This window comes from Triturus cristatus, chromosome 3_1 (assembly GCF_964204655.1).
Source record: "Triturus cristatus chromosome 3_1, aTriCri1.1, whole genome shotgun sequence".
NCBI classification, from domain to species: Eukaryota; Metazoa; Chordata; class Amphibia; order Caudata; family Salamandridae; genus Triturus; species Triturus cristatus.
Genome location: NC_140583.1, coordinates 970,123,333 through 970,411,690, shown reverse-complemented (window position 1 = coordinate 970,411,690; position 288,358 = coordinate 970,123,333). Strand labels below are relative to the sequence as shown.

Below are 288,358 nucleotides of genomic sequence, written 5' to 3'. Positions count from 1 at the left end.
ATGGTTCCTGTCCTCCGCGGACAAATCATCAAAAGGTCTACCCCACTTGACAGGAGACTCCTGTACTAAAGGTACGGAACATACACTCTCAGTCTCAGTCGATGGCGCTCGCGCCACCTGCTCATGTAAAGATGCAACTCCTTTTTGTCCCACACGTGCCCTGTCTTGTATATACCATTTCCATTTAATCACACTCGCCTCTTGAGCATGTCCAATTCGGTGAGTTTTCGGCGAACTCATAACCCACTGCATGATAGGAATTTCAGGTCGCAAAACTATATCATGACCCAAAGTCAGTTGCTCGGTATCCACCAGAGCCCAATAACATGCAAGTAACTGTTTCTCAAAAGGTGTATAACGCTCACCAGCATCAGGTAACTTTTTGGTCCAGAAACCCAACGGCACTCTACTCCTGCCTTGCTTCTGCCACAAACTCCAATTCGCATAAAGGCCCTGTACAGACACATTCAAATCTACCTCACCATCACGTACGGGCCATAAATCCAAAGCATGTTGAATTGCCTCTTTTGCTAGGTTGAACGCATCTTGCTGTGGTTTATCCCAATCAAATGCATTCTTTTTACGAGTGACACGGTACAAGGGGGCCAATATTTGACTCAAATGAGGAATATGCTGACGCCAAAAACCAAATAAACCAATGAAGCTTTGGGCTTCTTTCCTATTCCTTGGAACTGCAAAATCAAGAATTTTCTGTTTAACCTGAGGGATCACTTCACGGTGCCCTTCATGCCAATTAATACCCAAAAATTTTACAGCCTGGGACGGGCCTTGTAGTTTATCCGGATTGATTTCCCAACCTTTCTCACGCAGGCACCCAATGACTCTGTCCAATTGGGTCTGAACTTCCTCTTGTGTTTCGCCTTGGATCAAAACATCATCAATATAATGACACATCTGAACTTGCGGATGAACCGGTATCTCAGCCAAATGCTCTGCCACCAGCCGGTGACATATCGTAGGGCTATGCACATAGCCCTGAGGAAGACTTCTAAACGTCATCTGACGCCCATTTCACGTAAAACTGAACTGTTCCTGACACTCAGGGGCAATCGGAATCGAAAAGAAAGCATTAGCAATATCAATGGACGCATACCATGTACCTGGATGTTTTTGGATTCTTTCAAGTAGAGTAATGACATCCGGTACTGCAACGGTCAAAGAGGGTGTGTGTTTGTTCAATTCTCGATAATCAACAGTCATACGCCAAGAATTATCACTCTTACGTACAGGCCAAACAGGATTATTCCAAGCAGAAGTAACTGGGGCTATAACACCTGCATCCACCAACTCCTGAATAGTGGTACTAATCTCCTCATGACCACCTGGAATACGATACTGCTTCTGACAAACCACTTTTGTAGCCTGAGGAACTTTTATGGGGGGCATTCGTAAACGACCAACACGTATAGGCCTGGACGATATATAATGCGTAGTTCCAAATTGGTAACATCCATCATCTAAATGCAAAGTCATTCCTTTCAAAATATCAATTCCAATTATGAATTCTAAGAGTGGCACCACTAGTACAGAGTATTCTTTTCTAGGGATTCTACCTATTCTCATTTCAAGTAAGGTTTGAACTGCGGGAGTTTCCTTTCCACCTAATCCGGTAATTGTAAAAGGCTGACCTTTAAACTTCTTTGATTTTCCATGAATAAGAGTGGCCTCCGCTCCTGTATCTACCAATGCTCGGGCCCTTTGGATATTACGATGTCTCCAATAAATTTCAATATCTACATAGGGTCTATTATCTCTGTGAGCCCATCTGTGTACTGGAGCTTGACCTATTTCCTAGTCATGTTTACTGCATTCTGTGTACCAGGATAAATCAGGATAAAGACTCTCACGTTTCTTAGGTATCGATACCTCCTGTTCATATCCATTCCCAGTACGAAATGGATTCGTGTCTTCTGCAGTACACTGCTGGTTTCGATCGGCCAAATTATGACGATCCTCTCTCCTCCTCAACTCAGGGGATTGATCCCTATCATCTCTACGTCTGCTGTAAATATAATCATTTTTTCCCCTCTCTCTTTCCTCTTCTCTCTCTCTCTCTCTCTCTCGACGGGGGGACATATCACGTACATAACGTCGGTCATCACGACGAACAGAGCGCCCACGGCGGTCGTCATCACCGCTACCGTCAGAACCACCACGGTCACACTCAGTCATCCGAACACGCCGAGCACCCTCCTTCCGATCCAAGCCACGTTTGCGAAACAACTCCCACAAACGAGCAGTAGTCTCACCGTCAATGTCCTCCCTCCGCACACCATCGGCCAGAAGACCAGAAAAGATATCACGTCTAGTAAGTTTATTGTCACCAGGAGTACGAGTGTCAGGCCGGGACTGACGTTCAGGTTTAAACCACTCACCTAACTCACAGAGTTGGCGTACCGATTCCAGTACCGTAGATAACACGTTACCAGTTTGATTAATCAATAAAGTCATCATGACCTGCTTATAAGCAACAGGGGAAGAACGAATAATACGATTCCGCACAGAAGATGTCAACGAACCATCAAGCAACCTGTCAGCCGTACCCAGAAAAATTGCCGTTTTCATCACCTCCTCTTTGAGACGTTGTGCAGCGTCGCGCAAAGTATACCATGGTTTGTCAGTCACAGGCCAATCAGACTCAGTAGGATACTTAATATTACAACCCTCAATTGAAGTAAAGAAATTTGACCACCACCATTATAGTTACGAAAATGATCCTGTACAGTAGAATCCGAACTCAAGGAACAAAACTTCAAACAATCGCCATTATCTAACATAATGCCAGCAGCGCCCAGTTCATAAAGGCGCACCATCCATGTGAGTAAGGTCTCACCAGCTCGCTGCCGAAATCGCTGCAAAATATCACTAATTTCCTGTTGAGTAAAGTCCTCTAAAGAGTCTAAAGAAACACCCTGCGGAGCAGCGGGAGACTGCTGCAATTTCCGACGAAAAACTGGATGCACCGAGACCGCGGGATGAGCATCACAAGGAGCTCGACCAGTACACGTAGAGGAACAATCAGTGGAAGAAGCATCAACCCCACTCGAAGGACGAGCGCAATCACGGGGTGCACCATCAGGGGTGCGAGAAGCAGGCTTACAATCATGGCGGGAGCGAGAGGACTCGCGCTTGACAGATTCCTCACCTGAGGAACAAGAATCACTCGAATTCCAGATATTACCATCCCATTCATCAGGATTCCAATCCAGTCCGGCTTTCACCACGACCAGACGCACCTTTCGCGTCGAAACCCGACCGCGCCGATTCTTGTATTTATAACGGGCAATTCGCACAGCCGCCCTCTCAGCAATAGTCTGGTAAGTCTCAAGTTTGTCAGCAAGCAACTTATTTTGACACCGCAACAAAGTATGAGAATTCTGAATCTCAACAAAGTGCTCTTCCACATCCTTAAGAGATATCTGTAGCTTCAACAACCTCTCATGCAGAATCCTGTACGCAGACAGAACAATCCAACCTCTGCGCCCCAAAATGGGAATCTCCTCACCCTTCGAGATGGGTGCCTTCTGTAAACAAGTTATCACATTAGCCGGCTCCGCCAGCTCCAAAGAAGAATTCCAATTCTCACTCAAACCAGTAGAATCAGCCCACTCACGGGCTAAGGCTTCATAAGGTGTTGAATCCCATCCGGGAATATCAACGGGCAACTTAAAAGTAGATTTTGACTTTCTAGAAAACATCGTGAAAAAGAAAGAAGAAAAGAAAGAAAAAGAAAAGAAAGAAGAAGAAAAACTATACACACAATTATACCACAAATAATATACAAACAAAACCACGCACACGCCGAAAGCAAACACGAGACAACACGACGCACACAGGTTTCGAAAACGGTTCGTGACGCCAAATGTTCTGCTTGGGTTTTCGGATCAGATAGAACCCGCTCATCAGAGCCTCTCTAACCCAGCCAGAACGTTACCCTCTCCCTAGGGCCTATTCACAACAAGTAACCACCGATATATATATATACCACCTAAGGACAGGGAATTCCTAATATATATATATATATATATATATATCTTTATTGAAGTACCGGACCTTGGAGTGCGAGTGTTCCTTTGGATCAATTGCGGTGGAATTTTCATCAGTATTTACCGGGACCCGAACCCGGGAACTCGCACCGACCCCGAGAGGAGTGGAGCTGACAGTGTCGGGATTCTTTCTACCACATATATATATCTATATATATATATCTAGACCTCTTATAATATAAGTGGCGGCCTCGCGATCCCAGACGGACCCAGGACTTCCTACCCAGACGGCAGCCTCAGCCTCGCGGTCCCAGACGGACCCAGGACTTCCTACCCAGACGGCAGCCTCAGCCTCGCGGTCCCAGACGGACCCAGGACTTCCTACCCAGACGGCAGCCTCAGCCTCGCGGTCCCAGACGGACCCAGGACTTCCTACCCAGACGGCAGCCTCAGCCTCACGGTCCCAGACGGACCCAGGACTTCCTACCCAGACGGCAGCCTCAGCCTCGCGGTCCCAGACGGACCCAGGACTTCCTACCCAGACGGCAGCCTCAGCCTCGCGGTCCCAGACGGACCCAGGGCTTCCTACCCAGACGGCAGCCTCAGCCTCGCGGTCCCAGACGGACCCAGGACTTCCTACCCAGACGGCAGCCTCAGTCTCGCGGTCCCAGACGGACCCAGGACTTCCTACCCAGACGGCAGCCTCAGCACAAGTTCATCCTATGATTACCATAACATACAGCAGGGGAATCAGTTTTACTATTTACCAGATCACACAAGAACTGCCAGTTTGAGCACAACCTGTTCTCTGGTTCGAGGGGTTCCTCTCTCCCTTATTCAGCTACCACTTACCTGATCAGGGTTAACATCTGTTCATGTCAAGTCACAGCTGACTAGAAGAATAGGCTACCCTCTTGTACAAGAACACGCAGCACATGTTGATTCACTACAAACTGGATACTTTATTATTTATTATATACGCAATCACACAACATTACTGTGTAACACATAACCTGCAAAAAAAAGTGAAAGATTCGGTTGTACACTCTAATAAGAAAGGGGTCGACATCACCTTAGTCGTGTGTAGCCTGCACTCAATGGTCATCTAGGTTCCCTTCTCGTCTGTGCCTCGGCTAGTCTGGAGATCACACCTCCGTAGCTCCCTTCTCCGAGTCACTGGGACCTCTTCCTCATCGGCTACTCTCTCCTCTCTGGCAATTCTGCTAGAAGAGTATCTGTCTCTCGGTTTTTCTCCGCCTTCAAGTTTGTCATCTGTCTTCCCTGGAATAAGTAGTAGCTTTACTGCTAACGGCTAGATGCCGCCTACGGACTGAAGTAAGTGCCTCGTAACTGCCTCAGACTTTTACTAATATAGAGGTGCATTTCCTCATGGAAAATTCCGGCCCGTAACCTGCCGCCCACCAAATTCTTGTACCTCCCCGTGCCAAGGACACTTTCCCAGCCGGCCGGCCTGATGTAGCGTCTTCGGCATGAAGAAAAATACAATCCTTCGATAAGGGCCGGTCTGAACCGGTTCTCTCCAAGCGAATAACACCTCATAACTAAAACATCCCCTTTAACCTAGAAGCATCTCAAGCTGCCGGAGCAGAAAGAAAGATGGAGTCTCTCCCGTTTGAGGCCTACCAGGCCTGAATTCAGCACGGCTCCATGAAATACCCTCACTACAGGGCAGGTTATCCCTAATACTAACGAATCTATCCCCTAGGATATGTGTGCAAGCCCTAATCTATGGGGAAGAACACAGGATCATGTCGAAGTGCCTAGTAAATAGACTTCATTCACTACTCTAACCCTTAGGCTTGAATGGTAAAGAGACTGAAGTCACCCTAATCACCCATCAACACAATAGGGCCGGGAAAATCGAGCAGTACAGCACTCTACACCACGGCACACCATGCTATTCTACTCTACTCTTTACCACTCTATGCCACTGTACTCTACACCACTGCACTCTATGCCACTGTGCCACCATATGCCACTGCACTCTATGCCACTGTACTCTACACCACTGCACTCTATGCCACTCTACTCTGCACAACTGCACTCTACTCAGTACCACTCTACTCTATGCCAATGCACTCTATGTCATTACGCCCTACTCTGCACCAGTCTACTCTATGCCACTCCATTCTACACCACTGCACGCTACACCACTTTACTCTGCATCACTCTACTCCATGCCTATGCACTCTACACCACAGCACACCATGCTATTCTACTCTACTCTGTACAGCTCTATGCCACTGCACTGTATGCCACTGCGCCACAATATGCCACTGCACTCTATGCCACTGTACTCTACACCACTGCTCTCTATGCCACTCTACTCTATGTAACTGGACTCTACTCTGCAGCAATCTACTCTGTGGCCGATGCACTCTATGCCACTGCATTCCCTGCCACTGCATTCTACGCCCCTGTACTCTACTCTGCACCACTCTACTCTACGCTACTGCACTCATGCAGCTCTGCACCACTCTACTCTATGACATTGTACTCTACTCTGCACCACTCTACTCCACTTCACTCTACACCACTGCACTCTATGCCACTCTACTCTACTCTGCACCACTCTACTTTATGATACTGTTCTCTATGCCACTGCACTCTACGCACTGCACTACTATACTCTTCGCCTCTGCACTCTTCACCACTATACTCTACTCTGCACCACTGTACTTCACTGCACTCTACACCACTCTACTCTAGTCAGCACTGCTCTACTCAATGCTACTGCTCTCAACGCCACTGCACTCTACTCTGCACTACTCTGTGCCACTGCACTCTACACCAGTTCACTCTACTCTACCCTTGGCTTGATGAATCCCTGATTAAAGCCCAAGAAAAAATGTAAGCAACATGAGAGGGCTTGGAGGCGCGTGTATGACATTGAAGCAAAAATCAAATATCGCAAATCCATAAAAGCCAATCATAAGCTGGTCCGGAGAGCAAGAGCGGAGTCATAAGCTGGTCCGGAGAGCAAGAGCAGAGTCATAAGCTGGTCCGGAGAGCAAGAGCGGAGTATATCGCGGGGAAAATTACAGAGAGTAATAATTCTCCCAAAACAATCTTCTCCCTTCTTAAAACTATGAAAGGCGCAAATTTAAAAACAGACTCGCCTGTTACGTCCAACAAGCAGTGCGAGGATAAAGTGGAAAAAATCTATAAGAGTTTTCCACCCATCAATACTAACATCGACCAGAGGGATGGGTACAAGGAGAACAGTCCCACAACGAATAATACACTGTGTTCCTTTCCCCAAATATCCCTTATTGAGACTGAATACCTTTGCCGTAAAATCAAATCAGGTTCCCTAGCTGATCCACTGAAACCAGCTCAATTCTGTTTATTTTGCAACCACAGTCTACCAGTGGCAAGGGAACTGATTAACTTAATTCTGACCTCAGCGTGCCTACCATTAGCTTGGAAGCACGCTAAAGTGACACCTCTTCTGAAGAAGGCAACGTTAGATCCTTCTGACCAGTGCAACTACCGTCCCATCTCCCAACTTCCTTTTTTAGCCAAGGTTACTGAATTCCATGTCAATACCATTCTGACAAAGTTCATAGAGGAAAATGCCATACTGGATTCCTCGCAAAATGGTTTCAGAGCCCGTCACAGTACGGAGTCGGCCGTGCTAGCAGTGACGGAAGAAATCCGGAGTAACCTTGACGAAGGAAAGTCCGCGGCCTTAATCCTGCTGGATTTAAGTGACGCCTTTGACACTGTCTCACATGAAATACTACTAGGCAGGCTACAGGAGAAAGGGTTTGTGGGTTTAGCCTTGGACTGGTTTCGTTCCTTCTTAGAGGGTAGAACTTTCCAGGTCATTGTCCCACCCTACCACTCCACCAGGTTTCAGCAATCAGACACGGGGTCCCACGGGGATCTACACTGAGCCCCTTGCTTTTTAACATTTATGTTCAACCGATGGCAAAAAGTAGAGGGCTGTCATTGGTCTCCTATGCAGACGACACCCAATTAGTCATCGCCTTCTCCAAGAACTGCAAAAACAGTCTTATTAAATTTAAGGAGGACTTGCTGGCAGTTGCCAACTGGCTGACAACGAACTGCTTCCAGCTAAATGTCAGCAAGTCAGAAATTCTGTTGTTCGGAAGAGATAGTGAGATGTGGTCAGAACAATGGTGGCCAGATCAACTAAAACCTGCACCACTGCCAAAGGAGGCAGTTAAGAACCTGGGCTTTTGGTTTGACAGAGGTCTTTCTTTTGACGCTCAATCCAAAGTAGTCGCAGGGACCTGCTTTGGGCTCCTGAGAGGATTAAAAACCATACTTGGTTTTTTCGAGCCCAAAGTCCGGCAGATTATAGTACAGGCTACAATACTATAGAGATTGGATTATGGCAATTCACTTTATTTGGGTGCCAGTAAATCCTGTATTCAGCGGCTTCAGAGAATACAAAACGCAGCAGCCCGTACTCTATTGGCGCTGCTGAAAACATGTTCTGTGTCTAGGTCCCTAACAAAACTACACTGGCTACCAGTGGAGAAAAGAATTCAGTTCAAGACCTTATGCGTTGCCCATAAAATCCTAACTCGATAAGCCCCCCGGTTGTATCTGACCTGCTAACACAGTATGTCCCAAGATGCTGCCTGCGGTCAGCAGACCAAGCGCTGGCATGCACCCCCAGAGTTCTGAGAGCCAGAGCTGGTGGGTGTTCTTTTAAAGTTCTAGCGGCGAGACTCTGGAATTCCCTCCCGGCTGCTATTAGAGGGCTTAGAGATCAACTAGCTTTCTGGAAAGCTATAGAGACCTGGCTGTTCCCAGCATAACTCTCTTCTCCCTACCAGGCTGTCACATCGTACGGGTAATGCGGAGATGCGCTGGGACTCCCTGTTGCTGGGGCAGCTATGCGCGGTACAAATCTTTTTAATAATATTACGCTAGTCTATGCCATCTTCACACCACTCCACTGCACTCTACGCAATGCCACTCCACACAGTGCCACTCTACCCCACTCCACACAATGCCACTCTACACCACTCCAAGCCACTCTACTCCACTGCATTCTACTATACGTCACTTTAGTCTATCCCCCTCTACGCCACTCTACTCTATGCCAATCCACTCTACACCACCTCACTTCACTCTATGCCATTCTAATGTAGTCTGTACCACTCCACCTCAAGCCACATGACTGTAAGCCACTGTACCCTACCCCACTCTACTCTATGCCACTCCACTCTACGCCACTTCACTTTACCCTATACACATTACGTCCCTCCAAGTCACTATACTACACTCCACGCCACTTCACACTACTCTATACTATGCCACTCCACTCCAATCCATGCTGCTGTACAACATGGCTAAAAGACATGGACAATGCCAATAGCTCTCACGTAGGCAAAACCTATTGGCATTGCAGAATGCTTGTTTTTTTCTGTATCAGGCGTTTGGAAACAGAAAATTACACATATTTTCTGCTGGGTATCCATCTGCTAGGTCCACACAGGATATTTAACATGATGCTGAACTATGCTTTGCAGATAGTCCTCTTGCGTTTTCTGCTCCAGGCATTAATGTGCACCCTTGAAAAAGTGCTTTCAGTTAGACCATTTTCATACGGTCTATTATCAATATAGCTACTATCTCAATATGAGAACAAGCTTTGGCAAAGTCAAGAGGTCTGGTGCTGGCCAGCAGCCTTTAGGCTTAAACAAATCTTTTTTTTTCCAGTACTGGTTTTTGAAAAACATTTTTGTTGAGGAAGATTGTGTCCCTCCTCACTCTAAAAAATGGTGGAAGGCAAAAATATTATTTGGTCTGCAAAAAGCACACATTATTATAGCAGTCCCTGGAACCGAAGAGAATTACTTTGTGTGTGGACGTGCTCCTTGTGAAAGGGCAGCATGAAGTCAGCCAATGACTGAAGGGGGCTGACTCATTGCTTCATGATGCAGACTGCAGTGGGTAGAAGAAAAATGTGAATGGCACAACAGGCTAATGGATGAAGTCTGGCTGAAAACTAATTATGTTACACACATACTTTTAGTGAAATCAAAAGGTCTCGGAGAACACCAGACCTAAACAAGTAAATTGATCTGCATTGGCTGCCAGTCACTTTGCTAATGCTTTTTTATAATGTTTTTGTAGATCTTTATTACAAATAGGTAAGTAGCATTGAAAAGATAAGTAAAAAAGAAGGCTTGCAAAGACAGATAGAGAGGATTCTATAGCTAGATAGCCAAATAGATACATGATCGGTAGGTAGGTAGATAGATAGATAGCTATGTAGATAAGTAGTGTTACATACATAGACAAGGTTGCATAGATACATAGAGTTGCTTAGATAGATACATAGACAGACGTGAAAAGATAGATAGACAGACAGATATATAGATAGATAGAAGAGAGATAGGCAGGTTGGTAGATAGATAGATAGATAGATAGATAGATAGATAGATAGATAGATAGATAGATAGACAGACAGATATATAGATAGATAGAAGAGAGATAGGCAGGTTGGTAGATAGATAGATAGATAGATAGATAGATAGACAGACAGACAGACAGACAGACAGACAGACAGACAGACAGACAGACAGACAGATAGATAGATAGATAGATAGATAGATAGATAGATAGATAGATAGATAGATAGATAGATAGATAGACAGAGAGGTAGATACGAAGATAGGAAGATAGGAAGGTTGGTAGATATGCTGGTGGATAGACAGATAGAAAGACAGGTAGATAAATAGATAGACAGACAGACAGACAGACAGATAGATAGATAGATAGATAGGACACGCTATTGAAATAAATGGCAGAAGTACAATTAGGAATATAACAGTTAAATGTCTATATAAGCACGACATGAGCACTGAAAGCAATCAAGAAAGTCATACACGAAGAACATATAGACTAAATTGATTTACAAATATAACATAGATGAGCACTGAAAGTACCCTAGAAGCCCATAGAATCATGGCATAGAGACTACATTGGTTTACAAATACTCTAGTCCTCAATTAAAATACATACCAGCACGACATTCAGGAGGCGTGTAGTTAGAAGAGCACGTCATTGCGTGCTTACTAAAAAAAATGACAACTTCATGAAGAAGTTTCAGATGAACACAATTTAGTATGCTGTGAAATAGCACTATGCAAAAACAACAATTGATGGACAGAATGCAGAACAATGTCATACATTCACCCCAGTACAGAGATCTGGGCCTAAATCCATCGTTTTTTTGCTCACCATGCCATTCCAGTTTGAACCCAGCCATATGCAAATCAGTCTTGACCCTGTGCCTCATGGGAACAGTCCAGCCCGAACTGCCAAGCCAGGTCCCCCCTGGACTGGAAACAAGCATCCTAGGACCGGTTTCGGGGTTTCACCCCTCTTCAGCCAGGATAGCTTGACTCCAGTGGCATGGAGAGCACAGGACTCACGTCTGAGCATACCCGTCCCACTCGGGGTGACAAATGCTAAAACAACAATTGATGGACAGAATGCAGAACAATGTCATACATTCACCCCAGTACAGAGATCTGGGCCTAAATCCATCGTTTTTTTGCTCACCATGCCATTCCAGTTTGAACCCAGCCATATGCAAATCAGTCTTGACCCTGTGCCTCATGGGAAATAGCACTAGTCATATAAAAAGAGCACTCTTAAAGTAACAGCAGCAGCAGGAGACAAGATCTGGTAAAGCTGGAATGTGCTCTGTGATCAGCACGGAGAGCTGGTTAAAAGAATCCTGCTATCTCATCAGACTCTAAACACAAAGGCAATACCAAAGTAATAAAGCAAAATAAAACACTGCCACTGAAGAGAACTATCTTGTTTGCGGATGTGCTCCTTGTGAAAGAGCAAAATACAGTGACTCAAAGGGAAGTTATTCAGTGAGTGAAGTGGGCTGACCCCATGCAGTAGCCGGCAGAAGCAAATGTGAATGACACAACAGACAAATGGATGAAGACAGCTGGCTGAAAGCCCTTTCAAATACACATATTGTAGGCTGAAACGCTTCATGGCGGACAAACGGGTCCATAAATAAAGCCTTCACCTTTGCACTGATTCTGGGTCTGCATCGTCTTTAAGCTGAGGATTACAGTGGCGAATAGTCATATATATATATATATATATATATATATATATTCACTGAAAAAACCATAGGTTTCAGGGGCGTTATAGTTAGCTGGACTTTTCACTCGTACAAAACCATTGAAATTCCCCCGTTATAGTTAGTTCAGCTAACTATAACTCGCGCGCCCGCAATGCACTGCTGATGACATCACATATTACATCACTCATGACATGGTTAGTGCCATCATTATTGAAATCACTGACGACATCTCAAATGACATCACTGATGGCATCACTGATGACATCACTGATGACATCATCCAGTGAATGTGTGTTTTTCTGAAAATTACATAGGTTTTATATTTGTATATCTCAAGGTCGATGGAAAAATAAATGGGTATATATATGTCTAAATGGATGATTTGTTTTTGAAAAATTGATTGTATAACTGACTGATTAAGTGTATCTTAGTGAATACATGGCTTAGTGAGTAATGTTTAACACTGACAGCACCTGTTGTTGGAAGAGGCATCAGAAGAAGGAACTCACTCCAAAATGCATCATGCCCTGTCAATAAAGCTGCCGATCACCTGAAAGCCTGTGCGTGTGCCTAATCCTTTCATCAGAGGGGACTTGGTCTCAAATTGTTGGTGCTTCGGCCACTCAGCACCTGGGCACCCCATCCTACAGCAGCGCAGCAGAATAAGTGGCAGCTTTGGTGATTTTCAAAAACTTTGGAAAACTGCTGCACCGCCGCCATTCCTGCATCCAGCAACACTTGTTGGGGCGGACTTTGATTACTCAATCCATGCCGAGATCTTTTCGAGGGCTGGAATGGCGGCAGGATGAAGGCTTCTGGTTAAGGTAGTATTGTGCGCGAAGCAGTGGTGATTCTGGCGGGAACGAGGTCGCCACCCACTTGGGGAAGGTACTTACCCTGGATGCCTCAATCCATGCCACTCCCACCACGCTCAGCTCGCCTATCGGAGCGAAGCTGGCGCTACATAAATCTGGACACTGACAGCACCTGTTGTTGGAAGAGGCATCAGAAGAAGGAACTCACTCCGAAATGCATCATGCCCTGTCAATAAAGCTGCCGATCACCTGAAAGCCTGTGCGTGTGCCTAATCCTTTCATCAGAGGGGACTTGGTCTCAAATTGTTGGTGCTTCGGTCACTCAGCACCTGGGCACCCCATCCTACAGCAGCGCAGCAGAATAAGTGGCAGCTTTGGTGATTTTCAAAAACTTTGGAAAACTGCTGCACCGCCGCCATTCCTGCATCCAGCAACACTTGTTGGGGCGGACTTTGATTACTCAATCCATGCCGAGATCTTTTCGAGGGCTGGAATGGCGGCAGGATGAAGGCTTCTGGTTAAGGTAGTATTGTGCGCGAAGCAGTGGTGATTCTGGCGGGAACGAGGTCGCCACCCACTTGGGGAAGGTACTTACCCTGGATGCCTCAATCCATGCCACTCCCACCACGCTCAGCTCGCCTATCGGAGCGAAGCTGGCGCTACATAAATCTGGACACTGACAGCACCTGTTGTTGGAAGAGGCATCAGAAGAAGGAACTCACTCCGAAATGCATCATGCCCTGTCAATAAAGCTGCCGATCACCTGAAAGCCTGTGCGTGTGCCTAATCCTTTCATCAGAGGGGACTTGGTCTCAAATTGTTGGTGCTTCGGCCACTCAGCACCTGGGCACCCCATCCTACAGCAGCGCAGCAGAATAAGTGGCAGCTTTGGTGATTTTCAAAAACTTTGGAAAACTGCTGCACCGCCGCCATTCCTGCATCCAGCAACACTTGTTGGGGCGGACTTTGATTACTCAATCCATGCCGAGATCTTTTCGAGGGCTGGAATGGCGGCAGGATGAAGGCTTCTGGTTAAGGTAGTATTGTGCGCGAAGCAGTGGTGATTCTGGCGGGAACGAGGTCGCCACCCACTTGGGGAAGGTACTTACCCCGGATGCCTCAATCCATGCCACTCCCACCACGCTCAGCTCGCCTATCGGAGCGAAGCTGGCGCTACATAAATCTGGACACTGACAGCACCTGTTGTTGGAAGAGGCATCAGAAGAAGGAACTCACTCCGAAATGCATCATGCCCTGTCAATAAAGCTGCCGATCACCTGAAAGCCTGTGCGTGTGCCTAATCCTTTCATCAGAGGGGACTTGGTCTCAAACCATAATGTTTAAATATGTAAATATCTGTATCAGTCTCTCACTTTGTGTATAAGTGGCTGCATGGGTTGGTGAGTAGCTACATGAGTGTCTATATAGGTTATTAGTTGGTTTTTTGAGTATCAGTATGAGTGTCTGAGTGTCTGTATGGTTCGGTGGGGGTATTACGTAGTGCATAGGTGCATGAATGAGTGACTCACTGTTTGTATGTGTTGAAGACCGCATTTGTGCAGGACTGTATGGGTGGATGAGTGTGCAATGGGTGTGTTAGTGAGTGAATGACTGTCTCAATAGTGTCTTTATGAGTAACTACATATGTTTTAAACTAGTATATGTGACTATTGGTATACATAAGTGAGTATATGTGAGAGTGAGAGATTGAAAGAGTTCCTGTATGAATAAGTATATGTTTCTATAAGTGATTGTTTAAAAGACTAAGTATGTGTAAGTTTCTGTAGAAGTAAGTGTGGTAGTGTGTGTATAACTGTATATGCAAGTAAATGGACGTTTGATTCTTGATTAGCATGAGTGACTGTGTGTGAGTAACTCTATGGATGAGTGGCGTTGTGTAACAGGATGTATAGGTGTATAAGTACATATGATGAGTGAGTACATGTATGAGTGACTATAAAGGACTGTTGGTGAATGAGTGGATGTGTATGTGGATCTTAGAATTACTGAATAGGTTGTTGTAACTGGTATTGGTATGTGCATTGTTTTGAAAATTTTAGTTTCTATTTTTGAATGTGTGTATCAAAGATTATATTAGGGGGAGAGGAAGTCTGCCACTCTATCACAAGGATGATGTCATCTGTGATGTCATTTGAGATGTCATCAGTGATATCATGAGTGATGTCACTGACCATGTCATGAGTGATGTAATATGTGACGTCATCAGCAGTGCATTGCGGGCGCGCGAGTTATAGTTAGTTGAACTAACTATAACGGGGGAATTTCAATGGTTTTGTACGAGTGAAAAGTCCAGCTAACTATAACGCCCCTGAAACCTATGGTTTTTTCAGTGAAATTCTAAGGTTTTTTAAATGCTAATTCCTAATTATAACGTGCCTGAAACCTATGGTTTTTGCAGTGAATTTCAAAGGTTTTTTAAATGCTAATTTCTAACTATGCCTACAGAGATAGGACATGTGATGAAAGAAGAAAAAACGCACAGAAAGAAAAAAAAGACATGCAGATAGAAGCAACAGAAGTCCTCAAAGATGAAGAAAAGTGCAGGAAGAAGGATAACGTGCAGAAAGAACAAACAGAAGAGCAGAAAGAAGCCTTGTTGCAAAATCATCCTGTATCCTCAACTTTTTCAGACGGACACTTGTGGTAACTGAGTCTGACTAACCGGTCCTAGAGCCAGTGCTATGTTAAAAGACACTCAGAATACAGTGAAAACACCTACATACACTAGGGAACACTATGCGTTGGGTTCCCCTGTGATTAGCATGACCTCCTCTGTAAGCCCCTAGTATATAATACGGCAGCGGATTAAAACTACCTCTTAAAATGCGCCACAGGGCGTGTTTGAACACGTCACCTCAGGCCCCGTCCCCTCCCTTCCCCACTGTGTAAACACGCCCTGTGGCCGTTTTTTAAGTTGGGAGATTAAGTTCCCTTGAATCCTGAGGGTCCTTAGGGTCAAACTAGCCCACTAGGTACCTCCAGTAAGCGCCACAGAGCTGCGTTGCATAGAGGTGTAAAAAGGGGAGTGGCCTCAGAACAGCTGTCTGCAACGCAGCTCCTTTGAGCATACTGGAGATACCTGTTGGGCTAGTTGGCCCTCAGGGACCCTCAGTATTGAAGGGGGAATTAATTCCCCAACTTACAACTGGCCAGGGGGCGCATTTGCAGAGTGCTGCAAGGAGGGGGCGTGGCCCCCGGCTTGATGCCGGTCTTTTGTTTTATTTTTTTAAGAAGGAGGGCTGTGTGGCCCCCCTTCTTTTTCTAATTTATTGGCCCTGGGGACCCCATCCCCCAGGGCCTGCACCCTAATTTATTTTGTTAAAAAAAAAAAATCTGGCCCTCCCAAGGCCTTAATCGGCCCCGGGGACCCCAACCCCCGGGTCATTGCCTTTTTTTTTTTATTCTTTAGGAGGGGGGCTGCGTTGCCCCCCTCCTCAGGCCACTTATGGCCCCGGGGACCCCATCCCCCGGGGCCGGCCTTTGTTTTTTATTATTTAAAAAAAATATATATTTATAGAAACACCTAGGACATGCTGGACAAACCGTATGTACCCATCACCATGACGATTTGCGTGATATTCATTAAAAGGCGACTATGCATACAATGAATCCAAGTGGAATTTATTTATACCGCTAGTGAAGCTCTGACGTGTCTAACGCCCTACCATGCCTAATCCCAGCGCCCCCGCTGGTGGGTACTCTCCAAGTAGACACCCTTGTCGTTTATTTATACAAACATGGGTAGCTATTAACGGGCACATTTAATACACACGCACACCAAGCCATTCAAATGGGATTCGACAAAAATTCGACCAAACTATGCAAAAAACCCCCCCTCACAGTTAATAAAACACACATCCACCGCCGGATGTGTAATACTTTTTATTTTACTCTCTGGAAAGGAGACAAACCTCACTTGAGAGTCACAGCATGCTCCTGGCTGAGCCCAATGCTGTGTTACACCCACCAGTGCCCGCCGAGTGCCACACACCTCTGTGTTGTATTCCAGCAGCTAGTGCGTATGCTATGACACTCTCTAGCCCATGTGCACTGTAACACCACCCCGTGAATATGTCATGCCACACTTCCCTTCGCACGGGTTATATTGCCACATCTAACGTGCCTTCCTCGATGCCTATGTTATAACGCACAGCGCTATGCCATACTTATTACAATCTGGGATCCATATCTTTGTCACAGTGCATATGCAACGCTACACTCCACAGCACATATTTTATATTACAACTTTAGAGACTAGTTAGGTTACACAACACTGCCCTGTGCATATTACACTCCAAGGCGCATATTGCATAGCACGCGCTAGTGCCTGTGCTTTCTCGCGCTCTCCAATGAATCTGTCATTGCGCACAATGTATTGCATATTATATTTCATGCCCCGGTTCATCTTATATCACACTTTTTGGTGCATAGTTTATACCATATACTATATCTAGTTTTCATTTTCAATCGTACTCTCAGGACTATGTTCTATATAACGCTGCATCCACCTACCCTTTTCACAGGCATTATATTTTGCGATGGGGGGTGGAGGGTCAGGGGGTGTTTCTGCCAAGTGAGCCCGGAGTCACAGTCACAAACGTCCTCTTCTTCCTGAATAAATGTGAGATTATGCTGCATACTTGTTCATATTTTAAGTAGTTCGCACAGACACACATTTTAAAAACAATAACATTCCTAATACCCACCTTCTCTGAACAGTTAGCTTGCTGCCCCATCCACCTCCTTCCTATCCTCTGTTGTCTGAATCCATGGACTAGCCTCCTCCCTCCTGCCATGCATGGTCTGATGTGCTGCCACTGCCCTCCATTTAGCATGATGTACCAGTCCACTCCTCCTGCCCTCCATTGCCCAATTCTATGGCCCATCATTGACCTCCTGCTTAGCCTCTGTGCTTAGCTTGCTGCCTCTATTCTCCTTCCCTCTGCCCTACGATGTCTTTGTGCATGCCCCTGCTCCATCCTTTTTTCCCACCATGTTCCATGGACCTGCCACTTATATCTACTCTGAGTGTTCTGTTGAGCTGCCACTCCCCTCCCACCTGCCTAGCATTGTCAGATGACTGTAACCTGTCCCTGCTACCTCCACCATGCCTGTCCACATGCCATGCCCCTATCCCCTTCCTCCTGTCCTCCATGGTCCATTTTACTGCCACACCCTTCTGCATTCCCTGGTCTGTTGTGCTGCAACTGCTCCTCCTGCCTGCCCCGCGCGGTCTGTTGTGAGGCCCCTTCCCCTGAACTCTCTTTTCTGTGCTCAGGTCCTGACCCTCCCTTCTATCCTCCATGGTCCTTTGTGCATGCCCCTGCACCCTCCTTATTGCCCATCATAGCCATTGTGCTGCCTCTAACCTGCCCGCTGGCCATGCATGGTCTTCTGTGCTGCCATGGCCCCTCCCACCTTCCCTGTGTGGTCAGCTAGCTGCCCCTGACCCCCTCCCACTTTCCCTCCATGGTCTGTGTGTATGCCATCATAGTCTCATTGTTGCTCTCCAAGGTGTGTCTTGTTTCTAGTGTCTATCCTGCCTGACTTCCATGGTCATCTAGCTGCTCCTGCCCTGCCCCCTTGCCCCCTGCCCTCTGTTTCCATGTGCAGACCCCTATTCCCTCCCTCCTGGCTTGTCTGTTCCATTGTAATGCCCCTGATCCGTCCCTCCTGCCCTTTATGGTCTGTTATGCTGCAGCTTTCTCTCCTGTCTGTCCATTATGGTCAGCTAGCTACCATTGCCTATTTCCCCTCTGTTCTCTGTTGTCCATGTGCATGGTCCTGTCCCCTCTCTATTGCTTTCTATGGATTGTTGTGCTGCACTCCCGTCCCGCATGCCTGTTGGCATGCATGGTTGTACTACCACTTCCTTCTGCCCACAATCGTCTATTATATTGCCACAGCCTCTCTTGCCAGTCCTGTATTGTTGGTTTGTTGCCACTGCCCCCCTTTCCACTTCCCTCCATTGTCTGTTGTGCTGCCACTGCCCTTCCTGCCTGTCAAATTGTTGCCTCTGCACCCTCCTACCTTCCTTCAATTTTCAGAGTCCATGCCCCTGGCCTCTGCCTCTCAACAGTATCCCAATGAACAACTAGATTGCTAACATTCTATATTTATTACAAAAGTGTGGAACGCCTGACGTCATCTTGATGTAATCAAAACTGTAATACCTAGAGCATTTCCTTTAGAAATTACATATATGAGAGGGTCTTATTTGCATCAAAATTATGGTTAGTGCTCTAAAAAACTAAAAGGAGGACATATTTTCTGAGTTTTCAAATAGCAACAAAGAACTTTTAAATTATTTGTAATCTTTATGTTTTTTATCCAGTTGACCACTTGATTAAATGTTGCACCTAGCGGAGAGGATGTGGTGTTACTTCCAGAGCTGCAGACTTTGAAACTGGGGAACCAGGTTGGAGTTTCTGCTTCAGCTCAACATTCTGTGATTCTGGTCAAATCACTTAATCTCCCACTGTCTACAACCAAAATGAATTTGATCTTGTGTGATGTAACCAATGCTCATGTAAAGCACTCCAATACCTGACAAGTCTGCACTATATAAAACTGCAAATACACAAAAAATAAGTGTTTTGCACACTTCTGTCATTGAGCTACACGTGGGCTACATCTGGGTGATATTTGTGCTGCATTTGGGCTCTTTTGTCTCTGGTGGCCATCTTGGGAGATTTATTTGTTATGAAATTTCCTAATTTCCTCATTTACTGCAATCTCCCCAGTATTAAATGCTTTCAGTTTTTTACTTTGATTCCATCAAGAAGGTATTCAGATATGTCACACATTTGCCATAAATTCTGAATGTTAGCACTCTAGTTGCTCATTAGATCACTGTAGTAAAGCTACTGCTCACCACGGAAGTCTGCTGCTGGTATTAAAAGTGTATGTTTCAGTCTGCATATCAGAATTTTTTAATGAAATAGAAGAGGATTTGAGAAGTCACTCAAAATGTGCCCTAATTTTTCTTTCGTCAGCACTAATCATAATTTCTATGGCAAAATGAACCCCCTCATTGTGTTTCTTTTTAAATTAAATGTTTTAAGTGTTACCAGTTTATTCCAATCAAGATGGCTTCAGGTGTGCCATACTTTTGTCATAAGCAAGACAGTAAGCGCTCTAGTTGTTCTTAAGAACACCCTGGGACATTCTGTCATTGGGCTATACTTGGGCTACATCTGGGTGATATTTGGGCTACATTTGGGCTCTTTTGTCTCTGGTGGCCATCTTGGGAGATTTATTTGTTATGAAGTTTCCTAATTTCCTCATTTACTACAGTCTCCTCAGTAGGAAATACTTTCAGTTTTTTACTTTGATTCCATCAAGAAGGCATTCAGACGTGTCACACATTTGCCATAAATTCTGAATGTTAGCACTCTAGTTGCTTATTAGATCACTGTAGTAAAGCTACTGCTCACCAGGGAAGTCTGCTGCTGGTATTGAAAGTGCATATTTCAGTCTGCATGTCAGAATTTTTTAATGAAATAGAAGAGGATTTGAGAAGTCACTCAAAATGTGCCCTAATTTTTCTTTCTGCAGCACTAATCATACTTTCTATGGCAAAATGAACCCCCTCATTTTGTTCCTTTTTAAATTAAATATTTTAAGTGTTACCACTTTATTCCAATCAAGATGGCTTCAGGTGTGCAATACGTTTGTCATAAGTAGGACTGTTAGCGCTCTAGTTGTTCTTTAGAATACTCTGGGAAGCTGCAGTAGAACACAAAGGAATCAACTGACAATCTCTGCCCTTGTTGGATGTACATGTTTTACTGAGAATGTCAGACTTCATTCTCACATGACTGAGAAAGATAATGTGAATTTACAGAAAATATGCTCTCAGTTTAGCTTATAGATCACCTTCCAAACCTCTGTGGGAAAAGCATGCGAAAATAGTTTTCTCTCAAACATGATTCATGATATCACAGCAGAAGGGTAAAATCACCTTAGAACACACCATAATTCCTAAAATGAGTATGGTACCATCAACAAATGATTTATAATGTAACTAAAGTCTTAAAACCTTCTATTAACTGCAATGCTTTTTAATGAGGTGCTATCACGTATATTGGTCCCAAGATGGCTGCCAACACTTCTTGGATGAAGTACTGACAGCCAATCAGATCTCACGATGAGATGTGTGGTTAGGCTCAGCCCAGATATATCTATCTTTTTAACTCTAATTTGCTCAGGAACTACTGAACGGATTTACACCATTTAAGCAAAAGGCACGAGTCTGAACTGAGGACTACCTCTTTGCCAAATTTGGTGTAATTCCGTTCAGCAGTTCGGGCTGTAGCTGCGTCAACAGGTCCTATGGGAAAATGCATGGGAAAAACGTGTTTTGGGACCCCCCTTTTTTCTCTGCCCCCGCTTGATGAATCACCGTCAGGATAGGAGCTGACCGGAGCTGGCCAAAAGTTTGGAAAATTTCGCGAAGATTCGTCAATCGGAGCCAAAGTTATTCCAAATAGAATGTTGCGGATTTCCGATGGAAAATAGGTCCTAACTATAACTACCTACCGGCGACTGCCAGTAGGATATATATATATACGCACTAACATGAATTCCTAAATGCTAGTTGCGTATCATATATACAAAAAAACTAAAAAAAGTTTTTTGCTTTTTTGCACATTTGAGGGGGTGGTCAATTAATATTTTACCATGGAGCTTTTCTGCAGACTTTTTATCATGTATTCAGACTCCTTTTGTTAGACATTTATGGTCTATATTTACATTACAAGTACTGACTGTATATGCAAAATTTAATTGTACCAGAGTTATTATATCGCATTTATGCTGGAATTATGGGTTTATAATAATGTGTTTTTATTATTGTATTTATACTGTGATATATTAATCTATTTATTCATTTATTTATATTTTTTATATATTTAAATGCATATTTATTTATTTATTATGACAGCACATTGATAAAACTCCCTTTAACTCAGGTGTTTAAAAATGAAATTTATGCCCAATGACTATGATTGAGTATCTATTGGGCACTATTCGTTAGTCTGTTTTCCAACTTATATGTAATATATGAAGTACTGCAGTCTGTTTTCCATGCCTTTTGATCACGTGACACAGGGTTTAGAAAAAACAATTTAAAAAAGAATTCTCCCGCAATGCCGACAATATGTGATCAAGGCCGATGCTTCGGCCGAAACGCGTCATGACAGGCAGTTGAGAGAACAAAATAAATTCAATTTTGCCACCAAGAGGAGTTTGCGCTGTTCCTGTTGGAATGATTGTTTGCAGTATATATATATACATATATATATATATTCATTAACTGAAAAAAAACCTAGGTTTCAGGCACGTTATAGTTAGAAATTAGCATTTAAAAAACCTCTGAAATTCACTGAAAAAACCATAGGTTTCAGGGATGTTATAGTTAGTTGGACATTTGACTCGTATAAAACCAGAGAAATTCCCCTGTTATAGTTAGTTGGGCTAACTATAACTCGCGCACCCGCAATGCACTGCTTATGACATCACATATTACATCATTCATGACATGGTCAGTGAAATCACTGATGTCATCACTGATGACATCTCAAATGACATCACTGATGACATCATCCAGTGAATGTGTGTCACTATAAAATGTAAATATGTTTTATATATATATATGCCAAGGTGTATTGAAGAATGAATGGGTGTATAAGAGTCAGGATGGATGATTAAGTAGGTGTGTGACTGACTGTATAAGTGAGTGATTAATTGTGTCTTGCTTAATTCATGTGTTAGTGACTGATACAGACATTCACACAGTTTAGGTTGTCAGTTGGTGTGTAAGCAGTTCCATGGTTTGGTTATCAACTAAATGAGGATCTATATGAGCTATTGATTGCTTGTCTGAGTACCTGTATGGGTGCCTGAGTGTCTGTGTAGGTGGGTGGGGTGTGTGACTCTGTGCATAGATGTGTGAGTGGATAATTCACTGGGTATATATGTTCAAGTCTGTATCTGTGAAGGGCTGTATGGCTTGGTGAGTGTGTGTATGAGTGTCTTGGTGAGTAAATGGATGCCTCAGTGGTACATGTGTAACTCCACATGTGAAAGGCAGTATATATGAGTGTTGGACTGTATAAATGACTATATGTGAGAGTGAGTGATTGTGAGAGTGCCTGTATGGATCAGTGTGTGCTTGTATTAGTTATTGTATTAGAGTGTAAGTATGTGTCAGTATATGTTTAAATAAGTGACGTGGTAAGTGTATAACTGTACAGGTGAGTAAATGAAAGTGCGATTGATTATTTCCATTACTGACTAGGTGTGTGAATAACTCTATGAATGAGAGGAGGTGTGTGAGTGTCTGTATAGATATGTGACTGGATATGACAATGCTGTATTGATGGCTGACTGTATGTATGAGTGACTGTATGGGTGAATGAATGGATGTGGGTGTAGACCTAGGAATTAGTGAGCGGATATGTACTAACTGGTATTGGTGTGTTCATGGTTTCGAATATTATAGTCTGTATTTTAGAATGGGTGTAACAAGTGTTATATCAGGGTCTGATAAGGTGCATCAGATTTTGACTTGGATGATGTCATCAATGATGTCATCAGTGATGTCATTTGCGATGTCATCAGTGATGTAATCTGTGATGTCACTGACCATGTCATGAATGATGTAATATGTGACGTCATCAGCAGTGCATTGCGGGGGCGCGAGTTATAGTTAGCTCAACTAACTATAACAGTGGAATTTCTCTGGTTTTATATGATTCAAATGTCCAACTAACTATAACATCCCTGAAACCTATGTTTTTTTCAGTGAATTTCAAAGGTTTTTTAAATGCTAATTTCTAACTATAATGTGCCTGAAACCTATGTTTTTTTCAATGTACTTCTAAGGTTTTTTAAATGCTAATTTCGTGCCTGAAAGCTATGGTTTTTGCTGTGAATTTCTAAGGTTTTTCAAATGCTAATTTGTAACTATAACGTGCCTGAAACCTATGGTTTTTTCTGTGAATTTCAAAGGTTTTTTAAATGCTAATTTCTAATTATAATGTTCATGAAACCTATCTTTTTTTCTGTGTTTTTTAATTATCAACCCATTCTCAACTTGGTGAAAACTGCAAATCTCACCACTCTTCCATCGATACCTTACGCCAACAAAATCGCCACAACGAGAGCCAGAACTAACGCTAATGAAATGCAAAGTAGGCGTTCCCGTGAAAAAAACCCACAAAAACACCACTTCCCCATATTTTCAACGACCAGCCAAATCTGCAATGCGATCCAAAAAGCAGGCAATAAGCCGAGTTAGCAGTAACAAATTAACATCAACCTTTAACTTGTGTAAGGAGGTCGACTATCTACTCCTTGAATTGGACCCAACTCACAGCCACTTCTAAAGACCAACACATGATAGAGCTACTGATCATGCAGGTCCGACACGCAACAAGACCACAACACCCAGCGCCACTACCACCAGAACCCCCCCCGCACCTCCCCCCTTACTACCACCAAGGCAGAGCAAAACAGGACAACAATCCTTCCCAAAACACCATGCCCCTCAGCCACACAATAGCTGAATGTTGGGAGATGTGGAAACCAACTATATATGAAGGAGGTAAGTCACCCGTCAACAATAAAGCACACAATGCCAAGTGTAACGCTGATGCGCTGCACAGACCTCACTATGCAAAGCACAAACCTCTCCATGTGGAGATATACTGTTGATACTTGTAGTGTAGTGCACAGTGGATGCAACCATGTTACCTCAGGCAGTGGGGAAGATCTCGGTCATGTAGCTGTGTTGTCCCCCCCTGGAAGCGGAGTGGGCTGCTCCAATGTACGCCACTCCAGAGTAGCAGTATGAATAAATAGGCCAGGCCCTGGGCATGGTTCACTTGAGGGAAGACCAACAAGTCTGTCACAGCGGCAGCCCTCACCCTGGCACATGGCTGCTGCCATAACCACGGGCCTCCTCGACACAGGCCCCCTGTGAACCCAGCGGCACAGCACTGCAGACTTATGTCTGTACCGACTACTACCTTCGATCTACACTGCGGACAGCAGCGCTCACAATTCAGATGCAGTGGCGATTGCAGATGTCGCAGTCCAGTTCGCAAGACACTTTGCTTCCAGTGCGGCCCGCCCAGACCACGCATCATCGCATGGTGCGCGCACGCTGTGTGCTTCAGGTGCTACTAACTCACTGCACCATAAATCATCGTCACGTAGCTGTGCGCCCATCCTGACCACTGCCTCCGCCTTACACTGGGGTTACACGGTTCACAATTCAAGATTAGTAGCGAATTGTGTAAGACACTATAATGGGTTAAGAATACCACATGCTCCCAATCTGTGCAGCTCAAGTCAACGTCACCTGCCTGTGGGCCTTTGCTGACCGCTGCCTCCGGCCTACAGTGTGGAAGACCGGTGACACGTGGTGCCAACTAACCCTGTTCAACACAAGCCGATCCCACATGTGTAACTGTGTTCTGAGTCCTGAATAGCAGTGACCCCAAGTCCGTAGCAGCGACCACAGCAGCATACTCTTTGATCAGTTAGACATATTTCCATATGCAAGGCCGGCGACACGTAGACCCACTAACCCTCTTTAACACAAGCCGATCCCACATGTGTAACTGTGTCCTGAGGCCTGAATGGCAGTGACCCCAAGTCCGTGGCAGTGACCACAGCACCAGACTCCCTCTCATCAGTGAGGCATACTTCCATATGCAAGGACAACAGCACGTGGTGCCACTAACCCTGTTCAACACAAACCGATTCCACATGTGTAACTGTGTCCTGAGTCCTGAACGTCGGTGACCCAAACTTTGTTACAGTGACCACAGCACCACACTCCCTTCGATTAGTGAGGGGTATTTGCATATGGAAGGCCGGTGACACGTGGTGCCACTGAACCTCCACTACGCAGGCCGGTAGGGCCACCAACGTATGCATGTGGCTGTGGGCCCTTCCTCACCGCTACCTCTGGCCTACACTACAGTCAGCACGCTTCACAATTTAGATAGAGTCCTGATTCCACATGACACAGTCCAGTAGCCAAGGCACATTGCTCCAAGTGCGGCCCGTCCACACCAAGCATCATCACAGGCTCATACAGTCTCAATACTTCTGCTGTCACTAACCCACTTTAACACAAGCCGATCCCACATGTGTAACTGTGCCCTGAGTCCTGAATCGCACTGACCCCAAGTCCGTGGCAGCGACCACAGCACCACACTCCCTTCGATCAGTGAGGCATATTTCGATATGCAAGCCGGCCACACGTACTCCCACTAACCCTCTTTAACACAAGACGATCTCACATGTGTAACTGTGTCCTGAGTCCTGAATCACACTGACCCCAAGTCCGTGGCAGTGACCACAGCACCACACTCCCTTCGATCAGTAAAGGCTTATTTCGATATGCAAGCCGGCCACACGTACTCCCACTAACCCTCTTTAACTCAAGCCGATCCCACATGTGTAACTGTGTCCTGAGTCCTGAATGGCAGTGGCCCCAAATTCATGGCAGAGACCACAGCACCTCACTCCCTTCGATTAGTGAGGAGTATTACAGATTGAAGTCTGCCGACAAGTGGTGCCACTGAACCAGCACTACGCAGGCCGGTGAGGCCACCAACGTATGCATATGGCTGTGGGCCCTTCCTCATCGCTACCTCTAGCCTACACTACAGTCAGCAGGCCTCACAATTCAGATACAGTCCCGATTCCACATGACGCAGTCCAGTAAGCAAGACACATTGCTCCCAGTGCGACCCGTCCACATCAAGCATCATCACAGGCTCATACAGTCTCAATGCTTCTGGTACCACTTACCCTATTTAACACAAACCAATCCCACATGTGTAACTGTGTCCTGAGTCCTGAACGGCAGTGACCCCAACTTCGTGGCAGCGACCACAGCACCAGACTCCCTTCAGTCTTATTTGTTGTTCTTTTCTTTAAATATTTTTTTTTTATATGTAAATCTATACATGACTAAGATTCTTCTTTGTCCAACCGCACAGGGACACTTCCAGGCTCAAGAAGGTTGTAGGGGGTATGATGGTAATGTGGGAAGAGGGTGTGTTACCTGCTGATGTGGGGAGAGGCAGCGTCAAAGGGGTATCTATCACAGAAAGAACTCCGATATGTTTTCACAAATGCCTCGGACAAATGGCAGCTGACGGACTGAATCACAAAATGTTTTTTCAATGCTTATATAGTGTGAGTTATAAACAGTTTGCACCCAGGCTCGCAGAGGGCCAGCTGCGGCCCGTCCGCTCGATTCACAGACGCAGTACTACAAGCCGTTCGCGTTATTGTAGCTATCCCTGCCCTGTTCCGTCATACGCCATGCCACGCCACTTCGATTACGTTCCGACATTGGCCCCACATACCTACCTGTCGCAGGCGTACTCACTGTTGGTGTGCAGGTCAGTGGTCTAGTTGAATGAATGAATGAATGAAATAAATTTATAGTGCGCAACTAAAACCCGAAGGCATCAAGGCGCCTACCAAACAGATCAAAACCAGAAAACAAAACACCACTACAAGTATGACTTAACATCTCACGGCCACTCCCTCAGGACAGGTTTGCACACACACCACACCCATCCGGCACATGCGTCACAGGCCATGTGACCACGCAAATATAATAGATCGACAATGTCACATCCTTTATTGCCGGTGCTGACTAGATGGCGCACGCTCCACGTGTCTCAACCATAAAGAGTCTTTGAAAAGTTGCACAGAAGGTTAGTCGCACCCTGATCTGTATAGCCATCAGGGGCGTACCACCCCCTTGGCACGGACTTCAGATGCACAGGGTTAGTGTCACCCGAAGCTCATATGGCCATCAGGGGCCTACCACCACGTGGCACGAACTTAACTTCCACAGGCTTAGCGGCCCCAAAAGCTGATGTGGTCTCCGCCATTGATGACTCAGGACTTAGCGACATGTGTGAGATCTGCCGGGCTGTGGAGAAGATGATGTAGTCTCCGCCATTCATGACTCAGGACTCAGCGACATCTGTGCGATCCGCCAAGCACATGATGTGGTCTCCGCCATTCATTACTCAGGACTCAGAGACATATCTGGGATGACTTTTGACGGGCGCGTGGAGTGCCCACTGCTGCACACTCCGGTGGCACCAGGTAATTATTTGCTCATGGATGCGCAGAGGTGGCAGTGTCCGTCTCTCTCTCTCTCTCTCTCTCTCTCTCTCTCTCTATCTCTCTTCCTTCTTTTCCTTTTATCTCTCTAACTCTCACTCTCTTCCTTCTCCCTTTCTCACTCTCTTTCTTTCTTTCCCTCTCTTTTTCTTTCTGGCTTTTTTTTCCTTCTCTGTTTCTCTGTGCCTCTCTCCTTTGATATGCCCATTACACACGTCCTTATTTTGTGCTTTATTTTACAGGCTCGGTCGTCGACATCCATGGTCTCCACAGGAGTGTTCCGCCTTCTTGTTTTCTATTATTTTTGTTAAATTTTGTTTATTAGTTTATCATTTATATATGTTAATAAAAAAATGCATTTTGCAAATAGTTTTTCGTTTATCGTTTACATATATATTTATAAAAAAATTTAATAACGTTTTTGGTTGTTCTCTTCACTGCTGTGTGACTCTTCTTGTTCTTATTACTGTTATTTGATGGAGTCCACCATGGTGTTAAATTTTGGGGCACTTATCATGGGAATACTGGCGATGTCTGCAGTTTACACCAACCTCTGAGTAGTGTGTTAGATTTATCTCAACTTTACTTCCATTAAAGTGCTGCTAATGAAATGCAGACTAGCCGTTCCCGTACAAAAAGACACGAGGTGCACCTTTGCGATTTATTCTAAATACTAAAATCCTGTAGTGAATTGCAGTGAGGTAGTGGCTGCACTTACAGTGTACACCAAAATCAATTAAGAACTCTCATGGTAGTTATATTGATTGGGAATAGTGCGTCAAGTGCTGGAATTTGACGAGATACACTGCTCAGTTCGTATATTGTTCTGCACACGAAAAAAATCACATCACAACTTTCACACCAACTGCAATGCGAAACAAATTCCGGCGATAAGCCACGTTAGCACCAGGTATTTTACACCTGCTTTCTGCTGGTGTTAAGCAGGACGACTACCTGCACCATGAAACGGAACACAGCGAGGAGCCACACCAGAACACCCACAGGTGCCATAGAATCAATGAGCATGATGCAGGGATACCCATGAGGGCCACAAGACTCATCGCAACAACTCCAGGACCGCCAACGCCCCCCAAACCCGCATCTGAACAAGTGTGTCCCTGTGGTCATTGTCTTAGCATGGTAGGTACGAGCCCTGCAACATCACAGTGTGCTGTCACCTCAGCGTTGGCAGTGAGCCTGGACATGTAGCTATGCACGCATCCTCCTGCATGCACAAACGGCATGTGCTGGTCTGGAGTACACAGGTCAGCGCAGGGGTGTGTCTGTCCGGCGAGGGGAACAGGGTGTCTCGGACATGTCCGTGTACAGGAAGTGCGGTAAGTGTGTCTGTGTTCTGGTGTGGCCTGCCACAAAGGCCGCAGCACTCAATGTTGTAAAGTGCCATGCACCACCTCCAAACGGCACTGTGATGGTGTAGTTTGAATGTAGCAGGACATGCGCGAATAGGCATTACAATGGTGTGCCGTACAAGTGCACGAGATACAACAGCGCACCGTAGAAAAGTGTGGGGGCTCGTGGGAGGGAGAAGCAGCTGTTTGGCAATGTTAACACACAGTGAACTCGCCCATGTGCCACGTGCTGGGCATCTCATCCATGATAACCACGGTCGCAGACATCCCACAACACCAACGACCGGCCTTTGTACACATCCTGTATGAATGCAGCGTGGTTTTCACTTCTATGCTCGTTCAGTGGTGTGATGTTGGCGGGTTGTGTGACTTGTGCTCCTTGTTGGTGTGTTTCATTTTGGCCATTGTTTGTCTATACTTGTGCTGTACTTAATTGTGCATGTGTGCCATTCTACCCATCTCCCCCGTCCCCCCACTCCCTGCTTCTTCCTCTTCCTGGTGCTGTTGTGTCTATCATTTTGTTGCTCCACACATAAACACATGTAAATAACAAATTAGAATAGTTCCTTGATTCTTTTAGGTTTCAAAACTTCTCTCTATTGGTTTCTTTTTAATTTTCCATCTAAACCGTTTTTTAAATATTCAACAACACATAGAGGTCAGAAGTGCAACGTATTCTATCAACACACTTTCTAGAACATTCTACAACACGTGCAGGTTAAAAGTTCATAATTTTTTTTAAACGCAACGATATTTTTTTGCAACATTTTCTCGAACATTTAACGGCACGTGCAGGTTAAAAGTTCACGATTGTTTTAAGTTCGAACAGTGCCTTCCAAATGCAAGTAGTAGCTGTGTTTCAGTTGAGCAAATTTTATCCTATGATATGTACTCCACGTTGAAACTGCTTATTCTTAACCAATCACAAAGATGCTTTTCCACAAAACGAATGTACACCCTACTTTAAAAAAAAATGATTTTCAACTCCCAATCACATATCGTTTTGTATGGCAAAAAAAAGTACTTCCCCCATCTTTAAACATATCTCTTATTCTACCAAGGAACTGCATGAGCTACAGACATCTTTCCATACCTTACAACCATACCTTCAAAATGCTAGTGTGGATCGTAGGACATAGCTATATTTTCAGGTGCAAGAGGTATGCAGAACACAGACGTATTGACTTAGACCTAGGTTTAAAAAATGTGGACATTAAATGGTTTACACAGAGAAGATTGAAGTTGCACCAATTGCTACCTTTGGTTAAAAACTCTTTGCATCTTCCACACCCTGACCTCATGATTGTGCATTTTGGGAATGCTTATGAAGGACACCTTTGGACACCTCAGCTCAGCACCATGTGACTCTAGGCAATAGTTCACTTAATAGCTCACATAATTTCCACGCCAGCCTTGAGGGCCTTCAGACCCATAGGGGTGAGTAGTTTGCGCTTTACAAATACCGTATTGATTTGATACGCGCAAATTTACCTTTGCACTCCCTGTATAACACCCCCTAAGCACCATACACAAGTTACAATGTTCAAAACAAAAGTTCCTCCGAGTAGGTATAACTACATGCTGACACTACTTGACAGATGTGGCACAGCGGCCAGAGCACATGACTTCACAGCATATGACACACAGTTTGGACTCACGCTTTCATCCCCGACTCCAGCAGCACCTCAGCTTAGCACCATGAGACTCTTGACAATACCTCACATATTTTCCGTACCCCAGGACTTTCAAACCAGTAGGAGTCAGTAGTTCGTCCTAGTAGGTATAAACACATGCTGACAATACTTCCACAGGTGTGCTGCAGTGGTCAGGGCACATGAATTCACACCATAAGACACACAGTTTAGGCTCACGCTTTCATCCCCGACTCCCGCAGCAGCTCACCTTAGCAGTATCAGACTAGGCACTACCTCACTTAATTTCCGTACCCAGCACTTTCAGACCGGTAGGTATGAGTAGTTCGCTTCGCACACCCTCTATAGCACACCCTAAACACCCCACAGAGGTTACAGTGCTCCTACCCTCCTATTTCCCACTTTTTTCACCCTTGTTTTCCCTTACTCGCTTCAACGGAACAACAAAATGGCAGCCAACACTTCCTCCTTCCATGAGACTTTAGACAATACCTCACATATTTTCCGTACCCAGGACTTTCACACCACTACGGGTCAGTAGTTCATCCTAGTAGGTATAAACACATGCTGACACTACTTCCACAACTGTACTGCAGCGGCCAGGGCACATGACTTCACAGCATAAGACACACAGTGTGGGCTCACGCTTTAATCCTCGAGTCGAGCACAAGCTCACCTTAGAAACATCACACACTAGCCAATACCTCACTTAATTTTCGTAGCCTAGAACTTTCACACCGGTAGGTATGATTAGTTCACTTTGCACCCCCTCTATAGCACACCCTAAACACCCCACAACGGTTACAGTGCTCCTACCCTCCTCTTTCCCAAATTTTTCGCCCTTTTTCCCCCTTACTTGCTTCAACGGAATCACAAAATGGTGGCCAACACTTCCTAGTTGCAAACGCTTGCAGCCAATCAGCAGCAAGCTTGTGCTCGTAACGCCTCAACCAATCAGATGGCAGAATTCCCAAATATCGATATCTGTAAATTTTGATATTTCTCAAAAACTACTGAACGAATTTACACCAAATAAACAAAAGCGTGCTTCCTAGACCAAGACCCTTCTCCCTGCCAAATTTGGGGTAATTCCGTTCACCCGTTCAACCTGTAACCTTGTCTAAAGTTTCCTATGGAAATTAACATTGAAAAAACACGTTTTGGGACCCCCCTTTTTGCTCGGCCCCCACCTTGACGAATCACCCCCAAACTTCCAACATAGGTGCTGATCTCAACAAAAAATTTGTTTTGAAATTTTCACGAAGATTCATCAATCGGCGCCAAAGTTAATGCGAATAGAATGTTGCCATTTTCCTATAGTAACTAGGTCCTAACTATAACTGCCAACTGGCGACCGCCAATAGGATATATATATATATATATATATATACATATACATATTGCATTTTTAAATAAAAAGGTCTTGGTTAACGCCAGACTTAAAAAGCATTTCACTGTACAGATTTTAAAAACATTTTCAAATACATAGTTGGGATTATACGCACATTTTATAAACATTAGTACATCTCACATAATTTACAGTTCTTAACATTGGGGCCAGGCAAATTGCTGTATTTGAATCTTTCAGATCAAATAAAGGAATTGTAGGAATTGAAAATAAAGAAATAAATACAATTCATTGAAGGAGTGCCATGTTAACACATGTAAACATGCATGTAGATTAATGTTGCTCTGGGCATCCCATACTGCTCTCAACACACAACTGCATGCTGAAGTTGAAAGTTAAGTTAATGATAGAAATGGAAGGGGAGAGTGCAGGGACTGGTAAACAATACATACCTCATGATTGCTCTCCTCCCACCTATGCTTCTGCCAGAGAATAACAAACATCATAAATTATCTACTAGACTTTTTAATAGCATTACAGTGCCAAGTATGCGCCCCCGAGAGATCAGGCTGAATCTCACTGTATGCCTGCTAATTAATGTGTGTTAGTTAGCCTTCTCTATACAGCCATAAGGGGCTGGCTCTGGCCTTTGGATAAACAAACAAAATAATCACCACTGCATGGAGAGAGAAGTGCTACTCTGTAGAAACACACAACTTCTGCTCAACAAAAACATGTACTCCTGTCCATCAACATGTGGGCGAAGCAAGCCAGCTCTAAGAAGTAATGCAGAATGGTTGACGTGAAGCAATGGGGAAATAGAGTGTGAAGCTATATTTTAGAGCATTGTGGCTTCTGTGCAGCATGTTAAAAAGGTATGCCACCATAAGCCCCTCTAAGCCTATGTAGGTAGCAAATGGTTCTGGCAACCACTGAGCATGACAATCCTGATCCCCCAGGAATCGTGCTAACAGATCTAGAACCCTTTTGCTCAGCTACTTGTGCTCTCTGTCTCTCAGAGAAATATACAAGGAATACACAGTGAGGTATTTTCAATATTTAGTGAACCAACGTGATTCTTGTATAATATATATGTGCTACAATTATCAAAAGACATGAGCAAATGAAAGTTATCAGAAGTATTATGACAGTGATCGTCATGAAAAGTTCCACCATCGTGCTGAAACAATGTATATATAGGTAAGCATATAAGACAATATAGAAATCTGGTGCACTCCTACTACACGTCCCCTAACCTAAGTGTCTAGGGATTGTGTGTATGTGTATTCTGCCAAGAATCCCCATACTGGATGATTCAACCCTCTTACCTGAAGGGAAAGAATGTAGGTTCCCACCATGGTCATGAGCTGGACACCCTTTGTAGAGATATCAGCTGGCCGCTTGGCCAAAGTATTAGCATGTAGAGACCTTGCAAATGACAGCAAAGCGCTCCACTGCTAACACCTGGAAATGGATTTTTATTTATAACAAAAGGCATCCTTGCCTTGGGCAGAGATCTTGGTGAGGCCGCCATTGTTTATGCGTTATACATAGCTCTGTCAATGTATGTATTAACCGTATACATGATGTGTCAAGGTATCATGATAGTGTTCTTGTGAAGTTGGTTTCTAAGCAAGTATAGTTTCATCGAAAGTAATATGCACAGTGCGGTTGCATATGTGTGGCGTAAGTCATTGTGTGAAAGTGAAGGCAACTTAAGGTAGAAACCTGTGTACATGTAAAATTGGGAGTGTGCCCCTCTAGACCCAACTGGGACACATGACATGGCAGGGCACTTTCTTACAGCTATGTCGATCTGCCTTTCTGTAGGGAATTGTTATTTCATGCATATACCTGCCTGATGCATGTCACCTCAAGCCATGCAGGGAATAACACCCTCCCTCCCCCACGACAGGCTCAGTGAAACCTCCTACTGTGAGCTGCTGGGAAAGAGCAGCCCATCTCAAGTATTTTATCAACAAATATTATCAACAATACTGTGTGCATTGTCCGTGTATTCTCTACAGGCCGGGGACCCTGCACCTGTAAGGCCTGTTTCTAGTCCAATGTAAACCATAGACCTACCTCTTCTAAACCTTGGATAACTGGGTGGCCTGTGAAACTGTTAATGATGGAGGGCAGGGAGGCATCTTACTGACTGGATTTGAGGCTAAGAAGCTGCGGGTAGTGAACACGTTTATTACCATGGCTGGTCACATAGTCTGACAGCACTGGGTGCTTACAAACTATTCATAGAACTCATAATGTACCATATCAAGAGCAGAGACTCATGTGCCAGAGCAGCGTCCACTCCTGGCCCTGTAGACACAGGACATAATCCAACAGGAGTCAGGCAAGGCAGGGGTGCAGTAGCTCTGCTTCAGGCATGCTGTGGGTATGTGCCAGTTGCAGATCTGCTCTGGTTTTCACTCAGTCGGGCTGGCCTCTAGGCGTTACACCAGCTCAAACTTAAACAAATATTTACAATGAACAATGTCATCCCAGCAAGGAATGCAAAGCAAGGTCAGTCTGCCTCCAGACACATGGATAAAAGAGAAAACGAGTAGCTGATAGAGTGTGCTGAAGAATAGTCCTGAGATCCATGGGATAGTGTATAGAGCCGTGGGAGACCAAGAGGAACACTGGGTGGTAGGACAATTGTGCCGGCACAGTGATCCCACACAAAAATGTGTGGAAAAAGTGATTTTTTTCCAGCTAAATTTTAGGTTTGCTGTGGATTCTGGGTAGGAAAACTTTGGGGGGGTCCACACAAGCCATACCTCCCTGGACTCCCTCGGGTGTCTAGTTTTCAGAAATGTGGGGGTACTGTAGGTTTCCCTAGATGCCCACTGAGTCCGGGGCAAAAAACCCAGGAGACACCCTTGCAAAAACAGGTCATTTTGTAATAGGTAATTTTTCTGTGTCCACAGTGAGGAAAACATGATTTTTTAAATCTAAATTTGAGGTTTACAGGGGATTCTGGGTAGGAAAATTTTAGGAAATCCACCCAAGCCGCACCACCCTGAACTCCTCTAGGGGTCTAGTTTTCAGAAATGTCTGGGTTTGGTAGGTCTCCCTAGCACTGGCGTAACGAAAATTGAGGGGGCCTCCCTGCAAGGAACGTGACGGGCCCCCTCCGAGCTCAATCAAGAGCTCTCCGGCAAGACTGCTATGCTGAGGGGGCCTCCTGGAGCTTGGGGCCCCCCGCACCGTGAGGGCTGTGGGGGCATGTGTTGCGCCCCAGCTCCCTAGATGACTGCTGAGCCAGGGACCAAAAACTCAGGTGACCCCCTTGAAACCCAGGTTGTTTTGTGATAGATATGTGGACACCTGTGTTTTTGGTCTCGAGCTTGCAGACATCTAGGGCAGCCTAAGAAACCAGGACAGTTATGAAAACTAGACACCTGTGGGAGTCTAGGGAGTCTTGCGTTGATCCCTCAACATTTTCCTTCCCAGAATCCACTGCAAACCTCAAATTTAGATAAAAAGTCACATTTTCATCGAATATCTGTGTGGGAAAGTTGTGGGATCCCTGCACGGCACAAATTTCCTACCACTTAGCGTTTCCCTCAGTCTCCCGATAAAAATTATACCTTACTTGTGTGGATGAGCAAGTGCCTATGACTTGGAAGGGCCAAAAACATGTAGAGATTGAGCGGGGCCAAGGTGGGTCCAAAAGGGCAGTTTTTATATTTTTAGGATGACACTACTTTTCGCACCCACACACTAGTGAGGTATCATATTTCTCGACGGACCAAGGGGTACGCTGAGTGGTAGGAAATTTGTGCTTGGGCGGTGATTGTACAACTTACCCACACAGAAATGTGGGGAAAATGTGACAATAAGTAATTTGGAGGTTTGCGGGGGATTCTAGGTAAGAAAACGCTGGGGGATCCATGCAAGCCACACCGCCAGCCAAGTGTCAGTACACGCACACCACCAATTATGCACACCACTAGCCAAGCGCCATCCACACACTCCGCCAACCAAGTGCCATCCACGCACTCACTCAGCCAAGAGTCATCCATGCACTCCACCAGCCAAGCACCGGTCCACGTACAGTGCCAGCCAAGTGCCACTCCACACACACCACCAGGCAAGTGCCAATCTACACACACCATCAAGTCCACACTCACCATTAACCAAGTGCATGCCCACACACACCGCCAGCAAAATGCCAGCGAAGGGTCAGTACACGCAGACCATCAGTTCACACACACACATATAAACTCTCCCTGTTTTCTTATGGTTTTCGGGCCCGCGCTTGGGGGTAGATGGGACGAAAAATATTACTGAAACGGCCAAAATGTGTGCCTAAAAAAAGGGGAGTGACCCGTTCCTATGGGGCTTCTCCCTGACATGCCCATAAACATATCCCTGGTTCCTAGTGGGCTTTCTGCCTCCATGGAGAGGCAGATAAGGGACTATTGCTCCGATATGCATTGGGGGGGGGGGCAGAAAGACGTTTTTGGGTGTGGGGGCATTAGCATGCTCATTCTGGGCAGCCCCCACCCCTACGTATAACAAACAACACAATCCCTGATGCCTAGTGGGCTTTCTGACCCACCGGGGAGGCAGATCAGGGGCTATTGCCTCCATATGCCTCCCAGGGGCAGCAGAAAGACTGTGGAATTCTGGGGGGCAATGGCATGCCCATTCTTGGCACCCCCCACCCGTATATACATACAAATAAAAAGTCCCTGGTGCCTAGTGTGCTTTCTGCCCCCCAGGGGGGGCAGAAAGACTGTGGAATGTGTGTGGGGGGGTCATGGGGGCATTGGCATGCGCATTTTGGGCAGCCCCCACCCCTCCCTGAATAAAAAGAAAACAAATCCCTGGTGCCTAGTGTGCTTTCTGCCCCTCCAGGGGTGTGGGGGGCAGATTGGGGGCTATTGCCGCACCTGCCTCTCAGGGGAGGGACAGTAAAGACTGTTTGTTCCCACAATAAGGGGGGGAGCAAAAGCCCTTGCCCAAGGGGCTGCTCCCCCCTCTCTGGTGCCTAGTGGGTGGATCCCTGCTTGGGGATCACCTTCCTGAGGTAATCCCCAAGCAGGGATCCACTAGGGATTCTTCCCTTTCCAATGATACCTCTCCTGTCTGCCTGGGTGCTCAGGGGGCTGAGATAGCCCCCTGAGCACCGAGGCAGTGAAACTGAGTTTCAGTTTCTCCAAAATGAAGGTTGGCGCGCAAGTCGCTCTGACATCAATTCAGAGAAACTGAAACTAAGAGAAATTATAAGAACATCATTGGGAGCTGGGGAAGCTCTTCCCCAGCTCCCGAGGGTGTTTTGACAAAAAGGAAATCCCTCTGGTGCCCGCACCAGAGGAATTTCGTGTGCCATGTGCTTGAATGGCCGATAGCCATCTGACGCACATCAGCACTGGTGCGTCAGACTGCTTCTGGCCGTCCGACGCACCAAAAGGGTTAAGTGCAGTGACCGGGATATAAGGAAAACCTTATATCTAAATTGAAGGGTGATTCCACCCGGTCACACAGAGTGCAATGGCAACTCTGCAGACACAGTTCGCATGGGCTCCCATGGGTGGCATGATATATGCTTCAGCCCATTGGCGACCCCTGGTGTACCAATGCCCTGGGTACCTCAATACCATATACTAAGGACTTCTAATGGTACCCCAGTATAACAATTGTGGGGTGTACATACCACCAAATTTAGGAGAGAGAGCACAGCCACTGGGGTCCTGATTAGCAGGATACCAGTGAACAAGTCAAAACACACTGACACCAGGCAAAAAGTGGGGGTATCTATGCCAGAAAGATCCTACTTTCCTACACAGATGATTTCTACATTCAAGGTGCACTGTGTTCACAATCTGATCTCTGTGCTTAGAAACTGTCCAGAAGGCCCCTGATGTGCACAAAGTAAAGAACCCACCTGAGGCACCCTTTCACTAAAAAAGCCCACTGTGTCCCATGTTCAAAACTTCTCTCTTGAATTCACACCTATCCTCAGAGTTCAGTTAAAAATAATAATAATAATTAAAAAAACAGAAGGGCCCGGGATCCATGACAAGTTCAGCTGTCCTATCCTCAAGGCCTTCCAAGTGTTCACTCATGGGATGCTCACTAGTCCTATGCTCAGAACTTGCCTGCCAGGTGTGCCATGCATCCCAGGGTGCCCTCTTACTTTGCCAACCATACATGACAATGCATCACCGGCAGGATGGGGGTATATGCCCACTTTCACAGGGCACTACTTGGCATGTGGCACCTAGGGTCTGAGAAGAGCTGTAATACTTAGCGACCACCGCAGGGACAGTGAGGTCAGAGGACACACAAGCCTTGCCCACCTCTCGGCATCAATTTCTTGAAATCATAAAAGGTCACACATGTTCTCGGCTCTAGTCAATATTAACAGGCTTACAATAATGTTGCATGCCGATAACATGCAATATAGCCTGCAGTTTTCTCGGGCGCATTGTAGATATATTGAGACCGCTTTACACAAAAATACCCATTTGCTGGATTGTTTGACGTGGTGATCCCTATGCAACAGAACTCCCACATCCTAAAGTATAGAGAAAATAAAAATAAGGGCACTGCTGGTATATGGATGGTATACCTTGGTAACAAAAATCACCACAATAATATTAAGCCATTAAGGATTGTCATAGAAAGGCAATCACCCTCTCCTCTTTCGCCCTCCGCAGTCTCTTTATTCAGGCATTAATGTGCTCTGCTCCCTCGCACACCGGGGCAGGCCCTTCTTGAGGACGCCGCCCGGTCCACTGGAAATCTTTTAACTTTTTAAGCTAAAATCAGGTTTTCTGTCAGTTTGGTGATTGGCGGTGCAGCAGTGAGCGGATGTCACCAAGGCTGGATTGGGGCTTGGTGAGGGGAAAGGAGAATTAAGAGAAGTCTCCAGCCCTGTACGGCTTTCATCATGTACAAATAATATTCGCCTCCTGGGCCCTCTCATTGTCGTTTGTATGCTAATACAAAGATCTTGGCGTTCAAGATTCATGCGTGGTTGGTGCACTCGACCGACCGATTACGGATGTTTGTTACCTATTTTCCACTTTTATATACCATGTGGATGGAATTTTAATATTGTGGTGTGCCAAATAAACAGTCCCGATTGGGATTACGACGTCCAACTATCTTGTGTTAATATTCGTGACGATAAAGCCCTGATGAAGTCCTGTCTTATAAAAACAGACGAAACACGTGTTGGCATGAAGTTGTGGCATGAAGCTGTTGTTTTGTTAAGAATCTTGCACCAAGGAACTGTCACAAAGAATATGAAATATAATGTCTGAATAAAAGACATTGGAAATCTAAGTACAGTACGGACCTGACTTTGACTTTGGATTGCTTGGAGCTTAAACGCAACATCCTGTCCCTTGCTGCTTCTATGATTTGCAGATCCATGGAGTCGGGGGCACTACAACGCAGCCAGTCGCAGCTTTTGCTTCAGAAGCAGTTAAGGCGGAAGTTATTTATTTTCCAACCTTCCATTACCCGAGCATCTACTGTCAAATGCCATGTGGTGCTCGCTTGTTTGCTCACGTTATTTTTTCCTAACAGCTGTTCCAGGAGAAGACATAGCGTGCTTTAAAACTCCACCCAGGAACGACATTGATCTGCCCCCACTAGAGCGTGCTTTGTAACTCCGCCCATAGTCGATATCAGAGATGCGCCCCCAAACAGCCACGCAGACAAATAGAGAGCGCCCTTGACCTTTGAGAGCAGCCATGTTAAGATCAGGCTCCAGTCTCTTCTTTATGAGACCTGAGAAGCTCTGATGTTTCCTGTTAGAAGTATTGACTGGCCTTAACGTGGTTGCCTCTGAGGTGGCAGGCCATGGTCGGTGCGCCCTCTTATGACCGGCTTTCACGTGCATAGTGTTTATTTGATAGTGTATACCTTAATTTGTTCATATTAACTTTACTTTGGTTCGTGTTCATTCAAAGACATGAGCATTGTTTGGACGCAAGTGACAAGTGACATTTTGTTCAACGCTGGGTCTCTTGTGCTTGTTTTGCTCGCAGCATCAATAAACTACTGTAAAGAACTGGAGCGCAAACCCTGAATATTGGGCTATGGGAGTCACACGTAATTTCCATTTCTTTTACACTGATGCTGCTTGCGTCATTTTCTTTGTGCAAGACTCGAGTCGGGCAGAAGATAACTTGTAGGAACTGTGAAACTGAATATGTGTGTACCCCGGCCGCATGCACTGCAATTGCAGCATTCAAGGCATGACTTTAGAAAGTGGAAGACAGGACAGTGGAGCCCTGTGTGAAGTTGTTTAGGTCAAGCCAGCTATTCCTGTGGAACCATAGCACTCTATGTAGTGGTTTGACATTTGTGTAGGGCTTTTAACTATCAGTATTACACCTCAGCACTTTATGAGGTGTTTTTTTGTCTTCTTGCGCAGAAATCCAATTATCGACACATTGGTTTTGCTTTTCAGAAGCATGGCTGTGTTTGCATGTTAAGTTGTTGTCTGTCTTAATTTATGTTAAATATGCCTTTGTGTGCAAGGGAAGCAGCCAGAAGGATTGAATTAGATGGTCAACCCGGAGACCAACCCAACACACGTTCAGTTGTCACCCCGCCCCAGGGAACAGTTAATGCAATTACCGCATAGGTCACTCTAAAATCTATATACTTTATTACCACTAGGCAGCAAACAGAATAGCCACTTACTAGATCTCCTGGAAGCCTTTGGCACCGTGTCAAGAAGTGCTATAAAATGTATGTAATATGGAGCACCATAAAAATGCAACCTTTCAGTAGCATTCTTATGTTCGTAATATGCCTCCTTTTCAGTGTCCATTTGCCGCATACTGTTTAATCTATCCTTTCATAAATCTGGATTAGGATTTTTTATATGCTTACGCGAGAGACACCTCCTATAATAGTTGGCTCGGGGCTTATTTCCTCCAATGTGTTGATTGGCTGTAAATATGGCAATATTTACTTTCATTGTAATGACAACCAATGTACTGCGTATGATGTAATTCATGGTAGTACACCATAGAAACGTCTCCTTTATAAGGTTTGGGTTGATAGAAAACATGCAGAGTTTTATATGCAGTCAAACTGAAATTACTCTCATTTAAACTCAGAATGGTAAAGTCACCTCGTGGAAAGAAGCTAAAGGTGGTAACCTTTTTTCCCCAGGAGGACCTAGTGTGCCTTTGGGCTTCAGAATAAGTGTTTTGGAGCTTTCTCACAGACTGATCTACCTTATGGACGTATTCACAAGACTTCATTCATTATAGGGATAATTTGCGTTCTGATCAGTGCCTTTTTTGCAACCATGAACTCTTGTCCATATTCATAAATGCGTGGAAAACTCAAGGGGTGCACAGAATACTGCATAAAAAACACAACCACACCCAAGATTTGTGTACCTGCAACATTTGTAGTTAATACACAAATCTGCAACACACAGTTAGTGCTTCTTGGTTGAGCTGTCCACTTGAAGCAGGTACTGCATTCCATTCCTTGGCTGGGCTTTTGGGAGACTGATACCAGAACTGCATAGTGCTGTTCCATGAGCTAAATTGACAATAAGGCGATGTGTGGCACATGGGTTAACACTTATAAGGTCCCAAAGGTGAGACTTATTGGCTATGCAAATGCTTGTTAAACTTGGTAACACTCCCTGGGCACTGGTTGCACCTCATTATTTCCAGCTTGTCATCCAAATATTGCAATAGGCAACAGAAAGGTGACCAGTCTAGCTTTGCAAAGGGCCTTCAATTGCACTGCAACACGTGTTGTCACATTTTTGTAACTTTTGAACTGTTTGAGCTAGAAATTTTTTTGTTCAAATCTGCAGATTATGAGGCAGATGATTGGTTATGTGGCAAATGCGGAAAATCTACAATTATGAAAAAATCTCTGTGGCTGCACAATCGCATAATTCCAGTGGCCCTGATTATAACACAAATTGAGTGCCTACATTTCTTTTTGAAAAGAGGTGGCATTGCTCGCTAAATACATAGTGTAGAAAACAGAAGGACTGAAAACAGAAGCCACTAGAGTTCCCGTCATTCACATTGTTCTCTGCTACAAATTTGCTGCGTATGAGCTCAATTATGTGATATGGGATAATACATCCATTAAAAAAAGTTACTTAACAAGCGTAATGTAAATATTTCTGAAACTATGCGAGGTTACACTCACGTAATGGAGATTTCATTAGGGCCTAAAGTAATTTTAACACAAGGATAGGGGAAAAGCTTACCTGGCTATTAATTTTCTGTACATTCCAGGGTGGTATCAATTCCATCTAGCAGGATCCATAATCTCCAACACTTTTAATTTAACATTACTAAGGTTAAGCTCAAGGGACACCTGGCACCTGCCCCTTTAGTGTGCTGCTTTGCCTTGCTATAATCTTCATGTACTTTCTTCTGCATGTCATACCACCTCTTTTTAATATTGGTTACAAGGCGTTTGTTAGTGGAGAGTGCATTGATCTTTTGCAGAATACTGTACCTGATACCATTTTTAATGTGCAGAGCTGTATGAAGGGACTGTGCACCAAATAAAATATCCTCGTTTTCCAAGACTGAGTCAACAAGCAGTTCCAAATATTGTTTTTATAGCCCTTGTTCTACATAGATTTGCATTGGCCATGTTTGCAAATAGATTAACTTCAGCTTAATTGATCTGTCAAACAATCCTCTGAACAGAAAATAGTTTCTGTCTTCTTCCTGAACGGGTTTTTCCAGCAGCAGCTTTAAGAATGATTTATTGCCAGCAAAGTTCACAGGCCAGATTATCTGTTAGCCTACAAAAATGTAAACACCCATTAAATGCTTTGCTTTTGCTTTTTACTCCACAAATCTGACTTCAACACATTTCCGACAATTTGTAATGGTTGCTAGGCAAGCCCCTCTATAATATAGACAGAAGACCAACTCCCTACTGAGGACTTAAATGGAACCTTTAAAATAGGTTCATGAATAATATTACACTTCATATGTTAAACTGTCGATAGAGAAATGGAGATAATTAATTGCACTTATCTTTGAACAACATCGGCCCCTTTGTTTTCTATTGTTCCAGTCGGCTAATGTTTCTCTGTTTAGCTTTCCAACAAATACTTGAGGCAATTATAAAAGTAAAGAACAAACAAATGGGCACATTACAGTCGCCGCCCTTCTCACTTCTAAAAACAAGCAGGAGCAGCTGGAAGCTAGGCCGTTGGGATGACCAGGAGGAACCGGGAACGTGGAGGGGGAGTGGTGAGAAGTGACGACAGGGGAAGCACCAAAAACAAAAGCAAAAGAAGCGCCAAAGAGCAAAGCCTGGCCCCTGCACGGCCCCACCCACCAGGCACTGCCTCCTCCTGCGGGACAACGAAAAGGAACCATTAGTGAAATTGACATGGGAAGGAACAAGCCACACAAAGGAGGGACAATTGCAATATTAACCCAATAACAAGCAAGCATTTCAGAATGCCACAGAAAATAACCAATGGCAATCGATGGGCGTACCAAAAGCCCAGAGAAGAGATGCAGCATGTCTTGCAGACACCGCATGCACTGTCTAGGCTCAACCTAAAAAGGAAGAGAGCTTTCGGATTCTCAGAAAAATTAATTGATTAACTTAAAAATATGTAACACATGGACCTTTAGGTTGGGGGCTGTGAAAGGAGAGTGTGTGCAGGGGAGCATCAGGCAGATGTAGAGAGGAAGGAAACTGATGCACTCCCATAGAGTACTCAATGCAAATTAAAATAAGCATCAGCAAAGCCAGTTGGTTTGACTTTCTATGGTGAAGAGAGGGGAAGGATGAGGATATAGAGAAAGTAAATGAAGTATGAGGGAAAGAAATGAGTGACAGAAAAAAGCGATAAAGAAGCGTTGGGGAGGAAGGATGGAAATTTTGAAAGGAAAGAGTGGTGAGAAAGAACGGAGAAGAATGGAAGTTATGCTAAGAGGGAAGACACGAGTCAAGAGAACAAAGGTGACAAAGGAAGGTAAGAGGGAAAAAAGCTGTGAAGGTGAAAAAAGCAGACTGTGAGAGAAAATCACAACTGCGAATATAAATTCCAATTCTTTTGACATGTGTGTAGTGAAAAGGATTTATCCAAGCTTCACTAACACAGAACATATATACACCAGGAAAGTGGAATGTTTCTCAGCACAAATAACAGGTACAGGTCAGGTGGTACCAGAAGAATTGAAAGATTTGTGAATTGTACAGCAGCAGTACAAACTTCAAAGTGTGTAAGAGTTGTGGGCACTTGTCCATTATTGGGTTAGGCCTGTGACACCCATGTGGCCTGGGGAAGAGGGCTTCGATGGTCGAGGTGGTGGCTGCCAGTGATGAGGAGCTCCTCAACCAAGGACGGCGGTGTGGTGGTGGAGCTGAGGTGTGGGTGGAGAGTCATTGGCGCCTCCTGTCCTGGTGGTGTGGGTGAGTGTTGTGCCATTGTCCATGAGGGACCGGCGAAGAAAACATCGGCTGAGACATTGGCTTGCCCTGCAAGGCAGTGGAGAATGTGGTGGTGTGGTCTGACTGCAACTGTACCCGCAGGAAAGATGGGAACATTTGTTGGCAGACTTCCATGGAAGCTGCCGTCTTAGTACCACTTGAGCACCCCTTTAATTAATAATAACACATGCTTGGGTCAGTGCTCTGCATGTTTCAACTGACTTTTGCATCTATAACTATTCTCCGCCATCGCTGCTGTAGGGATGAGCCAGCCGCTGCCGTTACTCAATGCTGTTAAAAAGTCAACATCAGAGCAACTATGCTGTGTGGAAACCAGCCCCTCAATTTATGAATGAAAATGGACAACTCAGTATGAGTTGAGACCAGTGGTTGAGGATATTTCATAACTACATTTTGGCCATTGATGGTAATACATCTCATTCCAAAGGAAAATGGGGTTGTTAGTGAATTTGTTGGGAGATGAAGCTGAAGAAGTGCTGGAGCATTTGCCACAAAGGTGGATGCAGCCAACTATGAATCTTTCACTGAAGCTTTACACAAGGTTTCTCCAATAAGTAGCTCATGAGCTACTAGTAGCTCTCCAGCTACCTGTAAATAGTTCTACTGTGTATAGCTCAGCCTACTAAATTAGAAGCTTTGGCTTAGTTGAAATAATATATGTATACCAAAATAGAAAAGCATGTATTTAGGACGAAAATCCCATAAGCTGATATTTGGAGAAGAATGGTTGACTTTCTAAAATATAGCTGACGCTGATATTTCAGTGATAAATATGCAGCTTTGGGGAGACTTATTATTATTGCAGCTATGGCGGTAATATATTATCAACAGAGGCAAAATAATAAATCCTTTTTAACATTATTGCTGGCATTCCCGACTGATACATGGAGATGATTACTGCTGGTAATTTTGCATCGAAGGCCACGAAGGGAATCATTTCTGATGTGGTCACAAGTAGTATTAGTAGCGCGGGATGATTTATTTATTTTTAAAACAGATTTTATTTGTCAAAATAGCACATTTGACGCAGATCTCTGTACCCCAGAGACAACTGCCGCATGTAAGGTACAAAAATTGACTGTGACCATTTTACATATTTAAAGACAGGAGAATATGAAAGGCAATACATATAAAATCAAACCCTCCGAACAACCACCCCCCCTCACCCCTGCGTGGGATGATTTTCATTGAACACAAGTAGCTTCTACTACAGAAAAGGTTGGAGACTTCTGCTTTAGACAGACTCGAGACATTTTATTGAGGAACCACATATTGGTATATAAATGTTCTAATTGTTATGTGTCATCAACTTGTCAATAAACCCATAGACTCTCATGTGCTCACCATGAGAGTTTTAGCTGCAATTTGGTAGTACAATTGGCATATATATGAGAGATCAGGTTATTGTATGGAGATCAAAAACAAAAGTTCAAAAACAACTTCTAAGACACTGCAATCCTACATTCTTAGAGACTATCGACATATCAAAAATGTGTATAGCTATCAAATGAATCTTTTAAAGCTTTAAATCAATCTACTGAGAACGAGGTAGCAATAGTGACAGAAAAATGTAACCCCCAAAAACCTAAGATGGACAAATCTAGGGAAAAGAATAATGACACAACAATTTTCATTAATGGGAAAATAAGATATTCTTTTTGTGGCTCGAAAGTAAACGTAGGAGTTTTAAAGATGTGTTAAACTTTAGAGAGAAAATGTTTTAAATGTGGAAGGTTGGCATGCTTTACTAATGTGTGTTTGAAGGGGAATGCAGTGTGCAGGTTGTCACTGGTTTAAGATAAACCAAAACAAAATTAAGATTAAGAAACGCATTACACAATTGAAATAACCTTGAGAACTAAGGAGAGAGGCGACAACTTGGTAGCGGGACTCCGTTATCACCCTGCGGCAAGGTAGATTTACTTGCGGCACCTCAGCAACCTTTCATCCCAGCTACATTTTAGCCCCACCAAATGTTAATACCCAGTCCTTGGCTGTATGTACCAGTTCATACGTGCTTACACCGCATCTGTTGTATCATGAGTCTCTATCTGGCACAGGGCCTACCAATAGCTACCAAAGAGTTGTTGCTCCCAGTCCCACCACCCCACCTCTTTCTTCAAGCTCTTCAGAGGCCAATGTGGATTTACCTACTAACCATCAACCCCTAGATAAAGTCAACATCACCTCTAGGTCATTCGAACCGCCTTCTGCCTAAGAGTACGTTTCAAGTAAAGAACCTGAGGCAACGGGTACTTTCCCTGACTAAATCTAAATTGCTATAATGGCGTGTGGCTGGCCTTAGGTCGAAAATTGTTCAACCTGAATGGAATACATTTATAGAGGAGCATGATATATATATGCTTGGTCCGGAAAACATGGTACACTGCCCAGTGTATAAAACCAGCTATATAAATGTCTCCATTCTTGCCATACCAAGCAAAGGTGAAAGAGCCTCAGGTGGTTAAACTTGCCTGTAAATAATGCTGGCTAAATTTAGCCTGCCCAGATATACTGGGGATCTTGTTAACATTCAAAAAGAGTGCCCGGGTTGTCTTTTTCAATATATACTCAAGGGGGAGAGGGATGGCCTTGCATCTAAAACAGTGAAAGCTCTGGAGAAACACCAACTTAAATTGGGAGGGCATTTTAATACAACCTTCAAGCATCTTGGCTATGACAATACTCAGTTTAGTCATGAAAAGGACAAACTCTGGGGTGTTACACATTTGGAAATTGCCCCAATAAAAAGATTGACCCAGGCAGCAATCCAATTGAAGGGCCTCTCAATCGAACTTGTGGGTAGAGCAATCAATGGTCGGACCAAGTCAGACATTAAGAGAGGAGGTCACATTTAATAAACCCAATTCTTCCAGTCACATCAACTACATTTTGTTTGATTTGAGGCTGTGGCCACTGGTAGAAGATATGATCATCATGCACAGGGACGAGAGTGACCATAATACGCAATCCCTCTCTTTACTCTCACTCTGTAGCAATGATACTGCAGATAACTGCCCCCCAATTATTACAAGTAAGCTTGAAACCACATCCAATGTGCACCACTTAAAATGGCGGCAAATACTCGCTCATCCAGACATTCTCCCTGCAATTGCTAAAGAACTATAAAGTTTCCTAGATATGATCTTCCAAGAAACCAATATGGAAGAGGTTGTTAAGGCCCATTGGTACCCTTAAAACCAACGTCTTTGATCGCATTTTGGCATAGTTCACAATTCCCATTAGGAAGTCTAAAAGTATAGCTCATAAGCCTCTTACTTGGTATAATGGGGAATGTCAAAGATTTAAATGTTCGCTGGTCCAAGCCATTAAGGCTAAAGACATAATGCAAATCCATTCTCGTAGGAAGTTGTACAAACATTACCTGGGTGCTGCTACAAGGGCTCGTAATGAGCAAAGGTGGCAGGACCTCAAAGATGCTTCTTTAGCTAAAGATTGCACTAAATTCTCGTCATTAGTATCAAAGAGCGGTAATCATGCTGCCTTGGAACCAAATAACCATCTCTCTCCTCCCGAGTGGTTTGATCATTTCAAGAACCTTTATTAGGTTAGTACGCCCAGCTCAGACGAGCATACTGCAGTAGCCACTTCTCCTTTGAGCACCAAGCCATTGTTTGACATTACAGATGTTTTACATTCTCTCAAAGCAGTTACACATGGTAGGGCTGCTGGCCCAGGTGGCATTCCAGCCGATATTGTTTTACATGATATTGATGCCTAGTCCTGAATCCTCTTTATAGCTAATGCCGTCGCAAACGGAGCCCCGATCCTGGATTCCCAGGGGGTGGGGGATGTGGCCACATCAGTCCACAAAAGGGGCGACAGCCTTATAGAACAGATACAAAAAGTTCTTAGTCTATGTGTGCTAGCTAAGATCCAGTAGCTGATAGACACAAACAACATCCTAAGCCTCTTCCAGGTTAGGTTCTGGAAAAAGGTGCCCGCAATCGATCAAGTGTTCTATTTTTTTATTGATTTATTGGAAAACAGTTGTAATTGGCAAGGGCAACCTTTATGTTGCCTTTGTCGATTTGAAATCAGCTTTTGATCTGGTTCCACGTCCCAAGCTATGGCATGCACTTAGTATATCTAGGGGCATACCCATATCTCTGTCTATCATAGTTTGGTTACACAACCAAAACTTTGTCAGAGTTCACTGGGGAACACAGAACAATTTGACAGAGAGTATTCCTGTATCCAGGGGGGTAAGACAGGGCTGTGTGCTGGCCCCTACTCTATTTTCCTTGTACCTCAATGATATAGTTCGCTGTTTAACATTGGCACCCTACAGATGTTCCATATCTGGCTAATACAAAATCTCCAATCCTATTGTTTGCGGGCGATACTTTGTTGATTTTCAAAAACCCCAAGCGGACTCCAAAAGCTTCTGAGCTACTTTTGTGAGTTCTGTCGCTCGCAAGGATTGGAAATCAACATAGCTTCTCACACCCTGGGTTGTGCTGCATGTAATCACCGAAGAGAGGCTGCAGTCCACGTCTTTTATGCTTGTCCAGCCAATGCTCATGCCCATTCATATTGGCTGTCTTCTTTATGCAAAGAACTAGGCACAAGCAGCTACAGCACCACCCTTTGTATCCTTAGATCAGACTGTCGGCTTTTATATGCATTCGCTGCAGCTAAATCTTTGGGTGCAATATGGTTGAGCCGCAGGCGGGCTTTTTCTTCGTGCATCTGAATAATTCTTGTTAAATTATTCTTACTCTTCAGTGCAATATACATTTTACACTTCTGATGATTTTTTATATGTGTTGAATATTTTTATGGTAATTTCATGAATTGATAATCCTTACTTTTTGTATTATGCTATGTTTGCATGTGCTTTTATGGCTTTGAAAGCCAAAATAAAGTTTTATTGAATTTGATGCAATTAAAATGAAGAAATATAACATATTACTTGATGTCATTAAGCAGAATCCGTTAAAATTGGAGAGTGACTGTGATCGGAAGTGTGTGATTGACATAGAGATTTCAAGTATGAATATCGTAATTGTAGGAAGGTGGAATCTGACTATATGGTTGCCCCCAACTTTTTTCCTGGTATTTGAATGGTTTTTGACTAGTCTGGCTGGGATCCTGCTATCCAGGACCCCAGCCTATCTGCTTCCTCACTAAAACTGATGTGAGTACCCTAGGTACCTACCAATTGAATGCTGAGGACACCCTATCAGCCCCTTGCAGATGGTACCCTAGGTACCCAGGGCATGGGTCCCTCAGAGGCCTACCAGGGGCTGCAGCACTTATTGTGCCCCCCCTGAGACAGCCATACAAACTGACACCACCAGACCACTACTGTAGTCTGGGTAAGGTGGTGCTTGCACCCCTTACAGGGATATAGGTATCCTGTATCTCACTTAATACAACACATATATCCTCATAGATCACCCCTAAGGCAGGCCTTGCTAATCCTACAAGGCAGAGTGCTGAGATATGTGTGAGGGGGAACCCCTACCTGAGTAGGGCACCTCTGCAACCTTCGTAAAACTATTGCTGGGTTGTTTGTAGTGCAGCCATACCATATTCTCTTAACCGCATTATAAGTAATCGCGATAGCGTGATAACTTGAGAGTGGCTGCACAGAACCAAGTTGTGTTTGGTGTCAAACATGTAGGAATCATACCCCCAATCCAACCATGGGAGTGAGGGCATGATTCCCCCCTGCTAGAGGGGCGATATGGTAAAAGAGGCAGATTTTAGACACCAATTTAAAAGTGCACACGTAGTACAAAATGGATGCTACCCGACACCCACACGACTCTGGCTGCCTGTTGACGGGTGGAACTCCAGCCACGGCAGCTGGACAATAGGGATCTTGTTGCAGGGAGGTGCTCCCACCTCCCTAGACAGACTATGTGGATTGGAACTGGGTGGGTGCACCATAGGATGTCTTTCAGATTTGCACGTAGGCTTCTCCAGTGCCTACTTCTGCATACACCGCCTCAAACCGGTTCAGGGGCATCCTGTCCCCTGCCCAGGCGGGAAACCACACAAAGGGGAGAGGGTGTAGCTACCCTTTCCCGCCTGAACTCTCATTGGTGGGCTCTGATCTGGACACTCCCCTAATCTTTGGATAAAGGTGAATACAGGGTCCCCAGAGCCTCAGATTATTCTTGGACTTTACAGACTTGAACTTCGGCTTGCTGCCGCACAGATGAATGAAGAAATCTCCCTTGGGGTAAAGGAGTTACCCCCCTGCTTGGCAGGCACCTGAAACACTGCAAGTGACCCAGTTGGAACTTCGCTGCTCCTATGGACATCGATGACTCTTTCCTACCTTGAGGTTGGTTTCCAAGCATCCCAGAGGCCAGTGAGTGTGCACAGCAAAGCTCAGCACCGTGGACCTCGTGGGTGCCGAGATCCCCAATACCCCAGGACACCGGCCACCTCTTGCACAGCACCCGACCCCAACGAGTGGGGAAGTTGTGCTTTGGCCCATTATTGAGCCAACCTCTCAGCATCATCTGTGCCAAAGATCGACACCCTAGCCCGCTCTGGCGACCCGTGGGCACATCTTTACGCACACCAAATTGCTGCCTCCCGCGGTCCCTTGTCTCTCGACTGGTGGGCCCTGGCGGAGGTCAATCTTCACTTCCAAGAGTTCCCCTGGTTGCTCCAGGCCTGCTCTTCAGTCTCCTCACTGGAGACCTCGCTCAGACCTTGTGGGTCTGCACCAGTAGCTGTTTTGTGTTTCTTGCGTGGGTTGCGGTTGCCAAGGCTTAGTGGATCCAATCCGGACACTAACACCGTAGCGACCCTCATCCTTTGTAGGACAGTCGCCCTCCAGAAGCTGGCCTTCCTTGACGCCTCCTGGACCCAGTGGCTGACGATCCAAGCTACACCTCTTCCACTTGGAAGCACCCGACATTGAAGGGCTCTTTCTCCTGAGCCCCCTGGCAACTGTGCCGTGACCCAGACTCTGTCCCCTCTGCTTTCAGGTCCTTCTCTTCAAGATCTACATCTTCAATCTCCACGACATCGACGACGCTTCTTCCTAGCAGCAGTTCTTCACGTTTTGCCATTGAAAATCAGCCCGCGACCCGACATCGAAAACGACCTATGCAACCGGCTTCCCTGGGGCAGGTAACAGTGGTACCTCGGTACTCTCGTGGGTGTGGGCCATTCAAAAGCTTAACTCTAAAGTATTGAACTTGAACTCCTGCTAGAAGTGTTTTTAATCTTGTAAAATTCAACCGCGACATTCTCCATAGGCTGTAATAGAGATCCCGACAGTAGCTTCTGCCACTGCATGCGTCTCCCGTGGGTCCCCTTCCTCACTACCTTGGGTGGTTTTACAAGGGGCCAGCGACCCTAAATGCCCTAGGCATTGTCTGTAGAATTGTCGTGGTTCTTATACCACTTTTTGGATATATGGTTTGGTCCCCCCCTGGGGCCCTATGATTCCAGTGCTATTTATTGTAACTATCAATGCTTGTTTGAATTGTATCTTTACCTCCAGCCTCATAAAGAGACTAGTGGAATTATTCTTAGAATAAATACATATATTTTATATATATACCTGTGTGGACTACTCTTTCATTTGGTTATTCAAGAGATTATCTTTGGTAAAAACAATAAGCTTAACACTCCTTCAAGACTTAGCCTGAAGGCTGCTCTCCACAGCTACCACTATGATAGCTTTCTTTAAAGGTTGTCTTTTAACCTATCACCATAAGAGTCAAATTGGACTGGTGCAAGGTGTCCCCTATAATTAGTGGACAGCATATGCCAGGCCAACTTCTCACAGTAATGGTGGAAGACAAGTAGTTTAGGCCACCTAATTGTGTCATAAAGATTAATAACAGTCATGGCTGATTCTGGCTCTCCACCTACTACAATAAATTATGTATATTTTGGAAAACATTTAAATAATATGAATATATATCCGAATAACATAATTGTTTAATGTAATGGAAACCAATTGACATACAAGGATATGTTATCTCTACCACTGCATTTCACAATATGCAAAATTTGAGAAAGGTAGATGTTGCAACTGTTGGGCAACATGTGGTGAGCTGGCACCATCATGGCCATTCATATATTTCATTAAATCCTAATACAGAGCATCCTGTATTTTGTGTAGCTCTGCAAGAGATTTATGTTTAGAGTTTGGTAGTGAGAGATTATGCTTACAAGCGAGGGGTACAAGGCAACGTTAATAAAAACCTTGGAAATGTCCTTTGTTTTACCCATGGTATCCTCAAACATTAAGCTAAGCCAGTGGAACACAAATTAAAAAAGTTGGCTCTTAGGTACAAGGTAAAGGACGTACTTGCATGTGATAGGACGTGTAGAGCAGGTGTGATGGAACCTATTGGCAATGCAGTACGGGTGTCCCTATCATTTTAGTTAACATTAAGACAGGAATTTTACAGTTGTTTGCAGATTTAAGATTAAGAAGCGAATAGTTGTGGACCGTGTCCCTTACCACCTATTTATGACTTGTTTGCCAAGCTGGGATGTCGAAACTTTTTCCGCACTTGAGACATAAAGATTGTGCATCGTTAGATTAACCTCACCAAGTGGTCCAGACACATCACCACCTTTATCACTCCTGATGGAGCTACAGCCTACAGCTACACCAGAATGCCTTTTGGATTTATTTCGGCCAATTAGTTGTATCAGAAGTTGATGCATGTACTTTTTCTGGACTCAGAGGGAGTGGTGAACTCCACCTGGTGGCCAAGAAAACTAGGGTCGAACCTCAACCCCATCATGCACACCAAGAACCTTGGGATCGTCATCGACAGCAAACTGGACATGACCGTCCAAGTAAACGTCTCATGCTTCCATAGCGTGAAGATGCTGAGAAAGATTGTCAAATGGATCCCAATCAGCAGTGTAGCGCACACCCTGGTCTTTAGCAAGCTAGACTACGGCAACACCCTCTATGCTGGGGGATGTACAAAAAAAACTCACCAGAAGGCTGCACACCATTCAGAACTCAGTAGCCAAAATCACTCTCAAACTCCAACGCCGTACTCGGATCACACCATGCCTGAAAGAGCCCCACTGACTCCTGAAGCACAAATGAACACAATTCAAATTTCCACCCACACTTTCAAGGCACTGCATAATAATCGCCCAGCATACCTCAATCGCATCTGATTTCATAAACCTTCCAGACACCTCAGCTTGTCTGGACTCCTACGTGCACACATCCCATGCGTATGGAAAACCAGATCCAGCGATCAAGCCTTCACCTACATCGCTCTTAAAGCACGGAACAACCTGCCACTACACCCAAGAGCCTCCACCTTACTTCTTGAATTCTGCAAGAAGCTGAAGACGTGACTTTTTGAGTAGTCCTACTAGGCCTCAAGTCGGGCTGGACTTACATCTGCTCAGAGCCAAGATACTATCCCGGTGATAGTGCACTCCACACATCTGTATAACATAACAAGGAACAAGAAGAGACATTCCATGTCATTGAGAATTCCATTTTTAGTGCTGACCAGTTAAATAAGACTTTGCTGAGTCAACTTTGACTGTTGAAGCCAGTGCTTTAGGCTTGAAAGCTGTTCTTATTCAGGAAAAAAAGGAAAGGAGTATGCTGCTGCCTTTGCTTCTAAGGTTTTAACTCAGGCGGAGACAAGTTATTCTACCAGAGAGAGAGAATCCCTTTTTTGTTGTCCTCATTTATGCGATCTTCATGGTTATGGCAAGCAAGGTCACCTTGTATTGAGTGGAGTGGGGGCTACCCTTGGATAACAAGGTAGGACCATGTCTTAAGAACCTACAAATTCTTTGAGTTCACCCATCACGGATCCACCATGATGATTCCCTTGAATTTGTTGGATCGCATTTGTTGGAATCATTGGACATCCCTTCCTACCCTGCCATATAGTTCTTGTCCTAAAGTTCCCAATACTTAGTACGTTTGCTTTCCCCTCTGGATTTATCCAGTTTCCTGACCTTATTGACTGAACGAAGCCAGTCTGCCACCTTAGGAGGAGATGGGAGAATCCAGTTTATACAAACCTCACGTCTTGCTAATAGGATTAAAATAAACAGTAAGTATTTCTGATTTTTACCTAAAACAATAATAGGTTCATTTGTGTCCAGAATGCCAAAAATAACAGTAAAGGTGCTTACCTTAATATTTGTGTCTAGAGATTTGTCAATGATCTTACCAATTTCATTCCAATAGGTATCAAGATGAGCACATAAGTGGAACATGTGAATATCGTTCGCCTTTCTCTTACCGCATTTTGGACACTTTTTCGTCACCTGGTTATTCCTTTTAGATAATTTTTTAGCCGTCCAGTAGGACCTGTGTAAAGTAAAAAGATGGTTTTTCCTAAGGGGTGCAGAAACTATAATATACCATAAACAAGTGCAGGATACTTGCCAAAGTTGTTGCAAGTCTTGAGCCGGAAAAAAGTTCTTCCAGATATTGTCTGGTGTGGTGAATTCATCCTCATCCCTCTCGGTCAGGTGCCAGTACCATTTCGATATTTCTTTTCGGGCTGGGTCTTTTTGTAGTTCTTCCTCCAGTTTCCCAATGTGTTCTGAATTTGTGTCTTGTTCTCTAGACCAACTAGCCAACTGATAATATTTAAACCTTGAGATTTCCGCGTTGGTTCTTTCCGATAATAAGTCCCAGCTCTTTAAGTTGTCACACTCTAAAACTTCTCCCCATTTCATTATTCCTGCTTTTTTTAAAGGACATGCTAGGGAATCTTTCAGACATTCTGGTGTTCCCAGTGAATTCCATATTGGTGCCAGTGGACTATAATATGGAAACGTCCATACTCTTCTTATCTCGTACCATAGTTTGTATGCTGATCCCAATACCTTTAATTTAATTTTTTTTAAATACTTGGGGTCGCCAAACTTATAGAGACAGTGGTCATTGTCAGTTACTGCTTTCCAATAGGCAGAGTAAAATTCATGCAGTCTGAAAAGATTTCTGATGTTCTTAAAATGGAAGGCTCTGTAGTACGTCATGACATCTGGGCTGGTTATCCCCCCTCGATTATTCTTTTGGCAAAGCTTTTTCCAGATTATCCTTACTCCTTTGGAGGCCCAAATGAAGGCATTCATTTCACTATGAATCTTTCTTATCCAATGGGGTTTGAACTCCAGCGGAATAGCGTTAAATACAAAAGTAAACTTAGGCAGGATCACCATTTTGATAGCATTGGCTCTCCCCATAAAAGTAAGAGAGAGACAGCTCCATGATCTTAATAGCTTCCTCATTTCTTTTACTTTTGAGTCCAAGTTTACTTGAGCGATATTGTCGATAGTTTTTAGGACTTCTATCCCCAGGTATTTAATTTTATTTTTAGAGCCTATCACCGCCGTGTTCATATTCCAATGCATGGTCTCAGTCTTCTGATGGTTAACCTGGTAGCCGGAAATACTCCCAAAGTCTGTTAATATACTGGTTATGCTATTAAGGGATGTATTTAGGTTGCTTGTATAGATCATTAAATCGTCGGCCTATAGTGCCTCTTCCAAAACCCATCCATTAAATTTAAAAGGAATGATTTCATGAGACCTCCTTATCAAGTTAGCTAAAGGTTCTATATAGAGGTTAAAAAGGTGGGGGAAAGCGGGCAACCTTGTCTAGTGCCTCTTTTGATCCAGAGTCCTTTCGATAAACTACCATTGATAAGTATTTTTGCTACAGGGGCTGAATATATGTTCGCTATTGCTCTTGTGAAGTTATCCCCTAAGCCGTAATGAAAGATGGCCTCCTGCAGAAATGACCAGTTCACACGGTCGAACGCTTTTGCAGCATCAAAGGTGAGAACTGCAAGCGGGGACTTTTCCTGAACAGCAATGTCGATAGCTCCAAGAAGTTGGTGAGTGAGATCGTGCAACTGTCTCCCCCTGATGAATCCTTTTTGATCATTATGGATAAGTTTATCTGATATGGATCCAAGTCTTTTTGCTAAAATCTGCCTAAAGATTTTATAGTCGTTGTGCAGAAGGGATATGGGCCTATACGCCTCGCATTTAAGGTGATCTTTACCAGGTTTTAAAATCAAGATAGTCGTTTCGTTCCAAGTTTTTGGAAGCCCGTAACCATCTAAGTAGATGGTATTAAAGAAGTCCACTAATCTAGGGGCTAAGGATTCCTTTAAAGCTAAATAAAGCTCATTTGGGATAGCGTCTGGCCCAGCAGCCTTTACTCTTTTCAATCTGTTAATCACCTCTATGACCTCTTCCGCTGTGATAGCTGCGTTTAATGATTCACAGGAGTCTACATCCAGCTTAGGAATTTGTGAGTCCCTTAAGTAGAGATCCCTTGCTGGAACTAAGGGTGAAAGGTCTTCCTTGTACAGCGACTGAAAAAAGTCTACAAAGGTTCTTCTATGCCTGCCCTGTCTTCTACTTTCGCCCCCATCCCTGCCCTTGTATACTGCCATGACTTTATTTCTGTTCAAGTCAGTTTTAAGCTTCCACGCTAGGAGTTTCCCGCTATTTTCCCCATACTCATAGATTGACAAACAACTGGCCTGCCACCTCTTCCTTACCCTGTCCTCCAAGTAGAGTGCTAGATAGTCTTTCTTTTTTAAGATTTCTTCCATTGCTTTATTTTGTTCTTCCTCCGAAGTTGCGGCTTCCCACCTCACCTGTTTATTTAATATGTCAGCCTCTAACTGAATGATTTTAAGCCTTTTCTCCTTATCCCTACTTATTGCTAGACCAATTAGGACCCCTCTAATCACGGCTTTATCAGCGTCCTAGACTACATGCCTAGGTGTTTCTTGTCTTTAAAGTAATTTACTGTTGTATCTCTCAATTTTTATGTGACTTGATGGTCTATCAAGAGAATGCGATCTAGTGTCCACCTTGTCTCGCCCTGCAAAAAATTATGGCTTTTGTCCAGCTGGACTAGAGAGTGGTCAGAAAGGTGGGCAGGAACATGAAACACGTTTTCACCTTTTTACTTAATAGTTTATCTATTAAAAAAAGTCAATTCTAGAGGCATGACCATATTTATGATTCCTGTAAGTGTATCTATTACTGTGATCCCCTTTAGTCTTCCAAATGTCAACCAGCCCTAAATCGTCTATTCAGCCAATCTCTCATTTTTGGAAGGTTCAAGGCTCTGCCAGGCGGGTGCCTATCATTTTTAGGATCTAATAGAAATCTCTTGAATGTGACTGGAGTGTAGTACACTTTATATCATATATTTGAGGATAGTGATTCTTAATCAGAATTAACCACAAATTGTTGATTTTACTTTTAAATGGTATTAGCACAGGAAGGGCATCATCTCATTTTGTCAAGATCCTGTCAAAGTTATATGACTGTAAGCTTCATTAAACAGTACATTCCTGGGTGTGATCTTTAGGGATGATTGCTTGTCAATGCTGTTTTTCAGGAAAGAAGGTAACAACAATCTTTCAGAGAATAGTGAATGTGTTGTAGGTAGATACTGTTGGTGAAGTCAATAAGGCCACCAGTGGAGAGATATTGTCAAAAGATGCGGAGGGAGATGACTTCTTAAAGAAAACTCAAGAATGTATTCTTAAGTGGTGGTCCAGTGAGACCTTTTTGGAATAGGAATTCAGGGTGATGCAGGAGGTAAGGGAAGAGTTGTGTGTAGAAGGGGAGATGATTATGAAGAGTGTAGCTTTTATTCCTCCCACCACTGTTCGTGCTAAAATTACCGCATAGACATTGTGGTTATATTGAGGAGACAAACGAAAAAGTGTGAAGGCTTAGAATCGGATGTCCTTCATCGATGCCTAGATAGTTTCACAAACGATGCACTGTTAACAATATAGCAATGCTGGCAAAGTTTTGAAGAAGTCCTCATCTGGCATTGTGGCTCATGAATTTCAATCTGTTATTTGAAAGGAGCTTGCCATGGATTTGTTGTGTCTTCATGAAAGATGATCTTCTAATAATATTAATACTATTATTGCAATTAATACATTTTCATAATAGGTTGCACTCAAGTAGCTTTGTAATCCCAATACACTGTTGGTTACTGACTTTTTGAAGAATGTTTTAGAAGTAAGTGCATTCCGTATTCTATTCTGACAATGGTGTACAATTAACCTCAAATAAACTTAATGTGTTTAAGAAATTAAGTATTCTTCAAAAGCAAAAGTGAACTGCCCTGCATATGCCCAACATGAATAGGCTCGTGTAAAGATTTAATCTGGTAGTTTGGAAGGTGTCAAACTTGCCCTTAAATTTAATTTGGATGTTGAAAATCATATCTCCAATTCTGTTTTGGCATAGCACTGTACACCTCCCAACACTACTGGGTTCACTTTATTTGAATTGCTTAAGGGGAGAAATCCTGCAACCAGAATTAATCTGGAATGGTTCATGGGTTCATTGAAGCAACTGCCATTGGAAATTGTGTACTGTAGGCAAAAAAATGTACAGCTCAAACAAAACAGGAGAAATGCATCCATGAAATCACCAGGACTCTTTTTGCGACGCTCCTGTGGGGATAGGGGCTTCGCCGTATTAACAAGGCAGTGTTAAGTCACTTAATTTGACTTAAAGCTGCCTTGTAAATAAGGCCCTCATTCACGCAATGCTTAGCGTGAAAGGGGTGGGCAGTTAGTGTTGCGGTGGGCGTTCCACCGCAACACCCATTGATCTGACGCTGCCCCCTATTTACAAGGTCAGCGTAAATAGGAGGCAGTGCCAAAATTAAGACCAGGAAAAACCTGGTCTTAACTTGGCAAAACATGGAGAAATGCTTTATTTCTCTTTGTTTTTGCTTTTTCCATGTGTGCTGCCTTGTGCAGCACACATGGAAAAAGCAAAACGCCTTGGATTGTTTATGTTCAAGAAGGTGACCCTTCCTGCACATAAACAATCTTTAAAAAAATATACAATTTTGTAACTTCCATGTGTGCTAAATTAAGCAGCACACATACAAGTGACAAAAGGGCATTTCAAGATTGTTTATGTGCGGGAAGGGGGACCTTCCTGTACATAAACAATCTTCCTCTGCACGCAGACACCCTTGTACTATGGTGCAAGGATGCCTGCATTGGCGCTACACTGCTAAGTTTAGCGCCAGTGCAGGGGGAAACGCAGGGTTGCACCATATTCTTGTATTTATAGTGCAGCCCTGCATTTCCGAAGTGGCGGAGAGTGTCGTTAAGCCAAGGAGGCTAACAACACGTTCCCCCTGAGTTTTTTATATTGAAAGAATTTGCAAAAAACAAAATGTTTAATGGGAAGGTTGGTGCTGCATCTCCGTGACTAACTTTTAAATGGTTGGTTTTATTTTGCAGTACGAGGCTCCTGCGAGGGCCAGACTGGAAACCCAAAGCAGCCCTGGCAAATGTTTACAGACGAGTCCCCGTACGGTGCACATCAAGTGCAGTGAGTGAGCCTGACCACTACAAAGGGGGCTTTGGGAAGCTCTCCCCCCAAAATTTTTTAGGAATAAACAGTGCGGTCTACAACACATTTATCATTATATATTGAATAGAATTAGGTTTTATAGAATAGTAATTGAAGACCTTATTATGCACCAGGATACGACAATCATTATTGGGGCTCTTCAATGATTCCTTCACTATCACCCTCCAACAGTGCCTCTCATCTCTCCATAGCCCCTCTGTCACATATATTTCATTTGTTGAATAGATTCTCTCATACCAGTGGAGGGTGTCAGAGCACTTTACATCACACGCACACAATGACTCATATGTGTAAATCAGTGTATATAAAATATTACATAAGGCAAAGGGGACTACAAGGTGTAGGAATCACGTAATTCCTGCTGGTAGGCATTTATTAGGAGCGCTTGGTCTGAAAAAGCACACTCCGGATTCAGAACATAACACAGTGGTAAGCATTGACTTTAACAATATAACATGTAAATACAATGAATCATTCCCCAGCAAGAACAAATCAGTATTCAAACCGAAGATATCAATGTTTCAAAGACAAAGTCCAATCCATATGTATGAGAAAATATTCTTCTTTATTGTCTTAGTTTTCAGGAACTCCCCTTATGGATTTGACATAGTAGATCATGTTTGCAAGAAGACAAAGATGTTTGCAGCCACACGTGTTTCGTCTTAGGGTAAATGGCCCAAACGACTTCCTCAGGGCTACAAAATAATGATAAAAAATCTATTTAAACAATGTATTGTTGCTAATGACATATATTCCAAATTAGCAATGGCATTAGATAGATCGAACATTAAATCGTTATAGAGAAACAACCCAGATTGTCTGAAATAAGTAATTGGAATTGACACCCAGTGATTACAACCATAGATTTAATAGTGCATTCAGATAAAGCAGAAGAAAGAGAAGAGATAAATAGAAAAGAAGTGTAGAAGGAAAAATAATCGGGAAAAATGTGTATAACAAAGAAATAGGAAATATCACAAATAAGTCAGAAAAAACCCAAGTCGAGCATTACAACCAAACATTCTGTCCAGACTGACTGCGCATCTGTATAATTAAACACAGATGCCAACATGTAGTCAGTAGTTCTAAATATGGCGACTCGAAATTACCATATTCGTATATAATGTAAGGCCTTCAAGGGTTTACAGTCTGAGTGTAATAAGTAACACTCACCATAAAAAATCCGTACTCTGCTTGATAGCGTAAATTACAAGTAGTATCCATCCCAAGTGAGGTAAGTATTTCAGTCGGTATCCCTCAAGAATAATATATTAAAAGCAAGTATCTGAAAATGAAATATAAAGTGACATTAGCAAATAATTTGTAGCTAGAATGTCAGGGTCAAGAAATTGTAGAATTGTATAAGTGCGTCTCAAATCATAATAAGCACCCCATAAGGTGTAATGTATCCTGATTATGCACCCAAAAAAGACGTATCTCTGCATTGAGTATGCCAAACAGTAATCCAAAAACAAAAACAAAAAATGAATAACCAAGGCGACAAATATGTTAATAGAGTACCTCGAAGATGACTCGGAGGAGTATATCCCGGTCAGCAAGTCAGATAGGTGAAGCAGTAAGAGGTCTAAAATCAAAGAGGTGCCATAGCGGGTCATCGCAAGCCCCTACATAGTGAAACATCTAGTCAATGAATCATACATATATCGCTATTTGAGCATCAGAGACCCGTTCTATTTTGAACCGTAATGTAGAAACTAAATAAAATACAAGTGAAAAAACCTCAATATCGGAAGGGCAAAGTCTTCCGATAGCGGTGAGCCATTAGTTCGATATCGGACGTCGATACAGGAAATGTTTCAATGCCTGGATACCATGTTCATGTAATATGTTGGTATATATCTTAGATTACCGTACTGATGTTTGGGTACTGCGGTTAGAACATTGGTGTTAATTCTTGTAAATCTATGTACTTGAATGATATAGCTTGACTCTACTTGGGACATTTGGTTCTGTAAGATATAAAACCTCGGACTTGGGTATCTTTCTTCCTTTGCCCTGCACAAATAATGATAACCTCTTTCTCCTGTGTGTTTCTCTAAAGACTGACTTTTTGACCTACTGGCGGTGTCTGGATAAATATTTTCTCGCTCTGTATTCTATTTTAATCTCAGGATTAAACGAACAGAATGAACTGATGATTCATGTTCGCCTCGTGGTTGTGGCGTAACAGCAGACCACTGATATTCAGAATATTGAGAATGCCTTTGTGGTCTTGGCCATTTCATCTTATAGAATTAATTTGGTTTACATTATATCATAAGGCTGATCGATCTTCGTTTTATTTCACCGTTCTAAGATGGCGACTTTTGTGAATGTATTTCGATCTAGAGTCCTTCTTCTAATTACTGATAAGCGATGCGAACGCCTGTGCACGCACGTATATATACCGGTCAGTCATGGCGGTCGCTTTCTTATTACCAAAAGGTTTCAGATCACGAACAGAGTACTCTCCACGTATTAGGTAAGAACCTATGTGTTGAACTAATGGCTCACGCTATCGGACGTCTTTGCCCTTCCGATATGGAGATTTTTTCACTTGTATTTTATTTAGTTTCTACATTACGGTTCAAAATAGAACGGGTCCCTGATGCTCAAATAGCGATATATATATGATTCATTGACTAGATGTTTCACTATGTAGGGGCTTGCATAGGGGTTACCGACTGGGGTTGCGCGTTTTTTCTGGAATGAACCTTGCGATGACCCGCTATGGCACCTCTTTGATTTTAGACCTCTTACTGCTTCACCTATCTGACTTGCTGACTGGGATATACTCCTCCGAGTCATCTTTGAGGTACTCTATTAACATATTTGTCGCCTTGGTTATTCATTTTTTGTTTTTGTTTTTGGATTACTGTTTGGCATACTCAATGCAGAGATACGTCTTTTTTGGATGCATAATCAGGATACATTACACCTTACGGGGTGCTTATTATGATTTGAGACGCACTTCTACAATTCTACGATTTCTTCACCCTGACACTCTAGCTACAAATTATTTGCTAATGTCACTCTATATTTCATTTTCAGATACTTGCTGTTAATATATTATTCTTGAGGGATTCCGACTGAAATACTTACCTCACTTGGGATGGATACTACTTGTAATTTACAATATCAAGCAGAGTACGGATTTTTTATGGTGAGTGTTACTTATTACACTCAGACTGTAAACCCTTGAAGGCCTTACATTATATACGAATATGGTAATTTCGAGTCGCCATATTTAGAACTACTGACTACATGTTGGCATCTGTGTTTAATTATACAGATGTGCAGTCAGTCTGGACAGAATGTTTGGTTGTAATGCTCGACTTGGGTTTTTTCTGATTTATTTGTGATATTTCCTCTTTCTTTGTTATACACATTTTTCCTGATTATTTTTCCTTCTACACTTCTTTTCTATTTATCTCTTCGCTTTCTTCGGCTTTATCTGAATGCACTATTAAATCTATGGTTGTAATCACTGGGGTGCCGATTCCGATCCTGTATTTTTTTTTCCAGTACGACTCGTATCCGTATTTTTTTACGTACGAATCGTACAAGTACCGTACAAACGGTGAAGTACGATTCGTACGGGATAAATACATATGAATCGCCTCGGGAAAAGTCTACGAGACGTCCCCGGACAGTTTTACTTACGAGTCGTAAAACTGAAGTCCAAGCGCACAAGTCCGATCCGTACCGGCGTTCTGAATACACAAGCGTATGGAAAACGTCCCGTACGGAGCGAACTTTATATGACCCCTACCCCGGGTGCACTTGGCCCGGGGTACGTGCCATACCCCCAGCACTGTATGTACGTGCCGTACCCCCCCCAGCCCCGTATGTACGCGCCGTACCCCCAGCCCCGTATGTACATGCCATACCCCCACCCCAGCCCTGTATGTACGTGCCGTAGCCCCACCCCAGCCCCGTATCTACGCGCCGTACGCCCAGCCCCGTATGTACGCACCGTACCCCCACCCCAGGCCCGTATGTATGCGCCATACCCCCAGCCCCGTATGTACGCGCCGTACCCCCAGCCCCGTATGTATGCGCCGTACATACGGGGCTGGGGGTACGGCGCGTACATACGGGGCTGGGGGTACGGCGCGTACATATGGGGCTGGGTGTATGGCGCATACATACGGGGCTGGGGTGGGGGTACAGCGCGTACATACGGGGCTGGGGGTACGGCGCGTACATACGGGGCTGGGGTGGGGGTACGGCGCGTACATATGCAATGTTGGGGTACGCACCGTACATGATGACACGTACGATGTGGGTGATGGCGTGTACGTCGCGTAGCGGGCCCCCTTTTCCTCGTGCATCACGGCGTACTTAGCTTTTCCGGCACTTTTTGGCTCCCGTAAAAATATAGCCGTGCGGAGTGCTGTGGGTACGAATCGTACTTGCTGGTCCATAAAACGCTGCCTGACTCCGTGCGGATGTCGCGTACGCGCTGTCCAGGATCGGAATTGTATGTATTTTTTAGCCGTAGGGTGTTTTTTACGATTCGTACGGAAATTGTATTTCTGTACGAATCGTACTTGCTGGTTTGTACGGTGGAATTCCCGGGTACGAGTCGTACGAAGAAAACCCTCCGTACGTCCATTTGTACCCGGGTTTTACAGGATCGGAATCGGCACCTGGGTGTCAATTCCAATTACTTATTTCAGACAATCTGCGTTGTTTCTCTATAACGATTTAATGTTCGATCTATCTAATGCCATTGCTAATTTGGAATATATGTCATTAGCAACAATACATTGTTTGAATAGATTTTTTATCATTATTTTGTAGCCCTGAGGAAGTCGTTTGGGCCATTTACCCTAAGACGAAACACGTGTTGGTCCCAAACATCTTTGTCTTCTTACAAACATGATCTACTATGTCAAATCCATAAGGGGAGATCCTGACAACTAAGACAATAAAGAAGAATATTTTCTTATACATATGGATTGGACCTTGTCTTTGAAACATTGATATCTTCGGTTTGAATACTGATTTGTTCTTGCTCGGGAACGATTCATTGTATTTGCATTTATCTTTTTTACCTACTGTAACGGAGGATTCATGGGACATTGGTGGCTGTTTCCCTTTCTGTTCCCTGGAGCGCTTTTCTGTTTATTTTCTATACACACAAATATTGATTTTGCGCAAATGTAACCTAGCCACGGTTTGAAGTCTAATATAAAATGTATTTCCACCCAAATAAACCTTTTTAGCAGCAGCAGGGTAATGAAATACTAGGAAAAAACATAAGTTACTAACTTGTACTATGCAGTTTGCAAGCAGCTCTTTGATGACGGTTTATAGGTCACTGTGCTAGATTAAGATTGTCACTTATGAACTGCACAGTAACAAAATAATCTCTTTGACAAAAGCAGTAACCCACTGACATATGCACATAAAATACTGTTTTTTAAAATACATGGTACATGTTCTTTGCAGTAGGCATATTAACCATCTGTGCTACATTAGATAAGTCAAAGCGGCCACTGGACAAAACTCATTTCTCTCCTGCAGGTACATTAATCACTGGCGTTATCTTGACACTTTTTTTATTTCATTTTTATAGAGTTTTATACAGCGCCACCTAGACCCAAAACATCAGGTATCAGAGCACTTTACATGAGCACCAGTTTCGTTACAGATGGACACATTATTTTTTTTTTGTTAGGCGCGGGGAGATTAAGTCATTTGGCCAGAATCACAGGATGTTGAGTGTCGTTGCCGAGACTCGAGCCCGGTTCCCCAGCTTCGAAGTCAAACACTCTAGCCGTAAGGCTACATCCTCTCCCCTATTGTTGCTCAAAAACTGCTAATTATACAAGGAACTTTGCAGTGCTTTTAAAACTGCTGCCTGCGGACCCCCTGGGAATGTGTCACGGACCCCTGGGGATCCGCAGACCACAGTTTCGGAAACACTGCTCTGAAGTCTTCAAGGTTGTTTGTGTTGGTTAAACCTCAATCTTAACAATGGTTCGTGGTGGAGTGTGTCTAAGTTGACAATGGTTATATCAATAATACTCACAAATGTTTACCTGGAGAAGTTTTGATTCCACATGTTATTCTCAATTAGGGAAGTGCAGTCATCATCATATTAACTTTATTTCGGTTGGAAAAACCATAAGTGTACAATGCAAGAGACATTATACATGCATAAAAAAGATCATACAAGCAGATCGTATCCAAATACCAGCGTACATATATTAGTAAATGCCAGTTATAAGACAGCAATTGGCAGATTATGCCCCCCAGTTAAGACCAAAACCAAGAGACACAAACATCAAAAAGAGAAACCTTAAAAAGTACTCCTAAATGGTCCGCTATGTAACCTGGTTTGTATGTATTATTTACATTCATTCATACATTTAGTCTCTAATTTGACTTTTAAAAACCATAAAAGTTCATCAATGCATTAAAAAAACATAAGTCAAATAGGTATACATTAAGATCCATATTAAATTAAGATGTTATATGATTAAAAATAAACCTTAATATAAGATTAGTTGCTTTCTTGACCCCTGCACATAATATTGAAATCAATGCCATGACAGCATAAACCTTAGTTTTCATCGCCTGTGAAACCCTCTTAACTAATCAGAGAGGATTGTCCATACCTTGTCCTAGGAACCTTTTCCTAGCCCACCATTTGGAAACAGAAATCTAGATACCACGAATACTATCGCGTGGTGGAGTTCGTATTTCAGTATTCTACCGGCCTCGAGGTGGTTAGGGATCCCTAGGTTCCTACAGATCTATTTCCCTCGAATAGGCACCAGTAAAAGTGCTTAGGCGGAGTGAACCATGCCTGAACTGCAGATACCACTTCCTAGCTAATAGTGGCTGGATCTCGTCTAGGAAAGTCTTGTATCTATAAACGTCTTTAATCTGTATACAATTCCTAGTTAGGTTGCCCACATTTGGGCCCTTCATAAGAGATGAAAGTCTAGAGGCCCTGTAGCAATCAACAAGTTTCTTCTTGGAAATTGCCAGAGAGGTTGTTAATGGGTCTTCCCACAGAGAAGTCAGTCCTGTCAGTCAAAGTGTCCCAGAGATGAGAAAACCAAGGTAGGCTTTTAGCCTCTGGCATCCCCAGAAGTTCTTCTAATGCTTGTCTATAAAGGGTCAGCTCTGGGGTCGACCAAATTCTTCTCCAAAATAGGAGAGGTCTTAAATGAATAGCCTCTGAAATGGGGCAAAGCTCTAGCTCTAATTGAAGCAGAATCATGGGAGTACTAGGGGGAAGAACCACTAGGTCCCTAATAAAATTGTTTTCTATTCTACCAATTCAATATCTTTAACAATGTATGTCCCCATAACTCTGCCCCATAGGTAATGGATTCCAGAGTTGGGTCTTGTATATTTCCATCAAAGGGCTAAGAGGCTTAGATAATGAAGATTTATAAACCTTGGCCAAGCCACCTGTACTCTGTGCTAATTTCAACCTCTGTTTCCCTATGTGCCAGGTCTAGTCCCTGTGGTCATCGAGGGTTGTCCCCAGATTCTCAAAAATGGTAACCCACTCCTGTGGGGTTCCATTCAACATGGGGTTGGTTCTAATATAATGCACAGAATTAAAAACCATTAAGTCGGTCATAGCGACATTAACCTCAAGGCCCCGCTCGATGCAAAAATAGTTATATTCGATTTGTAAAGCCTGCTTGAGTGCTAAGAGCATCATGGTCCTCTAGCGACTCTTGGAGCCGTTCTAGAATGACCCTTGAAAAAACCTTCTGCATCACATCTATAAGGCTAATGGGCCGGTAATTCCCCGGTAGAAGGGGGGGGGAACCTTTTTTAAGCACAGCGATTATTTCAGCACCAGCCCAAGCCTCAGAGATGGGCTTACCACCCAATACAGCATTAAAGGTGACAAATAAATAGAGACCCCAAACATCCGGTTCTGAAAAATACAAGTCCCCTGGAATCATATTGATTCAGGGGGCCTTGTGAGGGGCTATGTTTGAGACAGCCCTACCTACATCCTCCAGGGAAACTATTGGGAAATCCATATTAGCCTTTTTACTAGCCTGGTTCAAGTCATGTGTTTGATGGTCTACATTTTTAGCCACCAATACCTCAGGGGAATCCAGAACATCATAAAGTAAGCGAAAATTATCATTCTAAACTTTAGCCTCAATGTTCGACTCTAGATTATTTCTCCCTTCTCCGAGTACCAAAAGTACTTATTTTTCCAAAATGCTCTTGGATCTTTAGATTTGAGGGCCTTTAGGAGAGACTCCCTTTTGGCCATATCCCAATCAGTCTTGGCCTGTTTGATGCCATCCTTATACATGGTTCTAGCACTTGAGATCCGGGCTTTATCCTTGGATTTTATTGCTACTGTGAAAATAGCTAAAGCTTTTTTACAGTGCCCATTATACCAGGTTGGGATAATTTGTTTGATTTCTCTGGACCTTGCTCCCACATAGAAATAATCCCTCAGTGCAGCAACACAGATGAAATTAATATCTCCCACTTTCTTAGACCTATTTTCTATGTCTGATGCCTCCATACAAGCACTCAAATCTTCCATAGCAGTCCCCTGTATTTTATAAATACTGGAGATGGAATTGGTGGACTCCTGTATTTTAGCCCAATGGATGCGTCTCCTTGATGTTGGCAAGTACAGTCTAGAATTGAGTGGGTCCCTCTGCTTCCCCTGTATGTGCCCATCTTGCAATATCAAGTCTAATGCCAGGATGGTATGGTCACTATTGTGTTGTGATAAAATAACAAAATCTAGAACTGAGGCCCACATTTTTGTATTCACAAAGACGTAATCAATCATGGACTCGGACCTGCTCGTTGAAACGTAGGGTGGCCATATTTATCGGACGTTGTCCGCCCATTGCAGGCCCTAACTGACTGGTTCAGTATAAGAGCGTAGATCTGTAGAGCTATAGAGGACCACTTTTTGGGTGGTATGGTTGTGCCAGGTATTGCCCACAACCTGTCTTCTTTGTCCCGGGCATCACTCGGTCTAATGCCCAGTGGCTCAAATTGGCAATTGAAGGCACCCCATCTGAAACCATCTTAAAGTCATGCCTTGGAAGGGAATACAGGAGGATTGATAATTGCTCCACTATTGAAGATTCTTTGCCCCTGATGACTGCTCTTGAGAATAAGTTGGCCACCACTAGGGTTCTAGCAGAGGCAAATTCCAGCATTACACACAGCAGATTTGGAAAGCCACATAACCAGGAAGCCTTAGCTCCTCTTTAGCCCAAGTTTCCTGGAATAGTACCATATCATATTTGACTATGCATGTCCCCCATTCGCTGCAATTTAGCTTATTCCTAAGGCCGGCCACATTCCAAGATGCAACTTTGATTGTGTTTGTCAAAGTTTTAATATCTGGCAGAGCCCCACCTACTTTTGATTCTGTGCATTCTTAATAGATCTACTACAACCACTGCTTCATCAAATGGTGGCATATTGATGTATGATTCTTCAGATGTAGCTCACAGTGACAATATGATTGCAACAAAATCCATTTGCAGTATCGATATATCAACTAAATTCAAAGAGATTGTTTTAAATGTTATTCTTGGTTTACAAGATTAATTATTTATTTCATTGTTTACTTTTTAAATTTCTTTTTGTTTTTCTTTGCTGTTTGGTGTCTTGTCTGTTTAAGGAGGGAGGAGTGCCGTACCTGTATCTGAATCTATTGGCACTTTCCGTAAGTAGTGTTCTGGAATTATTACTAGGTCATTAATATCACTTCATATTATTTCTGCCTGTTTATTTCTGAAGGTGATCTAAGTTGTGTGTCAGTTGTACCTGCTCTTTCTGTACTTAACATGTGGTATGTGCGCTCTCTAAAAAGACTCTCACCTCAGAGTTGGTCTTCATTACACTCTTGTGGGCAGATTGACACTGTGGACTCTAACTAAATGCTGTGCTACAATATAGAGAGCCTGTTAATGGCTGCACTCTGCTGGGGTAAGTACTGGTCTGGAGAAAGATGGAACCTGGGCATTGAAGGCATTGAAGCTACACCTTGGGTCGCCTGGACGCTGGCCTGGGCTGCTGTGATGTGTGGGGCCCTCCCGGGGGAACCGCACTTGGGGGATCTCTGGTGCCGTGAGAGATGGAGTGCTGAGACCCCTTTGTAAATCGGTGCGCTGCTGCCATCGCATGTTATTCTCAATGGGGTGTGAATCACTGTCAAGTGGAAGTGGCCTTCAGGACACTGGATTGCAGCAGAGACAGGAGCTGTACACAGTCTGCTAGAAATGTTGGAATTGAGCCAATGATAGTCGATGTATAGCTTGGAAGTGCTTCTATTACCAAGTCTGTGACACAGAGGTGTGATGTCTGCTATGGTCCAGGGGAGAGAAACTAAACAGTCTCAAGAGAACAAAATGGTGATGGTGACCTCTGCAACCTCTGGTACTCTACCCCAAAGATGACTAGTGTATAGGGTGCTTACCCAGAGAGATCAACCGAGGGCTATTATGGGGTCCTGAACTGCTCTAGAAAATAAAGTTGACACATTCTCTGGGAAACTGACATTGGTGAGGGTGGATCTCTAGAAGGCGGCAGATAGGTCCAAGGCGATAGAATATGCTTTGTTGTCATTACAGAAAAAGTGTCGGATGAAGGGTCACTCTCATCAAACTACAGGAGACCACACAATTGCTGGAGGTAAGGGAACAAGGTGGCGAAGGGAAGTCCTGGTGCAATAATTTCTGCTTCCTGGAATTCCCTGATGGTGTCGAGTGACTTTCTGTGGACTTAGTTTGAAAGAAATGGGATTGTAGAGACCCTACATCCCTAAATCCTCTCTATACTGTTCCCCATCGAAAGGTCACATGGGCCCTATCTCAAGTTCTGAGATCTGGTGCACCGTTGAAGATGATTACCGCCTAATTCCTGAACTATGGCAACATGGACAATATCCTTATGAGGGCACAGAATGCGTTGACGTAACAGCATGAGGGTCTCGCCACATGGGTGTTCCCAAACTATACACAGTGAGTGCAGCATGACAATGAGATGTTCGAAGTAGTAAAATGTCAACTGTGAGATGGTGGGCTACAATGTCTGTTGTTGAATCTGATCAAGTTCAGGCTAGTGAAAGATGGAATGACACACTTCTTATACCTGGAGACAGCCTGGGACTGGCTTGAAGGCTGTATCAAACCACGCAAAACTTGCAGGATGTACACAGGGTGGGAGAGACCCACCAGATCATCAATATCTGCTTCCTTGGAGGGAGCTGTTATACCAAATGATGGAACGGGGAGTGCACCGCTGAGAAGGTAGAACAGTGTGAAGATGATCCGCTAGCCATGGCTGGATTGTGGACCAATCCACTTCCGAAAGGCACAACACTTGAAAATAAAGCTCCCACATCTGCCCAAAGTACCTTGAAATATTCATGATTCTTCCCACTTCTATATACACTTACCAGGCTCCTTTCGGAGTTTGGGTAAATTCTTTGTGAATGTAATAAGCTCACTTCTTGGCCAGGGTACATGCCCATATGCCCCTTCCTGCACTTCACTTCTCTCAAAGGAAGCCCTCTGTCAACAGTCACCTCACATTCAGAATCACCTGCACCCAGATTTCATTTTATTTTAATTTTTTTCGACTCCTCTGGCTTATCAAGAGGCTTTGTCCACTTTTCTCGATAACTTTCTCTTTCTCTAATAGTGTAATAATTCAATGAGACTTTATAGCAATATTTTAGAACTGTTGTATTTATTCGTTTTCAGTCATTATCAGTCACCTAATCATATATGATACACAAATTCTCTTTTGTTTCAAATCCACTTTTAATTCTTTACCAAGTTTCTCAAGTGCATCATGAGCATCCCTTCCTGCTTCTGAACCCAAAACTGCCATCTTGTTTTTATTATACATTGAAAATATTATCATTCTAAATTCCCTTTCTTGCAATAATTTTCATATCCCCTTCGAGTTTCAAAGTATTAATCTCCATGACTATCGCCTCACTCTGTGAAGAGGAACAAGACAGAGTCTCATCTATCCTAACATTCGACTCTACTGCTCCTGTTTCTTGCACACACACTTGAACATGAGCCTCAATAAACATAGGCGGCCTTGCGTCAATCAATAGTCTTTCTCCCCCTTTTCTTTTTCTCATTCTGATTTTTACCTTTGAAATGTTTTGCTTTTTTTCTGATTCATTCAACAAATTATCATCTGCATCAACTTGAAACAAGAAACATTTTGAAACATCTAGTTGGCATACATAATTATACATGAGAAATAATAATGTGGTATTGATACAAGAAGTAAAAACAATACAAGGTGAAGTGTGCAGCGAAGACCCGGGCAAAAGACCTTAAATATGTTGAAAATACAGGCACCACGTGACTTCCTTCTCAAGGAACACAAATTAATACATTTTATACAATACTAGAAAACATCACCAAGAAAACTAACTCTATTTCCTATATTTTCTGCAAGGATAAAGAAAGGAAAGAAAACATAAAAAGAGAAAAGCTCCTTCATGAAATAATGGATTGTACATTCATCTTAAGCAGTTTTCGAAATGGATGCTTGTAGAAACATAGCGAGGCCCATTAATGCTGACTTGAGGCCCAGGTATTCTAATTGCGGCCTACTGATGTTAACCTAAATAGATATTGTTTTTGATTATCAAAAACGCACTAACACTCGATGTAGAGATGGCTGGGATTTCCTATTTGATACACTGCATGAATATAATTTTGGCTCTATTTTTATTAGCTGTGTAAAACTGCTATTTACACATGTACAAGCTAGAGTAAAGATGTTGGGACAGAAATGTCTCTTTCATGGTGACGGACGTGCAATCCTTCCCTGAGTGAGCTATCTGCATGGATATATGGATCCCTGGTAATGACTTTTGGTCATGGGAGAATACTAATCATGACCCAGTCCTGCCTCATGGTAATGCGGTCTTGTTAGACCTGGAGTAGTGCACCAAGTGTCACCCTCGTAGTGGTGGCGGGCTACTGCCTTTACCGGGAGGTATGTGAAACGAGCGCAGTGCAGGGCTGCCAACCCATTTTGTCTTGAGTAGTAATAAGTAATGTGAACAGGCCTTTTTACCTGTGTCACTGGAGTGGTGCCTATCGCCCACAAATGGAAAGTTCTGCTGCTGTGAACTTATATCCCCCTTGGCCTACATGGTGACTGTGTGGTAGCATGTCATACTTGCTTGTGTGTGCCGGAATGTATGCGTGTCTGTGCCCAGTACATAATATGGAGGCCTGTGGGTTCCATTTTGGAAGCCTGGGTCTTGAGGGGCTAGTGGAGGTGAGGACCGCAACCCCCAAAGGAGATGTGGATTGCTGACATGCCTGAGTCCTTAGATGGGAACACAAACAGTGGAGGAAGAGGAGCATACCATTCTCTGTGCACGTCAGAGGTCTTTTTGATTTCAGGAAGAGTTAATGGTGAGTGTCTGGGCTCAATGTCAGGCGATATGATGGTTTTGACAAGGTTAGCACTGTAGAACCAGGTAATCATAAGAGAGGAGAAGGCTTAAGACTTTAAACCTTATAGGTATATTTCAGTGAAAGCTGATAGCCAGTTGTGACCCCCGGTTACTCCCTTAGCTTCTGTTGGGTCAGTCAAAATGGAGCCACTCCTGCTTTGGCAGACTGCCCCTTTGACAAAAGACAGGATTGGGGAGCAGGCACCTCAAAGGAATATCAAAGGGCCAGAAACTAAATCACATTTGTGTCTAGATTTGAACTGTAAAGGTGGGAGCATGAGTCCCACAGGTTAACAGCATTGTTCAACAGCAGGGATCAACTGGAGAGAAGATCCCTAAGACTTCTAGGAGTTGGAACCAGGACTAGGAGCCAAGGTATGCTAGCCTCCCTGCTGGTGAGGGGCCATTACAAAGGAAGGTAGGACCCTTTGCCTTCAGCCTGAAGCACCAGTCTTCTGTCTACATGCCAAGGCCAGCGGGCCTTGTGAGGAGGAAGAGAGAGCCTAGAGGGAGCAAGGTCGGTGAGGATCCTGTGAGGTGGATCCTGGTGAGTGTGAGACTATTCGCTCCATTGGAGTGTGCGGGCTGCATGCCCGTTGCTCTAAAATCAGCAACCTCCGTGTGCCAGGCATGGGGCTGTAGGATACTACAGCCATCACCCTTGTGAAAGCAAAGTCCGCAACCCCAGTGCCAGGAGGGGGCCACCGTTAACTGGGGCTGTTGCCTTGGGAAATCAAAGTCAGTAACCCCCGAATACCAGGAGGGGGCACTGTAAAGCTAGGACAGTCATCTTTGTGACCAGTGAAGTCAGCAACTTCCATGTGCCAGGAGGGGGCCACTCTGAAGTCAGGGCCATCGCCCACGATCGTCTAGCCAAAGCTGCTCTGAAAAACACATATCAATTACGGACGTCCAATACCACAGTGGGCCCTCCAAAGACTGAGAGTGCTGGTGCATCATTGGAATAGACAGCAAGAGATCACGGTCCCTCAGCATACAGAGATTGAAGCCTGTGAAAATGTGCCCCAGTCCTCCTGCACTTGCTGGCTGCTTCAAATTGGGTAAGACTGTTCTGAAAGTCATATCCTTTAACGAATGGGGAATAACTAGCCCCACTAAAAGGGGAAGTGGGGTCTGGGATACTGTTCAGGGTAACAGTAGTGCGCCGACCTTTAAAGACTGAGGATATTATTAGTAATACTTTTTTCATACAAGCAAGTATTTGACTGGACAATCAGCTTATTGCAGTTACTGTTTTTAGTCTTCTGTCTGTGTATGACTCACACCTACCTTCCCTCAAAAAGCCTTGGACTGCTTGACCCATGCTACTACTGAGAGTGAAGTGCTGAAAAGGGCAGTGCTTGGCCCAGTTGCTCAGCACTCATAGCAGGTCAGGCCCCAGGACAACAGGAGTAAAAAGCCACAAACCTACGATTGAGCCTAGAAACCCCTGTTTGCCCCACGGACCTCTCAAAGGAGGTCTGACAAAAGACCAAGATGGAGGTCTCACAAGACAGGAGTGTTCATTATCGCCTTTTGCTCTCGTGATTGAGCCGCTTCCTTGTGCACTCCAACATAAACGACATGACTGGGCTATTAAGATTGACACAGTGATCCATGTTGTGTCATTGTTTAGTGATTTTAAGCCTGAATGCTCAATAACTAAATTACTGCTAATGTTGGAGGTGTTTGGACGAGTCTCGAGACTTAAAACCAACTGAACCCCTGAAGCACTGGCCAGAGATGGGGATGAAGAGCTGCTAGACATACATATTTTGCGTCAACCTTGTGCCCTGAATTCTCTCCGTAACCAGGTCACTCATATGGCTCAGGAGAATGTATGGTTGATGGAGAGAATACAACTACATACTTATGGACAAGCCTGCCGCAGTCTTTAATGGGGATAGCAGCAGTAATAAAGATGGTGGTCCTCCCATGTCTTTATGTTTTTCAGGGTGAAACATGTATGCTGCGGCATGCCTCATTTAACCTCTTGGGCGCTGAAGTACTAAGGACGGCTCCAGCATGTCATGCACCTGTGCATGGAAGAAGCGCTAGCGCTCCTCCCATGCGCCCCCAGCCGCATGCACCCTCAGGGGGTGGCAGCAGAAGCACTTCTGCTAACATCCCTTCCCCAGCACGATAATTACAGCAGCGCACATAGCATGCCAACGTCATCATAAGGAGCCACAACACGTTGGAAGCCATTTGCTTCAAGCGCATTATGAGTCCAGGACCTTTTCAGGGTAGATCTGCTTGAAAGGGGAGAAAATGGGGGAGAAGAGGCACACCGAGGAAATGGAAAGAGTTTTTCCTTTCCCCCGGTGTCCCGCTTCAGCGAATTACTGCTGCAAGATTGTGGCAGGGACCACGGTCGTGCAGCAGGAATGCACCCAGACTAGGGATGTCTTTATGGTGCAGAGGGGGGCCCCTTGGGCAAGGATGGCCCTCGTTCTTGGGGGAAATGTTTTGGGCATTTTCTGCTCCCCCTGGAGGCAAATCTGCCCTTTTTTAGGCCGCTCTTCCCCCAATGGTGGTACTACTAGATACCAGCGATTATAAACTTATGCATGTGTGTGTGTGTGGGGGTGGCATCTCCTTTGTTTTCTGCCCTCCTGGGTGCAGAGTGGCCGTTTTTTAGGCTGATCTGCTGCTGGAGGGGGGGGGGGGGGCAGAAGACTACTAGATACCAAAAACATGTTTATATATGTTGAGGGAGCAGCCCCTTGGGCAAGGGTCATTCCCCATTTTGAAACTGCCATGTCCTTTGTTTTATGGAAGTCTTGCGGGGCAGAGCACACATTTTTAATGCTGATCTGTCCCCATTGCTGGGTAAAGCACTAAGGTCCAGGGAATACGTTTCTATGTGTGAGAACTTACATTTGGCTGGCAGTGTATGTGGCTGGCATTTGACTGGTGGTGTGTGTGTGTGAACTGGCATTTGGCTGTGGGTATGTGTGAAAACTGGTGTTTGGGTGGTGGATCGCGTGACTGGCAGTGTGTGTAGACTGGCATTTGGCTGGTGGTATGTGTGGAGTAGACTCTGGCTGCCAGTGTGTATGGATGGTGTTTTGCTGGTGGTGTGTGTGAATTGGAATTTGGGTGGTGGTTGGGGTAAGGGACAATCCCCTCTTGGGTGCCAATTTTTTGCCTTTGCCTATGTGCCCACTTTGGTGGCAGACTGGACGTTTGTGATGCCGATCTGCGCTAATGGGCAGACTTGTGTTTTATAATGTTAACTGTTTTATTTCTTTTCATCCGTTGCATTTGTGCGCTTAATGTTTTATTTCTCCTTTTAATAGTAGGGCAAAGATTTTGATTTCCATGGTGGCGACTCCTGCTTACGGTTTCGGCATTGGTAGATCTGCAGTTTGTGTACCTGCATGTGTTTGGTAATAAAACGTTTTAGTAATATTTACTTCAAATGAGTATCATTGCCCTGCTTGAATTCTTGTTTTTAATCAGCTGTAGTAATAGTAGCATATTTAGCCGATGTTTTACCCGGTTTCAAATTCCTGTTTGGATTTGTGCAAGATCTATATTCTGTATTGTGTTGTTTTGTGTGTACCTTATTTTGTTTCTCTTAACTAGTGGTAAATCTTTGGTGCTTTCTGTGTCTGTGCAGAGAAGGCACAGTTGATCCTCAGTCTAGCTGTCTGTGGCAAGTGAGAGGTATCTTTTTGGAGCATGAAGTTCATTGTGTTGTTTGTTTTTTCTAGATCAGTATTTGTCAATAGTAATATTTACTATTTGCTATAGCCACACGTTGTTGAGTTCTAATATGACATAGTGTTGTTTATTGTTGTCTTATTTTTGGGTTAGTTTCATTAGTAAGCCTTACTGCTGCCCGCAGGCTGACTGCTCAGCAGGTTGTTGGTTTGCTTGTTGAATCGGTCTCTTTTCATGGCTCTGAGACTGACTCTGCATCTGAGACAGAGGACCAAGTTGAAGATTTTGGCAGTGAATTTTCTGTCCGAGAGGAATCATTTGATGATGATTCCACTATTAGTGCTGATAAAGTGCCTCTTTTAGAGGAGGACAACGATCTGCTGGTAGTACAGGAGGAGCAAGCTGGATTGCAGACAGGGGCTGGAAGGCTTCCCATTGGAAATGCTGAACACTGGATTGCCTCTAACATGGTGCAGCCTGTTTTGCCTGCCTTTGCAGGGTGTAAAGTCAATACAGAGAACCTTTTACCTAGCAATTTGTTCCAACTGTTTATTGATGATGTGTTTTTGAATGATATTGTTGAGAAGACTAATTTATATGCAGAGCAGTTTTTGAGCGACAGCAGTGCCGCCCTTAAGACCCACTCTAGAGCTACTTGGTGGACTCTCAAAAATCTTCCAGACATTGCACAGTGGCCGTCACTGTCTTTATATTGGTCTACTAATCCCTTAATAGCATACAATGAAAAAATAGGTAGTAGTGTCCCTAAGAATAGGGAGGAACGGCACACCACACTGCTTATATGTAATAACTTAGACAAATGAATTTGAGGCGTCAACAATATGTAAGAGTAAGTAATGATTGTAGGGTGCTCAAAGCTTCAATTAATGTCCACTACCTAGGGACATCATCCATATGTACAAGACATACAAACACTAATTATTACAAATTTAGAAGACTAAAGTAGCACTCCCACACAATATATGGGTAAAGTACCCAACTGGTACAGGTTGTCAGTTCTTATTCAGATCATATATGTCTGTCCTGTTGTCAAGAAAGATAGGGTTAATTCCTTCAAATGATTAAGCTGTCACGTGATAAATCCAGGACCCTTGGAATATTAGCTGTTTTTCATCATTTCTTTATTGATGCAGTATTGTAAGTTCCAAATACACGGACCAGCCGACACGTATTTCGTCTTACAAAAGACTTTTTCAAGGCTGGAAAAAGTAAATACAAAGACTAAATGCATCCATTTCTTGTAAAAATCTTAAAATTAATTAAACAAATCACTATACAAGAAATCATAACTAAGTGTTCACCCAAATCAGTGATAGTCCGAAAAAGAGACGTGGTTAAGAAAAAGAACCAAAACTTCCCAAAATTAATTGTTTGATGTTAAAATCCAGCAGAAGATGAAGAAACCTAAGTCGGAATACACGAGTGCACCACTAGAAACACCCAAAGCCAATAGTTCTAGTAGGTCAATATTGACAAAACTAAAATAAAGAATGATAGACGTGTGTCTTTTACAATCGGAAGTGCACAAGACATAAATTAGAAAGATTGATATATCAACCCACCAATAAATTCAGTACGGTAGTTGATAATGTATCCAGTCCTGTGGTTCATAAACGCGAATTCCCATGTAAAAACATCATATGTATGGTCGCACCATCTAAAGGATGGACAAAGCAATAGATAAAAGCTAATCACTCTCAGTAAAAGATCATATATTATGGCCCGATTGTGCATAAGCACAGTGATGTCACAACATAAGTAAACATAACTGTACACGACGAACATAGGCATAGCTGATATTATATGGCAATCTCTCATCCATGAATAAACACCAAACGTAGTGATTTGCTACGTGTACAAAACTTCGTAAATAATCACAGAAGATTGGATTTAATTAGTAAACCAACAGTACCGGTGGAAATAGCGGTATGATTGACCCATTCTGAATAATTATATAACCAAACATACCCAAAAAGCTGTATATGATTAAATGTCTACGAGTGAACAGTGAGTGCAAACTCAACGGTATATTTCTCCAATGCAACGATCAAAGAGCGCGACGTGCTAACTCCTAGATAAGAGTGCACTCGCAACCTGGAATAAACATCATGAACGAGAACAAAGTCGTCCCATATAGAGAATTATATATATAAACATACCCAGTAAGAATATATGCGCTGTTGTATCTTCAAGTTGGAAAGTAAGTAAAAAGCTCAACAGTTAGTATCTCCAGTGCTGCTTGATATAAGTGACGTGCTAACTCCTTGATAAGAGTGCACTCACTACCTAGGATCAAACACAATAGATAAAAGCAAAGTCATCCCGTAACGTATTGAGTTGACGATAAAACATTATCATTAGGTTTTGACACATTAGTCAATGATTCTTACTTGTCACCGCCTGGAGAAAGATCTGATCACCTTCCGCACCGTTCAACTACTCTGCGAACGCCGAAAAGCACATCCGTTAAAAAGTAAAAATGCCGGTATCACGTGATGTACCATGGAGTCACGTGTGTTCACATTTCACAAAGCCAAATGCGGAAAAGAAAAAGGACTGCATAAAACTATCGCCGCCATATTGGAGTGATAAATACTTCCAATGCGTTGTATGTTAAAAACATACTGCGTGAAGAAATAGCAAAGCACAGTTTAGTATATGTGCATAAGGGTACGTAATTGATAAAAATATAATATTATTACATTGGGGTCAATCGTACAAATGAAATCAACACGAAAGATTACCTTATGACCTCATCCTGTTAAATGAATTCAAAATAAGATAAATCGAGCCAGTATGACATGGCCACATCACACATAGGTTAGTCAAGTATTAAATGGTTACTCATAATCAAATGTCACAGACGTCAAAAAATGAAAAGAACATATTATAGGGATCAGCTTATTTGAATTGATGTTGGCTCTAACGCATGTGTAGCATATGAACCAAGTGCATTATATATATATAGCGTGAATCACCAATACTCGATAAGAAACCGGAGCACTTATAAAGTAAGAAAAAGTCAAGGAAGAAAAAAAGAAAGAAAAAACAAAACAAAAAGTGAAGATGCCTATATCAAATGTCATGGTGGTTAATTTTGGTGCTCATCATGAAAGTGTTGGATTATTACATGACATCTACATTTTGCATATCATTCATAATCTTGTTAAATGAGTTCAGTAAACAACTCAAAGAAAATATAACACAATGAGTTTCTATGAACAATACACTGAGGTCACATTTCCAAGTCAACAAGAGTTATCACCGGAGGTGACCATATAAACAATTGCCAAAAATTAACACAGTTTACACATACAGTCAAATATGAGTGTATCTTTTGAACAATTTGACAACAAATCACAATATATGTGTAACGTCAGGTGTAAAAACACTTCTAATCTGACAAACGTCATCATTGGAGAGGACTTATCAGACAGTAGATAATAGATAACATGACTTGAGTATGGAAACACAATGAAACCAATCATTTAACAATTGGAACAGATGTCACCAAGTAAAAGGAGAATCCTCTCCCTTGTCTACCTTTAATCTTTTAAAAATACATGAAGTTCTCTATCTGTATTTAAACCCAAGTCAACCTATCGTAACTTTATCAACCATTTGGCTTCCAGTTTCCTCAAGGCCAAAGTTTTATCACCACCTCTGGGGTCACTTTTAAGTGTCGCAATCCCATGGAATCTAATTCCTAGAACTTCAGAATCCTTGTGTACGGTGTTATAATGTGCTGCTAGTGGATATTCCCTGTTATTGTTGCGGATAGCTCTGATATGCTCCTGAATCCGCTCCTTAAGTGGCCTGATGGTGCTCCCCACATAAGTCAGTTTGCATTGGCAAATGATGCAATACACTGTGAACTTAGTGTTACAGTTCATGAACTGATAAAGTGTATGTGTCTGCCCATTATTATAACTGAAGCTCTTAAGTTTGTTTTCCGCAAATTGGCACACACTGCACATGGTGCATTTGTAGAAACCCTTGGGTTGTTCCGGTAGCCAAGTATTTTTCACTTCCACCTTGTTAGCCTTAATAATGGAAGGACTAAGCCAGTTGCGTAAAGTTCTACCCCTTTTGTAGGTGATTCTAGGTTTGTCAGCAATGTATGGCACTATATCTATAATCCCTTAATAGCAACTGTTATATTTACAGCAACCACCAGTCAAGATGGGCATTTGCTTCTGCAGCGGATAATGCATTTTGTGGATAATGCTACAGCACTGCCACAAAATCACCCTGATGTGCCTGTCTCTCCAAGATTTGGTCCGTCCTTGACCATATAGTAGATCGTTTCTCAGAGATCTATGTTCCAGGGAAGGAGATATCTGTTGATGAGTCTATGGTCCTGTTCAAGAGTGGTTGGTTATTCAGCCAATATCTTTTCAGCAATAAAGCACATTATGGTATTAAGCTGTATATGCTATGTGAAAGTTCAAATGGATATGCATATAATTTCAGGGTGTACACTGGTAGGGATTCTTTAATTGACCCCCCATGGGTGCCCTTCCACTTTTAGAGTAAGTGCAAAAGTGTGTGGGGACTAGACAGAGGACTTTTTAAAAAAGGTCACCATCTATACATAGACAATTTTTACACAGGTGTTAAAGCAATTGTTCAAAGTTGGCACTGTGGCATGTGGCACAATCCAGTAAAGGTTACCATAAAGAACTTGTGTGTAAAAGATTTAAAAGGGTACAGAGCAGTGTCTTGCCTAGTAATTAATGTATTGCTTTGAAAATTTCAGACAGAAGAGATGTCGACATGCTCAAAAAGATTCACAATAAAAACACTTCACTAATGACTGTTTGGGTCAGGTAGTAGAAGTGTGTGAGCCAGTGTGCATTTTAGACTACAACAAGCACATGGGAGGTGTAGACAGAGGAGATCAAAGGTTGGAGCCTTACAATGCTGCTCGAAAGTCATATTCTGTACAAGAAGTTGGCTGTTCATTTGTTTCATTTGGCATCCTTCAATGCTTATGTTGCTTTCAAACATTGTTCTTCAGATTCCAAGATGAGTTTTGTACAATTTCAGCAGTCTGTAATAGGCATCCTTGTTGTAGTCGAGCAGGCAAGTGTTCCCAGAATAAGAGTGGGGTAGGATGTGGCTATATTGAAAGATATAAGTTTCCTGAACACATTCCTCTGACAACCAAAAAAAGACTTTCCTTTTCCTGAGATGTAGAGTCTGTGTCCAAAGAGGAGGACGAAAGGAGAGTCAAATAGACTGCCCAGAGTGTCCTACTAACCCTGACCTATGTGTGCCCACATGTTTTAAATTGTGCCATACGCAACTCAAGTGTTGGTAGCAACCATGAGAGTAGAAGCGAACTGTCTGTGGTCTGTATAACTATATATTTTCTGTTTAGATACCCGGTTAGCAGTAGTTTGATGTGTTTACTTACACCTGTTGAGTATACAGTCATAGTTGGTATTTCATCTTCTACCAATAGGTTGATTTTTTCTATTTGAAAGAAATGTACTGTTTTTAGTTTCACGTTTTTATTTTATCTTGTCTGTGCTTTGTGTGTGTAATCTGTTCATTGTGGGAGTGTTTTAGAAATGAAAGTGTTGTGGAGCTTAATGATGATGTCTGAGTGGAATTTGGCTGACTGGGTGTGTGGATTGGTGTTTGGCTAGTGATGTGTGTAGACTGACATTTGGCTGGTGATGTGTGGACTGGTATTTGGCTGTCATTGTGTATGGACTAGAGCCTGGTTGGTGGCATGTGGTGGCTGAGGTTTGGTTGGCTGTGTGTGTGTATTGACTTGCTGCAGGTCACTACACACATATTGGCAGCCAAATGCCAGTCCACACACACCACCACCAGCCAGGAGGTGTGATTGGTGTGTCAGTCCTGTGAGTGTATGAACGTGATGGGCCCTTCAATGGCACTATATGTTGATGTGAGTGTTGTAATGTGTTGGGCCCGCAGCTGGCAGTGTGAATGGGTTTATGTTTGTGTGATATACGAAAGGTGTGGAATGGCCTGTAAAGCAGTTGGTGCTTTGTTGTGGCTTTACAGCTTACAAGCTCTCAGTCATTTCAGAAACTTTATTGCGACATTTAAGTAATAAAAGTAACAAACATTACCATTTTACATCATTACAAATTAGAACAAAACATGATAATCAGTATAAATTTGTACTTGCGCCTAAAGCAATAATGTTCACCATATTTAATAAATAAAATACTATTGCCTATGCATCCAAAAGAGTAAAACCATTTCATAATTGTACAGCAATATTTGCTCCTCGTCTGCTAAAAACAATCTAGGCAACAAAATATCTTTGACTAGCAATATGCTATACATAATTGGTTACATAGACAAATGAATTAGGGGGCCTATTCAATGGACTCTTTAGCAATAATCTATCTGGATCGTATTATCCAAGCCCACTTTATGTATTTTGCCATTGCTATAGCAATTTTCGGGCTCGGATCTGAACACAAAATTCTTAAAGCCTCCTCGTGCCTTCGGATTCCTATTAGCCGACAAACAGGTAATACCCATTTTTTCCGTGGGAGGACATAAAGGGGACAAAAAAACACAAAATGACTCAGAGTTTCAGTCATGTCCCCGCAATTTGGGCATTTGTCCAGAGACCCTTTGGTCCACTTAGATGTAAATATGCGGATTGGGAGGGTACCTATCCTAAACTGAAAGTAGAGCTTGCGATCACTTGGTACTTCGATCAGGTCCCAATCCAATTCCTGTCTGGGGTAGGCCTTAAATTCTAGGAATCTAGCTGTTAGGTGGGATGTACTCCCCTTCACAGGTGATTCCAACCCGATCATTTCCCAGTATTTTGCCTTCACAGCTTCTTTTGAAGGGAAGATCGCATTTAGGGGATCATCCCACACATTTCCCCATCCCAGTTTGTATCGTAACATTTTTATAGACCTCAACCAGTCAATTTTGTAAAAGGGATCTTTTTCCATAATTTCCTTTAAGCCCAAAGCGTAATGCTTGAGCTCCTGGGTTGTCCACACCCTACGCCAGTACAGCAGAGGACGCAGATTAGCTGTATCTAGTAGGGTTTTCAGACCAAGGTCCCAGAAAAGAGATAACAAAGGAGTACTTTGTGGCACCCCGACGATTTTCCGGATAAACTCGCTCTCCATGACATTCAAACGTTTTGGGTTATTGCCATGCCCCCATAACTCGGACCCGTATAAAGACGAGCTACGAATCTTCATTGAGTAGATCTCGAGAAGTGGGCCAATTGGTTGTGTCTGCGAGGTTTTAAATTTTTTTAAAAGGAAGCCTGTCTGTTGTTGGAACTTCAATATAGACAAATCTATTTGACTTTTCCAACACATGTTCTTTTGTAACGTAACTCCCAGATAAGTGAATGCGTCAACCTGCTCCAAAGGAAAGCCATTCATAAAGATTACTCCTTTATAAGGTTTGTAAAACCTACACGGTTTAGGGCCATTAAGGACAATAAACTTAGTCTTGGCAGCATTTATTTCCAGGCCACGTAGCAAGCAGAACTCTTCAAAGCGCCAGAGGGTAAGCTGCAGGCCATTCGGAGTTTTGGAAATCAGCAGTGCGTCGTCCGCGAACATGAGGACTGGGACGCGAGTACCAGCCATAGCCGGAGCATCCGAGGGGACCCGGGAGAGGAACTCGGCCACCCCGTTCACGAAGAGCGAAAACAGGGTCGGTGCCAAAACACAACCCTGCCGAACTCCTCGCTCTACGGGGAAAGACTCCGTAACCTTTCCCTGCCGTCCCCACCGGACCCGGGCAAAGTTGTCCTCATGCAAGCGGACCACCAATGCCAGCAACTCCGGTGCCATCCCCAGCTCCTCCAGTACTCGCCACAGCTTGTCACGCGGAACTAGATCAAAGGCCGCCCGCAGGTCGACAAACACTGCGTACAGAACCCTTTTTTCTAGGACCACTGTCCTCCAATATAGGACTATAAACCTAAAGACCTGGTCTATAGTGCTGGTTTTAGGACGAAACCCAGCCTGGAGAGGACTCAGGACATTACTAGCCTCCATCCAGGTCTGGATTTTGCCCAAGGCCAGCCGGCCCATAATATTTTGCATAGCGTCAATCAGACTAATGGGCCTATAGTTGCTAGCCAGCGATTTATCACCTTTTTTATATATCGGAACAATTTCGGCTCCTTTCCAAGATTGGGAGATAGCCATTCCCTGGGCTATAGCGTTAGCCAAGTAGGTAATATATAGACGCCATCTTTGCCTGTCGTGCAGAAATACGTCAGCAGGGATACAATCCATGCCAGGTGCGCGTCCTTGTGTTACCGTATCCAAGGCCCTATCAACCTCCTCAGGACTAAAGACAGAGTTGTTGTAAAACACCTTCCCCTGGCAGAACGTGCTTGCTTCCTCGGCGCCTTTTGCGTATTGTGGCTTGAAAAATTCGACCCAGGAGCTCTGAGGAACGTGATTGTGCGGACTGTCAATAATCTCACCCCTCTTCCATTTAAAAATATCCCAGAACTTTTTCTGGTTTTTATCAATACATGCTGCCTTGAGCTCTTGCCACTCGCTCTCTTCCCATTCTTTTTTTGCTTTCCATTGAGCTATTTTAATCGTACTTGGTTCTTTTGATTTGAGAGCGACGCCCAGATCTCCACGGGCTTGTTTGCAGGAGGCGTTAAAGCATTCCTCCTGTTTGCTTCTAGGAACTTGTTTTACTGAGAAAGGTCTACAAAAGTAAGATTTAAGTTTAACAAATAAGTTTTCATGTATTTTCTCAGTTAGAACTAAAAATTGACTTGTAGTACCACCTGCCATCATTGAAGTCAACGCTTCTTAATATTAGACTCAATGCTATCTAATATGCTAGGATGCTCTGCAACTTTATGCCACTTAAGGTGGCGCTCATCATTTGATAAAGCAGCTGCTAGTCCTGCCATTTCGGAAGCTCGATCCGTTCTATCTCCCAAACCCAAATTAAAAGTAGCGACTAGTGGGTTTTGGTCACTTTCAATTCGAGGCTTGACCACCATGTCCACTAGAGTATGCCACATCCTCAGGTGGACCAAAGGGTAATCTATATTACTTGCCCTGGTGCCATTATCATAAGTTTTACTGTGCATCCTATCTGATATGGTTCTGCCGTTAGCTGCCCTTAATTGGTTGCCCAGGCAAAACCCTTTCAGAAACAGGGCCACCTCAGTCCATTTACTAACTGTCTTTATCTCGAGCTGTGGCACCCCCCATCTAAGGTCCTCCTCCTCAGTTAAGAGCGAGTCTTGCGGCCCTAGTGGCTCAAAGGTAGTGTTGAAATCACCCGCAATCAGTGGAAGCACATCAATAGATCTAGTTTCAACAAGGGTGTCTAATGCTAATACCACCTTCGATTTTTTCCCACCTGGTAAGCCCCTAGCATACACATTATATATATCAATTTTAAAATTTAGCGGGAAATTCAACCTAATTCCCAAGATGTCGTTATTCAAAATTGGGATAGGTTGGATATTGCATTCCAGACTCTGTTTGATCCAAATGACCAAGCCTCCCACAGACCGGCCTTTGGGCCTTTTCTCAGCTGGAACATAAAAATTCAAATAGCCCAGCATGAACACAGGCTCTGTTGACCATGTCTCCTGAAAGAGACAAATATCATGCTCACTGATAAAGTCTGACCAAAGGGATGATGATAGTTTAGATCCCACACCTGCCACATTCCAGGATAAAAATGATATGTGACCTACAGCGTTGTTTGCCCCTTCAGCGCTCTCAATGTTTGATATCGAGGGAATAGCGACACCATGCGGATAAGATAAACTAACCTCATTACTTAACATTTCTCTATGAGGCACAGTTTGTGGACCCCATTCCCCCACCCTAGTAGTGTTTGTTAGAGCAGGAAACCCATTATCACCACTATTACTGTCCATTAAAAGCAGCACTCCTTGCTTTGAAACCTCCTCTGTCCCTGGGACTGCATATAACTTTTGGTGGTTATAATAACCACTTCTAACATTCTGTCAATCGCAGTCCGCTAACCCAGATAGCACATCAAATCTATTAATGGACCTTATGTCCTCGAAAGTGCATCCATTTGTTAAAGATCCCCCACGTATTAGCCCTCCTGGGGGCAAAGACATGGGAGTGTAAAAATAGGACAGTGGCATAGTGCTTATTAGAGATGAGGGGTCATCTTGGGGCCAAGAACAAATATATTTCACACTGTGTCTGTCCCTGAAATTAATAATGATGCAATCCCCCTTTATCGACTTAGGTCTCCTGCCCACCCAATTAACTCTTCTGGCAAACAGAATTTCGGCGCACATATGGGCCGGCAATGGTCGTTTGGCATTAAGCCAGAATATACATTTATTCTTTAAGTCCCTATGTAATTCCCTTGTTCCATTCACCAGGGTTGGAACCCCTGTCAGAACCAAAACGTAAGGGGCTGCTTCGGGAGGGAGATGTATATCAATTAAATCTGCCGAAGCCTGTACTAGGGGCTGCGCAGGTATAGGCTGCTTGTCAATTCTATCTCTATCATCCCCGGAGCTATATGGCACTTCACGTGGTGGGGGATGATCAACTCTTGGTAGGTTGTCAGCAACTGGCATGGCTTGAATCTCCTGGGGAATAGGGAGATTATTATTCACAATACCACATACTAGTTCGATAGTGGGAGATTTAATCTCAGAACATGGGCCTGTTACACTAGGACACTCCTTTTGAGAACCAGGACCCAGTCTGCGCCCCCGTGGCTGGGCCGAGGCAAGTGTAAGTTCCATACATACAAGCCTACTTTCTATGGAGCCCAACCTTTCATAAATCGGTTCACATAAGTTCTTTAAGGTACTTTCCAATTTGTTCTAGAACAATGAATCTGTGTCTTCCATAGTCTTGTTCCCCAAGGGCAATAATGGATTTGCCCTCACTTCAGTAATTATAGATTTTGGGCAAGGTGCAGTGTCCTTCTTTAAAGCAGAAACAAGGTCGGGCTTAACTTTTTTCCCAACGACTGTCCGTTGATTTCCCCTACGTTTTTTTGTCAAAGTTGGAACTAATTGCTGTTGAGCAGAGCCCGTTTTTGCGTTACTAGCAGAGCGGGTCTTTATGCTTAACAAAGGCTTCGGGTTTGGGGCCGCTTTGCTAATGCTCAAGATATCAGCAATTTCACTCGGAGTTTCAATCAGTGTTGGAGAGCATATCATTATATCTTCGTTACGCTCCTTCACCAGAGGAGATGTTGAACCCAGTGAATCCGATATAACAGACTGTCGACGTGGTGGTGACCTTATATTGGCCATACTTCCCAGAGAGGACCTCTTGTCACAAAGGGTGTCTAATGAGAGTCTTTTTTCAGTTAGTTCTATATCTTTAGCGAGCGCGTTTTGTACTCGCACTAAAAAATTATCTAGAGTTCCCATTAGAACTCCCCCAGACAATTGCATAGTGGGACCATCCCTTTTGGCATGATTATCCATTAGTTGCGATAAACTTACAATCACAATACACTGACGGCAATCTCAGTTACAGAGTAGGGACTAGACCTTACCCACAGTAGACCGTTTGTAACCCTTAAACAACAAATGTTAGAGGAGGGTCCCGTTCCGTTCTCCGACGTTCTCGGACGGGCTCAGACGGGCCCGCCCTTGGCCCGGACTTCGCCCGGCGCGCGCCCGCGCTCGTCCCGCGAAGCGGGGGCCTTGAGCAGTCTTATAGCATCAGGGCGAGAGGGCGGGAGTACGGGAAGAGAACACAGCTGGTTCTAATCACGGGGCTGCTGGTCCTCGCAGTCCCTTGTTTGCCTCTTTCCCTCTGACAACAGTCACCCGTGGCGATTTGGGCGACACCTCCAATGGCAGCACTCCGTGGTATTTAAAATTCAGCAATTAAAAAATGCACGCTAAAGCTCCTTCCACGAACGGCTCCCGCGAAGCGGGGGCCGTGAGCAGTCTTATAGCGTCAGGGCGAGAGGGCGGGAGTACGGGAAGAGAACACAGCTGGTTCCAATCACGGGGCTGCTGGTCCTCGCAGTCCCTTGTTTGCCTCTTTCCCTCTGACAACAGTCACCAGTGGCGATTTGGGCGACACCTCCAATGGCAGCACTCCGTGGTATTTAATATTCAGCAATTAAAAAAGGCACGCTAAAGCTCCTTCCACGAACGGTGCCCGCGAAGCGGGGGCCGTGAGCAGTCTTATAGCGTCAGGGCGAGAGAGCGGGAGTACGGGAAGAGAACACAGCTGGTTCCAATCACGGGGCTGCTGGTCCTCGCAGTCCCTTGTTTGCCTCTTTCCCTCTGACAACAGTCACCAGTGGCGATTTGGGCGACACCTCCAATGGCAGCACTCCGTGGTATTTAAAATTCAGCAATTAAAAAATGCACGCTAAAGCTCCTTCCACGAACGGCGCCCGCAAAGCGGGGGCCGTGAGCAGTCTTATAGCGTCAGGGCGAGAGGGCGGGAGTACGGGAAGAGAACACAGCTGGTTCCAATCACGGGGCTGCTGGTCCTCGCAGTCCCTTGTTTGCCTCTTTCCCTCTGACAACAGTCACCAGTGGCGATTTGGGCGACACCTCCAATGGCAGCACTCCGTGGTATTTAAAATTCAGCAATTAAAAAATGCACGCTAAAGCTCCTTCCACGAACGGCACTTGTTCAATATTACAACACTTTACCTATCTTATTAACAGCAAATTCTATGTTTTCATTTTCGTGAAATATCTTTGCTGTATATCTCCTTTCAAATAAAACTGGAGGCTTCTGTAGTAAGCACACTTCGGGCCTCATGTACGTAGCCGAATACCGGTCGGTAACGGCCGATTTTCGGTAATTATACCGTTACCGACCGGTGTTTAGGCTTGTGACATGTAGGGGGCTCATTTCTGTATTCGGTATTTTACCGAATCGGTAAAATTACCGAATCGGTAATTTTACCGATTCGGTAAATTCCGAATACAGAAATGAGATGTAGGGGGAGTGTGTGGGTGTTGTTTGGAGTCGGTATTTACCACCAACTAATAGTTGGTGGTAAATAAAGTATGGATGTGTAAAAGCATTTTATAGCGCTTAGAAGTGTGCAATGTGGCAGACATACATGCCCTTAGGGCATGTATGTGTGCCACATGTGCACACATGGCCGAATCAGGGGTGCAACAGGGTGTCAATGTGACACCCTGCCACCCTTGCATGTGCTCCCCCATTACCGAATCGGTATTTACCGATTCGGTAATGAGGCATACCTTCCCATCAATGGGAAGGTATGCCTCATTACCGAATCGGTAAATACCGATTCGGTAATTACCGACTCACTCCGATTCGGTAACATTTACCGAATTTTTACCTACATACACTTTACCGATTCTTAAATACCGAATCGGTATGATTCGGTATTTTAGAATCGGTAAAGTGTATGCCACCTACATGAGGCCCTTCAAGTTTAATCGCAGATGAAATCCTGTGCCTGACAAGCCCGATACCAACAGCTTCTCTCCCAGTCCTCACAACCGCCTCAGAACATTATCAAGTCACAAGGCTCCTCTCTTACATAATGACATTCCATCCCCTTGAAAGATGCTGTAAGCGTGAACACACAAGGTCAAACACATGATAACAGTTTTGTTAATAACATTTACATTTTTAACTTTTCACTCTCCTGCCAAATCCAACCAGTATGTGTGTGTGTACGTGTGCAGTAGATGGTTGTGCAGTAATATTTGTCCTTTCTGTCTTTCACTGTCAGGGTGTACATTGTCTCTACAGAAAACCTACCAACCCCAGATATTTTTGTATACAAGAAAGCAGGGGCCTCGAGAGTGGTGTGTCTTCCGTGGATCCCATAAGATTTTCTTACCCAGAACTCCAAAAAGTGGCTAAAAACCCATATTTTCTTAATAATTCTGGTAGTCATGGTCCTGCAATCTGCAGGGAGCCACACATTTCCTAATACCTGACATTCCCACATGCCTTATGGAAAAATGGTACCTCACCTGTGTGGGTAGGCCTAGCGCCTGTGAAAGGAAGAGGTTCAAGAAACATGTGGCAACATCAACAAAAGGGGTAACTGCGGTTTCTGGACCTGGGCTAGGCAGCCACCAAGGGAAACCTTACCAAATCGAGGAATTTCTGAAAAACAGACATTAAGGGGAATCCAGAGTAGAGTGCTTCACTTGGATCCCACAACGTGTTTTCACCCACAATGTCCTTCAAACCTGAATCTTTGCCTAAAATTGTAAATTGCAATTTTTTTTTATTTCTCGGATGTAAACTTCTGAAATCAAAAGGAATCCACAAAATTCTTACCATCCAGCGTTCCCCCACGTGTCCCAGTACAAATGCTGCCCCACTTGTGTGGCTGAACCAACTGCCCGCGACAGGAACGAATCAAACTAACGCCAATGGGAGTCCTTGCAAAGGGACTCTTATTGGCCTTGGATTGTTCTGTTCCTGTTGGGGGCACGAAGCCTACCCGCACAAGTGAGGTACCATTTTTATCGGGACAAATAGATGAACGGTAGGAAATTCCTGGCTCCTGCATATTTTAGAACTTTCCATCATAGAAATGTGAGTAAAATGTGTTTTTACTTAAAGTTTGAGGTGTACAAGAGCTTTTGGGAAAGAAAACTTGGTGAGAGCCAAGCAAGTAACCCCACCCTGGATTTCCCCGTGGGTCTAGGTTTCAAAAGTGTGCATGTTTGCTAGGTTTTGTTCAGGGGCCGGCTGAGCTAGGGTCCAAAATCCACAGCAACCCACATTGCAAAAAAAGGGTTGTCCATGGAAAACATGTGACGTCTCCATGTTGTGTTTCGAGGACTTTCCTGTTGCAGCCACTAGGAGGCGTGCGTACAAAGGTGAGATATCATTTTTATTGGGAGACTTGGGGGCATTGTAGGTGGCACAAAATGTGTGGCTCCCCGCAGATTAGAGTACTTTCCATCATAGAAATGTGAGGTAAAAGTGTTTTTAAGTCAAAGTTTGAGGTTTGCAAGGCCTTCTGAGTAGGAAAACCTAGTGAAAGGCATGCAAGTCATGCCCCCCCTAGATTCCCCCTGCTGTTTAATTTAAAAAAACGCGCAGGTGTGCTAGGTTTCCCTAGGCGCCAAATGAGCTATGGACCAAAATCCACTTCCACCCAAATTGCAAAAAAAGGATCCGTTTTCAGTGAAAAAATGGGATGTGTCCATGTTGCGTTTTGGGGCCCTTCTTGTCACGGGCACTAGGCCTACCCACACAAGTGATGTACCATTTGTATTGGGAGACATGTGGAAATAGAGAATAGCTGAACATTTGTTATTACCAATTGTATTTCTCTGCATTTCTACCTTCTAAATGTAAGCCAGTGTATAAGAAACAAGACAATTCAAAAAATGCCCTCTGAATCACATGCTAGTATGGGTACCCACAAATTCAAACACGTACAAATAACCACTGCTCCTAAACTTCATATCTGGTGTCCATTTCAGAAATACATAGGTTTTTGATACCCTGTTAGAATTTGGGTTTTGGGTTGGCAGAGGTATGCACCCTGTCCGAGCAGGAATCACAATCCTAGTCAGGGTAAGTCATAAACACACTTTAAATTAACCTGTGCTCATCCTCTGGTAGCTTGGTAGAGAGCAGGCAGGTTCAACTTAAGAGGCAATGTGTAAAGTATTTGTGCAACACAACACGCAGTAACACAATGAAAACACCACAAAAAGAATACACACTAGTTTAAAAAAATAGACAATTTTATAAATAAATTATGACCAAAATTACAAAAATCCAATTTCTACAAGTCGAGTTATAAATTTTTTAAAATGAAAAGAATTCTAGCGCTTAGAAAGGTTATCTGGTCATGCTGGACGAGGCAAAGTTAACAGTTCAGGCCGACCGCGATGGACTGCAGGTCTGGGACAAGAGCCACGCAGGCACGGTGAACAGAGTACCTTGATCCTGGTTGCAAAAGCGAGATGCGGGCTGCAGACAAGCGATGCATGTCGATACCGCAGTTGAGGTGATGAGTCGATTTTCTGCATGCAGTGGTGGCGATGCGGCGGTTCTGTAGATGAAACACCGAGATGCGTTGGTTCAGCAGTGCGAGGTGCAGGGTTTCGCAGCGCAGTCTAGGGGATACATCGATCCCCTCACAATGCTGCGGCAACGATGCGCAGTTTGAATGCACGGACTCTCAAGGCGATGCGTTGATTCCGAGAGCGATGCACCGCTCCTACTCCCGCAACAGGGTTGATGTGCCAGTTCTGCTACATGCAGACTGGTGATGTGTACATTATTCTAGTGCAGGTATCTGGGTCCACTTCCAGTGAACCAGGCACAGAAGCAGGTGTAGAGACTCTAATAGCCCTGAGTCTCAAGAAACAGGAGACAAGCCAACAAACCCTTCAGTGCAAGGCAGTGTCCAGCTCTCCCTCAGCAGGATCAGAGAGCAGCAGAGCAGAAAAGCAGGTCTTCCAGATCAGCAGTCCAGCAGAGTGACAGTCCCTGCAGCAGTACAGCAATTCTTTTGATAGAAATTCTTTACGAGTCCAGAAGTGTCTGATTTGGTGGGGTCAGAGACCCAGCACGTATACCCAGTTGGGCCTTTGACGTGAGGGTGACTTCAAAGAAGGGTCTTTGAAGTGCACAGAAGCCCTTCCCTCCCAGCCCTGGCTCCAGACTAGCTTTACGGGATAATCCACCCTTTGTGTGGGGTCGTGACACTGCCTACTCAGGTGTGTCAGCTCCTCCCTCCCTTCCTGCCCAGGAAGTCATCAGAATGCAGAGTACTCAGACACACCTAACCCTTCTGTGTTTGTGGCTGTCTAGAGGGAATGTACAAACTGAGCTGTCGCCCACCCCAGACGTGCATTGGAGACAGACTGCAGGCAAACAAAACCTTAAGAGCAGAGAAATGTCCACTTTCTAAAAGTGTCATTTCTAAAATAGCAATATCAAATCCAACTCCACCAGTAAAGAGGATTTGTCATTACCATTCTGAAGATATAAAACATGATTCAGCCACTCTTTTCTAATCGGGAATTACAGCCTAAAAGTGTATTAAGGAATTCCCAGTGTTAACCTATTAAAGGACGAGTCCTCACAGTAGTGAAAAACAAATGTAGGTGTTTTTCACTAACAGTACATGCAAAACTTAAAAGTACATGTCCTGCCTTTTACTAACACAGCACCCTGCCTTATGGGCTACCTAGGGCCTAGCTTAGGGGTGACATGTTATAAAAGGGGAGTTTTAGGCTTGGCAAAGGGTTTTAAATGGCAAGTCAAAGCGGCAGTAAAACTGCACACACAGGATCTGCAGTGGCAGGCCTGAGATATTTCTAGAAAGCTACTTGTGTAGGCTGCACAATCAGTGCTGCAGGCCTACTAGCAGCATTTAATTTACAATTCCTGGGTAGATGGTATACCCCTTTATAAGGGACTTACGATTAAATTAAATATGCCAGTTGTGTATACACCAATTTTACCATGTTTAGGGGAGAAGCAAATGCACTTTAGCACTGGTCAGCAGTGGTAAAGTGCTAAGAGTCCCAAGGCCAATAAAACGATTTTGCAAAAAGAGGAGGTAAGCAGGCTAAAAGTTTGGATAAGACCGCGCTAAGGATGACAGATCTAACATATCCATTTTTCTCTCTTTTTGTATTTTACCATATGAATTGCCCCATACCTGGGACACAGTGAAACACCATTGTACGGTGGAGTTCAGTTATTGGCTGTGGTAACCTCTGGTTCTTGGAAAACCTACAAGCCCTATATATTCCTACAATCAGAAGGGTTTAGCGGGGGGCAATGGTATATTGCTTTTGTAAATTGGCCATCGTGACAAGAAGCTTTAGATGGAAATGTTGTCACAAATGGCCATTTTATGCTTCTAATTTTTAATATGTTTTTATTTTAACAGCGAGTTTATTTTGGAAAACTTTGAGAGATCTACACGAATGCCTCATTCTGAATGTAGAATTGTGTATACTTTTCAGAAATATATAGCTATCCAGGATCATCCATGGGCTTCACGCCGGTTTCCACCACAAACTGGAAGTAGGTTAAAAGCACAGGAAAAATGGGCAACCTTTTTGAAAAATGCCAAAACTGTGGTAAAGGTTTTTTTTTATTCAGCTCTACATATTCCTGAAAGTTGGGAAGATGGTGATTGTAGCTCAGTAAACCTTTTGTTGATGCCAATTCTGGGGGAGAAAAACCGACTCTTTTTTGAAGAACACTTTTTTCTTATTTTTCCCCAAAAACAAAATGTAGCTATATTTTGACTATTTTCTCAGTTCCCTCCTGGGGAATCCACAAAACCTAGGAACCTTTAGAATTCCCAGCATGTTGGAAAGAAGGGACACACATTTGGTGTGGATAACTTATGTGAAAAAAAGTTATGGAGGCTTAAGAACAAACTACACCAGATAGCCAAAAAAGTGCTTAGCATTCTTGGGGGAAAAGGCTTAGAGGCTAACAGGCACATGCATCAAACATTTTTGCGCTCGCAAACGGTGCGAATCGCAAAAATTGGCCGTTTGCGATCGCAAAATACTGTGTAGAAATTCATCAACTGTATATTTGCGAAAACACAACTTTTCACAAATATAAGGAATCGCAAAAAATTCTGCGATTGAAACAGCGAATCGGTATTAGCGTCTCCCAAATAGCGAGTTGCAAACAAAGAATCGCAAAATGTATGCATGAAAAATCGCAGATAGCGATTTCCATGAAAATCGCAATTTTGCAAGAGCTAAATAAGAAGGATCCCAACCAGGTGGTAATCATGAGTGCAAATCAGAGACAGCTGAAAACAAACTGAAACCCATTTAAACACAGCCAGAATGAGCTAGTACCTTTCACAATGGCAGGGATTTACCTGATGGCGAGGAGGATGAGGCTGCCGGACAGAGACGGAGGCGAATAAATGAGCGCATTTTCAGAGTCCGCATAACTTTGCTAGGACAGCAAGAGGATGAGATATACGATAAGTATAGGCTCAATGCAGCAATGATCCATGACCTAATCAATGAATTGGACCCCATTATGCAACGACAGACACGTAGGACCAATGCTATCCCAACCCATGTGCAGGTCCTATGCTGCCTACACCTCCTGGCGTCAGGCAGTTTTCAGGGGGTCATTGCTGTAGCGGGAGGTGTGTCACAAAGCGCACTTTCCAGAATATTCAAAGCATTCCTTGATGCCATGATGGCCTTGATCGGGTCTCACATCAAGTTCCCTACCACCGCGCTTGACCTTGCAAAAACCAAACAGGAGTTCTACCAGATAGCTCGCTTCCCACATGTTTTGGGTTGTATTGATTGCACCCACGTGGCAATATGTCCCCCTGCAGCACAGGAATATTTATATAGAAATAGGAAATGTTACCATTCCCTCAAAATTCAGGTGGTTTGCAATGCCAAAAACATAATCACTGACATTGTTGCGCAATTTCCCGGGAGTGCACATGATTCTTATATCTTCAGGCAAAGTGGCATACACACCCGTCTTGTCAGTGGAGAATTTGGAGAGGGACATCTGCTTGGTAAATATGTGTAATTGTTTATCACTGCAATTGTACGTATGTCAATGTCAACCTGCCACTGACCCTTTGCTTCCTCACATGTAGGTGACAGCGCATACGCCTTGCGTAATTACCTCATGACGCCTTACCTCAATCCCACAACTGCCAATCAACAGAGGTACAATGCAGCACATATTTCAACAAGGAACATCATAAAGCGCACATTTGGGCTGCTGAAGAGCCGATTCAGATGTCTACATAAGACCGGTGGAGCACTGCAGTACAACCCTGAACAATGCTGCAAGATAGTAGCAGCATGTGCCATGCTGCACAATATTGCGACAAAGGGAGGAATGGAAATCGAGGTGTCTGACAGCGAATCAGAGGACGGGAACCAGCAAGTGCCACACCACTATGCAGCACAAGGGGCAGGCGCAGCAGAAGGGCGAAGGAGAAGATTGGACAACACACAAAATTATTTCTGAGGTGAGTAATGATGACACAGACACTTGATATTACAATCAAAGTAATCTTTACTGAAATACAAATGTCATGAGTGTTCAAGAACACTTTTAATCTGACCAGTGTAATGGACATAAGTGATTTGCAACTGTGAATTTACTTGAAAGTCACTAACAATTCAAAATCCAAAAATGGTTACGTCACCATAGTGTAATGTACTTGTACATGCCAGTCTAGCGCTTTCTACCACTAACACCCAGACGCCTGTCAGAGCCAGCATGGTCATCCCTAATGTTGGAAGCGGAGGGGGTACTGCTGCGTGTGTTGCGTCTTCCTGCAGTGCCGACTGGAATTGCCAAACTACTCAGGCTTGAGGCACCCTCACTACCCTCTTCCGGCGTGGAAATGTTTGCCGCAATTGTGGAAGCATTAAGCAATTCAACTGCATTGGTCACCTGGTCCAGTGCTTTAGCCACATCCCCGCTCCAATGGCACATTTCAGTTTGCATGGTCACAGACCTACGTGCCAGCAGTGCAGTTGTCGTGGCCAGCCTATTGTTTGATTTGACAAACATTTTGAGGTGCAGCATTAGTTGACGATACTGTCTCTTCTGGGATACATTTCCCTCCTGCATCACCTTGCTCAGTTGCTGCACACTTTCAGACAGTACTGCTATGTTGCTTGCCATCTTGCCAATTTGGAATTGCACTGCACGTGTGTTTTTTGTCTGCAGGCGCAGCATACGGAGCATCTGTCCCTCAAGACCACCCCAGACATCAATTGGTTGCTCCTCCTGCTGTGTCCTGAGTGCTCTTCCTCTTCTACGCCGGACTCTGTGATTGGTTCTGGGGACCTGTGGTTGTGGTTGTGGGATGGAAGTGGCCTGGCCATGGCTGCCACCTGGTGTTGCATCATCCTCATCATCACACTCCAAGGTGACTAGGGATGGGACAGTTGCCCTGCGTGAGTTTGTGGCACGTGACGGATTTATTTGCACCACAGGTGTGTCCATTTGTTTACCTGCGCTGGTGTCCTGCATGTCTGGGGAATCGCTATCCACAGCTTCTACACGTTGAGCATCTGTGAGGTGAAACAGTGCAAAACTGCATTATTTAATGTCTGTGATGAAAATGTCACAGTAATACATTTTTGCTTTTGTCAATGAATTTATAATCTATTAAACTATTTTGGGTTGTTCCTCTGAGATTTGTCATTGTAACTGGTTGACCTGACTACATCTCCCATAATGCACCTCCCCTAATGAATACATTGTGTACTGGATGTTCAAAGTGTGCACTTGGGCTGTGCTGAGGTCATGTTCTACCTTTCAATTTTGGGGTAATGGTAACATGCATTCATCTTACCTTCAGATGTGTTTGCTGCTCCGGACGTGTCAAGCTGGGTCACACCAACAACAGCTTCTGGCTGGATGGTGGATTCAACCAAGTCCTCCATGGGAGTGTTCCCAGTGTCTGTTGGTGTTCCCCCTCCTGTCGTCTTTGCCTCCTTCAGGCGGTCAGCAATGCGCACCTTAGCCCGACTGCGCAAGTCGTACCATCGTTTTTTGAGTTCTTCTATGGTGCGGTGTGTCACCCCAATGGCATTGACCCTGTTTTGGATCCGGAGCCAGATTTTCCTTTTCTCCTGCTCTGCCACTTTCAATGATGCCTTTCCAAACAGCTTGTCATGGCTGTGGACTACTCCCTCAATGAGGGTGTCAATTTCTTTTTCTGCAAACTTTATTTTGCGCTTCCTGCCTGTTTGGCTCTCCTCTGCTGTTTGTGAGGCTTCCATTTGTTTGAGTAAGTTTTTCTACTGTCTCTGTCCCACTCCTGTTCAGCTCCAAGAGCCAGCTCCCTCCTCTCCCTGAGACTGTGCACTGGAAATGAGGCTGGAGCTGCTCACTTCCTGGTTGTGATGTCATCAGGATGCATCAAAATGCGACTTCGGTAATTGCGATTTCGCAAATTGCGAAATCGCTAATAGCGAGTTCGCAAATGCCGGAATCGCTATTATATTTGCGATTTTTAGCGATTCTTTATTTTCTCGCTATTTTTTTGGTGCATCGCGATTTGCGAGTCTTTATTTGCGATTCCTTAAAAATCGCAAATAAGGACTCGCAATTTTTCGATTTGATGTATGTGCCTGTAAGAGAATAAACAACTGGACTGCATGCCATTTTCCCTGTTGTTGCTGATTAGACTTCCAGGATAACGTTTTCTACACTGAAAATACCCATTCAATAGGGTGATGCTGCACTAACCTATTTTGAATACTGCTACATACACTGCAACACTCCTATATACTCACTGCAGCCCAGCCGCAGTGCTGGACTGGCTGTATGATACAACTAACGGGGAAACTTTTGTGCTGTCTGGCACCTGTTGGCGTAGGCTCCTGAGCTCATTTTATTTCCTGCCACAAAAGGAGGTCCAGCGACCCCCTTTGTGGAGAAGCTGATATTGCAAGTCTGGGACAGGTTGGTTAAAGACATTCTGAAGCGTGCTCCCTTCATTCCAGTGCCAGGGATGTGACGTTATCAACATTTTATACTACTGACCTCTGTGGGACGAGTCCAGAGATGGGTTGAGGAGATGCTGGGCAATTTATTCAATAAGGAATGTTGTCAGGTCCATGTGAAGCTGCGTTGGGCATTGGAGTAAGTGATATTAACGCCCTGTTTTGTATTGTTGCAGGTTGTGTTGCAGTGCGAGCATATCGAGGCGTGGATTTGTGGGCACTTATTTGTAAAGTGGGCCGCGCTTCAAGCTCAAACACTGAAGTTTAGAAAACAATTGGGTTTTAATAACCTTACTGTTCAAATTAAGTGATTCGGGAAAGGAGGGGGATGTGCTGGTACGAACTGTTGCCGACATTGGAGTTGTTACCCGGAGATTCTCCATGCCCAGATGTTTTGGTTATTCATTTGGGAGAAAACAATGTAGTACAGACAAAAGGTTTGACACTACTGAACAGCATGAAGGATGACCTCTTGGAGATAAAACAGTCATGGCCAAGAACAACAACTGTGTGAACCAGGTTTTTTCCTTGGAGTGCATGGAGAGGTGCCAAAGAGCCTGGGGCTAATAATAGGGCAAGGTGAAAATGCAACACAGAGATGCGGATGTTTTTCAAGGCAGAATTAAGCACCTAGACAAAAAATATGAGGTGATTTATTGCTTTCGGGACGACAGTGTACATTTATCTGTCATGGGTAAGGATCTGTATTTGTTGCAATTGTGCGCATTGTTGCAGATACCTTGTTAGTGTAGCCAGTTTTTGTTTGGGTGGGGAGCTAGAAAAACGCTGTTGGGTTTTTCTGGTGGTGGTGTTTTGGACTTAAAGGACTTTCAAGGAAAGTGGGGTAGGTTGAGACCCAGGTTGAGAGGTGCGGCTGGAAGCAGGAGGAGGGGCCATTTGGAAGGCAAGAGGGAGTTGACAAGTGTAGAGCATACCTAGAGATGTTCGGAGGGACAAAGCTTAGAGTGAAGAGGTGGTGTTTGAATGGGGCATGTTAAGCGGTTCTTTATGTTGTTTTGAAGTCTATGAAGCCGGGGTTTAATATAGTCTGTATGGCATTTTGTTTTTGCTTGAAGTTTGCACCGGTTTCATCAAAGCAGCATTTTTCCCCACTGAGGCCCTAATTACAAGTGGGCTGGTAAATTCCAACCCGTGCATAAACCCCTGTTTACGCACGGGTCGAAATTATGATTTTGGCCGTATTTAAAATATTTGATAATTATCGGATGCGTTAAATACCTTAGCTGTCAGTAAATTTTTACAGGTTAAACCTGCCGACATTTAAGAGGGGAAATTGTACGGTATTTCCATACCATGCGGATTTTGGAGAATTAAATACCAATATTCCTCACAAACTCATATTAGGCAGTGGCAGCCGGCACGTATCTGGGGCGGGGAGTGAGGGGGTTAGGGAGTGTAAAAAATAACAAATACACTTAAGTCAGACGGGGACTGGGGGCCTGTGCATGTTCTCCACCCAGGCTGTAATGCAGCCTGGGTGGAGAACATGCTAAGTGCGCATGAATTTTTGGCTGACCTGAGACGGCTGGCCAAAGTGTCATGCGCTCTTCAGTGTGTCCACCAATCCTTCCCTGCTCTGTGAGCAGCCCCCAGTGCTGCTGCAGCAGGAACAAATAAAATGATAAAAAACATCACATTATCATTTTATTTTTCCTTTCCTCCACTGCTGCAATGCAGTGGAGCGATGCTCCTCCGCCTTAGTGGAGGATCCGCCACGGGTAATAGGTGTTATTTTTCACACACGATAAATAGCGCACCCCGTGTTATTATTATTTATCATGTGCAATAAACAACACCTAACTCGTGATCAGGGCATAAGTATCTGGCTCATGTAGTTTCTGGGTGCGCCGTCCTGCCCAATGAAGGGAAATGATCCTTTGCCTGCAACCCCCATACTGTCTCTGCAGAAAAAAAATAGAGAAAATACTTGACTTTGAAAGCTGAGAGACAGCTAGGCTGTCTAATCCATTTGCTACAAAAACCAGTGTTACAAATTTGAATCACAGCACCATGACCACTGTTAGAAATGGAGGTCTCTAGTTGGCAGTAGACTGCACCCTGTCCAAGTAGGGACCCTCACCCTAGTCAAGGTAAGGGGATTACACAGCTAAAATAACCCCCACGCCCCATCGGTAGGTTGGCACGAGCAGTCAGGCCTATCTCAGAGGCAATGTGTAAAGCATTTGTACATACAGAAAGAGTAACACAGTGAAAACACTACAAAAGGACATCGCACCAGTTTAGAAAAATAACCAATATTTATCTGAATAAAACAAGATCAAAACAACAAAAGGGGCTGTGTCAATTTCCCATCCGCGAAGCAGGTGATGCGTCGCTTTCTTAATCCGCACAGCAGGGACCGCATCAGAGTGATAGCGTGCACCATGAACGTCAGTGACACGGTGCTCGAGACTCAGGTTTCGGCGTTCTTAGAGCCGCACAGCAGGCGCTACATCGATTCTTTGGCTGTACAGTGGCAATGCGTTGGTTTTTCAGACTCACTGCAGTGCTACATCAAAAAAAGCTGGCGCTGAGAATCGATGCGTGGATTTTCTTGGTTCTTAGCAGCAATACCACCTCCAATGACCCAGAACTGGAATTGGCGTCAGTTAGCTGGTCAGAACTCCCAGCAGAGGAGTTTAGGGGCTGCAGATGAATTATTTGATGGCCCTGAGACTTCTTAACAGGAGGCAAACACACACACTCGCTTGGAGAACCTTGGACAGCAGGACGTAGAAAACAAAGTCCAGTCCTTTCACTCCCAGGACAGAAGCAGCAAGCAGTAGGTCAGCACAACAAAGCAACCAGCAGCTTGTCAGTTCCTCCTACAGTATACAGCTGTTCTTCCTGGCAGAATGTCCTCTTAGTCCTGAAGTGTTCTGAAGTTATGGTGTCACAGCTCCAGTACTAACACCAGTTTCTGGCTTTGAAGTAGGCAAACTTCAAAGGAAAGTATTTGTAGTGCACAAGACCCTGCCTTTCCCTGACCTGGCTCCAGACACACTACAGGGGATGGAGGCAGCTTTGTGTGAGGACCGGCTCAGCCCTATTCAGGTGTCAGTGACAACTCCTCCCACCACTCTAGCTCAGGAAGACCCATCAGCCTGGTGATGGGCCATCAGGATATGCAGGCCACACCTCAGCTCGCTTGTGTAACTATCTAGAGTGAATTCACAAACAGCCCAGCTGTCACCCTCCCTCAGACAAAGATTCCACAGGCAAGCAGAGGCACAGGATGGTAAAGCAAGAAAATGGCCACTTTCTAAAAGTGGCATTTTCAAACATGTAATTTAAAAACCAATTTCCCTAAAAGATGTATTTTTAAATTGTGAATTCAGGGACCCCAAACTCCAAATCTCTATCTCTATCTCTTCCCAATTGCAAGTTACACTTGTAAGAGGGTTACAAGGCAGCCCCAATGATAACCTATGGGAGAGATAACCCTTGCAATAGCGATAAACACATTTTGTTGTATTTCACCACCAGAACATGTGAAATACACCAGTACATGTCCTACTTTTTAAATACACGGCACCATGCCCATGGGGCTACTTTGGGCCTACCTTAGGGTTACTTTACATGCAGTAAAACGGAAGGTTTGGGCCTGGCAAGTGGGTGTCTTGCCAGGTCGACAGGGCATGTGGAAACAGCACATACAGACACTGCGGTGGCAGGTCTGAGACATGGTTGCAGGGCTACTCATGTGGGTGGCACAGTCAGTGCTGCAGGCCCACTGGTAGCATTTGAGTTACAGGCCCTGGGCACACACAGTGCACTTTACCAATAAATCAAATATGCCAATCATGGATAACCAATCACAGATACGAGTTTATACAGGCAGCACTTGCACTTTAGCCCTGGTCAGCAGTGGTAAAGTGCCCAGAGTTCTAAACCCAGCAACAACGAAATGCAGCACACAGTCAAATACAGGAGGTCAGAAGCAAAAAAGCCAGTAGAAAAACACACCAAAGAGGTCAGGTCTAACAACCATCCTTTAGAGGTTTATACAAAATTACTACTGTGAGAAATTGTAATGTCATCATACACAGGGTTCAGAAGCCAAGGCATAATGGTGATAAGGACTATATAAAAAAGAAGATATTTCTTGCCAACGTTCACGTCATCTAAGCAGTCACTATTTTTAGGAAAATACCACAAAAGCCACGACTGTTAGAAATCCACATCCCTACAGAATGCACATATAGAGTTCACGTTTAAACACATTCAGGTATGCATGCCATGCAACAGTAGTGTAATACAAAAAAAGTAGATCACCCCAACGACCATTCTGACATGAACTGCACTACCCTGCATGCCGTGTCGCATTTGGGGGGATATTTGGACCAGCATGGGCATGCTGCTGTCTGTAGTTCGCATCTTTAATAGGGTTAAAGTGTTTGCGGGGAGGCGGTTGTGGATTGGTGGCATGAAACTGAGACGATTATTCAGATTAAGAAAAATGCGATGCTTGAAACAAGAAATGTGCATCACGTGCTATAAAGCTCGGTTTTCATGCAATGGTTCATATTTAAAATGCACTTTGTAACATCCAATGACACCCGCTGTCAGGAAGTGGTAAGGCAAAATCCGAAGACACCAGATGCCAGAAGGTGGATCCTGAAATATTCCAAGACACCAATCATCAGACAGCGCCATCTGTAACATCCCAAGACACAGCTTCTCACAGCAGCATTAACAACCTGAGTGACCCACTGTCAAAAAATGTCTCCCTTGTAAAGTTCTGGGAGATCCATTGTCAGAAAGTGTCACTAATAATTATTATGATAAGACAAAAAAATTCACCGTCAGAAACACCCAATGCCAGCAATTAAGACTGACATACCTTATACAGAGTGCAAGAAAGTGCTTTTTGGAATATCCTGCGTAACATACAAACTGAAAAAGTAACATTTAATAAAGTTCCAAAATGACACAAAAGGCAGAACTGTACCGAATTTCAGTACATGGTGGCACAGTGACCTTTCATCTCTTAATAAAGCAATCGGGTATGACCACAGCTTTAAAATGAGCATAGCGGCTTGTTCATAATGCACCGTAAAAGGGTCACTGTCACCCACATACTTGATACCTATCTTCATTTATACAACATTCTAATTATGCGTGCTAGATTAAGAAATCCAATACAGATTTTAAGTGTTATTAACAATCTCCAGAAACCCCATGTGCTGTAATAAACAGTGCACTGCCCTACGCAGACTTAACATGTCTCTCTTCTTTAAGAATTCCTCTACTGCTTTGTGTTCAGAGACAACCTCTATTAAGACTTAAATCAACAGCCACCATATGTGCTGTTCGAGCAGAACAAAAAACAGTAATAAATGTACACAGTGGGCAGAGCAAGGCTCTGAATATTAACCAGATTAAGTGTGCTGACGTAACAGAATAGGGAGGAATAAAGTTCAGATCATGCTTTAAAACATGCAATTTTTAACACCCGCTGGAGAAAATATTTTGGTTACAATTGTCTGCAGGTCAAAATGCCGTCCAGCGACAGAATGTTCCTTGGTAGGAAACAAAACGGAAAAAACGGAAGAGCTCATCCTGTTAAATGGTGAAAGTCAGGACAGCTGTCAACTATTTTTGTAACGTTCAGAGCGCAGCTGTTTTCAAGAACCTTTAACAAAACGTGCGCTACGGTAAGTCAGGACTGAGAAGGAAATAAAATCAAAAGAAAGTGTGCTTTTCTATAAAGGTCAAATCCAAGCGTACTAACAAAAAAATGTATCTAAAAATTTATCAGTCTATGCGTTACCCTCCTTCCCTTGAACGGAAAATTAACTAACCTTTACTTTTAAACTGCACTCGGAAGTTCTTGTACATTAACTGCAGGGCTTTCCTCCCGACAGCAACAGCTGCTTCCGAAAGGTAAACATGTACCACTTTATTTGTCCCTAGACCGCACTTCAAATAGACTCGAAATCCTGCCTTCCAGCAATGTAGGTATGGGAGCTCTCTGCAGCTTTCAGCTGGTTGAACAGAACACAAGCCCAACTGCACACAAAAATTATTCCTAAATAAGCTAGGCCCACACAACAACTACAATAAGCTCTAAAATATGCCTTAGATTTATACATAAAATTGAGATCTTCCTAACCTTGGTGTCAGAAAGACTAGATTTTATTAAAGACAGGGAGGTGAGTATTATGCCTACTTTTCTTGCTTTCCTTTCAACAGCAGCCAAGAAGAAAAATGTCCTTACCCAGAAAACCCTGGGACCAAAACTACACCAATACATTACAATAGAATGACCATTCAAACGTTGAGTACTGTGATAATTATCTTGACTGAGAGCAACAAGTCATCTTTTCTTGCGTAGAGTCAGTGTACATGCGTTCCAGAGAGCCCTAACAGAACGAAAGCAAAAGACAGTAGAACAGTCGCCAAATCCTTGAGAAAATTCCAAAGAAGCAAAGCAACGAAGATCTGAACAGATAGTCTGTGAGAGTGTCTCCACCGAACAGAATCCAAAGCAAGAGGATCTCCCACACAGTTAAGTTGAGGTTGCAGTACTGGTAGGAGGCACTGGGACTGCAGGAGAAAAACAGGGAGGGTTAGTGGTGGGATAATACTCGCCTCCTTGTCTTTAATTAAATCTAGCCTTTCTGACACCGATGCTAGGAAAATCTCAATTTTATTACAAGTCCGGAGGCTCATATTATGCTTGTTTAAAGCATAGCAATTATAGATTCAGACAGAGGAGCAATTAGTTTACAGTAAAAAAGTCCTGAACATATTAACGTTTAACCAATCTGCAGATTTGAGAATGTCATGCAACCCCTCAGGCTGAATGGGCACCAAAGGAATCAGTAATGATACCAGCCAAGGACATAACCCACCTAACCCAGCGAGCCAGGGTAGGAGAGGAGATGGGTTTTTGGGGTTTCTGGAAGGAAATGAGCATTTGGGATGCAGAAGGCAACCTTAGATCTGCAGTTTGTGAAACGTATGCCTTCAGAAAACGTCTAACGCATAACTTTGGTGGTGAAGGGAAAAAGGGATAATGAACAGACATCAAATTGGTCTTAGTGCGCTTCTTAACCTGAAAATAAATGGCAAGGGCCGAGTAGAGATACGAGGGCACATCAAGAGCTTTAACATCAGAAACACTTTTCAGAGAAACCAAACACAATAGCATAGGGGCATATGTATCAAGCTAATTTTTACTCGCAAACGCTGCGAATCGCAAAATACAGCGTTTGCGAGTAAAAATTCGCAAAACGGGATGTATTAGGCAAAATCCCATCGCAAAATTAAGGAATTGCTAATTTAGCGATTTCTTAATTTTGCGTAATCATTTAAGAAATCGCACATTGCGATTTCTTAAATGATATGTAAAAAGCACCCAAGTTGTGCGAATTATCCTTAAGAAATCGCAAATTACCACCAACTTCCAGTTGGTGGTAATTTGCGATTTCCTTTCAAAATGCACTATTTTTAATTTTGCAAAGTGCCACGTGACGCTCATACATGCCCTTAGGGCATGTATGTGCGCCATATGCACACACATGCTCATTTCAGGGGTGCATCAGGGTGTCATCATGACACCCTTGCACCTTTGAAATTATTCTCAAATAGCGATTAGCAAATTGCGAATTCGCTATTTGAGAATTACTTCCCATTCATTCCTATGGGTCTCCTGGCCCATAGAAATGAATGGCCAGGTATTCCTTAATTGCGATTTCGCAATTTGCTAATCGCAATTAAGGAATTTTAAGAAATCGCAAAAAGTTTGCGAATTTTTAAATACATCCCGTTTTGCAATTCTCAAATAGCGATTCCTTAACAATCGCTATTTGAGAATCGCAAATGGTGATGTTGATACATATGCCCCATAGTGAGTTTAGCAGATAGATGTTTGAGCGAGAGCTCCACATTATCTGGCCACGAAATAAACATGTGCAAAACCAATTTAACATCCCACATGATATTATATTTGGGATGAAGAGGATTAGCAAACCGTGCTCCCTTTAACAGACAACATACCAAAGGATGTTCTCCAATAGGTCTTTCATCTACTCTGATGTGTTTGGCCGAAATCGCCAAACTGTAAGTGTTGATGGTACAAAAAGCTTTCTCTTGGGAAGTTAAACAATCTTGGAAGTTAACCGCTAAGGTTACATTTCCTGAAAGGGGATGTGAATCCCAATCCATACACCAGCTACACCAGGCCAACCAAGCCGACTTGTAATGTCTTGCAGTGCAAGGGGACCAAGACTGATGGATGAGGCGGATAGCCTCCTTAGAAATTCCTGGGGTTCTCCAGGAAGCCCCGAAAACCTCCAAGCTATGGGGGTAAAGGAAGCCTTCTAGAATAAGGTTGTAATGAAACCCTTGAGAATTGAGAAGCAGATCGAGAAAGGATGGGATCCGAACAAGAAAGTCCGAAGCCAGTTCTACAAGAGATGGGTACCATGACTGAGCTTGCCAAAAGGGGATGATCAGAACTAGGCATGACCGCGGTCTGCTAACTTGAGCTAGGACACGTGTAATGAAGAGAAAGGGCGAAAAAGCATAGAGAAGAGTCTGAGGCCAGGACTGGATAAACACATCCGTGGCTAACGCCAAAGGTTCTGGTCTTTAACTGAAAAAGGAGGGCAACTGAGAATTTGTGCAAGAAGCAAACATATCTACGGTCATGGTAACAAAGACTGAGTAAGATGAAAGCAAACGGAAGGGGGCAGACACCTATCGTTTGAATCTTGGAGATCCGCTACCAAATTCAGTTTGACCGTAAGGTATTCTGCCCTGACCGGGATGTTCCTTTGAAGGCAGTATTCCCACAGACTCTTGTCTAGTACTTCTAGGGATTTGGATCTTGTGCCGCCGGCAGGTTGTCTATGCGTAGAAGGATGGTTCATCTTGCCCTGTCTTTTATAAAGGACTGAATGGCAAAGGAACCTGCAAGCATCTCTAAACAATTGATGTGAAAAGAGGACTCCTGAAGAGACCATATACCACCAGTCGATAGTTGACTGCATCTTATGCCCCATCCTGTCCGACTGGCATCTGATTCTAAGACAAGATCTGGGGTGGCAGAGAAAATCATTCTCTCGTTCCAGGCATCTAAGTGACTCAGCCACTAGAGAAGTTTTTCTCTGGATTCTGAATCAAGGCATACGGGGTCCGAGTAAGTCAGACCTTTGCAAAGATGAAGAATCTTTAATCTCTGTAAGGCCCTATAATGGAGAGAACCGGGAAATATGGCTTGGATGGATGACACTAGCAGGCTCACTAGATGAGTCCGTGATCTGAGTGAACAGTGGGATAGAGAAAGAGCGTGGAGTCTCTCTTTTTTATTAGATTAATCTTTAGTTGGGGTAGTTGGAGATTTGCTCAGGAGGTGTCTTTTACAAAACCCAGAAATTCCAGATGTTGAGAAGGAATAAGTGAAGATTTGTGAAAATTGAGGAGGAAACCGAGTCTTGAGAGAAGATCCTGACACAGATGTAAATGAGCAAGAAGACAAGTTTTGTCTTGTGCCATGAGTAACAATTGTCTAGATAGATGACAAGTCTGACTCCCTGAGCCCTGATGAAGGCCACCATGGATTTGAGAATCTTGGTAAAACACCACGGGGCTGAAGAGAGACCGAAACGGAGAGTTTTAAAATGGGAAAATGATTGCTCCACTGAAACTGGAGATCCTTCCTGTAAGACTAATAAACTGGAACTCTCAAATAAGTGTCCTGGAGATCCAGACTCACTAACCAATCGTTCTGAAGTAGTAAGTCCCTGAGAGTTTTGAAACGGAAAAACGATTGACCCTCCTGAAAACTGGAGATACTTCCTGTAAGACGAATTAACTGGAACCATCAAATACAAAAAGAACAATTGATGGACAGAATGCAGAACAATGTCATACATTCACCACAGTACAGAGATCTGGGCCTAAATCCATCGTTTTTTTGATCACCATGCCATTCCATCAAATAAGCATCCTGGAGATCCAGACGCACTAACCAATCGTTCTGAAGCAGTAAGTCCCTGAGATTGAGAATAAACTCCATTTTGAAGTGATGGCAAACTACAAAGTTGTTGAAAACCTTTAAATTGATGATTGTATGAAACTTTTTTCTTTCTGAGAACCAGGAAAATGGTGCTGAGGAAACCTGAAGCATCGAAAGAAGTTTGTTCGACAGCCTGCTTCGAAAGAAGTAACTGCACTTCTTCTTGAACTAGAAGGAACTGCTTCTGTGAAAAACTAAGAGGAGTAGGCAGATGAAGTTGAACTGGAATCTGGTAAAGATCTATGTGATGTGGGAGGCAACCAAGTATTTAGACACAGAGCAAGTCTGCCTCCTGTGGGAGGAAGGCCAGAATTGAAACGCCTTAGTGAGTACTGGTCTCCTTTGTACCAATAACGCCTGTTCCGGAATCTTCAGGAACATCGGGGGTAGAAGTTAGGTTTTTATTCCTGATAATAATCTTGAGAGCCTTGATTGTAGGAGCCTCTGTGGAGGGATTGACCTCTCAAGGGATAACGGCTGGCAAAGCGACTCTTTCCTCTGCCAAAAACCAGAGAAGAAAAAATCTTCTTCAGCAAAAATTGGACTTTATCGATGGTAGCGAAGGCTGACACATACTTTCCCATCTCCTTGATGAAGGAGTCACGGAAAAGAAGCCCATAGGCTTGAGGACTCTCTTTCTTAGATGCTATGCTACTGAGCTTAGGGTCAATCTTGAGTAGAATACTTTTCAGTCGCTCCTTTAAGATGTATGCATTGGTATTACTCAACATACAAATAGCTAGTTGAGCTAATTTGAAAGGGTTTCTGGGTCCACCTGTTCGCCCTCCATTTTTGCCCCCTCAGCTAAATCCAAAATTCTGGCTAGAGGACCAACCAGATACAAATTTCTGTCTTGACAATTCGACCAGCCCCATATCAATCCCATTATTGAGGTCCTTGCCAAACTTAGTAAAAAAAAATAACATATTAGGGTCAACGAAAGGTGCATCGGCTACTTTATTGGGAAGGGAAGGGGGACTGCATTCAGATTTGAGTTTATTTCTGAAAGATTTATCCAGGACTAGACCAAAACCTTTTTTACATTTCTTTTTTAGGGCGAACTAAACCTGAAGATATCAGGTATCAGAGCGCTTTATATGAGCACCAGTTTCATTACAGATGGACACATTCATTTTTGTTAGGCACAGGGAGATTAATTGATTTGCCCAGAATCACAGGATGTTGAGCGTCAATGCCGAGACTCGAACCCTGTTCCCCAGCTTCAAGGTTTACCGCTCTAACCGTAAGGCTACATCCTCTCCCCATAATCAGAAGCATGTTCCGAAGAGAACCACTCAGTGGAATTGGGGTGGTCGATTAAAGTAGGGTCGAACATAGGTTCCCCTAAATGATCAAGCAGATCACTGGACACTGGGTGAGAAACACCACCATCAGAAGGAGATATTTTGTGCCTGTTCTCCAGAGGCCCATTGATAAGGTCAGAAAAAACATATGAATTAGACCCATACTCATTTATGGCATCATTATCATCACTGTCCTGCAAACTCACAATATTAAGGGAAGAAGAGAGAAGCCCTGAAAATGAAACCTTCCAGGTGGAAGGACCAGTAAATTGCTAGACACGAGAATGAGGACAACTGAAAGGCACATGCTAAAAAAAGCTGAAAGTGGTGCCAATTTCTGAGGAAAATATCCCCACGGGTGGGAGCATGAAGCCTGGCCTGATGCGCTGATAGAAGGAAGTGCACAAACATAGGAGCTGCCACATAGAGGGCACTGGCGTAACGAACCTTGAGGGGGCCTCCCTGAAAGGCACCTGGGGGCCCCCTCCGGGCTCAATCAGGAGCCCTGCAGACAGAGTGCTGTGCTGAGGGGGCCCCCTGGAGCTTGGGGTCTCCCTGCACCGCGGGGGCTGTGGGGGCCTGTGTTACGCCCCTGATAGAGGGGGAAAACCGTTGTTTTGATGAACGTTCCACGGAGCATCTGACCCAGGGAGCAAGTGTGCGCTACAAGGACCACAAGAAAATGCTCACAGCATAATAAAATTAGTAATAATAATAATAAGTAAACAATGTAAGACTGCCACACTTTGACTAGCAACGGCAAAGCAAATTGGTCCCTCAATCATGCAAGAGCTATTGGCTTTGCCAATGTGTTTTAGCCTTGTTGTACACCAGCGTGGATGCCATTCTGCATGGCTAAAAGTTAGTGACATGGAATGGAGTGGAGTGGTGTAGAATGGGGTGTCTTCGAGTGGACTGCCGTAGAGTGGTGTCATAGAGTGAAGTGGTGTAGAGTGGAGTGGTGTAGAGTGGATCGGCATAGAGTGGATTGGAGTAGAGTGGAGTAGAGTGTAGTAGAGCAAAGTGGTGTAAATTTGAGTGGCATAGAATGGAGTAGAGTGTTGTAAAGTGGAGTGCCGTAGATTGGAGTGGAGTGCCATAGAGTGGAGTAGAGTGGCGGAGAGTAGAGTGTCATGGAGTGGCGTAGAGTGGTATAGAGTCAAGTGGCATAGAGGTGAGTGGTGTAGAGTGGCATAGATTAGTTTGGCATAGGGTAGAGTGGAGTGGTGTAGGCTGGAGTAGAGAGTTGTAGAGTGGAGTAAAGTGTCAGAATGGAGAGGCATAGAGTGGCAGAGTGGAGTAGAGTGTCGTAGTCATTGGCTGCTGCCATCAGACAGGGGTGGAGGGGCAGTGGGGGGAAAAATAAAAAAGATATATAGCACTTACCTGGGTACGGCTGCCACCTCTCCTCTATCCTCACCTCTGCTACCGGTACCACGAAAGCGCACAGGCTACAAGACTCCCTTAGCCTTTCACAACACTCCTGTCACCAGCATGACAGCAGCATTATGATTGGCCTGAGCACCCACCCTGGTTCGGTGCTCAGACAGGAAGTGGGAGCCTGTTCATGTTCTCCACCCAGCCTTGCAATACAACCTGGGGAATAACATGCTAAGTGTGCATGACCGGCTGGCCCAAGTCAGCCGGCCAAAATTTCATGCGCACCTAGAGAGTGCCCACTACTCGCCCCCCTGCTCTGGACAGCCCAGCCCTGCACCGAGAGTGGAAACCAACTGAGCCAGTACAGAAAAATAAAATGATAATAACATTGAGTTATTATCATTTTCTTTTTTCTTTTTGAATTCTCAGGGAGAAATGGGGCAACACTCCTCCACCTTAGAACGCACACACTGTGGAGTACAGTGTTGTAGAGTAGAGTGTCATAGAGTGGAGTTGCATTGCGTAGAGTAGCGTAGAGTGGAGTAGAGTGTTGTAGGGTAGAGCCTTGTAGGGGTGAGTGTCATAGGGTGGAGTGTTGTAGGGTGGAGAGGAGTGTCTTAGGGTGGAGTGGAGTGTTAAAGAGTGAAGTAGCCTAGGGTGCAGTGGAGGTGCATAGGGTAGAGTGGCGTAGGACAGAGTGGCATTTAGTGGAGTGGCGTAATGAGGAGTTTTGTACAGTGGAGGAGTGGAGTCATGTAGCATGGAGTAGAGTGTCAGAGTGGAGGGGTGGTGCAGCGCACAAGGTCAGTCCTCTTACCATTGGTTATCCGGTGGACCTTTTCTGTGCCGACTGAGAGGCAAAGGGATTTTGCATTAAATCAATCAATTTCAATTTGCAGTGCAACCCATTTGGCTACACAATAAGGACCAGAAATCAGTTACTATAGTTAAGAAAGAGTATTACAAATTAGCAGTCAGGTTAAGATAAACATATCTTAGTACCATGCTATAAAGATACAGAATAACAACTGGAAAACCCAACCCCCTGAAGAAGTTTAGGTGTACCAATAGAAGGCAGACAAGAAGTTCAGCAATATAAAAGATCAATCACAAGATTTGATGCTCAGAGAAGAGCTTCTGATTTTCTCTTCTATACATGAGTTAAGTCTAAAATCTTCCAAGTTAACCCTAAAGCAAGGAGGATGGTTCAATGACCTAACAGGATCTCAAAAATGAAAGGAATGCAGAAAAATAGGGAAATGCAGGAAATGTGGGAAGGTAGAGGAAGGTGTCAGCATTTCAGAAGCTCGGCCAAGAGTCTTTTTTGGTCAGGGAAGTGTTAGACTAAGGCATACTCAGCAAAGAATCAAAGGGAATAAGCATAAAGGTCTAAACATCTCAAAGCCCAAGGGAAAGTGGCCTAAACCTGGACAGTGTGAACACTAGTTATTTCTACCAAAATCTCGAGAGTACCACATCTCTGTTTGCATCATCTGCATCATCGGGGGCTTCACTGTCCTTTCCAATCTCACGTTGTGAGCTGCAACATTCACCAAATATCCCAGGCCAAACATGGGAATGGTACTGTTCTTTGTCACCTGCAATTGTTTGCAACAGTGCGAAATGGACACTTTCAGTTAACGCTCTGGCTCTCCATGTTCCTTGTCAAGATCCTTTTCCCTGGCCCTCTCTCTCTGTCACTAGAACAGTGTTGTATCTATTCTCAAACTAACAAAACATGTGAACGCACTTGCAAGGAAAACTACATGCAAGCAGAGACTGGAAAACAGAATTTTATGAAAAATGAAACATAGGCATAGCCAGGACAACTTAAAGCATTAAGGGCCAGATGTACGCCCGTTTTTTTGCAGTCACAAGCAGAAAATCGGCCCATTTGCGACACAAAATAGGCTTGCCCTATGTACAAACCCTATTTATAAATAGGGTTTGCGAATCGCTTACAGGAATGGGCATGCCAAGGGTGTCCCTTCCTAATAGCGAGTCATACTTCAATGTACTATTGTTTTGCGACCACAATTGTGGTCGCAAAACACTTGCAATTTTCCACCCATTACAAAAGGTGGTAAGCCACTCACAAATGGGAAGGAGTCCTCAAGGGGGTCCGCGATCCAGTGTGGAAGTCGTCAGATTGAAGAGTGTCATCTTCCAAGGTGAAGATGGGAGGGCCATTCTCATTCTCAATGGCTGCTGGTGCGGTGCTCAGGCTGGCCACCACCTACAGAGCTTTACTGTGGTCCACATTGATTTGTTCAAGGTTGGGGGAACTGGCTGGTGATATGAGGGCTCGCCTCCATGCTGTTCAGACCAGTTTCACGCTTCTTTGGGATCTGTGAAAAAGAGTGCAGCATCGTTGGTGATGATCTTGAGCCTGGCTGGAAAAAGTAGGGAGCACTTGACCTCCAAGAAGGAGGATCTCTGGCACTGGACAGTGCAAGTATATATTGTGAGACCCCTTTGTTCGTGGCCCCATCTTTTTGCATATGTCTCTTGTCAGCCGGTAAAAACGACTTATCCGAGTTTCATCAATGATGATCCTAACTCAGGGACAGAGTGGGAACCCCGTCCTGTAGTCACATTCAGAAATAAAGCATTGTCTCTTTATCATGGTGGTTTGTTATCAGAATGGCATCCTCTTAATTCATTCTGGAAGACCCCCTCTCGGAGTTTCTCTTGTTCTTATGATGCACTGTATCCATATTGACTCATGAAATGATGCACAACTAGTTCAACAGAAGGACTAAGACAAAGTTCAAATGTACCACCATAGAATAGACAAACAAACACAAAGCTCCCACTTGGCCGACCCCTCAGGTCAACAATGTCTAATACCCATTGTTTTTAGCACATCCTTGTTAGACATCACAGTAGTTGTAAGTGGTTACTCAGTCTAGGGGATTATGTTCCTGGGCTGTCAAGGTCTATGTAAAATACTCCATTCATGTCTGTGTTAACAATAGTTAGTCCCGTAGGGCACAAACTCATCAAAATATGTTTGGTACGAGCATGTGGCTTTGTCGTAGTTTTTCCACTGCCAGTCCGCAATTAATTTCGACGTCCCGTTCGTTTCTGCCTTATTTAAATTACATGCAACTTCTCCCTCATTCAATCCACAGCCCAGCTCAGCCTCATATCTCCAACCTTGAGGAGTCACTCCCCGCATGGGGCATCATGCACTTTTTCAATCCACTCAGTCTTACATCCCTGCTCACTACTTCAAGGTATGGGAGTCTCCTATTTGGCTACTCTGATCCCTCAGATGGTCCCGACGGTCTGAACAGCAGTTATCTAAATACTGCTGGTTATGCATGACACACATCCCTATTGGTTACGCCCTCTCTCTTAGCCATCTTTCAGTGTGTTTGCTCTAATCAGAAAATCTCAGATTTGCTTTCCATCAACACCTTTTTCCTCTCTCTCTTTCGCACATATACCGATTATATTGTAAATGGAGTAGTTCTATTATCCCTGTACCTTATTCGCAATTCACATTAGGCACATTTTGCTAGTGCGATCTCGTTATGTGTGGTCTCGGGGTGGTGAAAAGGTGGCAGACATTTTTAAATAGGCAAATACTGAGTTGGGCTATTCATTAGTTAAAATATTAGCAAACCCTCCATTGTAATTGCCAATATGCAGTGGTGTAATAAAACCTTCGCCTGTAAATCTCCCATGTATTATTTATGTACCCCAAATCTATTGACAGAGTGGTCCCTATGATTAAAAAGATGTCCTCATATGTAATCATATTTGACCCAGGGATTATATGTGTATCAGTATGGTAATTTATTGGATCAATCAAAGCCCTCGGTGGTGCTGGTCTCCCTTCGAGGATGCAGAATGTACCTCTATTGTACTTTCAGATAGTCTCAGGCTGTATTGCTATCTGTAGTTGTCTCTCCAAGTAGCTAAAGAATAAGCTACTAAAGCATCATCTCAAGCGGAGTAGATGATACCAAGGAATAGCATCATTCAGTCCCTTCTCAGCACTCCCCAGTGAGGGCCGCTCTGCTCTCGGTGGCAAGCGGTCATGTTCCAGTCAGCAGTCCCTCAGGCCCTGCGTAGTGAAATGTGGGCTACCCCTCTCGGCATGGGACAGCCTCCCAAATCGTAGTTAGGGCATGGGTTAGTGCCAATTGTCGGGCGATCCTGCAGAGCTCTAAGGAATTGCTCCTAGCATCTTGGCTGGCTTGGCCACGCCCCTCCAACTCAATGAATATCTTTAGGAGATATTTTCGATTTCAAAAATTTATTTACCTGATGATACTTTTTCATCACCACTAGTGATGGTGCGTTTGTTATAGGATGTCTCATCAGCTCCTTCTAGTGCAACTCCACAGCAATTTTGCATTTGACCCACAAGTCACCTGGAACCACAATTTCAAATAAGGTATTCAAATCAATCAACAGAACCTTTGATATCTTTACAAACTGATTAACCTGTCTGTACCATTCCACTGGGTTGTCTCTCAATTTCGGAAAATCATTTGTGAATGATGCAAGGTCAATCCTGCTACAAGGTATGTGGACATGACCTCCACCTAACACTTCTCTTAATGGAAGCATGGGTATATACTTCTCCTCATCCTCTGTTCCAGACGGAGGTTGCTCTAACCTGACTTTCTTCGGTTATTTTTTCTTTGTCCACCTTCTTTCCCATCTATCCAGTTCACTCATTTTCGAACATAGGCAATTAACTCTTTGGTCTGTAATTTACAGGCACATGCATCAAGCTAAATAGCGCTTGCAAAAATTGTGAATCGCAAAGAAACCCTCTTTGCAATTTTGCTAATCCCAACGCATGAACCCAAATCTGAGAAAGACACAGAAATTGCAAAAATAAGGAATCGCTAATTTTGCTGGGAAAATATTTTGCGATTCCTTATTAGCGAAATCCTTATTTGTGATACCCAAATAGAGATTCACAAATAAGGAATTGCTAGGAAATGCATGAAAAATCGCAATTTGCGATTTGGTCGAAAATCGCAATTTTGCAAGTGCAATTTAAGAAGGATCACAATCAGGTGGTAACCATGAGTAAAAACGCCATACAGGTGCAAATCATCAGAAACCTATTTAAACCCACACAGAAGGCCACAGAAACTCTCACAATGGCAGTGTTCTACCTGATGGCGAGGAGGATGAGGCTCCAGACAGCAGCACAGCGAAGAAGGAGAATACAGGAGCGCATCTTCAGAGTGCGCATCACATTGTTAGGACAAACAGATGAAGAAATCTACGACAAGTACAGGCTAAATGGTGACATGATCCTTGACCTAATAGCAGAATTGGAACCCCTAATGCAGCGCCACACTCGTAGGACCCATGCCATCCCCACTCATGTGCTGGTCCTATGTTGCCTACACCTACTTGCGTCCGGCAGTTTCCAGGGGGCAGTAGCTGTTGCTGGAGGGGTGTCACAAAGTTCCCTTTCACATATCTTTAATTCTTTCCTAAATGCCATGATGAAAAGAATCCAAAACCACAGTAGCGTCCCCACAACCCCACAGGAATTGAATAGGACCAAACAGGACTTCTACCAGGTAGCCCGGTTCCCCCACGTAATAGGATGCACAGATGGAACTCATGTTGCCATTTGTCCCCCAGCTGTGAATGAATACATTTTTAGGAACCGTAAATCCTATCACTCAATCAATATACAAGTAGTCTGCAACGCCAACCATATCATCACAGACATTGTGGCTCAAAACCCTGGGAGCACACACACCCGTCTGCTCAGGGGTGAATTTGGCGAAGGACATCTGCTTGGTAAAATCATATAATGATTGCACACACACAATGTTCAAATGGCAAGGCATAACTGTTACTAACCCTTTGCTCACTACCCAGTAGGTGACAGTGCATATGCTGTGCAAAGCTACATAATGATGCCTTACCTCAACCCAGCCACCCCAAATGAGTAGAGGTACAATGTAGCGCATATCGCCACACGAAATGTCATCGAATGCACCTTTGGGCTGATGAAAAGTTGCTTCCGCTGCATCCACAAGACTGGTGGTGCGTTGCAGTACCGGCCCGACACCTGCTGCAGAATTGTGGCTGCATGTGCCATGTTGCACAATATTGCCACCAGGAGGGGCATACCCATTGAATTCACAGACAGTGAACCAGAGGAGGACAACCAGCAGGGGCCACAACTAAGACCAGCACATGGGGCAAGCTCAAAAGAAGGGCAATGGAGACGTGCAGAAATAACGCAACATTTTTTCTGAGGTGAGTAATGATGAAACAAGACACAGCATTTCCGAATTGTACTATATTTCCCACAATTAAATAATGTTGTAGTGTTGAAGCACATATCACGTGCCAAGTAGCACAGGGATTGCGTTTATAAAAAATTACACAATGACATAATCATAGGACTTGAAACTCACTAGTAATGTCACTGGCAATAGTTACTTCACCATGGTTGTTTGGCTCTGGACATGCCTGTCTATCTTTTCCTTCCAATCACCCCCAGATGCCTTTCATCTTCTTCACCTCCATCCCTCATGGAGCCTACGGAGGGTGTGGTGCTCCGAGTGGCGTGCCTCCTGCAAGTGGTGACTGGCACTGACAGGCTGCTGAGGCTTGAGGCCTCCTCACTCCCCTCTTCCCCCGTCACATTGCTAGCCCCAACACTGGCAGACTACAATAGTTCCACGGCATTGGTCACCTGGCCCAGTGCCTTGGCTACATCCCCACAACAGTGGGTCATCTCAATCTGCATGCAGACGGACCTACGGGACAGCAGTGCAGTGTTTGTGCTCAGGCGATTGTTTGATTGTGTATAGCCCTGTAAGCGCTGCATCAACTGGCAATGCCGTCTCCTCTGTGTCACCTGATCCTCTTGCATCACCCTGGTCAGCTCCTGCATGGCCGCATTTGACTGTCTGTTGCCCTCCACCACAGCTGTGGTTAGTTCCCTCATGCAATCACTAATGACAGCGATGTTACTTGCCATTGTGCTGATTTGGGCCTGCACTAACCACATGTTTTTGGCCTGCAGTCACTGCACCCGGAGCATCTGTGCCTCCAGCCCACCCCAGACATGTGTGGATTGGTCTGCATGGGGTGGGAAGCGGGACCTTGCTCTGCGCCTCCGGAGTTGGACTGTGCTGTGCCGTCCTGTGCTTGGGGTGTTGTCGTGGGGGTACCTTGAGGCTGGCTTGTCTCTGGTGTTGTCACTGGCTCATCCTCAGTTTCCATGGTCTGCCGTGGTGGAACTGTGGCCCTGCGTGTAGTTGGGGCATGGGCTGTTTGTGTGACCACAGGTGTATCGATGTCAGCTACAGCCGGAGTTTCCTGGGTGTCCCCGCTGTCACTGTCCTCAACATCTCCTTCTGCTGCATCTGTGATGTTAAACAGTGCAAGGTTTAATTTTTGGAAGGGTTATGTCGTGTCAAATTAAGCATACTTTGGCTCTCAAAAAATTATTGACTGTTACATATTGTTCACTTGTTTTAACTTCTTATTGTCTGTTTGCCTACGAACCTGCCTAACCTGCCTGTGTCTCCCATAATGCATTTGGGTGTGGGTGGAAAATGTGGACTGGAGTTGCTTCCTGTACACTTGTGCTGAACTGGTGTGATGTGCACATTTTGATATGTCTCTTGTAATTGTCACTTGCATGCATCTTACCTTGAGATGTGCTGGGCGCTCCGGATGTGTCCAGCTGGGTCACTCCCCCCACGGCTTCAGGCTGGAGTGTGGACTCCACCAGGTCCTCCATGGGTGTGTTCCCAGGCTGTGTTGCTGGTCCCCCTCCGGTCTCCTTGGCCTCCTTCAGCCTCTCAGTAATCCTCTCTTTGGCACGGCTGTGCAGGTCGTACCAATGCTTCTTTAGTTCGTCAATTGAGCAGTAGGTGACCCCCACTGCATTGACTTTGTTCTGGATCCTGAGCCAGATTTTGCGCTTCTGTGCTTCTGGGACCTTCATTGACAGTTTGCCAAATAGCTTGTCATGGCTGCTGACTACCTCCTCAATGAGGTGTTCAATTTCCCACTCACTAAACTTCAGCTTGCGTTTCCTGCCTGGTGTACTCTCCCCTGATGCTGATGTATCCATTTTTAACAAGGGACAGGTCTGCAAGCACAGTTGTTGGATCTCCTGTTCTGCTCCTGCACTCAGCCTCCTCCTCTCACTCTCACTGAGCACTGAATGAAGCATGGGCTGGATGACTTCCCGATTGTGATGTCATCACCATGCATCAAAAAGCGACCTCGCTAATAGCGATTTCGCTAATAGCGAGGTTGCTTTTTGGGCTTTTTGGAAATAGCATGACTCGGCGCCGGTATCGCTATTTGCGATTGCGAATTTTACCGATTCGGTAGATATTCGCAAAATTGGTCATGCATTGGAAATAGCGATTTCTAAATATCGATTCCTTATTTTTCGCTATTTAGGAATCGCTATTTCTTACTTTGATGCATGTGCACCTTAATTCCTCACAGTCTCATGTAAGCGAGATCTCAGTCATTGAAGCTTAAAAAATAACTTGTCTGTAAGACTTTGGATTTTTTTAAAATCAATTTCTTATCTGTGGGCCATTTCAGACATTCTTTCATGAGCCTGTCCTGCACATCTAGTAATGTCTTTACAGATGGACAATAGCTCATCACTCCAATAGATGTTTAATTGGGAAATGCCAAGATTTCCAAGTATCATATTTTCTAATTCTAGTTTCAATCTTGCCACATCTATTTTGTTTTACCTCTCTGGGGTTTGAGTATTCCTTCCACTTGAGCTGGAATTTCCACTCCCATTCAGGGTGTCTTTACCTTTAAACCAATCATCATGTTCTTGGGAAGTAAAACCAGGTTGTTCTGCCGGGGTATTAAGAATTATCTCTCCGCTAAATGAACCACTATTGGCATTAGATGGTGAGCTCAAAAGAAACATGTCAGAATTTGGTGAACCCATGGGTATTTCAGTCCTGGCAGTACTGCAATTAACATTTGGAAGCACATTCATTTTTGGCCTGAAAAAAGGTGGCAAACTTTGGAAGAACCTTCTAGTTGGGGCAAACCCTGCCTGATTAATGTAGGGTATGAACGTGCAGCACATATTCAGAAACAAAGGAACTTGAGGAATTGCTCTCAATGTTGAATCTACAGGACTACTAGCTGAAGTACTCATTCCAGTAGGAACAGTCATAGTACGTGCAGTATTTCCTGCCAATCCAGGTTTATACAAGGGAATTACAAGACCAATTGTGACAGGGACGGTCAGTGCATCTGGGGCATTAAGAGCAATTGGATTTTGAGGGGCTGTCCTCCCTGAACCTTCTCCCATTGAATTAGAACTTGCATCTACTGATGACATGTGCACATCGAAAGTATTACCAGTATGTATATTACTCATGTATGTCCCATTGTGTGGGGGTGGACAGTTCTCGCTATCACTGTCTTCAGACGTATTTTCTGTATCATCTGCCTCTTCTTTTTCTTATCCTTTCATTTACCTTTCCCTTTTTCCTCAAGCGTTAATGCAGGATACAATCTAGCTCCCTCAATCATGCCAGTTCTCCAGGTTTTCTATTGTACATCCCATCTAGCATCTGCACAAGTGCGTATGACTTTCTTGACCTTTTCTTGAAATCTATCCTCCGCTCAAGGTGGGCTACCATGTTTTCAAGAATTAAGTGCTTCATATTGTGTAGGTCTATGAAGCAGTTTTATGTCATGAAACATCCTCCTTAAATGATCAATGCTTCTCAAATTAAATGTGCCATAATGAGGAAATGTCAAAGGACCATCCGTTTCAGTGATCTTATGCCCTTGTTCGAGCCAAATACATGTGTGAAGACCCATGACTATTGCTATATGATGACCTGTGGTGCCTCTTCCCCCTTTCTAACAGGTATAGTTACTTCTCTCTTCATTGGACTTTGTAGTGCTTTAAAGAATTAGATTTTGATCAAACTATGCAAAATTCACAAATGACTTTTCGTTTAAACCAGGAAATGATTTTTTTACCCACAATTCTCTTTTTGGCTATCACAGCCAATACCAGCGCAGTTCTCTATGATGTATTCAACCAATACCAGCACGGCTCTACACCAACTGACCAATACCAGCGCAGCACACTGTGGCAACAATCTCACTCCTTGCAGCGGCTCACCCTCCTTTAGGAATCTCACAAGCGCGTTCCGTAAGCAATTTACACACAAAACAAATGCAAGCAATTTCAACCACTAACCTTTACTTCGCCTCTAAAGAAATTAAAGATTCAATCACACAAGACCAGTCCGGAGCAACACTTTCAGACCTACCCTGACAACCGCTTCCAATGAAACCTCGATCAGCAGGGTGTTTGCCCACCTTCCTTCCCATCTATCCAGTTCACTCATTTTCGAGCATAGGAAATTCACCCCTTGATCTGTAATTTAATTCCTGACAGGCTCATGTTAGTGAGATCTCAGTCATTAAAGCTTAAACAATAACTTGTCTGTAAGGCTTTAGATTTTTGTAAATCAATTTCTTATCTGTGAGCCTATTCAGACAATCTTTCATGAGCCTGTCCTGCACATCTAGTGATGTCTTTACAGATGGACAATAGCTCATCACTCCGATAGATGTTTAATTGGGACATGCCAAAATTTCCAAGTATCATATTTTCAAATTCTAGTTTCAATCTTGCCACATCTATTTTGTTTTCCCTCTCTGGGGTTTGAGTATTCCTTCCACTTGATCTGGAATTTCCACTCCCATTCGGGGTGTCTTTACCTTTAAACCAATCATCACGGGGAGGAGCCTAGCGCGCAACCAAGATGGCCGCGTAGGTGCGAGGCTCCCGAGGACCTCCGCGACTTCCTATGACTATCCTGAACATATCCTGTCCTAGATGAGGGGACTGTGTTGGTGAGCCCGAGCTGAGGTGGTGCCCGTTTTCCGCTTCCAAATCGGACCTCGGACACCGACTTTAGCACCGATTGAGGTTTGCGGCCTTCTCCTAGCCGAACCCCGGATTTGCGTTGTGGGGCGATCCAGTGACGAAGTGAATAACAGCGGCGGACAGGGCTTGGTGGCTCGCGTAACCCGCACTTTCACTTTCGCTTTCGCACCCTCCTTGCTGTATATGCGAGGTTGGGTCGCGGGGCTTTGTGTGTTGGTGTGGCCTCGCTGGGGGACCCTGCCTGCCCGCCGGCTGTGATCCGCCCCGCAGATCTGGGGTAGCACCCCCCCGGAGCCCGTGGACCGACTTGCCCGCCCTTCACGACGTGGCTGGTGCGATTGGGAGACTGGGACCATGGCCACGAAACAAGATGGCGATCGGGCAAAGGTAAAATCGACCCGACGTGGCGCAGCCCACCAGTCCAACAGCATGGATCGCTATACCCTCCAGAAGGGATCTCCTGAGGTGCCACGCAGGTCCCCTGAGGGCCCTACTGATGCCCCCGATCTGCCCACGGATCTGACTCTGCGGTATGTCATGGGCGCCATCGCCGAGATGAAGGCCTCTGTGGGCCAGCGTTTTGACACACTGGCGCAGAAGATCGACTCTGTCCTCGTAGATGTTGGCCTGATAAGGGCCGATCTCTCCAAGACCAACGACCGAGTCGATTCTTTGGCCCACACCGCATCGGGCCTTACGACAGACGTGGCGGCCCTGCAAACGGAGGTGCGCCGGCTTCCTCGGGCGAGTGCGCTGATGGATCGTCGCCTGGAGGACTCCGAGAGTCGGGCCCGGAGGAACAATATCCGTATCATCGGGGTGCCTGAGGGACGTGAGGAAGCGGCGGCGGACCTTTTTGTGGAAGACCTGATTGTTACCCACCTCCAGCCACGGGGGCTGAGTAAATTCTTTGCAGTGGAGAGGGCCCACAGGGTTCCCGGGGGAAGGCCTAAGGTCGGAGCCGCTCCGAGACCTCTCATCGCCCGGATTTTTAATTTTCGGGACAGAGACGCTATCCTCCAATCCTCCAGACTACAGGGACCGATTAGACTTGACAATATGGACATTAATTTCTATCCTGATTTCACCCCTGCGGTCCAGAAGCAGAGACTGAGCTTCCTTGGTGTCAAGCGCCGTCTTCGGGACCTAAATCTCAAATACGCCATGCTTTTCCCAGCTAAGCTGCGAGTGGAGGTGGAAGGTCGCACACACTTTTTTGATCGTCCCGAAGCGGCCGGGGACTGGCTGGATACTCTGTCTGGAGAACGGGATCGGGGTGGCGGGGGTGGAGCGGCCGGGGGAGAGGGCTCGCCGGATCAAGACTGAGGGACTAATATTATGCCTCGCTCGGGACAAAAATGATGCCACTTTTGACTATACGTCGGATTGCTTAAGTTCCCCTCCTATGGAGGTTGTGTGGGGTCTCCTGGGGGTTCTCCCTCCTCCTCTGGGGGTCTAGTTAGTTTAACTATCTATGGGGCGACAGGCACACTGCACGTTGGGGGGGCTGTCTGGGCTCATGCAGGGGTGCAGGGAGGGGGGAGTTTTGTTGGGGTGGGTGGGCAGGGATGGGGTGTTGTTCGTTATTATCACAAGGCAACCCTTTTTTTGTGTTGGTTCTACTGTGCTCTCGGGGGGACGAATGATGGTTTCTGTGTATGATGGGGGGTAGGGAATTGACTTTGTCGTCTTGGAACGTCAATGGACTGGGGGACAGGATCAAACGAGGTGTGGTCCTACAGTATCTGAAGCGACTTTCGCCTGATGTGGTCTTCCTGCAGGAGACACACCTTATTGGCAATTCCTTCTGCGCCATGAATCGGCGTGGCTACCGCCTCGTGGCCCATTCGGGCTTCACGTCAGGCTCGAGGGGTGTGGGTATCATGGTAAAGAACTCGCTCCCGTTAGAAATTGATGAGGTGCTCCACGATGACAGGGGACGTTACACTGTCTTGGTGGGGAGAATGGAGGGCAAAGTGGTTGTCTTTGTGTCAGTGTACGTCCCACCGGGGTTGCAGTCGACCACCTTTGCAGATCTGGGGCGCCTCCTCCTTGGCCTTCCGGGGGGGCTTCTGGTGTTGGGGGGGGATTTCAACGCAGTGGTTTCTGGGACTGTGGATCGTCACCCCCCTAGGGACCTCCCCCGGGCACAGGCGTGGCTGTCCGGCCTCTTGGATACACTGGGATTGGTGGACTGCTGGCGCTTAAAACATCCCACGCAGTTGCAATACACTTTCCACTCGGGGGCCCATGGTAGTCTCTCACGGCTTGATTATGTCCTTGTCCCGGCGGCCCATGTCGGGAGGGTGGGGGAGGTGCGCCATTTGGCACGGGGTATCTCGGACCACTCCCCGCTATTGTTGCATTTTGATGTCTTTCCGAGGGCTGAGAGCAGGGTGGTCCCAATCAATTCCTGGTACCTGCGCGACCCCGCCATTCGCGCTGACTTGATTAAATCCCTCCAGCGCTATTTTGAGGAGAATGTGGGGTCAGTGCCTTTAGCTATCTCCCTGTGGGAGGCCTTCAAATCAGTACTTAGAGGGGAGGCCCTATCCCTTATTTCCCACGCCCGGAGGCGCGAGCGGGAGGAGGTGACCCGGGTGGAGGCTGAAATAGCGGAGCTGGAGGGTAATCTAGAAGATGGGGTGACGGACGCTGCACTACATGTCCTCCAGCTCAAGCAGGCGGCTTATAGGGCCCTCGTTACGGAGGCGGCCAGGGGCCTTAGTAGAGAGCAACAGGGGCGACTGTATGATGTGGGTGATAAGGCTGGTAAACTGATAGCGTGGTTGGATAAAAAGGAAAGAGCGAATCGTGTGGTCCCGCTGATTGAGAAAACGAATGGTGTGTGTGTAACTGAGCCAGAAGAAATTGTCTCCTGTTTCGCGGAGTATTTCCGCGAGGTGTATTCCCCGGTCTCTTCTTGCTCGGAAGAGGATTCCCGTGCCCTGCTCAGGGATATCGCGCTGCCTTCCCTGTCCGGGGAGGACAGGGTGTCGCTGGAAGCCGCTCCCACCTCCGACGAAATCGCCCTCGCCATACGCTCGGTCGCTTCTGGCAAGGCCATGGGCCCGAACGGTATCCCTATCGAGCTGTATAAGCTGCGACCGGATACATTGGCGCCTCACCTCCGCGCAATGTTCCTCGCGGCCCACTCGTTGGGCTCCCTCCCGCCTGACCAGCGTCTGGCTACAATCGTGGTGCTCCATAAGGAAGGGAGACCTCGGGATCGGGTTACTTCTTATCGGCCTATCTCACTACTGAATGCGGAGCCCAAAATTCTCGCTAAGGTACTCGCCAATCGGCTGGTCGGTGTGGTGGGAGATCTGGTTCATCAGGACCAGTCTGGCTTTATTCCCCATCGCAATACAGCCCTTAATCTGCGGCGTTTGCATGGGGTGCTTGCGCGCGTCCCATTTATACGGGAACCGGCCATTTTGGCGTCCTTAGACGCCACCATGGCGTTTGACACGCTTGAGTGGCCATACATCTGGGCGATGCTCGCGAAGTTCGGATTTGGCCCAGGATTCATCAGTTGGGTCAAATTGTTGTATGCGGGCCCAATGGCGCAGGTGGTCGTGAACGGAAGAGTATCGGCCCCGTTTGAGCTGGGCCGGGGCACGCGACAGGGCTGTCCCTTGTCGCCGCTTCTTTTTGCGCTTGCCTTGGAGCCCCTGGCGGAGTGGCTGCGGTGGGAGCCTTCCATCCGTGGTCTCCGTTGGACCCCCGAGTATGAGGACCGCGTATCCCTATACGCTGATGACATCCTTCTGTACCTAGCCTCCCCACGTAAATCACTTATAGTGCTAGTTGATGTTTTACACTCGTTTGGTCGTAACTCCGGTCTCGTCATCAACTGGGCTAAATCGTGTGTGTATGTTCTCTCTGGGGAGGCTCCTATTCTCCCGCGGGGCTGTCCGATCCAGATCGCCCCGCAGGGATTTCGGTACCTGGGTGTCTTCATTACTCTGGACCCGGAGGCCCGCTATGAACGGAATCTGCTTCCCCCCCTCCAGCGTCTGCGGGTAGATGTCGCACGCTGGCGGCGCCTGCCGCTTTCGCCGCTCGGCCGGGCGGCATTGTTCAAGATGATGTCTCTGCCGCGTTTTCTGTACGCTTTGCAGAACACTATGGACTTGGTCCCGGCGCGCTACTTCCGTGAGGTGGAGAGTCTGCAACGCCGCCTGTTCTGGGACGGGAGGCCGCGCATTGCTCTGGCTAAGCTGACGCTCCCATGGTTTGACGGGGGGATTGCCCTCCCGGATATTAAACGGTACTATTGGGCCTCCCAGCTCGCTGCCATTAACCATGGCCTCTACGGGCCCGCCTTAAACCCGGCATTTGAAATGGACAAGATGCTCCTGCCAGGTGGCGACTACAATTGAGCGCTCTACTCTAGCGCGCCCGACGCTCGTCTGACGGGCCCCACGCGTGTCATGGTGCAAGTCTGGCACGCGGCCAATGCAGCTATGGGGTGGAAGGACCGTTTGACCCGGGCATCACCACTATACGCGTCTGAGCGGTTAGGTTCCCTGTGGACCTCTAAGGGCTTTGAGAAGTGGGACATAATAGGTATCAGTAAAGTGGGGGATCTTTGGACGAGGGGAGGCTTTAAAACGTTCGATATGCTGCAGACGGAGTTTCAGTTGCAGGGCAGTGAATACTTTCGGTATTTGCAGGTCCGTCATGCGCTGGGCTCCGTCTTCTGGGACGTTGCCTCCATCCCGGAATATTCCCCCCTGGAGGATAGAATGCTGGATGGGCACGTCCCGGACAGCACGATCTCACTTATATACAAAAAGCTCATAAACGACCGCTCGGGCCTGTTGACTGCCCTTCGTGCGGCTTGGGTTGCCGACGGGCTGGAGTTGGACGACGAGGACTGGACCTCCGCGGTGGCCTCCCCGAAGGAGGTGGCCATACCGGCTCGCCTTCGCTTCGTCCAGCTCAAGATACTCCACCGGGTCTACATGACGGGGCCACAGCTTCTGCGTATGGGCTATGCTGGAGATGGGTTGTGTAAGCGTGAGTGTGGTGCTTTGGGGACCTTTATGCATATTTTGTGGGAGTGCCCGGAGGTAGAGGGGTTCTGGCGTGGTGTACATGAGGTGCTGCGACTGGTTACGCATGTGGCATTGTTGCCTGAAGCGAGGAGATGCCTGTTGAATGTGTGGGAACCGACTGATTACTCGGCGCCGCAGACGTGGTGGGTGACTCTGGGATATATGATAGCCAAGCGTGATATTGCTCAACTGTGGGGATCCCAGAGGCCCCCGACGGTCTCGGCCTGGAAAGAACACATGGACTGGTGCATGTTTCGCGAAAAGGTGGTGTATGTGGCGAGGGGTAAGCCTGGGACATGGGTGAAAGTATGGGGCCCCTGGAACGCCTACCGAGGGGGTATCTGCGCACCACCGCTGCTGCCTGATACCTCGCCAGCCCCATCCCCTTAGCCGACTCATTCCTCCGCTGCCGGGCATTGGGTTCCCCCAGTCCTCGCTCTGTTCTCTTCCCCCTCCTCACACTTCTGTGTATAGTTGGGATCCCCCCTTTAGGGGAGCACGTGCTGCTATTTTTGATTGTGGGTTGCCTTGTGGGTGTGGTTTTAATTTTTGTTGTTCTTAATTTAAAATGAAACCGCATACTGGGGCCTGGATGATGTGGCTTTGACATTGTTACCTACGGAGAAATGCTCCTCCTGTAATACCACGTGTTCCATAAATGTATGTCGTATGTTCCTACCATTGCTAGCGGCCGGCCGGAAGGTTGTGGGCCCATACCTGTATACTTTTAAGACCTGTAATAAACGGTTTCAAAAAAAAAAAAAAAAAAAAAACAATCATCACATTCTCGGGCAGTAAAACTAGGTTGTTCTGCCGAGGTATTAAGAATGATCTCTCTGCTAAATATACCACTATTGACATTAGGTGGTAAGTTCAAAAGAAACATGTGAGAATTTGGTGAACCCATGGGTATTTCTGTCCTGGCGGTACTGTAATTAACATTTGGAATCACATTCATTTTTGGCATGAAAAAGGGTGGTGAACTTTGGGAGAAACTTCTAGCTGGGTCAAACCCTGCCTGATTTAATGTAGGGTAAGAATGTGCAGCACATGGGGTATTCAGAAACAAAGGAATTTGAGGAATTGATCTCACTGTTGAGTCCACAGGACTACAAGCAGAAGTACTCATTCCAGTATGGAATAATCATAGTACGTGCAGTATACCAGCAGAGCTCTACACCAACTGACCAATACCAGCGCTGCACACTGTGTCGACAATCTCACTCCTTGCAGCAGCTCACCCTCCTTTATGAATCTCACAAGCGCGTTCTCTAAGCAATTTACACACAAAACAAATGCAAGCAATTTCAACCACTAACCTTGTCTGCTCTTCTAAAGAAATTGAAGATTCAATCACACAAGAACAGACCGGAACAACACTTTCAGACCTACCTTGACATCCACTTCAAATGAAACCTTGATCAGTAGGGTCTCACTCAGATTGATATAGTTCTTTCCTGTGCACTGATATTATTATCCCAACCAAGCCTCAAAATCCCGCAAAGATAAAGTCCCTATCTCAACAATGCTGTTGATGATGTCTCACAACCAGCACCACAGCACAGCAGACAACTACACCCAGTGTCTTCTGCAATGATAACTTATCTGTTTCTCTAGAGATATTAGGCCACGTTGGACCCGATAACTACTTCAACTGCTCTGCATTAAGCGCCACATTCACCCAACAACTTAAAACATCTCCACAGGACACCACACAATCATTGCAAAATACCTCAAGATAAGCATGAGCAAATGCTGCGCACAACCCTATTAATACTCACACCTCCACTTCTACAACTTGTTTCTGAAGCGCTGGAACTCCAATAATCCTTCAAGCAAACCATGAGCTTTAGGGGTTTGGACTAATCTTAGGCAATTTCTAGTGGGACACCCTATCTCCCCCACTTCAGTGACAAACCATCTTCTGCTACCAAGTTGGCGCAGCGCTCTAGGCCAACCCTCTTGCCATCTGTTATCCGGTGGGCCTTTTCTTTTCGCTGACTGAGAGGTAAAGGGAGTTAGCATTAAAAAATCAATCAATTTCAATTTACAGTGCAAATCATTTGGCTAAACAATAAGGACCAGGAATCGGTGACTATAGTTAAGAAAGTTTATCACAAGTTAGCAGTCAGGTTAAGATAAACAAACCTTAGTTTCATACTGTAAAGATACAGAATCACAACCGGAAAACCCAACCTTCTGAAGAGGTTTAAGCATACCAATAGAAGATAGACAAGAAGTTTAGTTCCAGCAATACAAAAGATCAATAGTAAGATTTGGTGCTCAGAGAAGAGTTTCTGATGTTCTCTTCCCTACATGAGTGAAGTCTAAAATCTTCTAATTTAAGCCCAGACTAAGGAGGATGGTTCAATAACCTAACATTATCTAAAAAATCAGGAGAATGCGGGAGGTGCAGGAAGGTACAGGAAGTTGTCAGCATTTCAGAAGCTCAGTCAAGAGCTTCTTGGCTCAGGAGAATAAGTGTTAGCCTAAGCCACACTCAGCAAAGAATCAAAGGGAATAAGCATAGAGGTCTAAACCTCTCAAAGTCCTGGAAAAAGTGACCTAAACTTGGACAGTGTGAACCAGTGGCGGCTCGCACGGGTAAACGCAGTGAGGCTGGGCAGGGGCAAGTTGTCAGAGGACGGAATATGTATAAATAAATAACACCTATTTCGTTGTGCGTCAGCTTTGGCCCCTCTGCGCTTACCTGTGCCGGTCACCGCTGGTTTGAACACTAGTTATTTCCACCAAAATCTCTAGTGTACCACCCCTTTGTTTGCATCATCAAGGGCTTCATTGTCGTTTCCATTCTCACATTGTAAGCAGCAACATTCACCAAATATCCCAGGCCAAACATGGAAACGGTACTGTTCTTTGTCACCTACAAATGTTTGCAACAGTGCTGACTTGACACTTTCAGTTAACACTCTGACTCTAAGAAGTGCAAGTAAAGAATGGAAAACAGCATTTTATGCAAGAAGAAACAGAGGCCTAGTCAGAACAACTTAAATAATTAAATCAATAGTGCACATTTAATATACATGTGTACATTAAACAGAAATGAATAAAACTATCAGTACATTAAATTCACTTTAAAGTTCATAAAGGTAAAATAACTTTGAGTATACGTCTTTAAATGTGACTAAGAACTACACTCTAATGCAAAGGTGAAACATTAGTACACACACTTCATAAATCCATTGTTGTTTCTGAGGTCAATAGTGTGAGGATGGTTTATTCAATCACCTAAACAATAAATGTTCATTTCATACAGTTAAGGCACACAGCATATATGAATTCTCTAATCCTACAGTGAATGCTCTTTAATAATGATGTCAGGTGCAACAAATTACATTAATATTGTTAGGGCACACAGAGAACAGGTAATAAGTGCAAGTTTATATTGCGTATTTGTGATGTGTAAGGGTGGAGCCAAAAATTACGCTGTTCTACGGGCGTAGAGTGCGGTAGAGTGGAGTGTCATAGAGTGGAGTATGCATGGTTTGGTAGTTCTCTGCAATTACAGACAGCACAGTTTCAATTGAAATTACCACTACATTTACACAGACATAGAATTTTACTTGTAAAACTATACAGCACCCAATCGATAATGTGTGGAAATCAACATCACCTAATGTATTGATTTGTTTTAATCATATTAAAATATTTGCTTCCGTCACACTTTAGAATTACAAAAAAAATGCTTAATTTGTACTTTTCTAATTCTGATATGTTTTGAAATATTTGTACAGTTCATTTACTGGTATTTGAATGCTGTTGTGTGCTAAAAAAATAAATAACATCCTATAGCCTTTCCCACCAACAGTACCCAGCAAGATTGTCACATAAATTGTCTCACATTCTAGTCAGAGAAAGAGAAGCAAACACCAACCTCCCTCAGAAGACAGAGCCTAACAGGAAATGTGACAAGATAAAACCAAAATGTAAAGGTCTGTTTATTCCTCATTCACTTCTGAACTACAGTACGGTTATAGTCCAGAATGGGCATTCTCGTGCTTCCAGGGCCTATGGCATGAGTGTGAAATTGAGGAAGAGGATTGTTTATGCTATTAGTAAGGAGTACTGACCAAAATAAACACGCTCCTCACAGGCACGTGAGATTTATGACTAAAGTGCCAGAAGTAAGTAGAACAGTCAAGCAGAAAGATAGGTGGCAGGAAACCTCTTCCAAGAAATACAGTACATTGACTGCCTCACTGAAAGGATAAAAAGAGTTCACAGAAAGCAAGCACACATGGAGAAATGCAAGCAACCAGTCAGGGAGGCGGTAAACATGCTATGCTTCACTGAGGCACAAAGACATGCTGGACACCCTGGAGCAAATAAAGCCAGCAAATAAAAAGTAAGCAAATGTAAGTTACAAACCACAAAGCCAATGGCAAACAATGAGCAGAATGGATTCTAAGGGAAGCTTTTAGAATGTCTTCAAAAGTCTTTCGCAACCAGACAGCTATGCTGTCTAGTAGGCTTTGACCTAATAAAAGGGCAGACAGAAAATCTGTAGTGGCTGCTCCCTGCCCACCTGATTTATGGTTCAATAACCTAACATTATCTAAAAAATCAGGAAAATGCAGGAGGTGCAGGAAGGTACAGGAAGTTGTTAGCATTTCAGAAGCTCAGTCAAGAGCTTCTTGGCTCAGGAGAATAAGTGTTAGCCTAAGCCACACTCAGCAAAGAATCAAAGGGAATAAGCATAGAGGTCTAAACCTCTCAAAGTCCAAGAAAAAGTGACCTAAACTTGGACAGTGTGAACCAGTGGCGGCTGGCACGGGTAAACGCAGTGAGGCTGGACGGGGGCAAGTTGTCAGAGGACGGAATATGTATAAATAAATAACACCTATTTTGTTGTCCGTCGGCTTTGGCCCCTCTGCGCTTACCTGTGCCGGGCACCGCTGGTTTGATCACTAGTTATTTCCACCAAAATCTCTAGCGTACCACCCCTTTGTTTGCATCATCAAGGGCTTCATTGTCCTTTCCATTCTCACATTGTAAGCAGCAACATTCACCAAATATCCCAGGCCAAACATGGAAACGGTACTGTTCTTTGTCACCTACAAATGTTTGCAACAGTGCTGACTTGACACTTTCAGTTAACACTCTGACTCTCCATGTTCCTTGTCAAGGTCCTTTTCCCTGGTGATTTCTCTCTATCACTAGTACATTGTTGTAGCTATTCTCAAACTAACAAACCATGTGAACGTACCTGCAATGAAAAAGAAGTGCAAGTAAGGAATGGAAAACAGCATTTAATGCAAGAAGAAACAGAGGCCTAGTCAGGACAACTTAAAGCATTAAATCAATAGTGCACATTTAATATACATGTGTACATTAAACACAAATGAATAAAACTATCAGTACAATAAATTCACTTTAAAGTTCATAAAGTTAAAATAACTTTGAGTATACATCTTTAAATGTGACTAAGAACTACACTCTAATGCAAAGGTGAAACATTAGTACACACACTTCATAAATCCATTGTCGTTTCTGAGGTAGATACATGTCAATAGTGTGAGGATGGTTTATTCAATCACCTAAACAATAAATGTTCATTTCATACAGTTAAGGCACACAGCATATATGAATTCTCTAATCCTACAGTGAATGCTCTTTAATAATGAGGTCAGGTGCAACAAATTACATTAATATTGTTAGGGCACACAGAGAACAGGTGCTAAGTGCAAGTTTATATTGCGTATTTGTGATGTGTAAGGGTGGAGCCACAAATTACGCTGTTCGACGGGCGTAGAGTGTGGTAGAGTGGAGTGTCATAGAGTGGAGTATGCATGGTTTGGTTGCTCTTTGCAATTTCAGACAACACTGTTTCAATTGAAATTACCACTACATTTACACAGACATAGAATTTTACTTGTAAAACTATACAGCACACAATCGATAATGTGTGTAAATCAACATCACCTAATGTATTGATTTGTTTTAATCATCTTAAAATATTTGCTTCCATCACACTTTAGAATTACAAAAAAAATGCTTAATTTGTACTTTTCTAATTCTGATATGTTCTGAAATATTTGTACAGTTCATTTGCTGGTATTTGAATGTTGTTGTGTGCTAAAAAAAGTAACATCCTAAAGCCTTTCGCACCAACAATACCCAGCAAGATTGTCACATAAATTGTCTCACATTCTAGTCAGAGAAAGAGAAGCAAACACCAACCTCCCTCAGAAGACAGAGCCTAACAGGAAATGTGACAAGATAAAACCAAAATGTAAAGGTCTGTTTATTCCTCATTCACTTCTGAACTACAGTACGGTTATAGTCCAGAATGGGCATTCTCGTGCTTCCAGGGCCTATGGCATGAGCGTGAAATTGAGGAAGAGGATTGTTTATGCTATTAGTAAGGAGTACTGACCAAAATAAACACGCTCCTCACAGGCCCGTGAGATTTATGACTAAAGTGCCAGAAGTAAGTAGAACAATCAAACAGAAAGATAGGAGGCAGGAAACCTCTTCCAAGAAATACAGTACATAGACTGACTCACTGAAAGGATAAAAAGAGTTCACAGAAAGCAAGCACACATGGAGAAATGCAAGCAACCAGTCAGGGAGGTGGTAAACAAGCTATGCTTCACTGAGGCACAAAGACATGCTGGACACTCTGGAGCAAATAAAGCCAGCAAATAAAAAGTAAGCAAATGTAAGTTACAAACCACAAAGCCAATGGTAAACAATGAGCAGAATGGATTCTCAGGGAAGCTTTTAGAATGTCTTCAAAAGTATTTCGCAACCAGACAGCTATGCTGTCTAATAGGCTTTGACCTAATAAAAGGGCAGACAAAAAATCTGTAGTGCCTGCCCACCAGATTTATAGATTGTAAACCTGGGCAAAATTCCCATAATGTCCTTTGCACAAATTACGTGACAAGTCCCAAAAATTAAGGCAAAATTATGAAAAATGCTGATCTGGCATTTTGTGTTGTTTCTTAGCGTGAAATGCGACCTCGCATCCGTGTTTGATGCAGCAATGCATTTCATGCAAAAAAGTGCAAAATCACAAATAATGTGAACAACAGCTGCTTGAGTTCTGTTTATTTTTATTGTTCCTTTGCTCCTGTGAAAGGATATTTACCCAAATAAAATTTCTATTTCGCAACATGGCGTAATGGTGGAATTCTGGGTATTTCACGTAACAAACGTGATGCAAAATGCTGGAAATCGTGCAAAATTATAACTGGTGTCGACAAACTTTCACCCGGGCCTAGGATTCCAAGAACCTTGACAGTATTATTGGTTGCTGTCCCTGTGCTATTGCACTTTACTCTTTCTTTATTACTCTCACTCTCCCATAAAAAGCAAAAATACAGCCACGTTAGAGATGGACCTCTGACAGTGTCACTTTCCGTCCCACCAGGGCCGAGTACAACCCTGTTGGAGGAGTGGACCAGCAGCCATACCCGACCGAGACAGTAGGTGAGCCACAGAGCGGTCCAAACCAAGGGGCATAGCACACCTGGTCCTGTCTGCTGCTGGTGGTGAATTTGTGCTGCTGCGAAGCCACAGTTCAGCCCTGGAGAAAAATGCGCAAAATCCTGAGTGTGTGGGCTCACAGAGGGCTTTGAGGGGGGCAATGAGCTCCTGGCTGACTTTTGGACACAAAGGACAAAGGTCTAAAGTCACTGCGGACCCAGTGAAGGTGGAGCGACCACCCGGAGAGAATTACCAGAGAGTTCTAAATTGGTGGGCAGACCTGGACTGAACCTTGGATACAGGGACAGTGCTGAGACCCCCATCCCTCCACTGGCGCTCTATGGGTCCGGAGACTCAAGCCTTTCTTGTGGGGGGCACAACCAATATACATCACTGTCCCATGGAAGGGCAGCCTCGTAAGAACAAACAGGAGGAGCCACGGTCAGAGGGTGACATTAGAGACAGAGAAATCCGAACACTCCAAGATGCTGTCCTCTCACAGACAGATGAATTGGACTCTATCCTATCGGCCATTAAAGACACTAGAGAAACCCTAGAACTTAAGATAGATTCTGTGGTAGCAGCCATTGGCATTCTACGAGATGACCAGTGCAAACTGGCGGAATGAATCAGGAAGAATGAGCAGTCACTGGCAGAATTGACACTTGTAGTAGGGACCTGAAAGACCAAGGGGCATATGTACAAGTAGTTAACGCCGCCTTAGCTGCACTTTTTTGACGTTATTGCGGTGATTTTTTTATTGCCATATGTACAAGCTGTCGCTAACCTCAGTTAGCGGCAGTTTTCCAGCGAAAACGTCCATAAAAAAAAATCTCCAATTCTGTGAGCGATAATGACATGCAAGGGAGGCGTTCCCGTGCAAAAATGGCCGCTAGCCCCACTTCGTGATATTTACAACTGCCTCCAACTGCGGTTCAGGCAGTTTTTTAAGACCAGAAAATAGCTGGTCTTAAAAATGGAGAAAGCACTTGGGGCCTCATTTCAGCAGGTTTTGGTGCTGGACAGTGCTGCAAGCAATGTTGCTGTGCTGCCCTGCGACAAAACTACAGGGCAGGAATGCACACCATCAATAAGAAGTCATGAAAAGTGTTGCAGCGCTGCAACAAGACAGTGTTGCAACACTTTTCATATACATCCTTCTTGCGACACCATGGATGCGCTGTATTCACTAGACATCGCTCCATGTTGCAAGTAATGACAGATACGTCTGGAATACTGACTTATCTGTCAGTGCTGAAGTACTGGGTTTTTCAGAACCAACCCAGCGGTGCCAGGGGACACACCCGAAGACTTTGAGTTCTTCCTGTTCCAGACTACAGAAACACAGAGTCTTCTAGGTGAAGTCAAAGATCGTATTTATTGGCTGCAGACCAATCACAGGTATCCGAGAAGTACAGCACGGTGTATGTTCTCAGGAGACTGCTCCCGAACCAAAAACCAGTCTTTACGTATATACACAAAATTACGCTCTGGGCAACACCGCCCCTATTTTACAAGTGGTCATTCACATATTTTCGCTTCAAAGAAACAGTAAAGTCATGATGATAATCCCACATTTCAGCTCGTTCAGATCACAAGTATTTACCCAGCGAGGCTCAGAACACTCATCAGATATCAGCAGCCCCCAATAAATTCGGCACCTCCTCCTCGTAAAACAAGTCATAAAGTAGGAAACAGAGTCAGGTGTGAAGGAGATTAGTCCGGGTTCGTGTGGGAAGAACGACTTTATGATGTGTCAAGCCCTGATGCTAATCCCATTTGGCCGCAGTAAAAGGAACCGGCCGGACATGAATGACCTCGGGCATTGGAGTCAGTTTGCACAGGTCACAAAGAAGTCACCAGAAGGTGTATGTGTCCTTTAGGCCTAGGCATGGCCTAAGTGCACAGCCTATGTGAGGGCAACCACAAAATGGCTGCCGCTCTAAAATGGAACCCGAGGATACGATATATAGTATCGTATACACGGTGAATTCATGGGTGGAACATGACGAAAACACTCATGCATACCGTGTTACTCATTTGCGGTTCGCTGATAGTCCAGGGAACGCCCTAGACCAACCAGAACCTTTGACCTAACGTCTCCGGCTTGTACCCCAAAGTCTTGGCACCGCGACCCTACAGCTGAACCCGGATGGTGGTTCGAAAAAGCAAAAATAAGAAAGCTTTTCAAATGGAAGAGAGAGCTGTACTTCTAAAAAAAATATTAAAGAAAAAAAATAATTTTTATTTGTCCATAGTTCTCGGCCTCAGATTGTAGCGACTTCTTGTAGGTACTGTTTGGTCTTGAAACAAGAGTTCAGGCTCTGTGGTGTCCAATTGATTTGATGGCGATACAGCTTCTTGCAGTGTGTCGTCGTTCTCTTGTTCTGAAACTGCTCCTTTTACACGTGCATCGCTAAATGGCACGAAACGGGGCAAAGTTGAAGTCTCAGAATCAGCGATACCCTCCTGGACCCACCGGTCATACGGCAGAGGCAAAGGAACTCTTTATCAATGTACGCCGTGAATCCAGTTCTTTTTCCCTTTCACTCGAACAGCTGATCTTGTCGAGATAAGGACGAGATGAGGGCCGGTCCAGCGGGGCTCATCATTTTTCGTTCTTTTGAAATTTCTGATCAGCACCCACGATCCAGGATTGATAGGATGTCCTGGAGCTTCAGAGGCCTGAGGCAGAGTATCGTGGACCTGTTGGTGTAAGACACGCAATTTAGCCGTCAATTCATACAGGTAATCAAGCAGTGCTGGATGTTCGATCTCACTGAATTTTGTCGGCCTTGGCACTCCCCATACATTGGCCGGACGGCCAAACACGATTTCATACGGACTAAGTCCCACTCGTGAATGCACAGTCATTCTTGTTGATAGGAGTGCTAAGGGCAGGGCGTCAGGCCATTTGAGACCAGAACTCGCTTGATCTTGGCCAATTTGAGCTTCAATGTGCCATTATAGCACTCTACTAGTCCAGCTGATTGGGGGTGATTTGCAGCATGGAATTTCTGCTTAATGCCTAATCCCTCGCATACATTCTTCATCACTCGCCCCACAAATTCACTCCCATTATCACTCCAGACCATTCTCGGCATTCCAAACCTAGGGAAGAATTCCTTGACAAGGGCTTTAGCTGTGGATAAGGCAGTATTGTCTTTTAGGGGATATGCTTCTATCCATCTTGAAAAAGCGCAAACAACAACAAGTACATATTTCAAATTGTTGCACCTTTCCATGTGGATGAAGTCTAGCTGCAAAACCTCGAACGAATATGTTGGAGGTGCAAAATGACCAGCTGGAGTTGGGGTTCCCCTACCAGGGTTGTATTTCAAACATACCATGCAATTTTTGACCACATTCTCTGCACACTTGGGAATTCCAGCATTCTGCCATACTGGAGCTTACAACTTACAAATCCCTTTCACACTGATATGTGCCATTCCATGTGCCATTGTAACCACTGGAAGCACATATGCATCAGGTAACAACCATCGCCGGTGCTCTGACAAATCAATCCAACAACCATTCTCATCCAATCTACCCTTACTTTCTCTCCACATTCTCAATTCTTCCTCTGTGGCTTCAGCTTGAAGGGACTTCACACTCTCTATCGTGTCTTCACACATTCCAACATCACCAACCCATCTTGCAGGGCCTGCAACATACATTCGATTTGTCACATCTTTTGCTGTTTCTTTCGCGATTTCGTCAGCAAATGCATTACCACGACCAACATCATCAATAACCTTCTTGTGTGCACTGCATTTCACAATCGCGACTTATAACGGTAAGGTCAGTGATTCAAGGAGATCATTCACCAACTTACCATTCTGAATCTTAGTTCCATGCGAAGTCAGGAACCCACGTTCTTTCCACAAACGCCCAAAACTATGGGCCACGCCAAAGGCATACTGGCTGTCAGTATATATGTTCACTTTCATTCCTTTTGACAACACGCATGCTCTTGTAAGTGCAATTAATTCTGCTGCTTGAGCCAAATTATGTGGTATACGTGCAGTTTCAACAATCGTGTGCAAAGTCGTGATAGCATATGCAGCAGTCGTATCACCATTCGGAAGCTTGAAGCACGAACCATCCACCCATAAGGTACCATCACACTCAACCAGGGGAGTATCTTTAAGATCCACTCTCCCTTTTGTTTCTTCTTCTGTTCTGAACAGACAATCATGCTGTTCAATCTCATCTGTGTCTGCTGAAATCGGTAATAATGTAGCTGGATTCAACGTATTGCACCTCTTTATGTGCACATGACTCGCTAGCATTGTCAACTCGTACCCTGACAATCGAGCACTAGTTAAGTGCTGTGTCTTGGTCCTGTTTAACAATGTTTCCACTGCATGTGGAACCATTACAATCAACGTGTTATTCATTACTAACCCAGCAGACTGTCGAATAGACACAGCTGCTGCCGCTGTGGCTCTCAAGCAACTTGGCAATGCCTTAGCTACTGGATCCAAAGTCGACGAAAAATATGCGCATGGACGCTGTCTGTCTCCAAACGACTGTGTCAACACTGACAACGCACAACCTTCTTTCTCGTGAACATACAATGTAAAAGGTTTACTGTAGTCGGGGGTACCCAACACAGGAGCTGAACATAATGCCTTACGCAATTCCGAAAAACTTTTCTGACACTCTTCAGACCATGGGACGGGATTCGGTGTTTCTTTGCATGTTAATGCTATCAAAGGTTTTGCCAACAAAGAAAAACTCGGGATCCACTGCCTACAGTATGAAGTAATACCCAAGAAAGCACGCACTTCTCTCTGTGTTCTTGGCACGCTCAATTGTGCAATGGCCTGAATTCTTTCTGGGGTCAGTTTCCTTCCCTCCTTCGATAAGAGACCTAAGTAGGTCACCTCTTGTCGACAATATTGCAGTTTTGAGAGAGACACTTTGTGATGAAAGGCAGACAAATGACGCAACAATGACAATGTAGCTTCTTTACAAATCTCCTCAGTATCCGCGGCGATTAGTAAATCGTCAACATACTGAATAAGGGTAGCACCACTAGGTAGAACAATTGCATCAAGCTGCGCTTTTAAAGCCTGACTGTATATTGATGGACTTTCACAGTAGCCCTGTGGAGCGCGTATCAAGCGGAAGCTGCGACCTCCTAAACAAAAGCCAAAAATATCCCTGCTTTCCTCTGCAATCGGGATGCTAAAGAAAGCATTCTTTAAATCAATCACTGAGAACCAAGCAGCGGACGCTGGGATCATAGTTAACAAGGCAGTTATATCAGGGACAACTGGAAACTGTGGCACAACTATCTTATTGACCTCTCTAAGATCGATCACAAATCTGTAAACAGGTGGCTGAGAAGGGTCAGTACGTTTTAAAACAGGCAGAACCGGACTATTGCAAACGTTGCCTCTTGTCTCTTCAATTACATCCTTTTCAATCAAATCATAGATGATTGCTAACAATGCCTTCTCATCTTCATTAGAGATCTTGTACTGAGGAATGCGTGGCAATTTAACATTGGCTTTCAAAGTGACCACATATGGCGGTATTTCTAAGAGACCCACATCATTAGGACCAGTAGCCCAAATGTCATCCGGAAGAGACGACAATTCAGCTGGCAGTTTATTCTTCGACAAATACATGGGAGAAATCACTTCCCTACCCAGTGTAAGTTGTACTCCCGAGGGGGAACAATATAATGTTGCATGTAATTTCTTAAACAAATCCAATCCTAACAGGTTTTCACCACATCCTGTCGTTAGGATAAGGGGTGCTTTCAGCTCACAAGGTCCAACAGAAAGGGTCATAGGACTAGAGATCGGGTTCCTAACCGGGGCGCCAGAAAAACCTACTGAAACATTCATTTCGCCAGACAAAGGCGCGCCCGGGAGTTTTGAGTGCATAATTGAACTCTTAGCAGCACCAGTATCCAACAGAAAAGGCTCTGACACACCCGCTGTAGTCACTTTAACATACGGTCCACTCTGATCCACTGGTACTGAAACAACTCCCTTTCTTTGTCTACGGCTGTCCTAGTAATCATTACCTTCTGCATTTCCATCTTCTGCATAATAGTCACTATTATAGTACTGGGCTGTCCCACCAGTTACATTGGCCTGCTGATCAAAACTGTTCATCGCATTTTGATGCGGAAGAGGACGCGCATTCTGGGGAACATTCCCACGCCCTCTACCTCTAGGAGCTTGCTGACCACCTCTACCTCTTGCGCCATAAGCATTATTCGAGCGCTGCAACAATATAGGACAACTATACTTAAAGTGGCCTTCTTGTTTGCAATACGAACACTGATTGGGACCCACGGGAACACGCTGTTGGGAATACCCGAACCTTTGCGAGTTACTCTGAAACTGTTGGGGTTGTTGAAAGTTACTCTGACCTTGCTTATAGTTATTCTGATCTCCACGTGGCGGGTAAGCCTGCTGTAAAAGAACCTTCGTCTTTAACTCTTTTGTTTTCTTGTCTGCTCTATCCTTCTCATCTTTATCCCTATTTTCGTAATACTGTGCAGTAGCCAGTATTTGCGCTGATGAGGAAACAGCCCAAGAACTCTCTGAATCTTTTAATTTCTTACACAACTCGGGAAGCAAATTATGCACAAATTTATCAACAAATAATCGTTGGCCACCTTCTGTACTCATGTCTTGACCACTGTGGTCGATAAATGTCTCTTCAAATCTGGTGAAGAAATCAGACACTGTTTCATCCTTCTTTTGTTTGCATGCGGATAATTTATCCCAATTAACACGCATCGCCGGCATTAAAGTCTTCATGTAGTTAATAATTCTACCAGTGAGTTCTGCTACTAAGGGCTCAGGTTTTGCACCACCAACTTGTGCAGTGTCTGTAGCAATGATATTAGCCCATGTTTCACCTAGTTCTGCAGCATGATCTGCATTACGAATCAACCCCCACAAAGGCTGCGGAACAACATTCCCGAACAACATATCTATGTCAGCTAGGTTCATGACACACGATTCTGCAGTCTGTGATAACTCCTTATAACATCCTGCAGGGTTTTTACGGGGGTCAGGTACTGTCTGCTTAAGCGCTAAAACTTCTGATCGCTTCCAGGGAACATGTACCCAAACCAGCTGGAAATGAGGCAGAACAGCTGGATTAGCATTCGCATCACCAGGTCTCCAAACTGGAGGAACCTCACGCATCGGGTATTGGCGCGCTTTTACCTGTTTCCCTACAGGGAATTCCTGTTCAAACAATGACTGATGACAATCCCATTCCTGAAAGACAACAATGTCGCAACTGCTTTCTCAACATCAGAACCCACAATCGCGCCTTTTCCAAATTCAAACCTTACTTAACACAACTCCTGCGGGCTTAAGTCTAAACCATGATCTTCCAATTCCTCACAGAGGAATTCACACATTTTCTCAAAGACGTATCTTTGTTGTGGTGCTTCCCATTGATGAAAAACATTCACAACAGACTGTACATCATATCTAGAAGGATAAACAATCCATCTACGTGCCATGCGGTCCAGTTCTTCTTTCTCTCTCGGACCAGGTATTTGACTACGTAACTGCTTACGTTGTGGACCAGGGGTCGTACTAGATGACCCAAAGAGAGGTGATACAAGGCTAGTGACCACACTGGCTATTCGTTGTTGTGTAGAAGGAGAAGGTGAGGCAAGAACAGGGGGAAAGTCAGAGGGAAGAAAGACGGGTGTAGATACAGGTACAGGGGTCGTATCAGGAAGAGCACCAAGGGAGGCAGCTGATGTACTAGGTAAAGTTGCAGGAAGTGCAGAAGAGATAGGCAGCAAAATCGGCAGCCCTTGAGAGGGCTGCGCCGTAGGCATAGGAGCCGGCTGAGGAGGAGCTGGCGGCTGCGGGAAAGCTTGCGGCGCATTAGCTGGAGGCTGTACATTTAAGGGTTGCGGAGGCGCTGTAGCACTCTGCATATACGGGGGTGGCGAACTCAGCAAATGTGACATTAGGGAATCTTTCTCCTTTTCTTTTGATGTGTCTTGCTGAAGGGGCGGCAAAACTGGGTAACATTTATCAATTACTAGTTCATGTTGCCTGCGCAACTGCTCATTCATTTTCTCGTCCTCATTATCTTTAAACTGCAAAGCTGCTTGTATTATCGACATACCTTTCTCTCTTTTATTTTTCTTTGCTAATTTAATTTCTTTCTGTTTGGCTTCCTTTCGCCATAGGCGGAAAGAATCAAACATCGCCGGCCGGGCTTTCTTTTTAAACAATTTAACTTCTAAGTTATCTAGGATCTCTGTGTCGAAACTACCATTCTGGGGCCATTTTAAAATACCATCCTTCCTAGTGTATCGGAGATCCATGCTTCATTGTACGTAATGGGGCCCACGCCATGTTTTACATAAAGCTCATAAGTTGGAGTTCCAATTGGAGGAACCGGACACGAATCCTCTAATCGGGAGTCCCTATTACAACCCAAACAAAACAAATTTCCAAATATACTAGAACCAGGCATCATCGCTCACTAGTCTAGTTTCAAACTTCAAAGGATTATCGAATACGATAGTCTCGTGAATACACGAGTCCTTCGGCTTTGGCACTTGCAAGTTCCAAATCAAAGCGATCCCGAAGGGATACCAAACTAAGAACCAAACCAAGAAACTGGGAGACGCTCCACTTATACTTAACTGAGGTATCGATGACGTCACCAGAAGACTCGTCTATTGTTTCGCTCTACCAAATCATCAAGGGTCCAAAACAGGGCGATAGGCAGGGCAGCAGCCCTTTGTAGCCGTCGGGACGCGGAGAACCTCGCAGTAAAGACTTTCGGACCACGTCGACATGCAGGGGTCGATGAAGTGGCGGCCTTCCTCCAGAATTTTCACACGAAGCTCCTCACGAACCTCTGGCTTGGACCGGTACCGCTGAAATTGCCCCACGTTGGGCGCCAACTGAAGTACTGGGTTTTTCAGAACCAACCCAGCGGTGCCAGGGGACACACCCGAAGACTTCGAGTTCTTCCTGTTCCAGACTACAGAAACACAGAGTCTTCTAGGTGAAGTCAAAGATCGTATTTATTGGCTGCAGACCAATCATAGGTATCCGAGAAGTACAGCACGGTGTATGTTCTCAGGAGACTGCTCCCGAACCAAAAACCAGTCTTTACTTATATACACAAAATTACGCTCTGGGCAACACCGCCCCTATTTTACAAGTGGTCATTCACATATTTTCGCTTCAAAGAAACAGTAAAGTCATGATGATAATCCCACATTTCAGCTCGTTCAGATCACAAGTATTTACCCAGCGAGGCTCAGAACACTCATCAGATATCAGCAGCCCCCAATATATTCGGCACCTCCTCCTCGTAAAACAAGTCATAAAGTAGGAAACAGAGTCAGGTGTGAAGGAGATTAGTCCGGGTTCGTGTGGGAAGAACGACTTTATGATGTGTCAAGCCCTGATGCTAATCCCATTTGGCCGCAGTAAAAGGAACCGGCCGGACATGAATGACCTCGGGCATTGGAGTCAGTTTGCACAGGTCACAAAGAAGTCACCAGAAGGTGTACGTGTCCTTTAGGTCTAGGCATGGCCTTAGTGCACAGCCTTTGTGAGGGCAACCACAAAATGGCTGCCGCTCTAAAATGGAACCCGAGGATACGATATATAGTATCGTATACACGGTGAATTCATGGGTGGAACATGACGAAAACACTCATGCATACCGCGTTACTCATTTGCGGTTCGCTGATACCAAAATCGGCATGGTGGGACCATGCCACCCACATGGTTCCGAATTTTTCAGTACCACAGTGCTAAAGCCATGCATTTCTGCAGTTGTGTCACAAGCATGACGCAACTCCAGCAATGCATGGGGCCAGCCTATACCTGTGGCACTGCGTCACCCTTACGCCTGCCTGAAGGCAGGCGTAAGGTACTGATGCAGTGCTGTCCTACAATAGGTGCGGTGAAATCTGATGGATTTCACTGTGCCACTCCTATGAGGCCTTGTCACGTGGGAACGCACATCCTGCATACATCATACCTGATGCACGTATGATGTGGCAATGGGCTTCACAAGGTCACACATATGCATACATGCGTCACTTTGCAAACATGGCGCTAGATTTTTCCTGGTCTTTTCTTGAGCGGTGCCAGGGTTTCCGCGCAGTTGGAGATCCATCGGTGGCATTTGCGCGCTACGGTGTTATCGTCTGTAAACCTTGGCTGGTGGTGGTGCCGAGGGAGTTGACAAGAAGTTATTCAGTGGCCTTGATCCAGCTGCGAGGGGAGGCGATGATGGTGGTGGTGTATGATGGGCATGGTGAAGATGTGATGTATACAATGATGGTTGGTCCAGGAGAGTCTGGTGGTGTGGCTGTAGTTGAAGTTCCCACTGGCGGAGGAGACATGCTCGATCGTGTGTCCTGCTATGTGGCTTGGTGCGGTGACTAGCTGCTTGAGTCTGATGTTGGCGAGCTTCCCCAGGAAGGGGTGGTGTTCTGGTCACTGGGGTTGTCCAGGTGGAACTAGAGTTCATTGAGTAGGATGTCGTCAGTGGATGGGAGAGCCTGGGGTGCACTGAGGTCCACAATGGTATCGGAGAATGGGGGTCCATGGCCCGGGGAGCCTGCAGATGAGGGTGCCGCAGAGGATGGGCTTGGGGTTGGTCCGGATCTGGAAGTCGAGGTGTTCCATGGTCACCGTTGGGTCATTAGAGAGCGTGGTCAGTTGGAGTGTGCTTCTGTAGGTGATGGCAATGCTTCCTCCTGGACGGTCGGGGTGGTCCTTGCGGGTGATTTAGTAGCCTTCAGTGATGGCAATGGCGATGTCTGGTACGGAGCAGATGTTGGTCCTGGCAGGCGATGTGGCGCCCAGGGTTGATGGCGAGGAGGGTGCTGGCGTCGTTTTGGTGGAGTGTCTGAGAGGAAGAGTCCTTGGTGCTGAGCGCGGTCCAAGGGCAAACTGTTGCAGACGGCTTGCCTATGGCTTACCTTTGGCACGGGAGAGGTCCATTACAACACAGGCATTACATTGTAATGCCTGTACAACGCAACTTCAACAACGCAGGTGCATTTACATCGCATGCCATTACAACGCATTGTGAGGTTAGTAATGGGGATTTTTAGGTTTCATGGTGGATATGGGTTTCTGGGGTCAGAGATGAAATTTGGGGTGTATTATGGGGTCAAATATGAAATTTGGGGTGTGTTTTGGGAGTCAAATATGAATTTTTGGGTGTGCTTTGAGAGTAAGAGATGAATTTCAGGGTGTGTTTTGGTGGGTCAAAGATGATTTTTAGGGTTCAGGGTGTGTTTTAACGTGCAAGGGTTGGTTTTAGGGTTGCATTCACTGAAGTGGGAATAGTAATTTTTTCATCTCCGCTATCCAGCACTTTCCCTCCTGTTGCAATATGCGTAGTATTAGTATGCATTGTAATGGAATGCGATGTAATGGTATGCCTTTTAATGTTAATGTTAATGAGATTTATTGAGCGCGCGAATACCCGGGGGTGTCTTGGTGCTATAAACACAGTAAGCCCAGCCAGCTGTTTAATTCTGGAATAGCCAGGTTTTTAACCCTTTCCTGAAGGTGGTGAGGAAGCCTGCACTTCTGAGCTCAATGGGGAGCGTATTCCAGAGTTTATTAGTGCCCTAGAGAAAACTACGGCTGCCACAGCCTGTAGATCGAATTCTGGGTACTGTCAGGAGTCTAGCTCCTGTAGAGCGTAGGTGTCTGGCCGGATCGTACCAGACGAAGAGGTTTCGGAGAAAGGAAGGTCCTGTGTGGCTCAGTGCCCTGTCTGCTAAACATAGGGCCTTGAATTTGACTCGTTGTGCTACCGGGAGCCAGTGCAGACCCTGAATCTCTTTGGAAACAGATTTGCACCTAGGAATGTTTACCAACAGCCGAGCAGCTGTGTTTTGAACAGTCTGCAGCTTTTTTAGATATTGCTTCTGTATGCTCAGGTACAGCCCATTGCAGTAATCCAGTTTTGACTGAATTAGCGTTGTTACCACCGTCTTTCTAGCATCTGGAGGGATGCAAGGAAGGATCTTCCTTAGTTTCTTTATGAGAAAATGGGAAGCAGAGACAATGGCATTAGTCTAGTATGAGAGTGCAAGTTTATTGTCAATCTATACTCCTCGATTTTTTGCCTTTTGCGCTGGTTTTGGTGGTTCACCCATCTCCGCCGGCCACCACAGGTTGTCCCAACTGGGTTGCCGAAGATTATGACTTCGGTCTTTTCGGAGTTGAGTTTAAGACAATGTGTTCCCATCCATCTATTTCTCTCTTACAGTGCTGAAACTGTAGAGCGGGAGAGGCCTGACTTCTATAAGCAGCTATGACTATCTGGGTATCGTCAGCGTAAAACGTCAGGCTGAACCCAAAATCCAGGATTAGAGGGGCAAGTTCCGAGACATAGCCATTAAAAAGAGATGGGCTCAGGGAAGATCCCTGAAGAACTCCGCACGGGGGGACATATGACTCGGATTGATACCTATGTACTGTTACTGTTAGTCTGCTATCATTCAGAAAGGAGGAAAGCAGGGCTAGTGCTGCTCCCTTGACCCCCAATGTCTCCAGCCGCTGCTGCAGGAGAATGTGATCAACAGTATCAAATGCGGCTGATAAGTCGAGGAGGACAAGGGCAGCTGTGCCCCCTCTGTCCATCACCGCCCTGATCTCCTCAGTGGCTTTGATAAGTGCCGTTTCCGTGCTATGCTCGTGACAGAAGCCAAACTGTGAGTGGTCGAGCAGATCATTTTCCTGAATGGGATAGTTGTGTATTCATAATTTGTTCGACTATTTTGGCTGGCAGCGGCAGCTGCGCTATGATACGATAGTTGTTCGGGTTTGACACATCCAAATTGGTTTTTTTTTTAGCAATGAGAGGATGGCAGAATCTTTTCATCTAGTTGGGAAGTTGCCTGAGCTGAACATAGAATTAAAGATTTCTGTGAGCCCAGGACTCACCACTTCCGCATTCGCTTTCAGAAAAGCAGGTGGGCATGGATCGAGGCGAGACCATGACTTTGCTTCTCTTATGTATTTTTCCACTGCCTCCGATGATGTTGGGGAGAAAGAGTGGAGGATGTTTCTCTTGGACTGGGGGCTTTTAAGTTGTGTGGCGGAAGAGTGGGCTGATGTGTCCTCGAAGGCATTATAAATTTCCATAGCTTTGGTTTTAAAGGCTACTGCGATATCATCACAAAACTTTTGATCACCCTTAGTACCTGTGTTCTTAGATAAGGAGGCCAGCTTGTTTACTACCCCAAACAATTCTTTGGAGGAGTTTTTTGCTTTCTCATTCTGCTTGGCGAAGAAATTCTCTTTTTTTTCAGAAATCAGTAGGTTTTTATATTGTGTTAGTGCAATTCTGTAAACCTCTTTATCCGTTGTGTGGTAGTTCATTCTCCAGCGTCTTTCCAGCCAACGGCACTTTTGTTTTTCCTTCTGCAAAGCGTCGGAAAACCAGGGGTCCGAAGGAACACTCCGATTCCCTCAAGTTTTCTTAGTAGGCACCGAGACCGTAACTGCATCGTTAAGCCAGTCCGTGTATTTAGTGACAGCTATCTCTGGGTGAACATTCAATGACCATCGTGTGTTCTCCAAATGCGATTGGAGAATAATTTTATCTACTTTGTTCCAGGCTGAGTAGGTAAAGGGATGGGGTATTGTGGTCCTACCCTGCTGGGCAATGGGGACTGATAGGTTAAACTTAATTAATGAGTGGTCTGTCCATATCAAAGGGAAGGTTTCTTTTAATGTTAGTCCATGCGCCGAGGTAAAAATGCTATCTAGTGTGTACCCTGCCTCATGGGTGGGTGTCTGTACTAGCTGAGCTAAGCCTAAGGCACCCACACTGGGCGGCCGTCTCCTTGTGCCCATTATCTTTGAGATAACAATTAAAGTCTCCCAGAATTGTGAACTCATTCCTGGTGAGAGCTGGTTCTAGAAGACTACCTAGATTCTGGTTAAATGCGCTTCTGGCGCCCAGAGAGCGATAGAGTAAAATGCCTCTAAAAATTGCCCTAGGGTTGAGTTCGAAGGCAAACTGTAGGGCCTCATAGAAGGTGGTGGAAGTTGGATAAAAAGTCGCTGTAAACTGTTCCCTAAAAATTATTGCTACTCCGCCCCCTCGTTTGATTGGCCTATCGACTCTGAAAGACTGATATCCCGTTGGGGTTGAAGTTACCAAATCCACGTCCGAGACAGCATCTGCCCAGGTTTCTGTGCTAAAAAGCATATCTAGTTTAAAACTGGAGATTATGTGGGCAATTTCGTATTTGTGCTTAGCGAGGGACCTGACATTAGTGAGACCACAGTGAATGTCTATCGTCCCTGAGTGTTTAAGTAGGTGATTGCTCAGGGGAAGCAGGGAAGAGTGGAGTGCTCTAATAGTCTGTGGTTGTGGGAGTGAAAAGCCACAGGAGCACTCTGTCCCATCTCCGCAAAGGGTTAAAATACAACAACTACTCTTAGCCTTATTGAGAAGTAGCAGTTCCCTGCTTGAGTATCTGTGGACCTGGGATGTAAGAGGACCAGAGGTTATGGCACTGGGCCCGGTCCAGGCATGGACGGGCGCAGACGGTCTTGCCTTAGGCGCTCCTTCGGCGCACCAGTGACGCACCCGCTGCGCGCGTTCGCACCATCTCGCCCCTAAGTACCGTGGCGCTGGTGAGGACTGGAATGCACCCCACCGGAAGTGACTGGTGGGAGGGAGTGAGGGAAAGTGGGAGAGTTGCCTCCACCCTCCACGCAATCGGCACAACAGCCGTGGCGGAACAGGGCAAGCGCCAACTCAACCCAGCTGTGCAAATAAGCGAGTGCAAATAAGCAAATTAACGTCATATATACCTTTGACACACCAGTGGTACGCCCACTGTGCATGGGCGCACAGCAGCCACCATTGAAAAGTGCTGCGGGGGGGACTGGACAGCTGGGAGGTGGGAAACGCGGGAAAGGACACTGGATGGGGCAGGGCGTGTGTGTGAGCGGATGTAGTAAATATTTTAATTAATGAAATCTTACCTCGTGGCTGGATCCTGTGTCTTCGTTGCTCCTGCTCTCCTGAGTCTGCTTCCAGGAACAGGAAGCAGGCAGCCAGGCTCCCTTGTCTAAGCCAATCACAATGCTGCAATGCGACATTGGGATTGTTCTTGAGCGCCGTGACAAGGCGTTCACCCAGGGGCTAGAGGGGTGGGCATGTTCTCCATGCATGACAGCTTTGGGCTGCCTGAGCCGGCTGACCAAACAGTCATTGTGCACTTGGGTGGGCATACCACTCTGCCCCTGCCCTGCTCCATGAGTGGAGCAGCCCTACCCAACCTCTCGCCCACAAAGGAAACATAACATGATTACATCAGAAAGTTCTCATCATGTGCTGATTTTTCCTCTTGTTGCACTGTTTGAAAGCAGTGGGGGGGTGCTCTTCAGTCATTGCGGATGAACCACCACTGGGGGTGCGTCACACCAGGTGCTAGGCCTGGGCGACTCGACCCCCGGGCCTCCTCTGCTACACGTCCCACTTTCTCCTTACCTGGACATTGACACCGTGGCCCAATCAGCTGCACTTGCTCCAAATCTGTGACTCAGCCAGCAGGTGCCTCAGCCAGGTGGGATTTCACAAGCCTGGGTACAGCAGTCACAGCAAAGTCTGCTGGGGAACCTCACGATGCAGGTGATGCAGCAGGGCCCTCTTAGGTGTGAAGTTGCAGCGCTCCCGCCACAGAAGATTGGTGCAGCTAAGGGGCATCACCCTCCACAGCGTCCGGCCAGCGCAACTTCATCCGGCCTGTGATAGAGAGAGGCGCGGCCCACCGTTGGTAATCCTCTCCGTGCAACCCCGTGTAGTGCTGGATGGTAGTCTGCGATGCAGACCTCCCTACGTGGGTGCATAGGAGCGCCTCTACCATTCACAGCTCCAAGGGGCTCAAGACTGTCTTCTCACACAGCCATTATGAAAATAGGGTGACCCAGTGGTCCTGGACCTGGGTTTAATGTGGTATGAAAAACAATGGTCCTAGACCTAATTTCAAAAATGAATCAAATCACAACCTGCAATAACAATGTGACAGCTTATTTACAGAGCCCATATCCTATTTGGCTCACAGTAATTAAATAGAGACAGTTTCTTCAAAGTACAACAACCGCTAAACTTTTTCCTTTACAATTGTTTTAGTCCATCATATTTAATGCAACAGTATATTCTTTACTGTACGTGACAGTTTTGGACAGAGAGAGAAAAGGGGAGAGGTTGCTCCAAGGGAACGTGCAGTCTGAAAGTGCTCCAGCTGTGCGAAGGGTGAAAAGAATTCAGACAGTATGGTGAAAGAATTGGTTAAAATAGTTCACTCAGACTGATGGGTTATTCTCAGTCTTTGTTCTACCTGGCCACATTTTACCATTTCAAACTAATTTTCATTTCATTTTGAAGTACACAATACAATTCTTGTGTGGCACGTTATAGTCAGGGACTCGTGGTCCAGGTTAGATGTATATGGGCGTCGACGTTTTGACCCGACTTGGGGCTCAAGGGATGACTGGGGGCCTCGGCCTGTGGGTCTTGGTCACACACCAGCTGGGTAAAGGGAAAGGATCAGGCTCAGGGTTGTGCACAAAAGGGACTTGGTTAACTCATAGTTTTGCCACACACAACTTGCCTTACCCGCTAGTCCTTGCGGGGTGGGGAAATCCTCCTGTTTAGGCGCAAGGTGAGTCCTCATCTGTAATTAAAATGGGGCTAATGTAAAGGCTTATTGGTGCGCATAACTGAAGATTCAACCAGACACGAATATAACCATGCTGAACTTACCCATGAATGAAGGGTAAAGTACTGGCTATTGATTCCTGGGCAATCAATGCTGGAGCTGTAATTAAATTAAACCCAAGTTTAAGAGTAAGGTCTGGTATATCGGAGGATTCAGGAGGGGGGGAGGGAAGGGGGGAAAAGGGAACAAGGCAACAGCACGATTCCGCATTCCCTTACCTGTACAAACAATTATCCGGCATGCGCGGTCCGCCCGAGATACTGGTAGCTGTCGGGTCTACCTCGAGGACGTTACTTTAAGCGTCTGCGAGTGTGAGTTTCACACTGATGCCGCCGCTCAACATAAAAGACAGACTCCTACCGATAGTAGCGTGGCCGCAATTCTGAGGTGGCCTCGTATCTAAGAAATAAATAATTGACAATAAAGCACTTAGCAAAGCTAAAGAAGCCTTAGAAAGACTTGAAAGAACCATTTGTGAATTTAACCTGTATACACAAACGACCAAACTAGACAAAGTGGCCAAAGATATTAAATTCTATGACAAAAAGGTTACCTACCCTTATTTACAGGAAGGATACTACATAAGGGAACAACAGGGCACTTTCTCCAGTAGAGGGAGAAGTGGGTTCAGAAGGTACACAACTTTCTCAGGTTCATCACTAGGAAGCAGCTTAGGAAGTGACACTGAACACCCAGGCCCCAGTACCACCACACCTAACTCTGAATACACTCACTCAGATCAGCCTTTTTTAGCGGAAGGCCCATGGTGGAAACAGCGGGAGGCCCAGGGGCATGGGGGCACCTTCTTGGAACAGAGGCAGGGGCAGAGCCAAGAGACAGACACACTTACAACAAGAGAAACGCAGGGACATACAGACACGGCGGCAACACTACAGATGGTAGTACACACAACTGAGAACCCGGTGGTAAACCTATCAGATTACACTCTAAAACCCGAAGAGCAAAAAATCTTAGAAAAAGGTCTATCCTTTGTCCCGACCTCTATGCCCAATAACTTCAATTTGAAGGTGGAACTCCACCAGTTCTTCCGTAAAATAAGACTGAAGCATTATTTTTAAAAAATCCCTTACCAACCTACTTTCTCAGGAAGTGATCTTAGACCAACATCTAAATTCAACCCCCCGTCTCACCTGATGCCACACAAGATCTTGGCGTACGAACAGGTAGTGATGCGGAATGTGAGCAAAGTCCTTTCAAACAGACAATATGTTAAATATAACATTACCAAAGCTGAACACCCAAGCCATAGGGACACTCAAGAGCAACAACAGTATAGTTATCAAACCCGCCGATAAAGGCGGAGCGATAGTTGTACAAAACTTTGAGGACTACAAAAACGAGATTCTCTCACAGTTGGATGTTGCAGGCAGCTATGAAAAATTGAGAACAGATCCCACAAAAGAGATAAACAATCTTATAGAAAGAACTACCCGCAGCGCCCTGGAGAAAGGGTACCTGAGTAAACACGAACACTACTACCTCAACAACAAGCACCCCAGGATGCCCACCATCTATTCCCTGCCGAAAATACATAAATGTATGCAGGACCCGCCAGGAAGACCCATAATTTCGGGATGTGGGTCACTATTGGAACCCTTATGCAAGTACGTAGATGTGTTCCTTAAACCCATAGCAGAAAAAACTGCAACGTAACTTAGAGTCACGATGCAGACAATACAACTGGTTGACGAATGCCCGCATAATCCTACAACTAACCTACTGGCCACAATGGATATCACCGCATTGTACACCAACATTTTCCAGGCCCCGGCTCTCATTTGCATTGAATCAACATTAAAAAATCGTCCAGCACCACACAGAGTACCCACAGAGTTCATTATTGAACTTCTGACCATCGCCATGACTAGAAACTACTTTTACTTCCAGGGCCAATACTATCTACAAACTAAGGGCGTGGCGATGGGGGCAAGTTTCGCCCTGAATCTAGCAATCATCTATATGGACGCTTACGAACAAAAATATGTTCTGAATAATTGCAACCCATATATTGAATGTGTAGAATTGTGGCGCCGCTACATAGATGATGTGCTGATCATATGGAAAGGCAATAAGGACCAACTCAAGTCCTTCCATGTTTGGCTTAATGCATGTTCCAATGACATCCAATTCACACTGGAATTTGACAGAGACTCTATTCATTTTTTAGACATCACCATAAAAGTGGAATCAGACACATTATACACCAGCCTTTTCAGAAAGAGCAGCGAACGCAACACACTGTTGTGCTACTCAAGTCACCACCCACGCAACCTCTGGGATAACCTACCTTTTGGGCAGTTCCTGAGGTTACGACGCAATTGCTCGAAGAAAGAGGACTATTTTGACAAATCTGCAGGCTTAATGTCACGTTTAATTGAGAGAGGATACCCCATCAGACTCCTCAAAAAAGCATGGAAACGTGCATGGCACAACCATAGGGAATTCCTCCTTGCACCCAGACAGAGGAACAATGAGAATGAAGAGCGTATGGTATGCGCAACTACCTTCTCAACCAAGAGCCATGCAATAAAAAAGATCATCAATCAGCACTGGAATTTGATCTCGGACGAATTGGGCAATATGCCACCACCCCTACACGCATTTAAAAAAGCCAAGAATGTGAGAGACCATATTGTGAAATCCCTGTTACCACCATCTAACACCCCCCGCCAAACGGCACTATGGAGTACACCCCCAGTTAAGGGCCCCTTTAAATGTGGCCATTGCTAGGCTTGCCCTATGGTACAAGAAACTAAACAATTTACACATAACAATCGCACTCATGTACTGTAGGACCACAGCAACTGCAACACCGCTGGAGTCATCTATGCCATTACTTGCGCTTGCGACTTCATGTACATAGGCCAGACCATTCAAAAAGTCAAGTGTCGCATTCTACAACACTGCAGCCACATCCGATGCAAGACACAGGGTGCACCACGCGTGGACCACTTCACCACGTTTGGACATATACCGGAAAGTATCAAGTGGTGAGTCATTGAAATAGTTAAACCCAATCCCAGAGGAGGTAATCTGAACAATGTCCTAAGCATTAGTGAATGTAGGTTCATACATCTGTTTGACACCATAGCACGGGGGCTTAATGAATACGAGAAGATTAGCAAGCAAGTGTTTATACCGAACAATGTTTAACTTAACCACTACTGATCAAGTACTGTTGCCACTGTGCTTTTCCATGTCACAAATATTAATTTTATACACACTGTATAATTTTTCACGTTGATCCATTGTCTGTTTATGTATTTGTTATATAGTGTAAATATATGGTGTTGAATCGACTAGATTAGACACGGTACTATCATATGTAGCTGACACAAGATGCAGGCATGTTAAAACCAAACCGAGGGCAGGTTATTACTCTTTGACATTGATATGAGCGGATTAAGCTATCCCGTATATACAGTATGTGTATATGTGCACACATCTCCAAATATCCACATTGTATCATTATTCACTTCAATTGTCCGTTTATGTAATATAGTTTAAATATGTCGAATTGTATATATTAGAGACGAGACTATCGCTATCCAGCTTATATAAGATGTAAATATGTGTACACCAACCTGGTGATAGATCCTTAACCTAGATATGAATTGGCAATTCAGTTCTCTTGAATACGGGACGATATGACACCCCTTGGTTACAGAATGTGAGGATATACACACATCCCCTAATAAATAAATTAATATTTATAGCGAATACCGATATGTCACCTTGATGTTCGACATAGGTAATGGCTATCTCCGCTTCTGCATTAGATTCGGAAGCACTCACTCTAATGGGGGTATGGTTACACATTTCACCATTAGTGTAAACTTAGATACGAGGCCGCCTCAGGTTTGCGGCCAAGCTACTATCGGTAGGAGTCTGCCTTCTGTGTTGAGCGGCGGCATCAGCGTGGGACTCACGCTCGCGGGATGCTTAAAGTAACGTCCTTGAGGTAGACCCGACAGCTGCCAACATCTCGGGCGGACCGCGCACGCCGGATAATTATTTGTACAGGTAAGGGAATGCGGGATCGTGCTGTTGCCTTTATCCCTTTTCCCCCCTTCCCTCCCCCCTCCTGAATCCTCCGATATACCAGACCTTACTCTTAAACTTGGGTTTAATTTAATCACAGCTCCAGCATTGATTGCCCAGGAACCAATAGCCAGTACTTTACCCTTCATTCATGGGTAAGTTCAGCATGGTTATATTCGTGTCTGGTTGAATCTTCAGTTATGCGCACCAATAAGCCTTTACATTAGCCCCATTTTAATTACAGATGAGGACTCACCTTGCGCCTAAACAAACAGGAGGATTTCCCCACCCCACAAGGACTAGCGGGTAAGCCAAATTGTGTATGGCAAAACTATGAGTCAACCAAGTCCCTTTTGTGCACAACCCTGAGCCTGATCCTTTCCCTTTACCCAGCTAGTGTGTGACCAAGACCCACAGGCCGAGGCCCCCAGTCATCCCTTGAGCCCCAAGTCGGGTCGAAACGTCGACGCCCATATATATCTAAGTAAATAAGTTTTCACATTGTTATTGCAGGTTGTGATTTGATTCATTTTTTAAATTAGGTGTAGGACCATTGTCTTCTCACACAGGTCAGCAACGTGTCTCCATGCGACCTGCCAGACTTCACCACCAGGTAAGGGCGATCGCCGCGCCTAAATGTCGACTGACATGGCTCAGCGACTCCACAGCACCTCCGCATCCCACTCCAGACGCAGGACCAGCGAGGCATCCAGGCTCCAGACGCAGGACCAGCGATGCATCCAGGCTCCAGACGCAGGACCAGTGAGGCTCCAGGGCTCCAGACGCAGGACTAGCGAGGCCTCAGGGCTCCAGACGCAGGACCAGCAAGGCATCAAGCCTCCAGACGCAGGACCAGCGAGGCATCCAGATGCAGGACCAGCGAGACCTCAGGGCTCCAGATGCAGGAACAGAGAGGCCTCAGGGCTCCAGATGCAGGACCTGCGAGGCATCCAGGCTCCAGACGCAAGACTCAAGGTTTTGGATGCCAAGGTGTTGCGAAGAGTGCGCAATGAGAAGTGATGCATCACTGGTGTTGCACCGCGATGCATCTCTTTTTATGGATGTATCCCTGCAGTTCCTTTTCCTCTGGGACTCTGGCTGGTCATCCTAGATGTTGGGGGGCTTGTGGGGGTTGTTGATAAGTGTTGCACTTGGCCCTGGCTGCTTCATTCTGCATTCCATACTTTTTTTGCCTATTTTTAATTGGAGGTTGACTGATAAGCTATTTTTGGCTATAGAGGCAAACAAAACTCACGTTAGGCTGACTAACGAGTGTTTTTTGCCGCTAATGGGCCTTTCGTCAGTTTTTGCCCGCTAATGCCAGAATTCCTATCGCTATCACGCTAATGTTATCGGCAGTTTTCACCGCTGATCCCTGAAGCTATCGCCATGTAGCGATGTCTTGTAAATACGTCGCTAACAAGGCGATAGGTTTCAGCAGTATGAAAACTGCTGCTAACTAGCGTTAGCAGTAGTTATCACCAGTCCTCGTACGTATGCCGGCCTGGGTCCGACTACTAAAATACAGAGCAGAAGATGCTGAGGGACAGACCCACAGGAATAATATCCAGGTAGTAGGCCTACCAGCGAGAGTGGAAGGTAACATCATGGTTGCCTACTTGGAGGGGATCATAGACAAAGTAGCCCCAAAAGGGTCTTAACCTCTTCTGTGCCCATGACGAGATAGTCTCGTCATGGAGCACGGTCGCGCTGTGCCCATGACGAGACTATCTCGTCATGAAACCCGCCCACTAATGAAACGCCCGGCACAGGAGGGGGAAAGGGCGTGGCACAGAAGGGGTTAAACCTGTCTTCGCCCTGGAAAGAACTCACAAGGTCCTGTCTTGACTGCCACCTCCCAGGGCCCGCCACACCATGTAATGGCCTGGCTGCTCCATTATAGAGACAATTACCACACACTGCGTCAAGCAAAGGAGAAGGGCGTTCTCTTTATTGAAAACTGCAGGGTAATGGGGTTTCCAGATATTACGATGATGGTACAAAGGGAGAGAGCGTCGTTTTCAGCAGCCAAGAAATAGCTTCCAAATTGGCATGAAATATGCAAGGCTCTACCCTGCCAAACTGGCGAGCACAACTGCTGCATGCTTGGAAGACATTGTGGGTATCAACCTCTTGTTGTTAAATGTGCGAAAAGGCATGACAAGAAGACTGAGTTGTGTTCTGATGTTTGAATGGGATTTTTTACCTTACTATCCAAGAGCAGGGGTAATTGAGTGCAGTTGTTATGGTCTGCGTGGTTGTTGATGTGGTGGTGTCTTGCTGTCTCTTCAGAACACTTAAGCAAGACTTCAGAATACCAGCACACAACATGAACACTCATCAAAATAGGACTCTACACACTTTAGAATACCAAAACTGTACAAGATTACAAGATACTCTGTGAGTATTGGCTTCTAGGCCATTAACTCACATAAAAGGGTTAATCCAGCCTGACCAGTCGGGGCCATGGCACTGATTACGAGGAGGCTGCTAACTATACTAATGGACAGCCTGAACATACATGCTGACACCTTGTTGATGCCTGTAGATATCGAGAAGGCCTTTGATAGTCTTGACCGGGAATACCTCTACACACTAAGTCCACATTGAGCTGGTGCTAGGATTTATTAGACGGACAATACTATTATACTCTAAACCAACCACACGGCTCAGAACAGGTTGAGTGATCTCTAGGCAATATCAAGTAGAGCAGGATACAACACATGGTTGCCCACTGTTACTGCTGTTGTTGGCCATTGTAGTCACCTGATGTCACACTTCACGGGCATACATATTTGCGAAGTGACGTATCATATACATTTTTGCATGCATATGACATGTTACTTTTCCTCAATGACTGGAGTACAGACCCCAGGCAGGCAGTGCAACTACTGAATAACTTTGGGGCCATTTCAGAACTATGTATAAACTGGCAAAAACTAGGCAATGCCCACCCAAAGACAGTGCACAGCGGGGAGGTTGGCTTTACGTATGGTAATAAAATATTACTTGACGTTAAAAAGAAAAAAGAGAATTTCACTGAACAAACCCAAGGTTAAAGTAACTTTAAAGTTAGGTGAAATTTTCAGTGGCAACACAAAAAACACTGAAATTAACCAGTTCTAGTTATCTCTAGTAACTCTCTATATATAAATCTCAGAGCTACAGTACAGTTATGGTAAAGACAAAAACAATAAAATGTGCATGTTATGGTTATCTGCTATCCATAATTCACACGTCAGCATCTATGCAAATCTTAAATAGCACACCAAATGCAAATGTCCTCACATTCAATGTGACATATACAATCACAAAAAATAATAATATTGCATATCAGACTGCATTTCAGATTAATATCACTGCTATATCTAACACAACAATGAATTTAGTAATTTTTTTAATAGTATGTGTTGTTATTTATGTTATGTTATGTTATGTTAAACGGGGTTTTGTTAAGCGCTCAGCTACTCAAGCAGAGTGTCCCGGCGCTATCAGACCCGAAGCCACAGAGCTCTAAACAGGGGGGGGGGGGGCTTATTGGCTAAAGAGCCAAGTCTTGAGCTCTTTTCTGAAGGACAGCAAGCTCTCACTCATCCGTAAAGAGAGTGGGAGGGCATTCCAAGCCCGGGGCGCAAGGTACTTGAAGGAGCGTCCACCAATGCGGGCGCGCCTAATTGCTGGGACCGTGGAGAGAGATAGAGACGCTGAGCGCAAAGCTCTGGCTGGTTTATAGAGGATGAACCTCTTTCTGAGATAACTAGGGCCCATGCCATGAAGGGTTTTAAAAGCAAGGGTGAGCGTTTTAAACTCAATGCGCCTCTGGATCGGCAGCCAATGAAGGGTTTGCAACAGGCCAGACGCATGGGCGCGATGACCAAGACCAAAAATCGCACGAGCGGCCGAATTTTGCACAATCTGCAGGCGCGAGAGGAGAGACTTCGGGAGGCCCAGATAAAGGACATTGGCATAATCAAGCCTGGATCCTATTAGGGCCTGCACTGTCGTCTTCCTGTGGGCAATGGGGAGGAGGGGAAGGAATTTTCTAAGTGCTTTCAAGACCCCGAAACACTGGCCAACCAGACTCATAATTTGTGGTTTCAGAGAGAGGGAGGTGTCCAGCTTAACCCCAAGATTTTTTGCCACCGGTGTTGCATTAGAGGGGGGGGACATGTCCAGCGGCCACCAGGATTTCCAACACGTATCAGGGGGACAGCCAAAAAAGAGAACCTCGGATTTTTCCGAGTTGCATTTGAGTTGATTCATTTGAAGCCAATTAAAGACTGCCTCCAGACAGCCTTTGATGAGAGCACCATCGAAGTCCATATCTTTCTCGCATGAGAAAAGGAGCTGAGTATCATCAGCATAAGAGACAATCTGGGCACCGAAAGACTCCGCAAGTGCCGCCAGAGGGGAAATATAGATATTAAAAAGAGTAGGACTCAGGATTGATCCCTGAGGCACACCCACCTCCATGGGTGGCACTACCGCGGAGTGTGGGGGTGCCCAGACTGTTTGTTGGCGGTTGGACAGAAAAGACGAAAACCAGTTGAGTACCGTACCACCAATACCGATCTCCTCAAGGCGCGCTAGAAGGCGGCCATGGGGGACGGTGTCAAATGCCGCCGAGAGATCAAGCAAAATCAGCATTGCCTTCCCCCCAGAGTCCAGGACTTCCTTAATGGCCTCAGTCACCTCCAACAGGGCCGTCTCCGTGCTCATGTTGGCACGGAAACCGGATTGAGTGTGGTGCAGAATACCATGGGACTCAACGAAGAGCGAGAGGACAGACTGCACGTGCTTTTCCGCAACTTTTGCCAAGGCTGGGAGCAAGGAGATAGGTCGATAGTTGGCATGAGTAGTGGGGTCTAAGGACGGCTTCTTCAGCAGTGGTACGACCATCGCTTGCTTCCAGATGGAAGGAACTGTGCCTGTTTCTAAGGAGCGGTTTATAATGGGGTTCACCATCGGGTTTAGCACATGGGCCACTTTAGCCAACAGCTTGGCAGGGCAAGGGTCCAACGGAGAGCCCGATCTTATTTTTAAGAGTAATTCCAGAGAGTCAAGAGGTTGGAGAGGAGGGAAACTCATCAGGCTGGGTTGCCCCTGCTTAGGCACCTCAGACGGGGTATTGGGCCAGGACAGTCCTCCCAGGTCGAGAGAGGAAAAAGTAGCCTGAATACTCCTGATTTTATTGGAGAAGAAGCTGGCTAATTGAGAAACCCACGTCTCAGAAAAGGAACATTTGAGGGAGCTGGCGGCAGGAGAGGTAAATTCTTTAACAATAGCAAAAATTTCCTTGCTAGTGTTCGCAGCTTCTTCAATCCTATGGGTGAAGTACATTTTTTTGGCTACATAAATTTCTTTATGATAAGCCTTAATACAGGACCTATAGGCCTCCTTTAGTGAATCTAAATAGTTGGCACGCCAAGCTCTCTCGGCCTTCTTACAAAGCCTTCTACTGGTATTGAGAGCGTGTGTGAACCAGGGGCCAGAGGCACGTGAGGATTTCTTAAGGGAACGCTTAGGCGGGGCTAAGTCCTCCAAACACTGTGCTAGCCATGTTTGAAAGCGAAGGAGGTCCAGTTCTAAGTCCCCGGTGAGAGAACAGGGGTGAGATAGCCTATAGTGCTCAATCATCTCAGGTGTGACTAGATGAAAGGGGCGTGACAGGCGGGACTGACATCCGACAGGCCTACCCGTCCCCGCGAACAGGGACTGAATCTTAAAAGTTAGTAACGAATGGTCCGACCATAAGACGGGAAGAGGGGGTGCAACAGAGATGGGAGAGGTGGAGAAGATCTGGTCCAATGTGTGGCCTTTATCGTGGGTCGGCGATATCACGTAGGGTAGAAGGCCCAAGGGAGCAGTGATATCAAGTATCTGGATAGTGTCAGTGGCAGCCAGAGTATCAAAATGTATGTTAAAATCGCCCAATAGGATAAAATGTTTAAATTGAATGCTCAGAGTAGATATTATAGTAACAAGCTCTTCGCTAAAAGATCCCAAGGGGCCTGGCGGTCGATAAATCAGCAGACCGGCACAGGATTGAGCCGGCGAAAAGGAAAGGCAAAAACCCAATGCTTCAACCCCGTGGATTTCATTCGTGGGGATAATGGAGCATTCGTACTGTCTATCTATCAGCAATGCTACACCCCCACCCTTTCTGTTCATCCTGTCTTTTCTAAGTATGTAATAGTTGGGGGGCAAGGCATTAGCAATATCTGGGCCCGACGTATCATCAAGCCATGTTTCAGTAAGAAATAGACAGGCTGGCTTGAAATCGGTCAGGAAACTGAACAGATCTTGAGCATGCTTGCAAGCCGAACGAGTGTTTAAAAGAGCACAATTGAAAGACCGGTCGTCCGAGTTGTGAGTCGTCGTAAAGGTTAACTGCCGACTAAGCTTGGGAGCCATGGGCTTCACCCAGTCCCATCTCAAGGACCACCCGCACCCTGGACAGCTCAGATTCTCCCCTGTACCAAGGTCACATACCCCACAGTTGCTGTGCAGGTCAGTTCTTAAAGCACGCAGCTGAGGGCCAGTGTACTCCACTATTCCGCACCCGTCCGCATCCGGGACGCTGACGGGCGCAGACGGGCTTTCCTTAGGCGCTCCTTTGGCGCGGGAAAGGCGCCTCCGCAATGCGCGTCCGCTGCGCGGAGTCATCACCTTCTAGTTTTATAGTTCCCGCCCGTGAGGCAGCAAGCCTAGTCCGCCGACCAGCGAGCCAGCCTCACTCAAGATGGCCGCCGTCCCCGTGCGACTATCCCGCTGTCCACTGACCAGCGAGAGGGGCGCCCAGAGAGCACAGCAGGAAGGAGGAGAGCGCGGAGCAGCGAGGAGCCGACACCGGTGAAAGCGACTTCGCTCCGCTGCCCCAGGTAAGAAGAGAGTCCCCTGAGCCCCCAAAACACAGCGAGAGTATAGGAAAGATCTCCCGGCTTTGCGCCTCAGGAGAGAAGGTGCAGCAGTAAAGGCAGAATAAATACACTTCAATACACTTCACATAAGATACACCAAAGAATTAAAAACGATAAAACAATAAAATCCAGTTTTTAAAATAGCGCTAGTCAATAGTGCAAAGTAGGCAATCACCATCCACCGCCACAGAGAGCTCACACCAAGGCAGCCGCCCAGGTAGAGTCCGTGGCAAAGGTCTGATCGGGGCAGGGCAGGGAAGCTAGTTTTATAGTTCCCGCCCGTGAGGCAGCAAGCCTAGTCCGCCGACCAGCGAGCCAGCCTCACTCAAGATGGCCGCCGTCCCCGTGCGACTATCCCGCTGTCCACTGACCAGCGAGAGGGGCGCCCAGAGAGCACAGCAGGAAGGAGGAGAGCGCGGAGCAGCGAGGAGCCGACACCGGTGAAAGCGACTTCGCTCCGCTGCCCCAGGTAAGAAGAGAGTCCCCTGAGCCCCCAAAACACAGCGAGAGTATAGGAAAGATCTCCCGGCTTTGCGCCTCAGGAGAGAAGGTGCAGCAGTAAAGGCAGAATAAATACACTTCAATACACTTCACATAAGATACACCAAAGAATTAAAAACGATAAAACAATAAAATCCAGTTTTTAAAATAGCGCTAGTCAATAGTGCAAAGTAGGCAATCACCATCCACCGCCACAGAGAGCTCACACCAAGGCAGCCGCCCAGGTAGAGTCCGTGGCAAAGGTCTGATCGGGGCAGGGCAGGGAAGCTAGTTTTATAGTTCCCGCCCGTGAGGCAGCAAGCCTAGTCCGCCGACCAGCGAGCCAGCCTCACTCAAGATGGCCGCCGTCCCCGTGCGACTATCCCGCTGTCCACTGACCAGCGAGAGGGGCGCCCAGAGAGCACAGCAGGAAGGAGGAGAGCGCGGAGCAGCGAGGAGCCGACACCGGTGAAAGCGACTTCGCTCCGCTGCCCCAGGTAAGAAGAGAGTCCCCTGAGCCCCCAAAACACAGCGAGAGTATAGGAAAGATCTCCCGGCTTTGCGCCTCAGGAGAGAAGGTGCAGCAGTAAAGGCAGAATAAATACACTTCAATACACTTCACATAAGATACACCAAAGAATTAAAAACGATAAAACAATAAAATCCAGTTTTTAAAATAGCGCTAGTCAATAGTGCAAAGTAGGCAATCACCATCCACCGCCACAGAGAGCTCACACCAAGGCAGCCGCCCAGGTAGAGTCCGTGGCAAAGGTCTTATTTATTTATTGATGTTGTGCTTTGATGAGTTCATACTTATTGGTTTTATTGTGGACAGGTCAGCCGCATTGCATTTGGGTGTAAGTTATAATTTTCATAGCAGAGTTATGGACTGCAAAAATAACCATACTTTCCAAAGTTTTTTTTTTTTTTAATCATGTACCACATGCGTCCCTTAGCAGGTGGCCAACCCCTCTTTGCATGGGTAGCTCAGCCACAAACCTGCTGCAGGCGGCCAAATCCTGCTCCGCACAGCTAAAGCCCAGGGGGAGGGGGGGTTGTTGTTGGACCTGACCTTCGATCAGACCCTGCGTTCAACTAACCCCAGGACACCAAAAACCACTTGGCATGCTTGAACCTGTAGGTTTGATAACTCCTGATGTGCATTTTCAAGTGAGGGTTGGTTGGACTTTGGCATGTCCCTCTGCCCATCCTACTTTGAATGGCCAGCCCATGCTGTACAAAGCCTCAGTGGACCCAGTAACAGATCCATAAACCCAGCAGTATTCCAACAATGGTTTGAGAACACTTGCCGGTAGGTTTCTGACCGTCAGGCAGGGTTAATGAACCCCGAAGTTACATTGAGGGCTGTGGACTTTGTTATGCAAACCCTGCCTTAATTCCCCCACAGCGGTATGCAGCAGTTACCATACAAAATGTTTTCTAACAGCAATGAAAGGATTTTACCTGCTTAGAAGCACAACTTTGCGTGAAGAACCATTCCTGCCGAACAATATTGTACTTTTCATATTTGTTATGTACGGGTATCACAATGTAACCTGCAATTCAACGCCAGTCTGTAGCACACTCACTCGGTCAGCGTGTCTCCACTGGCCAACGGCAAAGAGATATTGCATTACGTTCTGGAGCCTATGCTCATTTAAATTTTCTGGATGTCGCATTGAACAAAGATTTTCTGGACTATTCAGTGTGGGAGCTATACCTCATAATATCGAGCAGTTTTTGAAGAGGCAAATATCACAGTCACCTGGCAATCATCCTGCACCTACTTATAGTCAGATTCAAAACGGGCAGTTTTCTCGGCATTTTGTGTTGACTACATTTCTTGTGTGCTACATTAAGGCTATACTTGCCAAATAGTTGATGACCTCTCAACTGAACTCGGAGGACTTTGCACACAATTTCAGGAAATAAGAGCCTTAAGAATGTCGTGGGGAGGGGCGTGGCTTGACGCCCGAGCCGAATGGCAGCATACGGGTGAGGCTCCCGACGCACCGGTAAGATCCGTTGCTTTGCGGCGGTCCCCCCGCTCGGATGAAGGACGGAACAGAACTCTAAAACTCTCCAGAATGCCGGAGCATCCATGCGGACTTCATAGAGACACGTCTTCAGGCAGTTATGCGCTGTAAGTCGGTGTCGGAGCTTTTTCCTTAGCGCGGCCGCCATTTAGTTTTTTCGCGCGAATGCGCACATCCTGAAGAGAATTATACCTCTGTTCTTTGCTTGTCCAGCTGCCCCTATGTGACTGTTCTTGGATGTTTTTGACCTCATTTTGTATGTGGCTACTTATTCCTTCGACGCTGCGCTTTTTCCTGCTGATTGATTTTTTGGCAATTCATAAGCATCTTACCTGGCAGCCATTTTGAGCCTCCTGTGTCATTGCTACTGTTTTTGACCTCTGCAGCCATGAGGAATTCTCAGCGAATGTGCTTATTTTCCTTCAGAGATGATGTTATGTTCTGCGCTGAACTCCTCTGAAAATGTTTTCTTTTTTTCTTCTTCCCCCACACTTGCCTCGTGGCCTTTTGCTGGTCACGCAGCCTATTGGAATATGACTGCGTATTTTTATTCAGGGGAAAGGCGCTTCTGCAATTCTTTGTTGGCATATTATATTGCTTACTGTCCTGCATTATCTACTGGTAGAGCCACTCTCCCCCGGGATAATTCCTTTTCATTACGTCTTCCAATTCACCTGAGTCACTACGGAGTGCGTGGAGTGTGCTCTATGGGCAGAACGAAGCTGGCTCACTCTTTTTGTTCCAAGCCGAAACGCATTTTTGTCAAGAATTCGAAAGTCTTTTCGGAATTCTCTAAGCTTATTGACTCTTCAGCCTCTGCTTCTCAGGTCTTGGAAACCGCCATGGAGCCTTCATCCGCCACCCCTGGGAAGTCCAACACCAAACGCTTGAAAAAAGACCCTCCAACACCTCCCAAGTCAGCTTCGCCTGTGTCTTTGGAGTTACTTCTGGAGGAAATAAGGGCTCTTCGTCCATTCATGGAAGAAACTAACACCAAATTACAAATTTTAACAGACAATTGGTCTCAGCTGGAGACAAGAGTCTCCTCTGTTGAACAGAACATTTCTTCCTTCAAGGATACGTGCGTCACTGTGTCTCACCTTCAGTCTCAAGTTACTACACTTCAGAACCAGGTCGAGGAATTGGAAAATCGTAACAGGCGGAACAATCTCCGCATTTACGGCCTGGGAGAAGGTCTTGAGTGTGCGGACTCTATTTCTTTCTTCAAATCATTCCTTCCAAAACTGCTCAACATGCCAGACGGAACAGTGCTCAACATCCAACGGGCGCATCGCTTGGGTCGTCTCCCATCACAAGCCTCATCCTCGTCAAGACCTAGGGGCGTTTTCTTATATTTTCTAGAATATACGGATTTGTTGAAGGTCCTTTTGGCAGTAAGAGCTTCCTCGAAGATCACGTGGTCTGGCTCATCCTTATTCTTTGCTCAGGACTATGCCAAGGCTACTGCAAATCGCCGTAAAGCATTCCTCAACATGCGGGCAGACCTGCGTTCGATTGCAACTCGATATGGTCTTTTCCATCCTTGTCTGTTCAAAGTCACACATAATAACAAAACAATTGCTTATGAAGATCCTCTACGGCTACAAAGCTACATTAATTCTTGCAAACCGATGGCTATGGATTCTTCGGGACAGGCTTCCCTGTTCAATGCCTGATGTGACTATTCGATGTACCTATCATTTGAACTGCTGTCTCTCATAATAGGTTTTTTCCTTTGTTAACAATGCTCTTCTACCAGGTTTTCAGATTTTGCTCTGCTATGGTTTTTATCTATTTATATTTATGCTAATGTTTGTTCCACTGTTTCTGTTTTTCCTTTGCAGATATTACCCTCATTTTTTGTGATGTTCTTCCGGTTGTTCGTCAAGCTGACCCCTGGATATGTTGTCCATTCCATGTTGCTTCACCCCCCACCTCCTCTTCACTTGGTAATTCCCTGTGTAGGTATGTTTTTTTCCCATTGTTTCCCATTTTTTCACGCCTTAGTCCTATTTTTTATACTCTTTTCATGTCCCCCTCTCCCTCTTATCATTTGTGTTATTCTCCTCTCTGTTCTCTGTATCTTACGTTTTAATACTTTTTGTATTTCGCTCAATTTCATTCTTGAAATGGTCTATCTTCAGTCTCAGATGTTACTTATTTCTCTCACTGTATTTGTACCTGATTTGTCTTTTCATTTTTCCTACGTCTCAAAACAAGGTGTTTCTTTTTTGCTACATCTCTTCTCTACTTTATATTGGTTTTGCACTGCATTGGATTTTTGCTTTATGATTGCATTCTGTGTTATTTTTGAACATCTATGCCTTTGAAATTGGTTTCATGGAACGTTAAGGGTTTGAATTCTCCCATTAAGCGGCAGAGAGTCCTGACCCACCTAGCCAAGCTAGACGCGGATATTGTTTTTTTGCAGGAGACCCACCTATATGATGTTGAATCATTAAAGTTAAAAAGTGGTTGGGTGAGGGAAGTTTTCTCCTCTCCTGGCGATGGTAAACGGAATGGGGTGATGATTCTGTGTAGTAAGTCCCTCCCGCTCTCGATGCTGGCTCAGGCTTCAGACGTTAATGGTAGATGGTTGAATGTTAAGCTGTCCTTGAAGGGTGTTCCTGTTTCTCTTTTCAATGTTTATGCCCCTACATGTGGAGAGCCTTCTTTTCGGTCCATGTTGGATAGACAGATGGCTCTCTGCATGGAAGATAATTTTATTTTGGCTGGCGACTGTAACCAGGTCTTTGATCCGTTCATAGATAGGAATTCCAGGGTTTCCTATATTCCAAATAAACCTCAGAAATCATTCATGCGTGCTGTATCCCAGCATAAGCTTCTGGACGCTTGGCGTCTCTGTAATCCGACCACCAGAGAGTACACTTTCTACTCCCCATCGCATCAAACCCAATCAAGAATTCGATTATGTTTTTTGTATCCCACTCCATCTCACAAACCCTTACACATGCAGAAATTGGCCCTATTTTATTGTCAGATCACGCCCCTGTTTCAATTGGTCTAGAGATTCTGCCTAGAATTACGGGTCCCAAAAGATGGCGCTTCAACAATGCCCTTCTCCTAGCCCCAAAATTCAGTGCCTCTTTTACCAATTTTTTTGATGCGTTTTTTATGTTCAATCAAACCCACTCCATGGCCTTCTCAACTATATGGGATGCATTTAAAGCCTCAGCGAGGGACTTTATTATTGGCTTTGTAGCCAAGAGGCGGAACATTTCGCCTAAATTCACTAAAAACCTTTTACAGGACATCAAAAAACTGGAGCATTCCTTTTACACCTCACACTCAAAACAAACTCTCACGGCTCTCATTCACGCTAAATTGGAATTTAACAAGAAATCAACGGAGGATGCTTCATTATACTTGTTAAAATCTAGCGCCAAATTTTATGGAGGTAAAATCAAGGTAAAATCAAGGCAGGGAAAATATTGGCTAATTACTTAAAAGTTAAACATAATAAACTTAACATTGAATCTATTTACGACGATCATTCGGATTTAAAATTCAAAGATGCTGATATTTTGAATGAATTTTCTTTCTTCTATAAATCCCTCTACGCTTCGGAATCTCAACCCACTGCTCATTCTCTATCTCACTTTTTCTCAAATCTCCAAAGGCCCCCCCACTCTTTGCCGGATTTAACCCCTTTGGAGTTGGACCTGACACAGCAAGAATTATCAAAAGCTCTCCAGCAACTTAAGAAGGATAAGGCGCCTGGGCCTGATGGCTTCACAGTAGAATTCTATCAGCATTTTTCCAAACTCATGTTGCCCAAGTTACACTCTCTGATAACTTTCTTTAACACATTGGGTAGCTCTTCAGGTTCTTTTTTAAAGGCACATATTTGTCTTATACCGAAGGAAGGCAAGGATCAAAGGTATTGCAAAAATTACAGACCCATTTCCTTGGTAAACATTGATTACAAATTTTTTTCCAAAGCCTTAGCGATACGTCTAGACTCTTACTTACCTGATCTATTAGGTAAGGAACAATCTGGATTTGTCAAGGGCAGGTATATAACGGATAACACAACCTCTTTAATGTCTTGTCTAAATCTCCATCCTTAAAACATTCCCTTGCGGCAATTGCACTTGATGCTGAGAAAGCTTTTGACAGGGTTGAATGGTCCTATCTGTTTCATACCCTTAATTGGTTTGGTTTTGGTCCCAAGTTTGTATCCTTAATTTCTCTTCTTTACTCCAATCCACATGCGGCCATATGTGCCAATGGCTTGATCTCCTCGTTTTTTGATTTGGGCAGGGGAGTCCGTCAGGGTTGTCCTCTCTCTCCTTTCCTTTTTAATTTAGCCTTGGAACCTTTTCTTTCTATGTTACGTCAAAATCCGTATTTATTTGGTTTCCAGTCCGCAAACGTCCACCTTAAGTTGGCTGCCTACGCCGATGACATCTTGCTTTTTGTGTCTAATCCCAGTGTCTCTATTCCTACCTTCTTGACAGAGGTACAGGCTTACTCTAGTATTTCTGGTTACAAGTTAAACAATGATAAATGCGAGATTCTTCCATTGACCAGGTACACTTTTAAGGCGGATTTTAAGGCATCAAATTTCTCATGGAGTCCTTCCCACATTAAATACCTAGGAATGCACGTCACCCCTTCAATATCAGGCACAGTAGAGTTATGTTTGAATAAATGTATACAAAAAAATTGCTGACTTAGCGGCCAAGTGGCACCCCCTTTACTTATCATGGTGGGGGGCGCTTAGATACTATAAAGATGATGCTGTCACCCATCGTATTGTACACCATCTCTAACATTCCAGTTCCCATCCCTGCCAAATTCTTTAAAAAGATCAATTCCACCCTCTCCTCATTTCTGTGGAACTCGAAGAGGCCTCGAATGTCTCTAGCTAAATTAACACGCCCTATAACAGAGGGGGGAGTTAATTTCCCTGATTTTCAGGCTTATCAAAAAGCTTTTCTTTTGCGTCAGGCTTCACTTTGGTTGCTTGCCCCTTTGGAGGACTGCCCATTATGGACTACAATTGAACGTCTTTTCTTATCTCCCTTTTCCTTCTCTGAGTATCTCTCCTTCTCGCGCAAACCGCAGGTGGTGTCTACTCCCATAATTAAACTGACTTCTAAACTACTGGTTTCTACACTCTCTCCGTCCCCTACCACTATTGACGCCTTCCTAAATTCGACCATATGGCATAATAAGGACCTAGTTATTCGTGATAAACTAATTTATTGGAAGACCTAGCGTCGGAAAGGCTTAATATGGATACACCAGCTATTCTCCGATTCATGTTTTCTACCCTTTCATTCACTTAGACAGGGTTTCGGCCTACCTGCCTCGTTCATACATAAATATAATTTACTCAGGGTGGCTGTGGTGGATAGGTTCAACCAATTGTAAGTTACGCCCAATGCTTCTACCTTCCAGATTCCCCCTTCACAGCTGTCTTCCCTACTTCAAACTAAATCCTCGGCCTCTAGTATATACAGGTTCCTACAAGGGAAGGATGTCGTTAGGCAGAAATCTAAAATAGAGGAAGCTTGGGAACGGGATATTCAACTCTCGTGGCCAGTATCTTTCTGGAATAAGATAAACTTAAACTGTGCAAATCCTCTAGGGCAGCTAACCTAACACAAACGCTGTTCTTTGTGTACAATCGACTTTTATTTACTCCGAATGTTTTGGGTAGTAGATTTGCAACCACTCCAGATATTTGCTGGTCATGTTCCTCCCCAAAAGCTGACATCTTTCATATGTTATTTTTATGCCCATTAGTAGACAGTTTTTGGAAACAAGTCTGGTCCCAAATTAATCTCATATTCAATACTACATTTTCCTTTTCTATCTCCCACGTTTTCCTAGGAAGCCTCTCACCGTGTTGGGAGAATGTTACAGCCAATATTAAAATGATTGATTTGCTGTTTGCAGCTGCCTCTTAGCAGATTACTGTTAACTGGAAAGATTCCACAAAGATTTGTTATAAGGCATGGTGGTACGTTGTTTGCCACAACCATAGGTTGGACACCTCCTTTGTATATCCTATACAGATGGCAGCGAAGCGTTTGGACCTGTGGTCCCTAGTTACACTTTACCTTGACAGGTGCGCAAAAAAATGTTCCCGGCCAGCACCGTCTCAGCAGGAGGTTCTGAAGCCCCCTTGAATCCCTTGTGCGTTCCCAGATTTCTTCATAACTCCAGTACTTTTATGATTTGATTGTTATGTATTAATAGTTTATCTTTTACTCATGAATTCGATTTCATATTGTGCAGTGCATTCTATTGTATTGTTGCGACATGAATTTATTGAAGTGTTTTGACATGAATTTATTGTATTGTTTTGACATGAATTTATTGTTATGACTTCTGTAATGATACCTTTGCTTTTCTTAATAAACTTCTCTTTCAAACTTAAAAAGAATGTCGTGGGGAAACTTCCCCATTACCGCGAAACACGTGTCGGCTGAATCTTATGGGACTGTCCTACAAAGAGGTCGAAGCACCGGATAATAAAGTTTTACTTTCAAGAATACAATTCCACTCCTGTATCGTACACTGTACTAGACTCAAAGGGGCAAATTTACAAGCCACTTACGCCAGATTTGCACCGCCGTTGCGTCACTTTTGTGACGCAGCAGCGGCGCAAAGCCAGCGCCATGCTGCGGGCTATTTACAATGTAACACCTCTAGGGAGATGCGTCACGTTGTAAAGTCTTGCGCCACATGTGGGCGTTCCTGCACGGGGGGCGTTCCGGCGCAGGAACGCATCCGAAAAGTGGCTGAGTGAAATCTACAAGATTTCACTCAGTCACTTTTACGGTCATGCTGCGTCAAAACCCTGCACCTGCTTGAAGCAGGCGTAAGGATTGACGCAGCATGTTAGGAATAGGGGCACCCCGAGTCTTGCTGGAGCTGCGCTGCGCTTGCGACGCAATTCCAGCAATGCGCCGCCTTTCCGCGGGGGGATGCGACATGCATCTGCCCATCCGTGCGCCACGGTGCGCCGCATTATAAATGCGGCTCATCAGTGGTGGTGCACGGGTGGGCAGATGCGTCGCAACTCTTCTGGCGCATCCCTGCTGATTAGCAAAGATGCGGCAGAAGTAGTAAATCTGCCCCAAAGTGTTTACTGTTGTAACGAGTGCCTCACAAGGTTTAAATAATGTTTGGGATTTGATAGAGCAAAATCCCTCATTTTGCAAATGAAACACATTTAACTGTAAAGTGCTAACTTCAATGTTGAAATAACATGTGCAAAGTAAACGCAAAAATGTAATCATATTTAGGCATCGTAAGCAAACACTTGAATTAACATATTGTAATTAGATAAGTTAGCCAAACTGCTGATGGCAATTTAAATGTCAACTTTACATGTTAGGACTCAGAGGCCTGTTTTGTGTTCAAACAGTTGTTCTGCAAGAGATGTTTTTCTCTTTCTCCCTATTGCAGATGATTTGTTATTTCTCCCTACTGCAGATGATGTTTCTCTCTTTCTCCCTACTGCAGATGGTGTAATTTTCTAGAAGCATTCTATTAGCAAGTGAAAATGCATTTGCAACGTATTAAACAACTGATAGTGAGGTTCTCACAGGGGTAGAGTAGACGACAGGAAGAGCGACTCATGGGAAGAACTGTCTGAACCACAAAACCTGTTCAAAATACCAACCCAAAGACATGGTTGTGTAGTTAATTGTGAAGATGTGAGAAACTAGAGAGTTTACCCTCCCCCAGAGATTGCTGACGACTGATTGGTTCAGGAGAGTGCGAATGGGAAAATTGCTGTCATTAATTTTTGATTAATTGTATTTTTATTTTTATTTATTTATTTTATTTAAAAGGTTTTATATAGCCCAGGCTGGACCCAAGAGTATCAGAGCGCTTTACAAGGTTTGGTAATTCAGAATTGCAATATAACATTTGTATAGTGAGGTAATAAACAAGGCAAGTTGAAAATATCAAACAGTATTCTTTTTAAATGAGGTAAATTAACTAGGAAAATATTAGTCAAACAACAGATCGTAGATTGTAGGACTGGTAGAAAGCAAAGTTAATAAGAAAGTGAAAAGGTGGGAGAGCATGAAAGTGAAGAGCGACTGTGGAGAGTGAAGGGTAAGGGGAAAGTAGGTGGAAGTAGGTGGGTACTACCCGAAAAATAAAAAAAGGGGGGAGGAGGTCGCAAATGAAAGAATTGAAAGGAGGGGGCAAGGGGGTGACAATAACTAGAGGGGACCTATACAATCAGGGAAGGGGTAAGGAATAAGTGTTCAGTGACAAGGAAATTAAGGACCCCAGTATTTGTTGAGAAGGTGCAGCTTGAGATCTTTTTTGAAGCTGAGGTAGGAGGGGTTACAACGTAGATCTTTAGGGAGGGCGTTCCAGACGGAGGGCGCGTTTCCAGAGAAATAGCGTGACTGAGTTGACCTCATTTTTAACAAGGGAGGGACTAGGACGACAGTGTTGGTGCTCCTCATTGTTCCAATGCAGCCCGCTTTGTGGAGTTTATCAGAGAGATAAGATGGGGTGTTTTGATGAAGGGCTTTGTGCGTGATGCAAGCAGTCTTGAAAGTAGATCTGCCTTCAATCGGAAGCCATTTAAGGTCTTTGAGGACGGGGAGATGTGATCAAACCGCTTACAGTCAGTAATAAGCCTGGCTGCAAGGTTAAGTATGGATTTGATAGGGGCTAGGTGGGCTTTCAGAATTCCAGAGAGAATGGCATTACCGTAGTCGAGTCTAGACAGGACCAGTGATTGCACCACTGATTTAAAGTCATCAGCAGGAATGAAGGATTTAATTTTCTTGAGATGATGGAGTGTGAAGAGAGCACTTTTGGCTGAATTTTTTATGTCGGGAGTAAGACTCAGGCTCTGGTCAACGCTGATGCGTAGGGATTTAACTGAGTTAGAGATGGAAAGAGAACAGTTGAGAGCTTTGATGTCAGAGATCCAGTGTTGAATAGGGAGCAAGTTGTTTTTAGGAGAGAATAGAATGATTTCCGTTGTTTTAGGGTTGAGTTTGAGGTGGTTGTGATGGAACCAAAATTGAATCTTAGTCAATGCATCATTGAGGTGTAGAACATCAGCATGGGATTTGATCTTACAGTAAAGTTGGGTGTCATCAGCATAGAGGTGATAACTGATTTTCGCCTGCTTAAGAATGAGGGTGAGGGGTTCCATAAAGAGGTTGAATAGAGTGGGAGAGACGATAGAGCCCTGGGGGACACCCAAGGAGACCGGTAAAGGTTCGGAAAGGCAATCACTGACTTTAATTTGTTGGGTTCTGTGGTGGAAAAAGGAGGTGAACCATTTAAGAACAGCACCATTTAATCCAAAACGGTCTTTGAGAATATTGAGTAAGGCAGTGTGGTTAACAGTATCGACAGCAGCAGAGAGGTTGAGGAGAATGAGAAGGGAGGATTCACCCTTGTCTAGGGAGTGGTGGATCTCATCAATAATGTTGCATGGCAGTTTCAGTGCTACAGCCCTTTCGAAAGCCTGACTGTAATGCATCCAAGAGGTTGAATGAGTCGATATGTTTGTCCAACTGGAGCAGGGCGTATTTTTCCAGGGCCTTAGATAAGAAAGGAAGGTTGGAAATAGGGCGCAGATTATTTAAGTCATTAGGGTCAGCTGTAGCGTTTTTGATGGTGGGGGTGATTTGTCCTAGTTGGAGGGAAGCAGGGACATTACCGGTGGCTAGGGAGGAGTTAATGATAGTGGTCCAATATGGGGCAATAATGTGTTTTAGGTCTTGGACTAGATAGGAAGGGAGGGGATCTCTGGAATGCGAGGATGGTTTAAGCTTGGTGATGATGTTGAGGACTTCCCGTTCTGAAACTGGGCAGAAGTTATTGTATTGTATTGTATTGTATACAGTATTTATAACGCACAACAATCACCCTACGGGTACCCTGGCGCTATAGCACAAAACGCAGCCATCAGAACATGAAATGGAGAGAAACAACAGGATCATTTTCTAGGGAACAGCCAAGTTTTAATTTGTTTCCTAAACAAAGATAAGGTATTACACTGTCTAATTTCCAATGGTAGCTCATTCCATAACCTTGCAGCTGCAAGACTAAAAGCCCTCCCTCCAGTTCTAACTTTTTTTAATCTGGAGACCTTCGCTAAACAGGCAGAAGAGGAGCGAAGTCACCGAGTAGGAGTATACCAGGCCAGTTTCCTCTGCAATGGCTTTGGACCAGCACCATGCAAAGCCCTAAACACTATGCATAGGGATTTAAAGTGTATTCTTTGCAGTGCTGGCAGCCAGTGTAACTCGGCCAAACACAATGATGCAGAGGAGTCTCGTGGTCTGGACAACGCCAGCTTTGCCGCCGCATTTTCAACGCGTTGCAAGCGTTGGACCAAATACTTAGGTGACTCCAACAGGGGGGCGTTACAATAATCAATTCTTCTTAAAATTACGCCTTGTACTATTAAGGCTTTGACCGAATTCTGAAGCAGTGGGAGAATCTTTTTCAATGCCCTGAGCAGACTGAAGCAACATCCCACCGTCTTATTCACTTGCAACTCCAAAGAAAAATTGGCGCTAAATGTAACTCCCAAGTTTCGCACCATATTAGTCGGAACCAAAGGAGTAGAAGTTGCGAGAGGCCAAATATTGTGAGGACGGGGCGGAGGGACCTTCCCATCAGAACAGTACAACATTTCGGTCTTATCCAAATTGAATTGTAAAAAGTTGTTCCGAACCACTGCACAGTATCAAGTATACAGGCGTGGAAATTCTCCAGGGCGTTAGATGGGGATCCATCCAAGGATAAAATAATCTGAGTGTCATCAGCATAATTAACTAGCTTCACATTGTGAGCCTGAATGATGTCCATTATGGGCTCAAATATATATTAAATAAAATCGGGCTGATGTCACACCCTTGGGGAACGCCATGCCTAATGTTAAAAAAGGCAGATTAGAATGGAGGTACAGCCACTGCCTGACCCCCACCGGAAAGATAGGATCGAAACCAGTCCAAGGCAGTGCCGACTATTCCCATCTCCTCTAGGTGGGTCAACAAAATGTCATGGTTAACCGTGTCGAAAGAGGCAGACATAAGTATTGCTGATTGCCCCTTGTCTGCCATTAGACGAAGATCGTCCATCACGGTACCAGGCCAGTCTCTGTCCCATGTTCCGGACAGAAGCCAAATTGTACATCTGCCAGCTTGTTATTACATTCTAGGAACTGAGACAGAGGTTTGCTGACCAGCCGTTCAAGGATTTTTACTTGGTAAGGTAGAAGAGAAATAGGCCGATAACTACCTGGACAGGTTGACCCAAGAGTGGCCTTCTTCAAAAGAGGCGTAATCCACAGCCTGTTTCCAGACAGAGGGCACAACTCCACAAGATAGTGATTCCAGGATGCATTGTTTTTTACCTGGGGGCTGATGTAGTAGGGTTCAGAAGGGGTGACAAAGGGGGCGAGTTGGGAAGACTCTAGAGGAGGGGTAGGTGTGGCTGGAGACTTAGGGTGGGGTGGTAGCCTCTGTGGGAGGGGAGTTACGACGAAGGATTGATCAATCTTAGCGATTATATCCGAGAAGAAGCTAGCTATTACTTCACATCTCTCGACTGCAGCCATTAGTTTGGGGGGGGGGCTGAAGCAGTTTGGTTTTTGTCAATGCTGAATTATTCCCTAGGTCGGTTTCTTGCCCGATCGAGTTGTGAACGGAAGAAGGAGGCCTCTTCATTAAAGATGTGTTTTTTGTAGTTGGCCCTTGCGGTTCTGAGGAAGACAAGATTTGAGGGGGAATGGTGTTGCCTCCACGTGCGTTCAGTCAGCCTAAGAGCTTGTCTCTCATTGTTGAGGTCGGTGTTGAACCAGGATTTGGAGGGGTTATGTTTTTGCAGTTTTAATTTGGCTGGGGCAATTTGGTCAAGGACTTCAACAATGGATTTGTTGTAGTGTTCTGTAAGGTCATTAGCACTTTGGGAGAGAGGAGTAAACTGTAGAAGTGCTTTAATCCTAGTCTCCAGTTCGCCCGGGGGGAATAAGGTGAAGATTTCTGGTCAATTTCTTATGTTTGATGGTTGTTGTGGGAGGGGGGCATAAAGCTGGTGATCGTGAAGAGGATGAGGTGGTGGTCAGACTCAGACCAGTCAATGGGGATGATGTAGAAAAGAGAAGCCAATTCCTTGCTAGTGATGATAGCGTCAAGAGTGGCACCTTTGGAGTGTGTTGGAGAATGGCAGAGGTGTTTCAAGTCACTGATGTCAAGTAAGTCATTGATGAGACTAACCAAGGGATCATCATTTTTGTTCCAGTCAAGGTTTAAGTCTCCGAGGAAGAGGTTTCTAGAATTGGAAATCGAGGATTGGGTAAGAAGATCGGACAATTCCTCCACAAAGGAAAGAGGGTCACCAGGGGGATGATAGATGTTATGGAGACGAATAGGGGGGGAACCCTGAACTATAAGTTCAGCACCAAGGTATTCAAAAGTAGTATGGTCGGAGTGCTGGACAGGTAAGAGTTGAAGTTCTTCTTTATAGATTATGGCAAGGCCCCCTCCGATTTTGTTAAGCCTGTCTTTTCTGAGGATGGAGTAACCAGGGGGAGAGAGCAGGTCAAGAATTGATGACGAGTGGGCATTGAGACAGGTTTCCGTAAGAAAGGCGATGTCAATGGCTTCACTAAGGATAGTTTCTGCAATTTCATTTGCATGACAGGCTGCCGAACCTCAGTTAACCAGCATGCAGTTGAGGGGTTTAGGGTCATTTTTTGTGGGGGAACAGGAATGGATAGTGGCGAGTTGTTGTGGGGGTCTGGGTGAGACTGGGGAGGAAGGGATCCTACTTGTCCCCAGGATCACAGGGATAGATGAATGCGGTGAAAGGGTGTTCATAGTTGAGGTGATAAGGGGGTGGGATTTATTGAGGTCAAGGAGGTCAAAGGAGGGAAGATGGCTCGGGGAGAAGGGTGGACTGAGTAAACAATTACTGCAAGGCAGTCTAAGTGGAGGATTGGCGCAAGGGGGAATATTCCCTTGGTGAGGCAGTGTGGTGTTAGTTTGTCCGGAATCCAAAGGATTGGCATGATTGGAGGGTTCCTTAAGGAGAGGGAGTTGAAGTAATTTCTGAGAGAAGAAAGTTCTAACACGAGGGTTGAGAGTTGAAGTTCTATATTGAGGAGTGATGGGTGAGGAGTGATGGGTGAGAAGCGGGTTAGGGAAGGGGGCTAGGAGGTCGGGGGAAAGGGGTATGTTCGATGTTGGTCGGGGAGGGAGGTCTAGGGTTTGGATAGGGCGAGAAGCCAGGTGGGGGCAGGTGAGGGGTGTTTAGGTTGCAAGATAGAGGTGGAATTGAAGGGTGTGAGAGGGCATTCCCAGGGGTCAACTGGGTGTCATGAGAAGAAAAGGAGGCATGGGGGTGATAAGGGCTGTTAATTTGGTTATGGGGGAAGGTTACTAGGACAGAAGGAGGTTGGAGTAATAAGTGGAGACGTCAAGGGACCAGGAAGAGGGGGTACAAGAGGAGGAGGGAAGGTTTGGGTGGCTGAGAGAGTTGTAGGAATGTCAGGAGGAGGGGGAGATGCGAATGAGGCAATGGGTGAGTCCAGTGTCATGGTTGAGGGGAGGCATGGTGGTTCAACTGGAGTGGTGGAGGGGCAAGAGGAAGATGTGCAGGAGGGAGATTGGGGTGGGGCACAGAGGGAAGGAGGAATAAAAAGAGGGGGCGAGGGGAAGTCAGAGAGAGGTAATATCCCCAGGTAAAGGCGGGGGCCGTGTGATGAGGTGGCTCAAGTGGGAGGCGTTAGGGGGGAAGGAAGATGGAAGAAGAGGGGGGGGGGAGTCCAGGAGTAAAGACACTAGACAGGGTCATTGTCATGAGCTAGGGAAGTATGGAAAGGTAGAACTAGTTGGGAGATAAAATAATAGATTGAGAATAGGGAAAATGAAGGGGGAAGAATGAAACAGAGGGGAACAATAATAATAAACAAATCAGTGAAACATTAATACTAAACCGATCAGTGAAGAACAAGGAGACAAAAGTACTAAGTGCAGCTGTGCGTCTTCTTCAATGTTAGGCTATATAACATTCAGAAAAATTTAAACCAAAAAAAGATAAAATGAGGTAGACCATTATGAGTGCACATAGAGCAAAGATAAATAACAACTAGCAACTATTCAGTATAAATTACGAACAACATAGACAGTAAAAAAAAAAAATAGCAAAATGAGGTAAATCAGTGAGGATGAGCATAATGTTATAAATAACGGTAGGTATGTTTAGGTGCAGATAGCGCATTAGAATAGTAGTATCCAGCAGCTTTTCAGGTTAGACAATTATAGGATAGTCATTCGCCCAAAAAAAAAAAAAGACTCTTTCTAAGGTAAGGAGGGTACCAACTTAGTCAGCAAGGTAGAGTATAAATTCCATGGAAGTTAAAATATTATGCAACCAAGGGGAAGTGGGTTTGTTATGATGGCTCCCCTAAGTTAGGTTTGGGGTAACATTTAACAATACAGACTCGTATAAGGGGGGACAGGCAATTAGCCTGGAAGAGGGTGGGGTGAATAGCTAAAGAAGTTCAAGGACAAATACGATTTTAGACTTGATTAACCGTAATGAGGCGCATGTTAAAATAGCTAAATCTCATGACTGGCTCCCTTTCAAGATGGCCACCGTAGGAGTGAGGTGGAGAGAGTCCTTTTTCTCTTTCCCCACTTAGTGGAGCAACAGGAACAGGGAGGGTCGATTCCAGGATTGAGGAAGGAGGACAAACTGGCGACCGAACTTCAACCAACCAATCCAAATGGCGCCCAGGTTTTAGGACCATTGTCCAGTTCAGCGTCCCCTGAAACAGGTCCGGGTTACCAGACAGCCTCAAAAATAGTCACAAGGCGGTTCAAGATCTGCCTGGTCACCAGGCTTCAAATCACATCAGGACCGAACAGTCGCTCATCATTATATTAATGTATCATGTATTAATGTATGTTCTTTAGACTAGATTCAGAGAGAGAGCTTGCTGCAGAATTTACGAGGCAGATCTTGGAGATGCCTCCTGACTTTGAGCTGAGAATACCTTTCCAGCCTCTGCTAATCTCCAATGTTTGAGTGCTAAGGCTTCATGCCTGTGTTTTCTTATTTCTCTCCTCAGAACCAATCATTTGGGTTTCTGAAACTGACTCCTTTACCATGCTTGCTGAAATTAAATGCATTTTTATGCCTAAATTGCTTTAATTTATGTTCGGGGTTTTCCTTTATGGAACACACTTGCTGCATATTCTGTATTCTATTTGTAATTCTTACTAACTACTGTGTTATTTTATATGATTCTGAAATATGGACTTCTGGATTATTTGAATTTGTAACGATGACTAAGATTCAAATACTTCATGAACTAATGATTTGATCTGAATTAATTTTGTTATTAAACCTTTCAAACTAACACTAAGGGGCCCATTAGGATGGCGGTCAGAAAACCACCCGACCGCCATGGTAGCGGAAAACAACCGCCCGCACCGTGGCAAAACTGGTGGTACAATTAGGATCAACCACCCAAAAAAAAACGACCGCGGCGGAACAAGGCAAAGAAAAAACACCGGTAGCGGACGGAGTAGGCCAAAATCTGTCCTCAGCGGTTGGATTCGTGGCGGAAAATCACCAACCCGCCCTCACGACAACGGAGACACCGCATGGAAAATTAGGATATTCCTGATGTTACCATGGTACGTTCCGCTGTTTCCGACCGCCGCGGTCGCTAACAGTGATGAATGGGAGAGCCGGCGGATAAGCTGTAGCATAGCCACCGCTGCGGACGTTCCGTGACAAATATGGCAGTCGACAGAAAAAACTCACAACAAGGCCACAAAGTGCACACAGCAAACTAACCATGCCCCCAAAAACACAGAACACACCCCAATGACACAATCACATGGCAACTATAAAAATACAAATCCCAGGACAACCCACACAACACACCTGACAGCAATACCCATTTGGACACACCCTCATAGAGGAGTACAAAACCAGCCCCTTCCCTGACCTCAATCCTTTGCAAAACTCCACAACTGAAAGGTCCAACACCAGAGCACAAAGTAGAGACAAATCAACACAGCATCACTACTCCCACCACTCATAGTACCACCACCACTTCCACAGATGCACCTCTAAACCCTTTGCACATTACACACCATACACATCACCACCACCCCCACCACTCACACCCCTGCATCTATAACCCCTTTGCACATCACACACCATGGCAACACAGAAAATGCCCGAATTCACAGAGAGTGAGTTGACAGTCATGGTAGATGAGATAATCAGAGCTGAACCACAAGTGTTTGGTATCCTGGTCCAACAGACACCACTAGCCACAAGTAGTAAAAGAAACACAAGGGCACCCAAAGCAATAAGTCAGGGACCTTGGGAAGTAACGTATTATAAGAGACAATGGTCCCTGAAAACGAGAAATATTCGCAAAAAACAATGAATATAGCCAAAATTGGTGCTATATTATAGCCTATGTCCAGCCGGACAAGGCGACTTTAATAAGAAACAATAGTTTAGCGGTGATCAAAGGGATGTAAGCAAAATGTTGGTGGGACACAAGCCTGTATCCTGTGGCTTACATATCAAGAGGACATAGTATTTTGGAAAAACATACAGGCAATTGCAGTGATGTTTCTATGTCGGAGAATACTCGATAGTGAAACATCTTAGTATACAGTTTGTCACCTTCACCACATTTTATACACATAGATTGTTTTGGTGTAAGGTGAGCCACATAGTCGACGACGTTTCGATCCTTAACGGGGGGATTTTAGGATCATCATCAGGACTAATTAGTATGAATTGCCAATTTAAGAAATGCCTCGGGTGGAGACGAGTACAAAAGTATATTGATTCGTCTGGGTCCAATGACAAGAACGAGTCAAGGTTCCGAAGGAACGGCCTCGAGTATCCGAGTTTACGAGGCAAAATGGAAATTCGTCTTGGTTCGATGACCTGAGCGAATTTAGGGAGTCCAAGAAGTGAACCTTGGGCAATGGAGGTACAATCAAGTCAACACGGTGATGCGGTATCTCGTTACAATGAAGGAGATGCGTTCCGTGGGGGTCTGCAGGACAGCGCGGTCGGACAATCCCGGATACCACTAGCCACAAGAGCACAAATGTGGGCAAGGATAGTCGATAAGGTCGGGCTGTAGGGACCACCCCAAGAACACAAAAGGAAATCATGAAGCGGTGGCCTGACTTGAAGAGGGTTGTGAAAGAGAAGAGGAGCAAGAACTGTGAGCTGGCTCAGAGACTGGCGGTGGCCCTCCCATTGCACCCAAAACATTCACTGCATGGTAGGAGAAGATGCCGGGAATAGCCGGGGGAGTGCAGGCTGGTAAGTACAAACAAATGTAGACCATCACACAGCTATGTACTGTCCAGCTAAACTACAAAGCTACATCTCAGAGGCCCAACTATATCCATATGTACCACAATATCCAACACGTGTCCCACAGATGTAACATTCGCTCCATCTGAATTACCCCAAAGGTAGACAACATTTACACGGTTGTATGTGTCCAGGCAAACAGCACTACAACTCCCACAATGCCCCCTGTCACACCTCTGTGCAGGATGTAGCAATCCCCCCACCCAGTAGAAGTTGGAAGCCATTGTAAGGTTCACCCTCACCCAACAGATAGGTAGCCATCTTCCCAGGTAGGGCTGTTTGGGGGTGGGAGGCCTGCACCACAACTCCTACCAGGCCCCCTGTCCCACACCTGAGCAGGATGGAGCACTCCCCCACCCAGAAGCAGTTGGAAGCCATTGTATCACTACAAACAAACTAACTGGTAGGTAGCCATCTTCCCTGGGAGGGTTGTTTGGGGCCGGAAGGCCGGCACTACAACTCACACCAGGCACCCTGACCCACCCTTGAGAAGGATGGAGCACTCCCCCCACCCAGAAGCATTTGTCAGCCATTGAATGGTTCACACTCACCTAACAGGTAGGTAGACTGATTCCCTGAGAAAGCTTTTTGGGGGTGGGAGGCATGCACAACAACTCCCACCAGGTACCCTGTCACACCCTTGAGCAGGACGCCCCCCCCTCCCCCAGAAGCATGTGGCAGAGATTGCATTGCTCACATCAAACTAACAGGTAGGTAGCCATCTTAACAGGGAGGGGTGTTTGGGGGTGGGAAGACTGCACTACAACTCCCCCCAGGCCCCCTGTCCCACACCTGAGCAGGATTGAGCACTCCCCTGCCCAGAAGCAGTTGGAAGCCATTGTATCACTACAAACAAACTAACAGGTAGGTAGCCATCTTCACAGGGAGGGCTGTTTGGGGCTGGGAGGCCTGCACTACAACTCACACCAGGCCCCTTGTTCCCCAGCTCATCAAGAAGGAGCACTCTCTCCCACCCAGATGCATGTGTCAGCCATTGCACTGTCCACTTCAAACTAATAGGTAGGTAGACATATCATGCTTCCTCGTCCCACCCCTGAGCAGGATGGAAGCCTACACCACACACACACAAATCCAACACAAATGAGAAAACATAACAGGTAAGTAGCCAGTACATGCACCCAGCCATTCCTCTAAAAAAGCATGGTGCCATATGACAACACCAGCCCTCTCATCGCACAGATACACCAATACCATTGCCACTCACAGTGTGCAGACAGCTAAGCAAATTAAACTGTCACAGCAACCACAGGGTGACACAACAATTAAAATGCTGAAGAAAGTCTGTGCACAATCATGCACAGCACTGAATGCCATATTTAAATGCCATGTGGCCAGAGCAGCAAGGACAACATGAAAACAAATAAAGCATGGTTGTTGGTCCAAAATCAGATTTGCACATGACATGACAAAGGTTCGCATGAGATAACAATGGCCAGTTCATGCTCAGATGTTACGTCAGCCAGGACGGAGTAATCAACAAAGATGCGTCACAGAAAATATTTGTTGCGCTAGTCCCTAGATGGCAACATGTCCCTGTAATCACAAAACATGCACGTGGCACATGGTAAGTTTTGACACCTCACACCATGGACAAGAAATGCATGTACCGCAACATCATCTCAGGAGGCACAGTAGTGCACATACAAACAATGTGATGATGAGTCAACTGTGTGGTGTACAAACAGTGAATAGTACACAGCTAACACAAAGCTTGCAGGGTGCACTATATTGACCATTTTCCATATGTCCCACAGGTGACCAAGAACTGACTGCAGAGGACAACACCAGCAACCTGCAAAGCCAGTCTCCCCCCGTAACATGGACTCTCGGATATTGACTCCCGGGATACAGAGGACCAGGAGCTCCGAGCCTGCCCATCTGGTGTGCCAGGGTGCAACTGGTCCCAGGACCCCATCGACCCACCAACCACATCTGCAGCAACACCAACAGCTACACAGACCCCTGCTGTTATGGCCTGTGCGTCCTCCACCATCACCACCACCACCAGGGGTGCCTGCAACACTCCCCCTGTCACAGAGGATGACCACCCCACACCACCAACTGAGGAGGGCAGGGAGAGAATGTGGGTGCCCACAGTGGTGAGGCAACAGGTCTGTGGCAGCAGGGCAGGTGGGAGGGGCAGGATCACTCACAGACAACAAGAGCCTAGGACCGAAGCCCTGGACAACATAAACAGAGTACTTGGGGCATATGAACGGGCCCAGGGACGAACGGGCCGGTCAGAAGAAGAGTCTCGCCAGCTCCTCCTGCAGATGAGGTCCATGGATACCCGCATGGTACAAATTGTGGACCTTTTGGGCCAGCTAGTGGTGGTACTAAGGGACAGGCCTGCGCCACAAACATCACCTCCACCTCCCCCTGCTAGGCCACAGGATGACAGTTCAGCATCCCCCCCTGCGACCACAGAGAGGGGTGAGTCCTCAGACCCCACCGGCCCCACAGCATAGGCCCCCCCTGCCAAGCGACAAAGGGGCCATCCCAAGAAATCCATGGGAGTATCCCATGGCCAAGCACCTGCAAAATGTCAGACACGGAGCCAGCCATGATGGCAACCCTCTTCTTTACTGCATTGACTTTTTGGACTGTCATTCCTCACACTGCCTTGTAAATGGCATCTGTCTGTTGGACTGGGTCGCTACATCAATGTAGTGACTACTCGATTCTCTCATTTACCATAACTGTCAACTCACTGCTTCACTAATCACCCCTATGTAAATGTCCCCCCCTCACATGTCACCATTGAAAATAAATATTCCTTACGCACATGTGGTTGTTTCAGCTCCGTCTTTATTCCAGGTTGTGCAGTCTTTACCAAGAGCACAACGTACCAGGACTATGGAATGTATGTAGGCAAGGAGAGGCTGAAGGGACCTAGGAAAACACAACAGAACAACATTCACTAGTCTGGGTGTGGCATCTCAGACATCACACAACACTTGTCATCAGGATACTACAATCTGCACACATTACAATGAGCAACAGTACCAACAAACATCCTGCATCTGTGCCAAACTACCCTGTCCCAGAAACATTGGCAGCCAGCACTGAGCCGACAACAGGCTGCAGTCACAAAGCTCACATACACCTTCACAACAACAGCAACATCATCAGACAATGGGTCCGTAGTACATTGCCACTCACCTTCAAGTGAAGTAGCGGTTGATGAGCTGTTGACGTAGGTCAACACCTTCCTCCTCTCCACTGTCCTCGTCACTGGACATGGGTTGGTTTGCAGGCGGGGGCCTTTGCTGCTCATCAGCATCCAGGACCAGGGGGATCTCCTTGCTAATGGCTAGGTTGTGGAGCATTCAGAATGCCACTACAATCTGACACACCTTCCCGGGCGAGTACATCAGTGCACCTCCGGTCTTGTCCAGGCAGCAAAACCGTGACTTCAGGAGACTGAAAGTACGCTCCACCACATGACGTGTCCTCCCATGGGCATCATTGTGGAGGACTTCGGCTGGTGTCCTGAGATTCCGCAGTGGGCTCAGCAACCAAGGACGGTTGGGATATGCAGTCACCTAGGTGTGAGGAACACAGAGAAACCTTGTAATGACACTGTGTCAGAGGACTGCATGTCACACACACAGCACACTATTTGACTCTGCATACTCACCCACAATCCATGCACGCTCAGGAAGCAGATTAGCCATCAGCTGTGGTACAATGCTGTTACGCATGATGTATGAGTCATGGACTGAACCTGGAAATTTGGCACACATGTGCGAGATGATCATATCCTCCTGGCATACCACTGGCACGTTGATGGAATGAAAATGTTTCCGATTCCTGTAGATGTGCTCACGTGCCTGTGGTGGAACTAGCCCAACATGGGTGTAATCAATGGCACCAACAACCTGGGGGATGTGTCCAAGGGCATAGAAATCTTCCTTCACAGCCGCCAATCGAGGCCCCCAGGGGAAATGGATATATCTGTCCTTGTAGATCATCATAGCGGACAGGACATCACGCAGCAAAATGCTGAACATAGGTTGCAACATGCCAGCTGCGCTGGCCACCGTGTTCTGGAATAATCCAGTGGCAAAACAATGCAGGGCCACCATCACCTTAGACGGTGGGGTGAAAGCTGTTGGATATGTTCTGCGAGGCTGCAGGTGGGGCTCCAACATAGCACAAAGGTTCTGTAGGGTGGCTCTATCCAGATGGAATTTCCGGATGATCTCCTCATTCTCCATGTCTGCCAGCACTGTGAAGGGACGATGCAGATTTGGATTCCTCCTAGTTCAGATGAAAGTGGACACATGTCAATGCAATACACCGTGAGATGTGCACAACCTCCTACGTTTTGACTGACACAACACCAAAAATGACTGTTACCACAATTGAGTTACAGATCAGCTTACCTGTAGGTACACCTTCAGCTACACTACTTGTACACTTATCCCCTTTCACACAGTAAGTACCTCCGAAACAATATCTGACACTGAGAATGCATAAAGGGATATGGCCACATCTAGCATGATCATCCCTGCGAGTATTTCAAACAGCATATGTGTAAAAATGTAATACTACTGTCTCATACCTAGCTGCTGTACCTGCCACGCCTTCAGGGATAAGTTGAACATGGCACACATCAACAACTCAATTACCACAGGCTAAGCGTAAACACCACGTGTGTGCATGATCCCATAAAAGTAGACATTTAAATATGCACATTGTTTATTGAGACATACATCACTGGGATTGTCACAGCACTATCACACATTGACATGTGTACACATTAGAGAGTCCATAACAACACTGTTCGGTGTACATGCCCTTCAATATCACAAGTGACATGTGAGGAAGTACATGCCAATGTACTAAATCACATACACAAACATGCCATGTGTAGTCAGCAGTGGTTTAAATGTGACATTGGCATTGTGTGCACAATGATGTGCCATTGTTCATGTGGCCACTGTGCACTGTTGAGAACTGCCCATTGGCCATCGACACAGCATGATGTGTGTCCATAGGTGCTGTCAAAGTGCTCCGCCACCCAATTCACTGTCACCCATGTCAATGTATGGCACCCAAATCGCGGTAGCTACCGCCTGGCACCAGCGGTGTGTCACCGCCAATGCCCAAGACACAATCGCGGTAGTGACAACCATATAGACATGGTGAAATGGGGGTTGGCATGCTCCGCCATCCAAATCACGGTCATAGGCATCAATCTATGGCACCCAAATCCCGTTAGCTACCGCCTGGCACCAGTGGTGTGTCACCGCCAATGCCCAAGACACAATTGCGGTAGTGATAGGCATAGACACATGGTGAAATGGTGGTTGGCATGCTCCGCCACCGAAATCACGGTCATAGGCACCAATGTATGGCACCCAAATCGCGGTAGCCTAATGCATTTTTTAACATCACGGTAGGTGTGCTCCAACACCGCGAAGCCGGTCATTGGATGCAATTGAAATATGCACAACCGCGGTAGCGCCCGCCTGGCACCAGCGGTGTGTCCCCACCATGGACCATGCCCTTACAGCCAATGGGAACGGCAATCGCGGTAGCCTAATGCATTTGTGAACATCGCGGTAGGCGCGCTCCAACGCCGCGGAGCCGGTCATTGGATGCAATTGAAAGATGCACCATCGCGGTAGCGCCCGCCTGGCCCCTGCAGTGTGTCACCGCCATGGACCATGCCCTTACAGCCAATGGGAACCACAATCGTGGTAGCCTAATGCATTTTTAAACATCGCAGTAGGCGTACTCCACCACCGCGGAGCCGGTCATTGGATGCATTGGAAAAAGGCAGACCTGAAACACCAATTGCAGCAGCTTAGAACCACTGAAACGACCCCAGAGGGCTATATATGTGTGGGAGAGAGCCTCACATTACCACTGCTCCCACAGTCTGCTGCCTTGGACCCCTCATCTCCAGCTGCCTCCAGGGACTGCTGCCTGAGACCCCTCCCCTGCTGCTGCCTCCAGGGACTGCTGCCTGAGACCCCTCACCTACTGCTGCTTCCAGGGACTGCTGCCTGAGACCCCTCACCTACTGCTGCCTCCAGGGACTGCTGCCTGAGACCCCTCACCTGTTGCTGCCTCCAGGTACTGCTGCCTGAGACCCCTCACCACCTACTGCTGCTGTCACATGGCCACAGTGATGGCGAGGGCTGAGAAGATCCGGGCCAGTCCCTTCTCCAGCGAGGAGCTGGAGGTCCTGGTGGACGAAGTGCTCACACAGTAACCAAGGCTATATGGTGCCCCAAATGTCGTGGTAAGTTTTCAACAGTGGGCGTGAGAGTGCAGGGGGGCACACATGTAGTTGATCTGATGCAGTGTGTGCCTGAGAGTGTGGGGTCGTGTCATGCACTGCCTAACATGCTGTCTCCAGGGGTAAGGGGTGTGTAGCCTATATCACACGTTTCCCAGCCTGCACATCAAGATTGGATGGACATGTATTGTCTTGTCAGCCAAACAGTGACGCAACAAGTTGGTAATGCAGGAGTCAGGACAGTGATTTCTTATGTGAATAGCTGTGTGGGTCCCTGTTGTCCATCTCAGTGTGAGCCCACCTGGCCTGCACAGTCACCGCCCAAAATGACAAGGACACATCACTGAATGTACAGAGTGTTACATGTGTCTTTTTTCATTACTCTCCATCTATGAGCTATCTCAGCCCTGTAGATTGCAAATGACAGGCCTTGTGAGAAGGGTGTTTGCTTGTGAGATCATGTCCCTCAATGTGACATCCATGACACAGTGAGCCATTCACAGGGCAAAGATATTGAGGGCTGCGCAGTGTTGGACACAGTGAGTCTACCCCCAAACATATATTGATCTGTAATGTATGTCTTGCTCTACATCAAAAATGGACAGTAGATGTGGGCAGACTACACATGGATTTCTGTGCTGGCATCCTGCATGTGTATGAGAAGGGCAGGTACTGTGTCCACCCTCACACCTGCATGCATTTACGTGTGGTTCTCCCATGATGATGTACCATGTGAGATGCATTCTTGTCTCTGTTAGACATATGTGTGGATTTTGGATGAGTCAGTATCATGCCACTGTCCTGAGAGATTTTGGTACATAACACTGTGTCACTGATGTTTTCCCCCTCTTGTCTCCCATGCCTGCAGCTCAAAGTACACCAGCGTAAGGCCATGTGGAGGGCCATTGCAAGCAAGGTGCGGGCTCTGGGTGTCTCAAACCCACGGCGCACCTGCTGCCACAAGAGGTGGGATGACATCTGCTGGCTGTGCAAAAACGTGGCGGAGATGAAACTGGGGCTGCTCCCTCGGACTGGCAGGTTGGCATGGTGCAGCATGACACCACTACTGGCCCGCATCTTGGCCGTGACACAGCCTGAGCTGGATGCACGATTGAAGGAGCATCAGCAGCAAACTAGGGGTGAGTATTCTGGGAAGGGTGACTTTGGCTGTGAGTGGCTGCATGTGTACACAGTGTGGGCCAGCGCTGGGCTATGTGATGTTGGTAGTGTGATGCAGTGGCTTGTAAGTGGCCTCCGTGCTGGGTGCAGCTATCATGCATTTGCCCTACCTGTACTTCCTAATGTTATATGAGTACTGGGCATTTACATTGCATTCGGAGTCATGGTCTTCAGGTATCGTCTGCATTGGGGTAGTCTGGGAAATCACATGGAAGGGAATGGCAGTGTGCCCAATCTGAGTGTGCTTTCATCAATGCAGGCATTGCCTGACCTCAGATTTGTGAGGCTTAGACATCTGATGCCAATGTGCAACAGTAGGTGTGCCCCAAAGTACAACATGATTGATGGCATGGGCTTATGGCCATTGTGGAATGTCATGATGGAATCTGTATCTGTTATGTCCCCTTCTGCTCCATCCAGATCTGACAGTGGCAACATGTTGTAGAGTTAATCCTTGCCCCATCAAGGCCCGAGGTCTGCTCTGAGCTATTTGTGTGTCCGGTTGAACGGAGCCACCGGCAGGATATTGTGTTGTGTGGTCATCACATGGCTCACTTATGCCTGGTTTTCTTGTTTACATGCACTGTTTGAGTTAAAAATTGAGATTGCACAATGTTATTGCACAGGGTGGTGTGCAACATGTCGATTTCTTCAACTTCAGTGATGCTTTGCTTGCATATATTTGTTCTGTTGCTGCCACTGAACTGACCCTACATCTCTCTCTCTCATGCAGCATCTCCTGTGGGCACAGAGGGATAGGGGACGGACACCAGTGGTGCGGCATCAAGCACAACAGCTGCACAGGAGCACAGTGACACAGATGTGACCAGTGCCTCAGAGGTGGACAGGAGTCTGATGGAGGAATCACAGCCAGAGACGCAAAGCTCAACGTCATCTGATGCCAGCAGTGACGCATCCATGTTGGTGAGGCACAGGGAACGCGGACTCTGCCTCCTCTTCCACCACACAGTCTCCTCTTCCACCTCTTCCACTAGTGCTGTTCGTGTTTGCACCAGTAAGGAGGAAAGAGTGTCCTTCACCCCAGGCATTTTGCCCCTGTCCCCCTTGCTGCCATCAGTGCTGAGTCAATGGACCTTTTGCGCCAGCTGTGTGTGGGCCAGACAGCTCTCCTCAATGCCTTCATAGACCATGACCAAAAGTTGGCACATGTGGTTGCTTTCATGGAGGGCATACTTTCAGACGTGGGTGGGCCACACTGGACTGTCCAGTCTTTGTCCTCCGCAGTGATGGCAGCCCTTCAACTGGCACAATCTCAGAGTACAGCTCCAGTCCCTTTGTCCACCCCCCCTGCCAGTAGCCACATCTGACGATAGTGACCACGCACCACAGACATCAAGGACAAGATATAGCACATGCAGCACACAGCAGCAGCCGCCCAAGCAGTCCAGGGCGCAGTCACCATCCACACAGAAAGCTAAAGCCACCCCACAGCGCAAAGACAAAAGCCCGTCAGGTGACACCAAGGGCCACAAAGCCAAGAAGCAGACCTCAGGGTCACATGCCTCAGAGGCAACCCCAGCCAAGGACTCTCCTGTCCCAAAAGCATCTCGCAAAGACAAGCAGACAGTTTCGTGCCCACTGAGAAGGTTGTGCATGTTAAGAGTGCACATAAGGAAAGCTCCAAGGCAGATTCACCCACAACCTCAACTCCCATCCAAAGCCCAGTGAAGCAGGGAAATGAGGGCACTGTAGGGGGTACACCTGGTAAACATGGGATGGAGGGGCAAACGCAAAATCAGGGCAAGTATACCGCTGGATCCAGCATGTCCCCAGAGGGAGGGCCACCGTCTGCACCTGATGCAGCTTTGGTGGTGAGTGTGCCTGTTGTGTCCACTCCACTTCCCATTAATCCCAAGACAGGGAAGCCATTTAGAGTCCCCAAGAAGTGGAAGGGCACCCCCTCCACAATCTAACACCCACACTGTGTCTCATGTCAGCATGACTCCACCTCCACGTGCCACTACACCACCTGGTCCAAGCAGCACTCCAGCTTCCCAAGCCACTGATGCCTCTACCTCAGCTGGGCCTCTCTCTCCCCGGTCAAGTGCTCCAACTGTCCCCGACACACAGTCAGCTCCCAGTCCAACTGTGAGCCAATTCTGAGTGGTAGTCACCCTCACACACCTGTCTCTCCCACAGCGGTGCCTATGCCCATTGTTACCCCCTGACTGTGTTGCTGACAATGACAGTTGCACACATTCCCTGTGCAGCTTCTCATGGACATGCTCTGCACTTTGAACTGGCCACTGGCGTTGTTGCTCCTTGCTGTGTTAAACTATTCACTGTGCAGCTTCTCATGCACTTACTCTGCACCTTGGACTGGCCACTGGCCTTGCTGTTTTCCCCTTCCCTGTGCAGCTTCTCATGGACATACTCTGCACTTTGTACTGGCCACTGGCCTTGTTGCTCCTTGCTGTGTTAAACTATTCCCTGTGCAGCTTTTAATGGATATGCTCTGCACTTTGTATTGGTCACTGGCCTTGTTGCTCCTTGCTGTGTTAAACTATTCCCTGTGCATCATCTCATGGACATGCTCTGCACTTTTTATTGGCCACTGGCCTTGTTGCTCCTTGCTGTGTTAAACTATTCCCTGTGCAGCTTCTCATGGACATACTCTGCACTTTGAACTGCCCACTGGCCTTGTTGCTCCTTGCTGTGTTAAACTATTCCCTGTGCAGCTTCTCATGCACTTACTCTGCACCTTGGACTGGCCACTGGCCTTGCTGTTTTCCCCTTCCCTGTGCAGCTTCTCATGGACATACTCTGCACTTTGTACTGGCCATTGGCCTTGCTCTTGTCTAATATTGGTGCCTATCTGTGCAATATGTGAATAAAGACAGTTGCTCCTGTTGTCTGTTTTGTCAGTGTCCTTACTGAATAAAGTTTTTTTGCTGTGTGTATATGGTTTACTGTGCCACATGCTCTGTATGCCACTTCAACATTGCCAATGGCTTGTCTCACTTTTTCTAGTTTTTACAGGGGTGACAGGGACTTCAGTTCTTCCTAACTCTGATACTTGTGGGTGCAATGATGGTGGTTCTAGATGAAATATTGTTATCATTATCATTCTTTGTTCCTGTTAGCTATATTGTACATATGTCAGGTTTGGGGGCACTGCCAGCACATAGTGGGATTCTATCCACAGGATTGCAGGCAGGCGGGCTAGGGTCATCATGTATGTGTGTTCTTACTTTATGTGTGCCCAGCAGTGTAGGTGTATCGTCATCTTGTGATGGTCAGTCATTCTAGTCACTTGGCTTGCTTTCAATGTGTGCACTTGGGTGGTCAAGAAGTGTTCAGTGTGAAGTGGGTGAATTTGTCAGGAGTGTTGATGTGTGTGTGCCCCTGCAATGTCAACCACACACGTGTCACCCATGAGTGGAGTGCCTGTTTGTGTGATTGTTCAGCCCTGTGCTTGTGATTGTGTGCACATGTGTGTGTTGTATGTTGTGCACTGTGCGGTGTGTTGGTGTCGCTCTGCAGTTCTGGCTGACTCCTACTTGTTGTTTTGGGCAATTGTGAGTATGCAGAGTATGTGACTGGCAAGTCAGTGTTGTGTTTTGTTGATCATCCATGTGTCTTGATGCTGTTTGTGGTCACTATGCATACCTGCTCAACCACACTAACATTGTGGGTGTGATTTTCTCATGCATTGCTGTCACATGGAGCTTTATTGCCTCCAGTATGGCATGTGGTGTGTGGTGTCATACCATCCCCTATCTGTGCTTCAGATGCCTAACCATTGTGAGTCTGCACTCCATCTATTTGTGTATGGTACACACCTGCCATGTCCACTACTGACGTACACAACACTTCACTTTCATGTCAGCTGTCCCCTTGTGCTGCCTGTGTGTGCGCCTCCCCATCACTTCATTTGTGACACTGTGCTTTGTGGTGCCGATCTTTGCAGAGGAGCAATGTGCCACTTAGGACATTTTCCCAATTGCTTATATGTGATTTTCTTGTACTGTTCAGCAGTCATGGTTGCTCATATGCAGTTCAACTGTTTGTGCTGCACAGTCCTCTGGTCAGGTTGTTTCCACTTTGGTGTCCCAGACTTGTGCATCTGTGGGTGTTGGGTTAGGTGTATGTGTGTTTGCTGAGGTACTGCTTGACTTCCAGAGTGTGATGTTGTCAGTGTGCTGTTTTGATTGTTGTTGTGGGTGTTCATGGTTTATCACTCATATCTGTGTGGGACTGGCATGTTTTGTGTGCACACACTGCTTGTCGTGCATGCAGTGCTGTGACTGCATGCTGCCTTGTCCTTGCCTGGTGAGCATCCCCTGATGTCCTGCTGTGTTTGCTATGTGATTTATTGGCATGTGCATCTGTTGTGTGTTTGATGTGGCTGTTGCCGTGTTTGGGCTGTGTTGTCTCTTGCAGATGACAGATGCTGTGTGTGTAGTGTTCTATTTGCATGTCAGTGTGTGTGTTTTGTTTGTGTGGTGTGTTTCATTCAGATGTGTGTTGCCAGTGTGGTGTGCCTTACTTGTGTGTCTGTCACATGAACTTAGGTCTATTCTAGTTCCTGTTTTTGTGCTAGATGCATCCTTGGTGTTTTCTCCTCTCATATTTGAGATGTCTCTTGTCATTCTTGTGCATGAGCAGGCACGTGGTACACTGTGACATATTGACTTGATGTGTGGTGTGGTATGTCTGTCCGTGTGTCATTGTAGGCCCATTTCTCCCAGTTTGTGTCCATGATTGTTTTGTGATGGTGCACTTCTTGTCTGTTTTGTGGTATGTTGTATGTGCATTGTTTCTGACTGATAAGGTTGTGCACTCCCGTTCTGTCTGTGCTCCCATTGCCTTTCCACAGTTTGGCTGCACAAGTCATGTTTGGTCTTGTTGTGGTTCTGTGTGCGTTTTTGTTGAGTTATGTGTTTGTCTGTAGTTGTTGTGCAGACATTGGTTCTGGCATCCCTGTGTGTGTGTGATGTTTGTGGATACACCAGGGAGTGTGATTGTTTGTCTGTGTATTGACTGGACATTATTGACACCCTTCTGTGTGTCCGACACTGGTGTTGTGTGCTGCAGGTGTGAGGGGGGTATGTGTGAAGATTCCTACTTGTGTTTCACAGTCATGGAGTGTGTCAATGAGCCCTGTGTGTAGTGCTACTGACATACTCCTGTCAAGTAGTTGGAAACAAATGTGTAGCTGTTCACAGTTTGACTTCAGGGCCTTCCTTTCATCCCTGTGCCTATACATGGGTTGCCTTGCTGTCTCCCTGAGTTGTTGCACTGAGGTGACTGTGGTTTGACTTCACTCACTGTGCGAGCCATGTGTGATTTGATGGGCTGAGGGTGTTGTTCTATATTCCTTGTCTTGCATGTGATGTACACATGCTTGGTGGTTATCTCCTTGGCCTTCCTTTTGTGAGCACCTCACTTTAGCTTTCCTATATGTTGTGCTCCATTGCTGCTGGCATGTGGTGTGTGTATGTGGCTGTGTGTCAGCGTGAGGTATGTCTGTGTGACTTGGCAGGCTGTGTGTCCAGTGGAGTGATTGTTCATTATCTGTGTGTGTTCATTTTGTGCTTGGAATCAGTTTTCTTGCCATGTGTGTGGTGTTGTGGTGGTGTGTGGGTTGCCATGGGCCTGTGCTTCTGTGCTGTGTGTTCCTCTGCAGCCACTCCTGCTGTGACTGTCTCCATAGTTGTTTGGTGTGTGGTGCAGGGTGTGGGTTCACCTGGCTTGTTGTTGTGCATGGGGGAGCACAGGTGGGGCACATGGCATGTCGCTTCATGTTGGGGGGGCCTGGTGGGTGGAGGATGGAGGTGTGACCCTGTGGTCTTTGTGCACTGCCCATGCCTGGCGCTGGCCCTGCCTTCTGCATTGTGCGCATGTTTTCCAGCGTCTCCACTGCTGCGGTGACGTGACTGGGACATTACTTCATGATCACGGTAGATGGGTGACCTGGATGCGGAGGGGTGATTTAGTGACAGGTAGGACATGTGTGGGTACACTTGTGGATGTGTTCCTGTCCCCACCAGGGTGTCTGGTGTGGACAGGATCCCTATATCAGCCCTGGAGTTGTGTTGTGGTTGTGTGCGGGATTGTGTTATTGCGTACCTGCGGCAGGCGTCCGCAACAGTCCACGAGTTGCTGGTAATGTATCAGGTACAGCACCGGGAAGAATTATATGGCTGGATCCATTGCAGTCGGGACCGGGTGGAAGGGACCGGGACTCTGGTTTCGCGCTCTGCTGTCGAGCTTCCACCGTCTCTGGTTGGGCGGTTTTTCTGCTGCGGTGCGACTGGATGTTTAGGGCATCCTGATTTGTACAGCGGATGGGACATCATTCCGCAAGGCGGTGAGTCTCCATTGGCACACACCGCCGCGGTGGCGGGCGCACTTTGATGGAGGTTCGCGTCACACCGCGGCGGACGGGAAATGGGCTATATTTGGCCATACTAATATGGCAGAAGTGAGAACCGCTGCTGTCTTGTGGAAGAAAGCATTTACTGCCACCGCCAGCACCGCGGTGGTGCCTCCGCCCGCTATACTAATACCACCCCTAAATCTCTTTAATAATTCCTGAAGCCCCAATCGGACTCCACTGTTAATCGTAATTGATGTAAATAACAGCTCCTTACTTCTGCTCCTTGTAGACTAACAAATATCAATACGACCGGTGGTTGGGGCTATTTGATGTTATACTCCATGATTGAGATACAAGAATCTCCACTCCTGCAGATTCTTCTAAACCGCAACAAAATACTGCATCTTTGGTGGACGTACATTGGAATGGTCGTCTGGATGGTGGACTAATGAGCTGGAATCTTGCCCTTGTTCTACCTACCTGGAATTTATTTAAATAACCCCATTTCCTTCGAGGTTAGGGTACTAGGGTCCAATCTGCTTGATTTTTTCCTGAGGTATTCTTCGTAAGCTTGTTCCTTTTCTACTAGCTTACTACCACAAAATGGTCTCTCAAACTATCATTATGTTTAGAATAGACTTTTGTAAATTTCCTTACATAGGACACCCCACTTGTTTGCAGCAGCAGCTGGTACAGAATGTGGCCTCATTATTTGCTCACCTCCTCCATTTCTTGTCATTTAGTTTCTTTACACTAGCTTCCTGCTGTTAAGCCTTCAATCTTCAAATCACTTTGTATGTGTCACCAGGCCATTCTTGGCACTAGCCTAGTTATTCTTCAGACTTCTTGTCCCAGTGGCCACCAATTATCTTCAGATTTTGAGGATTAGAAGAGCAAGATATGGCGACTGCTAATTTACTTTTCTTATGCCAAGTACTGGAATTCCCTTTCTTCTGATATACGAGCTAAATTCAATTATCTTCAGTTCTGTGAAAATATGAAGACCTAGGGGTCTATTAGGGTGGCGGACGCATAGCTGCCGCCTGTCTGGCGGTGGCAACCACCGTACCGGCGGCGGCCATCCACCCGTGGCCGAAACCCGGATAACCACCGTTCCGACTAGCATCGCGGTCGTGACCGCGGCGGTGTGATTTTCCACCGCCACTTTTCCGCCGGTTGCAGTCTGCCCGCTTGCCTGGCGGGCAGAGATGGACCGCTTCAATTGTGGCGGATCAGGACCAAGCACTGCCGGCACAATTATGATGCCGGCAGTAGCCAGCCTTTCCGCGGCGGTGGAACCGCCATGTAAAGGCATGCGGAGAGATGTTCCGGGGGGCCCATTGCGGGCCCCCAATGTGTTGGGGGTGTGTGGGTGCACTGGGGGGTACCTCCCTACATTTCCCTGTGCCAGGTGACAGGCAGTGCCTGCCACGCAGTGCAGGGAGATGCAGGACATGCTCTTTTTCACATCGCGGCGGTGCTGCTGGCAGCAGCTACCGCCGCAATGTTAGGGGCCAGAATCTGACCGTCGCGGTCGGATTTTGACTGCGGCGCATCATAATTGGACTGGCGGTTATGCCGCGGTCCTTGCAGGTGGGCTTTTACTGCTACCATGGTGGTCGGGGAGGTTTTCCGCCCGCCATCCTAATAGACCCCCTAATTGTTTTCCAGACATAAACTGCTTTGCCTTGCTGTAGTACCGGGACACTCTATTGAAGTTAACAGTGTTCTTCATAAATACCTTTATTTCATTCATTCCTTCAAACTCTGAGTGCCCACTTCAAATAATTGCTGATTTGAGGATTTTCAAGAAAAATGTGCACTGTGATGTAATTATAAATTTTCATGAGTGGTGAAAAAAACATTTTCATGTTTGAAGAATGAAACATAATTTTGATTCAACACATTTCAGCTTATCAGAGTTTTGTTTCCTGTGGCAGACAAAAGCCCCTCACCCAATTCATAACCTGGTGATAGTAAAGCCAGTTGGTCAAAATTATTACCCATTTAAATGTCTGAAAAGAGCAAACAGCAGCTGAAAGGTGACCGGATAACTTTAGCACGCTGTCAGGCAAAATTGCACTCATTTGATTAATTTGATCTAGAAACAATTTTGCGTTAAATCTATCAGTTATGCAGGAGGTGCTGGTTTATGTGACAAGGATCACTGACATAACATCGACACTCATAAAATCGACCTACAAAATTATTGACTATCAAATATCGATAACATAAATATCGATATACAATTCTTACTTTAAAAAAATACACAAATATCGACACAAAAATATCCTCAAACATTAACATCGATATCACTAATATCGCTCCAAAAAATATTGTTATAACTAATGTTGCAAAAATTAAATAAAAATACAAAATTACATAAATATCGATAACAAAAATATAGACCACACAATTATCGCCGAAAAAACAAATTATCGACACCGTAAAAATATTTTTTATAACAGAATATATATTAAAAAAATATGAACAATATCACAAATGCACACAAAATATTAAACAAATACAATAAACATTACATAAATTATAATAAAAAATAAATTTGACAAAATTAGATCCACCAAATTAATTACTCCTTACAAACAGAATATATAAAATAAATTATTATTATACATTCAATACAATATAAATGACAAATTAAATACCATTATACCTTTAAATAAAGTAAGAATAAAAAAATGATAACATTAATTAGGATTTCCCATATAAGAAAACAACTGCCAAATTTATTGAAAATATTAGTAACAACCAATGGAAAAAAACGACAACTTGCATAACCCAATAGGATTGAAAGGACAATTAAACACACACTATATAAACTAAAGAAAATGTATCATTATTTTATTCTACAACAAATTCAAGAATAAGGGGAATCTCTGCCGGATTTCTTCTACAACATTGAACTTCCTCATTGAAAACTCTGATTTCAACTTCACAAAGTAATTAAAAATCAATTCAATGTTACAACTGTATAAAATAATAGTAAAGAACTTTTTACAATAATTAATATATTATTTTCAATTCAATTCAATTTTGTCTTTATTTCGATTACTCAATCATAAAAGACAGGATAATTCAATATTTAAAATATATTTAAAAAATTCCTCTCATGGCATATTTCCGATAATTTGAGTGGCGGTTCCTCTGCCATTCAAAGGTTGGCGGAGATTGATTTTGGGGGCCCGTTGCGAGCCCCCCTTTTGCAGGGGCACTTTTGATTTGTGCATGGGGCACCTGTGGTGCCCCCCTACATTTCCCTGCACCAGGTGGCAGGTACAGTGCAGTTCCTGTCACATAGTACAGGGAAAAACAAAACGTGCACTTTTAACGTCTCCCTCCAAACTACAAAAAAGTTAGGGAAGGTGCTGGACACTAAACATATATAATTTAAAATTCCAGCTCCAAACTATATTAACTCAGGCAAGGTGCTGGACACTAAACATATTTAATTTACTATTCAAACTTCAAACTATATTAATTAAGAAAAGGTGCTGGACACTAAACATATAATTTACTATTCCAATTCCAAACTATATTAACTCAAAGAAAGTGCAAAACAATATACTCATTAAATATAACATTCCCCAAAAAATGACATAAATACATATAAAGTAGTACACATTATACATATATTTTAACCTATCCAAAATTCTAAAAACATATCCAGAACAAAGTTGAGACTTTTTTTAATTATTTTTGTTTTTAATTTTCTTGCAATTTATAAACTACATGATAAAAAAATACATTTTTAAAGTAAAGTTAAAATATAATTATTAATTTTATATAAAAATATTAAACTTTAAAAAAATTTAGCTTTTCATTTTTAGAACTAACAATTTCAAACACAAACATTAAACATATTTAAAGTTTACAATGAATTATTATTTTCTAAAAAATGTAATTACAATTTTTTGTAAAAAGCACAATAATCCTCTCTCATTACAAAACACCTCTACATTAAATATTGTTTTAAAACATTTTTATTTTTCACCACTAAATATAAAAACAACAATTCATAATAAAATAATTAACATTTTATTTCAACTTTTCACTTTTTGTAATTATATTTTAAATGTAAACATTACTCCACAAAATTAGCTGCCAAATCCACAAATTTTCACTATTAATAGAAAAAGTATTACAAATGTGTAAATTGTTTTGTAATTTTTTAGTTTTCAATGTACTTTTTTTACACTTAAAAACGACCCCCTCTTCCCAATCCTAAAAAACATTTTTAAATGTCTTTATGACTAATTTTTTTTATTGTAATTACATTTTTTTAAAACACGCCCCACCCTTATCCCCCACCGTTATCCCCCATAACCCCAACATCCCGCTCCTAAAAAACAGTTTTAAATTTCTTTATTTCTTTTAAAAGTTTACTTTTTTTTTTTTAAACACTCCCAACCCTAATCCCCTACAACATCCCGCCCTTAAAACAATTTTTCTATAAAACATATCCAATTCATTAAAAATTATTCACACATTTAAAATATTATAATAAAAACGTCACTACATTTACAAAATCGATATTTTTTATAACAATATTTTAAAAATCGATATTTTTAACAACGATATTTTATACAACACACTAAATCAATATTCTTAACATCGATATTAAAAACAAAGATATTTTTGACTTTCGACATTTAAAACTCTATATGATAGCACATTGATATTTTAAACTCAATATTATGTCTACTTACCGTGTGACAAATGCATATTCATGAGTAAATTACTGTATCCATGGAACTGTGTAAGTCTTATAGCCCTCAGTAGGACATGGTGATTGTACTTAGTAAAATCAATGTCCAGTGAAAGTTATTACTTACAAAAGCAGTAGAATTTTGTTTACGTTAATAGAGGGTAATGCTGTTAAATATATATATCAAATTCCTCAAGTCTCTTTATTAGAGGTCTGTCTCGAGTCAGATACAAAATCTTCAACATTCTTTCTCAGAGCTACAGTTCCTCAAGAAGTTACTAGTCTGATGCAAAAGAATTTAATTTTTTTTCAAAAATCTGCAGTTTCACTGGTTGTTACCAAAGGTCCCTTTTGAGTCAACAAGTGCTTCAAATGGTCATTAGCATGCTGAAGGATGTGAATTCAACCTTGAAATTTGCATAGACACTCTTGATGATTTTAATGATTAGTGCTCACTTTCTTTAAATATACCAATGTTGGTTTATGATGATGAGTCAACATTCCAACTTACCATCAATGTCTTGAGTTTTATGGAAATAGATAACAATACCCTACTATACATAGGGACTAACAGTTACTGGGAAAAATACAAGTTTCTAAAAAGTTCTGTTTTTGGGGAGCTATTTTATTTTAGGTATGCTTATACATGTGCAAGGGCTGAATGCAGTCACCTAAGGCGAAAGCATCCAAAGGATGAAGTGGGCTTGTCCATTAATCTATACTTTGTGCTGTGGTAGGCGGAAGCATAATTTGAGCAACATTTTAACAGACCAATGGTGAATGAGTGTTGATTGAGAGCTCCTATATTGTATGTATTTTATATGATTTTGGGCTATATGTAACACTGCGAATTGCAAAAAAACAAACTTGGCGATCGCAACAAAGTCTCCCCATGTAAGAAGGGGATCCGTCGTGCAAATCTGGGAATCGCAAATTTTGTGAGTACGAATTCTGCGAATCAAGGATTCTGTGAGTAAACATGCGATCCCGCAATCTGCGAGACGTTATTTGCGACAATCACAAATAACCTTCTCGCAATTTGCTAATTCGCAAAATGAAATGCTAAAAAAAAAAACGCAAATTGCGATTTTGCAAAATTCGCTATTTTGCTCATCGCAATTACCACCAACTCAGAGCAGGTGGTAACCAGGTGCAACCCATATAAACTGGCCCACAATGCTACAGGGAATTCCACAATGACTGGGCTGTATGTGATAGCCAGGAGGCTACGAATCAGAGCTGCTGCACAGAGAAGGAGACGCCAGGAAAGGATCTTCAGAGCATGCATTATACTGTTCCAGCGGACAGAGGAGGAGACCCATGTGAACTACAGGCTGGACGCAGACAGCATCCTGGACTTATTAGAAGAGCTCAAACCCATACTAGAACACCCCACACGCAGGGCACACACCCTTCCCACCCATGTACAGGTCCTGTGCTCACTGCACTTATTGGCTTCAGGGAGTTTTCAAGGGGTGATAGCCACAGCAGGAGGGGTCTCACAGAGTGCACTGTTGCACTTCATCCCCGCATTCGTTGATGCAATGGTACAGAGGATGCATCACCACATCCAATTCTCCAGCACACAACAGGCAATGCCAAACATATCATCACTGACATAGTTGCAAAATACCCAGGCAGCACGCACAACTCTCATCTTTCGCCACAGTGGAATAAACCGCAGACTCACAGCTGGCGAGTTTGGTGAGTGCTACCTGCTAGGTAAATGCATGGCTTCCAAACACACAATCAGTAAAGGTCAGGAGTGTCTGGACAGTGTGTAACATAATTCTTGTCCCCCTGCAGGTGACAGTGCGTATGCTGTACGTGACTACATCCTGCCTCCATACCTGAATCCAGCCACTGCAGGGCAGCGGAGGTACAACAGCGTCCACAGAGCCACACGCTGTACCATAGAGAGAACATTTGGGATCCTTATGAGCCATTTCTGTTGCCTCCATAAGAGTGGAGGAGCGCTACAGTACTGCTCCGAGACATGCTACAAAATCATGGTCGCCTGTGCCATGCTACACATCATCGCTACCAAGAAAGGCACCCCAGTGGAGCTCACGATGGATACAGAGCCATCAGATGAAGAGGGACCAGCTCCATGTCGCAGAACAGCAGGTGGTGCCGGGGCGGCTGCCGGGCGCCAGAGACGAGATTAGATCACACAGAACTATTTCTAGGTGAGTAATGAGGACACAATGCTACAGATTGGTGCTAAACTGTGTTATTTATTTCCTTTGGTGGAGGAATATAACTGTCACACAGCCTGACTTTATTACAATAGCTTACACATGTTCGTGCCACAGTGCAAGGATGGGCGTCATCCACTTAGTCAAGATGCAATGTGTTGATTCACATATTGTCACATGCCCCTGAAGTCACTCCACCCCTTGCGAGCACGGCCTGTTGCCCCTCGCTCAGGGTTCCCACTGCCCTCCATGGAATCATCAGCTAGTCTCCCCCTGCCGGGAACTCCGGCGTCTGTCTGCTGGAATTGGTGGAGTGATGCTGCTCCTGCTGGACTGCTCATCAGTGTCCAAGGTGCTCAGAGGTCCTATGCCACCTGTGGCAGATGCCCGCATATGGTCCACAGCATGTGTGACCTGCACCAGGGCCCTGGCCACATCCTGGCAGCAGTGGGCCATTTGATTCTGCATACCCACACACCGACGGGCCAGCAGGGACGTGGCAGTTGACAGGTAGTTAACAGCTCTTGAGTGCAAATCCATCCGGCTGTGGAGACACGGTCTCTCCCTGCGCCTGGCTGCCCGTACTCTCCTTATCTCTCTGCACAGTCCTTCCAGTGCACCTGTCATGCCCATTACACCATCCCGCATCTGTCATGTTATTATTGTGTGCTGCAAACTGGCGCTGTATTGACTTCATTGCCTTCGCTTGCAGGCGCTGGACTTTGAGCACGCTGCCTTCCAGCTTGGAGAAAACCGTGTCTTCGCCAACAGAAGCAGTGCTGGTGGACGGACGTGCCCTGCGTCTCGACCCACTCCCTTCACCGGGATGGACAGGGGACTGTGATGTGTGCTGACCTGCACGCTGACTCAGGACTTGCTGTGCCTCTCCTACTGTGTCTGTTGGCCCTGCCTCCAGTAGTGGTAGTGGTGGCACTATGAGGCGCCGTCTGCAAGGCACAGGGATTTCTGGTCTTACTTCAACTTGCTCCTCCTGCCCTGCCTCGTCCTCATTTTCAGATGTGTCGTCCCCTCCTGCAATGGCTTCCTGTGTTTTAGGTGGTGCTGTGAATGTAAATGCACACATTAATTTTGTGTCCTGCCTCGCAGTGGTAATGCAATACAGTTGACATATTTTGAGTTACATGAGTACTATCTGTCTGTTTTTTTGCCTTTCCTGGATGACTCATCCCCTTTCCACCTTGCTGTGTCTCGCTGCTCCAGGTTTGGGTCCATGTGACTACATCTCCCATAATGCAATGCTGGGTGTGCTTGTTAACATGTGCTGGAGTTGCAATCATGTTTGCTTTCTGGGGGTTTCCTGAGTGTGTGAGTGGGTTGCGGATGTATCAGGGGGGGTTATGGCATGCATCTTACCCTGTCTGTGGTCTAGGGGTTCAGAGCAGTCCAGGTCAGCCACGCCACTCACACTCTCGGCCTGAAGGGTGCCCTCCACCAACTCCTCCAGGGGTGTTGAATCACTTGCGGTGGACGTCCCACCACCTGTTCTTTTTTGCCTCAGCCAATCTTGCTGCCACCTTCTCCTTGGATCTTTGCCGCATGTCATACCACTGTTTCCTGAGGTCTTCAACAGTGCGGTGGGTGACGCCGATGGCATTGACTGTCTCCTGTATGTTAGTCCATATATTCCTTTTGCGTGATTCTGGGACACGTAGGGATTTTTTCCCTAAACAGGAGCTCATGACCGATGGACATTTCCTGGATGAGGACCTCCAACTCCCTCTCACTGAATTTCTGTTTCCTCTTTCTTATATTTTCCTCCTGCTGCTTCTCTGCTCCCTGGGACTCCATTTCTCACTCTCTCAGTTGCAGAGCACAAGTGTCTCAGCTCTCCTCACAGCCTCTCACTCAGCTTCTGGCAATCAGGTGCAGCATGGGCAGTCACACTTCCAGTTTGTGATGTCATCATTCTGCACCTGCATTGCCGATTCTCAGATTTGCGATTCCTTATTTGTGAATTCGTAAATAAGGAATCGCATAATAGGTATTCGCATAAATATTCCGCTAATTTTTGGGAATCCCAAAAAATGTGTGATATTTTATTTACATCGGAATTTGCGATTCTCAAAATGCGATTCGCGAAATATCGCATTTTGAGAATCGCAAAAAAGGATTTTGATACTTATGGCCCTTTATGGGAAAATGTGATGCTGGCAGGACAGCTAAACCTGTCATTAGACCTGACCAAAGAAACAAATACTGATATGTTATGCTGTGTGTATTTGTAATGCGTACTATTACCCGCGAAGGCATCCTGGCACTGACTGAGTAGGGGTTTGTGCCTAGCCTTGCCTATGGTAGGTTGGTTAATTGACAAAAAGCCAGGTCTTCAGCTTTCTGTGGAATTTAAGAAGAGAGGAGGAGGCTCTGATGTGAAGTGGAAGGTTGTTCCACGCTTTAGGATCAAAGTAAAAGAATGCTTGTCCTCCTGATCTGGTTCTGTTTGTGTGAGATGTAAGTAAAGTCTTTATTGCTCAGTTAATTAAAACCATTGCAATTGTTAGCATATAAGAAACATAAGTTAAATACAATTGGTGTTTAAAAACAGACAATGACAAATATATATATGTAACAACATTAGCTTCGAGTGATAAAAAGAGAATCAATATAATGAATACAGAAATTTGTGCTTATTTCAGACTGAGCATAGAATTTAAAAGAAGGACTGTCTGTTGTTTTTTCGCCTGGTTGTTAGGCCGAGCTATGGGATTTATTGCTGGGTCTGTTGAATCATAACTGTACCCTGCAGTATTATTGTGACCTATTTTACCATTCAGGTGTCAGGCCATTACCCATATCAAGTAAGATGGTTCCTTATCAGTTTTGAATTTCACTTCGTTAGTTGGCGTCGGCCTGTTTTGGCCCTCTGTCATTCTTGTTTCTTTTCTGCTTTCTCCAAGAATTTGACGACGTGGCTTGCTAATTGAATGTTCGTTCCGTCCAAGCAAGCCTTTACTGCCTGCCGGCATGTTCTTATGCCCAGCCTGTTGAAGTGCTTTTTTAGAAGGGATCTGCGCTCTGCGTCCAAGCCTTTGCAAGTGCATAGTAGATGCAGGATGTCTTCCTTTGAGTTCCCACAGACTCGGCAGTTGATTGTTTCTTTGGGCCTTGTCCATGGGGGGAGATGATTTTGAACTGGAAGTTGGCCCAGCCGTAGACGTAGGAACTTCTCCTTTGTGCGCCTAGTAAACCCGACTCCTAAGTAGCTTTGGCAGAGGCTGGTTGTATAGCTTTGGATAACTGTCCAGCCATGGGACCGGGTTGCAAGGCTTGCTTTATCCTCGATTAACGACATGGATCTAACTGATTTGTTAACTGATTGTTTAAAGATGTTGTGAGATCCACTGCTCATCCAGGCTTCTTGTAGGCTCAGGGAATTTAAAGAGTGGTTGAGGTATAGCGCAGCCGCACTCTTACTCTTACTTTCCATCTCTTTCCATAGGTGGTGATTTAGGCTTATGGATTCCCCTCTCTGTATCTTGTGCCATCTTTTGGCATAGGCACCCATTCGCTCTAGAGTTTGATTTCTCAGGCCAAATTCCAGCCTAATTTGTGCCTGGGAGGTGTAATTGGGCAGACTGAAGATTATTCTCATGGCCTTCGCCATTGTGCTATTCAGTTGCTGGGCATCCCTTCCTCGGAGGCATTCGCTTCCGTAGGTCAGGGCCGATGTTAGTTTTGCCTGTAGCACTTGAAGCAGGGGTGTGAAGCTTCGGCGGACTGCTTTGGTTTTGAGGTTCCTTAGTGCAATCCCTACGCTGATGCCCCTCCGTTTTATTGCTTCCTTTTGCTGGTTGAATGAGCCCTTTCTATCAAGAATTACCCCCAGGTACCTGTCCTCCTCTACTGTTTCCAGTGTAGTCCCTCCCATGTGCCAGCGAAAACCTACTGATGATCTTTTTGCATTGATCCTCATTGTTTTGGTTTTTGAGAGGTTGATGGTAAGGTTGTTGTCTGTTGAGTATTTAAACGTGGTGCTGATCAGATGTTGCAGCCCTATCGGTGTTCTACTTATTAGTCATCAGTAAGGCCGCCTAGGCTAGGGGCGTGAGAGTTAGTTTCGTCCAGCAGCTGTGCCAGGTCGGACATAAAGATGTTGAAAAGTGTTGGAGCTAGGACACAGCCTTGTTTTAAGCCTTTCGTGGTTGTTATTTTTCTTGAAAGGAAATCTCCTGGCCCTAGCTTTACTTGGACCCATGTGTCCGTATGAAGTAGAATCAGCTGTGTGAGAAGGCCTGACGGGATGTTCCTTTTTTCCAGTTTTGACCATAGTAAGTTTCTGTTGACAGTGTCGAACGCTGAGGTGAAGTCAATGAAGCATACGTACAGGGGGAGATTAGCTGCCTTTGTGGCGTCAATGAGAAGCAAGAGAGCTAGCATGTTTGATGTTGTGCCCATTTGTTTGCGGAATCCTGTCTGGGTAATAGGAATTACTGCATTTTCTTCTGTCCAGTCCAGAAGCTCCTCTAATTGGAGGCCAGCGTAATATTTGGCTTCGTTGTCGATTAGGGCTATTAGACTGTAGTTTTTTGGGTCCTTTACGTTGCTCTTCTTGAGTATTGGTGCTATAATAGACCCTTTCCATGACGCTGGGATTGTTGCAGTGTCTATTATCTGTTTGAAGAGTGGCGCTAGGGCTGCTGCCCAGTAGTCCGGGTTTTGTTTATACAGTATTGGGGGAATCCCATTAGGGCCTGGCACCCCCTCCGCTTTCCCCATCGCGATCCTGCTTATTATTTGTTTTTCCGTAGGGTCAAATGCGTTACTGCCCAATTGTAACAACCGTGTTGGACTTTTTTTGGTCTTGTCCGGTCGACTAGTAGTTGTGGGCTGTGGCACTATATTGAAATGTGCCTGAAGATGGTTGGCCCAGGCTTCCTCGGATACATAAGAGTCAATGGTCGGAGTCCTAGAGCTCTGGAGTGAGTTAACTGTTTTCCAGAATCTTCCGCTTGTGTTGGCTCCTTTAGTGTCGTGTAGAAGTCTTGCCCACAGTTCTTCCTCTACTTCCCTTTTGTCCTGCCAGATTGTTCTCTTTTTTTCCTGTTTTAAGTTTTGCATATCAAATTGAATTGTAGGATCCGGTCCGTCACGGTGTAGTTTACGCAGCAGTTTGTTGATATTACTTTTCAGGTGGTTTATTTTGATGTTTTGGTTTGAGGCCTTGTCGCATTTGCCAGTTGAATCGGTTCTCTTTCCTTGACTTTTGTAGCTTTGACGACGAGTCTTAGGTTTCCTTGTGAGGGCCTGTCCCAGGCTCCTCGTGAAGTGTTCCCAGGCGTTTAGGTACTCAGAGTTATTTGTGATGCTCTTTTCCCACCGGCTTTTTGCATCACTTGTAAAGCCTTCCAGGTTTAACGTGTTGCATTTGATTCTTTTCTGTGCCACCAGCAGTGAACAACCCAAGTTTGTCGCCGGTCTGGCTTGCACCACCCCCTGGAGATTAAGGCCAAATTCTTGGGGCTGGCGGTCGCTAGCTGACATTGTGCCAATTCGGAAGTCTGTGATTTTCGCGAAGAGATGCAGGGAAACAAATGTGAAATCTATGGAGGAGCTAACTGTTGAGTTGTGAAAAGTGGCTGACGGGGGGCTGTCGTTTGCGAAGCGGCCATTTAATGCTGCCAGATTAAGGTGTTCTAGATCCTTAGTGCTTGAGATTGGCAACCGATTTTGGTTACCCCATTTGCTTGTTGCTTGTTGTGGGATATCCCATGCAAGGAACAGTTCTTCTAACGATGTGTCCCTTGTTTGAGGCCCTCCCAGAAACATATTGAAGTCCCCTGTTACTATGAGGCTTGTGTTCGCTGTCTCTGTCAGTGTTTTTGAGATCTCTTCTACCAGGAGGTTCATTCCTGTTTTTTTTTTCTCGGGGATGTAGGTATACATTCATCAGCCTTAAATTTTTATTTGAATCTTTTCCCCTCACTTCTAGTTCTATCGTGAGGGAGCAGTTGTTACCTGTCTGTTTCGCGTTTATGTACTTAGATTCGTTGAAGGTCTTTATAGCAGTGTATATTGTAAGACCGCCCTTTGGATGGCCGTATTTAGTATTTCTTGTCGCTGGGAGGTGATATGTGTTGGAAGCCTTGGATGTGATGTGGTTGTTCTAGCCAGGTCTCCTGTAGGGCTATTATGTCAAATCTTTGAAAGTAGGAAAATAGCTGAAGGTCGTCTCTTTTGTTTCCTAAGCCGTTAATATTCCAAGAGCATGTTCTTAGTTGTTGCTGTATGGCTGGATTTTGTTGAGTATTTTGTCAAGACTTTTCCGCCCTTGTGTGGGATGTGTGAAATTAGGAGTCCTGTGCAGCGGAGGTGTCTAGCTGGTTGGTGGAAGGAGATGTGACTGTTCAGTTAGGTGGGGCCTGATTTGTGTAGTGCCTTGAATGTGTGTGTGAGGAGTTTAAACTGAGGTCGCTCTACACAAGAAGCCCCATGCAAATCATCTCCATTATGCAGTGCTACAATTCACTTATATGCAAAGGAGACCTAATTGATTTTCAGGCTGTGAAAACGTCCTATTCTGAAGAGAACGGGTGTTGAAAAACCATACCACAGTAGCCAGCTGCTGTCATGTTATGAGGAAGACAGTGATGTTACCAAAATGAGGCCCACTGAGAATCCTACTTATCCACCCATTCCAAATGAACTACACTACAAAAATGTATCTTAATTTGGAACTAGTGAAACAATGGGGAAACAGAAAGACACCGGAGACACTGGTTAAAGACAGGTATTGGATATCATCTCAGGACTTTCACCGAACCATCCATCGGTACTCTTTGAAAGGAATCCTAGGAAAGACAAATCACTGCTCTCTCAAGATAAATGCCATACAAATATGTTCTGGTGTTCAGTAATAAACGTACCATTTTCTCAGGGTGGATGAGCACTGTTGACCTCTGTGTCTGACTGGGGACCAGGACTGAATCCATAGGACACTGAGAGATAGCAATCAAATTCAAGGAAGTTGCAAGCAGGTAAATGGCATTCTGCCTAATTCCATAACAAAGAGATTTAAGGTAGTTTCAAAGAATTGAAGAAGGTGTAGTGTCCTCCCCAGGCCGGGTACTCACCAGGGACTATGCCACACACGCAGCTTAGGATAACACATCTTTATTCTTCTGCATGTAACCTGGAACTCAACATTCTAAACCTGCATTCACTTCACTACGCTGTAATGCTTAAGTCAACTTCTACGGAGTCCATCAGAGCCACAAGGGTTCTGTCAATACAAATTCGCATGACTCTACATCTCCCCCTCTGTTAAATAAAAAAAAATTCTGCTAAATATATACAATTAGAGCTTTTTAATGAGTCTTCATGGTGCTTGGATTACACGTCCCGACTTTGGGGCCGATTCCGATCGGAAGGGCTCCGACTGACGGTTGGAGCCCTTCCGACCGTTTCGGATCATGTCGGCCGGATTCCTTTCCGACCGAGCCATTCCGATGGGCTCGGTCGGAAAGGAATCCGACACGGATTTCTGGATTGTGGACGACAGGCTTGGAGAGCCCGTCCGCCATCCGGAAATCTCCCAGTACTCCCTCTTTGCGACCGAGGGAGTACGATGGCAGTTTTTCACTGCCTTTTCGTGCCGGTTTTTCCGGCACGAAAAGGCATTCGGAAACTGTCTTAGGGGGCCCACAGTATGGCCCCCTTGGGTGCGAGGCTGCCGTATGGCGGCCTGAGGGCACCTATGGTTCCCTTCTGTGGATCCCTGCACCCGGTGGCAGGCACCGTGGGGTGCCGCCCACAGGGTGCAGGGATGAACTGCACCCCTGCTGTCCACGATGCAGGCATGCATTCCGCTCGGAATGCATGCTTGCATTATGTTGGATACGAGTGCGACCGAACCCTGTTCGGTCGCATCGTACTAGCAGGGCCGTAATTGATGAAAGAAGGTCGGTTGGTTACGGCTCCTGCCCGATCGTCCGACATCGGAATCGGCCCCTTTGTCATGCAGTTGAAATGCCCATGACTGGCATTGGTGATGGAGAAACAGCAACAGTCAGGAGTTCTTAACTTGTCCATCCAGACCTAGTCTCTACAATGACGTCAGTTGCCTGATGAACCACATGTCAGAAATACGAGGAGTCCAGCATAATAGACTTCTCAAAATGTTGGGCAGTAACCATGTGTTATTTGCTGGTCACAACATAAAATGGTTCAGCATTGAAAGGAGCCCCACATTTTTGTTTTCTATGCTGACGAACAAGCACTCAATCTCTGCTAATGACTGTGACATTTTTTGCATGCCGATGGTTGTCTGCATAGGTTTTAATTTTCCTCTTAGGATCCAAGTCTTTCATGCGGGATTCTTCCTCGGTATTTGCTCTTCTGTTGGCCCATTAGGGTAACTTGGTCATCATAGCTCTTCTGAGCAAGGTTTCAGGGCTTTCCCCTGTAGTCGAATGAGAGGTCGAGCGGTAAGCTCAAAGATGGGAATTTAAGATAGCTTTAAGCTTGAACTTTTCTAGTATAGCATGCTTTCCTTAGAGTCTCATGAACCGTTAAACAAGGCCATTGGTTTGTGGCCAAAGAGGGGGACTCTACCAATTCTTCACATTAGGATGGTTGACAATATCTCTGAATACTTGACTGTTAAAAGGTGGGCCGGTGTTAGACTTTAAGATCGTAGGAACACCCCAGGTTGTGAAGATGCTGTCTAATCTCTCAATGACACGTTCTTGAGCTATAGATGAAACTTCTTCAATCAATGGAGAACAGGAATATTTATCAACGATCACCATCAGGTGATGTCCGTTGTCAAGAAGACCAAAGAAGTGCACCTTAATTCTTTCCCATGCATGCACTGGCAACTCTGACATGTTTAACGGGTGTTGAGTGGTTTTTGATGCCAGGCAGTTGCATAGATGACAGGGCTTTAATTCTCTTTCAAGTCTCTCATTGAGATGTGGAAACCAGACTCAGTCTTGGAGAGCTCATTTGGTGGCAACAATTCCACAATATCCTTCACGGGCAACTTCAATTATCTGTTGGTGCAGACTCTCCAAAAGGACAATTCTCAAACCTCTTAGAATAATACCTCCCTGAGTAATGGACAGTTGATCTTTGACAATCTTGAACATTTGATAGTCACAGTCGCAGGTAAGAGGTTGAGGGTGCTGGTACCAAAACTGATGTGTAATAATGTCTTTTTGTTTCAGCATGTCACTAGCTTGATGTGTTGCAGTGACAATTTGTTCCCACGAAATGGCACCTGGGTGCCTGATTTCACAATTAAATTAATATAAGCTTCAGCCATCTTAGAAGGGGTGACAGGGCATTGTAGAGGCACTTGTGAGAAGTAGTCGGCAGGGTTCTGATCTTTCCCTGGACGATGCACGATGGTGTAGTTGTACTCTTGTAATCGCAGATTCAAACGTTTAATGCGAGGAGACATTTTTGCTTTTGGATTGCCAAAAATAACCAATAATTCTTGATGATGGGTCACAAGCATGAAGGGCTTCCCATACAAAAATACAAGGAAATGTTCACAAGCCCACAGCACTGTTAAGATTTATTTTCTCAGGTTGTGAAAAAGCATGTTCAGTTTGGGACAAATTTCGGCTTGCATACGCCACAATTTGTCTTCTACCATTTGAGTATCTGCTGTGCAAGAATGGTTTGGCAGGGCTAGCGTCAACAACAATCTCAGTATGAAGCGTTTGATCAAAATATGCCATTTCAGTAACGTTCTCAATTGCTTGATTGATTTTCTGGAAGCTCTGCTCGCATTCATGTGACCAAAGAACAGAGATTTTTTTTTTGCCAGGTCACTTAATGGCGCACCGACAGTGGCAAAGGCCTGTATGTATCTAGAGCACAAGCTGGCCATGCCAGGGAACGAACGCCACATGGAAACATCTTGTGGGGGACTGGCAGCTGACAGCATTTGCACTTTAGCTGGATCGGGCATCATGCCACCATTGGAAAGATATGGCCAAAGAATTTTAACTTTGTCTTATGGAACTCACAATTCTCGGTATTCAAAGTTAGACCAGCATCAGCTAGCACCTGACACACTTGCGTGAGAACTTTACCATACTCCTTCTGTGTAGCTCCAAAAACCAATGTGTCATCACTGTATTTGAATAAAGCAAACACAAGGAGATGATGGATGGAGCGCTGAAACCTTTCAGACACTCACCCCGTCACAGATCTGGGTCGAATCCATCATCATTCTTTAGCTCACTTTGCCACCCCAGTTCAGACCCAGCCATATGCAAATCAATCTTGACCATGTTCCTCATTGGAACAATCCAGCTCGAACTGCCAACACCCTGCAGCTCTTGATTGGCGGCCACATCGGAACTGATGCAAGGCAACATAGTTCAAAACAGCATCTCACAACTCTCAATCGGCAGTCTCATCGTAATGACGCAGTGTGACGCAACTTGATGCAGCACCTCACAGTTCCTAATCAGTGGCCCCATCGGAATCAACACAACTGGACGCAGGGTGACACAGAACCCCGCATATCAGTCCAAGTACAACTTGGTACTTTGCTAGCTGATTGAGCATGGGCTGGGTACAGAACCGACTTCAATCACGGTCAGGTTGAACTTGTGTCTTTGTCCCAGACAGTTGAGACCAGAAAACCACATTTAGAGCTTTTTGCTTTTTGGCACTACTATAGCCTAAAACTTTGAAATTGCATATCTCCAGTTCTACTGATTAAACTTTTGTTGTTATGGTATCATATTATTTATATATATTTTTAAAATCTTTTTATTAAACATACGTCAATATCAAAGAGCTCATTATCTCCAGTTACATATTACATATCTCGTACATATAACACATTCAACAATCAATAATTCTATCTGTCCAGTAACACGCTACAATCAAGGTCTCAATTTAACACCTGTCTTGCCCCTCATCCTGCCCCTCTGCTAGCTTCCCGGAGTCTCCCAGTTCCCCCCTATATGATTCCCACTGTTGCCATACTTTTTCCCACTTCTTTGAGCATCCCCTGCTTTCAAATGTTGTCTTTTCTGCCGTACAGCACCAATCCATGTCCCGCTTCCATTGTGTAGCCGTTGGCGATTCCATGGTTCCCCAAGCTCTGGCTATGTTTCTTTTGACAACCATTGCGGCCACCAAGAGCCATATTTTGTGATATTTAGGCCAAGATTGTTCCCCAGATACACATAACACATGCCATCGGGCATCCAGAGGAACCTCCTGTCCTACCACAACTGACATTATGCGCGTCACCTTTCACCAATACTGTTGGATGACAGGGTATTCCCACACAATATAGAAGAAGGTACCTCTTTGATTATATCCCCTCTGACAATGGTCCGTGGGAATGCGCCCCAGTTTGAACATGAGTGTACTGGTGGAGTAAGATCTGTGTATAATTCTTAGCTGTACCAGCCTGAACCTCGCTCGAATCGCCACCTCTCTGGGGCTTTGTATCACTTCAGCCCAGTCATCATCATCTAATAGGCCTACAGCCGATTCCCAGGACTCTTAACTTTACCAGGAGATCCGGGGCATTATTCATTATCTTTTTATATGTGCAAGACAGTGCTTTTTCTGATTTTGGATCTAAGAGCAGTCTATCCTCCAGTGGGCTATATTCTGTCAGCTGTTCCCCCTCCTTTATATAGCTGGTCAGAGCATGTCTCAACTGCAGATATTTATAATGTTTTGTTTCCGCTAGCTGGTAGTCAGTCTGCACTTTAGGGAAAGTGTGCATATGTTGCTCCCGTCACTCATCACCCAGTCGTATTATGTCGATCAGTTTCCATTTTCCAAAGCCCTGCAGGCAACCCACTTCTTGAAGCATATCACTGTCCCAGAGTGGGGTCTGCTCTGTCAGTTTATTAATCCAGCCCAGGAAACGATTGTCCTTTGTCCACATGTCAACTACTATCTGTGTGTGAGGTGGCCTTCATCCCGACTTTTTCCGTCTATATAGTGCTCCTAAATGATCCCCCCTCCCATTTGCCCAATGATCCACCCTATACGCCGGGTCGTTCCTGTTTGCTAACACCCATTCATTGATAACCATGAGGTGTGAGGCCCAGTAATATTTTTGTAAGTCTGGGATAGCCAGTCCTCCCTCATAGAACTCCCCTTTGCAGTTTGGCAAGTGCGATTCTTGTGCCCCCTCCATCCCACAGCAGTGTCCTAAGTGCACTGTCAACTTCCTTAAAGAATTAATCAGGGAATGGGCACGGGCTGTTTTGCGGTACGTATGGCATACGGGGCAATGTCATCATCTTATATAGCACCGCCCTCCCGATAAGGGATATTGGCAGCCTTCTCCAGTGGGTAATGACCCTCTTTAAACGTTCCAGTTGTGGCTGTACATTTTCTGTTAAGAAGGCCGCATCAGTTCTTGTTATTTGTATGCCAGATATTTCAAACCATCTTTTACCATCAACTGTGTGTCGGTACCAAGTCGTGGAGGTGGTCTTTTTGATAGCATGTATGAGAGAGACTTATCCCAATTAATTTAGTACCCAGGGTAACCTTCAAAGAATTTAAAGATCTGTGGTAGTCGGCTGATGGTAAATCGGGGACACGTGGTGTAAAGAAGGACATCATATTCTCTCCTGCCTCAGCTCCCCTCCTGGGATACCGGTGATCATTGGGTTGCCTCTCACCCAGGTCGCCAGCGGCTCTAGTGCTAACGCAAATAAAATCGGGGACAAAGGGCATCCCTGCCTGATCATATTATTTATTAAAATGTACTCGACTTTTCTAGATTTGTGTGGGGTTTATCGTGAATTGTATTTTCACTTTATTACTGCTTGAGTGCTGCATAATTACTTCACACATTGCCTGTAAGTTAAGCCTGACTGCTTTTGTGCCAAGCTATTAAGCACAGTGACTTTTTGTGGTTCACACTGACGAGGACGGTAGTTGTTGCTTCAGAAGAATTTCACTCCCTCAAACAACAACCTAATTTCTCACAAGTTCCATCAGGATGGGGGTGATCTGATTATACTTCTTCAGGCACTGGATGAGATATGCTGCAATGTGTAAGATGCATTTTGGGTGCTTATGGAGCAGAACGTTACAACCATACAGAGTACGCGGGCTTAAACAGCAGTTCCAACATCCCTTTCTGGAAGACACAGTTTCACTTTCTTTATAAAAGACAGCTGGTACTAGGCTTTCTTGATTTTTTTGGGCAATGTATTATTTAAGTGTGACCAGGGTGAATCCAAATCGCTCAGCAATCAGTGAAAGTTATGGTTCGAAGCTGTTAAGGTTTATGACATTGAACCGGGTTTTACTGTTTCTTGGTTGTTCTTAAAACAACAAATAACTTTGAATTCCGTCTTGGTTGTGTTGAGGACTATGGCAATGCCTTTTCTTTATGCAATTAAAGATTGCTAGCACTTGTCTGCCAATGCAAGAGCATATCACACCTGTTCTCAGTACACTGCAATGACTAATGTTCTAATGCAGGTTTGTATTTAAGGCCAGCACTAGCATCCATGCAGCAATCTGCCTGAATGCCCATGACTTCTGGGACACAAAGGTTAAGCTAAACAGTCTTTCAGTGCAGCAGCAAATGACTTGACAGTCTTCACACTATTATGTTGAATAGGACTCCCTGCTAATCTAATATAGGTTCCTGGGGCAGGGAGGAAACTTTAATTGAAGAGTCCCCGGCAACCTATCAACAACAGGACTTCTCGATTGAGCTCCTTATATAGTGGAGGGACAGGAAGTGATCTAATTCCAAAAATGTTCAGCCACATTGGATTGGGATGACTTCATAATCTTCATTTCAAAAACAAACATCACGCAAAGAACCAAATAGTCAATAGCTGATTTTAAAGTTCACAAGTAAAGGAATATATACTCATTTCTAACTTATTTTTAATTCCTGTATGCAGCGTTTACCTGAAACCAGCATGCAGGAAGTATTCTCATAATGCCCTGTGTGTGTGAAATGTGCCGGGAAGAAATATGGCACGGGTGAGGGTACTGCTGTGTCCTTGCAGAAAAGAGAACACACCAGAATGCTGCTGCAGTCTCAACAGGGTCAGAAGATAAGGAGACACTCCTTACATTCTGCCTGCTCTTAGAGGCTCTGGGTTTATGGGAATTTCTTAAGTAAAATGAAAATGTCTAATTAATCGTGGAGCATGAACTTGTTCAGCAAGATCGATCAAAGGGTAGTAGCTCTTAAAATCAATCAAATTCCTAGAATCACAAATTTCCTGGACCTCGTATTCATTAGACCATTAATCAATATAGGAGGATGTTTCATGAAAAGGATGACCCTTACAAGTGTAGTAGGGTTTTTAGATGAAATATGTGAAAGGAAGGATGAACCTTACAAGAGGAGGGATGTTTTAATCAAACTGTGAGTAGATTGATTATTTTAGATACTTCAAAAGAATCATAATGTCTATGAGAAAATGTATACCAGCAAATAGTACATGGAAGGTGATAGCCAGACCTTGTCTCCCACCTTGTATACTGGAGCTCGTTGGCTTTGTTGGTTAGCCTGCACTCTTTGCTTCTCCTTAGCTCATTGCAAATTAAGGATTGATTCCGCTCTTATCTTATTTAAAGATGTGAATGAATCTTGGATTGCAGGAACGTATCTTCAGCTTCAAAAGCTTTAGGAAATTTTTGAGGATAGAAGCCTGTTAAGGCAAAGAAATGTGAAATCCTTGTGGAGTATGAAAGAACTTGTTATATGCAAATTCAGCTGCAGATAATAGGGATTTCCAACTAGCTTAGGTGGTGGGTATGCACCATCTTAAAAACTCTTCAAGAGCTTTCTATAGTCTTTCAGTTTGACCATTGGACTGAGGATGGTAAAAGGATGTCAAGACTCTTCAAAAATCTAATTCAAGGTAAGAGACTTCCAAAATGTTGAGATATACTGAGGATCTCAATCAGGAATTATTTTTAAAGGTAGGCCATGAAGCCTAAATATATCTGAATAGAAAAGTTTAGCCATTTCAGAGGCTGATGGTAATTTAGGGAAAGCGGACAAATGTGTATTTTAGTAAATGAATCAAAAGTGGCCAGGATTGTTGTACAGCCCTCGGAGACATCTAGGTCAACAATAAAATCAGTAGCAATTATTTACCAGGGTTTAGATGGGATTTTAGGAGACAGTAGTAAACCTGATTTCTTTTGTTTCAGATTTATTTTGAGTGCAAGTTTTCACAGGTCTTAACAACCGTGCAGACATCCTGATGAAGAGAAGGCAGCCAAAATGTTATTTTTATGAGATCCTCATTTACTCATTTGCCCCTATGTCCAGAAATTATTGCATCATGACATAACTGCAAAATGCATTTCTGTGAGTGTTTTGTTGAAATCAAAAGTCTACCTTGAAAAATGTTACTCTGTTGACTTCTTTCAATTGAACATTTGAATTCAGCCATCTAAGTTTTCGTAGATTGAGAAAACTAATTTATAAACTGATAATGTCTAGGAATGTGGAAGTTATAGCTGAGATAAACGCTTGAGGATTGATGATCTTCTCCATATTCTTAATCTCATCTGATTTTGGGCAACATTTGGACAAAGACTGCTACTAGATTTGCAGAGCTGGGAATATATATAGGGAGGAAATCGAATTGTTGTAGGTTGTTGTAGAATAAGGGCGTTAAGAAACTCAGACTTTCATTTTTTAAAGGCTACAGAAGCTTCTTGAGTCCACAGAAAATATTTATTTTTTCTTAGTAGGTAAGTAATGGGTAAATCAATTTTAGAGAAGTCTTTAATGAATTTACCCTAATAATTTGCTTAGTCAAGAAATCTTTGATTTTCTTTTAGTGAGGAAGGAACTGGCCAGTCAAGAATCATTATAAACCTTGCGATTGTCAATGGCAATCTCCATTGATGATGAGACATAGCCTAAGTACTCTACTGATTCCTTAGGCAATGGACATCTCTCAATCTTGGCCAACAACTTGTTTTCTCATAACCCTTGCAGCATTTGTTTACCATGGCTAAAGTGTTTACTTGGATTCTGGGAGAAAACTAAAATGTTGTCAATATAGACAACCATAGACTAGAGTATTAAGTCTAAGAAAACTGTGCTTGTGAAATGTTGAAAAACAACTGGCTCATTACACAGCCCCAAGGGCATCACCTGATACTCAATGTTTCCAAAGGGTGTTCTGAACTCTGTTTTTTACACGTCTCTGGATAAAATTCGACACAGGTGATAAGCTCCACTTAAGCCAAACTAGGTCAAGATTTTAACTCCTTACAGATCTTCTAATATGTCTGATATTAAGGGTAAGGGATAGAGATGCTTCACAGTGACCTGGTTTAGCTCTCTATAATCAATACACAGTTTAGATGTTCCCTTCTTTGGTACTATCAAAAGGACGGTAAGGTGGTAACTCTTTGACGTTAGTTTCTTGGAAAATATCCAGGAATGCATGATAAAGGTCAGAGATTTCTGCACGATGAGCAATAGGAGGCACAAGAGATTCAGAACAGATTTCAAGTATGCCTGAAAAAGAATGGTCATGAGTAAATAGAGAGACACAAATTCGGAACCCAAAAAGAGTGTCTTGGCAGCCCAATTAATTTAGGGACTGTGTCTTGCCAGCCATTCGATTCCTAAAATGACTTGATAATACGGAGAAGCAATCAATCAAAGTTGATAACTTCTAAATGAGCTATCATTAAGGATAATGATTGAATTTCTACAATTACTAATTCAGAAGTCACTAACGTTCAATCAACAGTTTTCACTGCCACTTGAACTTCCTCTTAGTGCTCTGAATGTGATTGTATGAAGCCAACTGAATATTCATGTATATGGTCGAGGGTCTACAGTCTACGAGAACAGGAACTTTAAGATGATTAGACTGGATTAAAAGTTCGCCCTGAAAAATAAAACTGGAAGAGTTTAGTGATTGGGGCGGGGTCAGATGTAATTCACTCGCCTCTATTCCCTGCACTTAAAAAAACCCAAATAACACAAAGAACCAAATAATTGATTACTGAATTTAAAGTGCAAAAGTAAAGGAATATTCACTGCTTTCTAAATTATTTTGAATTCCTGCATGCTGCATAATGTCTATACCAGAAACCAACATGCAGGATGTTACCCCATAATACCCTGTGTGCGTGAAATGGTCCAGTAGGAAATATGGCGCTGGTGGATCACGCTGCTGCGTCCACTGCGAAAAGAAAATACACCAGGTTGCTGCTACAGTCTCTGCATGGGGCCAGAAGGAATATATGACATGCAATTACAATGCATGCTTTTACAACGTAGTCTTTACATCACAACTACCATTACATTGCATGATTTTACAACGTATGCCATAACAACGCATTTTTTAAAAGTACCATTACAAGCATCCCATTACAACACATACCATTACAATGCACACCATAACAACGAATAATACTTTTAGGGCAACAGTAGGGTAAGTGTTGGATAGTGTAGGGGTAAAAATTACTAAGTGTTGGATAGTAAAGGGGTAAAAATTACTATTCCCACTCCAGTGAGTGCAACAGTAGGGAAAGTGTTGGATAGTGTAGGGGTAAAAATTACTATTCCCATGTACCCCAAAGCCCATATCCACCCAAATACTAAAAAAAACTCCAATACTTACCTTATAATGCATTGTAATGGCATGTGTTGTAATGGTATGCATTGTAATGGCATGCGTTGTAGTGACGTGCTGTAATGGCATGTATTGTAATGGCATGCGATGTAAAGGCAGTTGCGTTGTAACAGTTGCATTGTAAAGGTAGGTCGTTGTAATGACTGCGTTGTAACGGATGTTTCCCGGGCAGAAAGTAAGTAGGCAATCCTTACAGATCCTAGGCTACCCAAAGTGACTCCATGGGTCAGTTGGCAAATCTCCTGGACACAAGCTTCCTTCCATAGGCCTCCCTGCGACTGCCCAGATAACCAGCACAAACAAACCTGTCTGGACCCCATGGTGTGCTCCCAGGTCCAGGACCGTTGGCTGGCATCATTGTGATCTTGTCCTCAAGAAAAGGTGAAATTCCTGAAGTTTGGTCTCTTCATAATGACAAAGTGACCTCTATGCGCTTTGATGACTGCCAAAGTGAAGTTATAAAGGATCTGGCCTACATGCAGACAATGACTGCCCACAAAAACCGGCAACCCGAGACCGGCTCTTTGCACCGACAGGAACCGTCCGCGATGATCACCCAATTTAAAGCTCTAGCGATGACTGGGGGTTCATGTTACAGCAATGACCATGGCCAGCGATTGACCAGCTTCTCCCTCCAAAAGGCTTTTCTTTGCAGCCCCTACCAACGTGAACAACACCCTTTGCGCCGGACTCAAGATGGTTGCTCTTCAGCGGACATAATGGGGACCCTGTTTCCAATCCACAAACTATTGCGGTCAGCATGAACTTGTAACTTTCCCCCGGTCTAGTATGACCAGATAACAGCGAGTGGAGCTTTGTGCTTCTTAGCGCTATTTCTACCTAAAACTTTAAAAAATGATATCTCTGTTTCTACTGACTGGATTTGTGTTGTTTCGCTACCACTTTATTTACTAACATTTGCTCTATTTTTCTAAATTGGTTTGGCCTTTTCCTTGTGTTGGTTTTTCCAATTTATTATGGTTTGTGCTGCATGAATATTTTACACATTGCCTATAAGTTATGCCTGACTGCTTTGTGCCAAGCTACCAGAGGGTTAAGCACAGGTTAATTTAGTAACTGTCTGTGGTTCACCTGACAAGGATTGAGTTTATTATTTGAGGGGGTTTCCACCCCTCTCAAAAAATAACAGAATTTATTACAGTGAGTGAATCAATGGCAATGCATTAAGTCATTAGTGACCGTGCAAGAATGTAAATCTGTGTGGATGAGAAGCAACAGTCTTTTGCAGTAATGTGTAAATGCAGCTGAGTAGATATTAGTTGGTATAGTGCATATGAAGGGGGATATATGCTTTAGGGAATTTTATCAATCCACAATGCAGTACATGAAAGAAAATTCTGTACAGATGCATAAATTGGGATTACAGTTCATGTATGTAAGGTGTGCAAGTCGGTATAAATGGGAATCCGACTTTGACCCAAAGCAAGAGATAGATATATTTTAAATTTAAAAACAATGACAAGAGAGAATCTAGGAATGAAAAAATAACTCACAGGGAGGAAAGCGACAGTAAGTGTGGAGCAGTGGGAGAAAAAAGGTATGAAAAGAACCTTAAGTAGTGAGATGAAGAGACAGGAAGTGTAGAGCAGTGGAAGAAAAAAGGCATGACTTGGAATCAAAGCGAGGCAGCTCTGATCACCACCTCCGTATCTGCGTGGGGGGCGGGCGCCTAAGGAAAACTTTGGCCCCCTGTGCATATTACTTATTTTCAGAAATTAGGCACTTTATCCAGCTGATTGTGAAAGGTGGTGATGGGCACTCTGGCCATGAACTCTGTGATTCCCTTGCGCAGGCGCACTCAAGGGTGTGCCCAGGCTTCAGCACGTTCCGCACTGGTGACTGCACCCGAGGAGGGAGGTGAGCTGACACAGGAACGTACAGCGATTGTGTTATCAAAGTACACACCCTCCCTGGAGCGCTCGCACCCAGATTTGGCCTTGAGATACTAACATCTGACCTACATAAGGGAGAGCGAGTGATATAATGCTCACGCCCTGGTTATGCGTCCAACACTTTGTTAGGCCATTCCTTGCTATAGCAACGTCATAATAATCCCATTGGGAATTATTTGTCCACCAAAATATTGTGTTATTATCTAACCGGATACCTTTCCTTGTCATTGGACTGATCAAATTAAATTCATTTTGCCAATGCTTTCAAAGACTTGAGCAAGTGAGAAACATACCTACAGGGTTCTAAGCATCTTGGGCACACACACCCTTTGAACCCCAGTTTTCCATCTAGCAGGAGCAGGAGAAGCATAAACATCGAACCTAGACCTACACTTGAGGGTTTGTAGCTTAGCACCTTCCATGGATTAATTAGGGCCAACTTGAATAAACCCTGGGTTTTATGGCGTGCCGCCTATTATGTTTGTTTGGCCGGGTTTGTCCCACCTGGTTATGTCTCGAGGGGCATTGTGTTGTAAAAACCCCGGGGTATGAAGTATGGTGGCAGTGGCTATGTAAAGGAGGGGCCGGAAGCTAAGAGGGATAATACATTGGGTACCGCAACCCATGTCGGGGTCTTCTGGCTACCACACAACAAGCTACGTGTGTGCGTCCTGTGTTCCTGTCGTCATAGGCCTGGGTCCTATTTATTCATTCTGTGTCTCCGAGCCTGAGACACAACACCGCCCTAATTAGTTGATTTCTCTGTCCATTTCATGAACTTTGTGACTGGTGCCGCATCAATATGTTATAGAAGCCTGTTGTACGTAAAGGTGGCTTCTGGGAGAAGCAGCCGAGTAAAGGGCGATTTCCATAACTTAGACCGTTTTTTGGTTTATACAATTCTTACTGATGTTGTCTCCAGTCTGTAGATATGAACAATTCTTGCTCAAGGTCTTCAGAACATTTACATTCGCCTTTCTCTAAAAGATATCTAATCATGTTCTAACTTCTGCCAACTACTGCTGTGTGGACAATGATGATTTACGAGCACACCACATTTATTCAAGGGAGGCTGGGTGCTTGTAAAAATGATAATTTCAAATATATTTCCCTCTCTACCATTAGTGGATAGCACATCTCACGGAACTTGAACCAGACTTATTAAAAAACCCCCAAAAAAGCAGTGTACTGTCCACCTGGCTAAGAGAAAACATCAAAGAAGGAGCAGTCTAGGTTGCAGCTTTCCGAAAGTGTTGAAGTATGTTTCCTGTAGCCTAACAATAGTACATGCGCCGTCTAGTGCTGCCACCCCTTCTTTCACAAAACAGATACTCAAGAAAGCTCAACAGGTTTAATTCAAAAATTGCTAGCAAGCATACAAGTAATCTGAATGCGATTCAGAATGTCAACGGACCAGGTGTCAATGGACATCATATGACCTATTGAAGCACATAATGCTAAAATCTACAAATTTTTATGTTACCTTTACACATTTTCACTAATGCATTACGTGAAGGAAAGAATACGTGATTAGATCGAAACTCAAGATACACATTGGTGAGCGGGTACTTAGCTCTTTCTTTGGGAAGAATATGAGGAAACACAGAGAAGGAGATAAAGTGGGCTACAGTAGAAAAGCTGACTTCACTAAATCTGCAGTTCTCACTTGGTGATGTCAACCTCAAAATGAGACTACTTTACCTGAACAGTCAGGCATAAATGTGCAATGTACAACATTGAAATCAGTAGCGCCTGGCCTCGTGGCAGAGTGGTGGGCGGGGGAGAGATATGGTGTGGGGGGGGACGTACAACAAAATAAACAAAACAAAAAAAAGAAAATAAGTTACCTGCTCCTCGCTGATCTGCCGCTCTTCTCCTTCCTGCTGTATATGTGCTAAGGATTCAAGACTCCCCACGCCAATCCCAGGGCTTCTCTCATGCTGGCCAGCAGGAGAGAAGCACTGGGATTGTCCCGATCGGGCTTGTTTTCTGCTCCAAAGGGGAATGGGAGCCTACGCCTGCTGTTCTCTTCACCCTGCAATGCAGCCCGGGTTGGGGAGATATCAGTGCGCATGACGGTTTGGCCGTCCTAAAACTGCTGACCAAACCATCATGCGCACTGACAGCAGTGCTGCCCCCCCTGCCCCCCCCTTCTGTGCCTGCCATGGCATGGCCCCAACTCCAAAGACTCGGCTCCGTCCAGAGGAAAAATAAAATGATAATACTGTTTTATTATCATTTTATTTTTCCTTTCCCTCAGCTGGCCAGAAGGGGTGGGCGACGCTCCTCCGCCACAGCGGAGGAGCCGCCGCTGACTGAAATATAACACAGCTGTACATTTAAAAGGAATGTCAATGTGTAATAAGTCAAGGGACTTAGGGCCAGATGTACATAGCAAGAGGTTTGTCATGACCTAATAGCGATTTTTTGTGATTTGCTATTTGGTAATCGCAAATAGCAATGTGGAAATGTGTATTTCACACTGTTAGCGATTCCCAGTGAGTTGCAAACAGACCTACCTCATTAATATTAATGAGTTTGGTCTCAGTTTACAACCCATTGGGAATCGAAAAAATTAAAGGGATGGTGGCCTGCTGGTGTCAGTAGACCACCATGTCTGTGATTGTTTTTAGATAAAGCAATTTTTTTTAAAAATGTAGTCCATTTTCCTTAGAGGAAAACAGGATGCTTTTCAAAATAAAAAATGAAAAGTTTTCTTTTCATTTTTTAGGAGCAGGCAGTGGACCATGGGACCACTGCCTGCTCTTAAAAATGTTTCCACCAACATTCACAAAGAGGAAGGGGTTTCTCGGGGACAATTTCCCATTTGTGAATTGACATTTAAAACATAAGTACACGTCTTACCTTTTAAATACAATGCAACCTGCCATATGAGCCCTTTGGGCATATCTTGGGGGTGACATTTAAGCATTAAAAAGGAAGGTTTCGCCCTGGCAAAAGGTTTATTTTGCCAGGTCGAAATGGCAGTTTAAACTGCACTAGAGGTTACAGGGGCAGGCCTAAGACATGCTTCAAAAAGTGTGCAGAGTCCCAAGACTAACAAAAACAAATTCTGCAAAACAGGACGATGGAAGCCAACATTTTTGGGGGTGACTGTAGAGCAAGTATGGGGGTACATATAGCCTAGTTTAATGTCCATGAAAGTTTTCGGGAACTGAAGTAACCCTCCCCTAACCTGTTAACTAAAACATCCCTTGCCTTGTGTGCAGCAGTTTCTATTATGACAATATTAGGTTCTTTGTACATGTCCTTATGTTTTTTCTCCCAGTGTGTCCCAACATCTCTCCTTGCCAGGACTAACGCAGAGCACGTCCACCTTGAAGCTTTTACATAACTTGTCTATGGTCTACAAACCCCAGGAGAGCTAACCTGGCAGGCAGTTCATCTTCGATTAGACAAGAAAATACAATTTGTTGAAAAACGACAACCATCAAAAAGTTCTCAAACAGAGGCAGCTCCATTTACCCACTTCCCAAAGTCCCGGTGTCGTAGATTCCACTGGCTTGCCTGTACAATTTTCTGAAAATATTTGTTTGAATCTTTTTCATAATAACTGGAGGAGAGTTTGTGGCTGGAGGGGAAGCTGAGCACCATTACGCCTCCATAACACCAAAGTTTAATGGGCTGAGGTACTTTCATCGTGTTGCGCTGCTGCCACTTAGTGGCCATATTGCGAAACACACGTATTTTTCAGCTATCCTTATATCTGTATTGATAAAGAGAATTTGTTCTCCCAACCGCACTTCCGAAACGCCATTCCGTCTAAAGTTGCAGATTCAGCCGCAGCATTATGCCTTCAGGGTAACTAATAATGGAAGAGAACGGGGCACCCGGGGGTGTGCAGACTTCCTTCCGACAGCAACACAACCGCCGAAGTTGGTGTCGCAGATCACACACATTCATTTATGCGTGCTTGATATGTTAACTTGTAAGATCTGGATCATCATTATTTACATGGAGCCCACATTATTTACATATTATTTTACAGGCTATTTTGCACTTAGACTTATGAAAGTGAATAAATTATATGTTTCTGATTAACTTTAATTAGAATGTTTAATATTAGCATCAGTGAGCCTAGGCGCCTTACTCCATTTTGAACTTAAAAGCTGCATTTCTGCTTGCTCTGCATGGCTTTCTGCTCTTTCCAGGTACAAGAGTCACCCTGTTCTTAGTTAGAAATGTTATACTTTTTTTGTTCACAGTTTGAAGGCCATAGAGTAGCAGTTAACTAGTTTGGACGATGATTCCCAGCACCTGCCTAGGATGGGAGCAGAGGAGGTGACTACTCCTTTGTGTGATAGGTGATGGAAGAAGTTGGCATTGCAATATTCATGAGAAGGAGGCCAACACAAATTTCATTGGGAACATTGACTTTTGATGGGTCCTCGGTTGTTGAGAGACTGTAGGATGTTTGGATGAGATTTCATTTTAACTGTGTGAAGCTAGTTAGTTAGATCACTTGCCCCTGTCCACCTTAGCAGGTGGACAATTCTGTCCTTCTCTTTCAGACTCAATTCTCCTTATATTTCTGCTCATAGCTTCACTTACTAGAGCAAACACATTTCTTCTTTTCCTGATTAGAACCTTAATTTAGTTCTATTTGAGGTTCGATGTTTGCGGACACCTAGTGCTTATTATGAATTCCCCAATCTGAACTGGGGAATTTAGGGGAGAGGAGTTGGCCTAACGGCTAGAGAGGTCGACCTCGAATCTGGGGAACCATGCCTACTGTGGTCGACCTCGTATCTGGGGAACCGGGTTTGAGTCTCGGCAATGATGCTGAACATCCTGTGATTCTGGGCAAATCACTTGAACTTCCCGTGCCTGACAAAAAAAAAATGTGTCCTCATGCAACGCAACTGGTGCTATGTAAAGCGCTCTGATACCCGATACTGGGTCAAGTTCACACTATATGAAACTCCGTAAAAAAAAAAAACTGTCACTTTAGATTAGCTAGGTTATTTCCCGTATGGGGAAATTAATCTTTATGTAACTGCTTCTGCCTTTAAAGAACCACATTTTGCATTGTCTACTTGGCTTGCCCAGTAGATTTACAACTACTCGGTGACCAGGTAATTATTGGTTTATGATTGAATTTACTGATCTGAGATTGTAACTGTACTAATAAACCTTTACGGTTTGAAATCCATTCCTCTCTGTCATTACTGAGGGGCAAAATCTGCTTCACTGTCATTGCGCTGTTACTGAATTTGTTATTTCAGCCTCAGTTCAATAAAAGGTACATCCTAATAGACATTGTGGAGTTGTAAGACAGTGCCGGATTGCGTGGTGCAAATACCATCCTTATCTATCCCTCTATCAAGGTTCTTGGCTCCCCCACAGTTCTTCATCATCAGACCTCTACTGCGTGCCGCCCAACCGGAACGGTTTTTCTCTTAAAACGTTGGCAGGTTTCCAATGTTGCTCCAGCTAATCAAGAGTTTGAGTTTCATTCTTAATTGCCCTCAGCATTTCTTAACAATTTTTCCATACTACAACAATAAGTAAGTAACAGCTTTTCCAGTATTTCGGGGACCTCAATGTAGGCGACTTTCCCCGGCTTTGGTGGGATACTGAAATGTATGGATGTTTGTGTCTTTACAACTTTCATGTCCTCATGTCTTCAGTACAGGATCTCTCCCATTGTTTCCGTTTAAGTAAGAAACTCATGTCCTTCCCTTTGCTTCAGCAATGGATTTCCTTCTTCAGTTGCAGGGCCACGAGATGCTAGATTACTGCCTTCCTGGTGCTGTGTCTACGGGTGTATCAACTTGCTCTGTTAATTTCAAGATTTGCATGTCTACTGAATGGCACTGCTGTAAGTGCTTTCCAAATCTACATTTGGGATTTTGAATTTCACTTACAGCCCCTCAAATGATTTTTGTCGGTTGTCCCACCCCCTTAATAAATCCTGAAAGTTGGGTTCGTGGATGCCCTGTCAGATCTGACAGCGTTTGTCAGCTTTCACAAGGCTCATACCTATCTAGTCAGTGCGGAATGTCAACCAAACCTAAACCGGATATTAACTGGGTTGGGAAAGAAAACTAGATACTGAGCCCTGGAAACAACAAAGTCTGTGTAGAAATCACAGTAAGAAACATATTATGGATGGCCTGAGGCATCAAGATGGCAGTCGCACTCTAAGAGAGCGCCAGACCCCCTCCGTCATCCGCCTCTTATCCGCCCGTTTGCAGCTGCCATCGGATCCTTTCATCTACCCGCGGAGGTTCCCTGCCACACCAGCATTGCTCCGATCCCTTTTGCTGGCGGATCGGAGCCTCCGCTGCCTCAGTTCGACCCCCCTCCTCCTGAGGCCTCGAGATCCCAAAATGGCGGTCTCCTCAGCGTACCGTCTCCGGACCTGATGCATATGCCCTGACGGTCCGCTACCTGGCTCCCCCTGTTGTTGCAGGGTGGCGGCCGTTACTTGGCCGTGGTCCGCTCGCTTTACCCCACCGCCCAAGACTTACCTTGATGCTGCACCTCCATCCCGGTGTCTGTCTGCGGCGCATCGGCGCCTGAAGCTGCGGTGGGGGGCTCGCCTCCCGTGCTGATTGAGCTGGAGGGAAACGGAAGGCGAGCGCGGCCCGGCCGCGGTGGTGGCTTTATCCCGACTCCTGCGCCTGCCTGATGTCTCTGGAGGGGCTCGGACCAGGATTGAGGACTCGCTGAGCTCGGCTACCACTATCGGGTAGCGGTGCAAGGTTTCAGGCCCCCTCTCACCGCTTGCTAAAGCAGTCTTCTCCGTCCTGCGTCCGGCCGGCCCACAGCTTGGGGCTGGAGGTGGGGGCGGTCGTCCTGACCTGCCTGATGCTGCGTTCCGACCCTCCAATGCTGCGGCCCACTGGACGTGGGGGGAGGCACTGATCTTGGCCCTTGGTGCGACCCTCTGATCACTGGAGGGCCCCTCTTCCTGGCATCTCACTGGCGCAGCCCCGCTGCTGCGCGGATGCCAGACCGGTCTGGGCCCTCCTTGATCTGAGACGGTGCTGCAGCCTAATCTCTGCGTCCAAGAGTTGCTGGCTTCGGGGGGCAACAGGAGCTCCCCTGTGGCCTCCGTCAACACACTATCGGTGAGTGGGGTTGGAGATTGGGGATCGGCTGCCGTGTCGGGTGGCAGTGCGGAGGGGCGATGTTGGCGCTCCCGCCCCCCCTCTCCCTCCCTCACTGACTCACCCCTTCTCCCCCCTACACCACGCATGACATCTGGGGGTGCCTTCCTGCGATTGATGGCCTGTGAACACAAGGTGGACTTGCCTGGCCGTCCCTGCCCTGTGCCGGCCCCTGTTGGTGTCGAGATCCCCAGTGGAGCGGAGCCCTTCCTTTCCTTCCCTTGGCCTTCTCTCTTGGTCAAAAAGCTTTCACAGCTGCGGAACTGATCTCGGCCGTCACTGTCGGGCGGCGCAGGGCCCTGATAATGGCCTCCCCTCTCACCATCCACCCACTAGGACCTGGTTCCTGCCTGCACCCTGGTGCTTGGAGCCCGCTGTCCGCCCTCAGCTGCCTCCATCGAGCGGCGCCGGACCCCTGCACGCTGCATGCTTGAGGTGACAGGAATAGATCCCGGCTGACTGCACTGAGGAGCGGCGGACCGACTTCCCAGGCCTCCCGGGCCTCCCACTTACCAGCCCATTGCCACCCATCTTGAGACGGGGTGGTGCCATCTTATTATCGACCGTGGCATCAGGCGGAGACGGGAGAGGGGTCCCCAGATTCGTGCTGACTGACGCCTGGGGCTCACAGGGACCTGTGAGGATCGGCCTTGTGCCCGATCGGCAGCAGAGGCCTCCATCCACGGTAGCGATGGGCAGGGACCGTGCCTCGAAGACACCTGCTGCACAGACCCAAACCAAAATAGACCAATACACCACCAATGACCGAGACCCCGGGAGGGGGCGTTGAATCCCTGCCCCCGCTGGGGGGGATCTCTCCACTATCCTCCAAGCAATTAGCGCCTCGCAGGCTTCGGTGAAGAATAAGATTGGCAAGGTGAGGGTGGACATGGCCCTTATTCGTCAGGACTTCCGGATCTCGGAGGCGGAATTGTGCATCTCCACGGCCGAGGATGACATAGGTCAAATAAAAGCCCAAGTGGCCCGGCTCCAGACTCAGACCTCAGAATTCACCGTCGGCTGAAGACGCCGAAAACAGGTCAAGAAGGAATGACCTTCGCCTCATAGGATTTCCCAAGGGGGCTGAACAGGGTCGAACTGACATATTCGTGGAGACCTGGGTGAGATCCTGGGTACCTAAAGAGTCCCTCTCTCCATGGTTCGCGGTCGAGCGCGCCCATCGCTCCCAGGCTCCCCGGCCTCTGCCTGGGGCTCCACCCCGGTCCACCATCATGAGGGTCCTCAAATTCCGAGACAGGGATGCTATCCTTAGGGCGGCGAGTACACAGGGTCCAGTGACTTACCAAAACAGAACGATTATGCTTTTCCCGGACTATACCAGAGAGGTGCAGGCCCAACGACGAACTTATGACGACGTCAAACAGAAGCTCCGTAATCTCCGCTATGGTCTCCTCTTTCCGGCCCGACTCAGAGTTGTATTTCAAGACAAGACTCTCTTTTTTGATACCCCCCAAGCGGCCTGGACTTGGCTTACGGAGGAGAGCCCCCTCCGAACTCGTCCCGCCTCTCTCCCTGCTCGACAGGAGCCTACGCAATCTCAACCAACCCTTCCCAAGCCGCAGCGGCGCCGTACTAGGTCCCGCAGGATGGGTGACCGACGCAACGGGGCCTCACGATCACCAGAAGAAGTGTCCCAATTGCTCATTACCTCTAAATTACCTCGGGTATCTGGGACTTGCAGCCTGACCGGTTCCTTGATTGATCTGAGCAGGGTCCCAGGCCCTCCAAAACACTGCGCCCGGCCATATCTGACTGACTTGTCTAGGAGCCCTGCACTTTGAGGATCCAAGGAAGACAACGGAGTCTGATCCCTGAAGCCCAGCGGATTTGGGACCATAAATTGTTTCTTAATTTCTCTTGCAGCTGTTAACATTAGCATATCTGTCTACATGGAGGGGTCCATCTCCGCCACAACTATGCTCTGCTAATCGTTTTAGCTTAGCACTCAGATTTGATTGTATCATTGTTTTGTTGAATTCCTTTTCAGGGCGACAGATGCTTCAATTTCAGAAGTGTAGGGTGGGGGTTGTTGGGGGGTGGGCGGACCGTTGTCTCCTGATCGTTTATTGTTTTTGGCCTTGTTCGGGCCACCTTTTTCGTTTTTCACTGCAGCTCACTGCGCACACACACCACTACCCATGACAAGAGACCTATCATAATACACATGCTCTATCCCTACACCCATGCTACGAGATGTTACCTCCCCTGGGACCCGGTTCCATTCGCCCTGGTCCACACACACACCACTCAGTCATACGATGTCAACTCTTAATAGACCTCTCCACATTTTGTCATGGAACGTCAATGGCCTACTAGACTGTATAAAACGAACCGCAGTTCCTTGCAGTGCCCAATGCCAAGCACCCGATATTCTCTTCCTACACGAAACGCACCTTCTGGGAACACAATGAACCTTCCTCGCCCGATACAGGTTTGATAGGGTCTGGCACTCTGGTTTCACACAGGGCTCCCAGGGAGTGGCCATACTGATTCGTAGAGGTTTCCCCTTTACCTTGGTACGGGTGGAGACTGATACACAGGGGCGCTATGTGGCCTTAACTGGTAGGATCGAGGGTCATCTTCTCAATCTCCTATGTGCATACATTGCCCCCGCCACAATGCCCTCTGCCCTCTGACGCCTCACACTATTAATCTCAGCTTTCTCTCAGGGTCTGACTGTCACTGGGGGCAACTTCAACACTGTTATGCAGCCTTCTCACGACATGACATGTGCTCCTTCTGAGTCCCGCCTTGCCTCTGCTAAACGCCTCTCTGATTGGTCCTCTGCCCTAGGTCTCTGCGATGCCTGGAGGGTATAGAACCCCTGCCGAGAACAGTACACTCACACTTCGGCGGCCCACCGTACCCACTCCCATATTGACTTGCTCCTGCTGCTGGCCACCGATTGTCAGTTGGTGTCTGGGGTTACTATCCTTCCCCGAGGTGTCTCCGATCACTCCCGTCTCCCTATGTCTTGGGCGTCTGCCCGATGGGGTTTGCACGATTTGGCGGATGAACGCTTGGTCCCTGCAAGATGCGGCATTCGTTGAGACCCTCGGGCAAGAGCTGAAACAATTCTTATTGATCAACAAGGGATCGGTTCCCTCTCCGGGTACACTGTGGGAGCCTGGCAAGGCTACTATACGGGGCGTGGCTACAAGCTTGGTCCACGCAAAGTGCATGGCCCAGACCACCTGCCAGCTACAGCTCGAGCCCCAAGCTGCGCAGTTGGACTCAGCCCAGGCTTCCGCCGAAAGCGCTAGCTCCTCCCGAAAAAAAGATCGAACTACTCCGTGAAGAGATCTGTCAGATCTCTCTAGAATCAGCTAAAATGTTATGGCATTCCTGGGTGGCACGTGTATATGGCTGGGGTGACAAAAACGGGAAGCTACTCCATAATCTGGTCTCATATCCCAAAGCCAATCACATAATCCCAGAGGTTTGCGATGCGGCCGGTGCTCATCATTTCACCTCACATGCTATTGCCCAAGCCTATTATGCGCAACTTTATGCGGTACGGCCTCCCGAGGCCTCCCTGGCCGAACTGATGACAGAAGCTACGACTCAGCTGCCCAGTCTTCCCCAGGCAGTCTCGGTGACTCTGGATCTCCCCCTTACCCCAGAGGAGATACACGGGGCCATTTCACTCTTGCTCTCCGGTAAGACGCCAGGGCCGGATGGATACCCTCAAGAATATTATGTGACTTATCGCGACTTGTTGGTTCCGCACCGGGTCGATCTGTTTCAACATGTGGTGGACATGGGGTCCTTCCCCCCAGAGACCGACGTGGCCACTACCGTGGTTCTTCCTAAAACACAGCCGCCCTCCCTCTCCTGCGCAGACTACCGCCCCATTTCCCTCATCAACACCGAGGTGAAAATCTTTGCCACTGCCTTGGCTCAACGCCTCCGTCCCCTCCTGCATGACTTGGTCCATCCAGACCAATGTGGCTTCATGCCTGCACGGGGTACCTAGCATCGCATATGCCATCTTCACCTCGCACATTGCCATCAGCTCACCCCGTACTTGGTTCCGCTTTTCATTGACTTTGAAAAAGCATTCAATACAGTTGACTGGAGCTATCTGGAAGATGTGCTGGAGGCAATGGGATTTGGCCTCCCATTCAGGCGTTTCATCCGAGTTCTGTATTCTAGCCCTAAAGCACGGGTCCTAATTAATGGCGTGCTCTCGGAGGCATTCCACATCCAGAGGGGCACCCTCCAATGCGGCCCACTCTCGCCGCTTTTATTTGCACTAGCAATGGAGCCCCTGGCCTCTCTCGTATGCAATGATCCCCGCATCCAGGGATGGGCCTGGGACCCCTATCAGGTTGACAAGGCCGCCCTTTACACAGACGACGTCCTCCTTTTCTTAGCGGATCCAGAGGACTTCGGCCCACGGTGCTTGGAAGTCCTTTTCGCGAGTCTCTGGCCTGCGGCTCAACCCGACTAAATCCACTCTGGTTCCCCTCCACCCGTCACGTGCCTGTTTCGACTGGCAAACAACTATTCCCCTGCGAAGGCAGTCCTTCAAATACTTGTCAATCAATCAATCAATATGAACTTTATTCAGATAAAAACAACATATCCATAAAAGTACAATTAAAATATAATTCAAAATTAATAAAAAAAGAGAATTTCAGACATTTAAAACATTTGAATTAACCGGGGTGCATAGAATTACGGATACGCACCACCGTTTTTAAAAAGGATCCCACCCGAAAACATAATTCATCATCACTTATAGCTAGCACCATCCCATAGGCTGCCTTATAGTCAGTTACATGTCGAGTTTTAAAATATGGGATCAGACATTTTTTAGTGGAAGGTAAGTAATAGGAGCAAAAGAATAGGAAGTGTAACATTGATTGCTTATGTGTGTTATCACAAGGGCAATATAAAAGGTCAAAGTTAGCAGTAAAACCAGTAGGAAATGACAACAGATATTTCATTGTGTCTGTCCTTAGCCTGAAAAGTAAGCCCCTTTCCCAGCAGCCCATAGGTTTTAAAAGATATCTAGGCATAGCTGGGGTCACATTCTCGATTTGAATATATCTGGCAACTGAAGTTTTTTTACACTCAGTTGCTAATCTTGTTTCTTTATATGAGGCATAAAGAGTTTTTTCGAGAGTTTTAATACTGGTGGAGCTATGATCTAAAGGGTTTAAAAAAAGACATTCCATATTCAAGCTACTTAGACTTTTGTGGACTCCTGCCAACCACGGTATGTCCATCCCTTTGTCACATTTTAGACAATCTAATATTATCTCCCTTGTCAGTTGTGCAGCCGGGTTCTTCCAAATTCTCAGCCAGAACAGAGCCGGGCAAGCCTTAATAAAATCCTCAATGTACGGTAGATGGAGTTCACTGTGACCAGCATACGTAGAGGAGAAAAATGGCGCGCCCAAGACTTTACGACAAAATCTGTTCCCTTCGCGCTGGATGGAGGTACTATTCGTATTCCCCCAAACCTCCGCCCCATATGTGGCAGTTGGTGTACATTGCAATCTATAGATTTTAACAATGGAAGGCACTACCTCTATGTTTCTTGGCTTAGGTAGCCTAAGTATGGTATTAATAGAGTTAACAAACTTCCTTTTGCAATGAGCTACATGGTCACTCCATAGTCCATTAGATGCAAATACTAACCCAAGATACGGGAAAGTGCAAGTGCTTAATAATTGATTAGAGTTTGTAACAATTGAAAGATTAGAATATTTCTTGGACCCACAGGACATTAAAAACGATTTTTTAAAATTAGTACATAAATCCAGAGTTGCCATAAACTTCACAAAGCCCTGAACCAGGGCGCGTAAAGCTTTAGGGGTACGCCCCATTAGAACTGCATCGTCAGCATATAACAATGCAGGGATTTTATTTCCACTAATAGTTGGGACGTCTCTAGTTGAGATCAGCAGGGATTTGGTTAAATCGTTAATATACAGAATAAATAAGAGGGGGGCCAAGACACAGCCCTGTCTGACCCCCCTGCCAATTTCAATAGCTTTAGAGATCTCACCATCCCTACTAATACGCACCCTGGCTTTTAGGTCTCTGTGCAAATATGCCAAGAAGGAGACTAATGAATCGTCTAGGCCAAGATTTAAAAGAGTTAACCACAGCCGAGATCTATTTACAAAGTCGAAGGCCGACGTAAGATCCATGAATGCCAGGTACACTGGTGTTTTCTTGGCTATATTATATTTACTAATAATTAGGTTAAGGTTAAGGCACTGTTCCACAGTGCCGACCTTACTCCTGAACCCCAGCTGACATGGGTGCAAAACCTGGCAGTCCTCAGCCCATGACTTAATCCTGTTGAATAACACCCCCCCCCCAACATTTTCAGAGTGTTGTCAATCAATGATATTGGCCTGTAGCAGCTTGGGTTTGACCGGTCCCCCTTCTTAAAAATTGGGACTATGGTACTATAGGACCATGTTTCAGGAATGGATGAGTTCATCAAATTGTTAAAAACATTTACAAGTAGTGGCGCCCAAAAGTCGGGATAGCTTTTGATGAAGTCAATCGGGAGACCGTCCGGCCCAGGAGCTTTGCCCCCCAGACTTTGAGTAATAGCCTCTTCGACTTCAGATAATTCAATCTGAATCTCGGTGGTATATGTATACTCCTTTTTGGGTTCGCAGAGGTCCGGGCGGCATAGATCTTGCTAAAATGGGCCTCCCAAGACTCACTAGAAATGTTGCAACTAATCGGTGAGGCTATATTTCCCACAGATTTCATGTCTTTAACAGCCTTCCAAAAATTCTTACCATTTTTCAATACATTTGCCCGCACAAGGTTAGCCCAGTGGTCATTGATGAGCTCCTCCTTCCTACATATAATAGCTTTTTTATAACTTCTCCTGAGTGACGACACAAGAGAGCTAACTCTGGGTTGGCTTACAAGTGCCTTTCTTAGTGCTCTGTTAGCCGCAGAGCAATCTGCGTTAAACCAGCCTGGGTCAGAGTTAGTGTTCCTATTTGGCTTGGACAGTATGTTTTTAATACCAGAACAGAGCTCTGAGAAGGCATCAACTACCTCTGTGTTGCGTGCACTAAATGTCAGACAGGTGTTGACCAGATTCGGGTAGAGTTTTATCATCGTTTCAAATAAGACATTGTTATCAATGCCGCGCCACACAAGTCTGAGATTATCAGTTGTTGTCGTTAAATCGCTTGCCCCATGCGTGTAATCATACGTTGGACGGCGTGTGAAACTTAGGATGGTGCTAATAGGATTATGGTCTCCTTGTATTGTTGGAATTACTTCAGCCCTTAGCACATAGCTTTCAAGGGAAGCGGTTATAAAGATATAATCAATGGTGGAGGTTGAACCTCGACTTCTATAGGTTGGTACTATACATCTGTCGCTAAGAGGCGCGGCTGCAATCTCCATGACGTTAACAAAATTGTGCGAGCTTAGGAGGTTCACTAACTGCTCTCCTCTTTTGCTCAATAAACCACTGGTGGTGGGCCGAACAGCCAAATAGATATCCCTTGGGATTTTAACATTAAAATCACCGCCTAAACATATACCCTTAATTAGGGCACCACAATTGTCAATTTGTAATTTTAAAATGAAATTAAACAACTCAGAAAAGTTCATATTGGGAACGGTTTTAAAATCATCATTATAGAAATTAATCAGGTAGAGTGAAACCCCCCCCGAGTATAGAGGGTTACTTGAAATTTATCGCTATTTGTGTGCAAAATTCTAGCACGACCGCCTGCCTTGATATTTATCCAAGTGATAAGGCCTCCAACAAGCCTTCCTAATTTGGGGATGGGGGACAGGATGTTAAAACATTCGAAACCCTCCATAAACAACTCCCGGGTCGCCCAAGTTTCTTGAAACATTACAATGTCCTGACTACTTATTAACCCCTTCCAGTCTGGTAAATTTAACTTAGATGCCAGACCGGCAACATTCCAACTCAGTATTTTAAGTGTCAGGTCACTGTTCCTTATAGTTAATATATCAGGTTTACTAGACTGAAGACATTTTTGAGTCGGTAATAATACTGGTACATCAGTTAATACTTCACTCGTTAATGGGGTGGGCAGTCAATCTTGACAATCCAAGCCTGATAAAGGTGTAAATCTATTAGATGTTAAAATAGAGTTATACGAGTTGGAACAAGATGCCTCAAATGTGGGTTTATAAAAGTAGCCTAAGGGTAGCGCCCATATGCTGGTACTAGGATCTGTCTGCTCCATCTGTGATGATAGTATAGTTTTTGCCACTGATTGCCTACGAAAGTTGATAACTATGCAGTCCCCCTTAATAGATTTGGGGGATGTGCCCAGCCAACCCACTCGTCGTACCATAATAATGTTCTCAATTAGGGATGGCCTAAATCTCCTATGTTTGGAGAGCCAGTCAACGCACTTACAGCGTAGTTGCTCCCAAGATTCTATCTGATCTTTCCTTAGGGGGGGAACGCCTGCTAAAACCACAACATATGGGCAAGCCTCCAGAGGTAGATTTAACACCACACTGTTACCCTCAGTATGAATCCTAGAGGTTGGGTCATCATCGCCTTCTTGTTGTGTATTGTCCATACCTTTACTATTATGTAAAGAGATGGGAACATTGGTGACAGTTGTCGTATTGTTTGTCAAGTTACCATCATTGATTCTGGTAGTATATTCCATAAGCCTTTTTGCCCCCATATTACCCCTCGTATCAAGACACGTGCAAATTCTGTTGCATGTCACACAATCGTTAGCTTCCAAATTTAAATTAGATGGAACATGAATATTTTGATGAAAACTGGGATTTTTAATGAGGGGTGCATTTTGTGCTTGCTTTCTAGCGTTGGTAGAGTCAGGTGCCTTGGCATCAACTTGGGAGACAGTATTCGTAGTTTGGGGTGCAGGCTGTACGTGCTGAACAGGCTGGAAAACAGAAATACAATCTTTCAGCGTTTCAAAAACAGGCTTAGCACAGTCAGTAATAATGTTAATTAAGTGGTTCATATCGATTGCCCTGCTACAGTGGTCATTGCCAATAATAGAAAACTGAAGATCGTTCTCAGTCTGGGTTCCAATCGAATGATAAAGCGATTCAATCGGTGGAGCATGCCCATGGGCCTCAACAGATGTTTGATTAGAGGATGAACGAATCCACGAATTTAAAGTTGTGCGGGTAGAGCATGGGCGAATTGGTTGTTTTCTCTTCACACTCACTGTCTTTCCTGATTTCCTTTTACGTTTTGCCCCTAAAAGGCGGGCGTTAGCTGTTACAGAGTTTAACTCAGGTAAATCTGGTATGATTGCATCACAGGCCTCTTCACAAGCCAGAGCGGGAACATCAGGATCACATGTAATTAGGTCAGTGGTTTCGACAATCGGTCCCAGAGATTGCACAGATTGCCCTAAACCGAGGGAGAGACGCCTCTCAGTGAGCTCGATTTCATTGCTCACAATACTGACGGCCCTTTCCAGCATACTTTCAATGCTCGTTGAGGCCGATTTAGCAGCCGGTAGTATCGTGCGCCTCCCCATGGGTACTATAATAATACTGTGAAAACAACGCAGATGATGTAACAATGGCCTTTGCTCACCTGTAGCAACCTCAGAAGTGTCTAGATGGAAAAGTAGTGGCCCAGTCCAGTCTCCTCCGGGCACTGACGGGCAAGGACGGGCCCGCCCTTGGCCCGGGCTTCGCCCGCGCGCGTCCCACGCTGCGGTGGTTGCTGGCGCTTTTCCGCGCGTGTGCAGCAATGGCTCCTCCCTCCAGGGAGTGAAGGATCCTGGTGTCGGAAGTCCCACGACCAAACAGGCAGGCAGTGGCTGGTAGCGCGTCCCGCGCTGCGGTGGTTGCTGGCGCTTTTCAGCGCGTGTGCAGCGATGGCTTCTCCCTCAAGGGAGTGAAGGATTCTGGTGTCAGAAGTCCCACGACCAAACAAGCAGGCAGTGGCAGGTAGCGCGTCTGGGTATCCTTGCTGCCAGAACTTGAGTGAGCCCTCAACATTACGCCCCTGGTTACCAAGGCCAAGGCAGACCTCAAGCTATGGCAGTCCCTTCCTCATAATAGCCTTGGCAGAAGTGCGCTTTTAAAAATGGTTCTCCCCCGTTTTCTATATATTCTTCAAAACATAACGTTTCATATCCCGGGGAGCTGGTTCCGCGAGATTGATGGTCTGCTCACCTGGTTTTTATGGAGTGGCGGGAGGCCGCGTATGGCCCTGGCTCACTGTCGGATACCTCCTTATGATGGTGGCATGGGTGTCACCAATCTTCACCTTTACTACCTAGCCACGAGACTTATTGTGGTTCATGACTGATTCGCCAGTGGCTGGTCCGACCCGGTGTACCAGGTTGAGCTCCGGTCAATTGATTTTCCACAGCTCCAAGCCTACTTGTACGGGGCCCCAATACCACAAGTCCTTCCCCCATCACTAGGGCAGTCCTATTGACTTGGCGCGCTGCCCTGCGCCACACAAAATGGGAGGGGAAGCTTACCCAACATACACCCCTGTGGCATGGTACTTGGCTGCGCGAGACTTCAACTCTCCGGGACTTTCGTCAATGGGACCGCATTGGGATCTCGCTTCTTGGTGACGTCTGGGTTGGGGACCACATCAGAGCCTTTGCAGATTTGCAGCAGTGCTACTCCCTCCACGCCTCCCAGTTTTACAAATACCTGCAGCTTCGGCATGCCCTCAATGCGCACATTACGTCTCCCACCTCCCTCCCCGAATTCAGTCCCCTCGAGGCTCAAGTGATGATGGGGAAACTAGGTAAAGGAGGGGTGTCACGGATCTACCGCTCCCTAGTGAACAACGGCCCCGTGACCCTAGATTCACTGCGCACCCGCAGGGAGTGTTGGCTGGGCCCTTGGAGGATGCAGACTGGCGGGACGCTCTCATGGCTCCCAAGACCCTGATGCCCCCTCCAAACTGCGCCTAATTCAACTCTACTATTTACATATGGCATATCTAACTCCTGCGTGTTTGTATAGAGGCCCTCCCCGACTTGTACACGATGCGACCATGCTCCAGCTGACTTTTACCATATGGTCTGGCAGTGCCCCGCCGTTACGTCATTCTGGGCGGGTATGGAACTGGAGCTTACACAGACCCTGGGGTGGGTAGGTCCCCATGACCCATTACGTCTGAGTTTAGGTGCGTTGGCTCTTGGGCTGACAAGCGCTTCCTTGGAACTGCAATGGCGGTGGCGAAACGGGACATTGCAGCACTTTGGCATCATGCCAAGCCACCTACTGTACGGAGGTGGAGATGGGGGTGGACTGGTGGGGGACCCAAGAGGAACCCCTCTTCGAGGCCCGGGGCTGCCCTGAACTATTCGAAAAGATCTGGGGTAAATGGTTCAATCTACTGTCTTGATCAGTGTGTGTGTTCCTATGTATTGCGATAAACTTGCACGAGAATCTAATCTGAAGCCTGCTACACAGGTCTCTGTCATCATCTTTACTGTTATTAATCATCGAGGTAATGTGCCTGATTTTGCGGTCAATGTAACTATGTGGTTTCTTTTAAATACCAATAAACTAGATTATCAATAAAAAAGAAACATATTATGACTATAATTATTAGTATAATTTCTGACCTAGGCAGCAAGTCTCACTCTCACCTATAATTCTGCAAACTTGGTGATTATGTAAAATATGTTGTATTATTCTATATCAGGAAAATTAGCCACCACCAACATTTCTAGCGTTTTAAATATAAAATTTCAGCAGATAATAGAGGATGGAACCTATCACCCATAATCTTAGACGGAGTCTTAGTTTTTTTCAATGAATGCACCAAAGCGAACACAGCCATAACGGAGCTTTCCACTTGCATCATGCTCAAAAGAACAGTACTTTACATTGGTAAAGCCAATCGATCAGGAGTTGGCTTCAATCTTTTTGGCATTGGTAATTCTTGTTTTCTTCAAACATGGTTTTTGCAAAAGTTTATTGTTGAGGAAGCTGCTAGACCCTCATCAACCGAAACAAAAACACATTGGATAGAAGCACAAATATATTTTTTGGTCGGAATAAAGCAAACATTATCATAGTAGTCCCAAATACTTTGTTTGTGGATGTGCTCCCTGTGAAAGGGCAGCATACTCTATTTCACAGTGAAGTCAGCCAGTGGCTGAAGTGGGCTGACACATTGCTTCTTGGAGCATGCTGGAGTGAGTGGACAAAAAACGTGAATGACACAGCAACAGAATAATGGATGAAGCCTGGCTGAAAACCCCTATAACTAACTATGTAGGGCTATATGTATGCAGGGCTGTTAGTCACACTGTTATTGGTACACTATGCATAGCACTGCTTAAAGAGTGCCCATACCTACTAGTAAACAAGGGAGAGAGGTCAGGAAAGAGAAGCTGACACCCACAAGGAGACCTCATGCGCTTTGGTGAATGCATTTTCCATAGTCAAAACAGTGTTGAAGTGTCTGAGCTGATTCAAACCCTTGACCTAGAATGTCTGTTTATTACAGAAACCTTGGCCAAGGAAGACTCGGGACCTGCTGTGGTGGCTGCGACCCCCGATTTATACCATTACTAGGCTTGACCGGCCCCTTCACAGAGGTGGGGGACTGGCCAATATAGCCAGCAACACTATTAATTGTACTTTAGAGCCCATCAGCTCGGGTCCACAAAGCACATGCGAGGTGGCATGGTTTAGAATTAAAATCAATAGTAGTAACACTCTTTCTGGGCTCGTAGTCTGTCATCCCCCTGGCTCCCATACTCAGTTTATTGAGCTCTGGTGTAGAGCTCTAGAACCCTTCATCACAAATTCTAATTTCACTATACTGGGTGATTTTAACTTCCATCTGGAAGATATGGGATATAACGATTCGGTCAACTTACTTGAACTAATGACTAACTTCGGCTTCACCCATATGGGAAAATCCCCCACCCATACTGCCGGACATACTCTGGATCGGATCTTCACCAACCACTTTGCCTCTTAGCAGGGTGGATCACTGAGCAGTGACCTTCCACATCACACTGCAGAAGGAGGCAGAACAAATGCAGTGTAAACTATTATATAGGAGCTGGAGCAAAGTCTCCTCCTCCAATATGGATTAGTCGATTAGAGAGGCTGTAACAAAAAATAACCACTCTCAAGAATCAACTGCAATTAATTTTAATGGCTGGGTAAAGACTACTATTGACCAGGTTGCCCCAGTCAAATCCAAGGTTTGCACCAGAGCAAAAGTATCCACATCTTGGTTCTCAGATAAATTAAAAGACCTCAGATGACAGTGCCAGAGGCAAGAACGAAAATGTAGGGCAGCTTCCACTCCAGAGGAGAAAGGAAAACATAAAGAACTGATTCTTGTGTATAAACAAGCAATTGTGGCTGCCAAATCCTCTTATTAGGCAAATAAAATAAGATCCGCCAATAATACCCCAAACTAACTTTTTAAGGTGCTCAAGGAGCCCTCTACTCACCTATCCAGCAATCAATGGAAAGCTCACAAAGGTTTTGTAGTAAGGTGGCAGATCACTTCAGAGATAATATTCTTAAGATCTACTCAGAATTTAGCGTTTATGAGGACAGGGTCCTCCCCTCGTTCAATGGGGATGACTCTGCTGACTGCAGCTCCTCTACAATTTTGTCTGCACCCCCCCCCCCCCATTTCTCTTATACAAGTAAAGAATTTGCTCATGCACATGAAATCAGGCTCACCTGATGACCCATGTCCTCCTAGAGTTTAGCAACTCGCACAGGATCAAATATCGACCTTTTAGTGAAGGTCTTTAATTGGAGTATATCCCCGACATTGGAAGGAGGCAGTAGGCATTCCCCTTCAGAAAAAGCCTAATGGGGACCCTGAGGACCGTAAAAACCTTCGCCCTATCTCTCTGCTGCCTGTACCAGACAAAATGATTGAAAAATACATTAATCAGGAACTGGCTTAGTTTATCATGGCTCAGGACCTTCTGGATCCTTCACAGAACGGGTCCAGAAGTGTTTACAGCACAGAGTCGGCGCTAGTTGCCGCTGCAGATTCCATTCGTTGCCAAGTAGATCAAGGAGGTGCTGCCACCTTGGAAATGTTGGATCTGTCAGAGTCATTTGATACAATATCATCGTTCTGCCTGGTCCAAAGTTTACATCAAGGAGGGCTGCGGGCCACTGCTCTGGACCTCTGGGGTTCTTTCCTGACTGATAGGATCCAAATAGTCAACCTCAGTAATTTTAGAGCAGATGCGTGCCAACTCCCTTGTGTGGTTCTGCAGGGATCTTCTCTTAGCCCCACCCTTTTCAACCTATATGTCGCACCCCTTGCGGAACTGGTGCGCTCGTTTGGCTTGCAGGTATTATCCTATGCTGATGATACCCAAATCATCGTCTCCATATCTGATAATCTGCCGCTGGTAGCAGACAAGTTTAAACCCGTTGGGCACAAAAGATGGAAGTCTTGGTTTTTGGGGCACAGCAATCAGTATGGTCTGAACTCTGGTCACCAGAGACTTGTGGTCACCAGTCAAATTGGCTACAAAATTTTGGATCTTTTTTGAGGATACCCTCACATTTGACAATCAGGTCAGCAGGACTGTGAGTTCATATTTTTGTATGATTAGAACCCTAAATAAAATCTTTCCACTTTTTCCCGCTGATCTCAGAGCACCTGTGGTTATTGCCTTAATTACGTCACAACTAGATTATTGTAATGCCCTATACCTGAACATGAATACGTCTTGTTGAATAGACTGCAGGCCATTCAAATTGCGGCAGCACACCTGGTATTGAATGTGCCCAAACACCTCTCACTGCGGGAAGACATTTGTGCCCTGCACTGGCTGCCAGTCAAGAAGAGAGTAACATACAATGCGCTATGCATGAGTTACCTGGCTCTTCGCCAGCAAGGGTCCGTGACCCTGAGAAATGCGCTCCATTGGTATACCCATAGGAGACAGCTCAGTTCATCCTATCTTAGGAAGGTGACTATCCCCAGATTTCGTAAAGCCAGATGGGGCGACCGCTCATTCTCAGTGGCGGTCGCTAAATTATGGAACACTTTGCTGACACACATTGTGAGGTTGGACTCCTTTGTGGTTTTCTGTAACTGAAAACATGGCTTTTATCCCTTCGGTGATTGTAGCGTGCTGGTACAGCGGATGCCTTTCCTACTGGGCGCAGTGCTTTAATGCCTTCGCGTAAAGTACGCTTTACAAATGTTTTTCTATTTCATTCCCTGTTATGCACATCCCTTTAGTAAAAGCAAAAGGTTTTGGAAAACACCAGACCTAAAAAAGCCAATCAGTCTGGCCTTGGCTTCCAGACTCTTGCATTTGCTAATATCTTTAGTAATGTTATTGTAAATCTTTCCTACAAACTGAGAGTGTGTTGCATAGATAAATAGAGAGGCTTAGAAAGACAGGTAGATAGGGAGGGGTGTATGGAAAAGTAGATGGGGTTTGATAGCTAGATAGACTGTTAGACGGTAGTTAGATGGGTAGGCAGTTGGATAGATAGATAGATAGATAGATAGATAGATAGATAGATAGATAGATAGATAGATAGATAGATAGATAGATAGATAGATAGATAGATAGATAGATAGATAGATAGATAGACAGATAGACAGATAGACAGATAGATAGGAAATTGGACTAACCGACACAGCTTATTTAAGTAACATAATTCTTAAACCTTTAGTAAACAGGTCTTGTATAATACCAGACCTAAAAAAGCCAACACGTCTAGCATTGCCTTCTAGCCTCTTGTTGTTGCTAATATTTTGTGTAATGTTATTGTACGTCTCTCCTACAAATATTCACATTGATAGAGTGTTGAATAGCTAAATAGAGAGGCTGGCAAAGACAGGTAGATAGAGGGGGTTGTACAGATAGTTAGACAGCTAGCTAGACGGATATGTAGACAGTTGCATGGATAGAAGTGGTTGCATGGATAGATAGATAGACAGAGAGCTGCTTACACAGAGAAGGTTGTACAGGTAAAGAGGATTGGATAGATAGATAGATAGATAGATAGATAGATAGATAGATAGATAGATAGATAGATAGATAGATAGATAATTAGATAGATAGGAGATTGGACTAAATGGCAAAGCTTCTATTAGTAGTATAATACTTAAATCGCTATACAAGCACCGCATACAAGAGCATTAAAGCAGACTACAAAGTCATACAAGTAGGACATACAGACTAAATTGGTTTACAAGTATAACTATAGTCCTCAAGTAAAATACATGAAAGCATGTTACACAGAGTGCAGGTATAAATCCACTTCATTGCTTGCATTCTTAAGAGAGAAGAGCTTTATAAAGAACAATCTGGTATGCTGTGAAATGGCAGCATTCAGATAAACAAAGGGAATTTACAACAGCATTTGCAGGAGAAAGGAACTGATAAAGCTGGGATATGTCCTGTTCTCATCCTGCTGTCACATCCAACTCTAAACACAAAGGCAACTCTATAGCAATAATGAAGTAAAATCAAAAATACTGGCACTGAAGGAAGCTACCTTGTGTGCCGATGTGTTCCTTGTGAAAGAGCAAAATACAGTCGCTCAGAGTAAAGTTAGCCAGTGGCTGAAGTAGGCTGACCCTATGCTGCATGCTGTAGCATGTAATGTGCTTAATGCCCACTTTCACAATACAACCAGAGAATGTTAGTCTTCAAGTGAAAACAAGACTCAAAGAGGTGACACGAGTTGTCAAAAGATAAAGGCAGCCTTGTGTCAAAGTTCCAGTCTCATACTATAAGAATCCACAAGACCATCTTCAGGACTTTGATGCTTGTACGATGTTGCAATGTAGGACCCCACTATAAACATTAAAAAGGAACAAAACTTTAGAACAGCAAACAAGTTGCTCTGTATACAATAGCATAAACCTGCAGTGTACGAGCAGTGAAAAGAAGAGTGCTGTTCATAATCATGTGAGGATAGAAACCTCCACCTAAGTTAAAACACGATAACATTTGCATGGCACCTGAAATGGATCCCAAGATTGGGAGAAAGTTGTGCCCAGAGCTTGTGAGTGAATGGAGGAAGATTTGAAAGAAAAAAAATTCTCATGCATAAGACTGTACTCTCTAGGCCAGTGTGTCCAAGACGTAAGATGTGAGGTGAATTAAAGAGGTCATAGTGATGGATTGCTATGATGATCTACTTAAGAGTACATGCTGTTAGTTAGAGGTACACCTTTGCAAGAGTTCTTACGGGGTAGGATGTCCTTACTCAAAAGGTGCCAAAATAGTGCTTCGCTGGGATGCATGAAGCCTGGAGTCTGCAATGGATCCAGTGATAGGGGGTGTGCTTAGGACCAATAATGGTCGCTGGAAAAGCCAGAAAAACATAAATTACAAGAAAAACAAATTTTGCATTTAATCTGAGGCATAAATCAATAGATGTTTAAAAATAAAAAAAACATACAGCGAAGAAAGTTTTATATATAAACCCAGTGCCTATTTCAGGCTGTTTGTTGACTTGAGCAGACTTAGCGCTAGAGAGTAAAATGAGCAAAATAGTGCAAATTTCACAAACAATACACAAGAAAATGGAGAAAAAGTAATGAAAAACAGGTCCCTGCCCTCCCACAAATGTGCAAATGTTTCCCCTTAGAAAAAAGCGAAGATGAAATAGGCCTCTAGTGCAACTCCAGGCCACTCACTAATATATTTAAAAGTTTAAGAGAAAAAGAAAAAGTAAAAAATACTGGTACTGCAGCAGGGATTGCAGACAAAGAATGCGATCCTTTCCCCTGCAAATCCAAAGGAGAAGTGACCAATGAATGGACAAAGCACTGAGAGGAGCCTTCTGGACAGGAAGAGAGAGTTGGAGTCTCTGTGGCACTTCTTTCTTATTGAAAAAAAAGGAAAATAAAATAAATAGGCTTCATGCTAAAAGAACGACCTTAACCGTCTGTTCGTGTAGAATACACATTCGAAAACCTATTTTCGAGTTGATTCTGCTGCTTCTCGAGTACATAGTGGACTAACAAGCAGCCCTGCTGACCATGACTGCAGGGGTTACAAAATGGCACTGGAAGGCTTTCTAGAGCCCATAAATCGCCCTAGGGGCAGGGGCGGCTCCTCCGCTAAGTGGGAGGAGGAGCGTCGACCCACTTCTCTCAGAAGGAAAAATAGAATGACAGTAATGTAGTTATTATCATTTTATTTTTTAAAGGTTCAGGCCTGAATTAGGGCATGGCGGGGCTGGAGGCACAGGGGGAGGAGTGGTTTGCATGTTCCAAGTGAGCAAAACTGCTTGCCAGGCTGTCCTTTCCCGGCCAAACGGTCATGCACACTTTGCATGCTCCCCACCAGGCTGCATTACACAGCCTGATGGGGAACATGCCCAGGCTCCCAGTCCCCATCTGAGCGCTGATCCACAGCGCTCACACCAATCACAAAGCTAAATAGCAGCGCTGTGATTGGCTATAGGGAGCCTGGGTGCTTCATGGTTCTGGAGAAGCGGAGGAGAGACGCTGATGAGGTAATTGATATTAAAAAAAAAAAATTATGTTGTCCCACCCCCTCACCTCCTCCACCCTCATTCTCTGCCAGCCACTTCTGCCTAGGGGATGCCAAATGTTGGTCGCACTCGCAAGTACACTTGGGGGAACCTCGCACTGTTCTCGTTGTCCTCTCATTGCTCGAATGGGAAAAAAAATCCTCCACGTGGTGATTGACAAAATTGGGCTTGAACTCCATGTTGAAATAGTGACATAGAGTGGCCAAATTCCTCCAATTCCATGAGTGGTATGAAAAGTTCCAACTGGACATGCACAATTTGACCATATACATGAGCCAAAACAAATACTTAAGTGTAGTGGCAGATTCCCTTCAGTGAAATATTTCTATATGCATAGAGAACAGTTTCCTCTATGTTTGGCGTATGCAGTTACCATCCATAAGTCTCAAGGATTAAGTCTAGATGCAGCACTTATAAATGTAGGGCAAAAAGTATTCCAAGAGGGGATGTGTTATGTTGCACTGTCACATGTTAGGTCACTTTTAGGACTGTACCTAGTAGATTTTGATGAGAGCAAAGTAAGTGCAGACAGTTCATATGTTAGGGAATACAATCAATTGAGAATTCTGTATGCTCCTCATCTAGGTCAATACCCAATCCCTGAAAAATTATCCATCTGTGTCAAATGTAAGCTCAGTAAACTCAATTCTGGATCACACATTTCATGTACTCGTAGGCCCAATTGTCTTCTACATTGAGTGACTGGCTAATGCAAATTCACAATAAAAATGTCAGTGCTAAATCATTTACCCTTCCCTTTAGTACAGCAATTCTTATAGTATGACACCAACTGTATTCTATATGCAAGTGTCTCACTGAACAATGATTATACGAAATATTCCAGTCCCACAGCTATAATATCAGGTAGGGGTAGGCCAAAACTGTTCTACGTAGGATATGTGTATGAGATAGTTAAACTGGTTGCATACATATGCTGAAACTCCCAAAAAGGTATTTCTGGTTAGCAGAAAGAGAAGGAGAAGACAGCAGAAAGAGTCAGTGCCTTCATAGAAGGGCGCTTTTTAAGGACGAGAACTCTCACTCACCCAAGGGTGACATGCTTCATCATTGGGTCAGTGGTGTAACAAAACATGTGGTGGCCCCCCTGCAAGATATGCTGAAGGGGCCCCTCACACGCACATCAGTAGAGGCTGAAGGGGCACCCTCCACTATGGGTAAGCCTGGGCCCCCCGCACCGCAGGGGCTGCGGGGGCCTTTGTTACACCCCTGCATTGGGTTTCCTCCTCACACCAGGTCTGCAAGGTGCCTGATGTGGACCTTGGGGAGGAGTGGAGGTGTTTTTGAGTTAGATGAGCAGATGTTAATAAGGAACGAGGGGCAGAATGTAAAAGGAAATGAGGATAAAACTATCTCCAGGGGTGCTAGACTATATTTATTTGGATACCCTTTGGGACAGGATTAAAACACAACAGGACAGAGGGATTGTGAGTGAATATGCCCCCTTAAGTGGTTGACATGTTTCTGCTAAACATTGACCCCAGAAGGTGTTCTAAGGCATTCAACAGGATATAAATGGTAACTCACTGTGGTAGGAAATGAGAACAGAGAAGTTACAGGGCTCACAAAGGTAAGCCAGTTGGGAACAGGGATGGCCCAATAGAATTCAGGGTCCACTGACGTTCTGTGATATAACATTAAAAAAAAAAAAATCAGACAACAAGAAGTGTTTAAATCTCATCTCAATGTCCTTGGACACAGATATCATATCATGTGCTATAACTCAGTGCCTCTGGTGCCCAATACGATCAAACAGAGTGATGCTCAGTGTGAGAAAAACTGGGACATCTGACGAAGGGCATAGAGGTATAATCCACTCTCAAGCCTGTAGAGTCACCTTACTGCACAGCGTATTATAACCGGAAGAAAATGAAATAAAACAAGAAAGGTGTAGTCATTGGTAAAACCTATACACATAATGACCATAGCAATAGAGAAAACAGAACGTAGCAAAAATTCATTGTTATGTTTCTGTCCTTTGTATCAAATGTATATGTAGGGGAAAACCTATCATCCAAACTCAGTCCAGATCTGCATAGGACAACTGGATGTGTTGCTGTATAACTAATGATGTGCTCCTATCCAGACTCCTATTTCAATGCAACCCATTTCCTACTGCACAAGACCAGACATTGGCCCTTTACTTGTATAGAACACCTACTAATGTACAGGTATGCAACAGAGAGGCATATCTTGGTATTAGTTCTATTAAAACCTGATGTGCTGACTGGTAGTGGCTAGTGAGCTGATAGTCATAAATGACGTTTCCTACATGATAATAAAGAGCGTCCCATAACAGGACTGCTAGAGTGGCCTCAGGGATTGAAGGCAGCATAGAAATGCTGTGTGTGGGTGAATCCATACAAGAGATGGGAGAAGATGTGAGAGCATGTCAACTCTGGTGTGGTAGCATTGAGTAGGAGCCTGCTAAACAAGGATACCCATCTGTTACTGCCGTCCAAAACGGGTGGGCAAAAGTAACAGAGTAAGCCTGCTGTAGTCAGTTGATGCAGGGACGCAGCCAAGAGAATATAGATGGGTAACAGACCTGTCTAATGCATACTGCCGCACCCTAAACCCCAGGAAACCCCGTACCTGCACAGTTGAAGCGGGAATCATTCATGGTGTCCTCGGCGAGAGGGAAGGCAACGTCCCGGGCCCATCATATTAAAGGGTTTCCGAGGACGACGGTATGCCGAGAAGAGGTGTGTGTGTGGGGGGGCGGGGCCTGTGGGAACTATGGTCCAACTCACGCATTCTATGTAGGCAAGAACTGCCTCCATAAAACAAATGATTCCTCGCATTGCGGAGTCAGCTTGGCAAATGTAATGAGGTGAATGAGAAAATAATTACCTATAAATAATCAGTGCGAGAGATGCATGCTAAAACACTGGGTAGGGTGGACCAGCTCTATGGTCTGCTCTAAGGTCTGTAATCAGACCAAAGAAAAGGTTATTTGGTATAACAGCGTCTGCCGAAACGAGGCATCATGGAAGGCTAATGACACAGGCATCTAGTTTCAGTAATACCGGGGGATCACAGTGGGAGCCTGGAGGCCAATAGGGGTGAACCAGGCATGTGTAAGAAAAATAAATAAACACAGGTTCAATTACACCAAAGAACTTTGCCCATAAACTAGTTGACACCATGCGTGGAAGTCAGTCAGATCGAAATGTAAGGGTGAAAGACTTTTTAATGGCAATATCCACCCAATGTGCAATCAATGTAATGCATGCTGGAACACATGGTGCGGTGAAATGGCTCTATGGCCTGTGATAAGATCCATGCAGGGGTACCATGATACTGACGGCACACCCGGGCAGGTAAGGTATGACGTGGTCGCAGGGGTCCAAAACAAAAATGAAGCACACACTGCAGCTGCCTGCAGAGGGCATCTAGAGGTGCTGAGAGCCCAGACATCTAATTTCAGTGATATGAGGGGGCTCTATTACGTAGTGACAGAGTCAACAAAGGAAGAACCAGGTATTGTGCAGCAGAGTAAAAATAAACATCAACCAGAGCAGAGCACAACAGAGACCCCTTAGTCTAAGGTCTGGTACCCAAAATCCTTGTCTTCTCAAACATAGACATAGACAGGATAATGAAGTGAACTACTAGAAATCCATAAGGGTGGAGTGTATACAGTGTCTGATGTGTCCAAAAAGCACCTAAACACAGGAGAAAGGTCACTGCTGTCACAGGCTTGTCCATGGAATGTCATCATTCAAATTCAGCATGTTACTTTTAAGTCTAAAGATCCAGCGTTGTTCTCTGTGAAAAGGACGGAGTCTAAAGAACCCCATATTTTGGTTAAAAATTGGGGTTGTCTAGAACCACCCACATAATGTTATCCTCCGTGTGCCTAGATGAGAGATCATGTCTGATAAACTTGGTGTTGGATTTTTTACACCTCAGTGAGGTACGGTGTTCTACTATCTTTGTTCTGACTTTGCTGGGGTCATACCAACATATAGCTGTTTACAGGGACATGTGAGGAGATAGATGACACCTTCAGTATTACAATTAGTATAGTTGGAAAGTAGCATAATTAGGAATTGTGGGCCATTGGTTTCTTGTATAGTTCAGAGAATATGCCTCCATTCTTCGGGAATAGCAGTAAATCCAGGAAGGGAAGTGCCACTATGCTGTCCTCACGGGTGAATTTGAGATGAGGTTTCCTCGTGTGAAGCCATTCAGAGAAATTATTTACTGAGGCCAAGTCGCCTTTTGAGATAACCAGGATATCCATGTACCTCTTTCACACTTAAAGGTTTTGCTGAAAGGGGTTGTCATCTGGATAGATGTGGGTGGATTCGAAACTGCATGTAGAGATTCGCCATACTAGAGGCAAAGGTGCTTCCTGTTGAAGTCCCGGTAACCTCCCAATACATTTGATCCCAGAATAGAAAAACTTTTTCCTTCATAACAATTGTTGCACACTCCATCACAAAAGAGTTAGGGGTAAGATCATCCCACTCCCTCTGTTCCAGCAGTTCGAAGACAGTCTGTAAAGGGTCGTCTTGTGTAATATTTGTATAGAGTAATTTAACATCGTATGATACCCGGTAGTGTTGCTGGGGATAAAAGGGGATATCTGCTAATACTGTAAGTATATGTTTGGTGTCTTGTAGGTAGGAGCACATTTTAGTAACCATCCATCTCAATAACCAGTCGAAAAACTGGGAGAAGGGTTCTAGCAAAACGCCAATACAGGAGACAATGGGTCTACCTGGTGGTGGTCATCTTGGTTTGTCAATGTTTGGTAGAATATAAATATAGGTAATTGGGTGAGTCTTCAACAAGAACTTAGATTCACCTTTACTGATCCATCGGACATGCTTCCCTGTTTTCACCAGGGTACTAATAGTCTTCTGTAATGAAAGAGGGGGGCCCCTTTGCAACGGTATGTGGTGCTTGGTATCACTCAGTTGTCAGAGACATTCCTACCGGTAAGTTTGGTAATCCAGGATCACAGTGGCACCCCCTTTGTATGCTGGTTTTATGACGATCTCATTGTCAGACCAGAGTGATTTCAGGCATTCCAGCTCCTCCCTAGAGAGGTTGAAAAAGAGATGTTTGGCTCGGGTTTTCTGAGTCTCAAATTCTTTGAGGACTGCCTTTTCAAAGGTAGCCACCTCTGGGGGAACCAAGTGTAGTGGTGGATTAAAGGAGGACTTATTTCTCAAACCGGTATGCACATCATTCTCCAGATCTGTATTCTCAGCTTTATCAAAGTAGAAAAAAAAAGATATCTTTAGAACAAATTGTGACAGTTCTTTTTTCATGGTGAGAGGGGACAAAACCCAAACCTTTGTTTAAGACCCTTGTTTCTAATATGGTCAGACTTCTTTGACTAAGATTCATGATCAGGCTGTCATGCTGATTATGGAAGGGGTCAGTTCTCCCCCTGGTCGTACTTCCCGTCAAGGGTTGTTTAATCTTGGAATCCCAGTGCTTCAGGTTCTTTTGTGGGCCTCTTTGGTTCTCCAATGGGGGTCTGTTTCCTCTTTTTCCTCTTCTCCCATGACCATGTCCAAAAAAGGCAGATATCCTTGGCCTCTAAAGAGAGTTGGTTGGAAGAGTTGAGTTGGAAACCCCCAAAGTTGGGGAGTCCACCATGGTCCTTATGGAGGGGCTCCTGGGAAGAAGCTTCTACCTCCTGGTAGTCTCATCCTTGTCTGGAAAGAGCTCTCACATCCACTGGAGTCCGAGTCTTCCATTTTGCTCCACTCCTTCTATTGTTCTTTTTCAGTGGTTGTGAATGGTAATCAAGTAAGGGTAGATCTTCATATGTGTAAATCCCCCAAAAGATGTTTTCAGATTGAGGCCCACAATTTACTTCCAAGTTTTAGAAAGCCTGGCGTTCTGCGCTACACATATCCCCAGCCTTGTCTACCAGTCACCACCTACCCACAATCAGATGGACCAACAGAACGCCGTAATCAAACGCTAAAGCAATATCTCAGATGTTATGCAGTGGAAGCGGATGAGTCTTGGGGGAATCTTCTTTAGTTAGCAGATATTGCTTACAATTCTTTACATCATTCCTACATCAATGATTCATAATTTTACTGTACATATGAGTTCCATCATGACTTTCTCTCATAGTCTTCTCACAAGTCGTTGCCTTGCGTAACTCTGACACAGGGAGCTATATACGAGTGTGTTCCCAAACATCTACTCATGTATTTTTGTGCATTCCCAGATTTACTAATAGGGGTAGACCATGAGAATGCATCAACATGCTATGCCTCCTGAGGGGAGACATAACAAGGAGAAATATCTTGAATCCTTCTTGTTTTTTCCTCTTTCTACATGTGCTGCATTCCACAGCACACATAGAAAGAGGAAAATGCCTCTGAGGATTGGTTTTGTGCAGGAAGGTTGCCCTTCCTGCACAAAAACAATCCTGCTTACAACGCAGGAATCCTTGCACAAGGCTGGCCGCATTGGCGCTAGGCAGCAGTTTGTGCACCTGCTCAGGCAGAGAGAAGCAATGCCATATAATGTTAAATACTGTGCATTCCTGGCCTCTCCCTTTCACACAGAACAGCACAGCAAAGTGGCTTGCTGCACTGCTTTGCATGAACATTTGATAAATATGGGCTTTATTATTTACTACATACAAGCACTGCACTATAACAAACTTTTTTTTTTACAAACGCATAAGATTTGTGTGCAAGTCATCTATTGTCCCCTGAACACAGTGTTAGTGCTGTACACAAACATTCATAATGGGCTCAATACGTCTACACATCTATGAACCATTAGGATTATAAACATTTTGTAAGCACTTACCGCCAGTACCAGCAAAGCGTTTGTATAAAATTAGGTAGATAACTAGGATGATACTTACCTGCCACTATGCAAAGTATAAAACCAGTGGCGTAACGAAACTTAAGGGGGCCCCCCTGCAAAGTGCCTGATTGGGGCCCCCACATTCCAGACCCAGTCTGGAGCTCACAGTGCAACACTGTGCTAGAGGGGCCTCCCTAGAGCTCGGAGCCCCCCCTGCACTGTAGGGGCTGAAGGGGCTATTGTTACGCAACTGCGTTTCAACACCCATATAATGTGGGCAGAGATCCCAGTCCGCTTCCTCTATAAGGAGCCCATTTATTCCAGATTTTAGGGTCACCCCTTGGCCATATAGACTGGCCTTCCCAGATTCATGGAATAATGAACACCCCTCTTCCAATGCTCCAATGAAGGAGGGCTAACATCTGTCCAGTTTTGAGCTATGTCCATCTTTGCAACCAAGAGACCAATCAGTAACAGTCTGAGTTTGTAATGGTTTCTATCTAGACCAATAGAAATTAGGGTACTGAGGATGCTGCCGGCCCAACACCTCTTCAAACCTTCAGCAACCACCCCACAACCCCAGACCCTATATATAAAATTCCCATGTGTGGCTATACAGTGAACTCATCAGACTCATTTCCCACAATTTCTGTTGGGTAAGGTATGTACAATGAAAGTCATTTAATTGGATGATACTAAAATGTGATGCGAAGACAGATTCCTAGGGAAGCACATGCCTCCCTCCAATCGCTTTCGAAGAGCGCACCTAGATCTCTCTCCCTCCCCTCATGGAGGTGGGGAAAAGTGTCAGGAAGGCTATTCACTAATATTCTACCGATTTTCAAGAATTTATGCATCTGGAACTCTTCTGTTGGGAGTTTAGCTTCTAAAGGGCCAAAGTTATGGAGGACCTCATGTCGCCCCTAATCATGGGTGCCAATTCCCCAACATGCCATGGGTAGCGGAAGTGACATCACATGTCCTTTGACCTTCACTTCCACTTACACATACATGCTTACATATACACACCCATTCACAAATAAACGCGCTCTGCTTACACATACACATTCAATAATACACACACTGTCTCTTACATAAACGCACACAACATGCATTTAAAAGAATGTTTTTGGGTGGGGATTCTGTGACTGTAATTCCCGATTGTTGAAGTATAATGTGATATGGCTGGTGCATTCCTTTTGTAAAATGAATAAAAATTTATTTATCAAAAAAAAAAAGAAAAGAATGTTTTTTGACTTACCTCAGCTATTTGTACTCCATTTTCTATAACCCTAACAGTTAACTATGTAATATTACTCACCATTAGTAAAATAAAAAAAACTGAAGGAAAACAAGGAGAGTTGAGACCCACCCGACGTCCATAAAGATGAGCTGCCCCATCACTCCTGGCACTGATTTTGCCACCTCTGAGGCCTGGGGTGTACAAAGGCAGTGCCAGGGGTCGCAAGGGTCAAGTCAGTGGTCAGAGCAGCAACCCCTGGTGATCCATAAATTACGCCGATGCTCCTAATCTAGAGCCACAGTGCATGTCACAAATGTAAGTATTTGAAAAATTAGGAGCAACGTAGTTTAAATTCTTATTGTAGTGTCGCAAAGGACTTTATTAATGTTCTGGCCATGGCATCGCCAGTTTGGAGATCCCTATGGTTTCCCATTGTCAGAACCCTCAAAGTTTCGCCACTTGTCGGAGCCAGTCTCCGGTCCATAAAGGTGCTTCTTTGGTAAGGTTATGTTTTGACCCCAGGGATTTGGTTGTATTGTACTATGTTTGAAGTCCACTTAGTAGCAGGTGGAAGAGAAGGAAAAGAAATCCCTCCTTATAGGAGATGCATAAGCCGGGTTTTCTGGTATCATACCATCACTTATTTATTATCATGAACTGTGCCTCCATGTAGTATGAGGTGATATCAGGTGCTGTAATGCCCCGAGGCAGCACTATTCTAAAATAATCCTTCTACATGGTACAATGATCTCTCGGTTATGATGAAAAACAAACATATTTTGCATTTTTTTCCAATCTGATTGTGTTAAGGGATGGCTTTGAAAATCGACTTGAACATCTCCCAGCCTCATGGAAGGGGTATTGGAGCTCATGTCCAGTAATGCCAAGCCGAGACAAAGCAGGCTTCTGAAAAGGCCATGAGTTAACATTTTTGAATGCGTACTTCAAGTTTTTTAAAGAGGGGTAAGACTGTTTTGCAAAAGCAGCACCCGTTAAGGTCACACACCGAACCCGGAGAAAGGACATTAACTGGCAGTGCCTAACACAGACGTTACAGGTGATTCAGCCTGGAGGTGTGAAGTGGGGATAAGAGAGTGTCTGAGCAGTTAGAGAGGAGTGTTTCTGACACTAACTGAACCCCTAGCAGCCCTTTCCCTTTTTGTTCACCCACAAGTTACCATCATCTTGATGGCAGTGTAATGCACTAGAACGCTTTTCCCCTACAGCTGGGTCTTTCTGTCATTGGGAAAATATCCGTATTGAGTCTGATGGCTAGTTTTCATGTTTCTGGCCAAGATTTAGGTTCTACATCTCATGGCAGGAAAAGGACAGGCCCGGGACATCAATCGTCTCGGTCCAGGGCAACATAATTCACAGGACCAATGTCTACACTGATTAGAGAAGCCTATTGTAGCAAAAGTGCTGCTTAGATTAGACATATTTTTATTCAAAATACCTACCTGCACTGTACTCCCCGACATCAACTGCACTGAGATAACAAAAATATCTACAGGCTTATTTTAAAGCACTCATTTTGACTCACAAGTGAGTTGAACACCTAAACTGAGTAGGAAGAGGACAAGTTCATTTAAAGGGTATAAATATTTATCTATTTACTGGTAAGCCAGCCACACTCTACTTCTGAACCTGTGATATCAGGGGAATGCTGGATTTTGTAATCCACTCAGAAATTACACTGTTCCACAGCAGTTCTTACACAATCTTAATGCTTAAGTAAAACACAAATAGCAATTGAAAAGATGTGTATCTGAACCTGGTTGAGGTGCTACCAATCACCAGGGTCACAGATCTCTCCAAAATACTCATCTTAGGGGAGCCTTACAAAACAATGAAGATAAAAATGTAAATATATGGCTTCACTGAATTTCTATTTCAGTTCAAAACTCTTAACTCATGCTGCTTGGAGAATAGTAATGCGAAAACCCTATGAAATGTTAAGTGCAGATGTTCTAAAATGAGGCGCTCCTCACTGACAGCCATGATAATGCCTGATGTCGACATGTCTATCAAGGAAAGCGGAATATGGCCTAATTGCTGCAATTCAGGACAAGTCCCTTAAGCCAGCATTCTCCCTGCACCTCAGTTGAAAAGAAATGCTTTAAAACCGCAAGATGGCAGTAACAACCTGGGGACTAGTAGCTGCTCACAAGCATTTCAAATCACATATTTGGTATCCATATTTTTAAAGGCATTATGAGCCAGATATATAAAGGTTTTTACTGGTTGAAAACCCCCAATTTCACAAACCAGAGGGCTCGCGACTGCAAATATTTTTTTTTCTAATTTTCTAAACCCATTTAGCTGTTCAGAAAAGTTTTTAGGAATGATTGCAGATTTGAAATTTTAAAGGGGCGGGTCTCAGGCATCCATTCCAAACAGCGAATCAGTAACCTAGGTATCAATAGTTTCCAACACTAATTCTGGTCAAACCACTGACAAGTTACTGACTCCTAAGTCATAGTAACTGATTTGCAAAGCAAATGGGTCATCCTCTGTGGATCATTGTCCCCTTTGTGAATCATGGTGGCAGTAGGCAGATGTCCAGACCCACTCTCACTGAATCTTTTCAAAATTGGACAACATACTTTTTTTTAAAGCTGACCAATTTCTTCAAGAAACTCAGGCTGCTTTGAAAAAAGATCAATTTTAAACTTCTTTCACAGGGGTGGAGGTTACATTTTGTTATGCGGGTGTTGCATCACATAATTTCAGTAATTTTCTGTTATGCTTGTTACTCAAAATTCCCGAAATGATGCTATTACTCCATGGTACGGAATTACATGCAGTTTGCGAAAAACATTTGGTGCGAATGCATGGGAACTATGAGAGCAACAAGAACGCGAGTCACTGCTGCTTGCACCACTTGCATTTTTCGCACTATTTTTTAGCACCAAATATGTCCTTTTGCCCAAAATAGAAATGAAGACACATTTCATACTAAAATATAGCTCTAAATGTCAGTTTTGCATTTCGAGTATTCTTTCCTAAATTTCTCGTAATTAAACAGAAGCAAATGAAGTAAGTTTGGCACACCTCTAACGGTATGTCTTTCACTCGCAGGCACCATCACTGTGAAGGTAGCTAAACTGAGGGATTCATAATTTGCGTTCTGTCTACTGAATATTAATTAGGCTTGTCATTCTGTTAGCCCCTCTGATTCCTTATTTTGCAAATAGATATATTAGTACTTAGGACGGATCACAAAATAAGCATCGCACTTTTAGGAGCAGGTTATTTGAGGAGGGAGAGTTTTGCCTGCCGCTGGCCAATAGTGCTTCTGTATGGCTAACACGAGGGTTGATTTCCACGCCTTAGAAGCACATCGGTCTGGACGTCACACACGCAGCAATAACAGAGTCTACTGACTGGATACCTCACGTTGATTAGCAAACAGGTGATAAAAGTGATTGGCTTCAGGTAGAATAAAAAAAACTATGCACAGCCAGTGCTTAAGTCCTTAACCACAGGCGCGAGTATAATGGATTAAATCCGTGCAGAGAGGCACATTTCAACACCTTGGCGAGCTAAAACTGCCCCTGAACTAACCTATTTTACCTTTGAAACTGTGGCTGCCCAATTACTTAAGTCTACACAAGTATGTCACCAAACATTGCACGATAAACATGTTTTTATACATGTTTGAAAAGTGAAAGGGGTCAAATCATCCACCAGACACTTGTGAGCGAGATCAGCCGGACTACTGTTGTGGTTACAGGGAGCTTGCATTTCAATATGCAAATTACGGCGTTTCAAGGGGGTCTGTTGTAGGGTGACCAGATTCTCAAAACAAAAAACGGGGACAGGACATAGACATAGAAGTAGGACTACGGTTTGCAGTAACCATCGACATAAAAGTAGGACTATTTGACAGCTGTCACAGACATAGAAAAAGGACTACAATGACAGCTCCCTCCACAGACCGAGATGAAGCATTACAGACAACAAATCCGCAGTCTTTTATTGGCACCCCTCTCCTTTACACAGCAGCATTAGTACTTTTTATTACATTTACACTTTTAAGGACTATAGCATATATTTGCCAAAAATCAATAAAACATCACAGGCTAGCAAATGCCAGATTTACTAGCTTTATCAATGCTCGTTTCTATAGCTGCGCGTCAGCACCACGTAAAGTACAACTCACCAATGTTACTTAGTTGCTCATGAAAGAAAAGCATGGGAGGTAAACTGCGGAATGCTAAATGGCCAAATGGCAGCCATGGACCAATGTAAAAAAAAAACCACTTCTCTCCAGTTATTACTGCCTTAGGGTCTTAAGGGTGTCAAAGGCTGGCCGACCACACAGTCCTCCCACATTTGCGTGGTCACTGCTGGGATGTCATGTTACCTTACTGGGGTATGTATAGTGCACTCTAGCAATTGGTATCATCTCATTGTGCAATAGTGTGAAGACCTGAGCAAAAAGCTCGAGCAGCGCTGCTCGCCTCTTCCACAGGCGTCAATACTGCTCCTTTAAGTCCTTCCAGCTAAAAAGTTTGCCATGATCGGAAAGGTCAGTCAAAAGGTCAAGTCAGCTTTGATATGGAGAACACAGAGCATGCATGAATTGGTTATGAATAAAACATGTAAATGTAAATGTAAATGTTGTAGACTTGTAAAGCGCACAGCTGCCCCAGCAACGGGGCGTCCCGGCGCTGTAAACCGCTGGGGAACCCATCCTGGCTTTCCCTGTGAGATGGTCCCTACTGGGCATCTCCAAGGTGAAGACAAGCATCCCCGGCGCTGATGGGGCCGTAAGTGGAGATTAAGCAAGCTGTTGCCCAGAGTTGCTGAGTGGGATCCATGGTTAGAGTAGGCACCGAGGCGAGAATTGTCGAGTCCGCTGACCTTGGCCCAAGACCCTGCCGCATCGGGAATCGAACCCTCGTCCCGGGCCGACTTCTGCTCCCGGGTCTGCCGCCTCTAACCAGTGAGCCACACCACTCCATGCAATGAGCAATGCATTAATCCTTGCACGGTATGCATAAGGGCTACTGAAAAGTTTATATGGCTATGAATACAAGCTACAGGACGAAGAAATATTGTTTTATCCAAAGTAGAAACTTTGACTGGCACGATGACGTAGGTGGCGCTGAGTGTAAAATGTCTCTCTTCAAAGGATTTTCCTTCTTGCTACAGCGCTCACCTCAGTGACACTCATGCGCGCGCATGCTCAACCGGACCAATGAAAAACAGGGACATTTCTGTGTTTAACCTGGACACTGTTTGAAAACAGGGACATTTGAGTCACTTGGAGAAAAGTGTCGGGACACGGGGACACTTCTCCAAAAACGGGGACCGTCCTGGGAAAACGGGGACGTCTGTTCACCCTAGTCTGTTGCCCTTCTACATCTATGTGACTCCCCCAAGAAAAATACTTCATGAGTATCAGGAGCGCATTCTGCATGCTGAGGACAAAGAGATGCCTGACCATGTCCATCACTGGCTGAAAGAGAGAGTCCTCTGTTTAAACAGCGCCAAAACACAAGTTTTATTTCGGGGGCATGAGGGAAGGGGGGCATTGTGCAGCCAAGCCATGTTCTATTTGACCTACAAACCTTGTTTCCCCTCCTAGTGCACACGTCAAGTCAGAAACCTAAAAATCACCTTCAATTCAAATATTGCTTGCGTTACCCCTCAATATAAACTTTCAGAAACAAAAGTTCTTCCACATCTTTAAACTCAACATCAATTAGTGCAGACACGATCCGGGGGCATATTCTACCTGGGTTACTGCTATGTGGAGTTCTCTCTGGGGCCCCCACCCCATCCTTTTGCCGGGCCCGGCTCTAACTGAAGAGAAACAATGTAACTTGTTACTTTGTTTCTCTTCAGTCCTGCCCTGGGTCAGCGCGAGGAGCTCAGGGCAGGCTGCACACAGCAGCTGCTTTAGAGCATGCCTCGCTCTCACAGCTCTTTGCAGATGAGCTGCCTGAGGGGGCCTCACTTCATATACTGAAGACTGGGGGCCCACGCACCGCGGGGGTGTTTGTTATGCCCCTGTATAAAACAAACTAATACAATCATTGGATGATTTCATGCGTGAAGTCATGAGTGATGTCATCAATGATATAATTTGAGATATCATCAGTGACGTCATAAATTATGTCATGGAAAATGTCATGGTGTGGCCACAAGTTATATAAATGGTGAATTTGTGTGATTTTGTGAGTTTTAAACGTTATGTTGGGACTTAAATTTTCATATAACTATTGTCAAGTCTTAATTTTATGAGAATTAGGAGCTTTGCATTTCTGAGAGGGCTTTCAATAGGAATTAAGCAAGCTGCTGGGAGGTGTTCGGATGTGGTAATTAAAATCATGACGTAACGTGTACCGTTAGTGAGTTGAGTGATCATATGCTGAAGAATAAAGAGGTCTATTACAGAGCTCCGTGTCTGGCGTGTTTAATTTACGTGCTCCGAGGCTGGGGAGGACGTTGCAACTATAACATCACTTTAACTTTTGTGTTTTTTCAGTAAATTTCTAAGGTTTCTTTTAATTCAAAGTAAGATATAATAACAATCCCTAATTAAAACATCGCTTTGGGCCAGATGCATCAAAGGGTTCTGCCCATTCTGTGTGTATGGGAAAATGTGTTCATACATATGGCCCTTTATCCTTTGTTTTTTTGAGTGTATATATATATATATATATATATATATATCTTATATGTATGTATGTATAGACAGATAGATAACACTGTTTTGGGTGTGCAGTGATATATGACGAAAAGGGTATTTTTTTAGCTGGGTTGGGAGGGGTATGGGGTGTGGGGGTGAAGTAATAGTCAGGTGAAAATTGCCACAGTATTGTTTTAAACTCAAAAAACTACTGAAATTCACCAGTTATATTGATCTGTAGTAACTGTAACACGTGCCCTAAGGTAACAATAACTCTCACCCCCACAATGCAAATCTTGTCATCAATGATGTGATTTTAAATGTTGCAATGATGTTCTCAATGATGTCATAAAACATGTTATGAGTGATGCAATATGTGAGGAAATCAGTAGTACATGGCAAGGTGCGAGTTATAGTTACCTTTGGGCACAAGTAATAGTTGCTAGAGATAACTGGCGAATTTCAGTGTTATCTTTTAGTTTAAAATGTAACGTTGACTCTGAAATTTTTTTCAGGCTCTATTTTTTAAAGTTGGGGTTGAGGAACTTTAGTGAGAATCACATGAACTCAACCATACAGATATGCAAATATGTTTGGAGCTTAATAGTTATAAAGCTACAGAATGGATTTACACACAATCACAAAAGGCACAGTTTCTGGACCAAGATCTAGCTTCCTGCCAGATTTGGCCTAAATTCATTCAGTAGTTTTTGCTACGTTGTATTATGTGGATTTGTAAAGTGCAATAATCCACCATAAGGGTATGCAGGAACTGGAGCAGATGTGTAGTAGGTGTTTGGGCATTGGGTTGGGTGCTGGGTGTCAGACCCCAAAAGAGTTAGTAGAAGAGCAAGGTCTTCAGCGTCTTGCGAATGTAAAAAGTGAGGAGGAGACCCTATCGAGTTGGAGAGGTCCTTCCGGGTCTTGGGTGCGATATCGGAGAATTCTCCACCCCCGTTCTGCTTTTGCGGGTGCGGGGGGGGGTGCGAGTGAGAGAGTGGATGAACATAGGTGTCTGATGTGGCGGCGAAAGTGCAGGTGGTTGTTCAGGTATGGTTGCCCAATAATGTGCAGTGCCTTGAATGTCTGTGTGAGGATTTTGGCTGTGTTTGTGGATGGGAGCTAGTGGAGCTTTCTGAGGGGTGGTGAGATTTGGGTGCACCGTGGCAGGTCTTGCTTCACCATTCTGGGTGGTCTGGAGATGGTGTAGGAGATGGTTGGAGATCCCAGTGTTGATTGCATGGCCATAGTTTAATCTGCTTGTGATGAGAGTTTGCTTGACGATATGTCTGGTGTTCAGGGATAGTCATTTGAGTCACTTGCAGAGCATACGAGAAATGTGGAAGCAGGAGGAGCTGACCATGTTGACCTGCCCTGTCATGTTGAGGTTGTCATTCAAGATGATTCCCAAGTTTCTGGTGTGGTCGGTCAGTGTAGGTGTGGGTGCAAGCAGGGAGAGTTCTTGTTCCCAAAGATCAACACTTCCGCCTTGTCAGAGTTGAGTTTCAGGCAGTGAGGTCTCATTCAGTCTACTATGTTGATCATGCAGAGAAGTTGGTTCTGGTGGTGGTGCGATTGTTAGCCAGAGAAAGGATGAGTCAGTGGCATAGAATAAGATGATGATGCCTTGGGATCTGATGATATTGGCGAGCGGTGTCATGTAGATGTTGAACATGGTTGGGCTGAGTGATGAACCTTGAGGGACTCTGGAGATCAGATTCTTGGATTCTGAATTGTAGGGTGGTATTCTGACATTGTGTTCTACCTGTTAGGAAGGAGCCTATCCAACTGAGGGTCAGTCCCTGGATGCCTTGATCATAAATTGCTCAGTTCACTTGGGTCTGCCTATGGCTTTTTGTATGTTTCCAGCCTTCTGGAAAGGTGGCAGATTTGATGGAGGTATTGGTAATGTGGATGATGTGTTGCTGGTTGGCGGCCCTCCCATGATCTAGATGTGGTGGGGGCATGGGTCTTTTGGGGGCCCAGAGTGTACCGTTTTCATGATTGCTGAGGTGTCTTCTTTGGTGAGAATTTTTCATTCAGTCAGGTGGCCATCTGGGTTGGTGGTGGTTAGGTTGGTGATGAGATCTTTGGCGTCTGATTGTTTGTAGTTGCTGTAAATCTTTTCTGATGTGGTGAAGGTGTTGGCTCCAACAATGGGGATAGTAAATTCCCTGATATTTGCAGCTGTTGAAGCTTATCTCCATGCGCTCGGTTAGTGCCCTTTTCATGGAGTCTCTAAGAAGTCAGTTCTATAGGTCTGTTTTCAATTTGTATTACACACCATCAAAAATAGCCAAATGGAAAACTGGAAGGGGAGATAAATGCCCTAGATGTAATTTGTATGCGGCCCATTCGGTCCATATGTTTTTTGCCTGCCCTAAGCTGGCCTGTTTTATATCTGACGTTCAATATTTTGTAAATACTTCGTTGGGTGTATACTGTAATCTTACAGCGGAAGTAATGCTGTTGGGGGTGTGCTCAATTTGTGATACGGGCCTTGAATGTAATCATGAAGTTCGTTTCTTGTTTATTTGCATGGCTATAGCCAGATTATGTATTGCATCTAAATGGATTGATCCCGATCCACCGACTTTCGGAGAATAGCGTACAAGGATTTTGGCTATTTATCAGTTGGAAACGGCATTGTATAGGCTTAAACGACCAGGTAAAAGGCGAATTGGCTTGTCTACTTGGGATTTTATCAAAAAATGGCTTTGAAACCTGAACTATATGTATGTCTTGGTCAACGATCTAATGTAATTTGTTGTTTCATGCAGTGTGGGTCTAAGCGTGTATTGTAAATTTTCATTTTTGCTTTTTTGATTTCTGTTCATGGATAAATACAAAAATTAAATAAAAAAAAAATAAAAAAAAAGAAGTTGGTTGTATCATCTGAGTTGGTGATTCTGGCATTGGCATCATGGTTCTCCATTTTCTTCCTAGCTGTTTTCAGAAGCATTTAGATTCCTGGAGGCCATCTGTATACCAGCTGGCTTGTTTATTGGTTCTCTGTTTGTTGCTTTTGATGGACACGAGGAAGTCTGATTCATTGGTTGAAGGCGGTTATGTACCTGTCAAGGTTGGTGGTGGTGTTGGGTTGGTCCATTTTGAGGGTGTTGAGCCAGTCTGCCCCTGTTACTGTGCTCCAGCTAGGTAGGTTTGTGCTTGTGGGTGCGTTGACATGTAGTGTGCTGATTTAGAATTGCATGATGGAGTGGTCGGTCTATGTAAGTGGTGAGGCAGAGTTGCAGGCGATCTTGTTGCTGGTGGCGTAGAGTGGATCCAGGGTGTGTCCTGTGAGGTATGTAGGGTCTTTGACTAGCTGGGTGAGTCTGATGTTGTCCATGGTTTCGAGAAATGGTGTGGACCCGGGGTCTGTTGGGTCTTCGAGGTGGAAATTTAGGTTGCTGAGTAGTATGAAGTCTTTGGAGTTGATGGCGAAAGGAGCGATGAAATCTGTGATGAGGTTGCTGAAATTGATTCATTGGATGGTGGTTGATATGTGAGGGTGCCTTTAAGGGTGAAGCTGTCATCTGTTTGTATTCTGAAATGCATGTATTCCATGAAGGGGTGTTGATGTTCATGGATGTGGTGCATTTGATAGTGCCTTTGAGGATAATTGCGAATCCCCCTCATAGCTTGTGGAGGCGGTCCTATTGTGTGATCTTGTAGCCTGTAGGGATAGCCTCGGTGATGTTGGGTGCTTACGCTGGTTTGAGCCAGGTTTCTGTGAGGAAGAGAAGGTTCTGCATGCTGTTTCTCAGGAGATTCCAGACCTCGTGGTGTGTATGCTGAGCGAGCAAGTATTGAGAAGCATGCATGCGAGTGGCTGCAGAGGTGCAGGTTTGGTGTGCTGTGAGGCATTTGCTTGACTGGGATGTGGTGTAGTTGATGTATGTATGTTTGTGGGTGTGGTTGTGCTGCTGCAGGAGAAACATCCGTGTGTGCATGAGAAGAGTCACACCGTGGTGTGTGGACCAGCGCAGCAGCAGTGGGCGGAGCAGCGGTCTGGCTCGAGCTAGCAGAGAGTCACAGCGGTGTAGCAGCGGTGGCTAATTGGACCACGGTTCCTGGCACAGGGCATGGTCCAGGCACACACCAGTATAGATGGGCTTGCCTTTGGTGCGCCAGCAGCGCACCTACTTTGCAGACAAGCTGCAGCTGCCATTAAGTAGATCCTGGGACAGAGGAAGAGCACGGGTGACAGTGGGCAGGGCTAACAGCATGGGAAGACAGGTGGAAACAAGAGCTGATAAGTAGCGGGGGAGGCAGGAAGAGGCACACAGAGAGGAGGAGAGGGGAGTGCGAGGCAGGCATGTGCAGATGAAAGGGCGTAAAGCAGAATATGGGTGTGGGAGTGCCAAAAAAGGCAGAAGGAAAGTGGCAGAAAGAGGCTGAGAAAGGGCACAAAAGTTGTCTAGGTAGGCTGAAAACAGAGGATCAAAGGCACAAAGAGTGAGAAAGACTGAACAAAGAGGGTGGCACAACTAGTCTAAAAAGGGGAGAAAGGCACAAAGAGTCAAAGATTGGAAAGAGAGTATCATAAAGAGTCTGAAAATAGGGGAGCGAAGGCACAAAGAATGAGAGCAAGAGAAGAAAGAAATTGGCAAGAGACCAAAAAAAGGGGGACGGGTGGGACACAAAGAGTGCGAGAGACAAGAATGAAAGTGGCACTAAGAATATGAAAATGGAGGACCAGAGAAGCTAAAAACAGAGGGAATAAAAGGTAAAAAAGTAAGGAAGTAGAAGTATGAAAGCAGTACTAAGAAGATGAAACATGGAGAAGAGAAGGCATGAGAGTGAGAGAAAAGAGATTAAGAGGAGGGTAGAGAAGAAAGAGAAGGAGAGAGAGCAGCAGCAGAGAGGTGAGGAAGCCTGAGGTAAAGCCAGGTCCGAAAAGGCCTTTACAGGTCAATATAACAGTCCAAGTAAGTCTGGGGCTGAGCCTAGGCACCAATGATATTGCTTACCCAAAAAGTTTATGGAAAATGTATAGGGATTTTCTGTTTTGTGACCCCCCCCTTTTTCCCACAACACCCCACCCCCACTTGATGGATCACCTTGAAACTTTCTAGGGCGGAGCTGAGATGGATCAACATTTGTTTTGGAGAGGCTTCAGAAAATTCAGCAAACAATGCCAAAAACACTTTGTCTAGGGAAAAGTGGTCCCTACTATAACTGCCCAGGGTAGACTGCTAAGTATGTTTGTCCTTAATTTTCTATACATTGGGTGGTAAAGTTTTAAATTAATTGGTAGTATAAAATATAAGTAAAGTACTAAAAATTGTGACTCTCAGCATGTATGCAGGGCCCTAAAAACTAGGTCCTCCCAAAATTTTGACATGATTGAAAAATGGCTCTAAACGTTCTTCCCCAGGGTCAAGTGCAGGTGAGCTGAGGAGCAGCCTAAACAATCTAGCGGCAAGGAAGAGCAAACATATACTGGACACTATTTCGGGCAAAAGCATGTAACAGTGGGGGTTGACTTCCCACATCCCCAGTAATGTCTGCAATATTTGTCACTGTTGCCTGGGTTCCTTCCTTACCAAGAAATTGATTATATAACTCATAACAGTTCTTCATAGGATCTTAAAAACTGGAAATCTTCTGCGGGCAGCCAAACTGGGGCAGAAAAGCAAGGAAGGCAGAATTCCAATTAATTAGCAGAATGGACTTAACAGAGCCATAGCAATCAAAACCATGGTGAACAAAATCGTGCCTCAGCAGTTGGCAGTGTCAACCATTCCAGAGTAGTCAAAACTACAGAACCCACAAGACAACAGATGTTCTGACACCCATCATCCTAACATCACCTGAAAGCGTAGGCCAGCAGAAGGTCCTCATGCCCCTTCCTTGACATTTTCCATGAGCACCAGAACAGGGCCTTCAGAGGAGCCTCAACATGAAAGCTTCAGAGGTGGGGATCAGAAATGAGGTTGCTGGAGCTTAGACTTGTTCTACAATCCATGCTCTTGTTTAACATGTTTTTTCTTTCACAATATTTTTCAATGGTTTACATGAGAACCGCAAAATATGATTTGTTTATCTGTATTTTGCAGAAAGACCAATCTCTTTGCTCATGCTAACCACATGGGGACATTGTATGCAAGTATTTAATTTACAATGATGGTCGCTGCTGTAGCATTAATTGTATGCTTCCACCTGGTGCAGCTGTACCAACTACTTCACTCACCTGAAATGCTAATTGTGACACTGTATGCTTAAATTCTTTGAGCTTATATCCATAAATTGACCTCTTACAGTGATAAAAAAGGGGAAAGTCCAGACATACTAAGTCATTATGCCATGAAACATAGGAAGAAAAACAAAAAAGATAACAAATTGTAGATAACGGAAAACAGAGGGAGACATATGCCCGTGCATCGATGTGGATAAAAGTTGATAAAAATGAGTTGAGCGAGTATGATTTTATTGCAAGCCTCAAACCATAATAAAAAGTACCAGAGTTGCCCAAATAATAAAAACCTGGTGACAGGGCGAGGATGGACACATAATACAAAGTAGAGGGGCATCTCACCTTAAGCATATGGTGAGTATAGTATGTATGACCAACAATGACAAGAAAATTCTCCTCGAGACGTATGTCAATTCAAATTAGTTCCAAGATCGGCTTCCAAGTGTAGAGCAAACAGGTGTAAATAAACCCTGTTAAAATTTCTAAAATTGAATAGAAAGGGAGGGGGGGGGGGGGAAGTGGAGGAAAATACCATAAGAATTGGAAACAAACAGTCCAGACAGTCTAAGATCCAAGATCAGAAAAACAAATCTCGTAGCTACTGCATATTTTCCGTAACGATTCGGCCAAAACGAATTGATAATTCTACTTATTACAGAAGATTCCAAAAGTACATTAAGGACGATTCCGGCTCAATTTCCAATACTCAATTAGTAAGAATGAGGCCAAAAACAAATCGCTGATAAAACGGTCATAATAACCCCAAACACACAGCCGTCTGATTCATATACATAAATGCACATAAAAAACTGTAAATTCGATATGGTCAATATAGATCAATATTGACAATCCCGGCATAGCAACCCAGTGCTTACAAGACATACAAGACATACAACACATAGTTTTTTTATTTTGTTAAATCGACATTAAAAAGGGGGAAAAAGGAAAATAATTTCAATCCCTAAATGGGCATAATAACCCCAAACAGACAGTCGTCTAGTTCATGTATATGGCTACACATAAAAGATAGTAAATCAAATGTGGGCAGTATAAATTGATATCAACGACCCAGGTATAGTAAACCAGTGCTTGCAAAGCATACAACAAAGTCAATTGCTAGCAAGGCATACCACACAATCAAAATATGTATCGCATTAACAAGGGAGAGTAGAAATGTATTCAAATCGGCTAAAACCGTTAAAAGCAGACCCCATGCCTTCTAACTACAACGGTACTGGGCTAGTACCCCTTGGTACTGCAAAATTCAAAAGACATTGAGGACTGGCATTACCATCAGTTTGTTGTGAAGAGAACCGGTTTGCATGCAAATTACACATTTTTGCAATTAGACGTACTAACTGATATTCAACGCTTACCTTTATGACGCCCAAAGTATAACAAACGGCATGATAACCGGCATGGATGCAGCGATAAAACAGGCTCCATTATTTCTAGCCGGCTGTAAATCATGTAGAGAGCCCTGGTGACGTCACAACCGCGTCAATTACAAACAACATGGACAAGGGGACCATAGTAAAATGAAAGTAAGATTCAGGTTTCAGAGCGGCCTTATTGGAGTGCGTAAAACGGCCTATTTGAAAATGTAACAGATAAAGCTTCATATTGGTAACAAGTAAATCACCCTAATAGTAAATTAAAGCTTTATATGTGATCGAATGAAACAACAATGGGTCGGTATGAGACTTTATAAACGCTTCTAAATAACTGTCCAACTAGTGACTACAAGATGAAAGGGCAGTAGTCAAAGTCAGGGGCGGCTATATTTTAGTATTTCGAACATCAAATTAAATACGAAACCCATGTCAGAAATAACTGGGAAATCAACCCATAGTGAACTTGAATTTGGGGTCAAGTTGTCCCACAAATACACCAATTCAGCCATATGAACAATAATGTCTTGAACATATGGAATATGACAGATTATGGATTTGAAAGGCTAACACAGTATTGAAAGAGATACAGATAGTGAGTAACAGATTCGGGAAGGACAGAATTGAGAAAAGAGACAATACATTTTAGCAAAAAAGTTATTCATAGAGTGTTTCTTATAATGATTCATATTGCAAGCTAAGTTGAATCAATTTCATTTGAGACCCAGGCTATTTCACTACGGTAAGGTTCTACGCATAGTTTTTATACAAGGAAGTAGTGAAATTCCCTATCTGTTTTGTGGGCCATCAGTGTGGCTTTTAAGCAACAGATCCATTTAGCCTCCTTTTGTCTGACCAATAGTTCTCGATCACCACCCCTACCCCCAAGGGGTACATGGTCAATACCATGGAACCAGAAGGAATTATCATCTGGATGGACATCCATATAATGCTCGCTTACAGGGTATAGACTGTCCTTGTTGAGTATTGCTCTGAGATGTTCCTGTATTCGGACTTTAAGCGGGCGCACTGTACTTCCTACATATATGATATCGCATTTACAACCCAACACATATATTACATGTGTTGTAATGCAATTTATGAAATGTGCAATCTTATGTGGTGTGGATGTATTATAGGTAAAGTCAGTAGTTTTATTTTTCCCAAAGGGGCAAACATTACAAGACCCACAAGTAAAAAAGCCTTGTGGGTTGGGAGGTAACCATGTTTTTAGTTTGTTGCTCACATAGCTGGGACATAAAACGTCATGCAAAGACCTGCCTTTGTGGTAAGTAATAGATGGTCTATTGGTAAGGCACTCGTTTAGTGCCGGAATATCTTTGAGGAGACCACAATTCTTTTTTAAAATATTGTACATTCTGCAGCTATTAGTGTTGTACTGTGTAACAAAGCTTACTGTCCTTTCCTTTGTAGCCGTGATAGGTCCCTTTGGTTTATTGCAGAGAGTCACTTCCCTGTCTAGATGTTGGGCTTTCAAAATGACTTTGTCTACTACTTCTCTGTTGTATCCTCTTTTTAAGAATCTTTTCTTGGATCCATGAATATTCTTAAGAAATGTATCTTCCTCACTACAATTCCTTCTTATACGTTTCATCTCACCTTAAGGAATGTTATTAATGACAGTATGGGAGAGCGCACTGTCGGCATGCAGAACAGCATTGCAGGCAGTTTCTTTTCTGTAGAGGGTACTTTGTATGATACCTTCTTTAACATAAAAATGTATGTCGAGAAAGTTTATTTTTTCTTTGTTGTGTGTCATTGTGAGTTTAACATTGAAGGTGTTGGCATTCAAGTATGTGAAGTATTGATGTAACATATCCTTGGATCCAGACCACAGGATGATAACATCATCGATGTACCTCCCCCAGAACACAATATGTTCGTTCAGGGGAAGGCACGTCTCTGCTAGCCATACTCCCTCTCAAACCACCCCATGAAGAGGCAGGCATAAGAGGGAGCGAATTTAGAACCCATGGCGGTCCCACATATCTGCTGGAACCATGTGGTATTAAGTAGAAAACAATTATTGCTGAGAATGATATCTATCATTTCCAATATCATTTCATTAAATTCGTTGTGTTCAGCACACTCTCTGTCCAGAAAGAATAAAACTGCTAACATTCCAAATTCTTTGCATATACAGGTATACAAGCTTTCAACATCAAATTTGATGAAAGAGAGCTCCTCAGACCACTGGAAATCTTTGAATTTGATTAAAATGTCTTTGCTGTCCCTTATGTAGGAAGGCAGATCTACAACATGTTTTTGGAGTCTAAGGTCAAAAAATTCTGAGAGTTTCTCAGTAGGTCAATCCACCCCTGAAATGATTGGAAGACCCGGGGGGAAGACCCCTCCCTTGTGAATTTTTGGTAACATGTAGATACATGGTTATTTTGGATTGTCAACTCCAAGATATCTGAACACATCCTCAGTTAACAGGCCAATATCTCTCCATTCACATAGCTTCACATTTATCATCACTGTCAAATTTTTAGTAGGATTGTTATGAATTCTCTGATAGCAGTGAACATTGTTTAATTGTCGATCAATCTCAGACATGTAATCACAGTGGTTCATAACCACAACGTTACTGCCCTTGTCAGCTTCTCTTATGACAATGTTGTCATCTAGTTTGAGTCTATTAAGATCTTGTCTTTCCTTGGTGGTAACGTTGTGGTTAATACGTGGTGTAAATTTACCAGGTGTCTGTAGTTTGTACAGATCATCAGTCACTTTATCATAAAAGGTGTCTATATTGGGATGATAATTCAAAGCAGGTACACATTTTGATCTTGGTTTCAGACCACTGTTTAAATTACAATCTTGTGACATAACAAAATCATTCAGCAAGGTAGACATGTCATGGTTACCATCGTCATCCAAACTGAGCAATAGTTGTACATTGCGGATATCAGCTACTGTGTGTCATAATAGGAGGCTTTGTTATCTTTGGTATTTGCTGTGAGACGTAATCTTTCAGTTTTAGCACTCTGCCAAATTTGTACAAATCTATATGTACTTTAGTCATATCCCCACCCTGGGTTGGACAAAAATTCAAACCTTTGCTGAGGACTGCCAATTCATCTTTAGCAAGAATTTTATTTGACAAATTAACAACTTTTAAATCGCTGTCATTATTCATGTCAACAGATCCCATATGGTTAAAAATCACAGTACCATTTATAATTGGGTCTCACTACTGCATTCTGTTTGTGTGTTTGGCCTCGTCCTGTACCTGCCTTTTGACCTCCTGCCTCCCCTCCTGGTTTTGGCTGGTCTCTCTTTTGTTGTAGTCTGCTGCTTATTCAAAGCTTTGCGAGCTCCTTCTGGAACGAAGAAGCTCCTTCCCCTAAAGAGGTATCTTGTGGTACATTTGAAGGTACACTACTCACTGATGAGGAAGATACACTACTAACAGAGCGCGCATCATCGCTTTCTTCCCTTTCATCCCGATTTCTCTTCCTTTCCCCTCGTCCCTGCACATTATCGAATTTCTTGGCAAACGTGTAAACACGCCCGTCACGATAATCTCTATTGTCCCTTTTGATTTTTTTCAGCTACTTATCTTTAAGGTATATCTGATGTTCTTCCATTACCTTTTTTAGGATAGCTATTTTTTTTTCAATTAGATCTTTTTGCTCCATATCGTTGATTTCTTTCTCTAAAGCCTCTATCTAATTTATAGGAATATAAACGAGGCAAGATAACCCTGGGCATACTCAATTTTCACAAGTATGCCCAGGGTTACCTTGCCTCGGGTAACTATTGACCTCGCATGAGCAACAACACACCTTTGGAGGATATAAATGTCTCCAGTTTCATGCGAGATGAATTACTTCAAAAAGTTGTGATTTCATTTTATTCTCTTGCAGGTCTCTACTATCCAGGTCTTTCACATCCCCTGGATCTTCAGTTAACAACGCTGGTGATTTAATATAATTTTCCTGCACCGGCCTTGTAGTAGTGTGAGAGTTCTTGAGCACTTACTCTTTAGACTTTGGTCCTGAAGAATTGCCGAGTGACCCGCTAGGGGCAGCAGGCAAGAAACATGTCGACCACGCACACGTACTAGACCCTGTGAATCATTGCTACTCCGTACAGGGTCCACACATTTTAATTAGGGTAGCACACCCAGTGAACACAATTAATTCCCTCAGGGCAGTGCTAAACCTATTTTAAACCACCACTCACACTCACTCACTACACCGACCACTCACCCTCATGCACCAAACGGCTGTCTCTTAAAAGATCTCCGGCAAAGAGCCCCTTTGCGGGAGCCCGTCGGGCATTGCAGCGCCGGCCCGACGAGGAGCACAGCCCAATGATGACGCATGATACCTTGCTGGGTGTGTGAGGGCATTCAATTAGAGACTTGCTTCCCCTCCCCTTGTGAGGAACTGCACATTCTGCTTTCTTTTCTATTTGAGTGGCAAGCCCTTTGGCACTGCAGAGCCGTTTCTCGAGGAGTTGACAGCTATCAGTATATCTCCATCTATCCTCGTGCTAGAATGAGTGATCGCAGCAACGGCAGCAGTTGCACTGTTGCCTTGGTGGCTTCATCAGCCAGTGAATTCCCTTCAACATATATGCCAACACGCTGATGACTCAAGGTGAGGATTACTTGAGCCCATGGCAGGGTTATATGATTAAACAACTACTTCCTAAACAACAAATTCCTAAACCATGAGCAATGCCAAACCACTACATTCTTAACAACGACTTCCTAACCACGAAAAATATTCAATTAGCTCATTACCTGATTATACCACTATGTTCTTAAAAGAACCAAATGAAATCAAATTAAAGATGAATTATAAAATAAACACATTTTAGTGAAGGATCCTTAAATTAACAAATTTAAAATTAGATATTCTTTTTTTACAGTACCGGACGAACTACAAAAAGACAGTAATAAACGCTTAGAAACAGTAAAATGAAAAGTCCATCATCTGTTTTTACACTATTGACTACAATGCTAACTAAAATGGCGGCATAACAAATGGTAAAAATAAGACAAAAAGCACTAATTAAATCGATTATAAAAAAGCAGGTTCTCACAGATAATATTTTAAATAAAATGGATTGCAGAACATATTTTCATTTGTAAAAAGAATTCACATAAATAAACCATATAAAAAATGGAAAACCACCATTTTGTAACCATTTCAACTGTGACAACTAGAGAGAACAGTCGCATCGAGCACAGAACAACATCGCCACAGTGATAAACTACCCAACAGTGCCGTCTACTGGCCTAAAAAGGTAAATTAAAGCAAAGTCTATTATATCGTCAGCGTGAAGCAAGCAAGAAAATGAACAAATTAAATCGAGAAATAATATTTTTAACTTTTTGAGAACAATTGGAAACAGACTAAGTAACCTATTGGGACAGGCAGAATAAGCGATAACATAGAATAAATAGTATATCATTAAAATGAATAGATAGAACGTGAAATAATTAAAAAAATAAAACATGTATACTAGTCAGAAATTTAAATTACATGTAGGAAGAACACTGATCCGCCATCCCCCCACAACTTCCCTTCACCCTCCTCCACACCCCCGAAAAATATAAATTTAAATCAAAATTAAATATATGTATATAAATAAAGACATTTTTGTAATACGTTTCAGCTAAACTTTGTAACAAAATATATCTTTATAGACATGTGTGTTCATAAATAAGGACTGGAAGTACAATGAATACTTTCTAAAGAGAAAATAATCATTAGTGAATAGGCTACAAAATTTCAAAATAAAGGCACTCAAAGTACTAACCAAATATAGAAAAGAAAGCAGTCTATTATGTAAAAATATATCAACTAGACTGTGATTCAAATCAAAACGATAATGGAAAGTGACTAGATTTTAATGTAATATTACAACTCCCCTACAAAAAAAATATGGTGGGTATTCAAATGTTTTTTTTTTTTAAAACAATTTTTATTAACAGTAATTTTGCACCTTTCCTTATACAGAGTTCATGTTCACGACACAGGTTGTATTCATCTCTGTGGTATTCAAAATTTTTAAAATTATTTTTCTAATTACAGATATCTTCCACAATCAAACAATACTTTTAAAAACAAGCATCAAGGAGACTGCACAACTCCATAACAAGATATAAATATATGCACGGTAAGTTCATGTTAAATTGAAGTCTATTCTTCTTTTAACTAAAAGAAGTGGGTGTTTAACAAAAGTCAGGAGTTGAACAGTGAGTTAAGTCAAATTTTACAATTAAAATCCACTGAGTACTATCCCCTGATCAAATCAAACCAGAAGACACTTGCAAACCAATAACCAGATAGCAAGTCTATAATCTATCTCATCTTCCAATTTCACTGAGAGAAAATGCTGAACAGTGACTAAGATCCAAAACAATAATGCAACTCACCCCATAAATTAACACAGATTAGCTGTGAAAAAAATCACTTATTGTACCGTTTCTTTTCTAATTTCAGAATTCAAATCCTTTATATCCCTGTTTCGGATATCAAAAAAACAAGCAGCTTATACGAATCCACAAAAAGTACAACTATGCACAGTAAGTACCTGCACATCTCTTAAAAATTTCAGACACTATGATCAAAGAATACCTGATGAAGAATAAGTAAAAGCCAACATCATATGCCTTTACCACGCCTTTTTCCCGCGCATGTTTTTACCTTGAACATGCTTTTACAGTGCATGCCATTATCACACATTGTTTTTGTTATATAAAAACAATATATTTGTGGGGGGAGACCCCCCACACCCGTCTTACCATAAATATGCGGTAAAAGCATGCGTTGTAAAGGCATGTTCAAGGTAAAAAACATGCGTGGTAAAAGCACAACGAGATAAAAAGCAAGTTGAGAAAGCTGTTTCCCATTCCAGAAGCAGAGAGTAATTACCAAACAAGCAGGTGCTTAACAGTGACTGGGATCAAATTTACAACAAGCTTTTACAACGCAGGTTAAGACATGGTATGCCTTTACCACGCATGTTTTTACCTCGAACATGCTTTTACAATGCATGCCTTTACCACGCATTGTTTTTATATATAAAAACAATGTGTTTGTGGGGGGAGACCACCCACACTCCCCATCTTCCCTTAAATATGTGGTAAAGGAATGCGTTGTAAAAGCATATTCAAGGTAAAAACATGCGCGATAAAAAATGTGTGATAAAAGCACAACAAGGTAAAAAGCTCGTTGTAAAGGCTGTTTACCCTTTTAAAAGCAGGGAGTAATTACCAAACATGCAGGTGCATAACAGTGACTGGGATAAAATGTTATATCCCAAAACGTACCTCTCAGTACTTACCTCTACAGTACTTACCTCTCAGCAATTAGTAATAAGCAATCAAAAAGAAACATGCACAAATAATTATATATTTTTTTTAAACCGATTAATTAACAATGTCAATCCACAGACAAGCAACGTATGTAAAATCGTGGACTAGTGTCATGGTTATGGGCTGCGGCTCTCGGGGCACCAACACTGGCTCCTTTGGACATGGCATTGGTATTGCATCTCACGCATGTGCCCTTCGTCTACAGTGTACAAAAACACGATCTCTCTGTGGCAAGATGTATGGCTCCATCCACACAGCACGTTACTGGTGGCATTGTCCTTTGTTAACCTTCCCCCGTTTACTGTGATGCGCATCATTCCCTGGTTTACCTTCCCATGTACTGATATACGCATGTTTTGGATATCTTGAATATGCTGCACAAACTAACTGTTCCTTATTTTAATATAGATAGCAGTGCTTAGCCCCGCCCACTGAAACCCCACCGAACTTAGAAGCCATCTTGGGTGGGGCTCTTCTATAAAAGAGAGCCACACCCAAGCCTAACCGCTCGTTATTCTTTCCTCCCCGAGTGAAGCTCCTGCGGAGGTCTGGCGTTGAAGAGCCCAGCTGATCCCGTCTGGCGAGAAGTCCCGTAAGCGGAGCCCAACTGTTCCCATCCTAGTGAAGAGCGGAGCAGAAGTCCTGAAGCTGACACGAGAGCCCGTAGCAGGTCAGGAGTTGGAACGCTCATGGAGATCGGGTAAGCGTCTCTCTTTTGCAATCCCTGTCGACTCTGGAAACCTAGTTGTGTATGACAGGCCCAAGAATCTAAGAGTCTGTGGCACAGGTCCGTATGGTATAACTGGCGCAAAGAGACTGCAATAAACATTTATTGGATTTCCTTGCGTCCTACGCTGAAAAGACCTTAATGCAAAAACAAAGGAAGTACTTTACATTGGTGCATGTTATTGCTGTTGAAATCTAAGAATATTTTGTATATAATTGCGAGGCAGGTCCCGCTCCAGTTGGAAGCAGTTTTGAATTAAGAATTACATAATAAGGATACTTTTCCATTCTCTTATTACGCAGCAGATCAAGGAGGTGTGTAAGCACTGAAAAGACAAAGAAAGAGCAATGGTAGGTCTTTTTAGTGATCTCTTGATTCAAGAAAAGTGTGGAAAGATTTGAGGATGTGAAACCTAGACTTGAGCAGTCAGCGCTAAAAGGAATCTCCCTGTATTATGTCTTTTAGCTTTTTCCATTCCCACAATTACAAGTGTCAGTAAGGAAGATTACAGGTAACAATATAAGTCATAATTGAGTCTCATAATAACACATCTAGGGAGTAAATAGTCTAACAAACACATCTGTTTTCTATCATTATAGATCTCCTCCCCTGCTGTTCCCTTCCCACCCCCTTCCCTCACCTGGCCACTCTAATAGTCTGAACCATTACGATACGCAGACTTGGAGCTGCCTGGAGGTGGAATTTTCTAGCATCGAACAAGCTCTGAGGATAGGAACGTTCCTGACAACTAGGAATAATCTACTGAAATATGGTAGGTACCTCTATTGTAAAGATAAATCTGTAGAACCCAGAAGTCATTGGAGGTGTCTGCAATATTTCTCGTCCCATTGCACAGGCAGAGCAGTTAATCTGGGAGAAACCGTTGTTAGGACAACAGACCATAACCTCTCTGCCTCTGCAATTGAAATAGAAGTACGAGAAAATGGCCAACAAATTAAACTTCCAGTGCACATCGCCAATGAAAACTGTGGTACAATTCTAAGGGAAGTGGCTCAAAACATACCTTCACATGTTGCAGGTAGCATGCCTTCCATCCTCAACCTCAGACGGAGGGTGCAAAGAGAAATATTGACAAGTAATCCCCAAAACATAACACCCCGCAACTTCAAAGAGATTAGCATCCCCAATCATTTAAGACTAACTTTCTCTAATGAATCCTTTCTATTGTATGCTAATGAAAACATTCTTAAAAGAATTTACATTTTTAGCACTAATCATAACCTTATAACCCTAGAGAACAGTCCAGTTTGGATGATGAATGGTACTTTCAAATCAACACCCCATCCATTTTCACAAATGTACACTGTTCATGCTAATATAAATAACACAACCGTCCCTTTAGTGTATGCTTTGATGCATGACAAACAATCTTCAACGTACACTGAATTTTTATTAGTGATAAAAAGCAAAACCATGAATAAAAGTCCTGGAAAAGTAATCATAAATTTTGAATTGGCAATGATAAGTACTATTACAAAATTATACCCAGAAACACAAATCCAAGGATGTTTCTTTCACTTTTCGCAGGCTTATTGGCGAAAAATTCAGAAATCACCCTTGGTTGAAGACTATTTAGAAAGCAGCAAACTACAATTTGAATTTAGAAAACTAACTGCGTTATGTTTTGTACCGCCTGAGAGTGTAGATGAATACTACACTTCAATTACGGAATCAGATTTATTTTAACACAAAATGGAGAAAAATTGGCACCTATACTAAATTACTTTGAGGACACATGGATTGGCCGTCTAAGCAGGTCGGGTCGCAGGAGGAAACCGAAGTATCCTATTGCATGGTGGAACTGATATTCAACCTGCTTGGAGGGTGGTGCAAAAACAAACAATGCAATTGAAGGATGGCACAATTCCGACAATAAAACACTAGCTAAACATCATCCTAATTTTGATCATTTTCTGGAAATTTTGAAAAAGGATCAAAGTTTCCAAGAAATGAGACTGGCGCAATCACTGTCAGGTAGTCTGAATCCACGGATTTAAAAAAAAAAAGTAAAGAAATGTCTGAGAGACTATTGGCAAAACTTCAACATTTTACGTTGATAGTGACTTCTGACTACTTTGACAGTATTGCGTACATATTACATTACTGAAAAATACTAACAGCATAAACAAATTACTTGTCAGTTTTTCCTCTATCAACAATTCAATTGGATTTTTTGAAAATATTTTTCACAAAAAAAAGTAAAGTTAGGGTTCCTACCTTAAGATGTCTTCATTATTTCAACCCAATGGGACTGCAAAATAAACCAAAAGTCACGACAGTCATTACCAATTTTTTAGACTATCCAGAAAATCCACTTTTTTAAATACATGCCCCAAAAATAGGACATCATAACAAAGGGCAAGTAAATTAGCCTCAAACCATACCGTGACTGATGTTTCCTTTAAAAAAAAAAAAACTATATATGCAAAAATCCATTAAGATAATGTTTTTTGGACATGTTGTGAAAAATGATTAAGATATCCACATTTCCATTAAGTGAAAAAAAAGTAAATAAGCCTTAATACGTGCAAGATCCAAATTTGTGCTCAAAAGAAAACAAAGAATTAACTGAAAATGTGCACTGAACCAAATATATTCCTCAAAATCTTTTTTTGAACATACGAAAGAATCAACCACCTACAACATGCACATCCCCATAAAGCAGCAGTGCATCTCTGTATGTCATTTTTCAAATATAACTTTATTAAGACATTTACTTAAAGAACGCATCAACCTCGACAAAAAGACATGCCCCGATTTAGTAATTTCTCTAAATCAAATGCACATGTAAAAAACAAAAAGCAGTCTCAATCTATATCAGCGTTTTTCTTTTTTTTAACAAGAATAAAACATCTGCGTGGAGGAAATGCAGAAAGATACATGCACCGTGACTATAATCGGGGTAACTCATCGTAACACGAAGAGTTAATCCCATTCATACTTGAACACATCCCTAAATGTTATCTTTACTTTACAGGTAGCCACCATGTGTAAATGTAATGATATTAAAAAACGTACCTGTCTGCGAAACCTTCGTCTCCTCTTCATCACCGAGATGCTCTACGGAAAACAGAAGAAGACGTTCTCACGCATACTTCAGCAGATTCATTAAAAAGAAAAAAGGACATAAATACCAATTAAAATATATTGAAAAGCATGGGAAAATGTATATAAGCAATGAAAAATCATCTTCAAAAAACATGTTAGAGCAAAACATTTAAAAGTTTAAATAATATATCATTTTACTTATGACTGAAAATAATTATATTGCATATTAATAGTAAATGTTAAGTTTATTCAATTCTTTGACTCTGATTTTATTCATTTGGAAAATATTTTTTATGTTAAAATATATTCTACCAATGTTATTTGTTTTTTACTATTAAAGATTGATGACATTTTTAAAAGGTTTTTTTAATATTCGTAAATGTGTATTAATCCTTTTAAAACTTATTTGAATTAAATTTATTTGTGAAAGAATTAAAAAATATCTGGGTATTAAAGTACTTCCCCACCTATTAACCCCTTGATTCCCTACATCCCGTCCCTAGAGGTAAGTATTTAGGTCAATAAAATACATTCCCTGAATAAATTAAAGATTAGTTCTCTAAATAAATCAAAAATATATAATACATTTTTAAATTGCTAATTTAATACCCAGGTAAAAAAATGTTACCTGGGTATTAAATTACTTCCCCACCCATTACCCCTATCATCCTACACCCATTACCCCTATCATCCCTACATTCCATCCCTAGAGTTATGTTTTTTTAGAAAACACAATTCTAAATCCATTTTACAATATTAATAAATTAATTTCAATAAAACAATTTAATTATGTCAATGTATTTTTTGTTTTTAAATACCTGGGTATTAAATTACTTCCCCCACCTATTAACCCCTTGAGTCCCTACACACTGTACCTGGAGGTAATAATTTAGGTTAATAAAATATATTCCTTAAATACATAACATTTTATTTCCCTAAATGAACAATAAATATATAATTAATCTTTAAATTAATAATTTAATACACAGGCAATAAAAATGTTACCTGGGTATTAAATTATTTCCCCACCCATTAACCCCTTGATTCCCTACATCCGTACCTAGAGGTAATTATTTGGGTTGATAAAATAGATCCCCTTTATAAATTACATTTTAATTCCCTAAATGAACAATAAATACATAATTAATCTTTAAATTAATAATTTAATACACAGACAATAAAAATGTTACCTGGGTATTAAATTACTTTCCCACCCATTAACCCCTTGATTCCCTACATCCCGTCACTAGGAATCCTAACTTTACTACTACTAAATGCCTTCTGTGAATACCAAAAGTTTAGGATTTTATCTCAGATTAGTTCTGTGAATTGGCCCCCTAAAGATTGTGTAGTTGTATTGCTGGGAGGGAACTTACCATCCCACATATGTCCTTTTACTATAGCACATGCTGCGCTGTACTGTTGTTTACTTCCAATGGCAGGCTGAGCAGAACCATCAGTATAAATGATGTATTCATATTTTTCTAGAAGCAAGATTTCATTCGGGAGAGGATATTCCTGTTCGTACTGCAGTAAAGCTTAGGTTTTCAGTGTAGGATCGTATTTGTAATCTACATCTGTTGCAATGAGAGAATTAGCCCATTGTATCCATCGTAGATGCAGTGCTTTTACATTTGGAATGCTCGCTTTTGTAACAGCTTCTAAAGTTGGTACGGGGTTACAACTATGAGGCGTTTCCCCTGTGCCAGTGTTCTTTCTCTCACTACAGCAGTCTGTACTGCTGTCAGTATTTTTTCTGTGGCCGGAAATCCCATTTCAGCATTTTTGTATAAATGTGATTTGCATGCAATTGGGACTGTCTCACCTTCATTGAAAGTGATGTAGGTATATCTTGATAAACCTGGGAGTGCCTGGATCACCAAGTTGGTAGAATTCACACGTGTGTGCATATGTTTTGATGCTATCAAGTAAACCTGAACTGAACGGAGAGTATCTGTGTGTTCCTGTGTCCACTTATGTGCTGTGAAATCAGGTCTGATTAAGTCATAGAAAGGTTTTGCTCTTTCCGCGTAATCCAGAATGTATGTTCTGCCAATATTCAGAAATCCTAAAATGGATTGTAAACCTTTGAGAGTTTTTGGGGGTTGGAGCAGCGCACATTTTTCTAAAAAGTTGGCTGCCAGGCTCTTGTCTTCACTTGATGGCTCATATCCCAAAAATAGGACATTGAGATGGGCAATTTTTGATTTATTAAAGTTAAATTTGTAGCCAAAGTTGGCGAAACCCACAATTATGTTGTTCACCCTGCTCAAGTGTTCAAGTAATTCATCGTGCATCAGATAGTTGTCATCTACATAGGACACTGCCTCGTTGCATGTTTGTAATAATTTCGACATTCTTGCCGAGAATAGCCATGGGCTGTTCCTATATCCTTGGGGCAAACGACAAACAATTCTCCAAGTGCCGAGGGCAGAGAATTCTGTCAAATATCTGCTTTATGGAGCTACATTTTCGCAGAAGAATCCATTCAAGATATCCAATGTTGTTTTGTATTTTTCTGCACAATGTTATTCATTAATGCAGCACTATGTGCATTTTGAATTGCAAATGATTGTTTGCATATGTTTAAGTGTCAGTAATCTAAGACTAGACAATATGAGTTCTCGGGTTTCATTACTGAAAACAAAGGATTGTTCATTGGGGAGGTGCAAGTCTCAATCACACCTTGGTATTCAAGTTGGTCAAAGATTTCTTTGACCTGTCTTTGTGCATCATTCTTAAAAGGGTACTATCTTTGTGGATTTGGAGTAGATTTTGATGGGATTTCGTCCCACCCTACATGGTTGCGGTATAATGCCGGAGCTAGCGCTAGCGCCCATTCTTGCGCGTATGAATGTTTTAAAGTTTCTGGAAAAAGGTAGGAAAAAGCAGGCATAATGATTCTTTCCCCTTTTGGGCAATCCATCACAAATTCTGGCGGCCAATCTTTTTCGCCTAAAAGGATGTTGTATCCAAATGTTAAGTTCTCCCAAAAGAGACCTTTAACTTTTCTTGAGATGTCACCCTTGATTTGGAGTGTAATTTCGTACAGTCAATGTGAGATGCTAACTCTTGGATCAGGTGTCTCCACCGTGATATGTTCATTCAATACTGCTGTCATCAGAAAATCCTTCAGGTTCTGGCGAGCTATTGTTTCTTCTGCCACGCTGTCTAGCATTGTCAGAGCCCATTTCCCGTTCCAAAGCAGAGGCCTCAGTAACCTGGGCATGTCTAATTTTCAAGCCCACTACTTTCTACTTTTTGAAATGAGGTTTTGCTTTAGGTTGTTCTCCCCGTTTGATATTGAAATCTGAATTATGATGTGTTTTCCTTTTTGTCTTTGGTCGATCTTCTGTCTTTTGTTCTGATCGGTTGTCCCTCACCGAGTTTTTTGATGAACCCTGAAAGAAACGTGTATCAGTGTCTGTGAGAAAGTGGCTCTGTATACACTGTTCCCAAATAGGTACAGTGTGCACAGAGTCCACAGTCCCCAGAGGTTTGGCAGAGATTAAAGTTAGATATAACCTTACTCTCTAAAGTGATGGCTTGGTCGAGCAGTAAGGCAGTATCAGAGGGCAGTGTAAAGCATTTGTTGTACACATTCAGTCAGCAAATGGTCTCACACACTCAAGAACTGAACTCTTGGCCAATGGTTTATATACAAAATATATGGTTGTTTTATTGTAGAACCAACAATAGGTATCAAAATACACTTTCTCAGAATGAGATGCTTTAGTTAAATACTTTGCATTAGGCAATTGACTTATGCAGATAATAGTTACAGTTTGTTGCAATAGGCAACACAATTTCAAACACAATAATACATTCAGCTCAATGGGAATTTTAAGTTATGTGCAATTGATTACTTTCAGGATTACTTTTCTAACTCCAGGACTGGATCCTAGATTCAGTCCTGGGACAGTTCTTGGAAACAAGTGAGTAAATTCGTTTTAGTTACTGTTGTGATTTTTAAGCAATATTTTGCTATTTTAAAAGTTGACACTTAGAAACTGTTTCTAATCAAATTACCAATGTTATCCTATGGAAGGAAATTCACTTAGCAGGTAAGTGGGGTTATGGTTACTTTTTCTGGGTCAGTGTTGGATCCTAGATCCAGCACTAGTGTACCACCTGTAAGCAGTTGAGAAACTGCGTTTAAGATACACAGGCGATTTTTAAGGAATATTTATAAGTTTGCAAAATCGACATTTAGATGAAATTTCACAGCAAAACAGTCAATGGTTTCCTATTGGAGAAAATTCAAGTTACGGGTAAAGTATGTACTCGTTACTTTTGTAATCCAGTGCTGGGCTCCTAGGCTCAGTACTGGGGCATCTATCTAAAACAGGTAAGTAATTACGTTTTCACATTTGGTACAATTTTTAAAGAATATTTGTAGTTTGCAAAAATCAACACTTAGAAGAAATTTCACAGAAAAACAGTCAATGGTTTCCTATGGGAGAAAATTGAGTTAGTGGTAAGTACGATCTTAAGTACTTTTCAGGGTCAGTGCTGGGCACCAAGATCCAACACTGGGAGCTCTCCTAATAGCAGGCGAGTATTTCCGTTTTCGTTACTCGGTTGATTTTAGGTGAATATTTTAAAGTTTAGAAACTCCACACTTAGAAGAAATTTCAATAGGAACCAGTCAATGTTACCCTATGGAACAAAAGTGAGTTATCGGCTTTTGGGTAAGTATTCGACTGGCAGAGTTAAGGTTCTGGGCATAGACTCTCGCAGTGTCAGGTAAGTACAGTTGTTGCACCCTCTGCAGCACAGGGGCAGCCGGGTGCAGAGTGAGTTAGGCCCAAAGTTATCCTATGGAAGGCAGGGGGCCCTTGCTTGGTGGCTGCTGACTAGCAGGCCACACAGCTGTGGGAGCTGGGCTCCTGGTCACTTGCTCAGGGCAAATGGGGAAGTAGATAGGAGTAGAAGTTGCACTGCCAGGGCTACTCGGGTGGCTGGGTGCAGGGTGCTTTTGAGCCTTCGGCCGCTCAATGGATTGCTATGGAAAAGCTCAAGGACGAACAAAGGCTGCAAGCTCGGGGACGAAGGTTCTTCAGGTGCCACCACCACTTCGAGAGGTAAGTTGGGTAGTTGGAGGATAGGTAGGTACCCAGGAGTAGGGCACAGGGGGCCGCAGGGTGCCGGGTGCAGGGGTGCCTTTTGGTGTCGGGAAATCTTACCCTCTGTTGATCACGGTTGGGGGGGTCCCTGGTTCTGACACTGCAGGCATCATTAGGAGCGTTGAGGTGGGTCCTTGGGTGCCA

The 288,358-nt window shown here is 44.5% G+C and overlaps 1 protein-coding gene and 1 long non-coding RNA gene across 2 annotated transcripts in view; both read right to left on the bottom strand.

The window, feature by feature from the left end:
* Nucleotides 1–105,948, bottom strand: part of SYTL1 (synaptotagmin like 1) — a 329,086-nt gene extending 223,138 nt beyond the window's left edge. The window contains exon 1 of the mRNA XM_085645622.1: nt 105,777–105,948. The gene's annotated coding sequence lies outside the window, so the exon portion shown is untranslated. The remainder of the gene's footprint in view (nt 1–105,776) is intronic.
* A 47,178-nt stretch (nt 105,949–153,126) lies between these two features.
* LOC146861336 (uncharacterized) lies at nt 153,127–283,136 on the bottom strand. Its single transcript, XR_014979246.1, has 3 exons — nt 283,059–283,136; nt 282,258–282,291; nt 153,127–153,256 (listed from the first exon to the last, which is right to left on the bottom strand). It is a non-coding gene; the product is annotated as an uncharacterized LOC146861336 (long non-coding RNA).
* Between the last annotated feature and the right edge of the window lie 5,222 nt (nt 283,137–288,358).